This window comes from Neolamprologus multifasciatus, chromosome 8, assembly GCF_963576455.1.
Source record: "Neolamprologus multifasciatus chromosome 8, fNeoMul1.2, whole genome shotgun sequence".
Classification (NCBI taxonomy): Eukaryota; Metazoa; Chordata; class Actinopteri; order Cichliformes; family Cichlidae; genus Neolamprologus; species Neolamprologus multifasciatus.
The window spans coordinates 17,541,730-17,814,257 of record NC_140446.1 but is presented as its reverse complement, the minus strand read 5'-3'; the positions used below and the strand labels follow the sequence as shown (position 1 = coordinate 17,814,257).

At 42.2% G+C, this 272,528-nt stretch overlaps 3 protein-coding genes and 1 long non-coding RNA gene across 8 annotated transcripts; 1 reads left to right on the top strand and 3 right to left on the bottom strand.

Moving 5' to 3' along the window:
* Nucleotides 1-33,311: 33,311 nt before the first annotated feature.
* ntn2 (netrin 2) lies at nucleotides 33,312-77,857 on the bottom strand. Of its 3 annotated transcripts, none has more exons than XM_085170620.1 (7): nucleotides 77,551-77,857; nucleotides 63,533-64,787; nucleotides 50,861-51,049; nucleotides 46,269-46,418; nucleotides 43,800-43,853; nucleotides 38,955-39,029; nucleotides 33,312-38,859 (listed from the first exon to the last, which is right to left on the bottom strand). In XM_085170620.1, exons 2-7 carry the CDS (start codon nucleotides 64,581-64,583, stop codon nucleotides 38,474-38,476), a joined length of 1,905 nt encoding a protein of 634 aa, XP_085026746.1. In that variant the 5' UTR covers nucleotides 64,584-64,787; nucleotides 77,551-77,857; the 3' UTR covers nucleotides 33,312-38,473. The 3 variants fall into 3 exon arrangements, with proteins under 3 accessions (XP_085026746.1, XP_085026747.1, XP_085026749.1); XM_085170621.1 differs by lacking the exon at nucleotides 77,551-77,857 and adding an exon at nucleotides 75,016-77,521; XM_085170623.1 differs by lacking the exon at nucleotides 77,551-77,857 and adding an exon at nucleotides 74,661-75,006.
* A 13,234-nt stretch (nucleotides 77,858-91,091) lies between these two features.
* nog2 (noggin 2) lies at nucleotides 91,092-94,018 on the bottom strand. Its single transcript, XM_085171342.1, has one exon. It carries the CDS (start codon nucleotides 92,582-92,584, stop codon nucleotides 91,949-91,951), a length of 636 nt encoding a protein of 211 aa, XP_085027468.1. The 5' UTR covers nucleotides 92,585-94,018; the 3' UTR covers nucleotides 91,092-91,948.
* A 21,268-nt stretch (nucleotides 94,019-115,286) lies between these two features.
* On the bottom strand, nucleotides 115,287-268,832 carry ankfn1b (ankyrin repeat and fibronectin type III domain containing 1b). Of its 3 annotated transcripts, XM_085171475.1 has the most exons (24): nucleotides 268,696-268,832; nucleotides 262,689-262,781; nucleotides 228,924-229,105; nucleotides 222,477-222,712; nucleotides 168,840-168,880; nucleotides 151,210-151,332; nucleotides 136,316-136,535; nucleotides 135,872-136,079; nucleotides 132,397-132,594; nucleotides 131,515-131,628; nucleotides 130,870-130,967; nucleotides 130,077-130,167; nucleotides 126,400-126,507; nucleotides 124,209-124,308; nucleotides 123,548-123,680; nucleotides 123,340-123,459; nucleotides 123,027-123,242; nucleotides 120,490-120,656; nucleotides 120,212-120,362; nucleotides 118,476-118,644; nucleotides 118,169-118,335; nucleotides 117,809-118,016; nucleotides 116,948-117,672; nucleotides 115,287-116,863 (listed from the first exon to the last, which is right to left on the bottom strand). In XM_085171475.1, the coding sequence occupies exons 2-24, from the start codon at nucleotides 262,703-262,705 to the stop codon at nucleotides 116,555-116,557; spliced, it is 4,101 nt and encodes a 1,366-aa protein (XP_085027601.1). In that variant the 5' UTR covers nucleotides 262,706-262,781; nucleotides 268,696-268,832; the 3' UTR covers nucleotides 115,287-116,554. The 3 variants fall into 3 exon arrangements, with proteins under 3 accessions (XP_085027601.1, XP_085027600.1, XP_085027602.1); XM_085171474.1 differs by lacking the exons at nucleotides 262,689-262,781; nucleotides 268,696-268,832 and adding an exon at nucleotides 244,142-262,682; XM_085171476.1 differs by lacking the exons at nucleotides 222,477-222,712; nucleotides 228,924-229,105; nucleotides 262,689-262,781; nucleotides 268,696-268,832 and adding an exon at nucleotides 172,795-174,519.
* A 316-nt stretch (nucleotides 268,833-269,148) lies between these two features.
* On the top strand, nucleotides 269,149-272,003 carry LOC146512859 (uncharacterized). Its single transcript, XR_014875879.1, has 2 exons — nucleotides 269,149-269,285; nucleotides 269,367-272,003. It is a non-coding gene; the product is annotated as an uncharacterized LOC146512859 (long non-coding RNA).
* The last annotated feature ends 525 nt before the right edge of the window (nucleotides 272,004-272,528 follow it).

Sequence of the window (272,528 nt, the reverse complement as noted above, 5' to 3'; positions counted from 1 at the left end):
GCTTACGGCCGTTTCTTGGTGAGCATAATTGAGTCAAGACATGAAATCATAGCGGTAATCACGCGGCGAGCCTGGTTGGAGTTTATATGACATCAGCTCGTTAAAGTGGAGCCGTCAAATAAAACAAGGTTATGAGATGAACTTGAAAGATAATGAGTGAAATACCGACAATTCCCACACTGTTAGAAGATTTTTTTCCCTTGCTATTTCATTGACGGTTCAAGCCCTATTGAGTCATCACAGCAAAGCACATTCCTCCTACGGTGCACCTGTGAGACAGGTACAGATGCTCCAACTCCTCCTCTCCCGTCTCGTCAAACGGCCTCTTTCTTTTCGTTTCCTTTCTTTCCCTCTCTTTCGCACCCTCCGTCTCTTCTGGGAACATTCCAGGCTGCTCCGCTCCTGCACCTTCTCCTCTTCACCTTCTCCTCCCCTCCCCAGCCCCGTTCCCTCTCTGAGAGCGGGAGGCCACGGTGCCGTCACTCACCACTTGGTGATTACCGGCACAAAGGGGGCCTTGGTGGCCACGGCTGCAGCCGCTCAACGCGCAACGCCACCGGGGAGAGAGAGCGGAGGAAAGTCCCCCCGCCTCGACCAATTCCCTTCAGTCCTCCGTCGTCCCCACCTCCTCAGATGATGAAAACTCTGTCAGTGTGGATTAGGAAAGAACGGTGTGTGTCAGTGGAGGGAATAACAGTGATAAAAGCTGTGGCACAGGACCTCTATATGTCCACTCCTCTTTCAACTTACTCACTGTTTGTCACTTTATACCAATTTTGGGATTCCGAGCCTTTTCATGCAGTTGTCACTTTGCCAAACTGTTGTTACGCCTTTGATTTTTTTTTCTCCTTGTGGAGTTTTAATGGGATCCTATTTAGCTTTTGCGAGTATATTTTGATGATCAAAGGCAGGCTATTTATGAAAAAACCAAGTAAGAATTTCTCAGACATCATTTTCATAGGTATTCCTGGTAGTAAAAGCAAAAAACAAAGAATCTTACTATAGCACAGGTCTCAACTATCTCCATGAGTTGCACTTTTATATTTAAACTAAGCATTCCCATTTCATGTATTGATCAAAATCTAGGCTACATATAACAGGAAGCTGAGAGCTCCGCAGCTACTTTGAACAGCGGGTGATGATGAGGACGGAAGCGAGCCCGGTGGTACGAGGGTAGAGCACTGAAGGATTCTGGGACAGGAAAGGGGCATTAAGGTGGTGGTGGTGGTGGGGGTTATTCTCAGGCTGGCACAGCAACAGTCTCGCTTCATGGTGAGAGAGAATGGGCGCCAAAGCCGGGGTGGGAGGGTGCAGGCTCTGAAATTGATTTCATGCCGGAGTCAGACACAGCCCTGAGGAAGGAATAATATGTGTGTGTGTGAGGACAAGAGGGAGAGAGTCCAGTGTGAATTCTGAGGGACACACAATGGCAGAAGGAGAGAGAGAGGGGCCGACCTGCATCAAAGAGGCTGGATCTGCATGAGAAAAAGCATGTTGCAGTTTTGTTGTTGACATCATCAGCAAGCAGCGCCACACAAAGTGGGCGTTTTATGTCATTTATTCCTTCAGTTCCATAAATTACCTCGCAGCGATTTAACGTACATTCATTTTGCTGTTTAGATCTGACGCAGAAGATCTTGGGTCTCTTCTGCTTATAGGCACTGCTTACACAGAAATAGGAATGGTGCAGTGGTACAGTCTCTCATGCTCACACATTTTGGTTTGTTTCGATGATGTCAAAGTGTCAAAATGAAGGCAGGAGCAGATTACATTTTCACTTTATCTACATGTTTGCAACATAATGAACCTGGGAGGATTTTACTTGTTATTTTTTTAAAATTCAAAAATATGGCTGAAATATATTCTCGTTATCAGTCTCTTTTAAAAAACAACTTTTCCTCCTATTCTTCAAATATTACGACCACTGCGTTAAACCAAACAGGGCGGTACACTGTGCCATACCGTACATTCAGATTTGAAAACTGGATCAGACAATTGCAGATGCTCATCGTTTTACAATCTGTTTAAATTCAGCTTCCGCTTTCTGACGCCTCTCCCACACGAACATTTAAGTGTGCAATTGCCAGCCAACCATCCATCTCCCTTAAGTGTTCTCACACATGCATAAGTACACGTGCACGTGCACAACATGCTCACAAAGTGTATACCTTGGAAGGCTGTTTTGAATTGGTCTGCTCCACAGACCACAGGCCTGCACTGATGTGCTTATCCGCTGTGCTCATTTCATCTATTGTGACTTCACCTGCTCCCTCCCTCCACTTTTTACCTTTGTCTTTCTTCATGAGTTTCGTAGTGTGTGCACACTTATGTCTGGCCTCTTAGTTTTGCTATATCTTTTGCCTTGATCTCTTTTTTCCTTCCTTTCCTCCTTCTCTTTCCATTCTCTCTCCCCTATCATTTCCCCCCTTCTTGGCATCAGCGGCAGCATCTCTTTTAAGGCACATGTCAAGGGAACTGTCTGCCACTTTCAAAGGCCTTTGTGTCCAGCCTTTCTTTCCCTTAATTTGGTTTCCCCAAAACACTTTCCCATAGCATGGCTGTCTCGCCCCCTTTTCTCTCAGCTACCCCTCGCCTTTCACTCCCTCCTTTCTCCAGGCTCTTCCAGCTGTCCTAAATACATTTTACCAAAGATGATATATATAAGTCATGGATACCTTTTTTGTAATTTGACTGTTTTTGTGCTTTTTTTAAAGCATGCACACTAATACATGTGAAGGTTGTCAGGATGTAAGTTATCCAAATTGCACGGAAATGTATATTTATTGAATCCAAAAAAAAGAAAAAGAAGCTCATGGAAAGACAAATTTGGATAAATGCAAAGGAGGATAGCGAGATGATAAATATATAATGTAACTGATTTTGAAAACAGACACCTGAAATTCTGACTCGTGATACAGTTCATAGTACCGGGCCCTCCGACGTGTCCTGGGCATCCGGTTTCCCCCGCTGCCCTCTTCCCATGACTCCTCTGACCGCATAGGTTTCTCTAGGGAGCTTCTTGTCATGGCAACGCTTACCAAAGTATTGTTCCATTAGCAGAGTAAGTAAGAGGAAAGATGGCCCAAGAACAATTGTGTGTATTTATTTATCCGTTTGGGGAGACAGACGCAGCGGAGATGACATGGTAAAAGTTTTTGCGAGCACAGAAAGTTGGCAGGAGAAAATAAATTGTGAAAACAAGCGTGCGGTACCCCTGATGGGTGCGAGTGACGGCATTCGTTCCTCGCATGTGTGCGCAGCGCTGCGGTGTCCTCACCTCAGGCAGACACATGTGGTTTTAATCAGCTGTATATGGACCCACTCCTTCACTCTGCGTCTGCATCTTTTCCTCCCCCCAAAGTCCCGCTTGTGTCTCTTCGTTCATCCCATCAGTCTCGTCTGTGCTGTTGTTCCCGCTGCTCTGACAGCCACCTTCCTTTCTTTCACAATACATCGTTTCCTTTTACATTTCTCATATCCTTTGCCAACATCTTTTCTGCATCGTTTCACCTTTTTTCCCCTTCTTCTTCTTTCTAGCCGTCCCTTTTCCCCACCGCTTTCTCTCTCCTGAACACATCAGCGGTCCGTGTACTTGTCATCCAGTCTACTTGGAAATCTTTGAACGGTATTCCTACAGGGAGGCTGCATCTGTGTCACTGCAGGATGTTTGATTTACCTCTCACATCCCACTGCTTTGAGAGGCTTATGTCAAAAAAACATCTTCCTCCTCTCTAGAGAAATGCGATGTGTGTGTATCAGTGGATGGATTTGCTTCATAAGCCCTAAGTCTTTGAGGTGTAAATGTATTCCTGTGTGTGTGTGTGTGTGTGTGTAGTCCGTGTAGGTGTATCCTTTCCACGAGACAGTTTTAAAAACATATGTGTGCATAAAAAGCAAAGGACACATGGGTTCCTGGTACTGAACGTTATAGCATGATAAAAGTAGACCAGTGACAGGAAACCAGGAAAAGTCAGGGGATTTTGCTGAATGTTTCCACACCTCTGAAGGAAAACAATGAAAAATCAGATCCCAAAGTTTCTGTTCCTGCCTCGTTATCCTGGATGCTTCTCATAAATCACATGGCAGCAGGACTGGGCTCCCCATATCACAGAAACAACCACGGGAATGCATTATTGAGACTAGAGTGCATTCTCAAAGTGCTGGGATGTAAGAAGCTCTTCCAAAAGGTTTAGCCAATTTTATGGCCCCTTGTTTTTTTTATATGGGTGACAGTTGTTGAGAGTGATATGAAGTGAGAGTGATATGTCCAAGGTCAGGTCAAGTCCAACAAAACATGAAAGAGATGTACTGCAATGGAATGATCATGATGGAGGACATTTGCTTGTAATCGACTCCCACCCTCCTAAAAGAGCCCTCCGCTCAGGCGTGGCCTGTTGCCCCGAGTAACCCCGCGCAGCATCCCCAGGTCCCCAAAATAGCGAATAGGAGCTCTCTCACTCTCCCACCTTTCGTAGACACACATAGCCTTGTACTTTTAGTCTGACAGGCAGGGGAGAGGTTGTTTTTTTCTGTCTGAGCTCAACCGACCATCAAACAGCTCACAGCTGGGACCCAGAACCATGACCTTGGACTAGAACTTGGAGTAAACTTCCTCAGATTTGCTTCCTTTACAGCAACATCAGAGGTGGTCGTGATACTTTACTGGACATTCATAAAATGTGCTCAAGGACTTCCTTTTCCATACTAATTTGTAGGATTTTTTTTGTGTGCAGTGAATATTAGTTTGGATAACTGCTGAAAAATAACAAAGAGACCCGAAGTGACATAAGTACTTAAAATCAGTGTCCTATTTTCCACAATCAGTTAAAGTAATGTCAAACAGCTCAGCGAAAGTGGCCATTTATTTGGTTTCCAAATGAGTCAGGCCACTTCTTCAAAGAGATTGATTACAGCTGCCGAGCATGCATGAAATCCTGAGACGTATTTTCAGCTACACCTAAATTATTCCAAGCACTGCTTTTTAGGAGGTTAGACCTTTCCTGATGGCTCAGAAACAAGTCTGCACATATAACACAGGCAAGCCACACACCTACTTGCACACACATCACAGCCCCCCCTAAACACCTAGTAGGTAAGAGAACAAAGCCTGTGAGCGTCTGTAATAGGAGGGATGAAGCAGAATGAAAACGAGAGAAGAGATGGTGACCTGACAGCGTTTTGATGGCCACGGCATGGAAATAATTTTGGGGGGGGGGGTTAATACAAATTCCTACCGGCACAGCCATCTGCCCTGGTGGACCTATGCTGCCCCATCACACCTTCCTAGAAACTGAGCCCCCCCACCTCTTCACCCACCTTTTCCGGCATGCGTAGCTGTCACTCATGGCCGCTCGCCACACATTCTCCTCATGCACGCGTGTTTGTGTGCATAAGAAATGTGATTTTTGAAGAGCAAAGTATTCGGTGAGTCAATCACCTCGCTCCGAAGAGTGACAGTCGATGGCCCCGCGGGAGGAGTCTTGTTTCACAGTACCTGAAAGTTTTTGTCTCAGCAGACCTCACGATGTAGGTCTGAAGAATGCAATCCTGCGGCGGCTCGGTGCTGTGATTGATCAGATAATATACTGGTTTTGAGTAGCGGTCTGCAGGTTTGAGTTGGTTTATGGAGGGAAAAATAAAACATTGTTCAGGGGGGATCACATGAGTTGCAGTTAACATTCAGAAAGACAGCCTTACTGTCTAAACCTGTCAGCCATTTGTGCATTATGTGTTCTCCTCTTCATCAGATGGGTCACTTCTGGCCTCGGGTTGAATATATATATAAAGAATATACTTCACCATCACTGTTCCATAGCAGAGCAGCGCACTCCGACTTCATCATCCACTCTCCTTGTAAAGGGATACCATGTACTTTTCCGCACCATTGGCAAGCATGATTGACCACAATTAGGCCAATCACAGCCAGTTTTAATGACTGGGACAAATTGATGACAGGGTTTATAGACGCAGCTGTCCTCATTTTCACATATTACTCTCATTAGCGTGCACATCACTGAATGAACTGGAGAGGCCACTGGAAATGTGGGGAGAGCAAGGTTGAAGGCCGGAGGACTTTCTTCTGTGTGAGTGGAAGTCTGTGTATGTGTGTGTGCGTGCGTTTGTGTGCTTGGGTCGGTGTTGAGTCGCGTCCAGGAATGATCTGTAGTCGCCGCCGCGCCAGAGCCACAGGTGTCCCTGTGCCCCTTCGATTGCGAGCCGCCTCTTTTTCCCAGGAAAATGCTTTCAACCAGAGTTGGGTTACCACAAAGCAGCACAGACATCTAAGAGATGTCAGGAATCCCTCCCCATCAAAGGGAAATATTTGGACATTTTTTTAATATCTGCAATTAAAAAGAAAGAATAATAAGAGGGAAAAAAGATTCAAAAGGGAGCGAGAGGAATGAAATAGAGGGAAGAAGAAGGTGAGTCAGCACCTGGTGTTACTGCATGTGCCATGAACCTGTTCTCACTCCTAACCGGTCATATACTAATGCTTGATACTTGTATCAATGAGGGGAATTCCTAGTGAAAAACATTCCTTACCTGAGTTGTGCCTGTGAATGCAACATAATCTGGACTCCAGAGCTCCAATGAGAGCATGATTAGAGGGGTGACCTGTAGTCCCTTGTTTTTTTGTCCTAGTGTTTTCTTGTCCTACTTTTTTCTACTAGCACCTATTTGACTTGACCATCTTGACTCTACTTGGTTTTTAGCTAGTGGAAGAACGCAGATTATTTGCCTTGGTGACCGTGTTTGGTTGCCCAATGCTTAATGGCAGTCTCATGTGCCACTCTCTTGTTTATGCCCGCTTTATCACATTTTAGCTTGATTGTGCATTTTAGTGTGTCAACCACACAAGCTGCCCTGTCTTTTGCTTATTTAATTTCTTTACAGTTATTCACCTCTCCTTAGTTAGTTTTTCCTTTTAGTAAGTGTAGATAAAAGTAATGTTATGTTTGTCCATACTGCCTGCCGTTGCTGCTGTTACCGAGGGTTCCAGCAGGTGTTGCTGTGGCTCTCTAAAAAGAGTTTTTTTGGGTACTTCCGGTTACTAGTGTACAATGGTTCATGTTGGCTGCTAATAAAGAACGCCTGGCATACAGTTACAGCGGACTGATGGTTATTATAGCAAACCTACAGTAAGTGAAAGTGCCATCTTGTTGGGAGGCCAGGCACACAGCAATTTCTTAAAAATAGGTCATACAGTCTTAAAAGCTTTAATAGAAGACCCTCACTAAAAAAGATACCGAGAGACCACTAGGAAATTGTTTTATTGCTGACTGTGATAACCATGATGTCCAAGGAAATGGTGGCAAAGCTAATATCAGATAGGAGATATTTGCCGGTGGTTAATGCTGTGGATATATGTAACTTTGGTGCCTAGCCCAAACAGTGTCAGAAAAGCAAATGTTAGAACTGAAAGAGGTAGGAAGCTTGTTGATATAAGTGTTCCTTAAAAATGGGAAAATAACGGTAAAGATATACAGAGTCTGTGAAAAGGTTAATAAGAAAGCAGGCCAGGCTTATGTAAGTGGTTTTGGTTGTTATACAGATTTTAGACCCTATATGAAGTGTTTACACTGTGTGATGACTGAAAAAAACAAAAAAACGTGACAGGAAGGATTTGTAACCAAATGCTGGCATAAGATGATTTGGGAGGGAAGTTGAGGTGGTTCTAGCACAAAAGAAAAAAACTGCAGAAGAATGAAGGATTTATTTAAAATGTTACCCCCCTGTATTATTTTAAATAGATCCTTTAAAAAAAAGGAATGACACCTCAAGACCCCGTTTGCATCTGGTTGTCATTTTGCAGTAATAGTTCTTAAAATATTTGTCATAAATATCACGTAATAGTTTTTGATTGATTTTTTTAGAGGAACGTATTGTATTTAAACGGTTATAACGTGTTACTGTAGTGTATGTAACAAAGTCGCAATAAAACAAAGAGAGTAGAACTTTAAGATAAGAGACATTTCATGAAGTCTTGACCTTATTTGATATTGAAGAAGAGGTCAGAGGTCCAATGTGATATTTAGAATCCCCATATATCATCATGTAGCATTCCCTATATGTTGTCAATACAAACAATACGTATATAGCGTTAACATCACTTTTGTTGACGAAACGTTTTGCACCGTCAAAGGCATCTGCGGTTGCACCCAAAAGGCAAAGGAAGACGCTAACCATCGCACAAAAAGTTAAAGCTAAAGGAAGGTAGAAGTTACCATATTTTTCGGACCAAAAGGCACACCGGATTATAAGGCGCATTAAGCAAAATAAAACAGTCAGATACATCAAACTTTACTCAATTCATTCTTCTTGCTTTCTCTACTTCCGTACCATTGATTCATAATGTTGAATTCTCTAGCAGCTGCTCTAGTCCCATGTTCTGGACCTGAAAACAGGGTTTAATTTTTGGTTTCATTCTATAAAACTGGACTTATTTTTCTACATAGGTTTGAACTTTGAGAGTGTTTAAACAAGAGAGAAAAGTGTGAAAATGTTCATGCCTGTCTGAGAAAAGTGTATAAAGTGTGTAGTGAGGGGATTTACAGCCTTAAAATATCTATAATAATTCTAAAAAATAAAGTTGGCTACTTCGTGGATTTCACCTATCGCGGGTTATTTTTAGAACGAGGGTCCACTGTAAAGCAACCGGTTTAAATGCTCACGTCATCTCACTCCTTTGATAATTAAAACTCGTGTTTAAAAACGACAAGTCTTAGTCTTAAATCTAAATTCGTATGTTTTTTGTCACTTCACAAAAACCATCCTTATACTAAAATGCTGGATGCTTTCTCACTCTTTTCACTAACAGCACAACAGGAAGTTGCTCTAAGTGAAAAACTCCAAATGTGTGCCGGCGCCAAATGGCAAACAACTGGTTAGTGAGCACATTTAACAGTTAAAAAGCTGCTGGAAAAACAAAGCAAAGCTCAGAGTCACCAGTGATCAGCCAAGCGACTGTTTGTCCGTACCCACTGAATTAACAGACGCTTTCGGCTTCCTGTCGGTGAACATGTCTAACAGTGCTTACAACTAGTTTCTGTTGGCAAAAACTGTGTGTTATTCTTCACAATCCTAGAGCTCAGCAATAGTCCCTGTAAAAAGAACAAGCAGGACCACCTTTTCTCACCTTTGTCGAAGGTCATCGTTCATAAGTGGGAGTTTCATCTACAAAAGCATCCCAGTGGCTTAAAATTCTCAGTGCTTACATATTTGTCTTTATTATTATTTTTCATCTTGACGTGCCAGGAAAAGAGTCCAAGCACAACCCAGAATGAGGTGTACACAGGGGTTTTGAGGCTTGTAAAAACTGGGGGTTCATTACATTTTCTTTCCTCAAGCCACCTGTATACACTGGCTTTATTGTAATGTTTCAGTTTGGTAAATGTAACCTTTACAGTTGAACAAATGTTTCTCCAAACTTAACAGAGTTTCAACAAAGCCATTTCTTGGATTTCCTCCACTTTAATGAAGATTTCAATTATGATCCACAAACATAATTTTTCACAGCTGGCAGCAGAGAAGTGGCGAAATTTAGTCGTTCCTTTTAAGCTGCGTATGACTTTCTCTGGCTAAGCTAGAGAAGTCACTTAATGGGCTTTTCCTTTTTGCCCCGTGTCTAAACCCTCTGCAGGCTTCCTCCGGCTTTCCCTCCCACTTTGGCTTCTCCTCTCTTTGTGTGATTTGGGGTGCTTTCAGTTGGCACGTTGCGTGCAAGGGTTTTGCTACAGGCTGTGGGGAACAAAGTCCAGGAGCAACACCACAGCTGGCATGACGTCGAGGTGGATAGCTGTGCATGCACTGTGTTACCGAAACAGTGGATACACCTGTAGTAAGTCGGAGTCTTGTTAAATATGTCAGTCTATGTATATTAAAAGACTTCTGGTAAAACATCTGGTAAATGCCACTATAGGTCCAGCTGCTTGTCCTTTGACATGGACTTCCATCGCCAGCTCCAACAAACTGTGTTGCGGTGCCTCATAAACAGAATTCCTGTATGATTTTACAGTTCTTTCCTTTCCTTTCTTCCATTTGCCAAGGAGGCATGGCTTAACGTAAAAGATTGGAGGTAAAAACCACCGTGAGTGCCACTTTTAAAGTACTAAAGGGGGTTGAAGAGTTGCCATGTTAGTCCATTAATTTATTCAGTCCATGTGGCAAACGAGCTACACGATCCAAACACAGGAAAGTCTTAAAGTGTGGGAACACCTCTTGTGAAAACATTCTTATCACAATAGCAGTCATAGTGAGTAAAATTATACTTTTTGTGCTGTATTTTCCATAATGAACGGCTCCATTTGAACATAGACATCCACTTGATGAACATGTGACTCTGGGGCTAGACAGTGATTGGCTTGTGCCCTGCTGTGATGCTACAGAAGTGTTTTTTTTATTGGAGGATTTTTGAGGAAGAGGTTCTGTAATGCTACAAAGCCTGTTCATATAAAGGGGTAATCCCCACATAATTAAAAGTGGGGGGATCTGTATACACACTGAGGGGAGGCCCCAGTACCCAAGGTCAACCCCTCAACCTCCATAACCAGGCCTGCCTTAGATGATAAAACACTAATAGGCTCTAGCTAGCGCACGCTGTTACCACGAGTTTATTTCCTTAAAGGTGGCAATAACTGAGCCCAGGTGGGCCGACAAAGTTTTTACTAACATTATCTTGAGACACTTTAGACAAACTTGTTTTTTTAATTTTATTTTTCAAAGACATTAAGAAGCAAATTGTGGTTTTACCCAGAAGTTGTAGATATTAGGTGGTTACCAATGGCGGCGGTGTAAACTACTAATGGTATTGCTTCTTTGACTTACGCTTTACAAGGATGGGAAAGGATCATAGTGTGGATTTAAATTAAATAAATGAATCAAACTTTTATGAATCAACACATTTACTTTGCAATTAGTGGAAAAAATAATTAATTACACACATTCTTACGTGGAAAAGTCAGTTTAAGTGACAAATCCACAGTGGTTAGCAGGTTTAAATAAAAACTCTCTCTGTTTCTTTATTAATAATGAAAAGCTTCTCCAGCATCAGCCTTCCCTGGAAATATTGTGAGACTTTCAAATACAGAGTTTGCTACACTGTGGTGTTTTTTCTGTGTAAATGACCTACCATAAGCTGAGTACTGAGTTCTTCTCTTTATTCTGAAAAACCCTCAGTTTTCTAATGAAAACACCACAGCCTGGCAGAACAGACTTCCTGGGAAATACCTGCCACACTGGGTTTTCCCTTTAGAGTTGTGCTCAGTTGGCAAAAGAGGGATTTTTTCAGTGAGCAATGTGGTAAAAGCCCCCTGTGTACATGACTGTACTCTGCACTGACCTTCTATAGCTGCCCTACAAAGAATCAAGTTTTGATTTTGTTTGCATTTTGAAGTTTTTCCTTGGGACTGAGAGCTTCAAAGAACAGTAAGGATTATTTTGATGCTAAGCTCATATCAGGATAATGGGCTTTTTTTAGTATTACACAATCAAGTCACCCAACTGTTCCCATTTCATGGCTTCAGATGGTGCTCTTTTGTTTAGAAGGTTCAAAAAGTCCCTTGATGCCAGTGCCTTGATGCAACAAAATGGGCCTGCAACAATGAGAAACAAAAGAAGTGAAAGAAAGTCTGCAATCAAGGAGGCGATCCCAACATCTGTGTCCTGCTTACTCACTTTTAACTTTTGCTTTCACGTGGTAGTTCATCATTTCAGACTCAAACACTGCTTGGGTAGGTTTGAGAAATGATTGCAGCCCTTTGCAGCACTAACCCTGCAGAGTAAAGGTAAAAAAAAATGTTTAAGGGTACTTAATGGCTGTATACAGATATATACAACTGGACCTGAGATATATTTCACTACTGACCACGACCACTGCATCATAGCCCAAACTCCACATAAAACATTGCTCATATGTTTGAAGTATGAAAGATCGTTTCCACCACTGTAAAATTGTCATCCTATAACTCGAGATTTTGAGTTAAGACGTCAAAATACTGAGAAAATAACTCAGAATGTCCACTTATGTTCTTGAAATTTTGAGTTAGTGAGTTGAATTCAGGTAGTGACTGGTATGAATGATTGAATGTGCTTCTTGTCATTGTACGTACAATTAAATTACAGTGTCTCTCCTTTAGGAACCTTCCACCTTCTGCTTCTGGGTAGCGAGTAGTGATGTGCGGATCGATCCTGAAATATCGATTCCTCTGATACCAGTCATTTATGTTCTAGAATCGATTCTCACATTAAAATATATTTTAGTAAATTAGGGTAAATTTGTAGTTTATCATTAACAGGAACACAGTGGAAAGAAACTATAACATTCGGATTGTCTACATTCAAAGGAACTTACTTCCTCTTCCGCCTTTCATAGTCATTTGCGAAATAGGCTGTCTCGCAGCCCCTTGGCGTGCGCACTCACAACAATGGCTGAGCGTAATTGGAGTCATGTGCGAACCTATTTTACCTCCACAAAAACTGAGACGTGGTTTGCGATACATGTGGCAAAAACGTGAGGTGTTGTGGCCACACTAGGGAGACATTCATAAAGGCTGTTGGGGGGGGGGATAAATACATTTTATAGTGTTTATTTATCGGATGAAATACGTTAAATGTCCGGATACAGCGGGGGTGTCCAAATTCAGAGGCTGAGGACCCGGCCTTCGTGGTCGAGAAAGCCGGGTATACGTCACGAGCTCCCTCGGTGGAGTGAAACTCTGCCGTCTGCTCCTTGCTATCTAAAATATAACCGGGCGCTGGCGTAAACTCTCGACCATCTCACGCTTCTGTTTAATCAGTTTTCTGTTTGACGTTTATTCAGCTGTGTGAAAACCCCGGAGGAACCCTCCCGAGGGATTAATAAAGTTAAATTAAATTTAATCTAATCTAATATCTCAGCCAAACTGATTTACTCACGAAGAAATAAAACACTGAAAAAGCCAAACAATAACATTTTTAAGTTATCTAAGTGACTTATATATCATGTTTAACCCGAGTAGTGAAAGACCGGGGGGGTTTGAAGACGATGTGTCGGTCGGCTCAGATATTTGAAGTTTACACAGCTATATTCTCACCTGAAAATATGTTAAAAGTTTTTTTGCGACCCAGAAAGAGAAATAAGAGTAATATTAAAACTAAGCAGCTGCCGTCATTGTTGGAAACAAGTACTCTGATGTCCTGTAATCATTATGATGCTATAATTTGAGATACAATAAATAAAATAAGTTTTTGCACAAAGTATCGGTATCGGATCAGTATCGTCGATACCACCCTGAATATTACTTGGTATTGGATCGGAAAGGAAATCAGTGGTATCGCACATCACTAGTAGCAAGGAAATGATGTCCTTCCTGATAATCAGCTTCCTGATTAGCAGAGCTAACTTAAAATTTCAAGATAATTTCTTTAAATTTTGACTTATTAATTCAAAATCTTTAGATATTGAACTCTAAATTTCCAGTTATGGGTGGAAAATTTAGTTTTTACCCATGTACCCTGGGGCAAAAGGCAAAGTTCACCTTGCACAGGTTGGAAATCTATCACAGGGCTAACATGTTTACACCAACAACTAATTAGGGATTCCCAGTCAAGTTAACATGGACTATGGACTTTCTTACTTCTCCACAAAGTGCATACTTAAGCATTAGTTTGAATAGCTGATGGGAAACATTGGAACATCTATGGTTAAACCTCCAGGAACAAAAAAAGTTTGTATCACAAAGTGATAGTATTATAACTGCAGCAGCTAAATTGTGATTTACAGACAACAGCAGTACTTTGTGACAACTGTAACCATTCCTCAGAAGATAAATGCTCTAGTACACCAACACATAATACTAGACAAATATGTGACAGAGCTCCTCGAAGTATGCTCGCTATGATAGCTTGCTACAGTCCATTTAGCAGTTGGTGTTTTCCCTGCCTGGTGGCACATCTCACTGCGCTAAAATGCAACACCTGATACATCTATTCAAGGAGGTTTTGTTTATCATCTGATAAAGAAGCCTGCGACATGTAGCTTTTGACAAGTTCAGATGGCTATCAGTGTGATGAGTGTAAACAAAGTGAGCGCTCATTTAGTAATTTAATTAATTGCCCAATAACTGCCGCAGTGAAGCCTTTCAGAAAGCCAGACAAGTGGAGTCATTCTACTCAGTCCTGGAACAACAGTATACAATATCAGGGGAGATATGATATTTAGTGAGCACCGTGTTCCAATTTGAGGTGAGGGGGGGTGGGAGGTCAGCAGTTGTTGGAGCACAGTACTCCCTAAAAACACTGGAGGCCAAGTGAAATTGAGCCTAATTCCCTGGAATGCCGCTTCCGTCTGGACACGTCGATAAAAATAAAGCTTATTGTGATAGTGGGGGTTCAGCTCCCAGGTAGAGTAATGAAAAGAAAACTGGCATGGGTCCCAATGGGAAGAGCTCGCCTTCCACTGATATTCAGATGGATGCAGGGGAAGTGAGCGCGTGTGTGTAACCTAATGTGGTAACGGGCTGTGTGTTCTCGAATGCACATTTATGTAAGGTTTAAGTTGCTCAGAATGTTAAGCTGCTCACAAACATCCACTTATCCAGTGTCATTTAGAGGAAAAGCCATTAAGGGAAAGTAAATGAGGGGTTTGCAGCCGTAACAGGTATTTAAGTGAATGTGCAGGTGTGTGAGGCGATAAAAGGTGACGGGGTCGGAGTCACCGATAGGAATTACTGAAGTGAATGCCCAGCGAGTACTGACTCACCGTTGTCCCTTATAAAAGAAACGAGCAAGACAAGCAAACAGCTGCACAGGTCCCACCGGCTCAGGTGTGCATCTCTAAAAGAATCTTTACAAGTTTGTGGCTACTGTCTGGGTCTGCTTACACGAAACAATAATATTTAACTCACAGTTAATCAGAGGTGGCAAATGTAAGCACAGTGGTTGCTCAAATAGTGTCAAAAATTAGCCAAGTAAAAGTGAAAAAGTACCTGTACGCAAATTCCAAAAGTAAAAAAGCAGTTCTTAGAGGACATTTGTCCCAGCTATTTTTTTTATTTTATTTTTGCCAACAATAAAATAATATTACCTAACATCAGTTTGGTAGAAAAAAAGCTGAAAAATCAAAGGGAATTAAAAAGAATAGCTCTATCTACTGTTGCCTACACTTTAGATGGCTGACTTTGCCTCCATACCTAAAATAAATAAATAAAAGTATAGATTTGGTGGGATCAGTGAGATTCAATAAGTGGGGGAACCACACTGCAGTGTTGGAAGTGTGTATGAATGAGCTATTGGAGCTGATCTCTGACCCCTAGACAGTAAACAGTTAGTATAAAGGTGGAATTCAGTGAATGACTGTAATCAGGATAAACGTAAATGTAATACACTGACCATGAGCACCACAGCAACTCTGCACCAGTCCAACATAGCGAGTATTACTGCAAACTTTACCACAGTGCTGGACACTAACCGGTATAGCCTGCGTTAAACTGTCCTGTCTTTCTTTCTGAGTGACGTTATCCCAGCTGTACCTTAATTTTTAGGTACCTTTAGCATTAGCATTGTGCAATCACACTGTGTGACAAACTGCACATAAACAGCTGATATTTGTTTCAATGTTTGCATGTTAAATTCAAAATGACGTGCCATTTAAGAAAACATTTTTGCTTTGAACATCTGCACTAAAAATGCCATTCAGGATCATTCCAGCTCACTGTGATCCCTGAGTATAGTGTAGTGTACAGTGCTATGAATGATGCATAAAGTAGAATCTTTTTTTTTTTATCTCGCTGTGTGCAAAAAGCACTTGCAATGGATACACCTTTTATGTGTTATTGTTCCATTGTTTCCATTTAGGGTTGCATCAGGTTGATTTTAAAGGATGCACAGTGACGAGGAATGATAGCTGCCCTTGGATATCTTAAAATGTAAGAAAGTAGAAAGTGCAGATATTTGTATTAGAATGCAGGGAGTAATATTAAAAAGCTGTCAGCAAAACAAATATTTAAGTAAAGTAGTATATTCTACTACAATACAGTAGTAAGGTATTTGTACTTTGTTACTTCTAATGTCTGCAGTTAATCCTGTATTTCAGTGATGAATCTGTTGCCATAGCTGAAATTCTTGACAAACTTATTGAAAACCTGCAGCATTACAGTTTAACTAATTTATTTATTCTTTATTCTGAAAAAGGAGAATTTAAGTCCAGTGAAAGGATTGCGTGATTTTGAATTGTTGGACTTTAGCTCATATTTCGTTTCTGGCTATGAACTTGTATTCACATGTACAGACATATTCGGGTATGAAGGCTGTGGCTCCTTTCTCAAGATAGAAACAAAACAAGAACAAGAAAACAAAACATGTTTTCCAAGTTTGTAACAGTTATGATGAATTACATTTGAAGGAGAAATAGTTTTGGTTGTAACAGTCCCTGCATTTTTGATCCAGGGTCCTGTATTTTCAGTAAGTTATTATTGCTTGGTTTTGAGAATCATTTGTTTTGAGTTTTGTATTTTTCTTATAATGCTATTTCCTGGTTGGTTTCTTTATATTTATAATAACAGGTTTTAGTTTCTCATCTAGCTCTGTTCATAGTTATAGTTGGGTTTATATTTAACTCCTTGTGTTCCTGTGTATTCATGCTTCCCTTATGTTTTTAGTCTATGCAGACCAATATGAAAGAAACTGTTGTGCACTCTGTGTACGGTGTATTCTGATACCTTTCTAACCAGCTTTAACTCATCTGTTGGATCGATCCACACATGCCAGGCTTCACTGTCCATGAGCATCAGTGAGCCTTGGCTGCCCATGACCCTGTCACTGGTCCACCACTGTCCCTTCCTTGGACCATTTTTGATAGATGCTGACCACTGCAGACTGGAAACACCCCACAAGAGCTGCAGTTTTGGAGATGCTGACCCAGTCATCTAGCCATCACAATACAGACCTCATCAAACTGGCTCAAATCCCTACCTTTGCCTATTTATCCTAAATTCAACTTCAGAGGCAAAGTGTTCACCTGCTTCCTAATATATCCCATCCAGTAACATGTGCCATGATTAAGTGTGACTCAACAATATCTTTGATTTATACCCATTTCCAAGTAAAAAATGTTAATGTGGTTGATCTGATTTTCTCATCCTTGGACTGCCCCAGCTGTGGTGTCTTCACATTTAACCTCAGCTAACATTATGCTAACATATCCACAACATTGTACTAAAAAATTCTACAGTCAGGGGTTGATGCTAAGCAGTCCGACAGAATGTATAGGAATGCAGGCTTTCTGTATGTTTGTACTGCTGCAGCTCGGCTTTGCCACAGGTATGCACGGGGCTGTGAGGTGTAATACTCAGAAAGGGTGGAGGTCTGTGCCATCTGCAGCCTGTCTGTACGCTCCACCGTGGGAGAAAGGCTGAAGGACAGACAGCAGCTAGAGCAAAGAAAGACATCAAGCTAAATAGACAGTGAGTAAAACCCTTGTGCTAGAACAGGGCTGAAGACGCAGAGGCGGGGAGGCAGCTGTTAGGAATTTAGGCTAGCTTTAAGGGTTGACTGAGATTCAATAGAATTTTAACGACTTTTGGTAATGACTGTAACGTAACACATGCAACATTTCAAACTGAGGAAAAATCACACATTCACTTAAATTGGGTGGTGAAGAACTTAACCAAACAAAACAAACAAACATAATGAATCGCTATTAAGAGCTGTGAGGGATGGGCAAACAGTTAAACCGTCCCATCTGCTTTTATTCACCTTTTTCCTCAAAGTGGATCGGTGTGCCATATCCACGGTTGCCCAAACCGAAAAAAAGGTCGAGCCAAGAAAAAGAATTAAAATAGATAAAAAAGAAAGAAAAATAAAGCTAAACAAAGCTAAATATAACAGCTGAGGAAACAATTCTGTACCAGGATATACCCAATTTCAGCAGAGGCCCCCTCGCAGTGTAGCCCGCTGTGGCCAGCTCGCCGGCATGACCTGACACACAATACCTCTGCTCGTAGAGGCAGCAGTTCCTCTCACTCCCATAGCTGTGTTCAGAAAATTGTAATACATCTACATTGGGAAAACAGATGTAGTTATATTAGGAGAATGTCACTGCTCTCTAACTGCTTAAAATCAGCACATCCTTCACACCTCACTTGGCACTTGGTCTCCTCAGGGCTTAGACTGGTTTGGCAGTTCCTGGGTCCAAACCAGAGTTGGGCAAAATGCTGTACTGAGGAGGGTACAGCATTTTAAATCACACAGAGCACAGCAAGGTTAAAAGCACTGCGCATAGTGTGTCCAGGTCAACATGAAAGCTGGGCAATGGTACATTTTAACAGTAACATTAACAAATAATTAGTGAGGTTACAGCACTACAACTACTGAGAAAAGTAGACAGATTAGCTTGTTTTATATTACTGTTATAGAGGTTCTGTAACAATGCAACAACTGTGATTGGTCTGCCTGGTGGCAAAATAGAGTATAACACCGATTAGCACAACCTCCATTAAATAAACTATATTAGTCAAAAACTTGCCAGAGGGTGGATGACTGGTTGTGTAAAGCGCTATACAAATACAGACCATTTACCATTATTAGTAGGGAGACCTCATCTTATTCACAATGCAGCAGCCATAGTTTGAGATTTACAGTTAATGCGTGTGTTAACTTCTATTTAATTTTTGTAAAGGTTATTTTTGTTGTTTTTGCTTTAAGGCATCATTGGCCAACATAGACTTAAGCACATGGTTTTTATGTGTAATGAAATGTGCTATATACTGTAGATAAAATTGCTGTTGCCACTGACTCCACCTTAGCGCACAGCACAGTAATACTCAGGGTTTCTCCTCTACCATTTGCCCAGCAACAAGCTCATCAGATTCACTCAGAGTGATAGCTGTAGGCGGGCTAAAATCCTGCAGTTGCTGTTGTGTGAAGTATTCTTTGCAGATTGCTTGTTTGAAAAGTAACTTAATAACAGACGGTTTCAAATGAGAAGCTAACTTTATATGTTACTTTGTTGCTTGCCAGCAATTCAAACCGACAGCATGGCTTCACTGGATGAAGGCATGATGCGCAAAAGCTAGACTTTAAAGAGCGTCGACAACAGCAATTTACATACAGTATCACGTTCTGAAGTCTTTTTTCATTCATATTGATTCCTGTATCATCAACATTTCAACTTCAGCGATTCGTATTCCTGTGCCTCGCTGTCTGGATCTGTCTGTCACAGTGTTCATCACTCACAGTCTTTCACCTCTCAGGTATAAAGGTGACTGCACACATGCGTAACTTTCCATCTTCTGTGGAGGAGGAGTGCATGAGGTGGGGGCTTCCATATGGCCCCTTAATTAAAACCAGATGTTGGCTGATTAAAAAAAGAAAAAAAAAATGAATAGGAGGAATGAAAGCCTGCATCACACAGAGAAATATATAGACAGTCACCTGAGTGACAGCAGGAGTATACAAAAAAATCTTCAGTCACAAGCACAAAAACACATTTAAACAAAACAGAGAAGATTCAAATATTAAATTGCAGATTGTAGTCAGTAGCAAATAAATGTTTCATTCTAAAGTTGAATGTTTTCAGGGGACTTTTGTCAAATTCAAACCTTGCATCATGTTACAGGCAATTTTTCAGATGACACGTGTCACGAGTCTGCTTCAAATTAACCACTCACAAATAACTATTCAGGTCCACAGATTTGTGAGGGAAAGCACTAATGGTTACAAGTCGGCATTAATTCACTCCAAAGTGCTTGAACTAGTCTAACTCTGCAGCAGTGCTGTGGTAACCACCGCTGAAAAGTCATAACCACAGCGGTTATTGTAGGGCTGGTGTTAGCCGTGTTGTAGCTCAGCACCTTCTAATGACTGGTAGCCTATTGAAGCCCACTTTAGATGTGTAATGTGATACCGCTGTTCACACCACAAACCAAACAGGTCTTGAGGGACTTTTCAAAAGGTGCTTTGTAATTGATTTCCACTGAAAGCTGGCCGTAACTGACTAAGAGGCTGGAAATATAAGGATGAAAAAAGACTTGGTGCCAGAGGTGTACGATGAATTTTAAATTATGAAATCAAATTTGGTTTATTTTGTGCTTTTATTTGTTTTGTTTATGAACATTCAGGGTTTTCTAAAGAAGGAGATGTACAAAATCCTTCTTTCTTCTTCCTGTTTTGCCATTTCTATCATTTCTACTATGATCTTCATTGGTTTGTTTTAATAGCAAGACAGAGATTCAGGGGTTTTTTACATTCCAGTGAGTTTGCAAAGTGTCCCCACCTGGTTGTTATTATGTATGCTTTTTGTGTGGTACAGCTACACCCTGACCGGGGGGCCTGATAAGTTGGACCCTGAAGATAGCTGTCATTTGTAGGCTGTTTTCTCCCTTTAGCAGAGGGGATAACATTAGATTGTGAAGTTAAGTGCTTCTCCATGATGTAGTGTTTTCATTACATGCAAAGCTGCGTCATCTCTGAGGAAATGGTCTGATTTTACCTTCACATATGAACATCAACTTAGACTTTGCAAAGCGTCTCCATGTAAGGGCAACAAAAGAAGCTGCTTTATTTTGCAGAATACATCATTTAATCTATAACAGGTCTCCTTCTGCAGACTTACACGAGACTAAGTCGTAACATTCTTGAAAAATAACAAGCAGAGTATCTGTCGCAATGACTTCAGAGGGGTTTTCCCTGCCCCCGCCTCATCTCTGGTTTCAGGGATACCTCAGACAGGTGCACTGGCCAAACATCCTCTGTATTGCGCCTCACTGACAGTCCACTATCTCAAAATATCGTTCCCCCTGTCATTTGCTGGATGGCCTGTACACCTGCACTTTATCTTTATTCAAATGTGAAGTGGCGATTTTTTGTCCAGTAACTTCAAACATGTACTAGATATTTTACCTACCAATTAGATTTTAGAGTTCCAAAATACACCTCTTAATAAGATTACAGTAAATTTGTTGTTTTCACTGTGAAAATCATAAAGTAAACATGATTGTCAACCAAATTCAGTACAAAAAGTGATGTAAGCATGTAATGGAACATTATGGTGAAAGTATTTTGGATAATTTATTGCTTTAAACTTCCGAAATGCAAGGCTGAAGTTTCCCATGCTCAAAAGAGGAAAAACACAGCCAGCGGTTATGAGTTTCTGGCCTATGGTGCTTGCGTGGATTGTTTTTCCATTCCCTCGATTTAGCAAGATGAGGCACCTTTTCTTCTTCTAAGTAATGATTTACCAACACGCAACGCCCCTCCGAAAGCCCATAAACATTTTGCCGAGCATGACTCTTTCCTGACAGGAGGAAAAGGAAACGGGAGTGCATAATGCCAGGATGGTTCCTGCCTGTGCCTGAATGCCCATCCAGCATGTTATGAGCTTATGAGCAGCTGGCAGTCTCAATGAGTTGGTAATGCTGGCCTGAGGTTGTTGTGCCAAAAAAAACGGCGAAGGCTTCCTTATTCTGCGGCCTGGTTCTACCACACTGCTTGTGTTCTCCTGGCCGTAGCTTAGCTTCAACTATTAGTGCTCAAGAAACAGGAGTAGGGGACAGGAAGCGTGGTTTCCTCTGGTTTTACAGCACCGTGTCAGACCTTGGACCCTGCATGGCCCTGCTAGCCACTGAACTATTACATATACACTCACTGGAATTCACTTTTATTAAAACTGACTGCAGTGCCAAGCCTTCATTGTATGGCTGTTTGTGTTTTACAACACCTTATGTCACTGTATACTTTTATTTTTGCAGTCCAGAACACTTCATACAGTTTAACAGCCAACTTTTTTTATGATCAGTTGCTTTAACCAGAATGTGAATACAAGAGCGACCACACAACTTAACCCTCTATGCCTTGAAAACCAGATCTAGCCCCGAGCTCCAGCATCGTGTTAGCAAGGTGTTTTATTGGCCCGTGAGTGTGCCTGCCGAAGGGCATCTTTCATCAGAGTATGCCCATACTTTACGCCGGTCTGACTTTATTTGGTTTGATACATGATGTGCTGCCCATATTTTCACAGGTGCCTGTGCTGTTGAACCGAGAGCCCGATTCCTGCTTTGCCTGGCAAACACAAGCGTCTGGTTGTCCAGAACTTCCTCGTCTAGTGGATGGGGGAGGACGAGTGCACCTCTGCTCTTTCAGATCTGAGAACTTCTTAATAATTAGAGTTTGTGTATCTATAAATGAAAAATATTAAGTATTATTTGGAAGGATAATTTAAGACAGATTGATGCTGATCTCTGCAGTTTGACACTTTTTTATTGTTACCAAAGCAGTAAGTGGTACTACTTTATTGGGCAAGTGAGTGATTTACTGACAGGACTGTTGAAAAGCAATAGCAAAAGCACCATGGATCAATTCATATTTCTTATTACATCAGCGTATTTAAAGGCACATATGCATGGCAGATTTTGATTGGATATAGGTCAAGAGTTGCCATTAGCTTGGATGGGTCTCTGGCTAGAGTCTTCCAGGTGAACTCTCATTCTGCTAACACAGCAGATGGCATATCCCACCAGAGGCTAGTACTATGAGCCAGGACTTTGTCTTATCCAGTTAGCTTTGGGTTTAACCTTGGGTTATTAGTGCTATGAAGGCAGACCACATTTTACCAGTTATATTGCCATGGTGACTTATGCTGTAGAGCTCAGAGCTCCAGATTAGGATTCAAAATAAAAATTAAAGCTCTTTTTTAAATATGAATTAGAAAATGCTCAGTTATAATCCATCAGATTCTCTTTTGTCTTATTAATACTGGTTTCAAATAGACTAAACCTTGTTAATGTAGTAGGTCTAAAATAGTAATCTTGGTATATTGGTCAGATGCTGCATGCGCCAACCCTTTAATGAGAGTGACTCATATGAATCACTGAGTTAACTTAGCCAGTTGATGACCAACAGAAAGACAGCCTGCATATGGTGAACTTACTCTATAGTACCAGATGCTTTAATGTTGTAGCATCCGCTTAGTGTCACTAGTGATAAGTGGTGATTTTTGTTAAGCATTTCAGTTTTTTAGCTCATATTTTTTGATCATTTCTGTGATTTGACCCAAATACAGGACATAGAGGAACATTTCAAAGCAGAAACCCAGAACTGAAGAGGTAGAAGCTTAAGGAACAAGGGGCTGACACACACAGAGGACAACAGATGAACTGGCAAAGGGAAAGACAAGACTGTATACAGAGAGGGGGCTGATGGGAACAGGCAAACCAGAAGGCTTTTTCCTAATTTCTCTTATTTGTGCTCTCTAGTCCGTCCTCCTGGCTGTGTACATCATGTTCAAGGATGTCTCAGGTTCAAAAATGTACCTGGACAACAGTGGAGATAGACACAGGTGTACTCTTTAAACAACTAGTCCTCTTTATTCATGCCATTTTGTATAGAGAAATGATCAAATCTTCAGCCCTTGATTGTGTGATTACAAACAGGTATATCTCTACTCCCACTGTGCCATGGTGTGAATTTAATTGAAATTGGCCCTAAAAATAAAACACATCTGAGATCATGTCGTGTCTCCTCCTTGTCTCATGTGGTGCCCTCTTTGTTGGGAGGGACCATGATGTGAGCAGAGGAATGAAGTATTTACAAGACACTTGATTCAAGGGGAGAAGGATAAAGCACCACAAAAAAGGGGAGAAAAAGACAGACAGTATAGAAGTACAAAAGAAATGACCAAAATGACAGGAAGTGGAAGCCAGGAAGATAATACAAAGATAGTGAAACACTGAGATCCAAAAAAAAAAAAAAAATACATTGAAAATAGACTCAGTATAGCACCAAATCACAATAACAGTTGACTCGGGATGTTCTATATTGTAAGGTAAAGAACCTGCAATAATAGAAAGAAAATCCCAACAGTTGGGGTACCCTGTACGAGCAGGTACTTGGTGACAGTTGAAAGGAAAAACTCCCTTTAAACAGGAAGAAACCTTAGGTAGAACCAGGCTCAGGGAGGAGCAGCCATCTATCACGACAGGTTGGAGGTGAGGGGAGGGAGAAAGGACAAGGGAGGGAGACACTGTAGAAGAGACATGAAGCGTGATCGGGTCATTGTTTTTTTTCCAGCCTTTTGCTGTATTTATCTCTAAACACATAGCAGCGTTTATACAGAAAAAGGGACAGAGAGGTGAACCATGAACACAAAATGACCCACCTAAAAGGAGTGTTAGATGGGCTGCCTTCAACATGGCTTGCTGAGATAAATTTTCAGGTTAAAGGCAGTAGGTCTGAGGTGAAAGGAGGCACAAAGAAAGGAGGAAAAAGCCGTGTGTCTGCCTTAGTTTACCTTTCTTTTCTTTGGGGTTGCATCAGGAAAGGCATCCAGCATAGAAAGTCTGAGAAATCAGAAGCTACCCGCTGTGGTGGCCCCTTGTGAATAAGGGAGCAGCTGAAAGCAGCTTTTTTTCTTAAAGGATAGTTTATGTGGGTTTACCTTGAAGCTCCTAAATTTTTTTCTTTTCTTTTTTTCTGTGCAACTTGAAACTCTAACCATAATATTATTTCCCAGTAAGTCAATGATACAGACACCTGCGACAAATGGAAAATAAAATAATCACACCTGATGGTGGGCACATTAACAGCCTCGCGCTGCCTGATAACTGTCATGGTGCTCAAACACTACCGCACACAGTTAGCAGGCATGACTGCAAAAGAATGAAAGTAAAACCATATGCACAGATACACAGGCCATAAAGCATGCAGTAAAAATATGAGAAAAAAGGATTGCTGGCCCATTGGACAGTATAACAGTGCAACAGCTTTTGCCAAATAACCCCACAGAGTTACACACCTGCATGTTTACTGTAGCTGAAAGAGAAGAATTAACTGCAACAGGCAACGCAGCTGGGGCAATGGATGTAAAAAGCTTACCTGCACTTAAATTATTTAGCTGATTCCTGTTTAGTCAGCTTTTTCAGACAACAACATATGAACAGGTTTGAAGAGTTATATATCAATCTTTGACATGCAGACCAACCAGGGCAACCTTCCTCCCTGAAATATTTGACTACAGCTTACATAATGTCCAGTCAACTAGAGAAAAGTGATGCTAGCAGGCTAATCTGTGGCTGAATGAACATCCACTTCATCTACTTACCCTCTAGAGGAAATAGTGCAGGTCAGGACCCTGCTTAAAAGCTGAAAGTACTTTGCACGAGGAATGAGAAAGATTCAGACAGTTTCCTTAAATATTCCTGTAACTAAGTTGTACTTTATTTTTTATTGGCAGAATATTAATTAATTGATTTCATGTCGACTGAGAAATTTCTGAAAATGAAAATCACCAAAAATCCTGTTCTAAGAAGTACACATACAGTGGGGCAAAAAAGTATTTAGTCAGCCACCGATTGTGCAAGTTCCCCCACTTAAAATGATGACAGAGGTCAGTAATTTGCACCAGAGGTACACTTCAACTGTGAGAGACAGAATGTGAAAAAAAAAATCCATGAATTCACATGGTAGGATTTGTAAAGAATTTATTCGTAAATCAGGGTGGAAAATAAGTATTTGGTCAATAACAAAAATACAACTCAATACTTTGTAACATAACCTTTGTTGGCAATAACAGAGGTCAAACGTTTACTATAGGTCTTTACCAGGTTTGCACACACAGTAGCTGGTATTTTGGCCCATTCCTCCATGCAGATCTTCTCAAGAGCAGTGATGTTTTGGGGCTGTCGCCGAGCAACACGGACTTTCAACTCCCGCCACAGATTTTCTATGGGGTTGAGGTCTGGAGACTGGCTAGGCCACTCCAGGACTTTCAAATGCTTCTTACGGAGCCACTCCTTTGTTGCCCGGGCGGTGTGTTTTGGATCATTGTAATGTTGGAAGACCCAGCCTCGTTTCATCTTCAAAGTTCTCACTGATGGAAGGAGGTTTTGGCTCAAAATCTCACGATACTTGGCCCCATTCATTCTGTCCTTAACACGGATCAGTCGTCCTGTCCCCTTGGCAGAAAAACAGCCCCATAGCATGATGTTTCCACCCCCATGCTTCACAGTAGGTATGGTGTTCTTGGGATGCAACTCAGTATTCTTCTTCCTCCAAACACGACGAGTTGAGTTTATACCAAAAAGTTCTACTTTGGTTTCATCTGACCACATGACATTCTCCCAATCCTCTGCTGTATCATCCATGTGCTCTCTGGCAAACTTCAGACGGACCTGGACATGCACTGGCTTCAGCAGCGGAACACGTCTGGCACTGCGGGATTTGATTCCCTGCCGTTGTAGTGTGTTACTGATGGTGACCTTTGTTACTTTGGTCCCAGCTCTCTGCAGGTCATTCACCAGGTCCCCCCGTGTGGTTCTGGGATCTTTGCTCACCGTTCTCATGATCATTTTGACCCCACGGGATGAGATCTTGCGTGGAGCCCCAGATCGAGGGAGATTATCAGTGGTCTTGTATGTCTTCCATTTTCTGATGATTGCTCCCACAGTTGATTTTTTCACACCAAGCTGCTTGCCTATTGTAGATTCACTCTTCCCAGTCTGGTGCAGGTCTACAATTCTTTTCCTGGTGTCCTTCGAAAGCTCTTTGGTCTTGGCCATGGCGGAGTTTGGAGTCTGACTGGTTGAGGCTGTGGACAGGTGTCTTTTATACAGATGATGAGGTCAAACAGGTGCCATTCATACAGGTAACGAGTGGGGGACAGAAAAGCTTCTTACAGAAGACGTTACAGGTCTGTGAGAGCCAGGGATTTTCCTTGTTTGAGGTGACCAAATACTTATTTTCCACCCTGATTTACGAATAAATTCTTTACAAATCCTACCATGTGAATTCATGGATTTTTTTTTCACATTCTGTCTCTCACAGTTAAAGTGTACCTCTGGTGCAAATTACTGACCTCTGTCATCATTTTAAGTGGGGGAACTTGCACAATCGGTGGCTGACTAAATACTTTTTTGCCCCACTGTACATGTGGATATTCACTAAGACTGGCATTCCTTCTAATGGCCAGTAGGGGGCGACTTGTTATTAATGTACTTGAATTGTATTAGAAGTGTGTGGATTATTAGGAGTGTGGCTGTTCTGAATGAGGGCTGCCATCGTCATCTAATTCTGAACAGTCAGCTGGACCTAGTACAACATTTGTGGTAGCAGTTATCCCATGTGTGACACACTCATTGAGTCCATAGATATGCCTTGCTAACCAAGCAATAGCTAATAAATTAGCGCCTTGTTACAAAATGGATTAAATTTATTTTTCAACTAAAAATTATGACAAATAATGACGAAATTGACAAAATGATTAAAAGTATGCTTGAAATTTGTGCAAATTCATGAAAAATAAATAGTAAAATATGACATGTAAATAAATATTCACAGCCTTTGCTTAACCTCTTAAGCCCCAAGCCTACCTGATCTCCTGCTTTTTGCCCCCATATCAGGGGGCGTTGGGGCTTAAGAGGTTAATACTGAAGCACCTCGGCAGCCTCAAGTCTTTTTGAGTATGATGCTACAAGCTTGGCACATCAATTTCTCCCATTCTTCTTTACAGAACCTCTCATCAGGTTGGATGGGGAGGGTCAGTGCGCAGCCATTTTCACATCTGTTCAATTGGGTTAAACTCTGGGCTCTGGCTGGGCCACTCAAGGACATTTACAGAGTGGTACTGAAGTCACTCCTTTGTTATTTTGGCTGCGTGCTCAAGGTTGTTGTTGTTGTCTTGGGTATATCTGTCCCTCAAACCAACAACATGATGCAGCTGCCACCATGCTTATGACTTGAGGCTGTAATCGCTGCCAAAGATGCTTTAACAAAGTATTGAGCAAAAGCTAAGCAGGCTATACTAGAATATTAAGCTTTGCTGCTGTTGTTGTTGTTGTTGTATGACAAAATGTGGAACAAGTGAAGCACTGTGAATGCTTTCTGGATGTGCTTTACAGTCTCTGGAAGTGCATGTGGGATTTATATTTAGGGCAGTTTTAAGCAAATGATTCTATATATAAAATCATCATTTGGATGAAGGGGTTAAGCTATACAAGGCATGGCATGCCTTCATGTTCTTCCCACATATCCCTGCTTGTCCAACTGTTACAACACAAATCCCACGTGGAAAAACTTTACAAAATAGACTTCAAAACTTGTCTTTTACATTTTTGATCATGTTGGGTTGCAGACTGTAGAGAATGACAGCAAGGGTCCCAGTAATGCCCCATCTGGGACATCTCACAACTATTTAATCAACACTGGTTGACAATCAATCTTTTTCCCACTTTTTTCACATAGTATGCCTTCCCTGATCACTTTCTTTACTTAACTTTTTTCCTCCTAACCCTCTTGTTTTCACCCATCCCCCCCTTGCTCTGCTCTCTGCCTGTCCTCACAGATAAGTAGGAATCCCTCACCTTTCGCATAACGTCACATGGTAGCAATCAGAGTGGGCTTTGGCAGACAAATTAGGGCAGTTAATGTTGACCGGAGATCTGTGCAGAGGCGGGGAAGCTGGTGCTAAATGCCAACAGATGGGGCCTGAAGTGGATCGGCCCAGCCTGACACAGTCTGTTACAGTATAGCCTGAGGTGTAGAGCTTAAAAGGGCTTGAGCCTGGAGGAAAGAGGAGCGTTCTTCCTAAATTTATAAGTGAGTAATGGAAGACTTGGAAGCGAGGAATGTAGAGAGAAAGATTGGCAACTTTGGAAAAACTATTGAACCTGGGACCTACCTGTGATCCATGGTGGTGTCTCAAATCTGATTTTTTGTTTTGTTTTGTTTCTTTGTGATTAAAAAACTTATTGTCATGATCATTCCTCCACCACCACCCAGGAGCTGTTTATACTGTATGTACTCCAAAAAAATGAGTCATATTCATTTAAAATGCAACTTCTCCTCCAGTTCACCCCTGAATTTTTGCATATTTCATCAAATCTTTGGCTGTGACGTTTGCATGCATCGCAAAGCCAATAATGCATAAGGATACTCCTCAAATGGCACATTTTCTGTCATCACTTCTAAATTATGAATGGACAACGCTCTCTGAATTCGATTTATCCCGAATAGATTATCCCTCTAAAAAGTGGGTGCCACTAGACACATATTTTTTCCTCATATTCTCACATATAAGTTAAGTGTTTGTCCACTTTGGAAACACCCGATTTAGCCCACAGGGCAAGTAATAATTGAGATTCTAGCGTGGCCAGCTCATATCAAGGCCAAGACTTATCGTTACAGTCACCATAACTTCAGAAACACTAATAAAAAAACTATATTTTCTTTTTGGTATTTCCTCAGATTCCCAGGCGCGCCCTAATTTTTGTATTCAGCCTTTTTCCCAAACCTAAATGTTCACCCAAGGCCTGATCCCAATGCTGAAGTATCCCATCGCAATCAGACACGGCATTCTTAGCCAAGCACAATATTGAGTGTCTGGTTATTGTTGTTTTTCTTTTTTAAATACATGAATAATTTGGCACGGGCATGGAAGTTTAATAATTACTGAAGTGCTGAAGCCAGGACTGTAATTGCTTAAGCAATGGCTTTAAAATGCTCAGTAATAAGTGAATCAGCTCATAAAGGGCTTATGCAAAATTTACCAGTGTAATTTCTATTTGTCCATCTGCACACAATCCGCTTTTTGTGATCACCTTAATACAGACACACACACACTTTGACTCACACACACATTCCTCTTATGTTACAGGCTTTGAAGAGGCAGACTCATCCCCATTTTCAACAGTACCCAATCAAACACAAAGCTGAGGGGCGGATTAGGAACAGGCTTGTGGTCCACAATGCTCCTATCAGGGACCACACTGGTTTTAAATTACCCCCCTATTCCTCACTCATTTTCAATCACTCACTAGCCCAATAAAGTTTGTTTCTGCAATAAAATGGGAAAAAAGAGAGCACTGAATTCCAGTTTTGTGCGGCGGCAGTCCCCTACAATTCCCGACGCTGTCTGTTTGTGTCTGGAAAATCGCTGGCCAGCAAAAGAGATGTGATTAGCCCATTTGCAGCCTAGAAAGGTTATACGTTTTGAAAGCGAGAAGACGATGTTTCCCTTGGATAGATGAAGGCAAAATGGAAAAACGGAAAGTTGGAAATATGAAGAGACCGAAGGATGACAGATGTGCGAGCAGAGGTGTGGTCATTGTCACGCATGTTGTCAGATCCAGAGGGAGCGGCGTCTCTTCAGACGACAGCTGGTTTCACTCAGAAAAGGAAAAAAAAAAAAAAAAACAGACACACAGCAGAGAGGAGAGAGAAAGAGATCAGACCTTCACCACTGAATATTTATGATCTCGGTCCACACAGATTTCTCGCCACATTTTTGTTGCGGTTTTCGAGGGGTTAGTACTTGCTGACCCCCCCCCCCCCCACACACACACACACACACGAGTGTTCACAGGTATATAGATGATGGAAAAGAGATAGGGGCTGGGGGAGGGCAGCGTGAAAAAGAGAAATAAGTCCCATTAGACCATTAGGATGGTAAGTTGTGGTGAAAATAAAAGAAGAGCACGAGGGGAAAAGAAAAGTCTTAGGAAAGAGACCTGCAGACACATACAGAGACCCCATGCTGGAAAATGCCGTTGTTGAGCTTTGAAGCACAGTGGTAATGAGGCTCCATTTAAATCCAATGAAGCCGCTTTGGCAGCTTATGAAAGCACAATTGGTAAGCCCCCTTCGTCTGCTGATGTGTGTGTGTGTGTTCCTGTGGTTGTGTGTGTGTCAGTAGAATAGGGAGGGGACAAACTGGACAATATTTGGCTTTACTTTAGTTTCTCTTTTCATCAAAGCAGCAAATTATTCACAAAACTCCCGTAAGTCAGTTTATTCTATAAACACTAGCAAACAAAGCTTAAATGTGACAGTGATTTACACTGGCTATAATTGATGTAACTTTCATTATAGCAGTAATTCGCAATGAACCCTATGAGGGAGCCCCTTAGCTCTTTAGATCAAGGTTTTCCATTACGGATGCATTCATCAAGGTGAAGGAAACAAAATTAGCTGACAGAGATGAATGCAGCGTGAGAGCAGTGCAGGTGATGAGGGAAAGTAATGTAGATGTTTTTGATAAACCTTTATAGAGACAAACAGTAGGTGGGCTGCATTACTTTAGAAAACATAGTGTAGAAGAAGCTTGTTAAGGGGCTTTTTGGATCAAGTGCCACTTAAACGCTTGAAAACTAAAGTCAACACCAAAAAGTGGAGTTGCTCAAGTGGGTACTTAAAGCTGACTCCAAAAATCAGTCCCCACAAGAAAAAGAAGTGGTTTTGGTCTCTACAATAAAAGAAGCTGTACTGGGAAGGATTTTGTGATTAACTGACTTGTTTGAATTGTATTAGAAGCTTATATGTTATTAGGAGTTTGGCCATTCTGAATGAGGGCTGCCGTTATCCCATGTGTGACACACTTACGCTGGATACACCTTGCTAACCAAGCAATAGCTAATAAATTAGCACCCCATAATCTTTCGTCCAAGTGGCGATTTCTGATTAGATTTGAGTCTTCATAACAGGACTTTATAAACCAACATCACCATGATCATCTTTATGGGTAAACCTTGAAAACCCTAAACCTTTCAATGAGGTTTGGCAGCCACCAGTGGTAAGTGAAAAATGTGCATTTCCCAGCTGGTCGCCAAGCGGTTGCTTGAGGTTGGTGGCAGTTGCTGTGAAATCAGTTGCCAAATCCACGCAGGCTGATCAGTGAGGTGTATCACTGGAGACTGCTGGCAGTCGCAACCTGAAATTGGTTATAAAGAGGTATGCCACGTTGCACCAAAAACATACCAGCATTTTCTTTGATTGCTAACAGATTTTCATGGTTCCCCTAGATTGCAATACACTGACTTGTCAAAAAAACAATCAACCATTGCTCTCCGAGCTGAAGCGAAACTGTTTAAAGCGCAACACAAAACATTAACGGAGAATGTTTGCCTTCAAAGTCAAACTCCCACCCTTTGAAACATGTTGGCTGCCATGCTTTTAGCCACTTAACTAGTAATTTCCAAGTGTTATCATGTTGTCATCTTCTATGGAAACTACAGGCAATTGCAACAATCTGCTAGTGACCAAAGCAAAAACAAGGACCTTTGCTGCACCCTCTTTTTGACTGATGTTCACCCAGCGATTCTCACCAACCAGTAAAGGAACACACATTATTCCCACCAGCTGGTCTCTAAGCCTGTGTGACTGAAGCCTTAAAAGTTTCGACCACTCAAAAATTAATCGCTAAAAATCGATGTAGCAACCAGCAGTTTGTAAAATGTTGTTATGAAGACTCAAATTTCAAATTTTCAATGTTGTTTCAAACTGAAGAAAGCAAAAGGAAACCACATTTGAAGTCTGAAAAGCTGTATGTGACAGAATTCCCCTATCTTTGTGATTCACTAGTATAAACCTTGCTAACCAAGGTAACTGGGACTTATTGATAGCTTAGGACTCCACCTTCCCATCCCAATATGTTAATAGTTAATTGTAGCCAAAAAGCTAAAGCTGAGGCTTCAAATGAACTTTACAAAATAAAGGGTGACATCAAAGTGGGTTTGGGGTCTGGGACTCGGTTATTGGTTGTCACAGAGATTACAAAAAAGGAGAAAGCTTGGTGCCTTGTAAAACAACATCTTAATATCTTTATTTTGTTATTCGTAAGAAGAAGCGAAGAACTGAGGCAATATTTTGCTCATGTAAATGCTGATCATCTTTAATGACTGAATGTCCTGCAGGACTAAGGATTTTCAGTTTTGTTCTGGTTGTAGACGGTTTTGCTTTGGTGTATAGTTAACTGAACTCAATATAAACAGCAACTTGATAGAAGGCCAGGATGTCCAGGAGAGAGATGCTTGATTCAGAGATTCAAGATATGTTTCAGTGTGTGTGTGTCCAGTCTGTGAAACCTCAATTCTCAGAGCCTCAGTGGCCATGCCTGGGGAGAGTGATGATAAATGACTGCTTTCCTGTAATTTACCTTCAGGAGAATGGATGGAGCTGGCCTGTTTGGTTAGTGGGTGGGGAGATGAGGAAGAGAGGACACTGTAGGTGAAAAAAAGAGAGAAAGAGAGTAAGGAGATTCCTGCTTTGAGCCTTTCTCTGGAGTTGGGTTTCCTCCAAGGTGAGGAACGCATTAAATTGTGTGTATATACTGTGTGCGCGCGCCTCATTGTTTATTTACAGAGCTTTAGCTCTTGCAGCGTTCATAGAGGAGGGGAGCCGCTCTACCCAATATTCTCTTCTTCAAACCCCCATCTAGCCCCCGTGAGTGGAAACATACCAGAGCAGTGCCAACTGTGTTTGAGCAATGGAGAAAACACACATGATCAATTTTATATAATTTCTGCAGCTAAGGCTAATAGCCGCTATTAAAGAGACAGATGATCAACACAACGCACAGTTCATTACCTAATAATTTATTTTTTACCATTTAGATTAAAAAGTCAGTGGTTCATTGCCTCAGAGGAAAATGTACAAGGAAGACTTCGATATAACAGAAGTGAAAAGCAGTGCTAGACTGAGGGCAGGATCCCTTTGTTCCCCCCAAAAAGGTAGGTGGACAATTTTTGTGTGAGTGAACCATTATTCCCAGGACATTAATGTAACAGGACATGGTGGGCTTTGTGTGTCAGTTTCCATCTGTACCTCTATGGGAAAAGCAGAGGGTCCAGTCAGTCACGTTTTTACTCCATTCACCTCAAAGTCATTTACAATTGGGTGGTTGTTGTCTGGAAACAACATAAAACCGAAAGGAATACATTCTGTGTAATATCTGAACCACGTCTTCTGGTCGTGATCACGAAAGCATATGTTCCTGGTTTCTACATCCATAATCATCTGGTTTGTACATCCATAAATGTGAGTCATCCCAGGCTAAGTGATGCTTTACAAAAGACAACATAAACGGCAGAGGCAGTTCAGTACATATTTACAATATTTAAAAAAAAAAATGCATCCGGACAAGCCAAATGTGTGGATGAAAATGATGCATGTGCACAAAAAAAAAAAGAAAAAAATAATAGTCAAAAAACAAACAATGGGAAGTTGACCAAGAAAATGTGTGTGATATAATTCTTCATCATGGACTGTTTCAGAACCCTACCCCCACCCAAAAACACTAAACTTCAAATAAGTTTCCTCTCACCTCTCTGCAAGTTGTGCGTGTCACTTGTTTGCTCGGGAAGGTTAATTAAACACACAAACTCACACACCTGTGAATGCTATAAACGCTGTGGAAAAAAAAAACAGGGGGGAGGAAGCAAAGTGAAGCAGTTATGGTCTCAGTTCCACTGCCAAGCTGCTGGGCTTGTTAATATAAAACAACAGGATGGCTCTCTCTATGAGGCTCACAAAATAGCTTTCACAAGCGCTACACTTCCACCCCCTAACCCCCCACTCAAACAAAATCTGGCCAATTTTAACCTTTTTTGATTTCGATGTTCAGGGTGGGCACTTAAGAAAAGGAAAAGCTGGTTTGTAGTTTTCGATCATGTGACCTGTGCAGAGGCCTGCAGGGAAAACTGTATTTTTTTTCCACCTTACATACCAGACACTCCACAGAACTGCAGGAGAACCGTGTAAATATTTCATCTTTTACAATCCATGAATGTTTAGATCACCCTTTTAAAGGATTCACACAAAGATGTGATCCCGCTCCATTCTGGTGATGTTTTACTTGAACTCTACATGGACAAAAGATTTTGGACCACACCTTTTAATAAATTCAAGTGTTTTCAAACCCATTGCCACAGGTGTATAAAATGAAGCACCTAGCAACGCAGTCTGCTTTTACAAGCATTTGTGAAAGATCAGTTCTAAAGCGCTCATTGAAATCCATCACATGTGTAATTTTTTCCCCTCTTCCAGATATTCTACGATAAGCTATCGGTGGTATTATCGCAAACATGGGCGTGTTTAGAAATAGTGACAAAGTGGAAGGCCATGTGAGGTTACAGAGCAACCGCTAAGGTGCACCTGTGACTCAATAACTGCAGATTTGCAAACCTTGTTTAGCATTAACATCAGCACAGAAGCTGTGTGCCAGGAGCTTCACGACATGGATTTTGGTATCTGAGAAGCTCTTGTAGGTGTGAGGTATACTACTTTTGTCCATATAGTGCATTTAGTGGAGATTCCTTCACTTTACACTGCAGTACAAAAGCACAAACATACTTAATCTTGATTTGATTTGCTCTTTTAGATTTGAAGGTAAAAAAGCTCTCAACTATTAAAACAAAGACAAGGGCGCTTTAGCTAAAACTAGCTAGCTAACACATGGTGATCCATCAGCTGCTGGCTTCAAACATTTTATGGCAGAAGTGACACACCAGTAACATTTTGTTTAACATCATTATAGTGAAACTTATTTCCAATAGCAGTTTCATGAGTTGCTATTGACAAGATCAGTTGCTGTGGTGGATTGGTGTGATCTGGCCGCAGCAGCTGCATGACAGGATATCTCAGCATACCTTTCACGCTGGTCTTTTTGTACGCCACAGGCAACGTCATCATCATAGTCCTAAACATTTATGGTGCAGGAAGCTGCTACAGTACTCCTCGGAACAATAGGTGTCGCTACTCCGAAAAAAACCTCTGCATCAGCACTGATATAAGGGAAATCGCCTCCATCTATACTTTTTTCTCCACCAAGTCATCTTACAACATGTCCGTCTGATCTGTGACCATGTGAGCAGTAAAACCTGACATGATTGTACACTTTTATCTGCTTGGCTGGTACAACGGGGCCCTTAGGGTAAATGTGTTCCCATGCAGTGCCACACTCTAAAGATTTGCTGGCAGGATAGTTATACATGTGTATAGTTTAAGAACTATCCAGCATTTTGGGGAAACTGAACTGGCAAAAATAACCAACGGGCATCGGAAAAAGCCTCTTTTGGAAGCGTTCCTATAGTGTGACATATCACGTGAAAACTAGAAGAGAAAGAATTTTGTGGAATTCCTTCACGAGGGTGTTGGGTGCTCAAGGAGCTGAGGCAAATATTTTGACAATTCATCGGAATGCCAGACTTACATACCAAGATGCGGGCACGGGTGCTACTGTAACACCACCTGTCTGACAGGTCACAGAGGACAGCCAACACATAAATAAAGGACTGCTTCTGCATTTTTGAGAAATTCCATCAGTGGGATTTGTGCCCTCAGCATAGTGCCATAGAAAACTTAAACGTCTGCTTTTTTTTTTTTTTTTTTTTTTTTGTCACACATCAGAAGTCGTGGTGGCTTATAATTCATTTTGGTTACAACTTGTTTTTGCATTGTATTATAAAAAAAAAAAAAAAAATGTCTTGATGAGAGAGAAAAGCATGAAGAGCCACAATCGTTTGAACAACATCTAGTCATGTTCAGAGTTCATAACAGCATCAAATATCATGCCATTAGACGTCCTCAGTTCTAATAACACTTCATAAACACAATCAGACCATTTACCTGTGTGTCTTTTCTTTGCAGATTGATTTACATTCTCAGAAAACAAGAACTACAGTGCAGTACTATACACCACAGAGGAGTCTGGAAGCCTCTTTCTGTGCTTTCACTTATCTAAAACACTAAATACACAACATGCAAAATGGGTTAAAAGGAGAATTCGGGGGGGTTGGGGAAAGGGGTGGAGGGAGGGAGTTTGTGGCTGACACACAGACGAGAGCAGAGGAGAGACACTTTTGGAGGAATGACAAACCAAACATGCCGCCAAAGCCAAAGGAGCGTAACCACAAGCTAGCATGAGATGCCTGTAGGAACACTCACTGCTATGTGAGCTTGATGTGCCCCTCAACTAAACTGTGTGTTTATATTGTACTCTATTTAAATAAATTGTAAAGTCGTTTACAAAATGAAATAACTGCAAAAGGCAGATAAAAAGCTTGAGAGCAACCAGATGGGTCTCTCTGCGGTTAATTCGTTGGTCCTGACTTTCATAGTCTCTTAATTGAATTTAAAAACTGACTACTCTTATTTGGCAAAGGCATGACAGGGTTATGCATTTGGGGTGGGCAAGTGGTGGAAGATGACCTGGGAAGTTTTCCTTTGGATCTTCATGCTCATATTGGTTTACCTCTCTCTGCTCCCTGTAAGGATTTGATGGACCAGCAAAAAAAAAAAAAAAAAAAGAAAAAGAAAAGAAAAAGAAAAAACCCCACAAACATGCAAACTTAACAAAGCACATGAGGACTGAAATATGATCCTCTCATGTCATAATACAATCAGTGAGCACTAAAAATGTTCCAGGCTCATTCATTTTGTCGAAATACTAAGCAAGGAATGAAAAACAAAAACGAAAAAACCCAACAACACAGCTACGTCTTTTCTTTATCCAACTTGTTTTTGTATTTTTACTGCATGAAAAAGGAACTCTTGTTTCAATCTCTTGTTGTGGCAAACAAAAGCCTGCCAGTCTTCATCAGTCAACACAATGAAATGTTCGGCCATTTTTAAAGACATAAGTGACGCTGGCCACACAGTAACGTCTGGAAGAGCTGTACCCAGCAAAGAGAATATCCACGAAGCGCAAAAGTCTCAATGGAAAAGTTGGTTTTGTTCTGAAATTCGGTCTGCACCGCTTCATCTTCCACAAAGTGACAGGCCATGAGTCATGATGGTGACTTTATAAACCACTCATAAGAGGGAATAGTGGTGAAGAGGCCTGCGATGTGACTCACTCGTGCCCAATGCAACAAAGGGATATATCTCAAATAAGGATGTGGATGGCTGAGATAGCAAAGTAGCCACACAAGATATACAAACTCTAGTATGAGCAGTGGCATCAGGTACTTGACTGTATAAGAGCCTACGTGAGCAGTTTATTCTGTGAGGGCTGTGTGGTGGTGGCGGCAGCAGCAGTGGTGGTGTGACTGAGGTTTGCTGTGGAAAATGTCCCTGCAAAGGGAGCCCTTGGTTCCTTGTAGGACATAGAAGTCCTATAGTCCAAAGAAGATACTGCAAAGACCTTGAGATTTTAGGCCTGTTTTGACAGGAAAATGCTGAAGGTCATCAGTGTGAGGTGGCCAAGCTGGAGATCTGTAGCTTGTCTTGTTGCTGATATCAGTCTGTGAAGTGATAAACACTCTATAATAAAATCCTCAGAGAACAGTGAGGGGTGAGCATTGGTAGTCTTGCATGAAAATACCTTAAAATGGCAAAAGACAGGCAGTTTTGACAGGTGGAGGTCAGGGGGTTGTATTTTTTAACAGGGGGTTGGACAGTTCAGTTGCCGTCGTCGAGAGGGGAAATGGCGCCTGCTTTTGTCTACACTTCACACCCTTTTTAATGGTCCCTTTTTAAGGCAAACCAATTGGACAAATAGACAAGTGGCCTTATAATGAAAAAAAACTTGAAAAATAAAAATGAAAATAATTATACAATATACACAAAACGTGGTCCTTAAAACAGGCAGGGTACATGCAGTCTTTGTAATGTGCAGCGTTCCCACAATGGAGGAGAAGAAAGGACTCGAGTGGCCGGGGATAAGAGAAGTCAAGAGTCAGGATTTGTGATTGAGTGCTGTGGAGGGAGAGGTAGGGATGGACGCTGCTTTTCCCAATCATGCTTTGCTGCACTTCCCCTTCTTCTCCTTGCGCTGGAACTTCCTCAGACGTCTCGTCCAAACGTCTCTCCACTGGATCACCAGGCTGTTCTTATCGGCCACCAAGCCTATGCGCTCCGCCCCCGGACTGCTGGCTCCACCTCCCGGCCCGACTCCTGGACCTGCTCCTGGGCCCGTTCCACCTTCAGCGCCACCCATCACCAAAAATCGTTTGCTCATCTGGATTTTGGGACACTTGCAGGCAAGGTCCTTCATGTGTACCCACAAGATGTTGTCACCTCGCTTTAAGGGTTCGCCCCGGCTCTTGTACACAGCCACCACGCTAACGGAGAACTTGGCCCAGTCACCCACTGTCTCCATGTCCAGCACGTTCACTTGGACAGCTGGGAACACATGTGCAAGAAACACACTCAGGTGAACACTCAAAACTCTTTACGCTTTTTAATTAATGGTATGGAAAGGAATTCTGCTCTCTTACCATAATCCTTCTTGCAGTATTTCTTCATGTTGATCTTCAAGTTGCCTTTCACTGGTTTACAGTAGGACTCACAATCTGCAAAAATAAGGACAACCAAGTTCACACCTGAAATGCAGGCAGTGACTCCAGTGCTTGTTTTCCACCAACATGTGGCTGGGGCCAGGTCTCTCTTGGTGCACTGAAAACCATCCTTCATTTTGACAGATTTGGGAACCAAATGTTGCATAGTGTTACTAACAGAAGTCGGTGTGATTTCCTTGGGAAGAATATCATGGTCAACAGAATCTGCAGACTCCAAATGCCAGTCACTTGTGAACCCTCCCTTTGGGACAGATTTTTGACACAAGTGTGGTGGAAATGTGTTTAAGCATTTATAGACTAGGCACATTCACAGTATTGGTGAAAAAGGTACCAAAGGAGCACATGAATCTTTCATATTTGCTCAGTCTTACTAACACGTTGTAATGCATAATTAGTGTCACATCACTTTAAAATATAAAACGCAGTGATCAAGCAAATATAAACATAACATTGTGATATGTGCTGATTTCTATATAGAAAGGTCAACTTTGACTCCCCGTCCCATTAATATATTTCAAATTTTTCTATAAATACAAAAAAATACACATCGAAGCATGATCTACTTTTTAAATACATGTGTATTTTTTTCTATAATAACTGAGTAAACTTACACTTTCCTTTACAAACTGACTGATGTTGCCAAAGGCTGAAAGGAAAACTGGAGCAGCGCTAAATAATAGTTGGGCTTGGTGTGGTTTTTGTGCGCTAAAAAACAGCTTCTGACAAATCACACATCCAAATCCCTGCAACAGCGAGTGCTGGGAGGCAAGTGAAACATACCAGAGGAGTAAAAGTGTTCAGTTTGACATGTTCTCCGGGGCCTTGAGAAAAGGCAGAGCGTGGTGGAAGCAGGTCATGTTTGGATGAATGTGGATAGGCCTTGGCTGCCAGAGTGACAACTAAGACCACACACTGGACCGATGACCTCTGCTGACCATTAGTAGGTGGGGTTGCAAATGATGTGGTTTGTACGTTTATGAATATGACAGTCAAAATTGATTTCTTGGCTGGATGACCATTCTCTGATCTTTTTCTGACCGACTTTAAGGCCAGCCACGGTTTGGTTTAGTTGTTCTGTGTCCTCCAGCATCTTTTTCAATCCAGCTTTTCCCTCATGCAGATTTTGGCCAAAGAGCAGGCATGTGGCGCTGGAAACACTTTGGCACTTGATTTCAGCATTTGGAACCTGAGCAGCCACCTTTCCTTCTATTATATGACTCACAGCTTACCTGCAACCTGAGTCAAATTTAAAAAAATATATATATATATTGAATTTGTTTGTAATTTTATGTTGAGGAATAGCTGTGTACAGCAGTTTCAATGGACCAGAAAGGTCGGAAAGAAACTCTCAGTTGTGTTATAGAACCCTTCAAAGATTTGAAAGCATATGCATGTAATTACATCGCGTGGTTTATTTTCTTGTAATCCTGAAATATTTGTTTTGCCATGTCGGTATTCTCGGAGATCGGAAAACATGTTTTGCAAGAACAAAGAGCAAAAGGAAAGGGAAACTGAGAAGATAAGCATGATTAAATAGGCTTAAACAGATGAAGTGTGCTAAAACGATGACAAGAATCCCTTTTAAAATTTAAAGCATTCACTGTGCTTTTAACTCAATTTCTGCCACTGGAGCTGCAGAAAGAAAAATGCTGTTGTTTGTTAGTAAGACTCATCTGTGGTTGACACAGAATCCACAGCATAAAAATAAAAATCTATGAGAAGGATACAAAATAAGTTTTAAAAAAAATGAAAATGGTGAACTGAAATTGCAAAAGAAACAGTTTTAGTGACTTCTAATGAAGGGACGTGAAAAGTTGACCACCAACAAACCACACGCTGGTAAGTGGACTGGTATCTGCGGTGCGGACTCTCATTCCCTTCAAGAGGAATAACCATTTAGCCGTTTTTGCTTTCCAAAGAAAACCAAATAAAAATCGCTGGACACGAAATGTCCAAGTTTAAAAACAAAACAAAGAGAAAAATGACCCTTTTGGGAATGTTGTTGAATTGTTCATTTTTTTTGTGGAAGAACTGAGGAGGAGGAAGAAACGGGGGACCGAGGAGCTCATTAAAACGTCCAGAAAGGTTCGCTGTATATCAGAGTGCTGGAGATTTTATTATCCAGAGAGAGGACAGAAAGGGAAACACAAAAGGAGAAAGAAGATGACTTTCAATACGCTGCAATGAGTGGAGGTGTGGATGAGTGCAAAGGTGTGTAGTGCATGTGTGTGCGTTTTACTTTAAATAAATGATGCAGAATATCACAGCCTTCTTAAGGGCTTTCTCATTAGTACCGAGTATGTGGTATTCATGTAAGTATGCATGCAGCTGTGACAGGCATGCATGTGCATGAGATGAGCATGGATTTCATTAGATCACAGCTGTTTTGTGTATGTAGGTCTCTGTTTTTGTATACAGTGGCTAACCTGCTCTTGAAACTCTGGCTGGGGCGACAGGGTGCTCTTTCCCATGAAGCACTACTTACTGCTGGGTGATCACCTGGAAAAGCTCTCGGTGAATTGCCCAATGACCCGGAAGGCCAGCCTGCTGAAAACATGCACAATTGGCTCCAAGGCTCTCGATGCCCTCTTTCCCTTGAGCCCCTTTCACTGTGCCATGACAAGGACAAATTGCATCCAACGCCCCTTACACAAAAAGATTTTGGGGGCCTTAGGTTTCTGATGGTGAAGCTCTTTCTGTGGTAGTTTAGGAAGGAGAAAGATGGGGGAAATGCTCTGGTGTGTTTGGTAGAAGCTGAGGTGAATTGACAATCAATGACTCTTGTGTTCTTAGACCCTGTAACATTTTCCCAGGAAAGTAGTAAACAAGAAAGGGCTGGACTCTCTGGGTTAAAAAGACCCAAGCGATGGCGGTAAAAGGTTATACAGAACAAGTTGTAAATAAGTGAAGAAGCTGCGAGTCTAAGGAAAATTAAATTCAGGACTTACAGTCACAGTAAAAAGAAAGTACACCCTCTGTCAGTTCCAAAGGAATTTTTTCCAGATGCAATTTTGCAAACTTGAGTTGTACTGCCATGTTCTTTTGAAAGAGAAGAAGTTTCCTCCTGGAGACACTTCCAAACAATCCATACTTGTCCAGTCTTTTTCTAATCGTATTATCATGAACTTAACATTGACCATGCTGAGACATGTGCAGTCTGAGGTGTTGCCTTTCTGTTTTGAAGTTTCTCTGAACATTGTACGGTCTTGACCTTGGGGTGAATTTGCTGGGACATCCACTCCTGCAAATGGTTTTGAATGTTTTTCACCAGTGGAATATTCTTTCTCACTCTACAGTGATGGATTTCAAATTACTAGTTCCAACTTCGCAGATTGGTGAGCAGCATCAGTTGCTTCTCTGAGATGATTTCTGATGCATTTCCTCTTTAATGTTGTGCTAATACACAATTGAATACTCCAGACCTGCAAACTGTCCGAACTTCAGCTTTTATAGAGATGCTCACACTGAGGGTGTACTTTCACACACAATTCTGCATTTTGCGTTAGTATTTTTAAAAAATAATAAAACAGTATAATCATGTGTTGTTCATCTGAGGTTGTATTTACATAATTTTAAGACCTGATTTTATGTTTACTTTAACTACACTCACTTGTAAACATAGTAATGGTAAAAAAAAATGAGATGAAAGATCTTTGGCTAGAATTCACCTCACCTAATTGAAATCATTTTAGGTAACGTTTGATCCCAATTGGATCTATTTTATGCAATTATCTGCACTAAATCTCAATAATTAACCTACCATGATTAATCTGTTGTAATAAACCATTTCTTTCCCCCATTTTTTTGTCCAGGCTTTTTGCTAAGCTAACCGGTTAGCTAAGCTAACCAGTAACCGGTTAGGTTAGCTTAGCTAGTTTACAACATTTACCTTAGGAACTTCACGAATTCTCGTTAAACTGTTTTTCATTTCACACTGTCAGACATATCTGGAGGTTTTTATTTGGAGTGTACAACCAACTTTGGCCTTTTATGTGGACCTTGGTAAGAGCCATTATAAACATCTTGAACTCTATGAATCGAGTCCTCAAAATTTATAGCATGCAACCTCGAAAGTTAAGTCGAAAGTTAAACTTTGAAAATTTATTGTGAGGGTTCTGAAAATACGTATTATTTTTAGAAGAGAAAGGACATAAAAACAAGAAAACCATTATTGCTTTAAAAAGAATGGCAGTGGTAGAAAATTTGGGAGGGGTGCACAGTCTGCCGTTTCAGTGATGATATATGTTATAAATCCACTAATGAATCAACGTTTCCAAATCAACACCGCCATTTAAATCAAATAGTTGTAGAATGAAAAATGCGGACAGGGTAATTGACCGAAGCCTAGAGTGTTAGAGGGAGTGACTGAACAAATTTCCCCCAGTTACTTGCCAACACTCTTTTCATGCCTTGCAACGTTCCCCTTCCACTATATCTCCCAACTAAACTGTAACTAATCGTCTCAGCTGCCTATCTGCTGCCCTTGGCTTAAAGCTGCACTTAAAGTCTGAGCACAGCGTGTCTCCACTAACTTGAGGCTAGTGGTTGGGGAAACTATGCCAAGGACACAGGTTTTTAAGACAATGTAAAATTTTTCCGTCCCCAGTGCACTCGTTTCCTTTGCTGAGAACTTCAAATGAGCAGACCCGCCCTCTATTAATATTTATTCCACGCCTTAAAATACGTGTCCAGAAATATTAAATATTATGTTTTTGTTCCTCTCATAAAGTAGGGGTGCTCAAGGTGCAAGGAGTATATACTAACCTGCTGGTTCCTCTGTGCTGCTCACGACAGCTGTGGGGTTGACCACAGGGATTTCTGAAACACGCACAAGAAACACAAAGTTATTTCAACGATTAATTCTAAGTCCACACCTTTCAAGTATGTCTGAAATGATCTGGCTGCCAGCCTACAATGACAGCACGTGTGGTCAAAGAAACAAAGTGTGTTCAAATTCATTAAATGTGATCCCAAATATGGGGGTGGGATGGGAAATAGTACTGAGAAGAAGTAAAAAGTGCTCTTTGAGGTCACTGAAAAAAAAAGAAGAAGAATCAGGGTTGTCACACAGTAGGTTTGTGGTGTACTATATGTCAAACTTATGAAAATACACCGGGCTTTGCAGACAGACGTGCTAGATAAACGCTAACAGACTGACAGGAATACTTATTGGTGGTGAGAGGGAAGACCGGTTCAAATAAACCATACATGCCATAGACTAATGCAGCGGTTTCAGTGTCATTTTTTAAGAAGATCTTCAGACTAACTGGAAGAAATAATCAAAGTCCAATTTTAGTTGATGCTTCACAAAAATCACACCATTTTGGAGGAGTCAGCGCATTGAAAGTAGGCACACAATGGCAAGGTGGCTACACTAGATTAGTTTCATCCTCCTCTAACAGATGTGGGGTTAACACTGCTGTGCAATCTCCATGTATAGACAGATGGACGGATGGCAAAGGGGCAATTTTGGTGGGATCATCTTGAGACAGATACAGCCCTCCCTTGTTGTGCCCGCTGGCTACAATAAAAAAAAAAAAAAAGTGCCTTGTGGAATTCCTCCAGGACTTCTCCTTTAATCGTATGCATCTTTCCAATACAAATGCTAATGCTAACAACAGGCCCCTCTCCTTTTACCGTAAACAGAATTACTGGAACGCCGGCTTAGCATCCACCCAGAGGATCTGCTTTTGATTGGATTTGGAGGTTCAGGGGTTGGACCGAGTGTGTGAGAGTGTGTTGGCAGGAGGTAGAGGGGGGTTTCTTGGAAAGCTGTTTTGAGGCAAAAGCAGCAGTTGTCTCTCTAAAATTATGGACACCCTGCCAACAAAAACAAACAAGGGCATGGAGCTTTGTGAAGGCAGGCGCAGCTGCTAGAAGCCACTTTGAGACCCTTTGACCCGATGGCCACATCTTGTGAAGATAGACAGATGATGAAAGGATCATTCAGATGTGGGTTGCTGCCATCATACTAATTGGCTTCTTAATGGATTTGTCTTCTGTCTTGGGATACAGTATCCTCCAGGGGTAATATGCTGACATCAGGCTATAATGGCAGACAGGGTTGTCATAATGTGCATAGCTTAAGCATGCCCACACCCACCATTCCTCTTGTTCTCGATAGATAGTTCACCTAATGGCACTTAAACGAGTATAGTCTGCCATCCATGACCACGGTCGTCTTCTCCTTCTTGCCTATCCGCCATCTGCTTCGGAGCTGCATGCAAGAGGAACAACATGGCACCGTGTGGCACAGTGTGGCAGAGCTGGACACGGCACTGGGCGGCGCGGCATGACTTGATTTGGTGGAGGCTATCTTTTGATTGTTTGCAATGTGGTACAGACACGTGCTGGGCCCACGGGCAAAATTCATAACTTGCGTGGACTCACATTCGCTTGTTACAGGAAATCAAAAACCTAAACAAAGCTACTAGAGCACACACACAAACACATATGGTACATAGTTAAGAGAAAGTAGAATAACAGCACAAGCGTTAACAACAGTATGCCTCTTTGTTCCTTTAGCATGGATCGCGTTTCAATTTAACCCAACTTTATGCTGGGGCGCTCGTTTGGCTCACGTTTTGGGCTCTTCTCCATGAAATGTCATTGCAGTTTCAGTGGCTATGCAAGTCAACACATGTACCACACACACACACACACACACACACACACACACACACACACACACACACACACACACACACACACACACACACACACACACACACACACACACACACACACACACACTTTCATATCCTAGTGAGGACATCTAAATGACAAAAGGCTTTCCCTAGCCGCTTACCCTAACCTTTCAAAAATTAATGCCTTAACCATAACCATTAGCCTAAACTGAAAATGCCTTCAAAGTTGTGGGGACAGGCATTTTGTAACTGACTGTTGTCCCCACAGTAACATAACTGTCTGTTGTCCCCACAAGTATAGTAGCATTCCAATTTTTGGTCCTCACAAATATATCCAAATACGGCAGGCGCACACACACACTTGGGTTATGTCTGTCAGATAGCCAGAAAGACTATATAAAAGTATGTTTTCACTTATGTTCTGTATTCTTCATGGTTTGGGTATGTGCTGCCTTTAGCTATGGATCATGCTTTTTGTCAGATTTTAATAGTCACAGGCAAGCTGATAAAATTAACCATGACGATCTGATCAGTGTCGCATGCAGTAACTGGTAGCTGCGTGTGGATGTGTGTCTGAGTTACTCACTGATGCAGGGGGCCACGGGCGAGCGGCTTTGCTGGTACCCTTTGGCGCAGCGGTTGCAGGTGATGCCCGTGACACCGTCCTTGCAGGGGCACTGGCCTGTGGTCTGGTTGCATGTCTTGCCTGCTGCGCCCACTGGGTGGCAGTCACAAGCTGGCGTGGGGGGGGGGGGGGGGGGGTGTTGGGGGAACATGTAGTGGGGCAGATAAAAGAGATAAGAGATACCAGTTCATCAAACCTGTTGCAAAATGCAAAATGACAAGACAAAACTCCTCTGAAATTCAGTAAATATTATTGATTAATGATTGATTGATTGCATTAATACTGAATGTTTGGGGGCCCACATGTCTTTAGCCTTTATACCTAGGATTCTCAAACTACTGCATTGTGAAAAACTGCATGCATATCCAGAAAACTGATGAGAAATAAGATATTTGTGTGGAGGACATTACAGGACAACTAAAAGCACAGAAAGCTATTAGTTTGGGTGAACGATGCATGTTGTGCATCAGTTTCAGCAGGAGATGACCAAATGCTCGTTTCCTCTTTCCTGAATGCTGCGTGCAGTCTAGTGCCTGCCTGCCTGGTAACACACGCTCTGCTGTTTCATCACTTCCCAAAAGTTCCGTGGATGCCCACCAAATGCCAACACCAACAGGCAATGCTCCGGTCACCTCACTTTGGCAAGACTTTTGAGGTTTGCTTTTCTAGGTGATTTATTTAAGCCACTTTAACTCATTAGTTTTTTTGGGAGTATGAAGAGCAGTTAATTATATGAGGCATAGAGTGTTGGTTGAAGCCATTTGACAAAAGCTTACAAGAACACAGGAAGTGTGAGAGCAAAAACACAATAAGCCATGAAACCCAGTAGGAAAACTCTGCCTTTTCCCCCTTTGTTTTCAGCCTGACACTTTGGAAAAATACTCTCAGACTAACGAAAAAATGGCAAAAGCAAACTTGCAAGGGCCTCAGCTGTAACACAATAGTTGTAATTGTCCAGGCTTATCAAGAAAAGGCAAGAAGGACCAATATTTCATACAAGGGAAAAACCCTGTAATCCAACAGACTTCTACAGAGCTTGCCAGGGAAAGGCAGCTGCTAACATGCCACGGTTTCTTTCCACCACCTGACGAAACTGTTAATGTGTTTATTTGCGCCCGGCGATTTTTTTTAAGTCGCTACAACAAAGGAGAGGACCCTACCACCTGTTGGATCGGCAAAGCGAGCATTTAAATGGCTGAAACTGACCCAAGAGTGTCTGCATGACGGCAGGGTGTGGGGAGATTAGCTCAGCTCAGATCTTTAGAATCGTGTCTGCCTTTTCTGGCAAGGCCAATGAAGTCTACAGGTGTCAAAGTGGCTGCACACTGTTTGAAGCCGAGATGTAAATCTGATGCTTTATCATGAGTGCAAAATCCCCATTATTTGAGTCACGCAGACTCCAATGGGAAACTTGAGCTTTGAAGGCACTTGGTAAAGTGCGACTGAACTAAGGACAAGAACGTTAAGCATGTGGCAGGGTGTGATGCAGGACTAATCGGGTGCCGGGGGTCACCAGACACCTATTTAGGCTGTGCCAGCAACCTCCACCTTCATTTAGAGCCAGAGTTTCTTTTGCTTCTGGCTAGGAACTATTTGGGATTTTCCTGAAGTTTGCATTCTCAATAAAACTCAAATGATGTAGTGCATTGGTCCGTCAACTTTTACAGTTTTTCAAGTAATGAAAAACGCTTTCAGACCAAAGGAAAAGCACATGTGAGATGACCCATGTCATAATCCCAAGTTGTTCCTGCAGAGACATGTGACAAAGGCAAGAAGTTTTACAAGCTATTGTCTCTGCACTGATCACTTAACATTGACAGGGCTGGTCAGTATAAACAAACTGCGAATGATGCACAGCGACCCCCTCGCTTCCCTTCTAATTGAGACTCGGACTGTTTGGAGTTCAGAGGTTACTGTCAGTGTTCACATTGTTCAGTAAATAACCAGTAACGGCCAGATCTGAACGAGCTGTCAGGGGCAGGCAGGATGGAGACGGGGGTTTGGTCGTGTCAGTCTAACCCCCAGCCTTCCTTCCTCAAACTGTTTTTCTGAGGTTTTATGTGCAGAGGCTAGAGCCAGTTAGAAAGCTGTAAAAATGTCCTCAGATGTTGATGGCTTTTCAAGCCCATCTGACTGCAGATGTGACAGGCGCTGCATTGGGATTTGCAGTCCCTTTGTCAGGCGTCTGCTTGTTTTAAGCGATTCAAGTGATTTTAAGTGACTGTGTTACTCAACTTGTGGTGACTGCACTTTGTTCACTTCAGTTTTATTTATGTAGCGCCAAATCACAAAAACAGTCACATCAAGGCATTTAATACTTAAACCCCAACCAATCAGATGATCCCCTATGAGCTAGCACACCGCGGGAAGAAAAAACTCCCTTTTAACTAGAAGAAACTTCCAGAACAACCAGGCTCACGGCTGGGCAGCCATCCGCTGCGAGCAGTTGGGGGTGAGGACACATGGAAGACAGCCTTTGTCTGCTGTCATGGAAAGTAGCTTTCAGATTTGCGGACTTAAAATATCCACGTTACTTCAGGAATCCTGGTTTTGTGTTTAGAGTCCTTCAAATACGCCTCACACTGTGAACAGACAACTAGACCTGGACAAGTTTGATCAGTAACAGATACAACCCCTTCTAGATTCTGTACCACCCAACCAGCCTCCCTCTATTCCCGCCTCCTCCTCTGAACACACCTGTATTTTATTGCAGTAACTCCATTTCAGACATGACGACATGACACGCACCCCCTTCAACAATACCACACCCCTGACCTCTGTCGTGACCGGGTCACAGGCAGAAAGGACATGGAAAGCAAAGGGCTGGAAAGAAAATCATGGATGCTGGTATGAGAATAAGAGGAAGACAAAGGTTTAATGGGTTTGTAGAAAGGCAGAGTGAGAGAAGTCATAAGTCAGGGTGCAATCAGAGGTCCTGGTTGTAAACCATCTGGCAAGACAGAGATGAAGAAAAAGAGAGCAAAAGAAAATGACATCTCCTAGAAGGCTGTGGATCAATCATGGAGCTGGCCCCCTCAGCTTTATAAATGTAAGCTTGGATTCTGTCACATCTGGAGCTTTTGGAAAGGAGGGTGTTAAACTGTTTATAACCTGATCACTTGACTCGGATCGCGGAGAAACTGTAGTGTCAAGGGGCCTGCATGTGTGTGAAAACATTATGCTTCCAGGTACTGCAGGAAATGAAAGATGAGAGAACTATTTGCACATAGGGACGCACATCTCAGAGCGGATCTGTTGTCAGGGGTGCAGCAGATCCCTTTCTGTTATTGTTTCAGTGCATTAACAGGTCAAATGACTTGAGTTTTAAGGTATGTGACCAAGTCGCTGTGGAGGGGTTTTTTTTTGTAATTTTTGTTAGCCATTACATGATGAATGGCTCAACATCTCATTGCAACTACCACGGGCAACTGCGGCCTGATATCATGCCATTTCTAACCTCTCGGTGTTATATTACAGGCTGCAGAAGGAAAACTGACGAGAAGCCAGTGAGAGATTCCCACCGTGAAATTTCAGCCAGGAGATCTTCATGGCTATGAGTGTTGGCAGCTTTCACTAGTGCCGTTTTTTATGTTCTGGAAGTGATTTTTTTTTCAAACCTTCATCTGGATCATACGGCTACAAAACACTCTTATTTATTTGAGTATTTTCTCGAACATCAAATACAGAAAACAAGTGTTATTTTTGCAATATTTCCAGCATAATATGGGGCTGAAAAATATCACTGCAAATGTGAAATAATGAAATCAATTTTCCATGAGAAATGCATTGGTTACATGAAAATATTATGTGGTGTGTGGGCAAGGGGGGAAACATTCGGTGGGGTGGCCAGAAAGACTCCAGGCATAGTATCAAATCATTTCTCTCTGCTATGGTATGGCAAATCAGACATGCTGATTTTTAAAAAAAATAAAAAAATAAATATATATATATATATATATATATATATATATATATATATATATATATATATACACACACATATATAGTAAGAGTTGCCATGACAACATATGTTTCCACTCATAAAATATTACTACTTCTCCCCTTTCTCAAACACATAGACTGGCTCAATCAGTGTTTGTTTGAACATTTTGTAAACATTTAGCACCAAGTAGCACCAAAGAAAAAGCTAAACTACATTTAAAGTAGTAATCATCTGGGACATTTTCATATAATCACATATATCTATAAACAAACATTTTCTACTCTATTAATGACTGACGTGACGCGAAGCGATCCTTGCTCGTGACTTGTGGTTGGTAATTCTTTCCCAGGAAACCACTTGTGTGTTATATTTCTGACAGCAGATGAAGAGCGAGCTCTGATCATAATCAAGGATAAATGAATGAGTGCTACAGTTCTGCAGTATGCTTGACTGAAGCCTAATAGAAGTATAGAGGAGGAATGAGCTCATGCAGCAAATAGCACAGACCAAAAAAAAAAAAAAAAAAAGCAGAGTATCTTGAAAGCCACGCCTGAAAATTAGTAATAAAGTTCTTCATAAACACTACTGTTACTTCTTGTTAGATTCTCACCTTTGCAGGCTCGCCTGTGGGTGATTGGTCTGGCCATGTCCCTGTAGAAGCCCTCCTTGCAGTAGTGGCAGTGGCGTCCTGCGGTATTATGGCGGCAATTCATGCACACCCCGCCACTTTTCCTCCCTGACAACTTGTACAACTCCATGTTGAATCGACACCGGCGGGCGTGGAGGTTGCAGTTGCATGCTGCGGAGGGAAAGAGCAAAGCCGTTATGGTATTGGCAAGGGTGAGGAGGATAGATGCGAAAGTTTACAATAACTTCTCAGTATTTATCTTAGGGTTCAAACATAAATTTAGCAGGCTCAAATGTTCACATGGAGCACGCTCAGCAGTAAAATATATCCTTACTGGTGGGGTATGTGTATCACAAAAGAGCTGGGAAAGATTTTCCAGTAAGGCAGTGTAATAATAATAATAATAATAATAATAATAATAATAATAATAATAATAATGAGTGGTTTATAATCTACGCTGCGTCTGTGGGCTTGGCTGCTATTCCAGAACTCATCAATCAAAAGTGATATTTGCAGAGCTCATTTTCTCCATTTCATAATTAATGAATTCGGCTTCTCTCAGCCCATTAGTTATTAATCACTGGAAAGAGAGACATTAATTTCATGAATCACTGATGAGTAAAGACTTCTTAGATCTATTAAAAGCGAGAATTCAGATATAGGAATGGGCTCGAGCTAGCTGTCTTCTAAATGAGGCAAGCAGGATATATGGGACATGTGAGGGGTGGTTATAGCTCTCCCAGTTACCCTTGAAATCCAGCTGGTTCCTTAATGTCTCTTTTGCTCACAAGTCCTTTCCGTTGAATCCTCAGCATAAAACTGCGTTCACCAACTCTGACATTATTGATAAACTCTTTTCATTATCTAAACATGGGGGTTTTGCATTTGAGAAGCCTAATGAGAAACCCACACTTCTTGCTTGTGTAAGACTTTGATCCAGAACTTCTGCTGGTTAAATCAAAGTCAGACCTGGAACCTGAAGACTTGGCCGTGGCTTCAAAGTCAACTGTCGCTGAGCTTAGCTTTAGCTCAAAGTTATCTGCAGATACATTTGAAAAGCGGTAAACAACAGCAGAGCTGTTTGAGTGAAAATGTCAACAGTTGTGGCAAAGCAGAAGTATTAGAGGATCACAACAGAAAGTGATATTCATTAACTTTAGTCAAACTGGAGAGGCTTCAAGGAAATAGATTTCACTACACAATAAATGTTTAGAATAAAACAAAAAGGATGTAGCAAGTTAAAACACCCTGGGTGAGGGTAAGGCGCAGAGGGGCCAGTTACAGAAACATGTGAAATGTATATTTTCTGTCTTACCCACTCACTCTGTGTAAACATGATCATATTTGCAGGGCTACAAGTTTGACACCATCCTCATGCCAGATGGATAAACATGAAGCTAGCGAGAACAGCCTCTTACGAGGGCCAAACACCTAGCCTGGCTCTGACCGGAGGCAACTAAATCTGCCAGCCCTCACTAATTAACACATTATATCTTGTTTGTTTGTAGAGCTATTTCTTGCCCAGGTGCAGTCACTTCATGAGGACACGTCACCACTCTGAAGTTGCTAGGCAAAAAGCCGAGCTACTAAGGTACTACGGCCGTGTATGAATTAAAGAGCATAAAAATGGTACATAACACACCTGTAACACCTGTAACCACAACATGGTACCTTTACACCTTTGTGTTGAGTAAGTAAATAAACGTTTGTAAGAGCTTTTCACAGACAGTATGTACAAATACATTGTACACAGAAACAAAACAGTAAAATAAATAAGAAAATTAAGTAATTAAGTGCCATAATGAGTAATGAAAACAAGAAGTTTATTATTATCATCATCATCACTACTACTACTGAATAAAATTTTGTCCAACGTCACTTTTATGTTCTATGTATTAAACCCACGCTTTTATAAGTTTTTAGTGTTTATATAAAGACCACTTAATAATTGATCATCTTTTAAATGACTCTGTCACTCCTTTAAAACAGCAATGCTGTTCCAAAGATTTGTGAAATATCAATTTTTTTCTTATCAATTATATAAATCTTTTCAGTAATTAAGTTTCCTACTGACAAAATAAGAAACCAGTTGTAGAACACGTAACAAAATAAGTTTAAGTTTAAAAGTTCAAATTTCGTAGAAAATGAGATCTCAGTACCCATTTCATTACAAATATGTAAAGGTGGACTATAAATGATTTAGAAAATAGAGATTCACGCAAACTGTGTTCAGAAACTACCTTAAAAACGACTTATAAGGGCCTTCCATAACGTTGTTATGTCACAACTACACAGTCCTCATCTTCAACCAAGCCCCCCCCCCCCCCCCCCCAAACTCCACTCCACTCCACTCCATGACCCTTTACTTCTTTATTTTTTGGTTTGAGCCTGTAGCTCTGTAAAGCTCTTAGCTATACATCTGAAAAATACTACAATCAAACTAATGTTTAGTGTTGAATGAATGCAGTACATTTTACCCGCTCTTGCCTGATCGGAAAACACTCAGTGTTAGCATGTTGCACAGCTAATCTGGCTACTATTTTCACGACCTGAGTATATACGCCTACTCACCAGCGTTGTGTTAGAATACAAAAGGCCAGCAAAAAATGACTTTAATACTGAGACTGCTACACAACAAGTGGGTATTTTCATGTCTCTTCATGTCCTGTAGTGCGGGCTGAACTCAGTTAGCCCGATTGTACATAAGTGGAAAATAAATAGCCATAATGCAAGTGATTTTAAAAAATGGTAACTCTATTATGTGAAAATTTAGTGCAGTATTTCATTCTGTAAGACTCTTTCCTTGCTCTGGGTCCAGTTCTGGTTCAGACGTGTGGCTGAATTCTGGAGTTTTGTTACAAGACAGTGGGTAAGTCTATACTTACAGGATCTGGGCTTATGGCGGGTAACCAAAGTTCTTTTGCTTTACTTTTCCTGTTCTGAGATATCTATTGCAATGGCAGGAGAAGGCACAGCGCTGTTCCAGATAGGGGCCTTGGCAGTGGCAGCTTATTTTATTTAAGGGAAACTTTATAAAACACAGCAAAGACCGTGTTTGTACAACCATTGCAGGATAAGAAATCCATTTTGTATTTTAAGCTGACACTTGACATGCACATTCTTGAGAGATATGAGACTTAGATGAACTTATAATGATAATGGTATAATGTGTGACCTTTAAGACATATTTCCCAATAATTTACAGATGATTTTCATTTCTCTGCTCTAGCCAAGGTCAGTTCTCCAGTTCTATTAAGTTCAATGATCTGAGTTTTTTGCAATCACTTAAAGGACAATTTCACTGGAGGAGAATCCCTCAAGCACAAATGTTAAGCAATAAGTACCCCGCATGCGGTGAGCAATACATATCGCTGTCCACACTCAAAGGAAAGCCTGGCACCTGGTTGGGAAAGAGGCCAAGTCCCCCCCTGACCCACCCACTTGCAGGCCCTGGAAGAAAAAGGGGAGCACATTCCCAGACTGTTTCCCAATTCCATCTGGTTATTATGTTGCCCAATTTGTATGGAATCCTCGAGCTAATGAAAATACTGTTTTATGTATAAATTCATATCAAGGCAGCGCTGTTTGTGTAGAGACCCTGCTGGATTTATTTGCTGTGCTTTCATACTCGGGAGAGTCCAAGATCAGAATTAATTCTCGACCCTGGAGAATTATCCAAAATGGAATATGAAGGCAGTGTTAGGGGAGCGGGGCAATTTAATCCTGAACAAAGTTTGAAAAATGAGTTCAAAGCCTTTTAACCCTTAGTCTGCTCTTAGATGGAGAGATGGTTGGTCCCAGGTTTGAGTGGGAAAAACAATATACATCTACTGGTGAGAGACTCCCTGCATGTGTGTGTATGTGCATGTGAAGATCTAAACAGCCTGTCCAACTTCTTCTAAGGGAAATGTGACAAAGAACACACGTCACACTGAGTGGCTGGGGCTGCAGAGGTGGAAAGCGGGTGGGGGCATGGAGGTAGGGGTCTGTGATTGTGATCAAGCATCTCAGACACACACACAGCTGTGAGCACTTGTGACCATTAACACCTTGTAGCAGAACATGAAAGCGATGGATCGCGTTTTCTGCCCAGCTGAAGTACCAGCGGACCTCTTATGGCATCCTCTAGATTTACAGCTGTGCAATAAGATCGGCCAACAAAGACCGGACTGAGCTTGGACACGCTTAAGTGTGGAGAATGTAAAAGAAAGCTCCAGAATTTAACCTTTAAATGATTTAGCACGTGTAGCTGCAAAGGATTTAACGACATCCAGACATTTTGTCACAAGAAGAAAGAATTGGAAAAAGTTTAGTATCTGACAGTGAAAGAACGACGCAAATGGGGATGGATGCAGAAAAAAAGTGCAGGAGAAAAATGAACAAATCCCAGAAAATCAGCACAAAAAAAAATAAAAGCAAGTAGGTGTTTCTATGCTACCTGCATGTGGTTTTTTCTTGCACTTCACACCCTGCGTGCTGTTAACTCAGAGCTACAGCTGCCCCAAAGATCCTGGAATGTTTATGGGTTTGTTTTGAAGTGCCTATGCACGCACACACACACACATACACACACCCTCCACCTCCCACCAAAATACCACCCCCTACCATCACCACCACTGCACACCCTCTCAACCAAATTAGGCTCAGCGGGGATAACTGAACTCTGTTGAAGACCATTTTTCAATTCATTAACACATCAAAGCTTCCGTAGTAGTGCTGTGCATAAAGACTCATTTTTATCTAAAGGAGGAAGGGGGGGAAAAAAGTCATTTCAGTATGGGGGAGGACTTCTGTGGGTGGCGGCAAAGTCAGCAAAGAGTCTGTGATCGCCCCCCCAAAGTGAACGATTTTCCTCCGTGGGTCAGTGTCCAATTCGAGGATGCGTAAAGCTGGTTTCTCGTGTTGTCGTGGAAATGAAATAACAAACACAGGCTACAGGCTTGGCAAACGGAGGGATGCGGAGACCAAAATAAAGGGAGGGAGGGAGGAGGAGAACCCTTTGGAAAATTTTAGAGCAATGAATTGTTTCACCACACTGTCATCAAACCGAACGGTGCCAAGTGCAAAATTTTCATCTGCGGTTCTTGTTTCGACCCGGTACCTTCCCCCTACACAGTTCGTCATCTTAGGTGATCTGTGTTTTTCAAAACAAGAGGAAATATTTCGAGATAGAGAGGAAAAAAAAAATTAAACACACACCACACCACTTGATTTAGGCTATTGTGTTGAGATGCCTCTACAAGGAAATGTGCTCCGAAGAGGTTCGTGCGTTGACTCGTCAAGTACGAATGACAAATTGGCCATTAAAGACTCTGCTCAACAACAACAACAACAAAAATGCGAGCGTGTTTGTGAGTGCACCACCCCTCTTGCATCCACTCCATATGTTCGGGATAAATCTAACCTCGATTTTCCTTCAGGCCGAACAAAAGCCAAGCCGTACGTATACAGTGAGCACAGCCAATTGATTTTGGATGCCTGTGCGAAACACAAATCCCATGGCTAAAATTGGTCCTTGAAAATTGGATTGCGCTCACACCAACCACCTTTCACCTCTTGGCCCATGCCACAGTCCAGACTTGCTTGCAGCAGCCCCCCTTGGGTGCTCTCTTCGCCTGGCCAAGCAGGCTCTGCTATATGGGCTGCTGCCATCATGTGTGTGTATATGTGTATGCCAATGCGTATGTGTGTGTGTTTGGGCCGAGTTCCACCTGGCTGCTCCAGCCACCTGCTCAGGGCACCAAGGGGAACACCCGGTTAATTAGCTCCTTATTATAGCCAAGCCAGTGTACAGTGTGGACACACACACACACACACCAGTGATAAGTGCCTCAAGAGGTAATAACTGCCCACAAAATAATATGGACTGAGGGTAAAAAAGAATAAAAGTCATAAGCAGATGTAAGCTCTGCTGGATCTGTAGACTCTAATGAGCTGTGGACATCAAGCTGAGACAATGACTTAAAGAGTCAGAGCTGAGGACTAACAGGAAACCCGGCTGGGTGCATTACACACTCGGTACAGTATGCAAGAGCTTCTGCCTCTGTAACAAAGCCACATTAACTCCATTTGTCCCCCCCACACACACACACAGACATCTTTCAATTTCAGATATGATACCATGTCTCAGACTTCCCCTCCCTCTGATGGGTTCTGTGGTTAGCCTCACGCTGCTGGCTTAAGAGCAAGCTCTCAGGAGCCTTTTTGAACTTAAGAGTCCCCTTAATACCTCTGCCACCCCTTCTTGAGACCCCATCTCAAATGCTGGTCGCTCGTCTCTCCTTTGCTCGTTTCCTGCCTTGGCCCTCGCTCTCGTCCACCTTTTTCCTGTATCTCCACTTTCTCTCTCTGGATGGCATCAGGCAGGGAGAGATTTTAACAAGATTAGTCTGGAGGGTTGCCAGATTGGGGGCCTGGTGTCAGTGGAGATTTGAGTCCTTAGCTCTGTTTCCCCTCACTGGTCCACTTCACATCCCTACATCGTTATCTCTGTCCTGCCGCTGCCTTTGCTTTCCGTCTCTTACTTGCTCTTTTTTTCCTTGTCACAGTCAATAAGATGCAATCAGGAGAAGCAGCAGAGGATGTTGTGCAATCAAATCATCATGGAGAATCAGTAAGAACCAAGGTAAAGTGCAGCAGTTTTTACTTTTTGCCTTGACTCTTGGCACACACATGCATGATGTAGCCTCTGGGCATTGCACGAGATGCCCTGTTTGGGTTAGAAATAGAAATAGAAAGTGACAGATGGAACATACTGTGAAAATTCACCACCTTGGCCAGAGATGATAGCAGAAATGGTGGAGAACCGTGGCTCAAACCCCAATAATAGCTGAACATTTGAAGCAGCTTTGGAGTCGTAAAGGTGATGTTTAAATCAGCAGTGAGAAGCAGAGGTAGGCTGACTTACAGATCCGGTCTGTAAGATGTATTCATGGGCTGAACGTCCATCAGTGGAGATGGATGCAGTCTTCTTCTGACTTCACTTCAAATGCAGTACACAAAATGCAAACGATGCCAGCGACTGATTGCTTAGATCAGTCTTTTTCCCCACCGTCTGAGTCAGGTATAGACATGAATGAAAACCTGTTAAAAGGGAGCTCATACTAAAACATACTTTCTTTTAATACCCTCTGAAACTTGTTGCCACCAGCAATACCGGCTGGCAGCCAAAATACTACTTCTTTCTTCTTCTTTTTCCAGGCAAGAGAACACAAACACTTGCAACAACATATGAAGAGGAAAAACATTACGAAATGACGAATTCAGCGATAGAAGGAGGAGGCTGATATCAGTGAGGCGAAATAGATGAAATACAAAACAGCAGGCGTGAGTTTGTCCAGGCAGAAGAGGGAACACTGAAGAGTGTGCTACAACGAGGACAGAGAGCAAAGACAACGCTGGAGGTGAAGGGCACCTCAGGAGGTGATTGCTACCATCTGTGGGAGAGAGTTGATGTGGGCCTGGGAAAGCAGGTTGGGCACACACACTGCAGCTCCACCAGTTTGCTTTGGCACCGGGATGAAATGCTACATCACACTTCCAGATTACATGTGGCTCTCACACATGCACAGACGCGAGGAGATTCATACGCACACTAACGTGCACTCCCTTGGCCTCGGGCAGCCGCGGAGCATCCAGCATTTTAAACCGGCTGACATTAAGCGCTGTTATTTGACACTTTGCTGTCCTGAACGTTTGTTTAACCACGCTTCATTCTTGCCAGGAAGCCTTTATGGGTGGCTTTGCCGAATGAGAACTGCATCAGTCCCTTGTGGGTTGGCCACGAACCAAAGCTGCAATACTGACAGAGGGAATAAAAGCAAAGAGCAAAGCTTACAGTCAAAGTGACCAAATCCTGCTGTCCTAAAGGGCCTGCTTCAAATTCTTAAAGCGCGCGCACCCCACCAAAACAAAATTCAGAGGCCTAATGTTATGTTTGTTGGCCTCGCCATACCATAACTCTCGTGTCTCACGCTAACTACCCCAGAGGCATGATTTTAAAAACAACATTCTGCGGCTGTGTAATTATTTGAAAGCACAGGAGGTTTCTTTAAAAAAAAAAAAAAATCACTTTCCTTTGCTCACCAACCCCCACGTCCCCTCAACAAGCACACATACAAACAAAAGTAACTGAAGCGTCGTTTCCCCATTTGCCTCCATGGCAAAGGCAGCGGAGGTCACTTAGTGAAATTAGGAAAATGGAACAAACATACATCCTTAGCCATCTATATTTAGCATCTTACTAAGATTCATTTCATAATGGCCTCTATAGTCAGATTAAAATAATAAGAATTTTTTAAAAAAAAGTTCAGCTGACCATGTTGTACCATTTTAGGGTACCAAGTGCTCTGGTGATGTTAGCTTTTCATTTCAAAATAAAAGCACACAAATGTTGCTCATCTGTGAAATCAGTCGCTGATGCATCTTCACGCATACTGTGCCATGCTTTCATGTGTGGGATGTTTAAGAATGAGGTCATTTCTAACAAGTAAGTTTCTAAAAAGTGTCTTGATGAATCTGCTCCATGACTGGAACGCGGGCCTGACCTCTGCTTGGCCTTGGCGGAGGTGAAGGCAGAGGAGGAGGAGGAGGGGTGCTGTGAAAGGATGGAGGCCTATTTTGAAATTCTAATAAGGATTGAATAACCATCTGCCCCTTGTCAGTGAGAGAAATGAAAAGGTGGAAAAAGAGATATAAAAAAAAGCGGCGAATTTGCGCTTCTGTGGTCTTTCAGAGTTTCCAGCTCGGAAAGCTTCATCAGAGTAATGGTTCTGAGCATGTGTTGCTGGCCGGCCTCTTGCTTTGACACCACTGCTGGATCACACTGCTCTCCCTAAGAAACCCATCTGTCAATGTCCCCCTAATTCCAGCTAATAGTTTCCAAAAAACATAAGCTGAGCCCACAAAAAGCCACAAGCTCCCCGAAAAGCTTGAGAGGGTTTGTGACAAGACTCGCAAAAATCTGTTCGTTCTGCTTCTCCTTCCTCTTCCGCTGTAAAAGTCACATTTTAATAAGACCACTGTTTCATTAGTCAAGCAGACATGATCTAATAGCATCTACGTATTATATAACAGCTAATAACTTTTTTCAGAGGTAATAACTAATTTGTGGGATTTCCTTCAGGTGATGACATGGCCTGAGGTATAACGAGAGTCTACAGTGAAAAGGTCTTTGACTGATTGGTTGTTTAATTTCAAAATTAAACCCTCTTGTGCAGAAAAAAAGAAGAATACCATATCATTCATTCCCTCCGTGGACCCAGTGTGTCAAATTTCCTACTCAAAACATTCAACACCACGCCCAAAGACGTCAGCAGAGCAGAAACACTCGGCTTTCGCTGCTAACCGCAGCTCACCTGCATTTCTGGCAAATCAGACGAAACAGCAGTTCAATCAGTCTTTAAATGACTTCCCTGTTTAATGCATACCAGCGCGCCTGGCTCAACACTGGAAGCAGATCTGGCTCGGTGGGCCACTGGGGAATGGATGGTGTCTGGCCCCGAGCTCGCAGCGTCCCAGCAGTGCTCTGGACTTCCTGCAGGTTGAGTACAAATGAGGGAGAGGAAGGGCTAGAGAATAGAGCAGCTTGTTGTTGCAGCCAAACAGGGCTGAGACGGCTGTGGACACAGCCAAGAGCAGAGAGCTACGAGACCATAAATTATCATCTACTCAGGATGCCACATTGTCGTTGACTCCACAAGAGGGCTCTTCATCTTACGGTGCGACTTTGGCAGATTCAATTTATGGCATGATCTAGTGTCTCATATTTTTAAGTTAACATAAAGTATTTACATTACGAGACCGGCCACGCCAGCAGAAAAGCCCACACTCCATCACAACCACTAACCAAATAGCTCTTATCCATCTGTTTCCTTATTCTCTCCTATGGCTCGGACGCCGAGCAGATAAATCACAGATTTTTCCATCATGTCTCCCTCAATACAAACAGACACAATCCTTTACGAGGCTGCCCTCTCCGACTACTACAGCAGGGATTTGTAAACCAATGTCTCGAGGCAGGATTCATAGAGAGGGAGGCGGCAGATGGGCGTGTGTGCGCATGGCTTGTGTCTGGAGACGCTATGCGAGTTTGCCAAGAGCACAGACAGAAATCCTGGTGCGGGGCATGTCGAACATTTAGCAAAACCCAAGTTCTGTTGGAGGCGATGTTCACGTTGTGCATGTTAAGATTTAAGTCAAGACCGATAAGACCAAAACCTTGCACAACGTTTAAAAGGAACTTGAAAGGGTAAAAAAAAAAAAAAAAAAAAAAAAAAAATCAGCCGAGAGGCACATAATTTCTCAAGAGCCGACTCGGCTTCAGTGGCAGGGTGCAAAACAGCTTTTGATGTGGCTCTAAATCTGCCCACTCTGAATTCCTCATTACCCACAAACCACCTCCCAATCAGCTTAACTCCGTCACCCCTGCACGGAGGATCGTGACCTTTCAGACTCTCCCTCCAAACCCAAACAACCCCAGGACCTCTTATGACACCTAAGGGACTCCTCCGCTATGTAACTTACCACTCTTACACCCCCCCCCATCAGTTTGTGTAACGTCTCAAAAAGAAAAGCAAGCAGAGAAATCGACAAGGCACGGCAGCATTTTCTTTTTCTTAAGGGGCTTTATTTATACACTGAGGAGCCTCTTTAAAAGGCCCTCCTGCTACTTTAAGAATATTTTGGAAGTGGTTCCAGTGGAATAGGCTGTAAAAAAAAGAAAAGAAAAAAAAAAGCTTGTGGAACGTGAAATTAGGGACAACTGGGACAACTGGGACTGGTTTGTTGGCAAATCAGGATGTGTGATCAGGTATAGCGTGCGACTAGCAAAGACCTTTAACTGCCCTGTATCAACACCGGGATTAGGTCATCGTAGTTGGCCGGTGGAGCCGGGCTGTTTAGGCCAGAACTTCTGGGTAAAAGTGACATATCAATCCCACAGAGATGAGATCTACGGAAAGCGGGCGTAACACTTCACAAACGGCTACGGGACATTTGAAAGAGGGCGTGCGCAAAAGTACGAGGGCGAAATCACTCAGGGATTGACAGGATATTGTTACAGAAAGGGGTTAGGTTTATGTGTGCCTGCATCTGTGAGCCGCGAAAGCGAGGGCGTCGAGGAGGAAAAGCCAAAAGTAAGGTTGAAATCTCCCGTGTCAGTTCTAAGTCCAGTCTAAGGCTAGAACGGCCTCGCTTCTCTGGCTCTGTCACTCTCTGTCCCCTTTAAACAGATCTGGCTCTGTTCAATGCTAAATATGAACTCAGGCCAGCTCACAGGGCAATTACAACATGTTAGAAAAATATACTGAGTTTTTCAATGTTCTGCTCCTGTTTCTCCCCCCCCTTCTCTGGCTGTAATTTTATTTCATAAAGGTTAAAGCAGGGACAGTGGTTTCTAATATGGTTTTATTTTGCTACGCTAACACATTTTTATGACAAGCAAAGTTGACCAGAATTGAGTTCAACGTAAGTCTATTCACACCAACAGAGGAACCCTGTAAATAATAATAATAATTATATATATATATATATATATATATATATATATATATATATATATATATATATATATATATATATATATATATATATATATATATATATATATATATATATGTATGTATGTATGTATGTATGTATGTATGTATGTATGTATGTATGTATGTGTGTGTGTGTGTGTGTGTGTGTGTGTGTGTGTGTAACCACCAAAGAAACAGCCACACATTAGAGGATGAATCCTGACAAAAACACTAATGTGACATGTAACCAAGACCTTTGTACAGCCATAAAATTGGTGTCATAGAAAGGCCTAATCCTATACAAAGGTAATCCACTTACATTACAAAAATTGCCACAGAAATTGCCATGATTTTTCTTGGCATGCTTTCAGAGCATGTCTGGATGACTTTTACTGAGTGTGTCGTGAGGTGACGGCAAACGCTGCCAAATAACATTCTTGGATGTCTTAGCCGTAGCCGTGTGCCAATGAGTCGAGCTGTTGTCATCCACTGTTTAGACTTGCTTGTGCAAAACAATTTTTTCTTTTTTAAATAGACAAGTTCAGGATGTAGTTGAGTGCAGTAGCCCTGTTTTTCTCTACTGGAACAGTAAATGCAAGAGGCTGATGAGAAATGAAAGGAACGTATGGGCTTGTGTTTTGAGAGACATTGCCAAAGTTGTCAGCGCACAACTCTTCACCTGTATAAACAACATAATGTTCTGGCAACATCATTAATTACTCTTATGACAGTCAAACACGGGTCTTCCAAGTCATATTTATCCTTTTCTACAGCTCGCTCTTTCTCTGTGTTGCTTCTGTATAAAATCATTTTTGGTGCCCTCTCAGTTCAGCTCACGTCCTGAAAATAACTATGCCGTGAAAAGACGCAACAAAATAAACAAACATTGAAATTTTCAGGCATTTCCTAATTTTCATCTGCTCAGCTAAGACATGCAATCAGAACTTTAGATGCAGCCACTGTTGCACTGATTTTTGCACCACAGTGTTGTTCAAATTCAGACTTTATGATTGTCTGCAACCTGAAGTAATGATCCCATGCAATATCCAGATTATATCCACGAGATATCTAGAGCAGACAAACTAAAACATGGTTGAAAGCACATAACAGATGACAGATAAGAAGAGAGACTTACGCAGACATTCATTGGCCTCGCGAGCATTGGCCCTCTGCCAAGGTCGGTCGTAGTGAAAGGGCTTGCAGCGGTCACATTCAGGTCCCTCCGTGTTGTGTTTGCAGTCACACACCAGTTTACCTTCCTTGTCTTTCAGACAGCGTGAGGCATGGCCGTTGCACTTACACCTCCCGCCCACCTGGAAGTCTCCCACTGCATAGAAATAAGTTGGGAGTGTTGATGTCACTGCCATGGGGTCATCATCCCTCCCTCCAGTGTTGCCTCCAGCCCCTAGTACCAACTCCCGGGGCATCTGCGGCCGGCTAAAGACCACACGGATATCAGTGACGGTGACCCAGTCCTGAAGAACTGGGCTGTTGTCAAAATCTTTACCAGAAGGCCGTCCATCCAGAGTGCTGAACGCTATAAGCCCTCCAGACAGCGGATAAAGGTCAGTGTGACCATCTGTGCAAAGAGCTTCCTGCTCATTCTGCTTGGTGATGGTTGCTTTGTTGGGTCGGTTGTACATGCGGCGGCACTGCGAGGAGTAGAACTGGTAGGGCATCCAGCTTTTGCCATAGTCCATGCTTTTGTATATGGCCAGGGTCTCGGGTCGTGGTGAACAAAACTGCAGGCTGACGTAGGTAATCTCAAATTTTTTACCCAGCGAAAGGGTGAGAGTCACATTGTACGGAGAGGTGTTCAGATTCTCCGACTGCCAGCAGGTGAGGTTGTGGGCCGAGTTGAGGTCGGTGAGGTAGGAAGCCGGGTGGGCACGGCGAGGGTCGGCTGCGTCACAGATTTGGCACGTGCGTACAGAAGGCCGCTCGTCGCCCCGCTCCACCACGCTACAGGAACGGGAGGGAGGTCGGCCACACACGCTGGAAACCATCACCTCCTTGCCGAAGGCAGCATTGATAAACTCAGGGATACACCGGCGTGCTGCACCGGTGTCATCATAGCAGGGGTCTGGAGGAGTCTGCTGTCCTGCGAAGGGATTAGCGGCACTGTGGGTGAAGGTTGAGCATGCCAGGAGGCACAGGCCCAGCAGGTACCTCCAAGGTTCCCTCATCCTGCTCAAGGGGCCTGTGTTTGGATGTCTATGTGCAAGGATGAGGGTATGTGTGTTTGCCCAAGTGTGTAAACTGAGTGTCTGCGTCGTTGCACTGATGTGTCAGTGTGTGACTCCCCCCCCGTGAGTGTGCAATTTGTGAGTCAGTGGAAGAAGAGTGTCTGAGCTCAGTGACCCTTCGCTTCAGGCTGACTAGAGCCTTTCCTGTAAGAGAGAGAAATAAACACAAGGGTCAATGTCATCGACATATTTTACCATAACAGGATAGAAAATGGAAAGTGGCATTGATGTACTGCATAAAAAACAAGCAAACAAAAAACCCAATGTTGTGTATCTTTAAAACCAAATTATACTTCCCCTTATAAAGGAAATTAAATAAAATCTTTTACGTTGTACGGCCACAAGTGAATGTTTTCATTGACTGAAAGCCTGTCAAAGGATCAGACAGATGAGGGGCCCGAGAGAGAGAATGTGACCATTTAAAGAGAGACATAAGTGGCTGCAAGTAGCTGCATCCTGAATTTCAATGCCGGCCTCTCATTCACTACTCGAGTCCTACGCTATTCAGGTCAAAACTGGCCAAGCCTTCTGGTCATGCTTGAGCAGCATGGCAGAAGTCACCCCATAATCCCTGGTGGTGCGGCAGAGCAGTGAACCGTGTGTGACCCTGGTCAAAGCACTGCTGCAAGCGCTGGTCCTAGAAGGAAGAAAAAAAAAAAAGACAGGGGGTGGATTCTACATACGAAGACCAGGCTGTAGTTACTTGCTAATTTTTGAGGAATTTTACAGGAAATCAACCGTTGCAACGCTATTGTGACACAGTGCTGACCGCAAAGAAGGCAGCGTTGTGTTTATTCGCTGAACCAGAAAATTCACCAAAAGTGATGGGTATTTGAGAAATGAACTCCACTTTAAAAGAACTGAGTCTGTGAGACACTTTTCAGGCCTTTCTAAATCTATGGGTCAAGACAGGTACCTGGTTGGCTTCTTTCATAAGCTCAGTGCTTGATGAGAGGCCTCTTGGTCCCCGAGAAAGATCGAGGGGCACAAGGAGAAAAAGCCCCAGAGCAAAGAAAGCAGACAATAGAAAGAGATGTATATGGCCTGAGGTTTCTTCTTCCTTAATCCCCTTTTTACTTCCCTGGATGTCAAGTCTAGAAGAGCCTAATTTTAAAAGTGACAGCGGAGGGGTTGGGAAGGTACCCCAACCATTTAAATTCAATTACAATGCATCACACCCACCTCCTTCTACCCGCACACTCATTCTTATACTACAGAATCGTTTTTCATCGTTGTAGAACAAAAAGCTGCATCTGTGGCCAATCAAAAAAAAAAAAAGTAAATTTTTGTGGATTTTGTCCATAGAAATCCTCAAAAAACAACAACAACAACAACAACAACAACAACAACAACACCCAAGTGTCCTAATAAATAGGATGCCTCTTCTGTGCTTAAACACCATTCAGCTGATTCTCGAGCAAGGTTCAGATGCTTAGAAAAATTAATGTGATGAATATTGATATCAATCTCTGTCACGCATTACAGAGTGTAACCTGTGCAGTGTTAATTTTAGCAACATTAAGCAGGTAATTTTTTTTAGATGTAGATTTTTATTTTCAGTATGTGTGTGTTATGGATACATGCAGGAGAACATTGGATACAGTTTTCACTCTTAAAGAAAAGAAGAAAAGTATGCTGTTGATAATTTTAAAGTTTTTCTATTTAAACATACAATGTCATAAGGGAAATGCAGTATCTACACAGTATTATAAAGGGTTGTGGGCTGTATTATAGAGTATCCTAATGCCCCTATCTTAAAGTGAAATTACATAGTTTGAGGTGCAAACTGTAGTACATGCATGTTGTGTTTATTTTTTTTACTAATTAGCATTTCAGGAACTAAATCTGTCTTTCATTTTAAAGACCTGATTTAAATCAAATAAAATCCCCAACTCGTCTTTTTGTTCTATTTGGTTTTAACATTTATAACTAAAGATTTAAGAAGACTTGTCTTTAATATTTGTTTAGCATTGATTTTAACCATATGCGTAAAAGTTTACATTGCTGTTAATTAATTGTATGTTGTTAAAATTAAAAGTAAATTTATGTTATTTACTTTTGTTTACTAGACAAAAAATAAAAATAAAAAATTTCAGGTCTGAAACATACAGCCTTTTTGAATGACACAAAGTATCACCACCTTTAAATACAGTAACTTAAGTACATTAATGCATAATTACAATGTAAAAAGATGCACTTTCAAAATACCTTAAAGGTACTTTTAATTAAAACATACTATGACCTTATACCACAAAACACAGTGTATTTGTCTTTCTTTAAACATACCAAATCGTACTCCGTTGTCCTTCTGTACCTACTGCATATATGCATCACTACTTCAAATAAAAAGTTCAGAAAAATTACAGAAAACTTTTGGGACATGACAGCATAAGTTGTAGGATTTAGTATAAAGTGCTATAGTGGGAAGTTCCCTATATGTGAGTATAGGGAAATACAACCTAACACATCTGAGCTCTGAAGCAGACATTCAGAAATAATCTTCTTGGCAAGTTAAAGACCTCAGCATAAGAATAAAAACAACACATTTCCTCTTGCACAGTGGATTGAGAGGATGGGTCTGCTCATTAATGACTGGACTAAGAGGTCTTGGCAGGATAGATAAGGACACAGATAGGTTGCATGTGTCTGCGGTCAGGGAGGTTAAAGTGGTTACACAGATGGGAGTTCATCAACCAAACGTACTCCATCAAAAGACCGGTCATGGTAAGGCTGGTGGGCTTGACACTCAGTGGGGAGGGCGCAGAGAGGCGGCCGATAGAATTAGCAACTCATTAGCATCCAGGCCGGGCTTCCATCAGCAGCATGCTCATCTGGGAAAATAAACTGTGGGGAGTCTCTGAAGGAGAGAGGAAATAGGAGTGGAAACAAAATAGGAAAAAGGTCTAGAAATTATCACAGGATTGAAGATTTTATGGGCATGTTTAGAAAGAGTTGGTGGGTGGACAGCAGACGAGAGAAAAATAGATGGCATAATCATACATAAGAGTTTTGGTAGGCAAGAAAGGAAAGGGACACGGGAAGGAGAGAAACAGTGAGGGGCACGACAGTGATAAAGCAGAAATGACTGGAGGGAGGGCAAGCAAGGACAGAGATGAATGGGAGCAGTAGGAGAAAGAGGGAAAGTGACAGAGATGGAGGGAGGGAGTTGAGGGAAGGACATAAAAATTGAGAGAGGGCACAATGGAGGGGAGACAGATTAAGGTAGAGGACTGCACGGGTCTGTGTCTGGACTTTGGATGACTAAATATGGTGCGGCCCATGTGCCTGCCAGGAGACTCTTGCAGGGTCTGGTGCTGTCAGGCGCGTCTGGCAGTGTAGGTTAAACAGAGACGGTACAGTGACACGGCTGTTTAATTCCACTCAGTCCGTCCTCCGAAACAGTTGCCAGCATGCACGAGAGACTTATCTCACTTCCACTAAAATCAGCCTTTTGGTATTTTTAATCTCTGCTATGACATCAGCACTGAGGTGTAGCAGGTTGACCTTTTAAATACTAAGAATCTGTTTCAGCAAAAAGTTATCTGCCTTTAGCTTTGGCCGTGTGTTTAACAAGCTACGACTTCCCCTCAGTGGGAAAGATTTAGCCTCTCATTAAATGTGGTTAAAGTAGCAACAGCTGCAGTCCAGTGTCTCCGTCTTTCTGATTAAGACGACGAATCCCACACAGAAATGTTGGGTTAGCGAAGAGAGGCTGCAGCTTTTAAAGAGAAAACAAAAGACCTGCAGATTTGCTTACATTGTTCCAGTAAAGAGATATTCTTATTGTTGTGGGAGAAAATAAAATCATGCATGCAATATTTTTACATTATGATTCCTGCCAGGAGTTAAATGAGATGATTAAAACCACTCTCGTTCAAGTGAGTGTAGCAGTTATATTGGCTCTGTTTAAGTGTTAGAAAATCTGGCTGCCACGTTGCCCAAGCTCACTAATTAATTACATTTGAGTGTAAAGATGTTACATTTAACCTGAGGGTAATGCATCGCTTCCCATGTTGATCTCCTATAATAGCTACGCTTTTGCATTTCACATTAAAGTTGGCCTGCTTGCAAACCTACTGGCATCATTTAAGTGAGAAAAAAGAAAAAGTAATTTTAAATTGATTAGCTGGTCGAAGTGCAGTGATAAATACAAACTGCATATTAGGCAAATTGTCACAACAACATTCCTCTGTGGCACAACGGCAATGAAAATCCTGAATGTGCAAACATGCTTTGATCCCAAATCCTGGGTTGTGGCAGTGTTAAATTATTTGCTTATTAGTAATATAGACTCCTTTGGAAACGAAAGAATGAAAATAATATGGGGCTTTTAGAGTGAAAGCCCTCGCACTCCCCCTGCATAGCATGTTTTTCCTCGCCATAAAGATTACTCAGGCCATTTGGCAGTCGGAACAGATCCAGCGGTTTAAAAATTAAACCAGTGAGCCCAATTAAGGAAGGCTGATGATGAGGGGCAATGGGAAAGGAAATTAGATTAAAGAGATGTGGGCGACAAATAGAGGGAGCAGAAATCCAGGAAGACAGACGAGAGAGAAAGGGAAGAAGAGAAGAACAGGAAGATGACAGGGTGGTCTGGTGGTTTCAGCGGAGACATTCCAGGGAACGTTTTTTCAGCTTCTCGCTGTCACCGGGAGATCATCCCATGTTGAGTTGTCTCTCTTTCAAGCGTGGGCGCCTCTGTCAGAGTTCACAGATTAGGAAAACAGAAGTGGCTGAGAGGCTTTATTTGGCTTGGGTGAAGAGGAGGGCGCCAGGGGAGGTGAGGATAGGAGAGGGACCAGCTGAGCCACTTTGTATCCCAACTGGGAGCCGTTCCTGCTGTTCTGGAGCGACGGTGTGCTGGCTGCACTCAAAGTGGGACTGAATGGAGGCCTTCTGCGACGACCGTCTCAGATGACAGCAAGCTGGGGTCCAAATTGGTACCCTGCTAACCCTCCAGCCTGCTGTATAGTAATCCCTAATGGGGTTATTACCGGCTGCCCGGAATCATGATGGGATTTTTAATAGGCTAACAACAGGGCTACCTCCATTCTCATTATCAGCATGGAAAGATACACTGTATGAATATTACACCGCTGAACAGGAAAGCAACAGGAATCCCCTACATCTACTCCATCCCCTCAGTCTTATCCATTTATCAACTACTAGTGTTCTCTTTCGGATATCAGGACGTAGTCACGTTTCACAAGGTTTATTTTAGCTTTTGTGCCACACCTATAAATTATTAATTGATGCCATTTATGAGAGAATAACATAAATTTATATATTTGAGAAAACAGAACCGGCCATAAATGACAGTTCTGATTAATCATGAATCACATCCCTGTCCACTTTGCCTCTGTCCACTCTGTCCACCCACAGACAAACACACACACATCTGAAAGGTAAACAAACTTGTCCAGACCAATCAACATGACTGACAGGTTTCAGGTAACAGGGGTCAGATATTATCAGCCTGAATCCCACTTAATGATGTCCGTCTCCACGGTCATGAAGATCCTACCATTTGTGTGTGTGTGTTTGTGTGTACGTACGTGAGGGTGAAGGAAAGTCACTACCATTCATTAGGCACTGAAGAGGCAGGGGGAGGGCTGAGGAAAGAGGGGTGTAACCTCTCACAGCTGAGGGCGTCATTAGCACAGGGATCACTAACAAATTTTTAAAGCCTGCTTATGTCTCCTCAGAGGGTGTGTGTGTGTGTGTGTGTGTGTGTGTGTATGATGTGACAAATCCTCCAATTCCAACCTTCAAAACTACTCACCATCACCTTACTGCTATATCAAACTCCTGTAGCTAAACCCGAGTCCATGAGATAGTACAGGCTGTTTCTGGGATAACACAAAGCCGTTTCAAAGTGTCTGTGTGGCTCGAGACGCAGCAGGCAGATCCACAGAGGATCATAAAACATCCAAGTGAAAAAAAAAATTCTCTACCTTTCTATCTGACAGAAAGAGACACCGCAGGGAGAAACCCTGAACGCCCAGCAGAGGAATGCAGCAGCTTCTCTGGCCCAGCCCACACCGCCGGCCCCGAGTCTGACAGCAGTTCTTTAAATCAACAGAACCTGATCCAGAACCAAACAGGAGGAGAGACGACAGACAGAGAAGTTAAGACGGCTCTCACAGACTCTGTACGGGAAGCTGTACTGAGCTGCTGATCTTTGTATTTAGTGCAAAAAGTCACGAAAATTGCTGATAGGACACCTTGTTGTATATTTTTGTCTGTTAAAAAGAGGGTTCAGTGAGGTGAGCCTGCTCTCGGTGAGAAAACGAGAAGCGTAAGGGAGTGGAGAGGACATGAGCAGGCAGAAAGTTTTAGGCATTACTCATGAATTTACACGGGATTAAAGAGGGTTAAACTGTGAGAACAGAAACAGGCAAAAATACACATCAAATGAATACACAAGACCTTTGGTTTTAGTTGTTTTTCCAACTTAGAGCCTCCACACATCCGACTCATGTGTTTTCTGCTGCACTTTCAAATGTGACTGCACTCATAAAAAGCGAGAAGAAAACACAATAAGTAGGGTGAAGACGAGTATGAGCTCTACAGTTAAAAAATATATAATAAAATATGATGCATTTAAATTTATTTTTTAGTTTTGACCTTCTTTTTTAAAAAAACATTTAGTCAGTGACAGAAACCAAACATCTGTGGTAAAATAACTGATTTTAAGACTAAATCCTACAGGAAGATGAACCTTAAATGACACTGCAAAATAAAGTATCTGAGTTAGCAGTCACAAACTCAGAATCTATTTGAGTCACAGCCAAATGGATCATGGATAATTCTGAACATAAGTATGTTGCGTTACAGGATGTGGAACTATTTCCTTGAAAAAAAAAATCTCCATGAAGCTCCCACGAGGAAAAACTTTTCTTCTGGATTTTTAGCTGACAGGGTAAACGAGTTTGGGGTACAAGGACCGGCGTCCAAAAATTTATAGCCACCTATGTCACGCTGTGATCTGTTTTCAAATACAACAAATATTTCCCCTACATGTGCTGTCAAGATGAGCTTGAGGGAGAGAGAGAGCGAAAAAGATGGATGATATCCTCGGACCTGCGATGGCGGGCAGACTAACAAATTCCTTTAACAGTGGATGAAAGCTATCAAGTAGCAGGATTACAGCGATAATACAGACATGTGAGAAATGCTGAACTTCCCAAAGTGTGGTGTTTTCAGGAAGCGGTTGGACTGGAGGGCTGCCCTACGGAACATTTCCCATGGACATAAGCACAACCCAGACCGCAGCTTGAGAGGCAGGTGAGCCGTTTCTGGGTATGAGAGGAAGTAACTCGTTCAGAGGCATGGAAGGATTTAAGGAGAAGAGAGGTGAACGCTCCTTTAAAACCCTTTGAAGGTTGGCTGCGGTAGGCAGAGCCGCGGTTTTCCCAAAAAGCCCCCCTAACAGGAAAAACGGTCTCTTTTTCTCTCTTTTTTTTTCCATTGCATAAGAGCAACCTCTACCCCACCACAGCCAAAAGCACGGACCTACTTTGAACTCCAAGGGGGGTGCAAATCGTTTTATTAAGTCCTTGAAATACTCCGAAGGTTGCGTTCATTAAACACACTCCTTGACAAACAAGTCGCATTTACAAGACACTTTATCGGATGCCAAAGCTTGTGACTCAGACAAGCCTGCTTCACCTCTTCCTGTTCTTTCCTCTCCATCTTTATTCATTCTCCCTCGAGGGCGATGTTACTACACCCCAGGGGGATTTCTGTGGGGGAGTTGCCCACAGGTCAGAGGTCAGAGTGTAAAGGCACTAACACTTTTCCATCACTATGGATGTGTCTGTGTGTATCCAAGTCAGATAAGTATACTGATAGGAAATAAGTGGGGCCAGATATACACATGTGGACCTCACACACACGCATGTATACACATCACTCTGCATCTGGATGAAATCTGCAGCTAGCAAACGCAGGCCTAGCATGGTGCAGGAAGTGGTGGGATAAAATGTGAATCTCTGCCTCTGGGTCCTCTTCCCACAGCGAGAGCCATCTTGGGTATCACGCTGATGAATGATGGGTATTTTAACAGAGAAGGTAAGCAAGTACAAACACCTAATTTGTCACTCAGAGAGATATCACACAGGCAATTCAGTCAGCAGTCAAGATAGTATTTCAACTTTATTCTCACCTCTGAAGTGGAGACAGATGCTGCCTGAGTGAGTGCATGTAATGTGGGTACTCTGTCACACCACATTCAGCTCATGGGCTGCATATAAATGCAAGGTTGGAAACATAATATATCAATTCTTCATGGATTGAAATCAAACTCTAATTCTTGGATCTTGTGTTTTATCCCTGTAGCTACCAGAGTCTGATATGGTCGCTCCTGACAAACAGCTGCATCGTGAGTTCAATGATAGCCTCTCCCACAGGCTCGTGGTTGAGCAGACCTTATTAATTAATCAGCCTGCACCATTTATTCGAATGCTCGACTCAAGGGGGATGAAGTTACACACAGCAAAAACAGAGCAGTGTATGTGACTAGGAGAAACAGATATAGCATTACTTTCCCACTCTCGTCAAACTGCTGAAGCCACAGAAGGAAAAATATAGTGGAAGTGTTGACTTTACTCGCTCAGGTGGACGGAGCCAAGATCCAGAGGAATCCTGCTCTTCAAGGCAGAAGAAAACAGTCTGCTTATGTTACTGCAGCTTTAACCATCTCCATCCAGCCGCACTTTAAGGAGTTAATAAAAATCTGCACTATGTTGCTCTGGATTAGCCTCCACATCATGTGCCTTCAGCTGCTCCTGGCTCTACCTCCCTCGCTCTGTCACTGATGGAAGCAGGGTGTGATGCAATTAAATAATGATGATTAATCTGCAAAAACAGGGAAGCGGTGGCTGCACTCCAGATGAACAGCCCTTCGCTTCAGATGCATTCAACTCCCCCTGCTTTCCTCTGGCTTCGACTTGACATTTCACATTCTTTCTGACCTTGGCGAGCGGCGAGGTTTCAGAGGCCCTCGTCGTGCACCGATTCCAGGCGTTTGCAGCAAGAGTGAGAAGTAGGTCAAGTGGCTGACACCGTTTCAGAGCGCAATAGGGGGATACTTTAAGTCTATTGAAGCAGTTAAGATAAGCCATCGGTATGGGATTCTCGCTTTCGCTTCCAGGCTTGTACCTGCTTGAGAGCAGAGGAGTGGATGAGCTCAGGGAGGGTGAACCTCATCAGTATTGTCAAGGCTATTGTTTCACATCACACTCTGACAGGAAGTGGACTTAAGTGCAAAAATGTATTATCATCATTTGCTATTTAGAGTTTAGGTATCAAATTAATTTTACATCACGGACCACATACACGTTACTTTGATCTTATGTGGGCCGTACCAGTGAAACTCCCCTTTCTGTCAGTGTGCAGAAGCTTAACTACACATTTAAACCCAGAGAGATTTTAATAAAGATTTTAATTTCAAAAAAGAAAGTCAAATTTCAACAGCATTTCTAAATGATAAAGAAATGCTGCTGCAGTAAATGTATGAAATCTGTCAGCACGACTCTTTGGGCTTAAATTCTGTGTAGCAGTAATGTTTAAAATGATAGAAATCTATTATTTATTTACTTTGGTGTAGTATGAATGGTAATGGGGAAGGTCCGGATCAGTAAAAAAAGGCTTCAAAACTTGTAAAAGGACGGTTAAAAGTCATATATTCATGTCCTCCTACACATTTTTCATCAAGTGGGCCGGATTGGAGTCTTGGGCGGCCGATTCTTGCCCCTGGGAATTATGTTTGCCAACCCTGATTTAGACAGATTTTTCTGACCTTTAATAATAAAGACAAGTTATTTCTCCAAACGAGCTACTGTGTCTTAATTTAAACATTTTAATGCATAAAGGTCCCTTTTTTTAAACCACAAGTTGCACGTGGTGGCGTCGAACGGAAGAGGGGGTAATATTAGAAGCGGCCAATGCACCGATTACGCGCCAGTGCCCGAACCTGGAAGCTGATGCATGCAAGCTGGCTTTCATATAGCTCACCTCTTGCACCTCGGCACGGGCTGACATTGTAGTTTTTCCTTTGCGGCGACACGTGGGCCAGGTGTAAACCGTGGAGGCTGACACCTGTTCGTGATGTCCGCCGCTCTGATCCAGCGCGTCCCGGTGATTCAGCAACCCGAAACTTACACGACCTCAGTCTGTAATGCGGTAATAACAGTCATTGCCTGCGTTTAAAACAAATAGCAGGTTTGGACAGCCCGTCACAGCAAGCGCCGTGAGTCACTTACTAGGAAAATAAGCGGTGCGTAAAATTGAGATCTGCTCTCCGCAAAGACGCGCACACGCCGGGTGTGTGGAACAAACAGGCACGGTGAGCCGCAAATTATCAACTTACCCCAGTGTCACAAGACGTCAGAGCCGCTGACTTTGTACTTTTAAAAGACGTCCTACAAGCGAGAGATCCACCTTAGTATCAAGCTTCGTGCTCCGTCAAAAACCGTCCTCTCCAAACGAGGGGAAAAAGTGACGCGTACTTTCTCACGTTCGTCTCCTTTTAAAAATAGTTAAGCACAAGTGAGAAGATACCGGCAGGAGGAGAGATGAACCACCGAACCCATCCGCGTCCGAAGCTCAGAGCGACTGAAGAGCGTCCAGTACATCCATATGTAAAGAGAGCCCGGGTTAGGCTACTCCCCGTTAAAATCAAACCCAGATTTCCCCCAAAACCAAGAGAAAAAGAGCGCACCCGAGAGAGAGAGTGAGGGTGAGAGAGAGAGTGAGGGTGTGAGAGAGAGAGAGAATCTGCATATCCAATGGCGCACAGTATTTGGATAACTTAAGTTTCATTTTTCCTGTAATTTGAAGAGGCGCCCAATTAATATAAGAAATAAATATGCGCGAAGAAAAACACTACTTATATCATTTGATTTCATTCCACGGTCTCACTTTTACAACAAATACATCTCCGCCACTTTACGGACCGACAGTTACTCTGCTGCCTGCTCTAAACGCTACGTGCGGGGCTGTGTTCACAGGCAGCCATATGGAGGTCGTAATGAGCGCACAACGCTGAACCTGTTGAAACAGAGTCAGGGGTTAGCGGGGGCCAAACAAACAAGAGGCAGATGCAGAATGTTGTGACTTATTAATCCCAATAATAGTCCAGCACACGCGGGATTTATTTGCGTCGAGGCACCGACTTTCCCCCCTTTATTAATAATAGTAACATGGAATCAAACACACCAGGACTGCCTGTTGTGCGCTTGTGTAAAAAGAGGCTCGTTCTGGCAGAGAAAATGTGGACCTGCGCCCTCGGCTATGACAGCATCGCATTAACTCATTAACTGCCTTCATGTGACTTTAAAGAGCATGCGGTCTGTCGTGATGAGTGCTGGCAATTTTATACAGCCCGTCTGGGGAGCGCGTGCCCAAAGGCGTACTGGGGAAGCAAATGGATTTTCGGGGATTTGAGAATTAAAGCAGGTATCTCAGACGTAGGTAACGGCAATTAGAGCCGCTGACGTTTATCACAAAACGGCCAAATAAAATAGGCCGTGTGGGGACTTCTGGGCAGAGTTCATTTAATGTAAGCACAGAGGATAACTTGTTACACGTGTAAAACCAGCCCGGCAGAACCGCGAGGACGGGCCGCAGTTCACTTCATAATTCCAGGTAATTTATAGGCGACAGCTCGCGTGTTGCTCTCCGTGTTATTGCAGGTGCCGCCTGCCTACCGGTGGATAGGCCGGTCATTAGCATCGCGGTCGATCAAATCCCGAGAACCTCCTGGCCCGCTGTAAGCTGATCAACATTCCTCCTGTAGGCTATTTACTGTACCATCCTCTGGGGGGAACAGCACAGCACGGCACGGCATGGCCCAGCTTGGCCCGGCTCGGGCCCGGAACCACGCTGCCTTCATCCAGTAATTCATCTCAAACAAAGACCGTTCAAACACGAATTCAAAGCCGCGGATAATTAAAATTAATAGGCATTAACCCCCAGCCCTGTGCGCGTGCGCGTGCGTTACGCCCACGGAGCACACCTGCAGCCAATACTAATTAACAGTATCAGTGAACACAATGAGACACGGAGAGAGAGAGGGGGGGAAGGAAATTACTCAAATCAGTTAATGGATTTAAACACAAAGGGGAAAACGGCTCAGAAAGTGGGCTAAAATTAATGAAGTCTGATGAAAGTAAGTGACGAGCAAGGGCAAGCATACAGGGGAGCCGTGCAGTGGAGACAGAATATCGGGATTTTTCGATTTGCTTCCAGAAAACCTAAAACACAAAGGTTTATCTGATTCCTTTTGTTCAGCGATGAATACTTTATTTATTTATATAAGAGCAATTTAGTTCTTAATCTCAGGTGGTTTGTCTCCGCGCTCTTTCCAAATAACTCCAAGAGTTAAGCTTCTAAATGGGATCTTGTTGTAAATCTTAATATTTCGGATGCATTTCTATCCCAGTCTTATTAAAATCTCTGATTTGCAGATTGAACATCGATACAGGCGCTTCAAATATTCTCCAGTGTTTTGAATTAAAATACTTGAGTTTAGTGCTAAACGTTTGAGAAAGTAGGGCAGCAAATGGAGAGAAGCTGACACAAACACAGCAGGCCTTCATCAATTGATCCAACAAACTGTCTGAAACACAAAATACTCAAACTCTCTGGTTTGTTAAAAGGAAAAAAAAAACAAGCAGGGGCATTTTGCTGCCAGCGTTTCTGTTTACACAGGGCAGTACAGTCCATGTTCACGCGTTTTATTTGAGAGAGGGGACAATTTTGACGCATTCCTGTGAAATAAAGGAGCTCCACCATCCAGCCAGTAATCTAGGTAGATTATCTCTGCAGTTACAAGTGGGAGAGGCTGGACTGCGTTAAAGACAGAATGAAAGAAAGCAAGACTAACAACAGGCAACACACTCACTTGCTGTCAGATGGGATTCAAGCGGGGAGCTCTCCTCGGTCCTTTAGTTGTTGCACTTGGATCAGTCTGCTGATTGTGTCTGCAAAACAACCCCGTCTGTCTGTTCCAAGCCCGGGGGCTCTCGGCACTAGGTTCCCTGTGGCGGACACCCTGGAGAAAATGTCAGCCTCCGACTGTTTCCTCGCTTCATTTTTTGGCACCCCTGCTGTCGGGCGCAAGGAGAGATGCTTACCTTATCCAGAGGGGAAACCCCCAATTGGCTTTCAGTGGAGACGGGCCTCCCTCTTGTGGCGAATACCGTGTAATACTCAGTCAGACTAATAACCTGTGCCTTAAAAAAAAAAAAAAAAATCTGCCACACGCCCCAAAGTACATGAACGCAACTCACACTTAGGTGGCGCTATAGTACTGAACATTTCCCAGTGTCGGCTCTGCATTACCTCAGAGCAAGAGCAGAGGGGAAATCTTTGCTAGGTTAGGCCCCACAAAGCTTTATCATTCTGCTGGATACACAAGAAGATGCTAATTTATAAAAATGAACATAATGTTGCATTTATTAATACTTTAAATTTAAATATAGGACATAGGAAACTGTTTACTAAGGACCTGAGGAGTTCACCCCTGCTGGCCTATAGAAGGAAATGTGGGCATAAGAAACTTTTTAACATGCAGAACTTATGAGCTGTCGCTGGCATTTTAATATCTGTAGAACCCACAGACTGTATTTTAAAGATGCACAAAGGCACTGTGATGTCACCCACTCAATTTTTTGCTGATATTTTGAAACCCTCAGTTTGGCATTTTGGTTTCTACAATTGTTTTTGTTTGTTTGTTTGTTTGTTTTAAACAAGAATGTTAAAAGAAATGATCATATTTGAAAAAGAAGGATGCTATCAGCTAACATTAGTTCTAGCTATCCAGAGTGGTTAATAACTGGGATGTGTATTGTACTGTGACAATAAATGGGATGCTAATTTTCTGAGCAAAAACAGGATGTAAATGTTTAGACTGTGTTTAAACTGTGTCAGTACCTTTAAGGCTACAGACACAAATTGGTTGGAGAGTGCAGCACGACTAAAATTAGCTCAACCACGTGTACTTGAACTTCGGATCGAGTTGCCTTTCAAATGGTTGTTTCTAAGACGGGATTCTGAGAGGTTTAATGTACAGCAACTTAAGAAAACACCAGCAAATAGAAAATATGCCACAAAAGCACACAAAGCACAGCAAAAGTTGAATGAAACACAATGGAAATGGAAAAAATGAAACACAAAAACGTCTTTTGGGGAGACAATGATGTGATGAAACAGAAACCAAAGCATGTGAAGGATTGCACTCAGGCGCACTTAAAAGAAGCTGAGGATTCATCTGAACTGTGAGCAGGAACAGACATAAGATAACGTGTGCTTTAATCGCATCAGTCATATAATACTATAGATACATGTGTGCTATTAGGCAGTGCATTTGACCTCTCAGGGCCACCGTAGAATCCAGGTCTGCAACCACTCGCAGTCAGTTGCTGTCTTCAAATGGACTTTCATGCATCAAGATGGAAATAAAATGGGGATAACGCACAGTCAGCTCAGGTTTCAAATTAGATGCAATCTGTTTGTGTTAATGGAGTGAATCTGCAATAAATAAGCAAAAACTGCAAATCTGTTGCCATCAACATACTCAATAACCTTGTACACTTGATTCAGTTATATAAATAGTGACATAGATGCTACAGGATGTCAATTTAAATGCAAAATGAAATAGCAACGTAGGAATATAACCAGAATACACAATGCAACCAGCTGAAAACCAGTTGAGATGAGTCCCTTATTGCTAAAACATGCATCAACTCAGACAACTGCAATCAAAACTATTGCATCTATTTGTAAATGGTTGCCAAATGTGAGAATATCCAATGCAAACACAGTAAAACCACCAATTTTTCCGAGTTGCAAGGATGTTGATGTCCTGTTTTCACTCTGAAATAACTTAGCCAAAACGTAGTGCTGAACAAGATAACATAGCACCCAAGTTTCACTCAAAGCCTTAATACAGTTTAAACAGGCGAGTTAAATAAAAACATTCTACTCCTGAAGCTAGCGTCAAGCCTTTTAACTTCATTTTTTAGCCCAAAAGCTTGTTGCTTGGTTGAGTTTTCAGTCTCTCAGGAAGTGTTGGCTCACATTTGTCTATATAACCTTTAAATACTTAAATTATTAAGCATAATTAGCTCACGTGGAAGTGAATGGAGCAGAACCTTAAACAGATTATGCCCCTTATCTATACTTCCAGCAATCACAACTGTTGTTAAACAATAATGTGGAGCAATTAGGGTCAAAAATAAAAAAAAAATAAACAACTCGAGCCCCTTTTAGCACACCCCCAATTACAACAGCAGCCTCTTGGGGAACCCCACATGTTTACTTTCCCTCTGCCAGCTCAACTGAAGTCAAGACGGCGGCATCGTGGTATACATCTCGCACACTCACTTGCCCAGGGCTCAGCTGTCACTTCAAGACCCGAAGACCTAAGTGGGAACGGAAGTGATATTAATGGGTATAATACCATCATGTCCTTGTCCACTGTGTGTGCATGAGTGCAGGCCCTCTCTTTGCCCATGTGACACATAGTGCTTGGGGTGTGAATATCAACATGTCAACATTAAGGAAAGAGAGCTATCAATAGCTCTTCTACCGGTATTATTGTCCCATCCATCATTTTGACATTACGCCGCCGAAGGTGGCCTCTTCCGAGCTCACACTGATGACTCAACCATAGAGAGTTTTTAAATGAGGATACCTTGAGGTCGCAGCTTGGAATCAGCTGTAACCCAATCTGCGCTGCTGAAGACTCAAAGGATGTGTGCTCTGTGGGGGGATGCTGTTGACTTGATGTGGGATTTCTTGGGGGGTAGCTGCTTACATTTGACAGCAGTGACTGTCAGGAATGACGGTGGGAAATTGGCTTTCCCACTTGGTATGTAGTGCATGTGTGATTAACCCACAGAGAGAAGCTATGACTTGGAAGTCATACATGTATGCATGTCTGTGCATTAAGGAGGTGGTTCAGGTGCCTCTCTGGTGGTATTTAGACCCTTCATTTGTGTGGAATCCAGCATCATTATCCCAAAGTGTTGCCAGCTGGAAGTGCTTGGGAGTTCCCATTTGAACTCTATGTGTGTTCTGAAGATGTAGAACGACTGAAAGAGTCAAAACTCTCTAATGAAAGCTCATGTTCTGGTTTTCATTCCACCCTGATATTCATGAGCAGCAGAATCTGGCACTGTCTTGCTGATTAGCTAATAAATTGTACAGCTACAACAATGCCACCCAAGGCTACAGAGATGCTTTCTCAATTATTTGTAATGCAGTGAGCTGGAAGTGGATGATGGTAAGGGTTGAAGTCAAGCATATGATAGTAAATAATGGGCTAATAAATCTGCAATCAATTCCAGGAAAACTGTAGGTGTTCTAGTATTTCCTCCATTACAAGCTGTTCAATATATGCTTATAAAAATGGAAAGAATTGTTGCAATTTCTGCAAAACATGAAGACACTAAATCAGGATAATTGGAAATTTATTGTGTTTTATGACCTGTGTGGTATCAGGCAACCAGTGTTGGTGTTGGTATCACATCAATATCAGCGCGATAGGATCAATCCTTTGTTTTTATCTTCTAGGTTTAGTATGTAGGCCACGGAATTGCGACTTAGCTTCAAAGGTGAAAATCACAGTGATTTTGTGGTCGTTAAAATGTGTTCAGAATTTGAATACATATTAATCATCATCCCTGATGACATGCTGCTCTCCCAGCCTGAGCCAGATTAGGTTAGAAGTATAAGTATAGGCTACGCTGGCACGGTTTTTACTTGGCATGGGATCATCTCAAAACTTCCATTACTGCACACCACTAGACCTCATAAATAATTTAATGCCTTTTCCACTTTTAATTAGCTAATTTTAGCTGATATGCATGCTATATTGCGGAGTTTTCCATTCAAAGCAGTCTGAATGACAACTTACTGCAATATTAAACAGAGAATAGGTTATTTTATCTATTTGTTCGTCCTTAATCATTGAGTCAGTAATCTGATTATTGCAATTCTATGCAATCCATGGCAAATATGGTCAAGTTAACAACCCCTAAAAATAAACACTTCAGTACAGCTATGTGAACATGACAGTAATACAGACCTCAAGCTTGTAAAACAGTAAAAGGTCAGCTTCTTAACTGCTTATCACAGATAACCACAGTGTGGTCATACAGCTTTACAAGCTTATTATACTGCACACATTTTATTGGAAGAGATAGCTCCTCATTTCCCCACTAGATGACAGTGTTGGTCTAGCTTAGCGTGTTTCTCTGAAGCTGAAATAGGTGACCACTGACCAAGGCCAAATCCATACTGTCAAAAACAGTGGAGATTAACAGCAAGCCTGCACAGAAAAGCTGCCAGACTGATCCCAGGTGTGCTGTAGCTGCTGGGATAAAAAGCTTCTACCCGAGGATTTCAGGCCCACCTGTAGCTCTCTGTCATCAATTTACCACCTTGCAGGTATAAAGCCTGAACAAAAAGTCATTTGTGGTGTAAATGAAAGCATATATTTGAATCAAACCCTAAAATGTGTGATTTTTGGCTTCAGACCAGCAGATACTTTATATTCATATTTTCTAAATCAATCATCTTAAACTAAATCCTTATTCAGTGTGTCGTTGATTTTTCCTGCACGGCTCAAGTCTCAAGTGTCTATGGAGAAACGTTATTCTTTGTAGGGCTCAGCGGTCAGCTTTCCGTAGTCATTTCCGTTCACAAAAGAGGTATTTACCTTCAATATGGTTTGCATAAGCTTTAAGGAGGCTCAGGGTGGGTCAGTAATTACAATGCAATTTAAAACCAGCCCTCCCATTACCAAAACGATGCTTCTTCTCACCAGTTGAGAAATATTAAAGTGCATAATGGGTGGCATGATTTTTACGAGGAAATCTTTAAAATAGGAAAACAAGAGATGCTTTTTTTTTTAAAAGCATCTTAATGTTTTGTTGTTTTGTAAAATCACTGCAAACAGTAAGATGTTGTTTCATTTCACTCAGGGAGAGACTCATTTCTCTCAAGTGAAACATACTACACAATTGTCCAGCCAATTACTAGAGTATTACATTGTCCCGTTCTTTGTGGGCTCATTCAGTGTAACTCGAACCATTCCTAAATGCGACTAAATGCTCTCTGATTCAAACAAGTTCGTAGCGGTGTTCCCATGGGGTCAGCCCTTGTGCACTTTGTGCTGAAAAGCATCCTATTTGCCTCTCCCTTTACATTCAGATCCTATTGAAAAGTGCATGCAGACAAACTCGCACGCACACACGCACACACACAACCTCCCTCTTTGAGTCTAAACCACTATAGCCATATATGTCCATTCCCTAATTGGTGGTTCTTCTTTCAAAGGAGTGATTATGTGTGTATGTGTTTAGTGGCGTCCTCTCTTTGCAAGGCGTCTCGATTCAGTCCATCTCCAACGCCAGAGGGGACAAAAGAGGCACCCGTTCCTCCTCTCGGGGCAAGGGGCCATTGACACCAATAAATCCCCCCTTCCACTTCCTCCCTGGTGTGTTGGGGTTATGTCAGGAATGTCCCAGGTCCTATTGTCCCCTCGTGCTCTGTTTTTGGTAACCCATCACCAGGCATTCTCTGCTGTTCACAGTGCCACCTCCCTCCCCCTGAGAGACCAACAACACACATGCATGTCCACACCCTTCGAGCTTCTGTGTCCCTTGGTCCCTAACTCTGAATAGACCACCTCAGCTGAATACGACAGACAGACAGACAGGCGTCAGGACATCAGATTCAGCGGGCCTAGTCTTGCATAGTTGCCCAGTGGGGGGAAAAAGAGCCAGTTATTTATTTTCACCTGTTTGGTTGCCTCAAGCTCTTTGTCTAATGGAAGGATGAAGATAAAACAATGGCCTAAGTGTTTTAAAATCAACAGTTAATACCTGTTCTGTACACAACCCGCTTCCCTCATTGTATGGTGACTGCTGAGGACTCATTAATTTTATATTAATAGATCATATCTGAATAGACAAATTTAGGCTTCTAGATTCAAGATCATTTAATTGTCTGCTTATGTAGGGCCCCATACTGCTACACAATAAAAGATCCAAAACCACAAAAGAAAAGAGAAGTAATTTAGTCATTAAACAAAGATGGAGGATGACTTCAGACATCTTACAGCCTCAGGAGAGAAACTGCCCCATGATCTGGTGATATGTTGGAGGATCGTTCTTTGTAACGTGCCAGACAGGAGCTGTAGATGAGTTGGGTATTGCCATTTAGTATCCTTCGGGCTCTGCTCAGACACTTTTCCACTGATGCTCGGTAGATAGTTTAATCGCCCACTGGAGAGGGCTGCATATGCCAGTTTGTTTCCAGTCAATAAGTAACTTGAAAGCAAAGTACCATCATTTTTTTGACTTTCAGGAAACTAAGGTGACACAGAAACAACATTAAAAGACACACATACACATGTCTGAACATGTCTAATTATCAGGGTTACTGTGTTCAGTGCACAGCATTAAAGAGCATTTTTGTAACCGCTTATGTGTTAACTATTATTAAGGGATGAATCTTGTGGTTGTGTTTTAATATAATACATAACACCAGCCATCCCAGTAATAACACTGCAGTTGTCTTATTAAATAAAATACCGCACACGGCGGGGTGACTCCAGTACAGTGGGCTCACTGCAAAAAGGTGAATGGCTGTTTGTTTTTTCTCAGTTAGCCCTGTGATGAACCATTCAGGGGGCGCCCCGCCTGTCCTCCAGTGTCCGGGTGGTTAAGAAAATGAATGAACTGATGCCTTACTGTATGATTACCCCCGGTCTCCTCTTGTTATAACTCTTGTTGCAACTTGTTTACCTTTTAAGTCCATGAATGTGCTCATTCATTATTATTGATAGCTTCTCCATCTCTTTACCAGGAAGGAGTTGTCTCAAATCCATCTTGTCTGCATAATCTGCTTATCCAGGTAAACTTCATCCACTCTCTGCCTCACAAACTTGCTCACACGGTGCTTTGGACACATTCATTAATCTTTCGCGTTCCCGCAAAACCACGCACAATCCTTCAAAACACCACGAGGCCGTTCATTCCAAGAACCCCGTGCATTCGTTCAGCCTGTCACAGTACGCTCCCCTCAGATGCTTGTTTTTCCCTTTTTTTCATTCATTCCAATCACACAGGAGGTAATATCGAATGCTGCTGCTGCTGCTGCTTAATCGTGTCACCTGCCTGCATTCGAGCTTGCACCACTGCCAAACCCCAAATACCAGAGGTTTGATTTGTTGTTTGGTGGTGGTGGTGGTGGTGGTGGCGGCGGTGTAGGGGGGTGTTGTATGTTTTCTGTGTGAGTCTGAGACTATGTGTGTGTGTGTGTCTGTTTAGGAGTTCGAAGGAGTAGGTGGGTTGTACACATGTTACGAAGTGAGGCGCCATTGCGGCCTAAAAAACTATTAGGCTCTGTAAATACACACTGTGGCAAAAGTAAACATTCTCAGCATGCCATCTAGGCGCACAGAGGGGTACTGGGAGACAGCCGCTGGACAGGCTGTGAGGGGGAGGTGTGTATGTGTGTGTGTGCGTGTTTGTGTTAGCGAAGAGAGTACAGCAGCAATCAGTGAGCAGAGCGGAGATGGAGATGGAAAATATAGATTTTAATTGGGGGGAAAATTCAAGTGTGTGTTTGTTTTCATGTTATTGGTATCGCGATTGGGCTGAGTGGTCAGGTAAACAATTTAAAGATAGTTTACCTGCGTGTGTTGCTACGATGACCAGAAACCGTTTATGTATGAGGACACTGGAGTGTTTGTGTGTGCTGGTGATGAGTGATAGAAAAGTGTGTGTTGTGTATATATGTGAGCTTTTTATTCCTTGTTGTTCTCCCCTGAGTGGTGTGTGGGAAGAGAAAAAAAAACATGAAATAAAGCCAAATTAACTGAGTTTTTTTTAATGAATAAGAATGTATACACTGATGCAAAGGGACTATTTTCTGAATTTGAGACCTTTATTGGCGATAAAGGCACAAGTAACCATGGAAACAGAGCTTAGAATATGCACTATTCCCAGCCCTGAGAACGCCACACCACCCATAGCTCTATTTTTAGGCCTTACTTTGAGCTTAAAATATCTGTTACATCTAACAAGAGTTAAACTGAGTAATCAGGAAGCGTGACTACAGAAATGTGACTCTGACACTGATTAAAATGGTAGCAGCGAGAAAGCATATAGAATGACCAGGATCTCACTGCATGTGTTTGCCTGCGGTGCATTTAAGGATACAAATCACATAAAATAGACACAAGTTCTCTTATAGTCTTCACATTACTCACATGCACAGATTAGAAATGGAAACTAATAGTAATGTGTGATTAATAGGAGCAGTTGGGTTCAGGGAGAGTACAGAAAGCAGAGGTTATATGGAAAGATTAGTCCAGCTAAACCACAACAGAAATACAACTTCATTACAATAAAAAGTGAGAGGAACTGAGCCGAAGTGTTTACGGTTAGTTAAATTAAGAGATAAATGCTAATGTTACAGTAAATGTTATGCTGCAGTCACACAAGGAAAACAATGGTTGGAGACCAGAACATGACCAAAATTATTGCAATCAACTTTAACTTCTGATCTCGTTTCTTTTGAAATGGTTACTTTGAAGATGAGGAGCAAGTTTCCAACCACTATTTATCTGTTGCTGTCTTCTTCTTCAGTCTGCTATCATTTCACTTTCCAATGGGGGTCAAGCTGGAAATTACAGCTCCAATTGCTGTTTATAATATTTAACTGTTTCTGTCTACATGCACAGAAATCCAGATTAATTACTTACATTCAGAGTCCAGCCAGAATCACATAGATTTGAAACAGAAATTCCGAAACTCCTCCACAAATACTGACATACATGCTGCAGGATGCCAATTTTTAACTGGAAAAAAAGACATAAGCGCTCGGTAACCGTGCTTATAAATAAGAAACATAACCAGAATAGCACCACTTTTCAACCAGTTGAGTAGAGTCCCCCATATTAAAGGGACAGGCTGCAGATAAGTTCCACTCACTGACTCATGCAGGTTGATTGCAACCGGTTTGCGTTTATAAATTAGACGGCAATTATTCTCAAACACTCACCAATCTGTCTGAGAATGACTGCAGCCAGTCGGAGTCAGACGACAACTGTTTGGAGACAGGTTGCCTCCCATCACATGAGCGCTGCAATCACCTTGCAGTTGACAGTCGTCGGCCAGAGGTTAAGGGTGCTGCACGCTCAACCCCTGGGCAACCATTTAGTTGTTGCATCATAGTACAATAATCTCCAAAAGCAAACAAACAATAAAAAATACAAAACTTCAATGCAAACACAGCGTGATTTTTTTTCTTGTTCTCAAGGAGGTCACTGTCCTATTTTGACTCTAGTGACTGAGCCATTAGTTAAACACTAGATATATCTATGAATAAGCAGGAAGTTATTAATTGAAGGTGTGCTAATCAGCAGAAATAAACACATAAAATTGTTAGAGAAATGCATGGATTGTCTAAACATTTGAAAAACTAGTTGAACACTTTGAATAAATAGAGAGGAATATTTGGTAGAGGTTTAGCTGACACTGTTGGCCACAGCTCGTGAGAGTTGTCACTAAGCATAATGAATAGATGTTCCATTGATCAGTAATATAAGTAAATGAATGAATGATTGGCATTATAAGGAAACAGTATGAATAAACAGTTGATAAAGTTCACTAACCCTGGGTGAGCTGAATGCCATCACTAGGAGTGAAAGGTAAGCTGGAAGAAGTGTAGATACAACTAGAGCTTAGTTCAAGTAAGCGTGGTAAGTGGTACTGATGAGGGGCTTCTTGAGTCTATCTGACGTGCCTGTGTGGTATGTTAGATAAAAAAGTCTGGGAGCCACTGCTGTAAGAGGATGGTTTTTAACAAAAGAAGGCATTTGCACTCTTCTGATTTGAAGCTATGCAGTTGAACCTAACATCCAGACCAAAACTAGCAGCAATCCAGTTTTCAGAGTCTGCAGACCTGTATTAATGAATGCATTCATGACTCTTAGTAGCACTGCGCTCATCTCCCAGCTTTCTGCTTAATTACCATAAGCACCACTTGCTGGCAATGGCTGGAGTTTGATTACAAACACCTGTTATTTGACTACAGTCACCTGTTGTTTGTCTGCAAAGATGGGCCACTGTGTTGATGCAATGGCATGTTATGAATTCTACGCCGACTGCTACTGACTCCAGGTCAGGTTTTGCGAGCTCTCGCGGCGATGGATGGCTGGCATCATAAAAGCTGGATCAGCCCGGCAGAGGTTTGCTGAGACGCATCTGTGAGTTCCTTGAAGACTTCCCATCTTAAACTGGCCGCACATATGAAAACACAGACATCCATTTCAGGCATTTGAGAGAAACGGGGACCTGGAAAACCCACTGTCACAGTAGCTTCTGCTCTTCACTCTCACACACGCTCTGCAGGCACACTACCAGACAGAACTCATGTACAACATGAACAAATGCTTGACACCTATACACACACATGCCATCACACACCGCAAGCCATGGATGATGGTGTGATGGAATTCTGGGTATCATCTGCGGTGAAAGCGTGTGTGTATGAACGTGTGCGTGTGTGTGTGTGTGTGTGCCCTCCCTCCTCCCAGTGCTCAATCTAATACCCTGTCATCATCAATAACCTCACCAGTGCTGACTCACTGGCTTTTACAACTATGAGGTTTGGGCCTTACTCACAGCCACAGACCCTCGTCTCCATCTCTGTCTGTCAGCCCACTGCATACACACACACACACACACACACACACACGCACTGGAGTTGTGCATGTGCCTGTGGAAGATTTTATGCATACATGCAATCAGCATGCATGCTCACTTGCACACGTATTCTTCTAAAAAGATGTGTCCACACAGGTAAGGATGTGTCACTTCAAACCCTTTACCACCCACACACACAGTCACTCCCAATCAGACCACAATCCATCAGAATAATTGACTATCATCAGGCAGACACAGACTCATCATCTTTACCACTAAGCATGTCACCCCCTCCTCCCACCTACTCCCCCATCATCCCCATCCTAATTGCCTCCAGGCTTTCATTTAATTTTCTTTACCGCCAGCAAATATGGGAGTTATTTTACATTCACGTGAGGCTGTAGATATGTACGGAGTGTGCACATATCTACCAAACAATATTTATTATTGTAGCTCACTTCGCAGGAGGTCGGTGCTGACAAATGTGGAGACGGGCGGTGTCAGACGATGATGATGCTGAGCATCTGATGGGGTGAGGCCACACGAGTCTTGACATTTTTAAGGACAATGTGATGATGAGTGTGTTGATGGGAAGGGTTTTTCTTTTTTCTGATTCCCTCCAGCATAAGATGTCAGACGAAAGTCTGTTCATAGCCAATAAAAGGGTTATAAATTTACAAACCCAATTTCATGATGAAATTTTATGATTTATTGATTTTAAAAACAGGGCATGTAAAGCTGTTTGTAGTCCAGCTTGTAGTTTGGGGGGAGAAGTAAAGACAGCACGGTTACCCATTTTAGGACTGTTTCCCCCCTTGGGTGTAAGAAAAAGAGCACAGGTCCACTTTTAACATACGGCTGCATCAGACGCTTCTATATTAACTCTGTATTGAAAAGGTTTCTATTTGTAGAATGGGATAAAGTTAGTGGATGTGGACTGGATTTGACACTTCAGGCGGACAGATTGAGCGAGGAGATATGTGAGCTTATCTAATTAAATGACAACTTCAGGACAGTTATCAGTAATCAAACTGAACATTTCTGTTCAGTTTAAACACAAATCTCCAAACAAAGTCGTAAACGTCCCACTGAAGAAGAGTCCAGAAGTCTGGCGGTTGTGATCATGGTCAGAGTGCCAAAATGTGCGTAATTGCAATTGAATGTTGTTGTTTCTTGTCAATTAAGCACTTTATTGACATTTTAAGCACCCAATCCCCCCTGGAATCCCACAAAGGCCACATGGAGACCCCGGACCCCACTTTGAGAGCCAGTGATCTGACTAGCTGGCAAGGTCTGTTTCTAAAAGGTGCGCACCTAACTGGCTGGAGCCAGGGCGGCGTATTGCCTTTCACACGCTTCTAAAATACTCTCCGGGCAGAGCCTGAAAGGGTTACTGTTTCCCAAAGTGCCTCATTCTGCGCAGTCGAGAGGGGGCGGCTGAGTGGCGCCGTCGAGTCAGAGACGCAGTTTCTAAAAACCCCGAGACATCATCAAGAAAGAAGCTGACAGTAAGGAAAGCAGCCCCTGCTCCCCTCCCCTCCCGCTCCTTCTCTTCCTCCTTCGCTGGCATGCTGCCGTTCTTCTCCTCTGCTTACCAAATCCCCCCCTTAGCGGTTCTGTCACAATAACCGGGCGGCAAGTGTCAAATGCGGCTCTGGCCGCAAGAAAACACACAAATGGCTTAAAGGCACACAAAATGCGCTCAGTGGAAAAACTCCGCTTTCAGACGTTTAGTCATAGCTCTGTTGAACTCGTTGATTGTATTTAGACCAATAATATAAACACAATTTAGAAAACCCTACTTACAGAAAATTACTCCGCTCTTTGATTTCACGGGACTTCGTTGCCCCCCCTTCCCTCCCTGCGCGTCTCCAGCGCGTTTAATTGCCCATATCTCTTTAACTTGCAGACAGCATGCCCAGGCTCTCCAATTAATAGTCTGCTAACGTCAAAAACAGTTGACCATTGTTTTATGGGCTTTGTGTTCTCTCTCTCTTTCTTTCTCTCTCTCTCTCCCTCGCTCTCCCTCGCTCTCTCCAGGGCGGTCAGACTTGAATAGGCGCCTGTCTGCTCCAGTCCACCTCTATACAAATACCTCATTGGAACTTGTGTGGAGCTTCCAGAGTAAAAAACACAGAGAGACCCCAGACACTGGAGGCTTTGCGCGTCTGCTCTTGCGATTTCATCATCTGACACTGTTTGAAAAGTCTGAATCATATTTTAGCCATTATGTTAACACCTCGGAGCTCATGAGCGAGTTGGAGATGAATGCTTGTGCGTGGCCTCTCCCCCTCGCTCTCCCTCTCTCTCGCGCTCTCCGGTTGAGACAAATGAATGCCAGGTCTGTGGAGGCGCTTGAGGTATGCGTTGCGCATTAAGCAGCGTAGTAAATCAGCCCTTTCTAAAATCGCTGTGACGGCGTGGAGCGTCAGACAGTCCACACAAAGTCACCGAAACTTTACAGTAGTTTGTAACTCCACTCCACTCCGGAGCCCGGCCGTCTACACTGTAAAAAATATATCATTTGCAAAAGTCATTTCACCCTTTATTATTTTAATAAAGCGAGGTACAGTTTCAGGGGTTTCCGGTTGAAAAACACACGAATATTGCAAGAATACTTCAGTGTCATCGCTCTGATATCTGAAATCTCTTCAGTCACCCCGAATGGAAACCAGTGAAACGTATCTCTGTGGCAAGGAAAGATTTTTACAGCTTAATGAGACATTTTTAGATTTTTTTTTTTTTTTACAGTGTACACGCCCCTTTGGATATACACAGTGGTGTAAGCATGGGTTGACACTAACACATGTTGAAAAGATGGACTTTATTGCTAAAACGTGTAACCATAACATGTACACTGATATGTTGGGTTTTTTGTATTTATTTATTTATTTATTTTTTTGTCATTTTTAGAAATATTCAAGTAGACATCTTCCATATTTTTTTTATTCTGGTATACTCTGCTATTCTCTGTCCTTATGCTCTATACTCACAAATCGTTAAAATAATAAATAAAACGTACAGATTTGTTTATTCCTACAATACTATGTATTCCAAAAAAAAGCTGAGTTCACGCCTTTATATATATCTTTAACCTCAACTTTTCTTCTTCTTTTTTTTACAATTTAATTATTATTGATATTAATATACAAAAACTCTAGGCAGCATCGCAGTGAAATAACAGTCAGCATCAATGTTCAGTTGAAGAAGAAGAAGAAAAAGGTCACCTCTTGGAGAAGTGTAGCATATGCAATCCATTTTCAATGTCTCTTAAAAATATCAACAAAACAAAATGCTCCTTCCTCACGAAGTGCTCGTGTTCCCCTCCGAAAAAAATGTCAGGGTTGAGAATAAAATATGGTCCTGGTTCAATTAGAAAAAATAGCTGCATTTTTCTTAAATATGTACAATGTTGGTATTTCACTTAAAATGCTATATAAAAAAATAGATTTGCTATGGTGCCCACCTCTGTAGAGAGTTAACAGTGCAATAGAAACCGTATTTCCAGTCCACTCCCCCGTCGACCACCACCGCCACCGCCACCACCACTACTACTACTTCCTTCCTTAGAGAGAATCAGCACGAACACTTGCACTCTGAGATGATTGGGTATTGCACCTGTATCCACGTACAGTATTTCTGTTTTAGAAAGCCTTGACAATACCACCGGAGGAAAATCTTGGTGATTGACTTGACGGGTTTGCAAGACATCCCCTCGGGGAAGGAGCACGAGCGCTCAGAGAAACAGTTTCCCTCTTTGATGTAACGTGGCCAGAACCTCACACCCAAATCTTTCCAGGTGTACACAACCGGGCAGTGCGTATAGGTCCACAGCCACTGCAGGAATTTCCTACGGGCTTTCTTGCCCACTTTTACCCGCTTTCCATAGGGGGTCTCTGTGAGGTCCAGCTTTTTAATATCGTTGGGCATGGGCCCCTGCGGCTTCACCTGGTTATCTGGCGCGGAGAAGTTCACCAGCATGGGCGGGCTGATGGACATGAAATTGGGGTCAAAGTTACTGCCGAGTCTTTTCCTCAGAGTCCTTTCGACCAAGTCCTGCTCCCGGGGGTCGTACTCCGGGTCCGGGTCCTCCTTCAGGTCGGGCACTGGGAGGTGATCGCTGGGCGAAGGGCGGAGGCGAAGGTAATGCTGGGAAACTCCGAGGTGAACGCAAACCAGCGCGTAAACGAACAGCGTTTGAGAGAAGCCCATAATTCCTCTTGTTCAACGCACGGGCTCTTCTCGCGTGAATAATACTCAGTTCTTTTCCCGGTTACTGTGTTCTGGGCAGTCACCAGCCCGGGGCTTCATAAATAGTAGAAGTTCAGTCACCAGCAAGGCGATACTTTTAATAGACCACGTCGGGTTTGAATGACATGGAGCGGAGTGCTTTGCTTTTTAGGGCTCCTTCAACTTTGCAATTTACCCGCTGATGCAACTGTGCAGCATGGAAGCGGGCTACCCCGCTCTCTGCAGAAAGAGTTAAGTCAAAAAAAAAAAAAAGAAAAGAAAAAAGGGAAAACTCGAGCGCCTATTCACGCTCTCTCCTGCTTCACCCCGCTACTCAGATTCACTTCGGGTTTCTCTCGGTTGTCATGGTTACCCCGAGGACTCGAAGCCACGACGAAACTGTCTGCACTGGATGACAGCGGCCGAGGCGAGAGCTGCATGGACTGAAGTGTTTTCTGAAAGGGACAGAATAGATCCGGAGCTCCCGGGAGAGAAGGGCGCACAAAAGAGCACTTCACCAAGTTTTAAATGTCACGCGCCCGGCAGCGAGGGCTGCCTTGGCCAATGTTATTTTTACGCACGGCTTTTAGAAACGTGGCTTCTCTTAACGTCGCCTGGCGCTCTCACTTTTGACAAGGTCCCAGAGCGCACAGTCCACGGACCGAGGAGAGGGGGGCGGGGAGTGGGGTAGTCTCTGCAGCCAGTCTCCTGCGGTATTCCAGCCCGTCGATGCGCACTTTCCCTGAAAATGACAGAAAACTTGGAGGAGCCGTGTGGCACAATCTCAGTTTATTTTTTTCAGGACGCAGCAGCCGCTTATCTTCCCAGATGATGTTCCAAATCGCAGAGCAGCTTGGTTTTACATGTAAACGTCTCGCTTGTAATATTCCCACAGAACTCTGGCTTTTGCGTGTAAAAAAAAGAAGAAGTAGAAGAAGAACAATGAAAACACAGCTTTCCAGCGAAATACAGCCTCACTGCACGTGAAATGCAAACTGCGTAAAGACAGAAAACGTGGTTGGGTCAGAGTTCCTCTCAGTGTGGCATCGCTGAATCTTCACAACACCAGCAAAAAAATAATAAATAAATTCAAATAATATTAATTTAAAAAAGAAAAAATCTTCTAATCGCAATGTCGGTGCATGACGAGAGAGTCCATAATCTGCTTTTTTGTTCCCCGGTCTATGAAAGCGGTCAATTCCTTAGGGAGCCTCTCTCCTCCTTTGATAACTGGGTACAGCAGCTACTAAGTCGCTCCTACTTCAGGAGTGTGAGAGACTTGGCGCTGGAGCATTTCTTTGCTTAGGCACACTGTGTGTGAGTGTGTCTGTAGCGAGTGGTGCTCAGTCCCAAGTTAAATATCCCCCTCCGACGGTACAAAGTGTCAGAGGGGCCTGCCCACCCTGGCCACTTTCACTATGATTGACAGCCCCCCCCCCCCCAACCCTCCCCTCACAACGTGGAAAATATCAGCCACAATGAGGATCAACTGGGTCCTAAAGCACCAGCCTTTTTTTAAATCGCATTTAAGAGCAATATTCCCAGACACACAGGATAATACAAGACATTTTTTAACCCCTCTCTCTTTCTTACACACTGTAAGTATAACAGCAGCTGCTTCTCCTGCGGTTTTCATCAGCAGAGTGTCTCTGATGCACTAATAGGTTCAATGCGCTGTCAATACTCGGCTGAAGTGTAAAAGAGTTTCGTGAACTTTACCATGAAAATGATGGGAAACGTTTGGTAGCTTGTCTGCGGAAAAGGGGCATCGCATTCCACCTTTGTTCATCGGGATTTGGGTCTACACAGGAATTGGCCCGTTGAACTCAGGGTCACAAAATAGGCGCATAATTAAGGGGCTATAAATGGCCGTGGATAACTAAGCGGTACCTTTCCCATGCTAAGCAGTCATTAGGGGAAAATCAACAGTCATGCTGAACATTTTTTTCTTCTTACTATTAAACTATGTTTATTTTCCCATAATCCAAATTAGAACTTACACAAACAAGTGAAATTTATTGATAGTCAAATCGCTTAAACATGTCCGGTAGACGCACTAAATTGATTCAGGAGCCGCGTTGAAGTCGATGTCCATTCCAATGGACATTTAAACATTTTCAAAACTTTAATAAACTTAAAAAAAGAAAATGTAAACATACTTTGAAATTAAACTTTGCATCAAAAGCTGGTCAAACTTCATCAGGACGCGCTTGCTCTGAATTTAAACCTGACTCTTGGTTTCATTTACCTACGCAGTCTGGATAGGCTGTGATTGTGCTTGTCTTTTGTAGTAGTCACTAGAGGGCGGTGAACTAGCATGGTGAGGACATGAAGCCAGGGGCTCCCCAGACTCGCCCTCACAGTTTGACTACTCATGTTTGAGTCCATGGGGAAAGAATGTTCACTCGTAGTTAGGGTGCAGCTCAAGTGAAATTGCTCAGCAGCTCTGTAATCAAACTTCTAAAAGACTCCACTGAGGGCAAATGAAGTAGTTAACTGGAATCATACTCACTAAGAGTATAATATAAAAAATTCCACAGTTGCGAGATGGAATAATTTTTATCACAAGAAGTGCTGTAATTTCAGTGTCTTGCACAGTTCTTCAACTTCATTATCCAGGTCTAACCAGATGGAAAAAGTTGCCAGCAGTCTTTGGCATCCTGTGAGTAAATTCCCTCTGACCCCCTCCTAACATCTATCCAGACACACATAGTCATAATCTGGTTAATGATTAGGGTGCCGGTGTAGACAGAACTCAGTGGGCTGCAGGGACAGTGAGGCTGAGCCGGCTACTGTAGTACCGGCCATTCCCATTGTCTTCCTCCACAGCTCTTGGTGTGCTGGACTGAGAGAGAAACCCCATGCCGGGAGAAACACTTCCTCAGTCCCACGCCCAAATACTCTAGAAACCCAGCAATGAGTCAACCCCCATTCACTGGCTAATTACTGGAGATAAAGACAGGGAAAGAAGAGAGGAGGGGACCGGTGGACACAGTGGGGAAGGGTCGAGGTGATGCTGAGCATATGTGGTGGTGGTGAGTGGGGGAGATGGCAGAGGGGTGGTGGTGATGAAGATGGATTCACCAATGGGGTAAGGGTGGGGGTGAGAGGGTAGTTTTAGTGCTGGATGACAGTTTGCTGTGGAATGGCTAATTAAATAACGGCGTTAAAGGACCCCGGCTCGCTTTAACGAAGCCCATCAACCTCTGACGAGCGGGTCAAACTATGGAGGAGAGAGCGGGGAGGGGGACTGGTGCTGAAAATTGGCCTTGTATAACAAGGGGACTTAGTCCTTTGGTTGTGCAGTGATTGTTCACGCTCCCTTAGGCCTCAATAGGGCGCATGTGAAGGGGTGCTGGGGCAGCGGGGGTGCCCTAAGGCATAGATTTGACTCCCTTCTCCTTTTTCTGCTATGAATGCTATACAGACATACACTCCCACACATAGCTCACCACAAACACTTACACACACTAACACACCTACAGCTCCATACAAAGGCCTCTACCCAAAGTCCAGACAGGAGCTTATGCACTGCAGGAGCACAGCAAGGGGCAGCCCAGGCCAGACTGGCCGACTGTGCCCACTGAGGACTGGTAGAATGGCACAGATGGGTGGATGGAGATGGACAGATTGGAGAGGAGAGAGAGGGGGGAGACTAAACATAAGAAACTCACAAACTAAGACGACAAAATATTACCTGTCAGAAGATTAGTTAAGCAAAGTCATGGAATTTGGCAAGCTGCTGTGGCTATCTGTGGCTTGAGTGGCAGAGATAGAACAAATCCCAGAGGCCACACCCCATCAAATAAAAAGATATGCCCGGAGAACGTCTCATAATTCATTTTGTGTTGTGGCATCTACAGCAGAATACTCTCTGATGGGACTTTGGCAGTCTGACAGATTTCAGAACCAACCAGAGCCTGAACATTTTGTTTTTTTGAGCTGTCAAATCAGCAGAAGCATTTGTCAGTATTTCAGATAAATATTTGCAGAAACGTTGAGATTAGAACAACGTCTAATGTGTTGGAAAGTCATTTTAAATGTGCTTGATGTGACGTATTGTGTCCTCAGACTTGCGAGACCTGCCTTGCAGCAGCATACACAGAAATGCTCACACTGCAAATACATAGCTTTCACCATTGCTTGTCAATATTGCATATCCCTTTATTCCCCGCTGCCCTGTCATCTTCTCCAGGCTTACTCCCCTCTTCCTTCTCCCCCATATTCGACTCTGTCTCCGAGCTTTAACTGAAAGCAGATGGCTTGGGAAGCATGTCAAAAATCTGTCTCCCGTTAACACTACTTTTGAAGCCCCCCCCCCCCCCCCCCCCCCCGCTACATTTTTTCCTTCTCCCCTAAAATTCATCATAAAGTTATTTTTGCAAAAATATCCAGTAAACAGCATCAAAGTGATATTTTTCCCCCTTTTCCTCTAAGAGAAGAAAAGAAAGCTGAACTAAGTGTAAGGCTTGTTATTGAAAGAGCGCCGCGCCACACTGTTGTTCAGTCTGAAGTCAATCTGAGCAGGGCCCCGCATCCTTTGTGTCTATTACGGCATTCCAGTCGCGATGGAGAAAATGCTGCTCCACGCGTGATCAAAAGCTGTGATTAATGGTGATCATATCGCAGACAGCTCATTGGCTTTGTGATGTGACTGCGGGGCCCACTTTGAACTCTGAGACTGAAGAACTTGAGCTAAGCCAGGAAACTTTACTGTGGCACAAGCACTGTGAATATGAATGTTTTTCTTTAGGTTTTTGTACGTGTTCAGTCACTCATTACCGAAGCTGTTCAATACCTGAGTTTTCCTTTTTATGAAGAATTCATATGGCGGTGCACATGCAGAGGACGGGGCCTGAAAGCTGAAGTCACATTTCTGTCGTATTGACAGCTAATCCTAAAAAAACAATCCTATGATCGGAAAGTGAAATGAAATTGGAAAAATTAATCTTCTTTTACTTTGTTGAATGCAGTGTTCCTATTGAGGAAAAATTAATCTCCAGCAATAACAAACACGATGCTGGTTTTTCAGCTGTGATGTCACCCATTGGCTGGTGGAATCCCGCTTCTTTGGAAGAGACAAACTTGCCGCTCACTAATGCAAAATACTAGAACAAGAATAGGCAAACTTAAATATTTTTACATTTGGTGACCAATTACAAGCAGCTGTTGTGACCAATTTGTCACGGATTAGTTGAGCGTGCAACACCCTCGACCTCTGAGCAACCATGTTCAATCTCAAGGTGATTGCACAGGTCGCCTGGTGGGAGGCAACCTGTCTTCTGACAGGCTGCAACCGCTTTGCTATCTGCATACAGATAGCAAATTAACTCTGTCTTATTTCCATTCAATCCGATGTCATGGCCCAGCATGTACTATTACAAACATTATTAACATATTTACATTGACATACATATTAGCTGCCCAGCTTAATTGTTTCTGACAATTAAGGAACCTGGAATCTATGTCATACATTTTTTGGATACTACCGACTTTTTGGCTTTAAATATATTATCTCCCCCTGCTGGTTATGCAACTTCTGCATACATGTCCATTTCACATTCTGGAAATGCAAGCATGAAATGGACATGGTGGACCTGCATGTCTATTACACGTTTTGGTGTGATACCGAGTTTTTCCATTTTATTGCCATATTTACACAAAACACCTCTGAAGACAGCAGCTGATCACAAGTTGATCAAAGACTTCCGAACTTTTACCAACCTCATAAATCAAGAGAGAATATTAGACTTCTGTGCAGTATTACATAGAGCAGTCGCCCCCTGCTGGGCCTGATAAAGAACTTAGCTTCCTTTTTCTTACCAACATAGTAAATGGAGCCAACAGCCACATAATCACAGTCTGATAATAATGTCATTCGCTTTTAAAGTAGTCATAGACCAAAGTATTTGTGATTACAAGTCATAATGATTTGATCAAATGTCATGGTAACTAAAAAAAAACAGCTTATTATAAGAGAAAAAAACACTGGACCTTAGTGTGGCATCTGTGTAATCTTTAGAGAACTTGCCAACATTTTTCACACGACCTGAAAACGTGTTTGTTTCGGCACAACAATGAAAATAAGGAGATCGCCCAGTTGGGGCGGCTGTAGCTCAGCATCTACTAATCAGAGGGTTGGTGGTTCAACCTCTGCCTGCTCCAGTCTGCATACCAGAACTCCTTGGGCAAGATGCTAACCCCAAGTTGATTTCCAATGCATCCATTGCTGTATGAATATTTGTAAATGTTAGAGAGCACTTCTGCATAGAAATAGTGCTTTTATTAATGGGTGAATGAGGCATGAGGTCTTCTAAGCAACACGTTTCATGCTGCTAAAAAAAATTAAAAGCTAAGTTTCTATGAAGGACCTGTTCACAATAATTGAATATAGTGTTTTCACAGTTACTCATCATCATCATCATCATTTTGTTTTTATTAGCTTAGAGCAAACCCTTCAGATCGATATGGAGAAGGGTTACTATAGTTTGAATTCGGTGACCTCACATCTACATCAAATCCTACAAACTCCACCTCTGAGTTTTCACCATCAATGAAAAGTTTGAGTACTATTGCTACAGATGACTTTAAAAAAAGACCTCTTTCAAGGAAGACTTTATTATTATAAAGTAGCTGCAGTTAAGCAGTGAATAAAAACATGTATTTAACTATTATGTGCTTGTTTCGGCGTTTGTAATGGCCTAGCTGGGTCATTTGGAAATAAGCATTGTTGGTTTCCGTAAGTCATTCCCATTTTTCTTCATGAATCGCTATTTTCCTGTAATGACGCCTGGCAGCTCTTAATTGGCTTTGGCGTGCCCTCACAAAATTCCAGGGTGATTACCCTTATTCACATCGTGTAAAGTTGAAACAAAAAGAGGATCTCAACAGTTTGAAGCATCCCATGGTCTTCATCTATCCCTCTCCTTTTATATTTGATGCATCCCCTTTTGGAAAACCCCAAGAGTACCCCCATCCTTCCTCTGTCATATCCTCCTCCTTCTCCTCTGGCTCTCCCACCATCCCACCCTCCCTTCTTGCCTCCTCGGCCCCCCTCAGATCAGGGAGTGATGAGGGCGGAATTAAATTGATCGCCACCTTCCGGAAAACAACAGGAAAAAACAGCGCATTCCAAACGCCAGGAGGGCGTTCCCCCTGGTCTTCCCTATGGCAGGATGACATCATTGGCCGGCCGCCAACAGCCTGGAGAGAAGGAAAGGCTGAGAGAGAGAGAGAATGCAAGACAGGGAGATGAATAAAGAAAGCGAGGGGAAAATAAGTAGGATATACAAAATGTCAAGACTCAATGGTGTGTCAAGTGGTGTGTGAATTGGACGCCATGGCAGAGATATGAGAGCCGCGACAGTGTAGTACAGCACAGTTTGTTTCGACACTTAAATAATGTATTTTCAATCTCTGTGAATGCTAAAGCTTTAATCTGTTATTCTAATCTCCTTTTCCATCAGTGAAATTGTTGTTGGCACACTCGATCAATCACCCCCTGGATGCTTGTTAACGGCCTCGATTTACATGAGAAGAGAAATGGAGAAGCAACTACAATGGAATAAAGACTTTAAATGAAAACAATTTGGGTATTTCAAATTCTGCTGTCCCACTTGAAAAGATTACATTTTGAAAAACAATTGTGTTTCAAAATGTGCCATTACCCCCTTTTTTATCACTAACTAAAGAGTAATTTCATGTAACCACGTCTTTCAGAAGCTCTGTCCAACTTAGGTAAACCCTGACCGCAAGTAACTGGCAATTCGTTCATTCTCCCGACCACTAAGCCATTGTGTTGCCACAGGCCATCTTGTCGAAATGAAACAGTTTGCCCACAGCCACTGACCACAACAGATGTTCCCTTGCCCGACGCTCTCCGCAGCATGTGTGTTCTGTTGAGTCTAGAGCCAAGATACTTCCATGGACTGGCACTGGGTAACAAAAACAAAGGGAGGGAAATTCTACGATGGCGTCTCCACCAGTCTGTGACGGGCTTCAGAGTGAGGGCGTCCCATTGCACGGACGTGACGGAGCGCATCGGTGTCATGACCCGCTCTCTTTTGGGCAGTTCTCCGAGTGGTAGTGCTGGGATCCTGGTGCCCTTTGGTCCTCTAGTGTGCTTGTGGAACACGCAGGAAGGTACAAGGGTGACGGCCTGCCCAGATGCCAGGAGGACTGGGAAGGCTTTGGGAAATGTCTCGCTGGTGTGTGAGCGCGCAACACTTCTGCTTGGGGGGTTGCCCGCTTGGTTGGGAACTGGACGGAGAGGGATGGTGTCTGACAACAGCCCAAGTGTGCACTCAGTAAGCTCGTTTGTGCAAAAGATGTACCAAATGTTGACTCACACTGGTTTGCTAATCAGCAGCCACAAGCCCCTGGAGCCATGTGTAAACAGGAGCGTCTGCCCTTTTTCTGTCAAAAAAGTGAGAGTAATGAAGTGCCAAAGTTATGAGATATTAAATTGGTGTGGTAGAAGAACAGCACATCAGTAAAATTCACTTCGACCTCATTAGAGCTAAAGCCGAAACACTCTTAATGTCTTAATCAAGGATTCAAGATCCATCCCACCCACCTTTCACTGTAAATAAGAATCTTTTCCTAATTGACTGCCTGCTGAAATAAACATTAGTGAAGGAGTAGCTACAGACAGCAGATTCCCACAAAAATGATTTAAAAAACTGACGCAATGAAGCCGACTTTAGGTAGGAAAAACTTCTTTCTATATCAACATGCTAGAACTGAAGTTAGTGCAAAAATGGTGTGAGATTCTTGTTCTTTAATTCTTCAATTCACACTTTTCTGGCTCAGTTAACCTTAAAACTAGTTTGACTATGAAAGAGGAATCAGAAGAAAAGATAGCTCCCTCCATACACTGAGCAGGAGGCAGAAGCTGTTAAATGCATTTACACTCCAATAACTTTCACAAGTCAGAGGGACGTGAAGGGAAAGAGAAAGGGAGAAAAAGTAGATCCATAAAGAGCTATGGATACTATGGATCTGTGCTGGTGTCTGCTTGATAGCCAAACAGGACCACAGTTGTGCCAATAACCTTGCTGACCTTACTCAAACTTGAATTAGGCCTGATGACAGGTCATGCTTGTTTAAGTCTACTCTTTACTACATGTCCAGATCAAGACACCCTTAAATTCAAAGTGCCACAGCAAACAGTGACTTCAACAATTTTGGCAAAGAAGAACGTCGTGGCATGTGCAGAGCGCTGATCTCAAACCCTTAAACATCTTTGGGATGAGTTGAAGGCCAGATCAGACTATTTTCCCAGAGAATTCGATTCAAATGACTTCATACCTTGTAATTCATGTGCTAATATTCATTTGTATTACAAGAATTTAATATCGAAGCATAAAATATTATCGTAGAGGTCAATTCATTTTATATAGTAATGTTAAGACCCTATAATAATAGAAAGAAACCTCAACGTTCAGGCGATTGTCTATGATCATGCACTTGGAAACAGTGGGAAGTTCCCTTTTACAGGAAGTAGGAACCACATGGCTGTTTTCACACCTACTCAATTTAATTCAGTTTTATTTATGCAGCACCAAATCACAACAACAGTCACATCAGGGAGCTTTATATTGTATAAACCCTACAATAATACAACAGAAAAAACCCCAAGAATCATACGACCCCTATGAGGAAGCGCTTTGGTGACAGTGGGAAGGAAGAACTCCCTTTTAACAGGAAGAAACCTCCAGTAAACCAGGCTCAGGGAGGGGTGGCCATCTGCCGCGACCGGTTGGAGAAGGAAGACAGGACAAAAGACACGCTGTGGAAGAGAGCCAGATATAATAATAATTAATGATTAAATGCAAAGAGGTGTATAAACACATTTTGAGTGGAAAAGGCTACCCCTATTGTAGTGCAACAATGTGTTAGCAAAAGAGAAAGATGTCAGAGGAACGTGAAAGGAAAATTTACTCCGTTTACTGTGATCTGAATCAATTGATGAGTTTGTAAACTTGTAGCCTTTCTCCATGATTTGGTTTCTTTTCACACAGAAAAAAATACAAGTGAACTCCAAGCGAACCAAAACCTGCCACTACAAACCACGTGAGAATGTTTAGTCCGCTCATTGGCCAGATGTGTGTGGGGTGAGAGTGACAAAGGTAAATACAGGAATAAGGTACTGGGTTCTGCACTACGGGAGAACACAGAGAATTCATTTCACGGCAAGTTGCTTGCCTGCACAGACCTTTGCACAATTTTGCACATAGTACCTTACTGCATCCCAGAATACAAACATACGTGGACGTTTTTTAGGGTTCACACCATACATGAACCACTCTGTAGTTCGTCACGAACAGGACCAACTCATTTAAAGTGTATCATTGCAGTTGTTTACTGGTCTGCACCCTAGTGTGATTACTGTGTTCACATCTGCACAAGCGAACCGCACCAAGGGGAGAAACAAACCAGGGTTCAGGTAAAACGGACTAAACACTGGGCCTGAGCGACCCAAGTACCCTTCTTTAGTAGTCCTGTCCAGCATTTCCTCTTTTTTAAAAAAAAAACAAACAAACAAAAAACTATTATAAGCTGTAGTTAAGTTTTATAAACTTTAGTTATAAACTAACTAAATTCCTCAACCTTAAAGTGGAACTATTTTATGTTTGCATGATTTGTACCTCAAAATAGTCGTCCTTGCTTTTCATATACTAGGCCCTGCAGTTCATCCACTACTTGAAACGACCTACGTTTTTCAATTTGCAGTTGATATATCACACAGGTATCTGTCTAATGCTGCTTTTCTCAAGCTTCTTGTCAGTATAATTCTGAGACTGTTAAGGTGTTCGATGGAGGATGTAACTGTGAACGTAAAAGTGTAATGAGACAGAGAGAGAGCGAGACAGAATTCAGGAGCCGGGCACCTCTCAGCGTCTGTCTGTTAACAGCGTGTGCATCGTGAATGTGTGTGTATGTGTGAGTGTGCGTGTGCGTGCGTGGTGTAATTACAGCCAGGTCTCCGGCATGGAGCCCAGTAGAAGTATCGTCAGTCTGTCTGTGGCATGTGGTGGTGGTGCTGCTGACCTCTCCTTTCCTCTCTTCTCCTCTCCTCCTCGCTCACACAGGTGATAAGAGCAATGCTGCTTCTCTGTCCACGTATCAGGAATTAATTGTATTTATTTTTAATGAGCACTGACGGTTTTTATTTTCACAGGCAGTCAGTGCTTTGAGTGTAATGTGGACTGCATGCTTATTGCTTGGAGCATGTTAGAAAGGCAAAGAAACCAGCAATCGGTCAGCTCCAGTCACTATTACCTGACACAGTGTCCATGTTGGTGTCACTGTCAGCCATTTCTAACTTGCTCCTCTCTTGGAGTCAGCCTACATTTCTACTTTAAGGGTTGCTTGAATAAAAGTCGGTTATTTAGATGTGAAAGTGAAGTCATGTTGGATAATTTGAAGGCGTCATCTGCAAATCATATGTGCCTCTACCGTTTGTTCCAACATTAGGCCGAGAGGTTTTAGTTTTTTGTTGGAAATTTGCATAGCTGGTTTTACATATATAGCACAGATTATAGACTGGAACAGAGGTGAAAATCAGCTTTTTGTTTAATGTTTGGTCGGTTGACATTAATGTAGGGTTCTGGTTCTCAACCAGGCCTTGAAGTGAAGCTGAGATGGAGGTGCGTGCCGCAAAGCTGTATTATTTTTGCGTGAGCGTACTGATAACAGCACCCAAAGAAGTGTGTCGGAGAGGCCGTCTGTAAATTGTGCGTGTCTTTGTTTTGCGTGTACAGTCTGTGTGTTCCAGCAACCGCGTCAGTGACGAGGAATGTCACAAGACATCGCAAATCCTAATGATCAACATCGTGATGCTGTGTTACATGTGCTGCGTGGTTAGTGCGCATTAACCCAAGGCTGCCTCTGTTGTGGTGAGACGAGGGTTTCGTGCCAGGCATCGGACAAAAAATGAGATGAAAGTGCTCAGAGGTGACATTCCACGGGAAGTCATTTTATTCCTTTGAACATTGAATCAAAAAACGTGTCAGTGACAGTTTGCAGTGGAAACATTTGAAACCGCTTAAATGTCTAAAAATGCTGATTCTTTGATGCTTTTGAAATGCGATTCTTTAATCACTGTGGAAGGCGGGGGGAAAACACACACACACAAGCACAAAAATTAAAGTTGACGCATCTCCAGAAACCACAATAGTGTGAATGGCAGATAGCTCAGGTAAACATGTTCAGAGTGTGTGCGTGCATATTTGCGCCCCCCCCCCCCCCTTCCAAACCCCCTTCCCAAACGCATACACACTGCATCCAGGGGGATTTATTTGACCCCTTATTGCCAGCGGTGAGCCTGTGGTGGAGATGAAAGCATGCCTTCCCAGTGTGGCCCCAGTTTCTATAGCTATGGACACAGGCTCACACTGGTCAGGGACAATAGAGGGGCCCTGCCACTCGCCCCTTGCCAGAGCCCTCTCCTCTCCCCACCCCATCCGTCACCGCAATCATATTTTCAAAACAATAACACAGCCGGGGTGGGAGTGGGGAGAAAGCATGATTGAAGTGTGTGCATGTTTGATCTGCTAGTATGCGAGTGTGTGTGTCTTTTGTGCGTATATACATGTGTGTTGTTATTTTTAGGCACGCGTTCGGTTTCAGGCCGAGTGCGAACATGCTCATTTGACTTGTGTCTGTGGCTCCGTGCATGCAGTTTAAAAGCAACTGCTTGCAGGCATGCATTTGTGTGTGTGTGTGTACACAGATGCAAGCGCGTTGGTGAGTGTGTGAGCTGGGCCTTTGATGGCACGGCCGGAGCGTGCCTAATGTGACTGCTTGCTGGGGTGGGGTGGAATCAGAGGGGTGGCAACGTTGAGCCTCTTGCCCTCATACTGTCTATCCTGCAGCAGCCCAATGCTCCCCCGCAAACTTGAAAGGACCAAAGGAATCCCCCCCTAAACCCCTTGACAACCCACCACTCCCCCACCCTGTGTTTTCAGAAAGCATGACATCATCCTTTGCACAAAGGCGGCTAGAGAGGTGGTCAATATGGATGCACAAACGGGCTACAAATTAAAGGAACGCCAATGTAAAAAGTTTTAGTAAGTTTTTGGGTCACTGGGTGCCACCAGAACAAATGTTTGGAGAGTCAAAGATTTCCTCACTGTAGAGTTCAAGGATTGTTCTTGCTTCTAAATCCTAATATTTACTTTTTCTTTCTTTCTTTCTTTCTTTCTTTCTTTCTTTCTTTCTTTCTTTCTTTCTTTCTTTCTTTCTTTCTTTCTTTCTTTCTTTCTTTCTTTCTTCTTTTTTTTACTCTGAGATACCTTTCGATATATCTTTAGTTCTGCGGACCCTCTTTATTCAGTAACCAAGACTGATAGGAAATATATTGCTTTCAGGTCCAGACATAGGGTTTTGAACTGAGCACAGAATGCGTCTTGACAGATTCTTTTGCTGCCCCTTCCTGCTCTCACCAGTGTCTGCATTTCTTTTTGTTTCTGTCCACAGTGTTGGCTTTCCTCGTACCAACCTTCTGGCAACTCTGCTTGCAACCAACACTCGGAGAAAACCTAAGCTGTTATTTTCCCCAGGGAGACGGATGCTTGGAGGACAAACAAATCGCTTCAGATCTGTGCAGTTAATGACCGAGAGTGAATGCTTAATGAATTTTCTTTTTTTCTTCTTCTCGTGTGACGGTAAGTTTTATATTAAGATGTGACCCTTTTTCCTTTAATGTAGCCATATTATTTTTGGGTGACAAGGGACATCACGATGCATCGGGTTCAGGTTAACTAGTTAATGACCAAGTAATTACAATAATAACCACTACTTAATGAGCAGTCTCCTGGACTGAAAAGTGAATCTGAGCAAAGTGCTAAAAAAAAACTGCAGTTCCTTAAATGTCCACTTGAGACTGGCTCTAAAAAATGAGTCAGTCCCATAGACTCCAGTGTTAAAAACGCCCAAATTTAAACATATTTACAACCAGATGATGATAATCCATCCATCCATTCCTTCAAAATATAATTAAAGCTTACAGTTATTTATGCTTAAAGTAGCAAAATTAGACAAAATAGCTAGCTGTAATCACTGAACTGGACTTCTCATGATTTTGGTGCCATTTGGAGCAATTTTGCTGAACTCAACTAAAAAATACGTGTTTTTTGTTTGTTTGTTTGTTTGTTTGTTTGTTTGTTTGTTTGTTTGTTTGTTTGTTTGTTTGGCCTATCCACAGAGTTTGTGCTGCAGTTTTGGGTCAGTGAAGGTGCATGTGTGTTTTAATTAGCACTAATTAGGATGTTTATGTCTGTGTGATGTATCTATACAGATGACAGCTCAGCCTAAAAATAAGTTAGTGACATTTGTGGTGGTTACATCCATATTCCATCTACAATCCGTGGTTAATATGGGAAATTGTTTATCGTTTCAAGCTCCTTGAAAATGGTGTTAACACAATTACAACTTTTTCTTTGTAGAGAAAGAACTGAATTGGAGTCAGATGTCTGAGACCATAACAAGAAAATAAGATATTCTCCTGTCATGACTTTGTTAAAAGGAGAGAATACAAACCTTTGTGACAGTGAGCTCAATCAAAGCCACCTGCATGCCTAATGTCATGGCCACTGACTTGTGACTGACACACACACACACACACACACACACACACACACACACACACACACACACACACACACACACACCCATACGCAATTCTGCAGTGACACTTCGGAGGTTAATAAAAAACACAAAATGTGCACACACAAATTCTTTGCTATTCTCTCTTTTCCCTGCGCTCTCTCTCTATCTCTGCCTTTGTCAGACACACTTTCGGCTCGTACAAGTGCTGCTTAGAGGTGAGGGCTCGTCGCCCTTGCCTGTTTAATGGGCCGTCCGTTTGCCAACTGTTCCTTTGAGGGGGCCAGTGCGTCGGGCGTCGGAGCAGGGATTTGGGAGGGAGGGCCGGTGCCGCTGGATCAGACAGATGGAGGGGGGTCCGGCTCCACTCATTTAACTCTATGAGAACAACAGAGCCCCACTTCAAACAACAAGAACGCAACCTGCTGGCCCCATCGTCTGTCATGCACAGGCACGCACATGCTGCAACACATGCACACACGCACATGCTCTTATTAAAGCTTTCTTAATGCGTGTTTGATCTGATGTGTCTTAAATCTAAAATCTATCCCGACTCAATACCTCAAGATAAAGTTGTCACCACTGCTGTTCACACTGCCTGTGTAGCTCATCTGCCTCCCTGACACACAAGCACACACACACATATGCACAGCGGGCATTAAAAAAAAAAAGAAAAAAAAAAAAAAAACAGGCTCCGCAATGCCCATCCCTGTTCCCAGCCCTTCTTTTCCTGGGACTCCCTCCTCTGCTACCACCCAGCCCCCCCTCCTGAATTCACTGGCACTTCCAAAAAGCTCCGAGGCGCCAGCGGAGCGGGGCTCATCTCTTGGGAACAATAAAGCCAGATCTTCATAAAAACTTCAAAAAGGCCTCGCCAAGTGTTTTATAGGTGCTTTAAAGGTTTATGGGCCCTGGGGAGGGAGGGAGGGAGGGAGGGAGGGAGAGAAATGAATGATGCAGTAGTGGTAGGCTTCACTTTTCCCACCCACTGCACGCATACACAACACAAAAACACACACACATGGCATCATGCACACACATATATGCTGCTGCTGATCTACCAGTAAGTGCCGGGCTGAAATCAGTTGGTGGTAGGCAGGGCATGGCAGGGGGTGGTTGTGGATGAGGGATAGGGTGAAAAGGGGTGGGGGTGGAGGGTGGAACAGGTGATCAGTCGGGGTAGAAAAGGAACATGAAGATGAAAGAGGGATGCCACTGCAGCAGCGTGCATTTCAAATACTTGCAGTTAGAATTTCTATTCTTTTCAAGCTCAGACACTTTTGTATATATTCAATGTCACATTTGCAGACAGACAAAAATTAACTGACTAGTTGGACTGGTACTCCCACTTGTACTTCATGTAAAGCGTGCGTGTTTATGTGTAGTTGTCTGGCTGAGGTGTAGTCCAACCTTAATCCCCAACGACCTAAGGATGGGTTAAGAGTCAGAGCAGATTAAAGTCCACAGTCTGCACACCATCAAAATACACTGGGTGCTGTTTTTTAGGTGGACCTCCTTTAGCCGCACACAAAGAGGAGCAGGGACTCACATGCAATTAGCTGTTTGAACTCTTCAACTTCCAGTACACAAGCTTAACAGAGTCCTACTTCTGTGCCAGCTAAAGTGCTGATGAAATCACCTATCAAATGATTCCCCCTAGATACATAGCTTCACATCGCCACATGCGGATGCTTATATTTTGATGAGTCACTGGGCCTGTGCTGAGTGCATTGCACATTCAGTCTCTTTTATGAGCATGAATAGGCACTATTCAAGGTGTTTTTGGAATGTTTGGGGTTTTTTTTTGTAGTTATTCAGATATAAGCCAGGGGTTATATTTAGCTCGTGTCTTCCTGGAGTCAGAAGGTTTAAAATTAGGAGGTGTCAGAATTCCAGCACAATTCTTAAGTTACTGTCAATAAATGGTAAGGGGCTGCTTTTAAAGGTGTAGCGTGCTGGCAAGGGTGAATTATAGCATGATATAGGTGTAATAAAGTACTTGGGAAAGTGTGTATGGATTTGTCATAATATAGTACAAAAGTGTAAATCTGCTACATACATGCACATACATGCACAGTTACACATCTACACATCTCAAGATTCCTGAGTCTTTCCTATGTGTGTGTTGTGCATCGGTGTGGGTTTGTGCGTCCATCTCCACATTAGTGTTTGTAGGATCTGTTGACAGCAAAGCATGCAGCATTTTATTTGCTCAAGGGCTGAAAAAACACACGGCGTTAGTAAGGGAGTGCTGTGATTTGAGCCTGCTGAAAGCAGCCTGGCCAGCCAGAATTCAACCACGGTTCAGCTGCACATATTAATACACTGTATGAGACAATCAGTGTGCATGTATAAATGCATATTCTACTGCAATGCAGATGGGCTTTAAGGTTTAGATAGATAGATAGATAGATAGATAGATAGATAGATAGATAGATAGATAGATAGATAGATAGATAGATAGATAGATAGATAGATAGATAGATAGATAGATAGATAGATAGATAGATAGATAGATAGATAGATAGATAGATAGATAGATAGATAGATAGATCACTGAGCGTTAGGTCAACAGAACACTCAGTCAGTGGTATCAATTTCTTCATCCTCCAGGCCTGTATACCCAGCATTGTTGTGCACCAGGAGGAACCCAGGACCCACGGCACCATTATATAGGGGCTGACAATGGGTACAAGAATTTCAACCTGATACATAATGGCAGTCAGGTTGCCGTTGCCTGTAGAGGCCTGTGCATCCTCCATGGATATGCCTCACTGACCCAACAACAAACCCATTGTGAATAATTCTCCACGGCTTCCCAAGACCCTTTCATGTTTGTCACATGCTCAGCGTGAACCTGTTCTCATCTGTAAAGGCACAGGTCCAGTGGACCTGCCAATTCTATGCCAAATGCCAATTAGGGTCCACAGTGCAAGGCAGTGAGCACAGGGCCCACTAGAGGATGTCGGGTGCTCAGGTACCCCTCATGAAGTATGTTTCTGATTGTTTGGTCAGAGATCATTTCGTAGCTCTGGCAGGGCTCATCCTGTTCCTTCTTGCACGAAGGAGCAGATACTTGATGGGTTAAGGACCTACTTAAGGACCTTGATTTCTGACTCAACATTTGGGTGGCATTTGACAGACTTTAAGAACTGATGTATGTTAAATGACACCAATCAGCCACCACATTAAATCCACCTTCCCAACATTTCTAGTTCCCATTATGTACCACTGCTCTGTTGTACAATCCTTTGGTTCCTATTGGTTGTGGGGTAGACCCTTGGTGAATTGGTCCTCTTGCACAACTCTTGGTTGTTCAATCAAACTGGAAATTTGGAGCCCAAAACAGCACTTTGGCCATGTTTCTTGAGGTGTTCCTGTTCCTGTCTTGTGCTAGGGTGTAGTTGGCTCCCATCAGGAAATGCTATTGTTACAGGGGACATATATTCTGAAATGCATCACTACTATAAAGCTTATGCTTGTAAATGGGTGTATGAAATTTGTTTGTGAGTCTTCTCTAGGGCAGCCGAATGAATTTTTCTTACAGTCTTTTTTCACAGAGAATACTTCTTTTTCATAAAATACATATTTGTTTTAATTTAATTCAAAACGTGATGCTTGCGTTTGAATTTGGATTATATAATATATGAGTGTTCTGTGATAACAGTTGTTTTCTATACATCATATATTGAATATAGTTCTGCACACATACTTACTTCCTCTTTAAAGGACCCCTGTAAGAACATAAAGCTCAGGTAACACACTGTCACCATGAAACTGTTGAAGGCCGTGTTGTCACATCTTACTTTTCTAATACTTAACCTTCGTTCAAGCTTTGTAAAAAAACGACAGTAAAAAAAACACTCCCGTCAATATAAAAATAATATATAAAAGTAATAACTTTATTGTTCATCCATGGGGAGTTTACTCTGTTTGCCTTATTTGGCCCTTCCCTCTCCACTTATAGGCTAAGATTCAGAGTGCAGCTGCCCACCATTCAGTTTTCATCAACTGGGTGGCAAAGAGCGGTGAGGTCATTTCAATATAGCAACAAGAGCCCTCTATTTGTCACCCTCATTCATATCAGATGAATGAATGGCTTTTGGGAATGTATCATGCATGTGGCTGAAACGTCAAACTAAAAGAATAAGCCCCACAGAATCAGATCTACACACACTTGAAATACAAGCTTGCTTGATCCTTCTAGCTAAAAATGTCAGTGACGCTGACAGAGTTTTCAGCTTTCACAAACTAGGAAAGTGTGGTGCAGTTCATTTGTAGAGTGGACAATCTGTGAAACAGGAAGTGTAAAAAGGTAATATCACATAAAAGAAGTTGTTATTGCTCAGTGGGACACACATGAAGGTCAGAGGCTTCCTACACTTGTGTGCGGCAATAACAAGAGAAGAAACCACAAAAACAACCGAGGCTTTCATTTTGTAATATTCATTTATTGTTCAATAAAAATAGATTTTAAAAAAGTGACGTGATGTCTCCTTCATGACTTTGCCTGATGCATCTGCCAACTCCTTGTAAACATGGTGCCTAACTCTTTTTTTTTTTTTGGACTGGAAAGGGAATTTTTTTCCCGTTCAGCACAATTCTGAAAAGAAAAAAAGAAAAACAACAACCAGCCTGCTACTTCTCTGATCTTTGACCTCTGTTATGATAACCCGTCTTACATTTACTTTCACATTTAGGGCCAATACAGTACATTCATCCACACTGGTCTCGTTCGTCTATATACATAGTTCAGTTTCTGGCTGTGTGATTTGTTTTTGCAGATGGCCCTCGTAAAAACGGCTTTAAACAGTTTGAATAAAGAAGACATCTAGGCGCTAACACAAGAGTTCAAGCCATCAGTAAAACCAATTACAACTTATTAGAACAACAGTTTGTCTTAAGACATCTTTATACAATAGTTACAAGTAAACAAAAGGAGTACGGAAAGTAAGTCGAGTCTGTAAACACTTTGAAAGACACCACTGTTGGCTCCCTCTGTGAAAGCTTCAACGGCATCTTGTGAACCTGGAATGCTACAGTAACTGAGGCCAGGTCCACCGACTTCATCAAACTCTCCTCCTTTGGACCTTTCTGGTGCTACATTTGAAAACTCTGCAGGTCACTGTGACGGTAAGACGTTGCTGAGCTTGGCTGACATTTTAGAAGAGGAAACCTATTCATCATAGGCTGAAAACAGTTGAGAGGGGAAAAAAGACTTCCTGTTAGAATGAGATACTGTAAACTATGCACAGACTGCTGTGTTTCAAGTGTTTCAGTAGTTTATCTAAAAAAAAAAGTGTAGCTTGGTAAGAGGCCCAATTCATTAAGAATGAATAGGGGTTAATAAGAAAAATGCAGGTCTCCATGAGAATTGCCTTTGCTGAGACAATTTATGTGTCGTGGGGAATTTCTCGATGGAGCTTTATGTATAGCAAGATTGCTAGCATTATTGCTGGTAGCATCTCCGAGTTACAACAAATGGAATTATAATTTTAAAAAAAGAAGAAAAGATGGTGTTTTGTACCTGTATGGGATTCTCAAAGTCCCAAACGCTTTCTACAGGAAATAAGGCTGAAATTTTAATGTATAATTTAGAATGAAGAAATCTCCATTCTGGCTTTTAAGTTCTGATTGATAAGAAGTTTGAAGGAATATTTTTGATGTCATATTTTGGAGGTAGAGTAGATTTAAGAACATTATGTAACATTTGCCGAGGATAGGCAACAGTGACCTATGTGGCCACAAGTGGTAATTACAGTTACAGCAACAATATACAAATTCCCCTACTTGAACTGCTTCTTTGGTGCAGTTTACCAATATACAGCAGAAGCAGTATTGTGTGTGAAAAGTTTCTGATGTGGGCATCTTCAAAAACCAGTGAGTCAACAGCTTTGCTAAGTGCACGAGTATAAGTCATAACAAGCCAGCCATTACTTTTTAACTGCAAGACCGAGAGCAAGAATGTGCGCTTGGCATCAGTTGTTTTATTTAACTGAGCGCTTTGCCAAACCCAAATTTACTTTTGATGTCAAAGTTGTCTTATGGGCAGCGTGATTCAGTCACACTAGAGTAAAAATAGGATGGTAGCCTCCTTGTAAATAGAAAAAAAATCAGTGGCTACAGAGTGATTGTGCTGATTGTTTTCTTTTTTTTGTTTTTGTTTGCAGTGACAACGCTTGATTGCAGGCTAGGTTGCACACCTGGTCACCTGGTGGAGGCAACTTGTCTCCAAACAGTTGGTGTCTGACTCAGACTCACTGCAGTCACTCTCATACAGATTGTCAAAGGTTTGCAACTAACTGGCATGTAATTTATAAACAAAGACAGACCATCAATGCTTTGTCATCAATGTGAGTCAGTCAGTGAGTGCAATTTGCCTGTGACGTGTCACCAAGCACGTGTGTCATTTTGTAGTTGAATTGCCAACCAGCATCAACAACATTATTGTTTGTGAAGGAATCTGATTTTTTATTTTTGTCTATGAGATTCTGGCTGAACTCTGAATGTAAATAGCTAATGTTAATTTCTGTTTAATTAGAATTTTTGTGCATCTAGATGTAACAGATATGCGATTTTTTTTGTCAATTTATCGCAGTAAATCACTGTGTTGTTACTAATAGATTCCGTGTAGATTCCTAATGACTTTATCTTATTGCAATTTTACATCTTTGACATCATCAAAGATGGCGACTGACTCCAAGTGGTTGCAGACCTGATCTCAATATTGTAGCATTAGTCTATGACTCCATGATGTGACTACCAAGCTACTTTGTGTTGGCTAGCTGAAGACCCAATTGGTGTTGCGTGATGTAGTCCCACAAAGTGTTACGCAAATTTTGTGGGAGACTGTACCTGATCAACCAGAATTACAGTGCAAGAACCGATGGGAATACCACTATACGCTTGAATTAAGCTGAGAGCAGCTGTTCAATGCAGAATTCATGGCCCTGTGTCTGTATCCATTTGCGTAGGCATTCGGCTACGCAGAGTGAAGAATTTTGGGCATGCAGCTTATGCAGTCCACCAGAGTGTGCTATCTTCTAAAACCCAACAGTGTACAGCCCAATGGGGATATAGAGTGAATACTGAGCAGCTGAAAAGTGGGCACTCTATTTCATTTCAGCTCTTCATAGGTTATAGTGTCAGTCTTACCCAAAACTGGCTGGTGTACCAAGCTGATGGAGTAGTCTTATAGACAGCATAAAAGATGGAGGTAGTTTCCGGTATTAATAAGTAAAACTAAGATAAAGTCCTTTAAACCTGCATTCTTTCTAACTGCCACCAGGGGGTGTTACCTGTGGTTGCAAAAAGACTTCTGGTCCCATAGAGGAGTCTGCGACAACTCTCTGACTTGACTTGACCTCTGCAAACACATTCCAGCTGACTTTATGGTCTCAGTCACTCATTTTGGTTCATTTTGTAAATCTTCGTGGTATGGTGTTTCAGAAACGAATATACCCAGGGTATGTTTATTGGCAATGGACTTTTTATTGACGAGTGCTTAGCAGCTGAGTTTGGGGTCACCAATCACACCTGGTGGCAGACCCATGGCAATGGTGGCAGGAGACAGAACTCGTCGGAACATCGGTGACGCGATCTCCAGCTCCTGTAGTCTGCATGCCGAAGCATTTTTGGGCAAAATACTGAACTCCAAGTTTCCCTCGATTAATACATCAGCGTGTGAGTGTGCATGTGAATTTTAGTGCTTAGGCACTGAATAATAGTACTGTATAAATGTGTGTGTTACTGGGTGAATGATTTAATAAAAAGTATAGCAAGTAAAGTACAAAGTGCTCAATTTCAGTAGAGTGGTCTTTGAGGCTAAAATGTGATGTGATGGTAGCTGTTTCCATCTTTTATACTGTCTATGAGTAGTCCGTGGACCAGGTGTTCCACAGATTTTTGACACTGCCCCCTGGTGACAGGAAACTGCAACAACATGCAGATGGTGGTCTGCTAAACTGTGTGTAGGACCAACACATAACCTTAAAGCCTCCTATTAATACAAATATGAATGGCTCGATCTGTTGGCCACGAGTCTCGCTTTGTAGAAAAAGTCCCTTTGCTGAAGTCGTTTCATATGTAACACATTTTAAAGCAGAGTAAGACATGGTTTGGGACATACTGTGTAGTGTGCATCTTACAAAAGGTGGGCCTCTTAACAACCCTTTGGGATAACTTGTTCTAGACTGAAGTGCACCGTTTTCTGTTGCATCTGGGAACACCACTGAATCAAACACAACAAAACACTGAACTAGTTAACTCTGAGCACAGCATGACTACAGTACTTGAAATGTACTCGGCACAAATCTGGAAGGTTTGCATGCTTTTTTTTCTCCATCAATTAGAATTAAAAAAAAAGGAGAGAGTAAAAAGTATTGCTTTTTTTTTTCTCTGTTTTGAAAACCCAAATCAGCTGGTTTTATTTTGTGTTTCTCCACAAGATGATCATATCGGTTAGCTACACTGTGACTAAGTCTACTACACAGCAGACTTGTTGCTGCAAAAGGGAGAAAAGGAGCACCAGAGTTAGTTCTGGGGTTTATGTGATGTAACCTCCACCCTCCTTCCTATTCACTCTTTTTTCCCTCACTCTCACTCTCTATCATGCTCTCAATTCCTTGGCTGCTTGCTGCTAGACAGTACAGTGGCCAAGAGCAGTTGAGTGACAAGTTGACGGGCCAAATCGTCGGGTCCATTGCATCCCCGAGCAGAGACGCCAGCCACCTCTGTACTTCTCCCCTTCCTTCCTGCCTCCTGGGCTAAGTCCAGAGCCCACATCCTGGGAACATGGGGCCGGACGGCTGGAGCCGACAGCACAATAAGAGGGTTCATAGGAAAAGCCGTGTCCGCGTGTGGCTGGGAGGCGCTGATGCTGCCCATGTCATTTTGGCAGCTCGCACGGCTCTATCTGCTGGCCTCAATCACGCCAAAAGTCAAAGAGACGCTCCATTAATCTCGCTCAGCATCACAATCTTTTACCCAATGACTTCTGACAGCACAAAAAAAACTGTTTTCTCTTTGTTCTACTGTTATTGTTCATTTGGTGTCCATATGAGGGTCTCTGATGTTCATCAAAAAAAAGAAAGGTTCTACGTATGGGAGAACAGATTTCATGGAAACAGATTCTCGGAGTAGCATTTCAGATAACCAGAACACAGCAGAAAATATGACAACATGATATAGCTGCAGCCGAAGACAGTATCAACACAGTGAGAGGGGAAAAATTGTTAGGTTTTAGGAGCCTGCAGACAGCGTGACAGTTCAGTACGTTTATCAAAACAGAATCTCGGCACGGGGTGAACTCTTAAGATTTGCCCCTCTCACTTCTGGGAAGTATCACACTGTGGTGGCCCGGCTGTGTTTGAGGGCTAGTGGCGAATACTCCTTAATACGAACACACAGTTTGCCCCTCAGCCAGGGGTTTTGAAGCTCCAGGGGACAGAAGTCGTCCTGTAACCACTTCTCTCTGTCGTCCACAACCAGCACGAGGCCGAAGTGCTTCAGCTGTTCAGGACTGTAGTAAACACACTGCTCCTGTTCGTCACCGTTTTCACTGCTTCCCATCATGCGCCGGGACACGACGTTCATCTCCTGCACCACCAGCTGGACCATCTCCCGCACTGATGTGCCTGGAGTTACACAAAGCTGAAATGTAGGAGGAGATATTAGCGTTTGCCAAAACAAACACGAGGCGCTCTGAGTGAAAATCCCTGGAAAATGAATCAATACCTTGACGCTGGTCTCCTTTGGCAGACCTGTGCGGTACTGCGGGTAGACTCTGAGTGTGGCATGACAGCCTTTCCTGAGAGCAGCAGGTGATGGTGAGGCGAGTCTCTGAGTGCCGCTGTCTTCTGATAATGTGCGTGCCGGCGGAAGCCGTGACAGACAGCGCTCAGAGGAACAGCAGCGGTCTACTGATGAGGGCCGATGCCATCTTCGCTGCGGTGAGGTGGAAGGTGAAGGGCAAGTAGTGTGGTAGGAGTAAGGCTGCTGGTGGGCGGAAGGGAACTCCAGACTGCTGGTCCTCACGCAGAAGGCCTGCCTCTTCTCTGTGATGTGCAAAAGCTCAATCTGCCTGCTGGGCAAGATGAAGTCACTGTCAAACAGCTCCGGAGCCCCCCTTCGCCTTTCTCCTCCACATCGAAAGCCTCCACCTCCTCCACACCTCTCTCCTTCCCTCCCGTGCTGCGGCTCTGATGCTTGGAGGACGTCTGGTGTGGAATCCCGCAGAGCTCCCCCTCCACGTCCACCCCCGCTGAGATGCATTCCTCCTCCTGAGCCGCCCCCGTCGATGCGCAGGAAGCCACGGGGCTCCAGGGGCGCAGAGGACGAGAGAGGTGAAGGGGGCAACAGGTCCAGCTCTCGGGGGCTCTGGGCACGACTGGAGTCATAGTCACTGTCGGTAGTGAGGAAAACTTCAGAGGAGCCTTCCTCATCTGAGAGTCCAGCAAAATCTAAAGGGTGCAAGAAAAGAAAGAAATTTATAAATGAGTACAATAATTCCACAATATCAAATTTTCTGGTTTAAAAAAAATTGCTCATGTACAAAAAATATCTTTTGGAACCACACGAATCAGACGTGTTTCTGACCTGAGTGCTTACGGCAGCGTTCGGGTGAAGGCATAGGAGAGGGCATGAAGTCTGGTTGAGATGAGGTAGAGGGAGGCTTGTCAGGCATCACCTCTTTAGAGAAGTCAATTATCCAGCTTACAGAGATGCCTCCTGTCGGCTGCTTGTAGCGGGCGTACTGCAAGGCATCCATAATCCATCTCACATCCCGCCACACCTCCTCCATTTGCTTTGGGAAAGTTATTAAAATCATAAGTTAAAGTGACGTCTAATACTGTGCTACTCTGGGATTGTCCATTATAATGGGATATTTACACCTAGACTACAGGCTACAGGCTCGGATAAATCACAAATAGCTGACATGCTGACAGTATGTCATACCTGCATGTGTTCCTGAACTTGTTGGTGTTTCTTCTTGGCAACGAGGAGCTCGGCTTCAGAGAAGGCCTCCCGTAATGCCTGCTGAGACATGAGGGACTCCAGCTCCAGCAAGGCGGACACCCTGCAGTACTGGCCGATGAAACTGGGGCAATAGGCATTAAAGTGCACTGAGGAAGAAAAGAAATCCAATAAGACCCAAAAACAGAAATATAAAATCCTCTGCCAATAAATAGAGAAACACATACAGTAACAGCAGTTTTTCAAATATTTCTTTTATATAATACTGCATACAATTTTATAAACTAACCCAATTCAAAGATCTGCAGCGGCAGTGTGAGAAAGCCGGAGCGCGGGGAGTATGGATTATTCTGACCGGGAGCCGTGCAGACTTCATCTGAAGGTGGCAGGAGGAGGAGGAAACACACTTTCTCCCCAAACTCCAACACTTCCTGGCTGTAGATACGGAAGTCCTGTGCCTAAACACAAAGAGACAGGTGATCTCTGTGGGTCTCTGGCTCCACAGGTATCGATATACGCTTAGTTGAAGTCCTTTAGGACTGTAAAAATGTGACATAATACAGATATTTATATTTAAATCTTAAGCTTTCATTTTAATATATATGCAGTGTTGTTTGTGTACAAGAACTTTGTGGCAGAGGAATTGTTTTCAGGTTGTGTGGCATCCTGTCTGTGAACATTATGTCTCATGGACAGAAAATTAAATTTTGGCAAAATGTTCAATGGAGTTCGGTTCTATTTATATAACAGTTGCCTTAAGTGCTTAATATTGTAAAGTAAACCCTATGATGTTACAGAGAAACCCAACAATCATAGGACCCCATATGAGCAAGCATTTTGGCGACAGTGGGAAAGAAAAACTCCCTTTTAACAAGAAAAAACCTCCGGCAGAACCACGCTCAGGGATAGCTATCTGCCACAACCGGTTGGGGGTAAACACTTTGCTGTGTTGGTTCTGGAGGTCAATATTCAAGGTCACTGTACCCTCATCCAATGAGATTCTCTCTGAAACTTAAAAAAATCCTACAACTGGAAGGTTGTAATAGTGGTTGATATTCTAAGAGTCATTTCTACTTTCCTTTGATAAACACAGTAAAGATCAAGTAATTGAGCCCAAGTTTATTAAGAGTTACAGAGTATGGATCATAGAGTGCTATTTCAATCAATTTTATACGTTTCAGTATTTTAATAGTAGAATTAGGAACCAATAAAAAAACCTTGTATAACAAAAAGCGACCTCATTGGGGGTTACCTTATCACACTCTTACACTTTAGACTGATTTACAAAGATTTCCCTACATGAGTGATTCATACCTTTAAGTCTCCAGTTCTTCATTCTTATAGCAGTTAAATAACAGACTTTGAGCAATAGTCCTTCAAGCTTCCTGAAGGTCTTTCAAACATTTTTTTTCACTCATTTTTAGTCCTGACCATTTTCAGAGGAATTTTGTTTTGTTTGTTAAGCCACTTAACACTGACTTGTGGATCATTCAAGCATTAAAAAACACCAAAGTAAAGGGATAAACCAGTGATGTGTCTGGTGATGTGTGGGGTCATCTTGACAGAATGGAACAAAAAGTAGCCAAAATGCAAAGAAGAGCTTTGAGTGTCATTCAATGTTCCATTTTTCTAGCAAAATACAAAGAAATAGGAAGCAGCTCAAGATTGTGACAGTGTGTATGTATCAACACAGTGCATATTTATCTTCATAGTCATGTAACTTTTAATAGCAGTGAAGTTTATGGTGCTGGCGCTCCTCCATTTGAACAGTTGGTGGGAAAAGTCAAATGGACAATGACTGCCATTGTGCAGGAATTCAAACCATGTTCTTTTAGAGAAATCATGTAGAATTAGTGGTCTAACCAGCGCTGCCTCAATTTCCACTGGAGTCATTTTAAAGAGCTTTGTGCTGCTGCTGCCTGACTCGCTGTATGCTTCCCCAGGTTCTACGAATCAGTCAAAATCAGTTTTACTAAACAAATTGTGGACTCACTCACTAAATAGATACAGTTGTCTTGTTCTGACCTGATTGCCAGGAATGTTGATGTGAGCTATTAGGTCCTTGATGGCATTACGCAGGTCCTGTAGGAGGCGATGGGGAGCACTCTGTACATCATGGTCCATTTCCAGTGACTCCTCCAGAGAGCTGAGGGCCTGAAGCCACTGCCACTCCTCTCTGAAATATCACAGAAACAACTCCTTTATTGTTTTGCTAGTTTAGTTTAGTTCTTGCTTTGGAAATTTATTAGCCTAACCAGCAGGACTGCAATTCAATTACACATTAGGTAATGAGTGATCCCAACCTGGACACATTGCTGTTGTCTCGAATTTTGGTATGACAGAGCACGTTGGGGAGTTTCTGGGGCACCAGTGCTCTTATCTGCTCCACCGATGTACACAACTTCAGGTAGCCCAGATATAAGCCTGGAGACAAAAGCTTCCTGCTACGCCTGTGGTACGCCAGCTTCTCCTAGAAACAGCAGACAGGGTGTCCCTTAAGACTTTTCATTGCATTTTAATACCACTAAAACAAACATACACAAGATGGAAATACAGAGTAAATTTAAGACGTAATGCAGTCTGCGTGTCTTTTATTAAAAGAAACTAGACTAAGGGGCGTATTCGTGATAGCCTTGTGGGCAAGGTAGCCCAAATGCTCACTGTTTTGGGAATCCTTCCACATCTTCAGCTGGTATTTCAATGTAACTGGCATAACATCCTTCAGCCGTAGACCTCGCCTGAGTGGGGCATCTAAGACAAAGTTAGCTGGCAAGCTCTGACCAGCCACATCCTTCTTGAGCTCCATTCTCCTCAATGGTTCTCCTCAGTTCTTTAATGGGAAATGAGGTAATGGCCTCATCAACCAGAGCTTAGCACTTGACTTCCTTCCTCATGACAAGCTGATAGCAATCATTATCAAGCCATTTGCCATTAAATGTGTATCTTCTAACTTCTGTCAACTAGCATTGACTAGAACTGGCCAGTCTTTACTTGACCTCCCTGCTGGGAATATGCATCAGTGATTTTTGTATTTTAGTACATTTTTAGACATAGTCTGCTACAATTAAGGTACCAAATGTATTTAATCAGTCCAGTGTTACTGTTAGCTGTTTACAAACTCAAATGGTCAGCCAAACTATGTATAAGCTGTGGCTTTGTTTTTAGAGCAAAAAAGAACCAGGCACATGTTATGGCTAAATACCATTTTTACCTTCAGTGTCTGGTGTCCACTTATGTTCACTGACAGTGCTAGGATAAATCATCATCAGTTCATCTCTGCGATTTGGTGCTCTGCAACTGGAAAAAACGTCTACCAGACTCTGGGCTGTTCCTGTTCCAAAAGTAGCATGGCTGTAACACTGTTGTCACACTGCATGACCTAAAGGTATGCAGGGGGTAAAAATAGCAGCATTGTATGGTGGAATTTCCACACAAACTGAACTAAAACTGTGGAATTCAGTACCTTTTTCTTTATAGAAGTAATTTTTAACTCTATGAAAGTAAGTGTTGAACAGGGTGAATTACATGATGGCTGTGCTTTTAATTTTTTCTCCCTAAGCATCCTCTCATTCAGTAGTCCTGTTTTTATGTTTCGCTATTCAGTTAGTCTTGGATGCTTTTCATGTTGTTCCAGCGTGTTTAAAGTGGAAGTCGGTCCTGCAGAATAGCCCATCAGCACATTTTTTTGCATTTCATCATATAATTTGTTCATAACTGGCCACAAAACAAATATTTCAGTGAGCTGTGGTTTTGCCAAAGGGAAACTTCGCTATTGTTTTGGAACCACAGGACGAAACCAGTGTGCTTTGGAGACCAAACAGCATTGCAACAATGGCATCAGGTTTACTAGGTTATATAGACAAAATCAACTTGTGGTTTACTTCCAGATTGTTTTTTGGTCATTTTTTTTTTTTTGCTGAACTAAACATCCACACAGAATTAGTTATATAACACTAAATAACAACAGTTACACGGTTAGATCATCATCGTCTCCAACATGCTGAAAGTTTAAACTGCTACTTGCTGAATAAGCAGCTTTAAAACGTGAAGCGACTTCAAGATGGTTACATTTACATGTTGAGCTGTCACAGACTGACCTGACGTTTGGCATTTTAATTAATCTGATGACAAGTCTGCTCAGTATGCTGAATGGCCTGATAATGACAGTGACAAATGGAAGAGCAGAGTCACGGTGATTAATGTTTGTCTAAATAAAGGGTGTCTGCACAAACAGAACTTGTAATTGGAAGCAGATTTCAATTTAAAGTCCTATTGTTCCTGCCTCGGTGCCTCATGTCTGTCAGGCTGTGTTTGGTTTTCTGTGAATGAGAGCCTCAGCGATTCCACTAAATACATGTTTCGGGGCATTTTGTTGTCGACAAAGCCCTTTATTCGACGTGCTTTGATCTGGCCACATCCTCGGGTAACATAAACGCAACATAAACTGCTGTGGAAGCGTTCTTTGACCAAAACAAAAGCAAAAAATAGCCCAATGTACAAAACTGAGGTAACTCCTAATCACTGCCAGCCCACTACTCTACAATATGGGAGCCAATCAGCTTGTTTTGAAGAGAGTGGATATCTGGACAACACATAACTGACATGAGAGGTAAGATTGTGTAAGATTTCATCTTGTATGACCCGATTCTGCACATTCACATGCAGATACTGTCTACAAAGATGCCTGTTGTCATGGTCCCATGGTTTTGTGTTATTTCTGAGTTTTGGTTTCTGTTTGAAAACCGCTTGTTGATTTTTTTTTTTTATATTTCTGTGCGAGCCAATTACATGTTACAATTACACAATTACACAGTAATATCTTAAGACCTGCCGGACTCACATGAAGTGTGATGAGGAGCATGTCCAGCGCAGTGGGCTCTTCGGGGGATGATATCGATTTACGTTGGAGCTGCAGTTTACAAAGCTGCGTCCAGCGTACCCCGTCAAGGTTGGGAGAGGCATTCATGTCCTTCAGCAGCACCAACAGGGCGTTACCATGCTTGTCTTTGATCGGCTCAAAATATACCTGACCAAGATCCTGGGTTCCCAGCGCTCCCTGATAAAAAAACGTCAGATAATATTTCCTAAAATGTTTCACACTGAGCTCATATGATCACAGCCGCCATAATTCACTCATAAAACTATTAGACTACCTGTAGATGGGAGACGGCCTGCAGCATCTTGAGGCGAGTCTGCAGAGTGCATGAACACGACGTCTGGGAAGGACCGAGGCACTGCTGCAGCCACGAAATTTCCTCCCATAGATAGGACACCTGTTGCGGGATAGGAATCATAATAAGGGGCATTGTAATCATTTGTGCAAATGCATAGATATGTGACTGTCAACTGTGGTCCATGCACCTTAGTAAACCATAGAAAGTCCTGCATCAGTGAGCTCGAATACGAATCTTCAATCTCCACAATAGGAATCTGCTCCTCTGGAGTGACCAACACGTTGTCATCTCTGTAGAATATGGACGCCAGATAGAGACCTCTGAAAGGAAACGCAGAAAAAATGTGTGTATGAGTATTTAATACAGCTCTGAATGTTTAAATGTAAAAAAACACTAGAATCAGTACTTTGCTGTTTTATGTAAATGTACATCGCAAAAAGGTTTCTTCCACAGCGTGTCTTTTAGCCTGTCTTCCTCCCCTCAACCCTATAAACGGTCACAGCAGACGGCCGCCCCTCCCTGAGCCTGGTTCTGCTGGAGGTTTCTTCCTGTTAAAAGGGGTTTTTCCTTACCCCTGTCACCAAGTGCTTGCTCATAGGAGGTAGTTTGATTGTTGGGATTTTCTCTCTATTACTTTAGGGTATTTACCTTGCAGTATAAAGGACCTTGAGGTGACTGTTGCGGTGATTTGGTGCTATATAAATAAACCTGAACTAAAAATCTGGCGGGAGAGTGTAAAAACTAAAATGACAAATTACATACCAGATTTGTTAAACATATAGTTAAAAGCCTAGGACATGGAGTGCTCTAATTTTTACACCACGCTTCAAGGATAAACTCTCTTCTACCTTTTCAAGCTTTTGACAAATTTGTTGGTGGGCTGGAAAAGGTGCCGCAGGCTCTTGGACACCGAGTGCTTCCTGCTTTGTGGCGGAGCTTTGCATTGCTCTGTGTGAAAAAACACAGGAAAAAACAGAAAGGATTAAGCTAATTCCATAGCAACAACAGAGTCAGATTACCTGAATAACTATTCGAATGCCCTTGATGCTTAAAATCACAAATAGCATACCAGACACAATAGAGCCGTGACTCTGACTGGTTTTCTCTCTAAACTGGTGTCTACTCCTGTCCTAACTAAGCCCAGTGGCAGGCTGTTACCAGAGTTACCTAACTGACAACAAACCTGACACATCCAACATCGCGGTCAGAGTGGAATATTTCTTGACATGCTCTCCAGTGGTGCGGTACCATTTGACAGTCAAGCTGGCTGCCAGCAGCAGAGTATGGGCCTAAAGGGAACTGCTTACTCTCAGGTCCCAGAGGAGCTGTGTGTACATGTGTGTGTGTCTGTGTGTGTTTACCTGTACACGCTATAGCTGCTGGAGCATGGCAAGCCTTGAGCAACAGCCATACGCGCAGAGTCAAAGAGCTGTCGTAATTTGTGTGTGTGTACGTCTGTATCTGTCTTAACCCTTCGCCGCTCACCTACAGGGGAGGTCAGTCAAGTCTGTGGGGACGTGTTTATTTTTAGTGGACCAGGAGGGGGTTGGAGGCCAGAGCGAGAGAGGTGAATGCATATCTATATGTGTGCGTTTGTAAGGGTGCTTGTTGGTGAGATAACGCACCTCCCCACTCATTAGAAACCATGAGTCCCAAAACCCTTTACAGACCCCCCCTGCCCAGCTCCCCACAGGTGAGGTAACTCCAGCCCCAAGCCACTTAAAGTCAATAAATCTCCCCATTCAGGGCCCAACAAGAACTAATTTTCTCTTCAGGTGGATGAGTTGAGGTGTAGTAACCAGAAAAAAAAAGCACCATTCGACCCTTCTCACCTCCCCAAATTTCGCTCCACTCGCGACTCTGTTCAGCTCCAGCCTTGCCAGGCCTCAGTCGCTCTTTGACACTGAGTAAGAGAGACAAGAAGGGCTGACTGCTGGGGTGTCTGTGTTAGTCAAGGCTTCTTTCACAGTTTAATTAATAGTGTTTGGACAAGAGGGAGAAGGTGGTGTGGGCTTTGAGCCGGGCTGCGATGGCGGGGGGGTGCGTACATGGACATGTAGGGGAGTCAAGAGTTGAAAGCGAGAGCATGTACTTGAATATTTGCGTCTGCTCGTGTACACGCGTACCCGTGTGTGAGCCTGTCTATCTTTATGTGTGTGTATATATGTGAGGACAGTAGACAGGGCGACTGGTGGGCTGCAGGGGGCGAGAGGGGGAGGCAGCAGTAGTCAGTGTTAATTTATGCCCTCTCCAGACTCCAGCCCGGGACTTGTCTCTTACAGGAATAACAAACATGACCCCAGGATACGCCACCTCGACTACCGTGTCTGAACTCTCAAACTCAATCAGCCACCATCTGAAGAACCAAGAGCCACTCAATACCGGCTATTATATTGCATCTTGCCCTGTTGCAAATATGGTCTAGCCACAGTGGACAATAGTAAGTGGGTGAGTGTGTTTGGGTGTGTGGGTGTGAGAGAAAAAGAGGGACAACTTGCTCAAGGCTAAGTGCAGTTTGCCGTCATGTAAAAAGAGGCAGTGTGGACAGGTTTTGACACTTATGGGACCAGCTTACAGCCAGCAGTGTTTAGGGATATAAACAGCTTGAGTGTGAGAGAAGCTGATCTGCATTTTGTCACAGAGAGGGAGAGGTATTCAGCCGAGGAACGGCTGAGTCATGGAAAGACTCGTGAGGGATGGGGAGGGGTTGCGGAGACAGACGGGAGGGTATTATTTTTGAGGCGACATGTCACCTTAATATGTACGGCCTGAGATTGTAAAGTGTCTGTCATGCTGAGATGAAACACAGCAACCTGTTACACCTGTGATTTCAAGTCTACATCGTTGTGTTTCTTTGAGCATGAAAAAAAAATGCTCATGAAGCATGAAGTCGTGCCAGTATTAAACACTGATCTTAAGGTTAAGTTTAAAACACCTTTGATATTTGGTTGGGCTTCAAATACTTCAAGCTCTCATATTAGTTTTTAGTCTTTCTGGGGGAAAACAGCCCCTTCGAATTGGTCAAAAAGTTGTTGATACCATGGCAGACACAGTGGCGGTGAGCTTCTTTTATCTGCCCAAGTAGCTGGTCCAGTGACTCCTTCTGTCCTCTCTGACGAGGAGCGCGGCCATCAATGTCCCTCCAACCTTCAGGGAGACGAAATAAAGAAAGAAAAACTGTTATACAACAACTTGTTGCTGCAATTATCTAATCAGCCAATCATGTAGTGGCAAATCTATGGATTTAGGCATGTAGACGACCTGCTGAAGTTCAAACTAATAGGAAGGCAACAGTTACTCAAATAACCACTTGTTACAACCAATGTATGCAGAAGAGCATCTCTGTTTGAACAATACACTGGATCTTGAGGACAGAAGAACACCCCTGTCAACTAAGAACAAGAAATTGAAGCTATAATTCCCAGAGAAGATTTGAAAAATGTTTCCCAGTCCGTTGAGTTCTGAAAGCATGGATCCAACCTGCCTTATCCTTGGGTTATGATGCTGCTGTTGGGGTAATGGGGTGGGAGACATCTTCTTGTCTTGCTTTGGGCATCTTAGTACCAACTGAACTTTTAAACACCACAGTCTACCAGATTATTGTTGCTGACCATGTCCATCCCTCTTTGACCACAGAGTACTCATCTTCTGATAGCTGTCTCCAGCTGTGTCACTAAGTTCAAATCAACTAGATTCTTTAACATGACAATGATTTCGCTATACTTAAACGGCCTCCACAGTCACCAGATCTCAGTCCAATAGAGCAGCTTTTGGGTGTGGTAGAACTGAAGATTTGCATCAAGAGTGTACAGCCGAGACAGCTGTAGCAACTGTGTGATGCTGTCATGTCACAAAAATCTCTGAGAAATGCTTACAGCTCTTTATTGAATCTATGTGACAGGTCTGAAGCCAAAAGGATGTCATGGTGTAACTGACAAAGTGGCTAGTGAGTGTATATTTATCAAGACTCACAGAGCTGATACATAATAGGTGTTTTTAGTGGAAACCAACATGACGAAATTAGGGTACTGGTTCGTTTACACACATTGGAGTTAGCTTTTTTTTTATTTTTTTTTATCATTTTTAGTTGGACCGTGATCAAAACTTATACAAATATTTATGGCCCTATGGCGACATTATGTGGCTGTAAGTCCATCTATCCGTCCGTCCATCCGTCCATCCATCCATCCATCCATCCATCCATCCATCCATCCATCCATCACCTTGACTGTTTACCCCAGTTGGGTCACAGGGTGCTGAAGCCTGGTCAAAAAGCAGGCTGGATGCTCCCTGGACAGCTTATAAGTCCATCTCAGGGTTAACACGGAGAGACAATCAATATACCTACAGGCAAGGTAGAACCACCAGCAACTTATTCAGGCAATCGAAGAACTTGCAAACTTCACTGAGAGAAAAAAAAGCCTACAGTATAATAGCAAGACCAAATGGTAACCACTCCAACACTATGCCACTCAGGCTAACATCTTATTTCACTTTTTTTTTTTTTTTAATTAGTGCAAAACTGTCGATTGTACTGTCATGAAACGTGGTACAAACATTAATGTTTGGTTCAGCAAGTTTTTTTTAATAAAACAAAATTATTGTTGATTTATGAAAATGGTCTTTTTTTAAATTCTATTTTGGACACTGAAAAACAGGAATGTTTCTGTCATTTAACTGTTTACCTATTAATCAACTATATCAGTGTAGTATGAATGGCTGTGGGGGAGGTCTTTATCAGCAAGAAAACCTGTAAAACCTATAAAAAGACAGGTAAAAGTCCCAAAAAATATCTGCTCTCTGTACTGGAGCCATTGCTGGGCCGATTCTGACCACCAGGCCTTACATTTGACACTCCTGGCTTATAGTACCACCTTACTTGAGCTGCTCGAATGGAAATGACCATTTTGTCTATATTGGACATTTCACTACACATAAGCTGAATGTGCTTAACAGAAAAGAAAAATTAGTAAGAAAATTAGCAGAAATGAGCTGACATATTATTATTATTACAAACTAAACTGGTATATAATTGAGTTTTAGGGTTGTCAGTTACTTCATATTTTGTGTTTGAAAGCTCACTGGCTTTTATAACCAGAGGCTAGTGAGAAGAAGGAAACTAAGCTGATAGTAGACTGCTTTAATAGTGGACCGTTATCAGTTATGGAATGATAAAATTACAGGTAATTAATAAACTCTCAGCAATTTACATTTTATTAAAAACAGCACTTATTTTGTATAAATTATACTTGGATGATGTGACATTATTATCCAGGTAAGATCAGACACATATAGTCACATTCTCTGCTGGACAGGCAGATCCCCTGAGCACCACTGATTTTGGGTTCAGGACTGAACATGTGCACAGAGATTCTGATGTAGTGCTCCTGCCACCTTGACAGCATCTGAGGAACGTTAATGTACCACAAAATTAACTGTACCCCCAAAACGCTAAATATTCTCATTCCTCTGTCTTTGTGTGTTTCGTCTTTCCCTGTGATGGAGGCACACTTACACAAAAACACCTACTTACAGTACACGGTATTACAAACACACACTTGGCCTTCTCTGCTCATAGATGACCAGCTCTGCAGAAATCCTTCTCCCTTATGCATTAGAACCAGAGGATGTGTCAACGATAACCCACCCCCAACCAACATCAACTCCAACCCACCCCCCACTCCCTCTCCTGGAGCCCCCCGGGGGGTGCGTGGGGCTGAAACACGGTGAGCTCTATTCCCGGAAAGGTGCCTGTCCCGACAAGACAAGCGGGCCCTTTAATGGGCGTCCACGGCCCGGTATAAGGCCCCCACTGTTGGGGCCGCGCCGCGCGCTACAGCACAGACATGCAAATATTTCCAGTGGTAGGCCCAAATGGAAAACACAAACACGCAACATCGAAATTAGCTCTGGGAGAGGGGAGGGAGAGCGGTGGGACAGTAGAAAAAAAAAGGAGAGGGGGAAGCCTAGTTTCACAAACTTGCTGAAAAACACTGTGTGCTGATGAGGACAAACATGTTCATGTGTTCTCCAGATGTGCCACGAGCGTGCCAGTGTGCCCACAGCAATGCTACCTATGCTCACGCTCTTACAAAAGGTGCATTTTGCGTCTGCAACAGTCAGAAGAGTCCTTTCACAAATCTCAAAAACATGGAAACGTAAAAATTTCACACAAACTAAAGAAAGAGACAGATGGACTGAAGGAAAGGGAGAAAGAGGGTCAGAGCTGCAGCGGTCAACAGCTCAGCTGTTGCACATGACTCCACGGTTAATTTCTTGGCTGAACCCGGGTGGCTTCTCCTGGCAGCTGGGCCCAAGCAGCATCCTGAGGCTACTGTTACACTCACTAACATCCGCAGTGAGGGTCCCACAACCCGCCCAGTCGCCCTGGCAGAGCTGGAGGAGAGTCCAGCTGTCATCCCTCTAGTGATGGCACAGCAAAATTGGAATGACACCAGCGTGACAAATTCAATTAACAAAATTAGGCGATGCCCGGGTCATTTTATGTGTAAGACTACGAAACAAATCACTTATGCAAGACAAACATACACCCACACACCACAGTTATTAATTTAGTGAGGTGAGCCAAAACCTTGTAGAGCAAGGGGCACGTTTTGAAATCACCCTAAATTTGGAGCTTTATGTTTAGCTTTGTGTAAAATTTAGACACAGGCTTTAAAATACTCATATTTATACAAAGAAAATAGACAACTTACTGGAAGGTGCAGCACAGGCCGGTGTGGAAATTTTCCAAGGTCCCCAGCCCTTCATGTTGTACGCTGACACCTGCACGTAGTAATAGGTCCCCTGGGAGGAGAGGAGATAGGACCTTACGACAGAACCTGCTTGCGTGTGGCAACAACCAAAAAGGAAGTGCTTCTGTTAATGACCATCTGCATACATGTGCATGTGTGGAGCTCAGTGCATCTCTGTCTCCCAGCGTGCAGACAGCAAGCCCCTGCCTCTCCTTTCTCAGCCAGATCAATCACACCAGCCGCCAAAACTCACTGGCCTTGCCTTGACCCCTGTTCTTTTTTGACAGGAGTGAGCTTTAGGTGGTAGTGGGGGTCTTAAATGGGGGATGGGTCTTCCCTCACATAATAACTAACAACCAGTGGAGTGTCCATTTGTCTCCTTAAAAAATGCCACCCATAAATCAGGTGGCAGGCTACCAAGCTGCTCTTTTTTATCATTTTGGCAGCTGCCTGCAAATATCGCTTACGAGTGGTCAGGAGGGAATAGGGTTTGGTGTGACGCTTAACATATACAGTAAAGAAGGATCCAGGGCTGTGTGTAACAATACCAGGGCCCTTCCTGTGAGAGAATAGCTACAAGCTATTCTACAAGCTACAGCTGGAGAACCTGCGGCATAGTGCTGCTTAAACTATGGTGATAAAATGTGATTGGAACATTTTATCTGTAAGTTGGAAGGAATCTGTAAGTGCTTCAGCTCATGGAAATGTGCATGAAAAAAACAACAACAACAACAATGCGCCGGCAGAAACTTACAGATGTTAGTCCAGTAATGTTGCACTCGAGTTGAGTGGCATCATCCACTATCATCTCACCCAGCAGAGGACTAAACGAAGGATTACCGCTCCAGCTCACTTCAAACATACACAAACACAAACATTTTTCATTAGTTATCAAACACTAGTCATTACTTTACAGTAGAATTACATTGCTTTTCCTTGTTTTCTTTAATTAATATGCTTTTACAGTAATGAATGCTTACACTGAACACGCCCACTACGGGTTTAGAATAATAATGCATGCACAAGAAAACTCCTATGAGCCAAAAGCTTCAGGCTGTTGGAGCTTTATGATGTCAAAGAGAGCGGATGTCCTTAATATGGTCATCTCAGGGACAAATGTCCCACCCACTGTCCATTTTTTCCCCAATGGACTGCCAATCAGAAGAAAGCTGTGTCCTTTAAGGGAGAGAAGCAACAACAGCTTGTTTCAGGCAAACAGGCCAAGTAGAGATTAAATAAGGATTTTGAACTGTGGGCCATGCAAAGCTACTCTCCAATAGTCCAAGAATAAAAAGCTTGGAGCTGGAAATGAACCTAATATGTCCACTTGTAACTCTACATATTGTAATACTGAGTGGTTTGTTCTAAATGAAGTGGCTGGTCTGGTGTGACGGCCGACCTTTGTATTTGGTAACCACAGCAGAGTTGACACAAAGAGGTTCCTGGAAGTCAACTTTTAGACTGGTGCTGCTGCTGACAGACAGGGAAACTACACTGGGAGCATCTGGAGGACCTGGAGAGACAGAGGATCAGAGAGAAGGCCAGGTAAATAAGCAGAGTACACACAAGAATACACAACAGTCAGATTACTGTAATGGGATCTTTTACATGTTTTGATCTGTGCACAGTGCACTCACTCAGTTTGAGAGGGTTTGATATGCAGTAAAATTGTGGATGATGGTAAAATCAAAGCATTTAAAGGCAGCGCAGCTTCATTTTTACCCTATAATCTTCACAAACCGATATAAGCTTAACACAAGTACGTCACAGATTCTCACTGTGAATATAACAGCACAAACAATCTTCAACCTGTGCTTTATTACTTTCACGTGCATTCACAAATGCCCATCAAATTACATAATAATAATTACATAAAGTAATGTAGAATTAAAAGGCGGGAAAAGATCTTTTTTACATCAAAATGCACATTGGTGTGGGTACAAGGGAGGAGTGTCTGCTTTCTGAAGAGGGGGGCGGGTTAGCTGTCTGCCACTAAGCGTGTCACGAAATGCCTATAACAAATTAAAGCAGGAATACAGGCGTGTTATGTTTGTGCACACACATACATGCCACATAGTTGTGTGTTCGGCTTCCCAGTGTGGAAGCCATTAAGTCAGCCCAGACAGAATGACAGCAGAGGGGAAAAAAGGGGTGCAAAAAAAAAACAAACCAAAAGAAAACCAAAGATGACTGCTGGACTGCAGGAGTGATTCAGGCGGCAAACTTTTATCAGCTGGTTAGCATGTGGAAAAAAAAAATCTAAATCAACTTGAAGCCTTACTGGCATGCTCAAAGCCTGTCTGCATGCGTCGGAAGAGCCGGAGCCTCCACTCCCAAGCCTTTAGCTGGCGCTCACGGTCAGATTCCTCCCGCTCACCGGGACCCTCATTCCGCACCTGGGGCTGTAGCTCCAACACTCGCTGCTCGGCCTCCTGCACCAGAGTGGCCAAATGAACCGCTCGGCCCTCCAGACTCACAACTAGGAGGGAAACACAGTGAGAGGGGGAATGTCAGCAGATAATTTTAGTATCAAAACAAGAAGCATTTTATCACACGAGACTCTTTTATTGCCAAACCAAATCCCAAAAAATTATTTTAGACAAACCAATGCAAAGCTTGAGTATATATTTGAGTGGGGCTGGCTTTCTAAACCAAAATTCAATGAGAAAATAGCGTGAATAAGAACAGAGGATAGAGATCATTCCCATGTTTGGGTATTATTATTATTATTTTTTGATATGTGAATGTTTCCATTAAGAAAAACATGTTCTAAATTATTTACACTGTATTTTATTAAGAGATTGGCTGATGCTCAGGCTTAGATAGCGCTAGAAACCCATTTGTCGCCTGCAACGGTGCAAATTTCTTATGAAGGCCGTTCTCTTGCTCCCTTTTTTTAATGCCTTTGTTTGCCCAAAATACTGCGGCAGATTCCACAATAAACAGCGTTTAATATAACTAAGCAGTCTCTCTTTTGGGCAATGACATCACCTCGAAAATGACACCAAAAATGGGGCAATGAAAGTGAGAGGGGTGAGAGAGGGAGGAGTGCTCTTCATGTGCGGTTAGAGGGGAAAACAAAACGGTGGGAACGTGCATGGGCATCACTTTAAAGCGCCATTGTAAAAGCTATTTTTCTGCAAATGTGTGGAAAAAAGTCAACTAAAGCTATAATAACGTCACAGGCCTCTAGGACCAGAAGATACTTTCCAAAAAGGGGAGAGGGGTTTCAAACGCATCGCTAGAGCAGACGAGCTGTAACCCAGAGCCGAGCGGTCGCTCATAGTGACCGGTGGTGTTAACGCAGAGGTCAACGGTGCTCCGATTTGCAAATGCATCGCTGTAGATCGTACAAATCAAATTACAGGACAAGTGACGTAAAGCTGCTAAAGGTCAAAGAGGACAGCGGGATACTGTACTCCTCCTGCAAGCGGCTGGTCATTTCTTGGAGTGTTTGGGACCGGTGTGTGTCTATGTTTAGTCTGTGTGGTCTGTGTTTGTTCATTGTAGATTCCACTGTTGAGCGTTAGATTCCACTGTTGACAGTAAGTTTAAAGCTCCGTGTCAAAATGTCCATCTGGGTGTTTAATTCTGCGGCTCTCTCTGTGTCTCCTCGGTGGCTGGGAGCTTCTCTTTTTCAACCTTGAGCGTCTCTTCTGGGTGTCACCTCTGTCGTACTCTGCAGACACTCATGTGAAAACTTGAAGGCAGTTCTTTGCTTTTATTTATTTTTTTAAAGGGATTACGTGAAGGTCAGGGTCGAATTAGGTTAGGACAGAATTATTACTGAGGATCCTTGGACATGGACTATAGCTTGGATGGAAACAATCAAAATAATAATAATAACAATATTGGTTCACGTTGATTTATAATTCCAGCTCCTCTGGCCTTAGAAAAAGGCCCAGAAGCTGTCATGAATGTGTATGTGTGTCTTGATTTGTTCTTATTTCACATTAAGGCTTTGTCTTGTTGAGAGCCACTAAGGGATTAATAGTGTGAAGATGAAGTTGCTTTTGAGAGCGTGTTTGTCTTTGCCTGTCCTTGTCTCTCTGGTAACCACACACTGTGTAGTCAAGCATGGCAATAACAATAAGCGCCATAATCAATTCCTTTTAAAGTTCAAGGAAAAGTCTGCATCATCTATCGCGTCAATTATCCTCAGATGGCGTTTTGAGCATGTTCTCGAAAAAAGAAAGCTTTGACTTTCATTATGTCCCGTCATTTGCTTCGTTTGTTTCTCTATTTATGTCTTTTTGCAGACAGCACGCACGGCCGGCTGTCTCGTGAGTTATTGGGGTTCTGGAGAGGGAGCACAATCAAACACTAAACTTTAGTAAACACCACTTTCCATTCAAGTGTTTTCAATTTAATGATACCTTTATAAGACGTCTGGCTCAGTTCTTGAAAAAAATGAAGTGTGTGTTTGTGTGTGTGTGTAAGCACAAGTACAAACACAAACAGCCTAGGAGCCTTACTGGCGAGTTGTAATCATTAACAGAGGAAGGCGGCGGCGGCTCACCAGATCACAAACAATTAAAAGTGCTTACGCAGATGACTAATATTGCATCACAATGGCTGCCCCTCTGTTGCCTCTAATATGTTTTCACTGGCAGCAGAAAGCAGAAATAGATGTGTGAGACTGTCAGTAGAGTGAGGATAAATCCATTACTGGTGTGAATGAAAGGAGACTGCGTAATGTTTTAACACCTGCAGTTGATTTACATGACGCTGATATTGCTGGGTCAATACAACAGTTCTCCCTTAATCAAACGCCACCCTCTGCCTCGGCTACTTGGCATGAGAGGACACCGAAGACATTTGAGAAACGATAACAGGTTGGTTGTGTCTTTAACAGAAGATGAGAAACACACGGTTTTGGAGCCAGAGGTACCCGCAGAGGTTCAGGGAGAGAAAAGACCAAAACTACAAGACAGCGATGAATGCACTGAGATCGAAAGAGAGAAAAGAACACAATCTCTCATCATTCACACCTTTATGGTAGTTTCTAAGCTTGCTGCAGACTGAAATCAGCAAAGCTGATTAGAAAGCAGCAGTATATTGCTTTCCCCCGGTGTAACAGAGGGAAATCCCACTTTCAGAGTGTCGCTGACTTCTGATCATTTCCCTGGGAGAAGCGCTCCCCTGACTTCAAAGCTCTTACTGAAGTGGCGCTTGTAATTTCCAGTCTCCAGTGTGGGAGCAGAGCACAAATTAAGCCTCCAGAACTAATTAAAACCGCCATGATAAGTTGTCTGCTCGAGGCAAAGACACAAAACCTAATGACAATTGCCTCTGCAGCAGCGTCTCGATTTGTTTTGAGTACACAGAAGTGAGTGCTCAGTTCAAGTGCACGCAGGCAAAGAGGAAGGCTTGAGTTCAAGCTGGGGAAACGCCAAAAGTCCAAGACAGGTTTATGCTCATATTCTAACTGTAACTGTCTAATTCTTGTTTTCACGTGTGTGTGTGTGTTTAGATCCTATTCCACCAAAAGAAAAACATTCTTCTTATTTCATAAAAAGATCACGTGGAAAATAATGCACAGGTTTTCTCTTCCCACCATTTAAAAATACTAAATTTATACATTTGTTTTGTACGTTAATTCCTGCAACTTTAATTTCAGTGAGCACTAGACTGCACGCACATGTGTTTATGCAGTATTATAACACTATGAAAAGATGAAACTTTATTTGTTTCGTTAAAATTATCGTGAGCTTAAACCATCACTACCAGCAGGTACGCTCTGCTTCTCTACTCACAGTGGGGGCTCTCCTTGGCACCGGCTCGCAGCAGAAGCTTAGCCATGGGCACATTATTGGTCATGATGGCGATATCAAGGGGCAGGAGCCCCTCGCTGTTAGGAGTGTTGAGATCCAGCTCCTCCAGACTGTACTGTGAGAGAAGGAGCTGTACCAGGTCCAACTCTTGATGTTCCACTGCCTCAAACAGAGCTTCATTACTCTGAAACTGTAATAATGAATGTTAAAAATGAATAAAAATGAATAGGAAAGTTCTTTGCAGTGCAAACATGCAAAACGCCATTTTTCTTCATGCTTTCTGTGTTGCTATACAGTAAATAGGTATTTGGGTGTGCAACGCCAATACCTGAGACTATTCAAGTCTACGTGTTTTCCCGGACTATTTTTAGATTACAATGTTCCTGGGCTTATTATTTTTTCCCTCTCCCTCGCTCTCTGACTTACTATGGTGGTTTTGCGCAGCCTCTCCTTGTCTCCTCCCCGTCCTGACACCACACTGTCCTCCAGAGCAGGGGGGTTGGTGCCCACGCGGAACTTTCCAGACAAATTGCGGTAAAGGCGGCGAGCAGCGCTCGGTGAGGACAGGCTGGCAGACTTGCGAGCCGAGACTGGCTGGTGGGCCTGGTCCCCTCTCATGGGCTGCGTCATTTTGGCCGAGTCAGCCCTATGGGAAAGATGGATGCATGGGAGACATGAGTGATAGGTGGGAGTAAGAAACAGAATCTGACATCTGGTACGATACATCACACTGTAGGAGAAAGAGGGGAAAGAAAAGGTGCTGAGTACAAAAGTCACTATGTGTTCGCGTCTTAAGTCTACCATAATATCTTACATCTTTGGGAAACATCACTGAAGTCATGACCAGCTGCTATAGCAATAGAGGAACAAAACTCAAGGGAAGCATAAACAAGCATTTTAGTTTACACTTACAGGTTTATCGAGATTCTACTTTATAAAATCAACTTCTGGTTATGGAAACCAGCACATAAACTTTGAGGGTGAAACTAATTTGTGCAGTGTTCATGCCCAGCCGGCAGAAGGACCGGCGAGACCCCCATACAGAAGATAGGTCACATCAGTGGCAATGCATGCAACAGTGATTGCTTAGAATGAGGGTTGCAAATTGGCTTGCAGACACATATCTGTGGGCAGTGCTAAAGCAACGTAATTAGTGCACTTTGTACGAGATTTGTCTATCAACTCAGAAGCTGATGCCGAGCTTCACTTTGCGGCCTAATTAACGCTAGGCTCTGTTATATTACCCCGTGGGAGAGGGGGCTAAAACACCAACGATCAAAAGCATGGTGATACATTACACTGATTTGCCAGATGGGCACCATGCTGATATTATCAGCTCTTACTCGCAGGTGGTGCACAGTCATCCTAAACTGGCAATGCCAGCCTTGGTAGCCGGTTTGCCAATGCTGTTCTGCAATATCATACGTTAGTCAAAAAGATCACCATCTCTTGCTGATGGTTTCTTGGCATGACTGGTATGAAGATTATACTGTTCCCTCTCCATTCTGCCATGGGAACTATGTGGACGGCAGTGTGTTTCTGGGGAGAGTCTGGCATGTAGCGCTCTCACACACTCAGCTGCTGAAGGAAATGTCATCAGGACTCTCCAGGCGCTGGTGATAAACTCTGTGTCGGGTCCCACCAAAGAGAAGCAGAGAGATAACTGAATTCCTCAAGGACACCTTTTCAGCAGCCCTAGCTCTTGTTTAGTACACCTCTCCTGATATCTTATGAACTTGTTCCTCCTCTAATCCTCCCTTCTTTCTATTGCTGTTTCACTCTTACTCTTTATCCCCGTACTGTTTATATTTCCCAGTATTTCCCAAATTCTCTCCACACTGTCGTCACCATGATTCAACACTTAATCATCATGTTTATAAACAACTAATTATCCGCTAATTGTCCACGCTGATTATTAAATAAACAAGTAGGTTTCTATGTGAGGTGTAAGATAACAACTAAGCAAAAACTTAGTAAGTAGATGAGAAATTTAACTGTTGTCTTGCTTGGTTACCTAAAAAAAATTCTCACTTGTTGGCAGCCACACTGAGAAACATCATCAGATAAATACTGGTGATGTTCTTAAAAAGAAAATGGTACTGGTTGAGGACACTACTGTAAATAAAGCTGTTAGTTTGGGCCATCTTGACACATGCCAAGAACAGATTTGCAAAGGTGAGAACATCTGTAGGAAAAATGTTATTTATACTCCTGCTCCACAATGGACGTGTGAGCCCAAATGAGTGTGCATACATACACACACTAACCCTCCCCCCAACACACGTAGTTCGTACAACAGCTGACAGCCGCCTGCATTGTAGACTTTAAAGCGGGTCCAAGCCCCCGCAACAAGGCCTTTTTCACATGGCCAATACACCGAAAATACCCCCGATCCCCATCCCTTCCCGCTCCGTCCCATCCATCTCCACTCCATCCCGTAATAGAGGCCTTATTTTAGACATCCTCGTGTTCCCGGCTGGGTCTAACCTATTCCAGGGTTCCAGATAAAGCGCGGCAGGTATTTGGAATAATTTTTCCATGGGCCTGGCCCGGAAGATAAAACAAGAGATATATTTGTAATGCGTGTGCTGGTATCCCATTTCAAAGAGAAAGCCCATTGGAATCCAGCTCCAGGCTTATTGTTATTTGCCTGAGATGGAACAGCCGACTTTTTTCAGTCGGCAGGATGGTGCCCCATCACACTCTGACGACATTAGGGTGTGTGTAATGCCCTCTGTGTGTGTGCCCTGTGCTTTCAAAGGGATGTTGCATCCTACACATGAAATGGGGATGTCATTCCCCAATGACACAGCGAGCGCCCACACTAGAGAGAGAGAGATGAAACGTATAATGAATGGAGCCATTTAAAAATTATAAATAAATCAAATCAAATCCTAACAATTAAGCGTCACAGAAACAGAATCTATGATGAATGTATGTACGAACACCCTTAGAGAAACTATAGTACTGTGCAAAAGTCTTGAGCCATCTCTCATTTCAAGGAGCCAGACTTTGTTGTAAGGCTTTCTGACAGTCTTTCAAAGTTTTTCTTTGGACATTGGCTGCTTTTTCACTCATTTTCAGTCCAGTCCTTCTGCCTGACCCTTTTTAAACATTTTCATGTTTTTTTTTCCCTCAGACAGCTACTTAACACTGACCTAACCCAAGGGATGAACCAGGGTTGTGTCCCACATAACAGACAATCTAGTGGAAAAAAGCATAATTTGTACTTGATGAAACAAAGTTATCAAAGATCTGACATAGGGCCTGAGAAATGCATCTGGTTCTTCAGAAGACCCATCTAATCTTCACAGTGGAAAAGCCACTCTTAAGAAAGGGAAGCAGGGAATAGGTCCTCGAGGGCCGGTGTCCTGCAGGTTTTAGATGTGTCCTTATTCCATTGCAGCTGATTTCAATTGCTAAATTACCTCCTCAACCTGTCTTGAAGTTCTCCAGACGCCTGGTAATGAAGTAATCATTTGATTCAGGTGAGTAGACCCAGGGTGAGATCTAAAACCTGCAGGACACCGGCCCTCGAGGTCTGGAGTTGGCCAAGCCTGGGCTAAGGTATGCCAAACTACACAAGAACAGAAATTTCTGGTTAAATCTGTCACGAGTCTGTATGAAGGAAGGCAGGAGAGAGGTACAAAAGTGAGGGCCTAAAGCCATGTGTAAACACAGTAGAGGCTCAGTCATAGTTTAGGGCTCAGCCAGTGGTGTTGGAGATCTTTTCAAAGTTGATTAAATTATGAACTCAAGCAGTACCAGTAGAGGCAATAAAAGTTAGCCAGCATCCAAAGAAGAGCTTTAAATCTCCTTCAAGAAGCCTGGAAAACTACTCCTGAAGACAACTTCAGAAATGACAAAAGAGCTTCCTAAGAGAGTTCAGGTTGTGTTGAAGAATAAAGATGGTCACACTAAATATTGCCTTTCAAGCTCATTAGAATTAGAATACAGTATTTTTTAATAAACAACTGGACGAATTTCTCATTTTCCAAGCAAAATATCAAGAACTGTGGGCTATTTTGAGACTTTTGCACAGTAGTTTAATCATACTGAATACTGATGACCTGTCTATCAGTGACCTTAGTGTTGACTGAACATGAATGCACGCGTTTGGGCAGCTCAGATAAATGCTGAAAAGAATCACTAAAACAACGAGTAGCATATTAAAACTGAAAAACTGACAGTTAAAGTTGGTTAAATTCACACTGATGCTGTTTCTGTTATAAAGTGGTAAATGCCAGACATGTCCTCTATCTTAGCTGCACCTTAAAGACCTCAAGGGCCCGGCAGTATGGCCCAAGAGAACAGTTTCTCCGACAATAAACATGAAGAACCAGATGTGCAAACTCAGACTCACAACACACAAATAACCATGCTTGAACCTACTTGAACTTGAACAAATCCAGACAGCGACGATTGCACACAATTTCCTACTGTTTTACCAGTTTTTGGGAAGCAGGAAGCAGTTGTTCTGGGAAACCAAAAGTCTCAACCAAAAAGCCAAGCTCCACGCTTGGCTCTTGATCAGTGCCACATCAAATACACCGAGCATGCTGCTGTGAACCTCTATTAGGCCCACAAAAAAAATTAACACCCCCAAGTTGCAAACACACGTACATGCAGTATCCGCTTTATCAAACCATATCAAAAACAGCTTGGGCCTCCAGTCAGTGAGTCACATGTAAACAAAAACTTCACAAACACAGGGACACGGAGTCTAGACATTCACTTACTGTTTGACCGAAAGTCAAGATGGGAAAAACTATTATTTAAAGAAATGGTAAATAATTGTCAGTTAAAGCATTTGGGATTTTCTGAGCCAACCGCAAACACGCAAATACCAGCATTTGTGTGCAGAAGGGCGTTTCACTGAACCTGGTTGCAGAATGGATAAACAGCAACTTCAATTAATCCATCCAACCGGGGGTGACAGATTCACCCATCCTCTCAATAATAATAATAATAATGTATTGTCTAGCAATCAATCCACCCGCAGCCACAACAGCTGTTCTTGTTCTGGTGGTTCAGTCTTGTGAGATTTGGGAATGAAAACATGTTCCCTCTCCCTCACCGTCACCAGCTTTGATTCCGACACATTTTTGCTGTTCCCCTCTCTTCCTTTGTTTCCCCGTCTTTCACACACAATTAGTTTGCCTCCTCTTCTTGTCACATGGTAACATGTTTTTGCCATTAGCTGCGCAAGTAACTCGGGGAAAAATTCAAAAACAGTTGCTCGGATGTTTGTAACGAGGTAATGCACAAATAGTTAGGACAAATAGGAACGAGAATGCAAGAAGAAAAATGTTGTTGGCCACTGCTTTGTATTCCTATAAACACAGATAATGTCAAGATAAACTGGAAACAGTGGAAAATCTCTTTATATAACCACAATTTGCTATTGCAAAGTATGCATGTGCGTACATACGCGCCAGAAAAGGACATTACAGAGAGTGCTGCTCAAATTAGCTACAGCAGCACAAAGGAGGATCTACTGACAGTGAGGAGCAGACTACATAATTGCAGTAAAGCAAAGAGAACAGTACAAATAGATATGGACAGTGCTGTTTAACAGGTTTGCCCTTAAAAGAGGCCCAGTATGCTACCTAAGGAGCCAACAGTCATTTGTTTTCCTTTCTTTCTTAAAATCACCTTAACATCCCCCTCTATCTCCATCCACACCCTCTCCCACCCTCTCGCCCCCTTTTCCCACTCAGCCCATCAAGGCAATCCAGTCCCAGTGTCTTCACCTTCAGTCTCCAATGCCACTTGCTCAAACTCCTTACTATGGCTAGTCGACTCCTACGAGAGCACATTAATGTGATTCCTGTTTGGCGGTGTACTTCTAACTGAAATTACTACGTATTACTCGACGTGTATTAGATGATTGTCTCGACAAAATAACTGGAGACGGATGGATGGGTAGAGAAAGATGCAGAAATGGCAAGAAGCAGCAGCAGAAGGACGGCGCTTTGGGGAAAACAAGGTGGCGGGGAGTGAGGGAGGTATACGGGCGAAAGGAGAAAGTCACACAAACTCACGCGCGATCGCTCACACACGCGCAAACACACACATACACAGAGTACGCTGGCTGCTCTAAATGTGGCTTGTAGAAGGAAATTCTGAAATCTGAGTCTTGGCACCAGACAGGCTGGAAGCAGCCAGGCTGCTAGAGAGAGAGTGAGAGAGAGAGAGAAAGTGGGGTCGGGTGGGAGGGAGGGTGGTCGGAGTGGGAGGACGAGGGGAGTATTGCTAGAATTGCCTTGGCTCTTATCAGCTTATAGGCAACATGAGGCCACTGCAACACTCAGCCACATGCAGCCCCTCGTGCATACCGCATGATTTTGCAGAGACGATCAGAACAAGTCTACGACTCTTTTGGGTCAGAGTCTGTGTGTGAGGATTTACTGAGGGATGTATCAGGTGTGTGCATCCATTAAAAATAAAACACTTTTTTTTACAGTAATTCTTAAGTCAGAGTCAAATGTGGGTGGAATATCATTCCTGATATGCATTCAAAAAGAGGTCAAGTGGCCTGTAAGCAGTGCACCCAAGATTTGTAGTATATAAGAATGAAGTCATTGAGATGACAAACAGCACTGATAAGTGCAGAGTAAACATTGCTGTGTTTAATGAAGGGCTGCAGACAGCAACACTGAGTCTGGATTCTGCTGCGGATTCTGTTGTTTACATTAGAATAACACTGCAGCTTCAACTTTCCCGTTTTCATAATCTGGAGGCGCTACCTCATATATCACTGTTCTTGTAAAGTGGTGTTTATTTGGTATTGTTAGCTCTGAGTGAGTCAGGGCTACATTCTTGTAACCTATCTCGCACGGAGATAAAATCCGGGTAACTTGACTGTGATGAGCCCAAGTCTGTGCCGCCGACTGATACACGTCTGGTGTAACAGTCAAACAATTACTGGGCAGAAAAACAATTCACCACATGTAACTTACTTTCACATGTGTGCATATTTATTAAGCCGCCACAAAACCGTGCTTCATCCTCCCTCATTTTCTTTTTCTCATTTCTGCTTTTTCCACTCTTTTTTATTCGCTTTCTCTTCTCCTCCCTTGGGAGAGTGGCAGAGAAGGGCTAGGCGGTCTGCTGTATGTTTAACCTTTGAAGTGGGCCTGCTGTGCCGAGCAAGGCCTGCCACCTGTTGGCTCTGTGTGTGTGCATGTGTTATGTGTGTCTGTGTGTGTATGCAGAGGTAAATCTCTCTAATTTTGATGAGCAGAGACAACAACGGAGTCACCATGGGGTTGTGATGTGGCGGGCGGTGGCCGACGTTCTCAGGAGGGAAGGGGGGGGGGGGGGGGGGGGGCGGGACTTGCAAGGTGGGATCACCCACACACAAACATACACAAACCCCCTCCTCTGTCAGAGGCTTGGTGACACTGTGTCTCCCACGGCGATCGTGGGTCCAGCCTGGGTGGCTCCAGACCTTCTGTATGTCTCTCAGTATGCATGTGTGTGTCTGAGTGTGTGTGTTTGTGTGTGACACCAATGGGGTCCCTGCCTGGGCCACCATATGCCACCCACCCAGCCAGAGAGAGGCTCTGGGCAGATGGGGGGGGGGGGGGACCCTCGGCGACTGAAGCCACCAGTTGGCTCATTCTCTCAGTCACACGCCGGTCGGGCGCCATGTTTAAAGTCCCACGGCTATTTATCTGGGCTAGGGATGGAGGGAGGTGGTCGGATGGGTGGGGAGACCATTCTTACTGTGATAGATGCTTTGTAAAAAATGATAACACACATTCTCACACACATGTGCACTGTCCAAACTGGATGGACAGATGAATGATAGAGAGGATGGAAACACGTATGACATCATTGTGAGTGTCCGTGTGTGTCTGTTTGAGAAAATCACACATATATCATTATTATTATTATCCTTTATTTATCCAGGTGAAAGAAATTTAACTCTCATTTTCAAGAAAGACCTGGCCATATGCGAAAACAAACCAAAATATTAAACGTTGCACTGTACGCACACACACACAACCACATGCAAAGATATTTCCATGACTACACAGTGTGCTGATAGAGGAGGCACAAGATGTTTGTGTGAAACGGCAAGTTTGGTTGTGAAACAACGCCACGATGCCACAAGCCGCATCATTCACATTCCACAGTGTGTCCTGTCTCCTGTCTTCCTCACCTCACCTCCAACCAGTCACAACAGATGCCCGTCCCCGAGCCTGGTTCTGCCAGAGGTTTCTTCCTGTTAAAAGGGAGTTTTTCCTTCCCACAGTCACCAAGCGCTTGCTCAGAGGGGGTTGTCTGATTGTTGGGGTTTTCTCTGGAGGTGGAACACTAAACTGTGCATAGCAGGAACATTATTAAATAACAATATAAACATTGTTGATCATTTAACGGAGACAAAAATCTGATGATGTGAGATAAACTTGGCTACTGCTAACTGAGTGAGAGCTGGAAAATGAAAAGGAGAAAAAAGAGCTAAGAACAGATCCACTGATTTGTAAGTAAATTCGACTCTTTCCTCATTTTCAGAGTGCAAATTATTTTCCAAGACTACTTTAAATGAGGGGGTATAGTTCCTCAAGACTTGGCTGATTGCATAATTTTATTAGCCATGCGTGATTCTACTCTAACTCTCTACACGTATGCACAAGGAGAAACCAACACACTGACGCTACACATTTCTCTCGCGCTCTATCCAAGCTCTCAGTCTAGTTTTTAGATCTTTTCACCATTCTCTCTTGCTGTCTCTTTCCATCATCTTTTCAATCTGTCTTTTCATCTACTTCAGTCTCAATCAGTCAACCTCTCTCCAGTTTTCTTCTCTCTCCTTCTCTTCTTACCTATTTCAGTCTTCTCTGACTTTCCCAACTTCTCCGTTTAAGTCTCACTCCCTCCTTCCCATTACACTCCATCCCTACTCCAGTCTTTCTGTGCCTGCGTGCTGAGTTGAGGTTTGGAGTGGAAACTAGAGTATCAAGTCCGAGACACACAGGACAAGAGGGAGCCAGCCTCATAAATCTCCCTTAGCGCAGCCCACAGCATCCAGTCAGGATTGTGTATGAGTGTGCTGCTGGTGCACGCACGGCTGGACATATATGTTTATATGTATTTGACACAACATTGTTAATCTGCTCAAGTGCATTTTTTCACAAGCGTGTCTTTTTCTTTTGCGTGCTTTGTGTCCGTGTTTATGTGTGAGCATGAATGTGTAAGCAACCTTGGACTTATTCAAAAGCAGAGGTTAGCACCTGCATGTGGACCAGAATCTGTAGTCTCATCCCACCAACAACTCAACCTCAACAAATGAACGTTGCAGCTCAATATTCAGAGAAAATTATTTCACACATTAAAAATAGTGTACAAAAGTCACTCGCCTTTTTTCAACTTGTTTCCCCTTATTGATTTCTTTTTATGCTAGAGCAAATAGTATATATTTTTGGTGCCATCTTAAAAAAAAAGAAAGGAAAAATATCTGGACTTTGACTGGGCAACTGTAACCATGATTCTTTTCTTTTTTCAGCCATTCTGTTGCAGATTAGCCTCTGCATTACGGCCGAACATCTCCACTTTGGTCTCATCTTTCTAAATGCCTTGAAAGATGGCAACCACAAGACTTTTCTAAGAAGTCTTGTGGTTTGTTCAGTTACAACCTTTCAAACCCAAGCTGCGCTGCCATGTTCTTTTTAAACAGAAGAAGCTTTCTCCTGGCAACCCTGTCAAACAAGCCACACTTGCTCAGCTGTTTTCTAATTGTACCGTCATGAAAGTTAACATGCTAAGTCAGGCCTAAGTGGAAGCAGTAAACCTGTGTTAAGCTTTACTTTGATGCTGGTGGCTGGTCACTTGCAAACACTTCAGGCTTTAGTTGCCTAGGTAACAGTTTGTATGTCAATTAACAGTATCTCGCATTTTCATTAGTAGTCACTTCAATCGCTCATGTGGAAGCTTCTCTGAACCGTCTTACTCGGGTCCCACCTCTCCAGTGGTTCTTTTGCCCATAGTCACTTGAAGTTGCTCAACATTTCTCGCTCTCTCTGCAAATCACTTTGTGGGACGCAGCTTAAGGGTGTACTTAGCTTTGTTTTAGCTTGACTCTAGGCTCTATAATAGCTTCAACTATATGTGTGCAGTCCACACAGGGTTTAGCATAATTAGTTTCCACATGTCAAAAGCTTTTCAGTGTTTAAAACAATTTAATTCAGTCACAGAGCAGGAATAAAGTGTCACGCATTCCAACAGAAGCAGGAGTCCACCCCACTCAGCAGTGATTTTTAACAGATCTTTAACATGTTCCGATCAAAATTTCTAAAGAAAAAAATCACAGGCATTTATAACCTCCTCATTAGTCCGTTTTGTTTGAACTGACAGCTCTCGGCTACAGAAGAAAGGAGAAAAATTTACAGAGAGAACGAAAATAAAAAGGAAAAAGCGAGGAATAATAAATCAAATTAGAACCAAATGCGGCAAGTGGCACAATGTCCAAAACCACTTTACACCCAGGCCCCCTGAGCATTGTCCTCCTTTTACCACTAAGACTTTGGTGATTTCTTAGTGCTCTTTTTTTATTCCCTTTGTACACATTTCATAAGGATTAACACTTGGTAGCTCCCATTCACCCCTACACACCCAAAACAGCGCTAAGTATTGCAATATGTGTTTGCTCATGTATGTGTGTGAGCATGAATAAGAAGGAGATATTTGAGTTAATATATTGACCGAGGGATAGGGCAGGCCAGTTTCTCTCCTAACATCAAAGTTCAGACGTCATCCTCAGAGTGCCGTCAGCTTGGATTGATTCCTGAAGACACGGTGGCACCAGGCAGAGCGGAGGGCCTTCGGGGGATTGAGAGAATTTAAGCCTTCTAGCGCACGCTGACTAAAAACACAAGACAATCAAACACTTTCTGGTGTCGTACCAACTGCGCTCCTTCCTTTTCCAACTTTAATTTGTGAAGTGGATATAGTTTGATTACCAAACGTGGATGTTTAACTACTTGTGTATAGAGTTTCCTCGCCACGAGTACTGCAGGGGAAATGTTTTGGGAAATAAAAACTGCTTGGCTGATAGACATGGCTGCTTCTCTATTGCACTCAAGGGTTTTGGTGAAGGGTTAGAATTGCCTCTCTGTCACTATTAGAGAATAAAGTAATGAAGACTTACTTGCCGGCCTAGTGTTGCATCAGAAGCAGTATCCCTTTACAGCTCCAGTATTAACTCTCAGACTCTACCAGATGTCTCCTGTGTTCACGTAATACGCAAAAAACAAGATAGCAAATACGCACACCAGTGCTAATCAAGACACCCCCCCATGCGATCTCAGAGGTCTGAAGCCTGAGTTTGAATGCTGATCTCATTACATGAAACTTTGTTCATGTTTAATATTGTAACCATTGCAACCATATACATTTTTTAAATAACGAAAAGCAGTGGAGTAAAATAAGTAAAAACATCTTTTTATCTAAATAACAGATTTCCCCAAAGCCACCGTTTTAAACATTCTGATTTCCATTGTATTTGCAGTGACTAGTAAAAGAAAATCAAATCAATCTTTGGCAATCATAATTTGTAACAGCTACCCTCCTATTTTGCCTTTAACACTTCTTAAAACTCTCACTCTCCACCCTCCTTCTACTATTTTCTCCACCCACATCCCCAGAGGCCATTTACTATGATTACCAATAACAATAACACTGCCATTATCTTTTACTATTGCATTTTCCCAAGGCTCTGCCAGCCTTTACAGACTTTAAGCTACAAAACGGCTCCCGTTTCGAGCTTGTATATGGGCTGCCTTGGCTCAGAATTCCCTTAATAGTCGCAGTTTGTTTGGGTATCTGACGTGAATCGACATAAATGGCAATGGCCCACTAAATAAGATAGTAAAGCTTTAAGCCACCTGAGTCAGCCTTACTCCAGAGTGCTGCTGGCTGCTTTCCAGCTTGGTGTTTTATACAACCTTTGTTTCACTTTATAGTTAGATGTTTTATTTTGAGTGAAATCAGGGAGCAATGAGCAGAAAAACATAATGAAACCTTAATTTAAGAGCATATTTTTGTGGATAAAATCCTACATATTACACATTGATTACGGGGACACACATTCCAGGGAATTTGTTTTACTGCGTCTGGTTAAGAACACACAAGATTCTTCACTGATTAGTAAGGCTTGGAAAAATGGAAAACAATTACAGACTGCTGAGCTCTACTGGAAGATCAGCATGCAAAACATACAAAACGCTTTACTGTCCGAAAATTATACAGTACTGTGCTAAAGCCTTAAGCTTCCCCTCTCTTCTTTTAGCTGATCCCTTTAGGGTTCATCATAGCAGATCAATTCCCGCCATCTAACCCTGTCCTTTTCACCCTAACCTTTATTTTTCTAAGAAAAGTGGAAAATTGTAGAGTGCACAAAAACATTGAAATAAAAAATATAAACGAGCTTGCAAGTCATTATTTTGTATGGCCATCTGTATTCTTCAACACAGCCTGAACTCTATTAGGCAGATTTTGGGGTAATTTCTTTAAGTAGTCTTCAGGAATAGTTCTCCAGGCGTCCTGAAGGACATTCAAAGCTCTTCTTTGGATGTTTCTGCCTTTTGTTTTGATCTCTGTCAAGATGATCCCACACTGTCTCTATAATATTGAGGTTCAGGCTCTGGGGAGGCCAGTCCATGACGGATAGTGCTCCATTGTGTGTTTTTATATTCTGGCATGCTTTTACTGCATTGGCAGTGTGTTTGGGGTCATAGTCATTCTGAAAAATGAAGCTGTTGCCAATCAGACACTTTCTAGACTGTACTGGAAGTGACTGGTGTGATTTGGTGCTCCATAAATCAAACTGAATTGAATTAAATTGAGTGGTGTATTAAAATGTGATGGTATGTTTTTGGCATTCATAATTCCACCCAACACTACTGGCTGAACTGCATCCCTAAACCATGTCGGAGTCCTCACTTTAGACGCTCATTGCTGTACCTCTGTCCTGGCTAACTCCATCCACAGTGACGAGGATTTGAGCCAAAAAATTCAAATTTGGATTTATCACTCCATCACACCTGTTGATTTTTCTTATTTAATTCAGACTTTTCTCCCTGTTTTCACTTCCTCAATAATTGCTTTTTGACAGCCACCCTTCCACTTAAGACTATTTCTAATGAGCAGTTAACTGATTAGCTGAAGGGGCATCTCTTAAGCCCTCTCTCAGTTCTCTTTATCCTATTTCTCAAGCACATGACTCCATCGTGTTCATTGGCTCACAATTATCCAGTTTCATTACATTTTTGGGACACATTCCATGCTATGCCAAAATATATTGAGATTTCTGTGTCTGTGTCTCGAGGGCCGGTGTCCTGTGGGTTTTAGATGTGTCTTTGATCCAACACAGCTGATTTAAATGGCTAAATTACCTCCTCAACATGTCTTGAAGTTCTCCAGAGGCTTGGTAATGAACTCACCTCTGGTATAGACAGAACAAAGGTTCAACCCTTGAATTGAGTGTCTTCTTTAATCCTTAAATAATCCATAGGTCTGTGTTAAGTGGCTTAGCAAAAAACCTCAAAATCATCTAAAAATTGTTTGGTATAAGAACTGGACTGAAAATAAGTGGAAAAAGTAGCCAATGCCCAAAGAAAAGCTTTGAAAGATCTTCAGAAAGCCTGGAGATCTACAGACCAGACCAAGCCTGGTTTCTTCAAAGCAAATTACAAAGACATGAGGGGTGACTCAAGAATTTTGCACAGTACTGTATATATGGAAGAACTTTCATGAGTAATTGCAACTCATCACTGCGAACTACGCTAGGCAACATGGCATGAAACCACATAACATCACATATTTAACAAGTATACTGCTTAATCATGAATATTTTTGTGATGACATTTATCCCTGAGAAGTTCTCATTAACAATGATTAAAGCAAGACAGATTGTTTAGACTACAGGAAGCACTGTAAATGTTGAACACTTTCAAATATGCAACTGACTGACACACATGTTTTCCTTTGGAGTCTGTTGATCACTATGCATTCCAGAGACGCTTTTTTGGCCCTGTCAAAGTTGGACCAACCTTGTTTCACCTCCCAGTAGCATGACTCAGGCCTCAACCTTGAATCTCTCCCCCTGGGGACCCCTTATTTATGATGTCACAAAAGGCCAGTCACACTCCTGTAACAGTGGCACGGCCCGCAAAAAGTCAAAATCCAGCTGTAGTCAAGCCCCCCCTCATCCCTCTTGTAAATGAGCATGTCCAATCTACCCACTGAGTTTCATTAAAACCAGACCACATCAATCAGGGCCTGAACTTTAAAGGCCAGGTCCCTTCTCAAGCAGCATGGAAGAAAAACATGGAGCTGTTAAAGTAAAAGACCTCACACTGCACATACACTCTAACACTCATTCACTTAACACCACATTTCTGTTGGCGGACCACACATCGCAATACTAGTCCGAGACCACACAGTTGGTCTCATAAGGCCAACAAAAGACCTCGTAAGACCTCACACCAGGCCCTAGAACGATTTGATAGGACCTCAGAAATTTAACACACCTGTAACTCCACAAAATGTAAAGTAACTGCCGAACAGCTACTGTAGTCCCTGCACAGTAATCATCGACCTAGAAAAATCTGGTGATTAGGGATTTTCTTACTTGATAAAATTGAGTGCAAAGGAAGTGTAAGGTCCTCTTAAACCCGTGCCTGTGCTCCCAAATGTAGGGAAAGCACAAAGGAAGAGCCAAGAATACATAGCAGGAAACTCAGGAGGCATGTCAGATGGACGAAAGGCAGGATCAATGGGCAGATAAATGAGTGTAAGCCAGGCAACAAGAGGGGAGACTGGGAAGGATTCCCATGGGTGGGGACTGGAAGGCAGCCTCGCAATGGAAAGCTTTCAAACTCCTTTCATCGGGTGCCTGAAGACTGGAGCTTTACAAGAGCAAGATGAGCCGGCGCCACTGGAGCATCTTGGCGCTCTTCAACGAAACCCAGACGCAGAGACAGAACAGGACCCTATCACCACTTTGCCCACCCTTTGCTCCCACCCCAGCCCCCCCAGTTTTCATCAACCTGAAACTTGACTTTGTAAACAGACATGACTCATTGCAGTTGTCTCTCTTTTCTTACATGTTATTTTTATTCAAAATCATACCCGTGACAACACTTAATATTTCACTTTACTAAATATTCTTTGCAGTGTGATACGTGTTTAGACCTTTTGCTACTGCTTCTTGCAATTTTTCATAATTTTTAACAGAAGATGAAAAAAACAGAAGTACAGCCTTTGACTTTTAGTGAAAGCATGTGAGTACAGAAATTGCGAGACGGTCTTACCAGTCGACACTAAGAGATCGTCTCCTGTAGGATGGAGGCCTTTCTGATGAAGTCTTCTCTGCCTTCGCTGGTCGCTCTTTGAGGGATAGACGATGAGTAAATTTGGAGATTCCCGACTCTGACCTGGGCAACAGAAAAATTACAAAGAATAAGACTTAGTAGGACTGATTTAGACAAAGATCTTGGCCTACTTGCTTGGCAAGTCTTAAGAAATCGTTTCTCTTCTTTGACATGTATTATACATTCTTACACAGAAGTTCAGAAGCACTTAATATACTGCCAGGGTCAGCTAGCCCTGGCGCTTCACTGTTAACAACACCTTTTACTCAGCACTTAATATAAAAAAATGGCTAATAAGAATCAAGCACAGGGACTGACATATAGCTGGTTTGCCAAAAAGTGTTCAGCAGAGGTTAAATACTGGCAGAGAGCATGAATATCTGAGAAAGATCGATTCACTCATGCCTCAGACTAAACTAGTTTTGCAGAAAGCGCACAATACTCAGTGGGAATGTAGTCCACGAAGTTGACAAACAGCGTAACAATGCTTCAGCTCCCAGAGGAAACATTAGGTTTCAGGGAAAGCCGCATACTTCCTGCCTCATTTTCTCGAAATCTCTTTCCACACGAAAAAAAAAGTCAAACACATTTTAATATCCTCTACTGGGCTGCCAATGTCCCAGTTCAACTTTTTACTCAAAATTAAAAACAGGAAATGTAATATTTATTCCATTCCAGCCCAGACACATTTGATGAGACTCAGCATTGCAATATTGCTGTGGTAACACTGGGGACTAATCAAAATGTAATATTATTCTCTATCAAAGAGCCAGGCTTGTAGAGGAACACCGCTGGAGGAGCACGTCATGTAAAAATTCTCAACAATTATTAAGCAAACTTTTAGATCAACATGGCCAAAGTGGACAACGATCCAAAGATCATTTTAAGGCAATTCAAAACCCTGCAGAAAAAAAAATACAGATGAGACAGGATTACATAGATGATGCCCAGGCGTTGTGCAGGATTATCCCCTTTCCCAATCTCACACACATGCTTTTTCCATTTCATTATGAAATGGTAAAACAATAATAATGGCTCATACATATTCACACACGTACATAGAGCTCCTCTCAACCTGAGCCAAAAAGCATTTTAGTCTCCATGGTGAGCTCTGTTGGAGATAAACTACATGAATGGTTAAATCAAGATTTGTGCAGATGACAGAGGCGCTTCTTGCCACTCAAAAACAAGACTTGCATCTGCCATCACTCTTGTGGATTTATGTGAGATGCTTCAGAAATTACTGTAAGCATAAGGCTTTGATAAAAGAAAAGATTAATAAAAGAATATACAACAGTTCATGGCATTACCAGATTGCTGAAAAGTGAGACGTGATATGGATGAATGAGATTGTGGTGATTCACCCCATTTCACCTAATTAAACTGCTTGAATGGCATAAGATCACGTGCATTTTTAGTTATTTTTTTACTTTTGATGAAGATGTCTGAGAGGCTTTTGAATGAGTAATTTGTATGCTTTTGCCCAGGAGACTGCTTTGTTGTACAAAGGACACAGAAGGTCTGAGTGTATCCTGACAAGTGTAATGCTTCTATGAGGGAGGACTCAGATCTAAGAGAATGATTACTTAAAAACATGAAATTGGGATCCAGACCTTTGTTGCATCACAGACCTTTACATATTCCCCATTGCTGCAAATGAAAGACTGATGTGAGCTTGAAAATTCAATTCAGTGAAACACTACAAGATAACCTGCCTCTCTGACTTTTTCTTCTGATTTCTTTCTTCTTTTTTAAAGTTATAATAAGAAAGACTTTTAGTTTAAAAACACAACAGCAATTTAAAAATAAATGAAATACAGTGACACTGTTGTTAACATGCTAACCAGCTAGTAGTAACATAAAACTCAAATTAGATTTCAAACTGAGACAACTAGAATTTGACCGATATAAGATTTCAAGCCCAAATCCAATAGTTTGGTGATTTAAATCAAATAGTGCAACTTTTCTTTCTTTTAGACACACGAAACATAAACAGATTTATCTAACATGTTTTATGTGAATTATTATGTGATAAGTGTTATGTGTATTATATATTTATAAGTCATTACTTAGATAACATGACTATGTAGTTTCATAAGTAATGCATGACTTTATTGTAACAAGTTGTTCAAGAATCAGTTATTCTTTCTCTGACTGTTGTTGCTTTCGGTGTTCTTGTTGACAAATAGGGAAGCTGCAGTGTGCACTCTGGTGGACAAACTATGTAACCTCAACACTCATAAAATGGTTGAAGGGTGTTTCACCTATCACTTCTTTAGTTTTTACAAATATTGTCATCGGCTGTTATAAATGCTAATGCCAATATTTTGGCAAACAAAGCTAATTGCCCGACCCCCGCCTTTATACACTATATTGACAGAAGTGTATAAACGCATATGAACTTGAGTGACATTCTATTCTTAATCTATATGGTTCAATATGATGTTGACCCATGCTTGACATATAACCAATGTTTAGGAGTGTGTTTATGGGAATTTTTGAGCATTTTCCTGGAAGAGCATTTGTGAGATGAGACACTGATGCTGAATAAGAAGGTCTGGACCACAATTTTCCACTCCAATTCATCTTAGAAGTGTTCTGTCGGATTGAGGTCAGGACCAGTCAAGTTCTTTCACAACAAACTTGCTCATCCATGTCATTATGGACCTTGCTTTGTGCATTGGTGTTCAGTCATGTTGGAACAGTAAGGGGGCATCCCCAAACCTCTCCAACAAAGTTGGGAGCATAAAATTGTCCAAAATGCATTGGTATGCTGAAGCATTATGAGTTCTTTTCATTGGAACGAAGGCCACATGAAGTATGGCGGTCTGTAGCGATAGACTCTGCAGAACGTTGGCCACTATAAACCTGGACATTACCTGATCCCATTCTGTGATTTTGCATGGCCTACAATCCTAGTTACTGTTGTTTCCAATCACTTCCACTTTTTTATAATACCACTAACAGTTGACTGTGGAATATTTTGTAAAGAGGAAATTTTACAACTGGACTGTTGCACAGGTGGCATTCCACAATGGAATTCACTGAGCTCCTGAGCGCGACTCGATCTTTCACAAATGTTCGTAGAAGCAATCTGCATGCCTATGTGCTTAACTTTTTACCCCCGTGGTCATGGAAGTGAGTGGAACATCTGAATTCAGTGATTTGGATGGGTGAGTGAACACGTCTGGCAATATAGTGTATACCAGTCAGAGTCGAGAGACAACTTTATGTCTATTCTGCCCTCAGTATAGACATATTTATCACTTTTACATCTTAACCAGTGAACAAAATGAAAAGGAACTACTGGAGAGCAGCATGGCCAACAGATAAGATGGATGATTAAGGCTTTTTTTTGGCCTAACATGGACAGCCACTCTCTTGCTACACTTAACACTTCTTCCCACTCTCTTTTTGACATTTCCTTCCATTAGGCAATGCCGAAAACTAGAGGCCCGGTCTCCTCTGCAAGCCAACGTTAACCCGCAGATCAGATTTCTGTGCTTTGGCAGTGTCTTCTACACTGATGTCAATGTTAAAACTCAAGTATATGAACACCAAGATGAAAGTGATTTCTGCATCTCAGGGCTGATTAAAGGGGTAATTTCTTCAACCTCTTCTCCTACACAATTTTCTACACATTGTGCCTTTAAAAAGAAATGAAGACAAACATCTAATGCGACTAATTAATTACCAGTGTTATTTTACCCCTCATTCCATCCAGTCCACATCCAGGACAGGCACCATTAACCAACAAAGAAAGTTTTCCTTCGTAATTGCAAAACTTTTTGATTAAAGACAACTTCTGAAAATTTGCTCTGATGCTGTGCAAGTTATTTCTCTTCAGACCAGCTGCCATAAGCTGAGATGAAAATGTAGTTCTTGTTCAAAATGACCTCATGCTATGGCTTATCTAGTAGAATAACAACAAGCCTTACTGCCTGTGTTCCCACTCCTACACCCTCAACTACTGTTTCCTGACCCAACGCCAACATCTCCAAAGATCTGGTTGACCTCTAAGACAAAGAGGCATATTTTCCTGTATGAATCACACAAATGGGGTGTGGGATTTTAGTCATATGGCAGAGAAACCCCTAATTGACGGCATTAAGCTAGGCTGGGCTTCTTCTTCTTCTTCAAGGGCTTTTAATTAAATTAGCACACAGGCTACTGCCAACAACTGACGCTGATGTCTGTTTTCATAAAGTTTGGACTTGACTAGTCTGTAAAATTCTGATTTATGAATAGATTTCCTGAGCGAGGGGTTTGGCTCATCATCGGTTGTTAATGAGTGAATTACTTTTCATGGATCTAATACGTTTATTTGGTGATTTACATAAAGAATTCAGTGTAAAAACTTCAAACAAACCTTTGGATCAAATGCATGACATGTACTGACCGTAGGATAAAAACTTCAATGCCATGAAAACACATAGGATCATGACTTCAAAGACACGGGGACCAGTGGACACAGAAGAGGACTCAGGGAATCCCTTTGAGGGGTTTACAGGAAAACTGCACATGCGAAGCAGGTGGGTCTGAGTGGAGGGGGATCTGCTGGCAACTGGCTGCCCCTTGGCTCCCTGAGAGCGTCAATGCTGGCTCCACCCCATGCAGCTGTCCCTGATAACATCACCACAGAAAGCATACTGCGATGACGCAATCCCCTTGGAGGCCCAGGATATCCCGGTCGATTATCCTCTCATCAGAATTACATTTTCTCTTTCATTTTCCTGGTGTTGATTACAGTTAGAAAAATCAATGATTTGATTGATCATTTTTCATTACAGAATTGACACTGGGGGAGGGTGGGTTATCCACACACAACCGATGACATTTTTAATCTATACCACGACCATGAAAATGCAGACAAAGGAATGAGATGACGCAAATGCACTTGCTGAGCTGCCCTGTCCTCTTTGAAAACTTCTGAATGGCGTCATACCTGTGTGTCAGTCCTCTTTTGCTTGAAACATAGAACATAGAAAAACAAGAAGCACTCTGCCAAAGCAGCTCATTCTGTGGGCAGAATGTACTTTTAAGTTGTTCTGTTCTACTCTTTTGGAGTTTAAGAAGCTGGTAGTGCAGTATGAACAAGTGCTAAGTGGAGACTTTTGTTATTTGCCCCTTTTAGCACAATTATTATTTTATTTCTGTGTATATAGCCCATGTGTAGCATTCATTTAATTGTTTATTAAATCGCACATGCATTCAAACTCTTGTGTATTCAAAAAGTTGTAGCCTGTGACTGTACTGTACATAAAAAAGTGATAATAAAATAACATGGCATTAAGAAACTGTTTTAATAGCTCTATATAGCAATTTAAGAACTTTGACCGTCAGATCAAAGTGATAATTTACCTTGAAGGAAAGGTCCGAGGTCAAATGTGACATTTTTAAAATCTTTATACAATACTCTCTATATGGTGACAATATGCACCACAATTGTAAGAATCATAGTTTCTAGTTTTTAAGGCTTTTTGTCCGTTTTCAAACAATAAAGCACTAAGTTGACTTTGAAGAACTTCTTGGATATGAGCCGAATATTACTGGATTGTTAACATGACTCCACTCTACACATCGACAAACTTTGATCAGAACTCATTCAAAACTTGTCTAATGACACGCACGCAACCAAAAAAAACTTCTTGGAGGAGCTGACTGAGTTATTTCAGCCTCCGTAAAGCATGGACACAGAACACTCACTGAGCAAAAACCATGTGTGCGCTGACAGGATCCCCTGCAGTAGATGCTTTCTTTTCTATTGTTGTCTTTGATTGCATCCATGTATGTATATTCATATGAATTCTTTCGTTATTATTTTTAGTTTTTATGTGAATCTGTTGTGCAGCAGGTGAAGGTGGAGGAATCCCTTTTATCTTTATACATACCAACCCATATACTGTTTTAGTTTATATCTTTTACCTGCAATGCAGGGGTGTCAAAATCAGTTTAGCTTGTAGACCACATGCGGCCCCCTTTGATTTTAAGTGGGTCAAACCAGTGAAGTTGTCTTTTTCTGTTATTGCAAAATTTAACTACACATTTAATTCTTGAGCTACGGTACATCTCAGTTTTTATACTGTGCTAGTAAATCAAAGAAATCTGTCAGCGTGACTGTTTGGGGTTAACGCGTAAGAAATCAGTGCATTAAAAATGTTCTGGTAGCTCATTGCCCAGACTGTTCTGTAATTCAGTAAGTTTTTTTTTTTAATTCCACATAGGTGGTCATCAGTTATCAGAAAATTATCAGTAGGAAAAGTTGTAAATCTTATGAAAATACAGTTAAAAGTCCAAAAATCTATGCCCTCCTTCACTTTTTCCAAAGCCTTCTGGGATTAGAGTCTTTACCAGACAGTTGCTGAAACATCTCAACAACTGTTTGACGGATGGCCTTGAAAATGTAAAGAGACTTGTGGTTATGAGACGATAAAGCCTAAAGAATTTGGTAATCCCCTGACTTTTCTTCTAGCACAAAACATTAGGTTCAAATTCTTGCATTTTAATGAAATCTCTTGCCAACTACCGGTTTTAAGCTTCACTATAGATATCCTTACCCTGAGGATCAGTCCTAATGACATGTGGTTCCCATATTGATGGATTGCCATTAATTTTTGTACAGCCATGCATAGCTTGAAGACATTGTGTTCTAATCACTTTCAGTTATCTGTTGCTTTCCCTCTAGTTCACTATGGGCCCGAAATGTTTCAACAGCTTTGTGATGGATTTCTATAAAATCCAGATACTCGATGCAGAATGAACCGTAATAATGTTGCACGCATGACCATCACCAGTTTTCTATTTAAACTGCTTACATATAGAGAATTTTAAAGCTCAAATGCTGACAAAATTCTAGTCTTGGTGGTTCTTTAAGCATTAACTGGCTAATGTTAGCATTTTTTTACTAAGATAGTACAGACCCTGGCCTCAAGTGGCTACTTGTACATAGGAAGAAACTGTGATGTAATCTCAATAAAATTAAGTACAGGTGAAAAAAAAACATTGGTGATGCAATCTGATTAAAGAAATCTCAATTTTGAGATGAAGCAGCTACCAGTAGGAGAAAAGGCAACTTTTTTAAGAAGCAACATTGTTGTAACTAAAATCCAGTCTCCAAGTTTGTCTGCGTTCCCAACTGCTTTTACCACAAAAATCTCAATAACTACAACAGTGACAACCATTCCAATAATATATTCCTCCTATTTGAAAGCCTACCACTGCCTCACTCCAATGTGACTTAGATTATCCACTCACCAGTAAGTTTTCCCAATCCTGTAGCACAAAAGTGCTTTTGTCAGCACTGAATGGCTTGTGTGATGATACTGAGAAAATGTTGACCTGCGATTACATGCACACCTCCAGCCGTTACACACACATTCATAGTGTCACTGCGACAGATTGCTTTCTTGCAAACAACTCACCTAATGCCACTTTTCAGCTCTTGTTCTGTTGCCATGGCAGCAATTAACCGTTCAGAGGTATTCATGTGCAGAAGCTCTGCTAAAGAACTAATTGTTCTCACTCAGAGTACACAAAGCTATAGACGGTGCACTTTGACCCCCGCTCACAGCCTCAGTAACCCACTATTCGAGAGCAGAGTTAAGACTATAAGGAATTCTAAAAATCAATGAAGCTTAAATGTGTTTAACACTGTAGAGTTACAGTGCAGACATTATTAACCTATTTTATTACTTTTAATGGTTAAAAATACACCTTTATAAATTATTAATAAACATAAACAAACCTGATCGACCAAGTTCCCAAGCTGGTTGGCCGAAAGTTGCAAAAAACTCCCCAAAAGAAAACATGATTTTACTGTTTTTTTTTCTATTTGAATTTTAGATTTTACATAACATATCTGAATCCTCTAAAGAATGTAAAATCAAACTCCTTCTAGAAATCTCTTGCCTATGTACCCTCTCTAAATAAAAAAGAAGCATGCCATAACTTTAAAGTCCTAATAACTGACACACTGCAAGGCAATAACTGGTGGTACATAAGAAAAAATAACTCTAAAAATGCTCAAATTTATAAACCGCACTGTGGTCTTAGTGGATGTATCTTCAGTGATATATCAGTACAGCAAATTAGTTCTCTGTTCTGCTTTCCCTCTTTTTGAGCTTTGCCTGCAGGTCAGTTCAATTTACCCTTATTTACTTGATAAGCACCACCTTGATGAGTCATTAAGCCACCACTCTAGAAAGTCAAATTAAGGGTGAATTCATTAATAGTGTCAATATGTTTTAACACATGGTCAATACATTTGCCTAACATGCAAAAAAATCCCAGTTCAGGACCAGAGGGAGACTGAAATCCCTGGAAGGGCTGCGGTAGGAAGGTCATCCGGTGTATAAGCTTGTGCCAAATCAAATATGCACATCCATCTGCTGTTGTAACCCCTTGTGAAGAAGGGAGAAGGGAGAAAAATAAGCTCAGTTTATCAATAACTGCACCACATCAGGAAGCGATACAATATACCCCACCCAAAAAATTTGGTGACTTTAGGTTATCAAAGTAATTTTATTCAACTGGATATGCTAAGACCAGAAAACTACATTTTTACTATATAAGCATGTGCCCTTGCACCAGTCAGTCAATGCAACAATGGCACTGTCTCACATATTTCCTGCTTCAGGTGTTGACTGACTCTTTGGTGCCATTTTTGCCATTAGGAATTCTTCCACAGACCTTTTTTGTCCTAAAATGTGTTGAAATGTCTCCATCCGTGTAATGTCTCTGGTAAGATTATTGTTAAATACTGTTTTTTTTGTATCCGTCCACACGTTTTATTTACATATTTGATAGATTTGATTTGGGAAATATTGTGACAAGCATGCTCTGCATAGCTTCTCAAATCATAAAGAGGGTTTTGTGTGAGATGTGTTTATAAAGGGATCCCATTGAAACCAGCAGAATGCTATGCATTACACAATCTATGTGGTCTGTCTGAGGTTACGCTGCCCTTAACCACTGATCTTATGTCAGATTACTAAGGCACAGACACTACAGTAAATCATGAGCATGACAGACAAATACCTGACCCTGTTGGAGCAATTATGGGCAATGGCTCCCTACCTAAAACAACTATTTTGGAAAGTAGGGAAAACAAAGCGCTAGGATTGCTTTCATCTGTGTCTCCCGCTATGGCTTCTTATCCCTGCCAATGGAACACTAATACGCCAAAAAAGAATGTAGCCCCCCCGACCAGTACAAGAGATACAGGCAAAAGAAGTGCATGCAAGCTCAAATGCTCATAAGCGAGTGCGTACACATACACAAACATAGTTTAATTGATGAACGTACCCCTCAATGTGTTTCATTAGGCAAACAAAAAGGCTTTCAGTGGTCCAATCATAAAAGAACACAGCCAAGCTATGAACATTGCTAATTAAAATGTGCTCAAAGAACGCCTTGTATTCCACTCACCATCCCCATCCAAACCCAAGTCTGTGTGCATGTCTCTCTAACATGGTCGGGGCTGCTTTTATTTCACTTGGACTGAAGTCTCACTAATAAAATACTGATATTTCTTAAAGCTAACAAGCTTTCCCTTTGGTTATATTGTCTGTGTGTAATGCTCAACCATTGGTAGCTGCGATGGTCAATAAATAAGAAGCAATAACACAGAAACTTTTTGAATATTACCTGATACAATTTGGATAGCTTTTTGTTGTCATCATAAAACTGTCTAAATAAATGCGTCAGAATTATACAAGCAAGTCAAAACAGCGATATGCTGTTTGGAAGCAGAATTCTTCGAGCACCCACATGTTCCAAAGGAGAGAGGAGGCCTTTAGGAGTCAGTTCACTGCCTTGACAAATAAATCCTAATGATCTAATCACAACCCTACGTGCCAAAGGAAGGGACTCTGTTATCGTCCTACGTGCATCTTCTCATATGCTGCCCATCCACCCACTGCGATAAACAGAGATATTTCCATCTTGGCTTTTTTCCCTCCATTCCTTCATTCGCACATCTCTGAGTCACAGTCATCGTTTCATCTTCTTCTTCTTCTTTTTTTCAAACGTCTCTCTTTTATTACTTTGCTCTCTCGCTCCTGTTTTCCGCAGAGTCGGCACATACAGAACTCGTCAGGGAGACAAAAATGAGGGAGGAATCCAGCGCTGCTTTTCACTTCGGTTGGCTCCCTGTGGTGTTGGGTTTGATACCATTCCCTCTGTGTCCCCCCTCTCTGTTTGATGTGTGGCATAAGGCTGACTCAACACAGCCAGATATACAGATGATGGATTTGCAGTAGAATTTATGTTGAGTTGAGCTGACAAGCACATGGAAGCCAGCAAATTATTAGAGTCTGTAGTTGGAATACCATGCCACTGAGAAAGGACGGGCAAAGTAAACAGTACCACAGACAGTTTTCACTTTCCACCCGCACTCGGTTAGGTGGGATGAGATAATTGTGAATATAATTTGGGGGAAACTGATCTGGGCTAAATGGCTATCATGTTGGGTAGACATGGTAACACTCAGCCGAACCTCATAATACCCCAGATATCTGTGCCAGTTACAGGTGTCCAGAATCCAACGTGAGCCAAGGCACTGACCCAGTCAGCCATTAGTGAGACACAATCAAGGAATACATACAGTACCATAATAATATTTACATGTCTCAGCAGCTGGTTTCATCTGATTTATAACATGTAAGCCTCATTACTGACGCCACCCTCATCAGTTTACATGACCCACTAATAATGCTGCACAGAATCTTACCATTAGCCTCTTAATCTTCATATAAAACTCCACATAATAGTCCAGCTGGCCTCCTGTGAGACACAGAAAAGCTGATAAAACTTTGTGGAGCCTGTATCTTAACCCCCTGTGCTGTTACATTCAGTACTGGAGCACTGCTGCGGGTCTGCAGAGCCTCATGTCTGACTAGTTGACTAATTAAGTGAGGGTTTGGAAAAGCGTGAATATACAGAGTGTCTATGTATTCCAGACTTGGTGTCTTTACAAATTACAGTAAATTGAAGATTTCTAGGCCTAGCCTGCTGGAGATGGACACCCCGCTAGTATCATGTTTAAGGCCTAACACTGACACACAAGCTCACGGCATCCCACTTTTCCCTATCCACCCACAATTGAGCATGGCGTCGAGATTCCAATCAGGGTTGAGCCAGCAGACTGAGAGGATTATTTATGCTGGAAGGGATAAGGAAACCTCGAAGAGGGAGAGACATGTGTTTGTGTGTTTATAGCAATTCTATACTTGTGAGAACCAAAGATTAAATATTTAGGCAAAATTTACCAAAGTTACTTTTTCCTCCGGTCTCCACTTACAAAATAAATTTATTTAGTTTTATATCTGGTAAATAGTTAACACACTGCAGCAAGAGCTAGATATAGAAGCTGGGAAAATATGCATATTAACATCTACGACTAGACAAACCTTGTAGAACGGATGGTGTGAAGGTCTATTTTTTGTTTCTAGAAGATGCATTTAGATCTGATGACTAAACACCTTTATTTGACTGCAAACCGCTTTTAATTAAGAGGACTGTAGAAAACTGTGAAAGTGAAAGCAGTGGACTGTTGATGTGCTACATAATAGGACCAGTTTTGTTCTGATGCAAAGATTTGTAGATATAGGAAGATGTGAAATGAGTATTTTGTATGTGAAACAGCTTTTTTCACTGAAATCTGTGAATTATTGTGATGAATAATCGTTATCACATTGATCATTTTGGCTGTATTCATGCAGTTGGGGTGTAAAATTTTAGTACAGCTACTTTTAATCTGCAACACAGATTGAAATCTCGTATTTAAGCTTTCTTGACATTTCTTTAAGGCATTTCAGGAATAGTTCTCCAGGGTTCTTGAAGAACATTCAAAGCTCTTCTTTGGATGCTGGCTGCCTTTTGTTCTGTTTTCTGTTAAGATAATCCCACACTGCTTTGATAATGTTGAGCTCCGGTCTTTGGGGAGACTAAACCATGACTGATAGAGACCATTTAGATGTTATTGCATGGTGCAAAATGAAGATTGCCACAGCCACTGGCTGAAATAAGCTCTATACCATAACAAAGCCTCCACTGTGTTTACAAATGGTTTTAGACACACTCTGTCGTACCTCTGTCTCCCTCCTGGTCAGTAGTACCTCTCTACTGACCTCATCCATATATAACAATGACAATGATGATGATTTGAATCAAGAAATTCAAATGTGGATTCATCTCTCCACCTGTTGCCACCAATTTTCCGTCCAGTTCTTGTCTAACCTGGCATACCTCAGCCTTTTCTTCCTGTCTCACTTCCATAAGAAAGGCTTTTGTACAGCCTTGGTCTGATCAGAAATGGTCTGATGAGGCTTCAGCAAACAGTAGACGGGTCCCCTCGCGCCATTTGGATCTCTCAGATCCTGTATCAGGTCTTTATTGGATATGTTTGTCTGTTTTTTTAAGGACACTGCACACCATACCAAGATATGCCAAGTTTTCAGCTAACAGCTCTTTGGGAATCACCTTGTAGGTGCTAAAATACAAATTTGTCCCTTTTGACCTGTGTTATGTGTGGTATTTTTCAAATATTGATCTAAAGAAATGGGAAGAAATTATGTGTTTTTGTGACAGTCAGCAACAAAGCACCCAACGACACAATTTAAAATGGGCTCTTTGTCTGTTATATGTAGACACAACACTGATTCATATCATGAGCTGATTGTTCTTTAATGCTTGAATGATTCATAGGTCAGCATTAAGTGGCTTAACAAAAAAATGGTCAGGCACAAAGATCATATCATGGTCCCCCATGTTAATCCTCGTGTTTAGATTCTTAGGGTTATTTATGGTTTATATTTTGATTTATATTCATTCCTGAGCATCATAAGCATTTATTCCTTGTCATGTTGATCTACTTAATGTTTAACATTCGTAGAGATATTATTCCCCTCTGGGTTTCCCCTTTCTGTTGTTGTTCCTGCAACACTTCAGTAATCCTTCGCTTCCTGTGTTTTGGCTTTAGTTTTACTTCCCTTCTGTCTCATTGTCTTACCTTTTTGTGATTATTCTCACATGTCTCATTTCTCACAGCTGATTCCACTCATCATTTAGCCTTCCATGTATAAACTGTCCCATCTCCCCTTGTCTTTTGTCGATTTGTCTGTAATCTTACCCCGTGTGTTTCCCCTCTGTGATCTCATGTGGATGCTGTTGCCTTGCTTTTGGACTTGCTGTGGAGTTCTGCTATTTAGTTTACTGGACCTTGCTACAGCCTAAATAAACGACTTGCCTTTTGTTGTTGGAGCTCTGCCTCTCTGGGTCCTCGAACGACATAAATCATGACAGAAAATGAGTGACAATGAGTGAAAAAGCAGCCAATATCCAAAGAAAAACTCTGACAGAGATTCAGGAAGCCTGGAGAACTGTTGCTCAAGGCCACTTACAAATATACTTAAAAGTCTGCTTTCTTGAATGCAAAATGTAAAAACATGGAGGGTGGGGTGGTTCAAGACATTTCCACAGTACTCTACGCATAGATCACAAACTAGAGTACCATTTTAAGAAACTGTCACAATTTGAGGATAATTATGCAAGTCCTGCAGTCTTTTGCATACCCATGTACTCATGGGAACTCAAATTACTGTCATTGAGGAGGTTTTTAATGTCTTCTAAATACTTAACTGGTCTAAAAACATTACTTCTTGTCAGCAGCTAAATTATGAGGGATTCCTGAAAACAGGGGCTTTCATCATGGTCACCATGGTTTCCATTCTGGGGAGGGGTGAGATGGAGAATGGATTTCATCCTACTTTCCTTCAGTCATAGGTCAACAAAGGGAAATTCGTCCATAATAGGAAAACAGAAATGTAAGAAATGCAGTTCGGTTTGGTTTTTTAATTAATCCAGAAGTCGCCTGTTGAGAGGAAAAATAAACTTGATGGTCTTTGAGTGACCTTGTATTTGTGATCAGAGTTAAAACGCTGCGTTGGCCTATTTGTAGCAAAGAAGAAGAAGAAAAAAAAGCTTAATCCTGAAATGATGGTTGCAGTTGTAAGCCAGCAAACTATGAGAATCCAAAGTGTTGAGATGTTTTTGGGAAAGCTGATCAAATTTTGATGTGTGGTTTCAATACTGGTTGGAGAGGTTTGGTAAAGGCCTTGTTGTGCAACATGACAGAAAGAAATTTTTCCTAAGAACTCCCTTAGCTGGTGTGGTTGCGAGGATGGAGTGTTTTTATGTGAGTGCGTGCTTTTGTATTGAAAGTTAGAATGGAAAAGGCTCTGCTCCGTAGAACAGCAATGTTCAAGTGCTCTAAATCATGCTCTCCCTTAACGACTCTCCCTTCACATTATCTTTCTCTTTCTTTACTTTGCACACTCACCTACATGCAAACACACAATTACAGCCTCAATGCTTTACCAACAACAATGGCTGTCTCTCCCCGCTCCATTCCTTGGCCTGGCAGCCTGTTGTTGGGAAGTTCTCAAACAACACAACCTCACTGCAGCCAAACCACATCAAATACAACACGCAAACACGCAGTAGTGTAAATTCTGCTAACAGCGCGCCCATTTCATGTAATGAAACAACACTGGATAAATACTGTAGGTAAAAACACTCAGGCAAAACATGTGCGCGCACATATTCGCAGTGGATCAACTGTACAAATAGTCCCGAGCTCAGACAGTCAGCCAGCAGCAGTCTCCTCCAGCCCGCTGAGTTAGCTCCCACTCTTACCACCATTACCACTATTGTAAATAATCCTCAGTATGTATTTACTTGGGGATTTCAGAAACCTGAAAAAAAGAAAAAAGAATGAGGTGAAAAGAAAAAAACCCTGGAAAAATGAAGGAATGTGTTTCACGTCGGTCAGTCAGCGGGAACCCTCATGCCTTATTGTGTTTCTGCTAGAATTTGCTTTGGATTACTTTGGGAGATGAGATTGAGTCGTGCGGTGGATATTCACTCCATATCTGTGGACTCTGAGTTTGCTCGTTATGTTTTTTGCTTTTCTTATTTCCAACTAATGCTAAAAGGGGGAATGGAAAGATGTGACAGCCGAGGTCTTTACAGCATGTAGGGCACACTGCGGTGGATCGTGAGATCGTTGAAATCATGACCTGTTAAGTGTTTCACTCTGAAGTATACACATATATATATATATATATATATATATATATATATATCCTCCCGTAAAAAGCAACGTTTCCATTAAAGCTTTTAATATAAGCAAAAAAACCCTCAAGATAAAAATGTTTCAAGTATTTTTTTAAAACTATTTAAGCAAAGGTTTTTTTCCAAACAAAACATCACAGACTCATAGTTTGTGAATGAGTTTCCCCTTTTTTCTTCTCATCTTAAGTTATTCCTACATCACCTACATATGAGAACAATTGCATGACGTGCTCCCATGAAGAATTAATCGAATCAAATTCTCTCTAAAGTCTTCTCACCATGAAGGGACCAAAGTGTCTCCCAGCCTCTATGATGCCACAACTCAGATCCCTTATTATTCCACCCTGCCGTCTGTGTACAGCACGAAGAGCAGAGACAAGTTACATAAAACCAAATTTTTGAAAACTATATATAGTACAAGCTTTCACAAAGCTTATTGGACAATAAGAAGCCTACAAACAACAACATAGTGCAAAATCAGATACCAAATAAGGTGCACAAGTCTAACACCACAAGATGAAATATTTGTTTTGCTTTTCATGCAGAGCTAGGGGTCTGTCAAAAGCTCCGTTTTCAGGGACCTAAAATGCCAATTACATGAAAACAAAACACCAAAACTCATACCTGCGTATGTCCGGACAAGACCTAAACCAATTAATATGGTTGGCAATTTCAATGCCAAAAACTGAAAAGGCAAATAACCAAAGCAATAACAGCTAATTGGCCAGTAAATATACTTTTACTACTTTTATTTTTCTGCTTTGGGCAGAAACCTCCATGCCTCAGAGTTTGTGGAAAGCAGATATAAAAATTAATGTAATGTGAGACATTTTGGTACATCTGGTATTAAGCTTTGCAGAAGGGTTCTCAATCACATGTAAATGATGCAGCGATTACCAGCTAAAGCACATAAAAAGAAGTTTTGAGTGATGCAACATCAATAAGCTTCCCTTCACAAGCACAGCAAATCAAAAGAACATTAGCAAAAGATCTACATGAGATGACTGCTCATGTGGTTCTTTATGGTGTTTAATTAACTATAGAAAAAGAGGTTTTAAGATATTTCAAGCCTGACTGTAGCTTAATGGTAGCGCCTTTGTACACTAATGTTCACATTCACAATGGGAAGCAGAAAAGAAAAGGCAGAAAACAAAGGAAATGATCGTTAATACGGAGGAGGAAAACATAATGCAGGTTTAACATTTAAGAGCACATACTCAGCAACACAGACAATGTCTGTCACATACTTACATTTTTTTTGAGACAGAATGAACGTCTGTTATCGTTTGTGCCTCAGGTTAATGATCAGATTTAGCACAGAAACATGTATTTCATGATGTTGATGTCTGTGCCCATGATGTTCCCCGTGTACTCTGCTCTATCATCACTTCCCCTTATTCGCTTGTTTGTCATAAATCAGTGTGCGGTAGAGTAGAAATCAAGCAGCTGTCTTTCCCTTAGCCTAGGCCAGACTTCTGTCACTTGACATCCAGCGATGGTCATGCTGATGAGTCTCTTGAATACAGCTGCTTGTCTCCTGGCAACAGATGCCTCCAACTCCGGCACACTAAGTGCTCACAGTGCCGGCACAACCGGCACGCAACAAACACCAGATATGACAAACAGTATGCATAAAATCTATAATGAATTAAATCACACCTCAAAGTCTACTGAAGTGGAAAATATGATACAAAAGTATCATTTATGGAAAAAATAGCCTAGAAAATGTAGAAGATATATTTGAGAAGACTTCTTTATCAAATACTGACTGATATTTATGTGTTTCATATGTAACTTCAGAAGTGCATAAACACATGTGTTTCTATGTGAAGGTGTATGCACTGGCAAATGCATAGATACATAGTAGTGATTGCATTCGATGCATGCTAATATGTGCAGAACCTGTGGCTGATAACGCTCCCTGTGTTTACTTGTTGAAAATGGGTGACGTGAAGCTCTGCAGTTGATGTAGTCTGATCTTCTCCTTCTCGTAAATTACATTTATTTAGAAATTTTTTTGTCCCTCTCTAAATTCTGGAAAATCCAAAGAGTACAACACTGAAAAACTGGAGTGACTGAGAATTAATATTGTTGTGGAATGGATTACTGGTCACGCACAGTCATGAAGGGATTTACTGGCACCTTAATGAATCTGATGAAACTGTCTAGTAACGCTGATTACCTTAAACGAGTAAAAACCCAGCTGTCTAATGTTGTTCTTACCACACTTGGAATTAAGACAAAGTCAGTTATGTAACACATTGTACCAAGTTCTGTTTTTACGGCAGCATACGGCAGAATCTGCGTTGGTGGTTAGACGTGTCCAAACCAGTAGTGCTGAATTTCAAGAACTAAATCTTGGAAGTGAAATCTGTAACACAAGGATGTGAGGGAATGGTGTACAGACAGGTAAAGGTGAAGTAAATGAAGGGACTTACTTCTTATTCTGATTCTCCTTTCGGTCAGCTGAGCCCAGACTCTGGAAATAATTAAAGAAAAGAGAGATCAGAAATGCTTTCGAGGATTTCCTGTCTTTAAGGATTCAAAGAGAAGTCTCCTGTACATGCTGTGAAACAATGGGATGGTTCAGAGGTTCTAAACCTAATAAACTTCATGAAGACTGATTTGTTACATTAGTGGAGGTTTGTCTGCACTGGAGGATTAAAGGGCTACATCAAAAAAACTCTGTGCAAAGTTGGCAACCAGCTGCTCAACAGCGGAGACTTTCTGGTAATAGCAGTAATAATACAGTGGGAATTAATAATTAATTAATAAATATTATTAGTTAAAAAAAGCATAAAAATCAGCAGTAACATACTGTTCTCAACCAAAGCATCAGTCGGTTAGTTATTCCCAATCAAGTCACACGTTGAGCTATCTTTTCTGTTCTCTTAACTGAGTTTCGATTATTAGACTTGAAGTGATCCAACTACCTTCTAGGCAACACCAATCAAATGATCATCAACATCCAGTAAGTGCCAATTACGTCGGTAACGACCTTGCCTCCAATGAAAAACAATAAGCTCTCTGGATAAAATTACAAACACTTATCCCATGGATTTGCTTTATTTGCACGCATTCATCAAACCGTGGCGTCTGCATGCAAGATGGCGAGCACGGTCGTTTTAAAGGAAGCGGGGGAGAATAAACGTAGAGGGAGCGAGTTTAAAAGCCATTTTCCCGATGATGAAGTCAACTGAGTTTAGAAACTCGAACGGCAAAACGAATACACCCCGCCGGCTTGCCTCAACGGGGGATGTTTGAATGCATCCCTCTAGCAAAGCCACACACAATGACACAAAACACATCTATAGCGGACGTCTATAAACCCTGCTGTCTGCATCCTTCTGAGGTGTATTGCGCTCAAAGGAGATGCATGCTGAGACAGCGCATACACAGAAATACCGGCACACAAACACAAACAACTGGCCTTAGGCTGTAGACAATTTTGGAGTGAAATTTTGTTGCTATTTTGCATATTTACCTTTGGGAAAGATACTAATCTGGACTCTTTAAATGTTGAAAGCACTGTGGAGAAAAAACTGGGGAATCTGAACGCCCTGAGGGAGCCGACCAAACAAATACTGTCAGTCAACACACTTAAACCAACTGCATTTCAATTTGACCCATCTATTCTCTGTGGTATAATCACAGGGGAGTACAAGGAAATGTTTCTGTCTTCTGGGAATTAAAAACCCTCCGATGCTCAATGGATTACAAGACCATGAGCTTTAAAATTGCTCTAATATCCAAGATCCACTTAAAGCTAATGCTAGCAGGTTAATACACTACAATATTAAACATAACAATGGGTACAAGGCTCACTCTAACATTTTCAAGAATATTGTCTGATACAAAATCCATCATTTCCAAAACAAATCTAACTGAAATCAGTGGATCAATTTCTCTTGTGAACAGGTGACATCACCTGTTTCCTACGGCACTGTAGTTACTACCACAGGCAATGGAAATGTACACAGTCAACTCAGTGAACTCAAGTCAAGTTTGAACCAAAAGACTGTAAGTGTGTAAGTTCACCTATAGGAAGAACATTTTACTGTGCATCTTGAGACACTTGTCAGTTCTTTATGTTTTGCTTTTAAAGAGCCAGACTTTAAGGTGGTCTTGAGCAACAGTTCTCCAGGCTTTTTGAAGTTTTACCAAAGATTTACTTTGAAATTTGGCTGTTTTTTCACTCATTTTCAGTCTGGTCTTTGTACCTGACCATTTTCTCAGGACTTATTGTTTGTTAATCCACTTAACACTGACTTATGAATCACCTGGGCATAAAAAAAGCACCCAATCAAAGGGACAAATAAGTGTTGCGTCTACACATTCGACACATCTTTAGTCGAATCTACATAAACTCAGTAACAGTCTGACACCTACAGCAGATAAACAGTATCTGAAAGTCATGTTATTATAAAATAGGGAATAAAATCCACACAGAAACCTAAGACATCTGGCCCTTCAGATGTCTTAGGTTATCTACTAAGACATCTACTATTAGCCGAAGCCTCATCAGAAATAGTAAAGATGGCTGTTAAGAAGACATTCTTAAGGACAGGATAGAGGGAGAAAAGGCTCACATATTCCATATCAAACAAAAACTCCTCTGAAAATCAGGTCTGATGAAGTGATGAATCCAAATCATATTTTTGGTTTGAATTAGCAATCCTCCCTGCAATACAATCTGGAGTGTCTGATTGGCAGCGGCTTCATTTTTCAGCATTACAGTGGTTTCAGACACACTCCTAATGCAACACAAACACCATCAGTCATGGATTAGCCTCCCTAGAGCCCGGACCTCCACATTATTGAAGCAGTGTGAGATCATCTTCACACAGAACAGAACAAAAGGCAGAAACATCCAAAGAAGAGCCTTCAAGAAGCCTGGAGAACTATTCCTGAAGACTACTTAAAGACATTAAAAGAAAGCTAGGAGCGTTGAGGCTGTGCTGAAGAATAAAGGTCATTTTACATTTTATCTGAACTGTCTTAAATGCAAACAACACAAACAATCAGTTTGCTTTGTGAAGCTCAAAAAGATGCAAACGTTTGAAAAAAGCATCCCCTTCCTTTTAATCTCAACCTGAACATCACAGAAGTGTTTTTCTCTTTCTATTTTGGAGTGTGTGTGTGTGTGTGTGTGTGTGAGTGTGTGCTTTCATGTAAGCAGTGTGACATTTTGACCAGCCAGTGACTTTTCTACTCTGGCGCTCAGAGTGTGTGGATATGAGTGTGTGTGCTTTTATGTGCTCACTGCTATGACATTTTGACCAGCCTCTCTGTGCATACATGTTTGCATACAAGTTTCATCCTGATGGAGGGGACAGGATACACCACACAGAGTGATTAACCTTTCACCTGCCAGCTCGCCCACAGTGCCTTAAGGTAGTACCACTCTCCCAAGAGGGATGAGGGCAGGTGGGTGTGCATCATTTGAAAGACAGCTCTGCAGGGGGTGAAGGAGGGCTATTTTAGAAGATTAATGACTCGCAGCTAAATTGTCTGCACACGAATATCACTACAGCATTACACGATATTAGTATTTTGCACTCATATTCCCATTTTTAACATTAGATTGCCACTTTTAAATCTTCAAATCAATTTTCAAGCACACCGAAAGTAAGAGTAGAAGGATCATCCCTCGTATTTGAGCCATTACAGCATCCGTCCAATGTCCCTATTACACTTTTATTGTTTTATCTTGGCTGCTCATTAGTTTTACTTTCAGTACCTGAAATTTAGCATAAGAAAAAAACCCGAACAAATAAAATCAGTCAAACAATCAGTCGCTCAGTCTGCACCTGCTCACCTCTTTCTCCCTGTAGCCACAGAAAGCATCACCAGCAGTCAGCTGAGGTAAAATACAGGCTGAGTTATAATCACCACTTCTTTACCAAACCTTCAGCCATCATCAACATGAGCAGCATGCATCGCACCTGACAACTGCTGACTATTTCTGGAATGTATAGAAAAAATTTATCTGGCTTTTCCTGTCAACTGTGCATAAAGGTGCTGTAATTACTGATATGAAAGAGACCACACGGAGCGGTCAGGAGTCTGATAGCAATAAATACAAAACAAGCAACCAGTTTAAAAAAAGAAAAATCAATATCTCAGCAGCGTGTTTGAATAGGAAGGTATGTGAGCACATACCTTTACAGTACCCAGCACCCCCTGGTTTCTGCTGGTAAATCACATTCACAACATATTCTAAATGTTTTAAAAGCACAGACATGTTTTTCTCTAAATATTTCCTCATTAGCAAAACAAAAAAAGAGTGAAACATGAACTACACATAAAGTAAAAATGCACAAGCAGCTGGCAAACTATATTTGCAAAATCTGTATGCACTATTTGCAAACACACACAGAAACACTGACATACCTGCTGAGTCCAACCCAGTAAACCCAGTCGGAGAACGCTATTCCCACTCTCCCTGTGTTGCTTCTCACTTCTTTCCAAAACCCGAGGTCCTCACTGCGCCGACTCCGATTGCTGTTCACCTGTTCAACTTCAACTCTTTAGCTCTGTTTCTCCCCCTCAGTGTTCAACTCTCTCTGTTTTCCTGTCTTGCTGTCTGAAGCTTTTGGTCACACGTAAGGTTTGCGAAGCTTGCTCCAGTGGTGGCTGCTACCACCACTGACTTGTTGTACTTTAATTGTAGTTGCTAGGCGATAAGCTTCTCCAATTCGGCACACAGTGTGAAGGGGAGGATGGGGGGGGGGGGGGGGGGGGGGAGTGAGAGAATAGGTGGTGGTGGTTGGGGGGGTAAATGCCCATGACACAGCGTAGCCTAAAGAGAAGGATGGACGATTTGCAGGAGGGGAGGTAGTTGAGAGATATTCACAAGGAGAGGAGATCTCACATAGCAGGTGCACTTCCTTGTTTTCTTTTAGCGGCCACTGAGTGCAAACTGGAGCAGCAGCATACTCAGAGGATTTGCTGTAAATACTCTACATGGACAACGGATTTTAGAGAATTCCTGTGTGCACATTTCCTCACCCTTTTTTTTCTGTTTTTTTAAGACATTGTTCTTTTCATACAGCATTGCATTATGTTTGAAAGGACAACTGAGAACTCAGGTCAACAGCAATTAGTTATCTGTCTGAGTACTTTACCCCAACCCAACCTAAATCTTGCTTTTGAAGTACACAGGTTTCTAAAGCTGATAAACTATTTAAATCAATTGTTTTTCTGTTTACAATATGTTATCTAGCCTATCTCTATCACAGCGTGGTGGTACTGTTCTGCCTTGTTAACAAAAATCAGGACCTGTCTTTTAATCTATCTATCTATCTATTAGGGGTGCAACAATACTTGTATCGGTATTGAACAGATGGATACAGTGCTTTTGGTTCGGTACGCATATGTATCGAACAATACAACATTTATTTTTAATTCATTTTATCAACTTTTCTTCTGACGATGCTGTCTCTGTTGAGAGCTCAGTGGATCTGCGTTCCACTACTCCGCCTAGGCTGCACTGTCGAGCACAGATCCACTGAGCGCAGTAGTGTGCTCTTATGTGGGGGGGAGGGCAAGCTAGTGAGACAGAAGCTAAGCTTGTTGCAACATGACAATTGCCTCAATGCTACCCTAAATTGAGCACTAATGGGAACACAATGAATATGACTGCACATTTACGCCGACATCATCCTAGTGCAAAGACAAGTGAAAAACAACAAGCACGCATGCTACAAACTTTACCCGAGTCATTTAGACAGCCTTTAGCACATGATTCTCCTTATGGGGACCTGATATGTTTAATATGCTGCTGAGAATATAGCCCAGAAGAAGTGTATAGTACAGCTTTTATTTTGGAAAGAGCCATTTCTCTGTAATAAACTCTCTGAGTGATTTCTCCATCAGATAGATTAATTTATTTTTATTATTTTCTTGTTTCAGCAACATTAAATTTAAAAACTGTACTTTTGAGTTTAAATATATATTTATAATTTTAATCTATCTATCTATCTATCTATCTATCTATCTATCTATCTATCTATCTATTTATCTATCTATCTATCAATCATAGTTTGTCACCACTACACATGATTAATAATATAACTAAAAAGACAAATAATGTTTCTGAGTCAGGGTTGAGAATCATAGCTTTTGATCTCCTCCATACCTGCTTCATGCCCTGGAGGACGGGGCAGTGGCCCCCCACACCCTCTAGCAGATCATTACATGAGGGAACCTTTTAAGAAAACAAGCGCGTCCATGCTCACAGGTGTACACACGGGTGATCACACACACAAACTACACCCTTTTTGGCTCCTACCTCAATGCACACTGTGCTGTCGATCTTACGTGCTGCACAATAATGTTTAATATTTAGTATTTACTGTCATATTCCCATATATCATTGTGATGTTGTTTATTGTATTACTCTCGTTTTCTTCTGCTTGTTTTCTTTTTTCTTTCTCAACAGGTGATCCAGGTGATCGATATATGTATTTTTTTTTTTTCTGCTTATTCTGTTGGTTTTTGTTTTTTGCCCTTCTCCCCCGTCCCTCTTCTCAACTGTTTTTCTTTCCCTCTTTCTTTCTCCCTTTTCTTTCCCCCAGTCAAGTCTGTCCCGTATTCAGCAAGTGAAAATAAAATAAAGAATAAAAGGTGAATCAAATGGACCATTACGGCAAAGCTGGGATGGTCAATTTGGTAAAGAAAATCCGTTGGGCATCTTTCTTCGCCTTTAGACAATAATTCTGATGGCAAAAGAGCCAAACGGGACAGGCAAAAAAAATAAAAAATAAAAAATAAAAAAAGAGAATCATAGCTTCCTTTATTGCTTAAACTAATAACTGGTGTTTCCCACATGCCAATGACTCGACTGAACTTACTGGCTTGTAATACTCTCAAGGCATTCCCTGCAGGGATGATACTCTAGTAACTCACCGAACCCCACTAACCAGAAAGCCTCATTTACTGTGTGTCATCACTGTTACATTATCATTATTGATTTAAAATGAGTCCTTTGGCTTTTATTCTAAAGAATCAATTGTAAGTCACTCACCATAGCCATCAGGACTACAGAAAAGCATGTATAACTTAAATATTAAGTTATTTGTTTAGTCTCTATTACAGATGTAGGTTATTCTCTAAAAGAACATATATAGTATTTCTTAAATAATGATGACGTTCTTTTGTTGCTAGATTAGATTTTTTTTTTCTTGGACACACAGTGGTGACTTCTTGACCCAGAGTTCAAAGGAATTGTTCAAGACTATTTAGCCATCTTTAAACATGCATTACAGGCCTGAACTTTCAGAAATTACCCACCGGATGTGGGTGAATGTGAGAACAGACGTCTGATGGAATCTTTACCAGCTCTCTGGTACAAAATACAAAGTGATTGCCCATGGCACTAATTTGCACTGATGCGAGAATGGCGAAGATAATAACCCAATGGAGTCACAGCGAGCAAGCGGGCATCATGTGTGCTGTGCTCCTCCGGGCAGATCCCTTGGACCAATCACATGGAAGTAGACCATTTCCTGCTATGTCTTAAACTCGACATTGTCAAAAGATCTTGCATGGAAATGGCTTTAGAGACATGGAAACCTGCATGTCTAAACAAAATATTATAGCAAACGCCACCACCATGCTTAAGACTTATCTCTGGTTGATGTTGATATAAGTCAGTACAGTAATAAAATCTACCTTGTCCTTAGCTGTTTTGGTTAAGCTTTTGTGTGTACATAAAGGTACATGCAAGTGTTATTTGCCACTATTTGCAAAATAGGCTGGATGAATGTGTAAAGCACCAACCAGGCTCACAAGATTTTTTGCTTGGTGAGTGTTGGATGGGATAAACCTCTGCCTCCACATCAGTCTGACTTTAGACAGTTATTAGGCTGAAACCAATGAATGGTTGCTTTCAATGCCAGAATGGTCATACAGCATTGATTTATAACTTTAGCTACAAAAATTTGATGGGGACTAGAGGACAAGATGGTTCAGTGGCTCAGTACTGTTTCCTCATAGCAACAAAGTCCTGGGTTTAAACCTGGTGGCTTGTTGTCGACCGTGTACAGTCCAATGACATCCATGCTAAGTTAATTTGTGATTCAGAATTGGCTGTACCCAGCCTGCATCCCATCTGGGGCAAATTCCAGGCCCCATGCAACCCTGAATGGATGAGTGATAGAAAAATTGATGGATATATCCCAAATTATCCATTAAGAGTATCAGTTGGTCCATATTATCAGACAACTTTTAACCATTTGCTGAGCTATCTATATTTACAAAAATTCAAAGAGTAATAAAAGGACAGGAGAAACACCCTTCAACTATGTTATGAATGTTGATAATGTATAGTTTGACCACTAGAGGGCACTCTACAAATTAACCTGTTGGAACGCCACAAGCATGCATTCTTAAATCATCAAATATCCATTTCGGTCTTAAAGATTAGATATCAGTTGGGACTTTTTCTTTTGTTGTTTCTTGTGAACCATTAAACGGCAGCTTACTGATCATGAATAATTGTCAAAAGCTGGAGGATTCTCTGGGAAATTCTAAGACATTTCTGCTTAAGCAGCTTGTTTACCCACATTTACACTTCTAATTCCAGATGCACACTCTCATTAATAATTCTAGCTTTAAGATAAATTTATCATAACAAATATGAGATCATGTATGACAGGACACCACAAAGGGGGTGTGTTTTCTCACCCCCAATTTGTGCAAGCACAGTATACCTTAGAAAAAGAGTGGACTTGGTTACAGGCATGGCCTTTTGCATTCACCCAGCAGAAAACTTGTGAGCTTGGCTGCTAATCTCTACATGTGTGCGAGGGTTGTGCAAGCGGCAGTAAATCCTTGCTCGTGTGCTCGTGATATTTGCTCATGATAATTTTTTATTGTTTGTCTCGCTCATGAGAGAAATTAAATGCCATATAAATGTAAATGTAGGAGACAGAGCATATATGTGCGTGTGTGCATGGTGTACTCTGACTCACTGTGGGTTTTCAGTGCCTGTGGCTGTGGGCACACACAAATCTGCCACCTCATTGTCTAGGTGAGCAATGTAAGCATTCTGCCACCCGAGCTGAATAGTGGACATTACTCATAGCTGTTGGAAAAGTCAGCCATATTGCCAATGTTCTGAAAGGCCACGCAGGAAATACTGTCATACTTTCTTTTTTTATCCTTCCATTTCCCATTGTGTCCCTCCACCCCCTCCACCCCATCTTGTTTTACTCCCAAAAAAAATCCACCTGCCAATTTCAGCCTCTGAGACTAGAGGAGAGGCAAGCAACCCGCTCGCAAAACTGAGAGGGCCGTAGAAGGTTGTCCAAACACCTGCCAGTCAAGTGAGGCTTTTCTAACAATAGCTCACACACACAATACACGCAAATGCAAATGCGCACACCTCTTGCTGTCATACTTCGACACCTCCAAACTCACATTTAGCAACATCCTTTAAGGGCTCTCAGTGGGTTCCTGGTAGCCCTTTAGTAAATCACTCCTGTGCAACCTTGTGGGAGAAAGTGTGACAGCTGGCTTGGCGACACATGCCCCCGCAAGTTTGAAGAAAATATGACAAATAGTAATTAGCCAGACCTAAATTTGGAATATTTCTGCTTGATATGTTGAAATGTGTGTTTAAAAGTTGATTCGATTTGCTGTACGATATATTTTGCTGCTGATGGAGTGATAAAAGCACTCTAATCTGTCTAGAGAAAGTAGAAAGACATTCATTACTGCAGCTTTATCACTTGGAACGTTTCACAGTGCCAAATAAATCAAAAAATGCACAAACAGTTTCACTTCCAACGCTGTGTCCAACAACCAATAATTGGCCTTCAAATTAGCCAAGCTGTGACTTTTAGGACATGTAGAGCTGTAACTGCTGTGCTTTTTATGCGTGATCAGTTGGCAGATTCAGAGGATAAAAATTCTGCGTGCTATGGCAACAAGGCGCAACCCAATTAGAGGCTCCCAGTCCATTAACAGCCGGGAGCCTCCTACACATTGTGTTTGGCTAGGGGGAGAAAAAAAAGGTCAAGAAGGTGAAAAAGAGGTTGAGTTTAAAACGAAAGGAAACAGCTTAGATAGAAATTGTCAGATAGGAAAAAGAAGCAATGTGCGGTAAAACTGAGAAAAAAAGGTCAAAATTTTTGGTCTCATTATACCCAGACAAGGGTACAAAAATACACTTTCTGTTCTGCAACACTCAACAGGTGTTTTGGGGTTTAAATAAGCGTCTCATAAACCAAAACAGTTCAAATAATTTACAGGGCTGTTAACAAAATACAAAGAAAAATATACTCAGTTGAATGCAAGGGTGAGGATGCGGACAGTACGTTCCTTCTTGTGCTAATCATTTTCCACTGTGCTGTTAGACAGAATTATTAGGGCTCTTAAAAAACTCAGACACTTCTACGACAGAAATAAAAAGGGAAGGCAAACAGATGTCACCGGACACGCAGATATATTAACAGCAGAAAAAATGGACAGAACTAAAAGATGAAAAGCGACAGCTAGTTGGAAAGGTACGCATGTGCAGATGGGGAAACATGGTGCAAAATCACTGCTGTCATTGCACATGTGTGTTGTGATTCCTGATTTCACTGACCAATCAGAGCACGTCAGCCATACCGGGTGATGAGCGAGTGACAGGCTGGGTCTTCTCCCCCTTTTACCTCACTGTCTCCAGTTTTATAATGTCATTATTTGTATAGGATTCCCCCTCCCAGATCTTGTGGTCGGGGGACCAAAGGGACCAAAACATGGCTCATAAATCAACACAGCAGAGACTATGGATATTTACCCATAAATCATTGTGGCGGAGCCACCTACAACCAGACTAATAGGGCTGGAAGACGTGCTGTCATCCAGGCCATGATGTCATCAAGCCCGAGCCTTATGGTGTTGATGTTGGTAGTGGGTCGTTGGTACTGTGTGTGTGTGTATATTGGGGGGGGGGGATGCTGAGGGTGGGGGATGGGGGGGGTGTCTGAGTATGTGGTGGTAGGTCTACAGTTCTGCTTATGTAAGTGTCTGTGGTGAGTGTGTGTGTGGTGTATGTGGGAGGCAGGATGTCTGTTTATATGGGTTTGTGTGTACTGGGGTGGCCAGTGTGTGTGTGTGTGAGCACGTGTATGAAGATTTGTCTGTCAGTACACACTTTCATCATGTGCATGCATTTGTGTTACACCGATCTTTACACTGTCATATGCACACGCTCAACTCGCACATTGAAAAGCACTCAAACACTGACATGCAGACACACACACATTAGTCTTGTGGTTATTGCTGGCTTACAATGGGTGTGGGATTCCATAGAGAAAATCTAAACAAGTCGAGCGGTTAGCACGGGTCTGCCACGTTTCCACACAATGGTGCTCATTGACATAAATAACTGAGGACTTTGTGAAATGAGATACCCATTAACTTCTCCTCCATAGATAATTGTCCATTAGATCTTGGAAGAGCACTGCATTGAGAAATAACTCAACTCTGACGCTAAATGCAACTTGTAATAATAAAAAAAAAGAAGTCACATTGTGAAAGCGGCCTGGAATCCGTTAAGATGGGTTGGCTTTTTTTGTACTATCACCCAGCCAAGCACTTGGATTATCAACAAAGAAAATTATGGCTTGTTTTAGGAGCCTGTGCCTATGCCTTTGAACATGGAAAAGATGATGACAACAAGGGGAAAAAAAGGAGACAAAGATGAAGAGGACTGCAAATTAGAAAATGAGAAGAAAGGCAAATATAAATTATTGTAGAAGAAAGCGAAAAATGCAGTCAAAGAAACACAAGCAGCAGAGAAAAACTAACTATTTTCAAATCAAAGAAAAATATGAACAAAGCGGAGGAGTTCCTAGTTATTACTTTGCTTCTTGAAAGTAAATATAACCAATTATGGTGACTAATAAAAGCCCGCAACACGTTGAGCACTGACGTCACCCCTGACGTAGACACTGGTAACAATAGCCTTCACCTTTGATGAACCAGCTTTGTTGTCGGACCCACGTATTCTCCCTGCCCTGATGTGCCCATATCAGTGCTTCACTTCCACTTACTGTCTTACGCATCACTCTGTGCGCGTGCTCTGATTTGTATGCGTCACAGGAACATGAAGATAGGACAAATGATCCAAAGTACAATGACTCATTCACAAAAACGAAATGCCTCCTGCCTACGTCGCTCCGAGCGTACCACACACAGTAGCAAAACAGGCGCAGCAATAAGGGGTGAGTCAATTCTGATTAAACTATTGTGACGATAACGATCTGCACGGATCATCTCTGAGGTGAAAAACAGATCTTAGTAGTTGTCAGCATTTCATCTCAGATTCTAGACAATTCCTTTGAAGTTGTTGGGAACTTTAGCCCAAAGTGAAACGCTTGGTCACATCTGTGATTTAACATCCACAAACTTGTCCTTCAAACCTTGGTGCTCACACATATGGGTGACAAATGAAAAGAAGAAACAACAGTCGGTGTCTTAGCGAAGCCACCGGATAGAAAAATACTCTTACGTGGTCCTCAATGATAGAGATGGAGAGTGCGCTCTAACACTGGTCCGGATTTTTCCTATCTGTGTTCATTTCTGGCTAAGATATGATAGATGTGACTCCAAAGGCCCGAACAAATGATTCACATCATTTCCATACTTATCAAACCATTCAAGGACCCTCCTGTGTGCCCAATGGACTGTGGTAAGGCCATCCCAAACAAGTCCACTTCCTTTATGACGGAAAAACTTCATCAAAGGATAAAAGTAATCACTCCAAACAAATTTGACCCTTTGTTGTAAGGGGACAGCAGGACCCGACTCACTCCAGCACAACACTGTGGAGTCAGTTTTCCTTTGTCATCCATCCGTATGTATATACAGAAAACACACTGCATGGTCACACACATGCACTTCGCACATTCCACTTACTCATGCCAATGGCAATGGCTCTATTTATTTTCCCTCATTAGTTTTAAATGGCCCATCCAGACATTACTGTGGCCCCTGCTTTTAATCATGAATGCTGGCGTCGTCCTCTTTGATGTCCTTATTCAGTCTGCCGGCCAACCAGCAAGCCAGCGTATCTACTGCCTTCCTTTTCTGCTACCGCAAACTGCAAATTCTCTTCTTAGTTTTTTCTTAGACTGAATCACACATCAATCAAAAATAATGTAAAGCATTGATGCACTGATGAAAATTACAGGACAGTTTAAGTACAGCTTTACTGGTCGATGTAATATAAACACTCACTGCTTAGCAGAAGGCTAAACTCTACTGTAATCTTACGGCAATCGTGGACGATTTGACTGATCAAATGTTTTTAACTAAACTTTCTCTTGACAATTTGTAGTTATCAGAGATCCATGACAGCTGGTGATTCAGGGATACAGGGACTATACTTATTCCAGTAAGTTCATCGACATTTCCAGCCTTTTTCCACATTCCTTTCAGAAATTCAAAGGATAAGGCATTACGAGGGTACAGTGTCCTGAAGTCACCAACTCACAGCAACAAGTCTCATAGAAATTTGGACAACTTGCAACTCTGCCTGACAAGTTTGATTTTAGTTTGTTACATCTGATATGACATTTGAGCGTCGTCAAAGCATGCATGCTAACATAGAGTAAATGGATGAAAGCTGTATGGGATAAGTTGTGGGTAAGATTACACTGCGTACAAATGAATGTGGTTTAGGTTGCTGGCAGTTTCTAAAATGAGCACAAGACTTCATATCATCAATGCAAAAATCAGGAGGAAGCATTTTCTTAACTATCCAGTTTATGGTTATGGGGGAGGGCTATCACTAAGTATCACTGCGCGAGAGGTGGGGTACACCCTGATCAGAATGGTCGACCATTGCAGGGCTAACACATAGAGACAGACAGCCACCCTTACTCACGTTTAAACATACAGCCAATCTGAGACTATCAGTTAATCTAACAAGCATGTCTTTGGACTGGGGGAGGAAGCTGGAGAATCCAGGGACTATGCAGAGGATGCAAACTCCACACAGAAGAACTCCAGCTGACCAGCAGGTGACAATGTGGAACCTTTTTGCCGTGAAACAAAAGTCCAAACCACTGTGCCACCTGTGTTAAACATGACATATGAAAACATGCTGATACTCTTCAATATGTGTGTTCCAACTTGAAGGCTCACTGCGAATACAAAGGAGGCATATTCTTTAGTGGTCTTTGCTTAAGTGGACAAAAAGACTTCTTAGATTTTGATAGAAGGAAAAGAAACTCATTGCTTTCACCAACAAGGGGAGAAATAATTATTGGACCCCCTGCTGAATCTGTGAATTTGCTCTCCAAGAAATGAACGGTTGCTTATCTTTATGGTAGTTTCATGTTGATGCAGAGAGACAGAAAAAACACATTAGATAAACATAATAAGCTGATTTTCATGTCATTGAGTGAAATAAATATTTAATCCTCTGCAACCCAGCCAGAATTATGCCTCCCACAGATTGGCTGATTGCAATCAATCAATAATTACAGATACTCCTGATCACAACAATGTGTACAAAGTACACCTGTCCACAGAATCAGTTTCTTCCATTCCAACCTCTACCACCTGCACAAGGCTGGAATGAGCTACAAGACCATCAGGAAGAAGCTTAGCGAGAAAGTGACAACTGTTGGTGTGATTATTCAGAGAGGGAAGAAATATCAAATGACCATCAGCTGCCCTCCAAGATCTTTCCTTATGGGATGATGGTGACTATGAGAAAGTTGGTGGGCCAGCCCAAAACTACACGGGATGACCACAGTTCCAGCTGCCTTCAGACACCATTGATAACCCACTACACTGTAATGGATTGAAATCTCAAGAAGGCAGCCTGTATTAAGTTTACCATTGAACCAAAGTGGTCTCGGCAGAAAGTGCTCATTAAAATGAAACTACTGTAAATAAATTATAGAAGTCTAAGTTTGCAAACTTAGAAATTCACAGGCAGGGTTTTAAATAATGATTTCTCCCACTGTACATTTAATTAAATGTACTTTATCCATGTTGTCGCATTGTAAAACAAATTTACACCCCCCCCTTGTGACATCACTAGTCTATGTAGTGTTTGTATTCAACATAGCAGGGAGTTGGCCCACAGACACCAGGTCCAACAGCTACTAATTAGCTGTTAAGAAGGAAAAAAAAGGATTTGATATGAATGACAACATCACAGCAGGACCCGATTTTGACTGGAGGCCTAAACACACACTGTGAGCAAAAAGAGCACTTCATTGTGGTGCGTACTTGCACTCGTGCCTCCATCTCTGATATGCAAAAAAAAAAAAAAAGAAGAGAGAAAGGACAGGTGACTAATGGGAAATTTTGGTCAAAATGGTCTGAAAATAACTAACAATTAGTTTTCATTTAGCATTCATGTCATCGTCGTATTTATGTAATTATTCAAATTCACAGATGGAAAGAACCTGGCTTTCTTCTTTATAATCACTGATTCAGAAATGTGCTGTCCAGCATTACACTTTAAACTGCAGGCACAGCCTAACGGGCAGCATCTGCTGCGATGCTGCTAGGTGGCACAGTGCTAACAGCAGTAAGTTTGTGTTCCCTCCTGACCCCAGAGTGATTTATTCAATTTTAATACAGCATGTTTGCTTTGGAGCGCGATATGTATTTGGTCATGAGACCATTAATAGACTAGAAAACACGTTGAAAAATGAGCTCGCTGACGTGTGTGTTTGAGCACTGTATGTGCCGGAGTGTGTGCGCCTTTGTGAGTGTGTGTGTGTTGCAAGAGTCTTGAGGCCCATGCTGTCACTCAGCCCAGCTCTCAGGGTGGTCTAAACACTGAGCCTTTTTGACTGAGTCACACACGTACACACACAGACGTGCACGCACAAACATACGTAGACAAACAAACAAACACTCACTGGTGTACATGTAATAACATACATAACAAAGTATACATAAATATATGGCCATATATATGACCATAATGAAGCAATCAAATAACCTCAGCGCTTCCCCCTCTTCCTGTCCCAAACCGTACGCCTAAATATACCGCGGCGGACTCCATCGCGTAGAGGCAGAAACGGCGAGTCCAGAGGAAAGGACCAGCACTCTGCACAGTGACCCTTTCATGCTTCACATTTCTTGTGGCGAATGGTTTCACAGGAAGGATGCTAAGTTTGACAGCATGGTGTATTAGCCAGTAAGTGGCTGTCATTTGGCACCTTTTTTTCTGGCAAGTCAGCAAGGCGACCATTAACAATCATTCTCTCACCAGAAGAAGACAGCTGAGGTGAAACCTCTTGATACCCAGTTTTTTCCAAAAGCCACCCAAGCTTAGGCTGTTTTGGCTCTTCAGTCAATTGCATTACAGTGGCATTGTTTAGAATCTGGTTCTCCTTAGCCCAGCGAGTAATAAAGCTCATCCCCAAAAGCGAGACAATTTCACATGTGCTCGTTCAGCAGTTTTGACGGGCGCAACGATTTCACAAGTCGGAGTATCTGAGATGACAGCATTTCTTGTAAACAGCACCAAGCCGTGACAGCTTCGAATCTAAATATTTGCCTCCTTTAGCTCCACCAGTTGCCACTTCAGAGACAAACTGCATTATGATAGCTTGCAGGATCGTGGTGTTAAACAAAAAAAAAGGAAAAATGATCAAATGGGAGAGCGCGAAAGAAAAGGGGGTCTCTTTGAGCCTGTGTGTATAATTGGAGCGGGGAAACATGGAATGCAAGCCGTGCAACATGAAAGTGGTGCAAAAGGTCCCGGTGTTGTGTTTGGTGACGAGAAGTGAATACTCCTGTCATTGCCAACCAGAACAAAAATGTAGATGTGTAACCAGAGTGTCAACAGACTAGCAACAAAGAGATAGGATCGAAAATAGGTTCAAACGTGAGAAAATGTCTGAGCACCGCGCCATGGATTGATTTTTCCATATCCTCCAAAAAGACAACAAGCCACAAAGTGAATGCAAAAGTGATTTAGTGGGGCTATTAGCACTGAAGTATCTGGATTAGCTCTACTTTCGTCTTCCAGGTGAGGGGGAAATGAGTCATTAATATCTGAGCCATGCTACATGCTTCTCTTGCAGCATCACAGCTTGCACGGAGGGGAAATGCCCGGCTCCCCTCCCTTTCCCGGTATTAGACAACCACCGAACAAATACTGCAAATGAGCCCCGCTTCCCCCACAAAATGGTAATAAGCCATAATTGCCTGTAATCTGAATACATTAGTTCTAAGAGGGTCCTGTTGCTTTTGTGTGCAATCATGGTAGAGCTTGAGCACTAAAATACGATGATAAGAAACATGTATCTTTGTCTGCAGGCAAGAAGGGGTCTGATTTTGGTCTGCCTCATCAATTATATGTTGCATGTTTCATTACCCAACGAGATTAGCTTGCACATAGAACCTTTCCAGAGAAAAAACCCACATAGATTTTACACTTTCTGTAAGTTAAAGATTTACCAATCAAAGAAAAAACTAAAAAAACACATCATTGTCAGCCTCTTCGGACCCGAGCTCACTTATAATGAACTTAATGTTTTACTTTATTGCCTCCATGGCGAATCCAGAATGGGAGGCAAAGCCTTCAGCTTTCTGTGGAACCCGCACCCAGCTTGGATTCAGGAAACAGACACCCCCTCTGCTTTGGATTTGGCTTGAAGTGTTCCATTTTGAGAAAGCACATAGTTAGGATGGATCAGGTGACCCTGAAGTCCTCCATTAATTATGCTGCAAAAAGCCTAGGCCGCTGCAAGTTTCCCAGAGTGTTTCTTCTCCACTCACCTCTTTTCACTAACACTGTTTATACACCTCTCTGCATTTAATAATTAGTTATTATTAATCTCTGGCTCTCTTCCACAGCATGTCTTTTATCCTGTCTTCCTTCTCTCACCCCAAGCGGTCACAGCAGATAACCACTCCTCCCTGAGCCTGGTTCAGCCTGATGTTTCGTCCTGTTAGGATGTTTTGTTGCCAAATGCAACAACAGCTCATAGGGGTTAATTTGATTGTTGGAGGTTTTCTCTGTATTACTGTAGGGTCTTTACCTTACAATATCAATATTAATAATAATAATAATAATAATAATAATAATAATAATAATAATAATAATAATAATTCAGAAAAAATAAAGTCAAACATCAAAAGTCAACATCTGTGATAATATGTGTAAAGACCTCACTGATTCTGTACCATATATACAGCGTGTGGAGATCATATACTGCCATCCACATGAAACTTGGATGGGAGTAAAGAAGGCCCCCATGGAAACCCCCATGGAAAAGCCTTGCTTCTACTAGCAATGGCACATTGTGATCAATAAATATTACAACAGCATGGCTATAGAGCAGAACAGGTGCTAAACTGCTCTTCCTTATCTCCAAAGCAGCTAAAAGTATTTCAAAACTGCAGCAATTAGTCAGTTCCCTAATGCTTAGAGTGCTGATAAAGGAAGGGATGATGCAGCACAGCGGCAAACCCGCTCCTGTCCAAATGAGCCTTTGCAAGGTGTTGCATTACATTTCTAATAGCATTTTACAAAGCCTTCCAATCGTTTTGGAAATGTTGTTGCAGATTAACCAAGCTGCAAATTAAAAAAAGAAGAAGAAGAAGAAGAACTGTGGTTTTGCCGAGACACAAGAGACAATGTGAAATTAAAGCTGACTGCCACGGACAAAAGACAGATCACATCTGACATGATATGCATTCAAGCCTTGACTTTATTATCCCACATGACTTCTTTACTTAGTTGGTGTTTTCCAATGATGGATGGTTTCACTGCTGTTTTTCTGTTGGTACGCAGCTATGCAAAAAAATAAAAACAAAAACACAAAAACAACCTGCCAGCATTTCTTAAAACTCGGAGGGTAAGTACAGGACAATCAGAGGGAGAACCCATTTAAATTGTAGTCTGCATCCACTTTACTTTTTTTTTTTTTAACAAGGCAAGATAACGTCCTGGACTTGCATGCTCTGAGTTGCTGTTTGTTTGGAGTTGTATGTTCCCCCCTTGAGGTTGGCATGCCTTCTTTCTGTTTCTCCTTTCATTTTCTCATTGCGCTCCTTTCTTTCTCTCCGACTCTCTAGAGTGAGCGGCGCCATTGTGTGCTTGCGGCTTGTTTACGAGGAACACTGATTCACCCGTGAGGTTTGGCTTGCTCGTACCCGGAGTGTGAGGCGGGGAGGGGCGGGGGGGAATATGAATGAATTTACTCCAGTACTCTGTTTCTACCCTTTTATTCCCAAATTCTCCCATCAGCGTTCTTCCTCTCTACATGCTGATACCTCGAGTCTCACTTTTCCACTGCGCGCGCGTCAGTGAGTGTGTGTTTGCGCAGAGCCAGACGGGCGGCCAACACTGGCCAGAGGCTCATTTTTGTGGCCGGGCCAGTGTGTATCCCGACGGCTTGCAGGCGTCTCGGGGGCCAGCTCCTCCTTCCAGCTCCATTCCCTCACCCCGGGGCCTCTCCAGAGAGCCTTTGCGACCCAGCCACTGCTTAGTCATTTCGAGATTCTCCAGCACACAAACAGCACTTGGTTTCCAACATTTATTAAGAGTGACAGACTGCGATTGTGAGACCTGTTGAGAAGAAGAGGATGAGGAGGGGGAGGGGGGGGGGGGGGGAGTCAAGTATTCAAAAACTGGAAAGAACATTGAGAGCGGGTTTCACGGCTCAGCTGGCAATGGGAAGTCTTGGACTAAGATGTAATGATATCACTCCAAAAATGTCAAGGTTAAAAATGTCTGCCTGTCTGCCTCCCTAGCTGCTGACGGCCATGTCCTCTATCTCTCATGTGTAATCCCGGTGGTTGCCATAGAGACCCGCAATATCGCCTATTCTGGGACACTAGCTGGCTGTTAAGAGAGTAAACCAGCAGAAAGTCAAACACGCTAAACCAGGCAACAGAAGTCTATATTTATCCACACCAGGGAAGAAAACGTGCAAACACCCCCCACCCCACCCCAAGAAATGTTGTAACTATAGAAACTTTGTTGGTTATTAATATCCACAACATGTATGACAACAACTGGCAGCCAGCGACTGGGCTCTTTTGTGTCGATAAGTGGGTCTGTGACCGTGTACACGTGGCAAACAAATAAAATGGCACACGGTTTTTGGGAAGTTCAGAAGCTTGGGACATCAACGAAGGAAGGGGGTGGTGTTTGATTTCTCGCTGACACAAGAGGAAAAAGTTGGGGGGTTGATCAGCGAGACCAAAAGGGGGAGCGAGAGACAGGGCATGGAGACAGCAGCATCCTCTGCTTCACACCTCATCTTTCCCACAGTATTTGGTTTGTTTACAAGCAGGAGTCAGTGACAGGTTCATTCCTTGCATCCCAGCCCAATGCCAGGCAGGAGGCAGTAAGCCTGGACTCTGAGGTCTTTCTGCCAATCAGTGGGCCACATGGGCCAGAATAACAACAAGCCGGGATTTCCATGTCGTCACAACCTCCCCCCTTTCCCACCAATGACTGACACTAATCTTTTCCATTTCCTCTTTGCTGTCTCATACTCCAGCTCCCCCCTTATCGCATCCATTTTGGGCAAGCCTTCATCACTCCGAGGGGCAACAGTAACCGTGAAAGATCAGGAACCTTACTGGAGGTCTGTCCAACCCCACCCCACCCTCCTCCCCTGTCTCACATCTAATCGTTTCTGCAGTTTGTGCTGGTTTGGCATTAGTGTCCGGATGCTGATACCTAAGACAGCAAACCCGACCCCTGCTGACTCCACACAGCCACATATCCCCAGAAACAACCCCCAGCTAACAGTTTAACCTGAAATCGCAACAACCATCTCCCTCCTAAGTCTGATCTACTTATCCCCTTCCCTTCAATTATTTGTTTTTCTTGCCATCTGATGGCCTCTACTATACAGTATCTGTGTGTACGGAGACATCCGTGAATGGCCAGCTATTCTGGGCATGTGGAACATGGCATGTGCCGGATCACATCCATGAGATCTCAACTACCATACCACGCTTACCATCCCCTGCTAAAGCATTTATACAGCCTGGCTCAGGTGTCTTGCCCAGTAGTCGCAGAGTCTGGAAAACATTTTGCTTTGTCACAAAAGGCCAGAAGCTTTTCTGGTGCACCACAAGGGTGGCCCAGGGTGGTCAGACAAGCCCTGGCAGTCTCATCAACCTATTCCAAGTAAACTTCCAAAAAGTGCAATCCTAATCCTCTTAGGTGTTTGACTGTGGTTTAAAAGTATTTATGATCATGAGCACGAGAGTGATCCAGTGTGTCAGTGTTACGAGTCTCCCTGCTTTGCAAAAACAGATCAAGAGAGCAACAGAAAAACTGAAGAGAAGCACTTGGAGAGACAATTGGGCCTGAGATATTTTGTGTTCTCCATAACATGCCTTTGAATCCTTTGAAAGAAAAAAAAAATTACCACAGTCTCTGCAGAGCTACAGCTCTTGTAAATAATCTGAGTCTGGGCGCCACCTCAGAATCCCAGCCTGGTCCCTGGCCTGATGGGTACCATGTCAGTTCAAGAGGAGGGAGTGGGGGTGGTTGTTGGAAGAGGAAAGACTGAGGCGAGGAAAAGGAGGGTGAAAGAGGGGAGGAGGTAGAGGGGTATCCAGGCCTGCTCTTGCATCATCGTTTTAGCACTACTTATCAAATGCTGCCTGGGTGAGAGAGCAGGCTACATGCATATAAGTCAAGGAACTGAACAGGCACTAGTCCCTCTTTCACTCTTTTGTCACACGTTTTTAGAGTCAATCAACAACGTTTGCTCGATTACATCCCAAATTCTTGAGCACACTTTGAGAAAAACATGGAAAAATTCTTCTCTGCATGCTTTGTAAACAGAAACTAATGTTTCAGTACAGACATCGTTAATCCTTACAGCAATTACAAGGACTTATTGTCACAGCTAACCCAGCAGCACAGTGTTTTCCCACCCAAATGAACCGCACTTGTTAAATTCAACACACATTTTTCTCACACCATACCAAATCTTTGTAGGGTTTACCTGCATCCAGTCTTCTTCTTTCCAACCTTTTCCGGCATATTGCTACATATCTTGGCACATTACTGCCACCTGTAGATGACTTGAATTAAAAGTAAAGGCGGAGAAGTGGCACCTCAGTGTTTTATGTGCCACATATTTGAAACAAGGCTTATGCAGCTTAATCAAGGTAGAAGACCTCACTGTTTGCAATAAATTCCAGTGTATAGTTACTCCTTGCTCTGCATTGTACTATATTCCAAAGTTTTACGTTGCTTTTAGACTTGACCTTGATATTCTTTATATAACACACATTTAATAGCTTTGTTAAAATGTACTATACAAATAAATTTGTCTTACTTGAATAATCTGGAGCCATTTGTAAGGCTGAGTATAGCATACATGTGCGTGCGTGCATTTTTGACAATGAAAACATAACAAAAAGACTTAATACACTGGGTGGGAGATTTCCCCATTACAAGGGATGTCAGGGATTTCTGGTCTGGTCCATTACTTCCAAAACAAAGAATGTTTATAGGCTAGAGAAGGGTCTAGCTGAGTATGAATATGGAAAATTGTCCTGTTTTAAACATACTTGGCTTAATAGAAAGAAAGAAGGCATAGAGGAGACATGAGAGAGAATGTGTGAAAGATGAAAGCCAGTGAAAACCCTGAGGTCATATAAGAACATACTACTAGGTCAATGAGACAAACAGGAAAAAAGACAGAAGGAAAAACAGATGCAAATCATACTGTATAGTACAAAAAAACACTGCTCCTGGACTCCAGCTTGCAAGCATGCAGAACACTTGTGCTTATTGTCAAGCGTGTCACAGTGGATGTGACACACAAACATGTGTGTCTCCATCGCACGCAACTTGTGAAATGAGGTTGCAATGACAAGTGTTATAAGTGCTCCACATTTTACAGCGCTCGCAGCAGCAGCAATCATGTCCAGACCAATATAACACAAATGTGGGAGAATGAACTCTAACACAGGGCTAAACTTGACCACACTATGTATACGACATTCAGGAATTCAGATTTTGCAATCTCGCTTTCTGGGTTAAACACATCGCCCCAAAACTTTTGCAACTGCTAAACTTTGGAATGTCGTAATACTCGCAAGTTAAGCTCAGCTCATCTTATTATCTGACTCCCAAATGTGCAAATTGTAACCAGCAACACAGAGAAAACGTGATGAAACAGAATTTTGTCTCACAGATCAAATTTACACAATGTAGCTTGCAAGGGAAAAAGAAAAATGACGATTTGAACAGACATGAAAACGAGCTAACCTGACATGAATCACAGACCTTATTTGATAGAGTTATGATAAAAGAAAGACACTACATCTTCTTTTACATATCAGGACCTAATAAAGACAAATGTACTTCTTATTAGGACTACACCAAAATACAGAAGCGGTGGATGAATGGTTAAGTACGCCCTGTGATTCAATAGCTTGTAGAACCACCTTTAACAGTAACAGCTTGAAGTAATGCTTGACTTTATCCATCAGTCACATTGGTCTCGTCTCTCCAAAGGACATTATTCCAGAACTCAAGTTGCTCAAATGCAACTTTGCAAACTTAAGGTGTGCTGCAATGTTATTTTTAGAGACAAGAGGCTTTCTCCTGGCAACCCTTCCAAACAAGCCTTACTTGTTCAGTCTCAACATTTAACATGACGACTCAGGCCTGTAGAGTCTGAGATGCAGATCTTGGGTCTTTTGTATTTTTTGCACTTTTTCTGAGCAGTGCACAGTGAATGTGTTGGGACGTCAACTCCTGGGAAGATTGGCACAGAGCTCCATAATTTCTATTGCTGCAGAATGATGGACTTCAAGTCTTTGAGAAATTATTTTATAACTGTTTGCTGACGTCTTTCCTCCTTGGCATTGTGTTAACAAACACAATGCGTCAGACCAGCAAACTGCCAAAATGTCTGTTTTTATAGAGGTGCTCACACTTGATGATCAGTTTCACATCTTGCAGGCTTGACTACTTTAAGCTACAGAGAAAATGCAAAAGTTTCCTTAACCCAGGTAACTGGAAATGAGAGAGTGTCTTCCATGTAGCCGGCCCTATCCTTTCAGACTTCTCTCATCCAGGCCTCTTGCCTGGCTTCATTCAGAGTTTGGCAGCACAGACTTGAACAGAAGGAGAAAACTGAGTGAGTTCTATCTTCAGGTCGCTACCAAGGATACGCTACATCATCACTATTGAGACATCCATGATATCAAGTCATTAACAGCATACCTTTAACATTATAAAGCTGCCCATGCTGTATGTAACATACACTTGTACTGTGTGTGTGAATCTCAGCTCTTGACTTTCAGTAAATGTGGCAGGTGTAAAGGAGAGCAGCAAGCAGACAGACACAGTTCATTTAGAGTGGAGATAAAAGAAAGCACTCGGGCTTTCTTCCTTATATCCTGCTGGTGTGTGGTTTACAATACACTGCAGTTAATTGATACTGTGTGTATTAGTTTATTGTTTGCAGTTAATTTGTGTGGTATTGCAGCACAGCAGTTGCGGTAAAGCTGTGGCTGATCACAGCAGTTTGTCAGCCTCTAGTGGTTACCTGTAGAACTTTCAGCTGACACTGTAGTAGCAGATTTCAACTGCTGGAGCTCCTCTTTGGCTACTTACACTGTCTGCAATAAGACTGAACAACTGAGAAGGCAAAGCCCAACTAGTTAGTCCAGTGATTCCTTATCCTTTACCTAAAACTGAGTCTTTATTAAAAAGTGTAACAACATTTTAAGTGTGCATTTTCATTAGATGACTATAGGGTCGCCGATAGCAACATGACTCCAATGTGCTTGATTATATTTTTCTTGTCAGCGTCTCCTAAAAGTGACGACGTGTTGCCGATTAACACAATGTTCACTTCTGTTTATGAAATCTGAGTCATGCTTCCTGTGCGCCGAAAGGCTGAAACGGTGAGATTATCTCGCCTTTTGCATCATTTCATACAGCTTCCATTCATTAAGTCATTCATCTTTCACACTCATCTCTCCTTCTGTTTCATACTTCTGTGTCACTGTCCCCAGCGGGTTAGTGCCTCGAAGTTCCATCTGTCAGCACCATCCAGGAGGGGTGACAGAGCGGATGAGGCCCGGGGGAGACACATCAAACGTTGGATGCTGGCCTTGGTTCTCCCCCCGCCCTCCCCGTCTCCACCTCTATTTGAGTTTGCTGGCCCCTCCATCTGTCTGCGCATGATTTGGAGCTGGCTGTCGCAGGAAGGAAAGAAAGGACCTCCACCAATGACAAATGACAATCTCAGAATAAACACGGCGGAGAGGGAGGGGATGAGAAATAGAGCTGAATCACTCTTTCATCATCCATCAGTCTCTGTTGGTCTACTCATTAACCTCTGGTCTCTGCCCATGACTCTCTTCTGGTGCCTGTCACTCATTTTCTCTCATTCTCTCACTCTTGTAATCATATCGGGCAATTTGTCCTTTTGCAGCTAGACTGACAAGTTTGGCACATTTCATCTTGTACGGAGTTTTACCTGAAAAGTCTCAGTTTGATTTTAATCACAAAACACTGAGTTATTCTACAGCAGTACAACTTATGAGTGCATACCAACAGTACACCAGCTCGCTCTCTACTCTAGCTCTCAGCACTAGCTAAAACCTGTAGCCAACATGCCGAGCCCCCCTGATCCCAGTGCCGGCTCAACCAAGCACACACATGACAGATGCCTACTCTGCTGCAACGCAGGCATTCAGAGCATCTCCTCCAACACCAAAGGCATATTCCTTTTATAACCAGCAGGGATTAGGGCCCAATGGAGGAAGCTAGCATGTGCACTGGCCTTAGGCGGCTTGCAGATAAAAAAGCATCTCAAATTGAATCAATAACCACCAGCCGCCAACTAATCCTGGCTAGCCCCCATAAACACCACTGCAGCAGTCCCTCTGCCAATGCCTTAGCAGTGCTCCACCACTCCCAAGCTCCCCTTCATCTTTTTATAACTGAACCCAAGTGGCCATGCAGGGGTGCTCAGGTGAGGGCTTTTTAAGCAGGGTAGGGTGAGATGTATATTCAGAGCACAAGGGGGATGAAGGGGTACACTTGTTCGCCCAGGTAATCCATGGGCAGACAGGCCAGCTTTGGATTGCACGGTGACGGGCAGCTGGAGAAAAGTGGACAGCTGATGTAGGTCGAGCCCATCCGCAGCACGCCAGACGGGATAAAGAGATATAAGCCCCGCCATGCTCAGAGCTCCCCCCCCCCGCGGTCCCCCGAACATAGACCCGTGTCATTCCAAATCTCTTTCATCTTCTAACCCAGCGGGTGCTAAAGCAAACTTTCCACATTGGCTCTCCAGGGTCTGGGCATTATGGAATTGCAAAAAGATATGCTCTCTTTTCTCAGTGCCTCAAAGGAGTGCCGCACTCCTTCAGTGATGGAGTCATTCAACGGGTGTGAATGATGCAGACACCGCTTTAAACAGGCAATAACTGCATGAAATTCACCAGAGTAAAAGATCCAATTAATCAAAAAAAACTGCATTGTGTTTACCTTTCACCAAACAGGTTAAGTTCCTTGAGCTCTAAAAACATGGCACTACAATGTAGTGTTTAAACGTGAAAAAATCCCATGTTTGACACCAGAAAGAGACACAAATCCCTCAAGCACCGGCTTTGGTAACTTCATCGCATAGACACTTTCATTTGTGTCACCATTACTACCCTGGTTTCAGCTCCACTCAGACCAAACCTCTACATCAGTGCTGTTAAAAGAGAAGTCAAAATCAGAAGCAAAGACATTGCCGAGCTTTTGTTGTTGTTTTTTCCACAGTCTTTTCCACAAAGTTTCATCTTTTCATAGTGTTGCAACATCACCCTCTCTGTAGTCTCTGAATCTCTGAGCTTAATGGTGGAAAAATCGGACACAAACGCACAATAATGCTGTAAACTCAACTGCGGCGACAGCAGCACAACACGGCAGATTACGAAACTCAAGAGCTGCACGACCTGCAGAAGTGGCCGTCAACTATGTCGTCGGTGCCATTCGCGAGACGCTGCATGTCGGGTACAACGCGCCCCTTAGGGGGTGCACCAAGGACGGGCACAATTTTGCAAAATCAAATCTGTGGAAGCATCTGCTGTAAATTAGGGAGCAACCAAAAGAAGCTGCTGGTTGAGCTCTAGAACACTATTCACAGAAAAAGTCAGGGCCTCAAACTATACAGACAGTGGGCGGTGCGTCGTACTGCGAAAACATTACTCTATTCACAGAAATTGGAGAAGTGGAAGAAGATGGATGGGATGGACAATACTGCATATTTATCAGTATTACACTTTTCAGCAGAAGCAGTGCTGCACAGCTAGGCATACTAAGTGTGGGGATCCCTGTGTTTCTATTCTAGCCACTTCATGTCTTTTTTGCCACTATCCCCTTTTATCTCCTCGACAGCTCAGTTTTTCATTTCAGACGTTTAGAAAAACTTAGTGTGGGTCACTTAGTCTGTTGGCAATACATCATCAGCTTTTTGCTAGGAGACAGAAATGACAAGAAGGCACCATCATGAAACACAAAGTCAGTGGAAAGCCATGAATTGTTTTTTCTTCCACTGTGGGCAGGACATGAATGTGTACTGTCTCTATTCCCCTGGTGTTAAATAAAGACTTTGCTTGCAAATATAAGCGACATGTTTTTACAGTAAAATCAATTTGTCATCTGCTTTTATAGCTCACAAGCCCTCAGTGTCAGCTCACTCACACACACACACACTCCTCACAGCCTTCTTCTTTCTCCCATCTAAATTATTATCATTTTCCCTCTTTAAATTTTGGGTTGGGGCAGAAGATGCAAGCTAAGACGAGGATCAAGCCGTGGAGTGGTGGGATTTCCAAGCTGTCAGGAAAACTCAGCAAATCCTATCCCCAGGCCACTGGCTCCACACAGGAATGCGGGTTGTCCACTTTAATTGTGCTTTTCTCCCGATCCCCATCTTGCAAAATCAAATTTCCCTTTTCCCACTTGTGCATTCCCTGAGGAGCCTGGTGTAACATCTTTAAACGCTAACTCGAGGCCACATATAAAAGTCACAGAGAGCTTAAAAAGAGGAGGTTTCGATAGTTAGATAACCGAAAACTTCAAAGTCAAAAGGACTATAAGAGACAGCCGGACAGTAAATCAGGGAGACACTTCAAAGTAAGCTATGGAAACAGTCGTGCAGATGGATGGATGGATGCATGGATGGATGGATGCAGGGATGGATGGATGCAGGGATGACAGACAAAGAGAAAGAGAAGGATCACAAAATGATTCAGAGACAGCACACAAAACCAACACCACCAACAAAACACCCTAACAATAAGCTGCATATGAACTAGAACTATCAATGTAGAAAAAGCATGATCATTGGTCTCTCTCTCTTTCTCACACACACACACACACACACACGCACACACACAGCTGTTGTTAACAGCCAGCCAGGGAGGCTGACAGAAAGGCAGACAGACAAATAGAGTGAGAGATCTCCATGTGAAAGACAAAGGAGGGTACAGTAGTGGGTAGCAGCAGGCAGCAGCCAAGGGAGACTTCATTAGTGAGGTCAGTGCCCCAGGGTACTTAGTGTAACACTGGAGGCCTATGCACCCACCCCCCGGCCCTATGCCGAGGTGGATATTGCATCTTTGCGATAACATCTCCCTACATAGGAGGGGGGCCCCAGCATCACAGCATAAAGACCCCTGTTTTCGGCAAGTTTGAAATAAGGCTTTGTTCCCCCAAGGCCGCGGTCCCCTCCCCCCACCACCTTCTCCTCCTACTCTTTCCTCTTGGGTGGGCCAGAGACTCTCCAAAAAACTGAGCAACTTGTGTCTGGGGATAGACCCCCCTCCCCAACACCACCAACACCACTACCACCACCACCACCCTCTGCAGATATACACAAACGCACAAAAACACACTCACACGGGCGCATATACAGGCATGTGCACACTTACACACACATATCTTCCACCGGCCTCAACCCCCTGATCCAGACAGTGGCGTCCCCTGGCTTTTGGCCACGTCTGTGTGGAGTGGTTGGTGAGAGAGGTGGAGAGCCTAGGCTTCATGGGGGGAACTGCTCCAGGAGAGAGGCCTTGGTGGGCTCATCTCACCCAAGGGAGAGTAGGAGGGGGTGGGAGTGGGGGGCACAGAGAGGTGTGTGTGTGTGTATGTGAAGGCCTGAGGGGGCCTAGCCCTGGTCAAAGGTGCCTGGCTGCCTGGGCACTCCAGGGAGCTCCAGAGACAGGCAACCTTTACATGGAGCCTCCATTAGTACAGACGCTCCACAGTCAGTTACATGCAGTTTACTGTAAAAGCTCTCACTGCTCATCAATAGCCATACACACGCTCAAACATGCACAGACCATAATAGTAACATTCATGAATCTGCACGTTCATTTTTTTAATTTTTTTTTTACCAGCGACTTCACACCAGCTAACAAAACCAAGCAAGCCTCACACGAGTGTATGCTAAGAGGCTTTGTCAAGGTCTTACTGTAGGATGGACAGTATAAATATCCCTGTTGTGATGCTGAGATGGGTTGCCAGGTAGGAAAGACATGCACACCCCCCATTTATACCCGCATCTGCTAGTGGATTTATAGGACCTTTAAAACGGATCAATCATTTTCCACTCCCAGGTCTCTACACCTCTCATCCACTCTCTCTTCACTTTCCTTTTTGATTCTACTGTCGGAGCGCACATGCAAAAAAAAAAAAAAGAAGAAGAAGGAGGGAGCGGGGTTACACGTGTGCATTTTGCATCTAATGTAACATAGCCGTATGTGCGCCCGTGCGCGCAACTCTTTGCGTGTGTACGTATGCGCACAAGGCAGTATGCGCTTAGTGGCTCAGTCAACTACCAGCGCTCGGCGCTTTAATGTTCATTATCACTTGTTTTATAGTGGAATATTTAAGTCAGGGGGCCTTGGCGCGGCTACGGCTATAGTTAGAGAACAAAGGAAAGCGCTGGGGGTGTCAGGAGGGTGTGGCATGCCGGAGCACAGCATAGAGCTTTTCAGTAAGTGTTGCACCCCACACTTCATGGAAAGCCAGGGGGGCTGGCCAGACCAGCCGTGCAGGCAGACGGAGCTAAATTCAACTCATTCCCGTATTAATGGGAGCTTATGTGCCATTCCACCTCACTGAAGAGGGCATTAGCTAGAGCCAGACAGCCAGGATACACCTCAAAATATCTCATCTCTCTGGCCCACTCTGTCTCTCTTGCATTCTGTATTTTTCCTTACATGTGGGTTTGGCAGCGCGGTCGGTTACGCTAAGTCTGTGTCTGTTCAGTAGACTGCTCTGTCTAAAACTCAGCAATTTCTATTCACTGCATATAAAGCCCTGGGTAAACTAAATAAGAATGTCATCTGCTTGCCATAAAAGTGGTTTGGCAGGACAGTCACATCACTTAAGACATAAATAGAAAGGTAGGCAGGCTTCTCAGACAGAATGGATCTATAATGCAATGAGGCTTGGGGGTTTTTTCCACCTGCAGAAAATTTAGGTAATAGTGATATACTGTGTCTATCTGGAAGTTTGCTTTTGCTCTCCGGTTATGGATATGACATGATGTTTGGTCCCTCTGGCACAGGGTGAGATGGACTTTCCAGGCCTGTGATGAAAACCTCTTGACACCCCTGCAAAATGCACATACATTTCACTGGAGCTGGGTCAAACTGAGGGCCACTGTCACTTACTGTGTCGCTGAGTATAATTTAAAAGAAGCACATCATTCACTTCAGACGGAGCAATTAAATTATATTTGACACTGGCTCTCTCTGCAATGTGCTTTACAATGCTTGGCTCTCTCACATCAGTGCTGTTTCTCTGATGATTATGTCCGTGCCAAGATAGTTTTTTCCCCTTTTGCCTCAAATTGTTTTGAAGCGTGTTGTTCTGCTTTTAATTGTCTTCAACTGGTTTGTTTTTTCGCTCTCCCTTTTGTTTAGGGATTTCTGTGTATACATACACATACACTGGAACATCGAAAGACATTCATTGTATAACAGGGAATTTTGTGTGTGTGTGTGTGTGTGTGTGCGGTGCAATGGAATGAGCTGAAGAGTTATTAGCTGGCAGGGATAATTGGGCTCTATGTAGGTGGCATGACCCAGCTGTCTGCAGCAGGAAGGCCCAGAGCTGAGCGTGACCTCAACCACTGACCTTACAAATGCAATACAGTGACCTCTGACCCTCCCCACATTAAAGAGACAGTGTTGTCTTTCTGCAGTCAGCCAGCAAATTGGAGCACAAGAGGCCAGAGAATCTTCTCCTGCTCTGTTTGTTCAGACTGGGGTTGCATCCTGTTGTATTGTCATCGGAATCTCTGTGAGAAATATCACTGCATGGCTGCAAGGTGCATTTTAAAGGATTTTTTTCCCATACGCCTCACCTCTCCTCCTCGACCCACTCCTTTTTTTTTTAACACAGTGTACCACCTGTATGTAACTAACTGTATAAATGAGGTAAACCTGGGGTGGGGCAACGAGAAAGATATCACTAAACTCTTCTACATGGCATTTCACGACCTTCACTTCTGTGATGCTGTTCCACTGCTACCAGATCAGAATTATAGCCAGTAAAAAAGTTCTTCATAAAGTAGCAGAGGTGCATTTTTCAGGTGAAACAGGCTGTTTTTACATTACACTAACTTGCTGACTCTCTTGATTAGTACAGACCTATTGACACATTAGCGCGCAAAAGTTTTGCCCGTCCCTCATTATCCCTCTTAATATTTGACCCATTTTCAGTCCAGTCCTTGTACTTGATCATTTTCAGAAGAATGTTTTTTTGTTTGTTAAGCCTCGTCACTTATCACACGAATCCCTCAAGCATAAAAAGTCAAATAACTCAAGGGATGACATCTCAGTATGATGTGAATTGTGTCCAAAAACAAGAAGTGGCAGGCTTACAAATCTATCTACAACAGGTGAACAACGCCGGAGCCTTCAGCTGAGAAATTTATTGTCCACGAAAGCCTCATCAGAAATGTTCTCAGTGGAAGATTGGTTGTCAAAAATCCATTCTTAAGGAAGGCAAACACGGAGAAAATGCTGAGGTATGCCACAGTGAACAAGAACTGGATGGAAAATCTGTGGCAGCAGGTGGCATGGATCGTCTACAACCATGTGTAAAACATGGTGGAGGCTCTGTCAACGGTTGGGATTACAAGTGATCCAGTAGTGTGGGGGGGATCTTGATCAAGAGTTCCATCAGATTTTGATCCACCATGTGATACCATGTGAAGAGCTTCTGACTTGTAACAGGTTATTTTTTTTATATGAAAATGATCCCAAACACACTGCCTTCAGAGAACAGAACTAAAGGCTGCCAACATCCAAAGAAGAGCTTTTAACATCCTTCTGGAGCGTTGAGGACTATAGATCTGCCTAAGAGGGTTCAGGCTGTGTTGAAGAATAAAGGAGGTCAACACAAATACAGAATTTCAAGCAAATGAGAATTTAACAAACTTTTTTGCCTTTTTTGATGTTTTTCCATGCATGTTCGCAGAGGTTTCAATAAATCTCTGGATTCTATTTCCCGTGTTCCTACCAAAATATAAAGAAATAAGAGGGAATTCGGATTTTTGCACAGCACTGAGCAAAAAACCACAACGTTGAAAAGAAAAACGAAACATCATAAAGGAACATTCCGCAGGATGTAACTATTATGTCTTTTTTGTTGTTGTTGTTGCTCCTGGAAAAACACAAGAATTTCATCTCCTCTATCATCCAGTCATCACAAACAGCTTATTTAGTTTGTTGTGTTGGAAAAATAAACTAAGCATGAATGTTTCTCAGGGACCAAGCTGAGTGTGGCATCAACAAAATTCCAACGCGAGTCACCGATCCGTGCAGTGCTCACACACAAGAAAGACACGCACAAAGACGCAGCCATACACCTACATCTTTATTTTTGGATACAGTCTCTCAAGAGATCACCCCTGTTGCCTCTCTGTGCATCAGTCACCGAGGGGGTAGGTAGGCCTCCCCTGGGGGCATTAGAGAGAAAGATATCTGTCAAGATGGAAGCGGTGCTCCCTTAGGCTGCCACTGAGCGACAAGTGTGTCCCTTTCCCTGCCCTCCTGTATCACAATACTGCTGTTGAGTGACTGGAAAGCCCTAATGGATGTAGGTATCTGCTGTTACTCTGATCTTCTATAAAAGCCCCCGGTGAAAAAAAAGATAAAGGAAAAACCAGAGGGAGGGGGAGCGCATGTGTGGGTATAATGTAATGTGTATATGTAGGAACTCCTTTGATGGGGAAATGCGCCTGACTTGGTAGCCTGTGAGTTAGTGTGAAGAAATATAATGAGGACATATGTGGGTGCACAGAAAAAAAGTGTGTGTGTGTTTCAGTGTCCAGCATACATTAAATGTGTGTGTTAGGTCATTAGTAGGACTTTAAAGGCTTGGCATCGCCACTGAAATGCGCAATAAACCAGAGGAATTCAACAACTCACAAGGTCATCGAGGAAAAAAAGGATTTAACAGCTAATTCATCATCTAGATGACGGGGGTTTTTAAGCATCCGACCCCCCCAAAAGCCGCTTTTTGTTTCATGCAGCTTCACAGACTGGTCAACCTTACTACCGAATTACTATTATTATTTTTTTTTCAGCATATTCAGCATAAATGCTTTCACTGATTGTACAGGCGATATTCAAGAGTTTGCCACCAAGTCAGTCGTCAGAAAATAGCCAGGTCTCCGTCAATTTAACGTTTCCATTGGGGGCCATCTACAAGAGGTGCAAAGTGTGGAAATTTATTCTGTACCACCCCTCCGAACAAATCAACAGAGAATACTGTTTCCACTCAGGAAAGAACTCTTCACATCTCAGATATTCTTACGGCATCTTATTTTCTGGGTCTCACATGCTCGCTTGCTCGCACGGACCACCCTGGTTCATCCCACCCCATCTTTCATTTCACAGCCCAAATCCCTCTTTCCTCTTCACTTCATCCTGTCCATATCCTCCTTCATCCCAGTGCTCTTCTCTGTCTTGCCTGTCACAGATTGTTTTCTCACCTCCTCTCCCTGTTGTTTTTTCGTTGTTTACTGCACATCCATCTGCCCTCTTGAGCTGCGTACTGACTGCAGCCTGAATGAGCTACCAAAGAAGGAAAACCATGGGTGCCATGTGAAGTGGCAGCTTCAGTGCACCATATCTAGGAGACGTCCAGGTACTTTATGGATTAAGAAAATTGCAATTCATATAAATAAAGAACTTAAATGCAACTTTCTGTGCAGACTCACATTAAGTAAGAGTAAAACAAGCAGTGTTGTGTCGGGTAGTACATATGTAGAGTACACATGCTACCCATTAAGGGGTAAGAGGGGTAAGATGGCATCAATTGATCCCCATAGGGAAACATTTTCTCTGCACTTCATTCTTACAAAGCGCTGGGAGCAGTCAACAGTCATAGTAGGGCCCACTTTACAACTCCAGATGAATCTGGGGTGAAGGGGACAACAACAGAAGACTCTCTCTAGCATGTTTATCCATCTGATTTATATGCTATGCCTGGTTATAGTATTGTGCAACAGGTTCAAACCAACCCTAGAAAAATGGGAAATAGGTGCAGCAATTTATTGAAACTTGTACAAACATTAATGGAAATAAAGTACATACGGCAAAAATATTGCCTTTCAATGAACTTGAGAGTCAACATTTGGTATGGCCGCCTTTAATCTTCAACAGAGTCTGAACTCTCTTAGGCAGCTTTGTTGTAATTTCTTTAAGTAGTCTTCAGGAATAGTTCTCCAGGATTCTTGGCAAACTTTGAAAGTTCTTATTTGGATGCTTAATGAACTTTGTTTTGTTCTCTGTAAAGATGAGCCCTCACTAAAGTTGAAGTCTGGACTCTGGGGAGGCCAATCCATGACTGATAGAGCTCCAATGTGTGTTCTTTTATCCAGTTGTGCTTTTACTGCATTGGCAATGTGTTGGCAATTATTGAAAGACCTTAAGAAAGGCTGGAGAACTACTGATTTATGACACTTGAAAAATAACCAGAAATTTGGGTACCATGAAAGGAAGCTTAAAAAAAACAGGATGATTCAAGGCTTTTGCACAGTACTGTATTACTACGTGAAGATATCTGCTTATACAGAAGCAAGTTCATTGATTACAAAAGGTCTTTCCAAGTCTGTAAAAACAGGCTACCCTGGTCTTTGGTATCAATGTCTCTGCAAATTCAGTTTACTTTGGGTCCTGTCTTGTGTCCCTTGCACTAGCCGTAGCATATTTCATGAATACTTCATTATAATCATTATTTTTGCGCTCTAAACGGAGAAGATGCGACCTTTAATAAAAACTGTTGACTCTCTTTACTACCTCTCCATGCCTCCCTTTAGTCAAAGATGATCTTATCAAAAAGGGGGATAAAAGAGTGAAGGAGATGAGAGTGGAGATAAAGTGTGAATGGCAAATGGAAAAAACAGAAAGGTGGCTGTAAAATAAAAAAATAAAAATAAAAAAGGTACAGGTAAAAAAAGAATTAAATAAAAAATACTGAACTAAAGGGTGGAAATAAAAAGACACTGAGCGGTATACAGATCTGACAGAGTGCAGCTAAAGGCAGAGTGGATGGCTCGGCCTATTGTTTCAGGCTAATTTCATGGGATCAAACCAAAGCACAGCCCCAGACACAGACAGAGCTACAGCAATCTGCTAGGAAATCTCCCCTCTAATTGGCCCCATGGAAAAGGCAACTGCCTGCGCACTGCTGCTTGCTCTTGATTGCTGCACCTCCCTACATAACCGACTACACCAGCAGCAGCTAGGCCTGCCAGTCAATCAGTACAGCGACAGCTAGCCCTGTGTACCAATAAAGACATCACACAGGGCTAACAGTAAGTGATTAATCTGTGATGCTGGAACACTGTGTGTCAGTTTTAGATGAGAAAGGGGGGAAAAACAAGGCTGTCACTGTCTATCAGCCTGTCTGACGGATGAAAACACTGCCAGACCCTAGGACAAGGAGTGAAAACTTGACAGGGATCGACTGTGTCTCTTTGTATCTCTATGTGGATGCATGGGTGGGACAATAAGGGGGAGAGAGGATTTGATTTGAAAGGGTTTATTTTGAAAGAACACAGCAGCTGAAGGAGGGAGATCGAACAGAAAGCTCCATACGATGGGTTTACAAGTATCTTTCTCTTTGTCCGACTTCCCCTCGCTCACCTACACGTCATTGTTGTCCCCTCCATCTTTCCTCACACTCTTAATGTACATCTTGATAATGTGCAAGTTTTTCTTGCATGTGTGCAAGAAAAAATACTTTTACATTAAATCACTCTGCCGAACATCAGCAAAGATAGGCAGGCAATACAGTGAAAATACACTACAAGGAAAAGTCAGAGGTTAAATGGCGAGTTTCGGCATAATCTTGTACAGAGAGTCTGCCAGGGCCCGATAGAGGCGACAGTCCCTTTCTGGGGTGACTCATTGTTTCCGAGGCGTTTCATATGAATCGCATTAGGAGACAAAACACAAAACAGAGTCCTCTGCTGCCTTCCTCGCTCCTTTTTCCCAGGCTTCTATCTCATCCTCTGTTCCTTCTCAGCATTCTCCTGCTCTTATTTTGATTCGGCTCACAGGCAGTCGCATGTATCATCTTCACCTCGCTCTTCATCATGTTTCCCACTTCGTTTCTTCTGCTTCTATAAATGTCAGTCTGCTCCTTTTTCATTTCACTTAATGAAACGAAAAAGGAGTCGGTAAGAAATGTCAAACGCACCAGTTACTGTGCTTGTCAATCACTTTTATATATTTTTCAACATATTTCCTTAGCATCGCTCACTCAGTGTTTTGTTACCATTTCAGGAACCAACTGTTTTTCGTCTGGCATTTCTTCACCTGTCTAGTCGATAGTGTGGCTCAGAGAACTTGGTTATCAGATCACTAAAAGGTACCCAATCTGCCAGACACACATGTATATGTCACATGTTAGGTTATTGATTTTTTTTAACCTCTTTTTCTGTGCCAAGATATCGTTTAGTACTTAAAACCTTGCTACTGACAAGCCAGTATTTCTACTGGCCTGTGATCCTAATCTGGGTTTTCCCTTTTCCGTTCAAGTCCAGTAAAGTTAAGAAATATACACTGTATATAAAAGATGATTGTAGTCAGACTGAAAGCTTCAGCTTTAGCATTTTGACTGTCTCTATTTTGTTGTTTTCTTTGGAGTCACAAGTGTCCAAATACAGAAGAATGCTCCATTATCAGTGTGCAAGGTGCATCCCAACATCTTATAGATGCATCACATGGACACCGCTTTAATCAAATACAGTGGAACCCTGACTTACGAATACCCCATTTAACAAAAAATTCAAGTTATGAAGGCACTTAACGGCAATATTTATGCCCGTGTTACGGCAAAATATCCGCGAAACAAAATACACTGGCTCTGATTGGCTGAGCCCAGAATGCGCAGAATGCCCAGAATGCCTTCCGAATCATGTGACAGGCTTTCGTACTGTGGAACGCTTCGCTGTTCCACTTGAACGACGTATTGTTGTTGCAGTTAGCAATTAGCCTATAGCCTATCGTTCACTCAAAAGGCGCAATGGGTGATTCGACTTACGAAAATTTTCGACTTACGAAAGACCCTCGGGAACAAATTAATTTCATAAGTCGGGGTTCCACTGTACTAGCAACTAATTCATGATAACAGTGCAATTAATATCAAAGCAAGCCTGACTGATTTTGTATTGTTAAGGCTAATACTGACACCAGTATTTAGTGATCATAAATATATCAAAATTAGTCATGGATTACTTGTTTATGCTGTTTATGCTGTTTGTGGCATTGCAACAGTGTGCTGCCAAAAGAGTGCCCTCTGGTGGACACACTATGGAACATTAACATTCATAGGATGGTTGAAGGGTGCTTCTCTGCTCTCTTCTTTACTTTTTAAAAATTTCACTTACTGGCTGTTACAAATGTTATATCAATATATTAGCAAACAGCTAATGTTGGCAGATATATCAGCGGAACTGATATTCCAATAACCAATAACCAGTTGGGCTCTATTACTTCTAAAGTTATTCTCCCGAAAAGCTCTAAGGTAACAACATCTGAAGTATGGCAAAACTGCAGCAAACATCTCAATCAAAGCAGCTATAATTATAATAATGTATGACTTATTTAAATAGAATCTCCATTACAGTTATGAAAAGATAAATCAGGCTTCAAGGCTGCAGCATGGTTATCTGTAATAACAATAAAAATGGATTGCATTTATATAGCGCTTTTTGAGACCCTCAAAGCGCTTTACAATTCCACTATTCATTCACTCTCACATTCACACACTGGTGGAGGCAAACCACAGTTGTAGCCACAGCTGCTCTGGGGCAGACTGACAGGGCCCTGGCCATCACCAGTAAGCGGTAGTGAAGTGTCTTGCCCAAGCACACAATTACCAGAACAGACAGAGCTGGGGATCGAACTGGCAACCTTCCGGTTACAAGACGAGCTTCCCAACCCCCTGAACCACGGTAGCCCCGAGTGCCAGTTGCAAGCTTGGGGTGAGGTGCATCAGGAACGAGGTCACATCCGCTGTGGAGAAAGGGGCCCAACCTCTAGAGGCCACTTGGGGAACTGCAGTTTTTGCTACCCTCGCAATGGTTTGCTGCTTCTTGGCGAAATTAACATCAGTATCTCTGACATGTTTAAGAAAACCACTGAGAGTAGAAGTGGATGAAAACTCCGGCCAAGTTGTCCAAAAAAACATGCCTCACTGTGTACGAGTCCATGTGTGCAGTGATATGTGTGTGTGTCTCCGATGACAGGCGCTCTTAGTGACTTACAGTATGTGTATGTGTGTGTTATGAGAGCGTATGGGAGATGGGGGGGGGGGGGGGGGGGAACCCTTCTAAATATGCATCTTAATGGCTGCTCTGTTCCCACCATTCACATTCACACAAGTGATGGAGAGAGAGCGTGGGGGCGAGAGGAGCGGTGGACGTGGAGAAGTGGTGCTGTGTGTTTTCAAGTGGCCAGCCAAGACGGGGACAGAAAGGACAGAATGGTGTAAGCAAACGTCAACAGGAGACGAGCTATGAGAGGAGTCGCCATACCTGACTCCTTCAACCGTGACCCCATTCCATATTGACACACACTCACACACATACACAGGCCTCAGCAGCAGTAGTATTGAGGAGCAAGAGTGGAGAACTACCCTCCTCAGGCAGTGGCTGTTTGTCGCTAAATGAAGGCCAGCATTCTTTGGTTTCCTAGGGAGCTGGGTGCCTGCCAGTCCCCCGGCCACTGAGTGCCATTTTATTAAGAACAAAATGGAGCCCCTATGAAAGGAGCCCAGCACTGAGCCTGCACAGGTCTCACTGAGCTAAGCCTCGGCATAAACAAACACCACCTTAAAGAGACAGGCTTGCAGAAAATAAGGGACGGCAGGGCCCCTCAAGAGGCCCTCTAAGAGACAGAAACAGCTGTGGGAGTGGCAGAGGCCATTATTGATAACCAGGAATCCCCTTAGAGAGACAAGGTGAAGGGTGGAAGAACGGAAGAGGGCTATGGGAAAAAGCCTGTTAGGATTTGAGGGAACTCAATTGTTTTAGGAGAGTACCAGTGATTCAGTAAGTTTCAGTTCCAGAGAACATCCACACCTGCCAACCAAGAGCACTAATCTGGGGTAGCAGTAGGTACAGGCTCACCAGAGCTGATACAAGGGTCACAATTTGGTATTAAAAGCATAAATCCGTAAATCCAACCTGCCTTTTGTACCATTGCAACTGGTTTGTTGACACAAGGCATGTTCAATCCACGGGTTTCTGCTTTTAAAGCCAAGGAACTATTACCATGCATAAAAAACAAAGAAATATAAACTGCCCTGTCAAACTACACAGAACCGAGGATCTTTTTTTGGGATCCCTCCACTGCTCCTCGCCCTCCCTTCAAATGATACACGACATATTTCACTTGTCGAGGAGATATTTGTTTAAGATTAGTGCAGATGTATATGGGTCATCCCAAATATCCAATTCATCACGCAACCAGGAGGGGTCAGTAACAGAGTTTATATTCAGGCTCACTATCTATATATGTGTGTGTGTAAGTGGAGGTGAGAGTGTGTTTAAATGTGAGAGTGAGGGGAAAGCAGAACTTCCTTTCTGCAGTACGTGTGTGCAGATTTCTTTTCTTAGAAAAACAGCTGATATAATTCTTTGACTTTAAACCTGTGCATTACTGGTTACTGTAAACCAGCGGTCCCCAACTCCCAGGCCTCGGACCGGTACCGGTCCGTGAGTTGTTTGGTACCAGGCCGCGAGAGTTGAAGCTCAGGTGTGAAATGTATGGATTTCAGGGTTTTTATCGGTTTTCAGCGTTATATTGTTATCGTTTTTATCGTTTACTCGGTTTTCCTTGGTCTTTTCACGTGTGTTATGAATAAATTTTCATTTTTTTGGTACCGGTACTAGTTTTATTTTGTTGTATTTATCCGCGACACCTTAAAGGCCGGTCCATGAAAATATTGTTGGGCATAAACCGGTCCGTAGCGCAAAAAAGGTTGGGGACCGCTGCTGTAAACCATACCTTGCCACTTTTAAGAATCTTTTGTGCATCACATTAACACATTTCTGCGTTTTTGTTCTTGCCATTTCACACTGTTTTGTTCTCATTGTGAGTAAAATAAAGTAGACTTTAACATAGAAACACTGAGTGCAAAGACTCACTGGTGCAGGCGTGGGTTAGGAGGTAAAACACACGTTTTCAACACTAAGGCAGCAGCTTCAACTGCTGGTCCCAACCTTGGCAGGCAGCAACTTTTTGTGTGGTTTTTTTGTCAACCGAACTTGACAACTCAATCTATCATCCTTCATTCTGAGACGCAGTTTAAGGCAAACACTCGAGAAAAACTGATGCGATGTGATGACACGAGCCAAAACACAGAGTTCAAGGAGAACATTTCGAGAGGAGAATGTGAGACTGTGAGAGTTTAAGCTGCTTTATGGTTTTCTGCGTCAGTCCTGTGCACAGTATTGCAGACTGTGCTTTACATGTTGTAGCTGTGCACACTGAAAAAATTGAAAGATTTCTGGTTTGAAACTTTAGATTTCACTTTAACTAAAATTAAAAATGACTTGCTGCTGAAAACAATTTGTCCTTAAATAAAGCTGTACAAATCTGAGAAAGGCGATGGTGTCACGTGACTGTGTGACATCACTGACATCGCTCGCCATAACAGTGAAGTTTACCCCACCTCTCACCCCTCTCACCCCAAGGCACTTGGTACCCCCCCCCCCCCCCCCCCGGTCCCTGAATTGGATAAGCGAAAGAAGTCGGAGGGATGGATGGACAGATGGATTCTTTCCCTTCACAGTGCACTCTGCTGTCACACCCTTTCCTGTTAAGGTGTATTTTCTTTAACCGATTCTTACCATTTTACCCACACACCTTTTATTGGAGAAATGAAAGCATTCTGTGCAAAATCCTTCATATCTAGCTAGCCAAATACAAAAGGGGAAAAAATGTGATACAGTAAAGTTCAATTTAGCTTGCCCACAGTTGCTGAGTATCTGCAAACCACTTTGCAACCCTCATGCACCCCAGTCCCTCAACAAGAAGAACTGTCCAGATGAATTCTATGTCTGTATTTTCCCAAACATTTTTGAATGCCACCAATGAATACCTACATACGCAAAAAGAAACGTGTTCCCAGGGATCTGCAGATCAGCGCTTCCCCTCCTGTTTCTCAATCACAGACACACGATAAAAACACACACACAAAGTATGATGGGACCAGAGCCAACATCTGTCTTTGATATTATTTAACTAACCGCTTATTGTGAGAGCCCACCAGCACCACGGATGGCGTCTAGCGCTGTGTGTGTGTGTGTTAATCTATGAATGCGCTCCGGTGTCCATTCAGATGCTTTGGCAGGCCCGGCGTCGTTTTGTTACATCGTTTAAGGGCCGAGCCGCACGCATGTGTGCGTACGCTGGTGCGTTTGCTCGGTATGTGTGTCGGCATTTCTGAGAATGTGACTGCATACCAGTGCGCAATGTGTGTTTCCACAGACATGTGAGAACAGTGTGAGTGTGTGCGGTGGCGATCCCCCTCCACAGTGAAAGCCGCAGCCTCAAACCACATCAGAGAGTGTGTGGGAGACAGAATGACAAGGCCAGGAACCAGCCAGCGTCTGCCTGAAGCCACACACAGGCACACTCACACACACATACACTCGCACTTACACATCAACTTATTGACACATACTGTCCCTTACGCGCTCTATTTCCTTGCCTAACACACACACACACACACACATGCACGCAAACACATTTAACACCAACCGTCATTAGACCACAAGTCCTATCCAGTGGTCACCGTTTAGGCCAAGGATGCAATAGAGGGAGATGTTTATGTTTGCATACTCATAGGCGGGCATTAACAGAGCGGAGAGGAAAATAGGCCATCTACCGTAAATTTGTTTTTGTTTTCATCAGTGTGCGGGTTAAATAAAAATATCTGATTTACAGCCATCTCGCCGGGCAGAGAAATAAAAAGCAAAGACGCAATAAACAGGAAAAACAAACAGAACACAGAGAACACAGATATGCATATTCTTACATGCGCATATTATGCAGACAAAATATGCAGCCATTCATATTCATGAATACCCCGACAAGCACATACCAGCAGAAGACAGGCGTGCTATGATGGTACTTTTACTTTACTTTTCCCTTTTTCTTTCTTTCTTTCTTTCTTTTTTTTTTACAAACACAAACACGTTGCCGTTGCCAGCCAAAGGCCATTCGTGCAATTTCTCACGCTGACACAAGCACACGCACACACATAGACACACACACAGGGACAAAGATGTGGCGCAAGTGTAGGTCATCCATGGGTGAGTGAAAGCTAGAAGCGGTGTTTTTCCTTGCGGTGGACACACATCAATTTCAAGGAAATTGCTCGCCCCATTATTGGAAAGTGTTACCGGAATGTCAATTAAGGGGGAAGTTTTTAACCTCGCACCACACAAATAAACAGTGCGCCCCGCTCCCCCTTATTAAAGGCGGTGTCAGTGCAGACAGAGAGTCTGGACGGGGGCAGAGGGGAGGGAAGGAGGAGATGAAGGGAGCGAGGGAGGCCCAGAGAAAGGGAGACGAGGAGACAGGAGATTTTTTTTTTGGTGCTCTCAAAGAAATGCTTTTGGCCCCGCTTTTGTGCCGGAGGGCCCTAGACCCTGAGAACCACTCAAAACCTGGGTTCTGGCCCTGGCTCAGGCCCACTTAAGGTTGACCTCATCAGGCAGGGATCAGCTTGACAGGTGGTTGGCTCTCGGTAGGTGCAACTGCGGCAGACCAATAAAAAGAAGGGGTCAAGGCAAGGAAAGAGCAGGTCACAGAGACACAGATGGAAAAGAGAGTCAGAGGGGAAGAAGGCAAAAATAAGACAAGTGTGGTATAAGTGATAGGTGCGGAAAAGGAGCGACAGAGGGAAGAAGACCGATGTCAGTTATTAAGGAGGTCAGATGAGATGGAATATGCAAAGGAGGAGCGGCGGGAGGGGTGGAGGTGAAGGGGTAGTTTGTTTTGTGCAGGATTACTTGAAAAATACAGTGGGCACAGTGCAAATAAACATTGCGGGGGGAAGAGGAAGACACAGGCAAAATTGTTGCAAACACATACAGAAAATTAGCTGACCATTAGAAACAACTTCAAACAAGACATTTAAAAGCAGCAAGAGAGCCAATACGACCATACTGAGAGTCAGGCTAGAGTAGATGTGGTAGATTACCTTATAGGGTCGGGCAATTAGGCGATTATAACAGCTACGAGCGGCTGGTTGGGTCCACAGCCAGTTGTTGTGTCCACTGGGGTTCTTTTTAACTTGTAAAATGCAATCGCTGAACAGGACTCGAGGTCGTACCACCTTTTTTTAGCTTTTTGAGTTTAATTACGAGAGCTGGAGAGCTGTACACAGACACTGACAGAGGAATGTGTGATGGCAGGCACTGTATGGTGAAAGGTTTCTTGCAGAGCAACGAACCAGTTTAGAAGTTTGTGTGTTTGACAAATTTCTGAGCTGATTAGCTATCTTGATGCATGTCATTCTCGCCCATGCATATGCATACATATATGTTAGTTCCTGTAGGGGCTGCCAGGCATCCTTCATGTGTTTGCTTTATTTAAGTCTGTCCATTCTCCCCCTATAACAAAACACTAGTGCAAACACTAGTTTTTCACAACGGCCAGCTAGAAAACATAAGACAGCCCTATGACCTGTGTATAGGAAAGATAGATCGACACAGCAGCACATCTCTTATACGCTGATTTCATGGTCCTCACATGACCTGCTCAAATAGTACCCAAATAGTACACGCTCTTAATGCCCAAAGCATATGAAGAGTAGTGACTGACTTTTGAGAATAATCTAGAAAGACAAGGCAGAGACCCGGTCAACATCAAAACAGGTATCCTCGATTGATGCTTTACTGAACAAAGCCTCCCAAGCTGGGTGGAGTGCGCTCAGATGGCTCCAGGGGGTCTAAGTCTGCAAGCTCGCAGGCATGTGAAATGCCTTCACACAGCCAGTGTGTGGGCCTCTGTTTGGAAAAGGGTTTGCCAAGAGCCCCATCACCATAACAGATGAACAGCTGCTGAGAGGCTGCGTGTTCCATATAGCCCTGTGAGAACACCCCCCCCCCCCCCCAAAAAAAAAAAAAAAAAAAAAAAAAAAACTGATGCAATTTCTCTTCTCGCTCTGAATGGAAAAGGTATTGAACGAGAGGGCACGACTGCAGAACTACTCGTATCCTGCAGTAATAATAAACAACTTGGGTGGGAGCGGGCATAATCTCTTGACTTATGTTTTACCATCCAGTAAGCACGGCTACACGTTCAGGGAGTCAGAAAATGTTTAAATGTCAAGCTGAGTGAGGGGGAAATCCAAAAAACTTCCCAGAGCACAGTGTCCATGGTTATAATATTTTACACAACGTAAGCATGGAAGTGTTGGAATAAAAATATACAGAGCATACAGTATTTAATGCTGTGCATGGTAGGCTAAGGGGGGTTTTAAGGGGAAAATCTCTCCGTGTAAAATGTTTAAGGAGAACATAATCAAGCGGTAGTAAGTCGGGAGGTGCTCAAGACCACACCCCATTCCCTGCATCCAGGTCATTGATACCTTCTGGCAACTGGAGAGTCAGACCACAGGTTAACCTGATGCAGAGGTAAAGGCTGGGCAACATCACGCCACCATCCTGCTGTAGGGAGGTTGGAGGTTGGGGATTAAGGAAAGACACAAAATTCAGTGTCTGTTTCTGCAGCGGTGAAGGCCGGGGAAAACAGAACAAGAGATTTCAAATCTGGTAAGTACAATGCCTAAAATACAGCCAGTGGTTAGGATGTTTGATAGCTTAGAGGGTTTAAATAGGCGCATGGGAGAAAAGAAGGGAAAAAAATGGGGGGGGAAAAAACAAAGGAGATTATCATACATCATCATTAGTGAACTACAGACTCCACAGTAATCCGCTGCAAGAGCTCCGATGTCAATAAGGAACCGAAACCCTGGGCCTGAGTGCAAAAAGAACCAAAGAGAGATGGAGATGGGGATGAGAGAGGTTCTTTACACAGATATTTCACCAAAAAGATGTCCGGCATATTCAAATAACAGGATGTTTTTTGCTTATGTTTGTAGGTAAAACAGCCATACTGTGGTTCTGATCTTTGGCCATGCTCAAGCGCATGAAAGTGGTTGAGAAACACGAGGAAAGAGCAACAGTTGATGCTGTAAAGAGGAGAGTATGCCTGAGTGTGCACAGGCATCTGAGTAATTGCGCGTGTGTAGCAAAATAAAAAAAACAAGTGTAACCAAGCAGACTACGAATGTTCCAGACTCCAGCCACTAATGCAGGTAATTAAAAATGATGTGTTGAAATCAGTTTACATTAAGAGACACTCCACAAAACCCATTTTGCTGCGGCTGCCATTGTTTGTTTGCAGTCATTAATCGTTTTACTGCTTTAACCCGTCCCACATCTGCATTGCGGGGGAGAGTGACAGGAAAGACGGAGGGTGAGAGAGGCTCGCCGTGCACGCACAAGCTCATGAGCCAGACAGTCGCTTTATGGGGCTCAGCTCGGTGAGACACCAGTAAGCGTCCCTGATTGTCAAATCGACGCTCAGCGCGGGAATGCTGAGCACACAAAAACAGCACTGTTTCATTGACACAAAGTAGCCAAGAGCTTGGCTTCTCCTTCCCCCTTTCTGCCTGCTGCTGTGCATTCCAATAAAAGTCTCCATAGATAATGAATGCTAGTAGACTGTCCGCAGCCAAAGCTTGGCTCCGATGGCAGTCCACTGTGGTGTCTGTGTGTTAGTCATCTCAGGATGAATGAGTCACCAGAGAGAAACCTCAAGCACCACCCAGGTAACAGTTCAGTCACACAGGCAGTGAACACAGCAGTGAGATGAAGGAGCGAGAGCCTGTCAGGCAGGAACTCTATTCTGTGGGATTGTGCTGCCACCTTGTGGTCTCCAGAAGAATGAACACAGAAGGCAGAAGCACAGAGACACAAACAGTGGGGAATGTTATCAATGAGACTAGTATTAAATAGAGCAGTGTGCAAAAACTGTTGAGATACACCTCGTTTCTGTATATTCTGCAAGGAAAATGGGAAGTAGGTGCACTGATTTATTAAAACGTGCAAATTTACACTGTATGCACGCAGTATATAAGGCAAAAATAATTCTAACACGCTTGAACATCAATATTTGGTATGACCACCTTTATTATTACAGAGCCTAAAATCTCTTATGTAACCTTTTTTGTCATTTCTTTAAGTAGTCTTCAGGAATAGGTCTCCGGGCTTCTTGAAGGACATTCAAAGCTCTTGTTTGAATATCGACTGGCTTTTGTTTTGTTCTCTGTCAAGATGATCCCACACTGCTTCAGTAAGGTGTGCGTCCAGGCTCTGGGGAGGCCAATCCATGACTGACAGTGCCACATTGTGTGTTTGGGATCATTGTCGTGCTGAAAAATGACACCAGTGCCAATCAGATGCTTTCCAGACCGTATTTCATGGTGAATCAAATCTAATGACACTTTTCTGTGTTCATAATTCCATCGATTTTAAGAGGATTCCCAAAACCACAGACCCCAAACCATGACAGAGCCTCCTTACACACAGCTATAGATCCTCACTGTTGTACCTCTCTCCTCACAACCTCTGTACATACTGAGAATGTGTAATTTGGCATACGTGGGGGAGACACACAGGACTGGAGATTCTTTAAATAATCTTTAAAGAGACAAGACAAGCTCTCGTGTGCTTTACGGCTAGCTGATACAAGATAAACTTGAAGAGAGCACCAAAGACCAGAGAATAAGATGAAAGAGCATCTCATGATAGATCTTACAGGCAGGTTCTCAAAGTGAAAGAAAAGTGCAGGTGTTTTCACCCAGCACTTTATCTTTTCGTGCCCTCACCGTTATACAGCTGGTTGAGTTTTCATATTGGCAATTTGGGATCAAGAGCAGGCTAATCATGAAGAAAAATCTACACTGCACCAGAATCTCTGATCAAAGACAGCAGAGTATGAAATCGTGGCCTAAACCACGATAACAGAACTAAGCCTGCAAAATGTGATGGAAAAACCTCCCAACAAGCAAACACGACAAACCAATCTGGATGTGCAGAAGCTGGATTATCTAATGTATATGTAAAAATAATTACTGGTGCATATAGAGCTGCAGTTTGCTATAGAGGCAGCATAAAAAAAATTGTTCAGCCATTTGGCAATCATTTTTCAGGGGGTGATTTACCAAGCTACAAGTTTCTGGGGTCCAAATTAAAACTATACATCAAGACAGTTTAAAACAATATTAACATTACTCAGGACAACAATGACGATCAGCACTGAGTTAAGTTCCACAGGTGCTGCTTTAGTGAACCTGTGTGATTTTATCTGTTTATCAGAGGGCCCGACCTCTGCACACAGCAGTTTATTATAATTGTTTATGAATATTAGAGCAAAACAGGGCAAAAAAAAGAAAAATGAGAATTAGCTCCCATAACCACTTTTTCCCCTGCCTCCATGTTGGCCACGCCGTCAGACTAATTAGCCCAGTAATCACTGTGTTAACATTATAAAGGGCCTTGAGGCTGCACTCCTCTATCCTATTTCAACTGAAGTTAGTCAGCCAGAGGAAATTATGAAGCTCTCAAAGTGCTGCTGCTGTCCTTTTTAACATCTCTGTCATCTCTGGCTTTAGGTGATGTTGGCACAGTGAATACAAAAAAATGACATTACTGCAATCATGCTCACAACATGACTTCCCAGGCTCAGACTCTTACCTAGTTTTGTACTGGGTTTTACCCATTACCAGTGATCTATCATTGTGAAATGCCTGGCCCATGCCTTAACCAATGTTCAAAAATCTGAAATCTGTATATGTTACTGAGACTAAACAGCAGGTACACAACTCTGGCCCCACCTGCTGTTCAAACCTTCTGTTTGCACAGGGCAGCAAATCAGAAAAAAGTTGACCAAAACGGAGGGTGGCTTTAATCTAGAGGCCCTAAAACGGCTTGTTTAACACAGAAATGTGGGGCTACATCAATGCCCAGTCAGAAAAACAATGACCCATGAATAATGTAAAGCTGCTTTAACAGAGTCCAAAGAATACAAATAAGGAGCTGGAAATGAGCAGAACTGGTCCACTTTAAGCACTGAAAGCCTGACTGATAAAACACTTTATGTAATAAAGTAAAAACAATAAAGAATCAATTAAAGGCTTGAAGAATAAAAGCTGTGAGCTCTGAGGCTGAGTAGCCACAAACAAACAAACAAAAACACACAGTGTTGCCCCTCAGCCTCCTAGCAGACGCTTCTGTGCTATGAATTTGAATTTGAGGTGACAACTTTCTTAAGTTAGATTTTCAGAAACCTTGCCCTAACCCTACCTGCACCTATGGTCTGAATTTGAAAATCCTACCTCACTTGCTTCTCAAGTTATTGTGTTCAAAAACGTGGGTCTTTAGGCCACCGCCTGCCTGCCCACAAACCCAGCAGGTGGACAACAACATCAGCCTTTTACAGCTGAGGGGTAAACACTCTAGGTAGTTATTAAAACAAACTAGCCCTAAAATAAAGTAAATTCTGGGATTCTCAGGAAATTGTTACCATCAATAGGTGCTCGTTCCTGCCCTCTAGTGGACAAGAATCCCACAGACCTACGTCGAATCAGTAATGAGAAAAAAAATGCGTTTGCCAGAATATGCCTAACAAAAGCATCCAGTGTGATCTACTTTGAGATCACTGAGGTACACAAGCCATTTTAGGATACATCAGATGGTGGCTTAGCAATGAAAACAAATGGAAAGCTCCATGAGCCACGTGAAAAGAACACAGTCCATCCAAACAGAGTTGTTTTATTTTTTGTCTGTAGCGTAAACTTGTCTCAGACAGATGGGGAATAAACTAAACTGCTGTCGAGCACGGAGAGTTTCAAACTGTGAAGATGCTTCTGTCCTCGCTTGCTAATTCCAAACACAACTAGGAAGGCTCATTCTTATTATGAACACAATATATTCTGTGTTCCTGGATTCACCAATCACCACAAGTGTTTTGTGAGCAGACGGTCAGTCAGGGTATACACCAAGAGTTGAATAAATGTAAATCAGCTGCTTCGTAGACCCCCCGCACTCACCACCTCAGCTCAACGCTTTTCATTCGAGGTGTAAACAGGCTGACTTACAAATAGATAACGTGGAGAAGCAGACGTCACAGAAACACTTGTGGTCTTCATCTAAGCCTCGCCAGTGGCCTTTAAATGTCTGATTTTTCAGAGTATTTCTCATGTGTGTTAAGTGTGTTTTTATGAGCGATTATGTGCGAGCACACTCTGTGCCCGTTTCCTGATAACATAAAGGAGCTTAGCCGCAGGCGGCGATATCAAGTTTCTCAAACCAATCCAGGCGACCCAGAGCCTTTGACCAAAGCAGCATGCTGAATATAATTCGCCTTATTCAACAGTCTAGATACCACTGAGATTCCTGCCAGTACAGTATCAGGACTCCTGCCATCATGCGAGGAGCACATCCACGTACGTGATTTGGTTGAAATCTCTCTCGTGGTGTTTCCTGTGGGTTTCCGGTGAATATGGAAATGATGAAAAACAATTATTTGCGTTCCCTGTGCTTTTTTTGTGTCTGTAATTTTTAATATATTTATTTAATAGAGAATCTATGTGAGTCACCAGAGGATGTGTCAGACCAAAGTGCAGTGAATACGCACGAACATCCCATTATGTAGTTACAGCCATTCAATCAACAGAAATGATACGATCTGTACTTTGATGATTAGTCAGCTTCTTAGCTTGCTGTCAGTAGGCTTTGAGTGCATTTGCACGTCAGCCACACATTTAAATAAATAAAGGACACACAGGCACATACATGCATACATATTTACACTGCATAGCCAGCATGTCAAGAGATGAAATTACAGCAGATAGAAACAATAACTGCTGAAAGGCACACTGCTGTCAGTGGAGAAAATGATCCTACCTGCAAATACAATTTGCAATCCCTTTGTAATATTACTGTAATATTACTCTTGTACACTGCAAACAGTCCAACTACATCATCTGTGGTTTGCATATGGCTTAAACTGACCCCCCCCCCCCCCCCCCCCCAAACAGGCTTAAAAGGTGTTTTTCTACACAAAACCACAAAAACTGTGCAGCTGTTACCTAATGTACACAGCCTTAAGTACTGACATAAGGCAAAAAAATGCAATATTTCTAACAGGCTTGAAAGTCAAGGCTGCTTTACCTCTTTCTTGACCTCCTACAAACATTTTGACTCATCACTCCATAAGACCTGAGTTTCATCCCAGTTCTTGTGTAATTTTGCGTACCTCTGCCTTTTCTCCCTCTTGACAGCCACTCTTCCACTGAGAACATTTCTGATGACGCTTCATGGCAACAGCTAATAGCTCTTTGGCAAACACCTATTTAGTGCTAACACACTATTTTATACCTCTCTTACTGTGGTATTTTTCATAAATTCAGTTAATGAAATGGGAAAAAATCTTGTGTTTTGCAACAAGTTTTTTAATACATAATACTCATACACTCATATTTGCAAATTATGGTAGACTGAATCATTCATCACTGTAAAGTCAGATTACTCATGATTTAGCTGGTCACTCTCCCCCGGGCTCTCTCAGCAGAGTGTCTGCAAAGAAGTGGAGAGAGCTGCATCTGTGCAGCTTTGCTCCTCCAACTTTGCCACATAGCGTGCTGTAAGAAAGGTGACAGCTAAGTGAGGGCGTTATACAACTGTGGGGAACTCTGGATTTTATATATGCAGAACTGCAGAGTTTCTTGACTGTGTAGCTCAACAAGTAAAAGTTGACAAAAGTGCGAGGTGTTTTTGGTATCCTGGTGAGCGAGACACATTTTCACTCACAAGTATACAGCTTGTAACAATATAAAGAAAGGTCAATAGGGGTCGTAAAACCTACGAGCTGCTTCTGTTGTGGGTAGAGCACGTGATTACTGGTGTTTCAGTCTAAAATACAAAACAGCTTCACTGTGATAGCTGCTGCTGAACAGATAGCACTGCCTGTTGACCTTGAAGACCCCGAAGACAGGCCATCACAGAGTGTGACAGTTTAAAGGGAGATGGCATTGATATCGTTACAACAGGTAATTAACTCGGACCATAATGTAGAGTTTGGCAGCCTTACAAACATGGGTTACTTTCTCTCCTTCTGTTCTCTTACTCCTACCTGAAAAGCTTTAGTCTTTTCTTTTTTGCTACAATAACTATAATTCCATATTTAGTCCAAAGAATGAAAAACACTGAAACATTTTTCCTTTAAACACCTAATACGCCTCCATTAGTATCTCTGAAAGATACTGTAGATTATTTCTAACATGCGTGCCAGCAGGCAGGCCTTCTGCAGTGTGGGCCGACTTGCGCTAATATTAAGGCATTGTTTCTCTGCTGTGTCACAGTCAACCTCCATAGCACAACACTAAATGCTGCAGCACAACAGCTGTTTGCATGAGGCAGCAGGCTGAGGCGCAGTTGTTTTTGTCACGGCAATTTTCGCGTCGCTCTGAAGAGCATACAAGCGTTGAGCAACAACGCACGGCTCTGAATGTATTATCTGTGCATCCGCAAACGAAAAAGAAAAGACTGAGTGATACAGAGAGAAGACAACATATTTAAAGCAGGTATGATGCAGTAGTAAAGTACATTTGACATTTCCTCAATTACAGTGTACTAGAAGACAATACAATGTGAACTCTCACCCCAAAACACCCGCGGCAGGTCATCAGATCCAGTGCTGTTCCCATTTCTAGTAAAGATGGCCAACTGTTTAAATGTGATGGAAGTTAATAAAATGAACTTCTTCCCTTCTATTTTCAGCCCGACTATTGTGACCAGGAACTGATCTGACACCAAACTGGTGATTGGCTCAAGTGTATGACAGGAAAATAAAAAATGGGTAATCCCATTTAAAGTTCAGTTAAGTATATTCTTGTGATCCACATCCAGCAGTATGCCAGAGAAAAAACACCCCACACACACCTTAAATTCTCCCACCGAGCTATCCACTAACCTGTCCTGGTCTCCTGTTGCGCCTGTGACACCCGAGAATCAATTACAACGCTTCGGCTGGTAATGAGGTCTCCAATTACCTGATCCACAGGCTAACGGACAATATACAGGTCTTTAATCTTTCATGCGCCTTCAACAAGCCCGCTGCACTCGTCTGGCAGCATTTCCCCCCAAAGATCTGACGCAACCAACACTGTTACATGCAGCTTACGGAATTAAGCTCAAATCAAAACATTATTTTAATCTGCAAGTGGGGTAATTATACTTTACTAATTAGATAAAATGAAAGGGACCAGGGCCCGGTAATTTTGGAAGCTTTGGGTTTCCTAAGCTGGCCACTTGATGGATGTCATTTTAATTGCCTAAGCTCCAAAACTGGAGTAGCTACAGTCCTACAGTCCTCCTGATATATATATAAAATAGACTTTATTTATTTTTACCTATTGTTTCAACTTTAACAGAATAAACTTGAGTACATATGCAAGACTAAAGTAAAATAGGTAGCATGTCAGCTAAATTCATTGTGTTTTGCGGTATTTCCATTTTTTAGCTGCACTGTGGTGCAGTAGTTAGCTTTCTGTTTACATTTTTCATGTTCTCTGCAAGTGCTTGGCTTCTTCCAAAACTCATGCAATTAAAGGGGTTAGGTTAATTCTTAATTGCCCATAGGTGTGAATGTGAGTGTGAATAGTTGTCTGTCTCCCTGTGTTCGACCTGCGACAGACTGGCGACCTGTCCAGGGCGTAACTCGCATCTCATCCTAAAGTAGCTGGGTTAGGCCCCAGCCCGCCTGTGACCCTGAATCGGATAAGCAGAAGAGAACGGATGAACGGATGGATGGATGGATGGATGGATGGATGGATGAATGGATGGATGGATGGATGGATGGATGGATGGATGGATGGATGGATGGATGAATGGATGAATGGATGGATGGATTTTGCACCATTTTGCACCTTATGCTGTATTCTCAGGACTGTCAGCCCTAGATTTTTTCTGTGCACTCTCCTCTTTATCAGCTTTAAACACCAAAGTTTCTCTTGCTCATTATCTTTCATGTATCAGGACAACAAAGCCTTAAAGCGATAACTTGTTTTTTGGGGGATGTTTTTATCATCACATGTTAACAGTCGCCTTCCCTCAGGGTGACGAGCAGGATTTATTTGGTAAAGTTGAAAATAGCCACAGAGTCACAAGCACACAGCTATATAAATTAATTAAAGATAAGGGAAGAGCGAGTGAGAAGAGCTGTCTTCATTTGGGAGCTGCTGTGAATGTCTGCATGAAGCTGCACTCACAGCAAGTGAGAAAAGTTAAGTCATGCTCTGCCGAACGGCCATATGTTCTGTGGCCGGAAAAACCTTTAATCCTAAGTGCCTATTTAAATGAGCCGGCTTTGAGATGTGTGAAAAAAGGGGATGAAGGAAACAACGCCATGATGATACAGGATTTAGCTGGACACGGCTGGGTGGGACCGAATCAAAGAACAGGAAGTGATGGAATCAAACTTACAAACTTCCTCTTTAGCTTTCCCTTCCCACGGTTCTGTTTGCCCTCGACCGCAGTCACTGCGCCGAAGTCGGAGCCCATGTCTAGGTGCTCATCGGCTGACATGCTCTTGCGCAGGTAAGCAGCCCGCGCCCGGAAATGGGAGAACGGCGACTGGGAGCGTGGACGGGCCTCGGTGCAGCCGCTATTCTCTGTCTCATGGTCACCTTCCATGTCATCCTCCAAACGCCAAAGCTCCCCTGGATGAAGACAAAAAGACAAATTGAAAGACAAATTGTCTTTAATTTGTCTTAACTGAAGACAAATAAAGACATCACAGTGGCATTACATGAAGGTAACAATAAGAAGACAGGAGAAGAAAGGAGAAAAAAGACAGGAGAATAAATGAGAGCAGGACCGACTGGACTGTGCGCAATTACTGGAAACTCACTCTACAAATTCTGAGCTATCATCACTGATTGCTTCCATAAAACATGTCTAGAAAGTAATTTAGCTTCCTTTATAGGTAAAATACTTTATAACCGCAGCATTATTCTCACCATGCCTCCTGAACAGCGTGATTATGATTTCATATGCTGAACAGAGAGGGCGTTTTTCTCCAAAGCGCTGACATGATGTCTGAGTTCTCACAGTCACACCACAGAGATGGATGAGTGCTGTCAGAAACTGCCTCAGCTCCACTAATCAGAGACGACTTCCATCGCTCTGCATTTGACGGACGTCAGACGTCTTGTCGCATCCCGTCTGCGGCGTCTGACCAACGGCATTCAAAAAAAACACGCAGCCGTATGCTGAGTAAGCAAAATCAGCCGTCTTCATCAAGGTATTAACAACGACAGCAGTGAAACGTGCTCATGATTCAAATATCATCTCAACGGGGCTTAAATTATAGTAGGAAAATGAGCACACAGTGTACTTCCCAGCCCCCAATGAATCAAGTATAAGGTTAAGAAGGTCAAAGTCTCAGACATTTCTCTGCTGTAAATACTTTATTTTAACATCAGATAATTGAGTGCAGTCAGGACCACTGGAGTTAAAACCAGAAAAAAAACCTGTTATTTATATGTTTACCAGTCTATTTGGCTGTAATGCATTTATATGGCTCTGTTCTGGAGAGCAAAATGTGCCTCCTCGCTCTTCCAAGTGCACCTCTCCTCACATCCATGTGCATATGTGGAAAGCTGGAAAGGTGCAGAGAGCAGCAACAAGAGCCCATCAGGGAACCAAACAGGTATTAATGATGACAGACATGACAGAGCAGAGAGGCTGCAGTGCAAAACCTCCCTTTTTCAGACAGGAGCATTCCTAAATCTGTTTATGTGATATCGTTACCTCATATTACACCATTTCACTCTTTAGTTGGGTTTCTTTAATGCAAATTTTAGTGATTTTCTTTATTGCAGGATTGTGTCGTATGATTGCATTTGGTCTTTACCGTTTCTTTTATTTTTTATGTGGATGATTTCTTGAGAGCCTGTCTGTAAACCAAAGGTTTCCCAGCAGGGACGATAAATAAAGAAATGAGAAATGAGGTGGCAAGCCACTAAAATCTTTTATATAGGCTTTCCTGTCAGGTTCATTAAGTTACAGTCCAGTATATTTATTTTAAAGAAAAATATATTAGTTATATGCATTAAATGGGCTACATTTATATTCACACTTTATTAGGTACACCTTACTAATTCAACAAGATGCTGGAAACATCCTTTTAATTGCCTCCTTGGGGATAAAGTGTTTTTAAATTTGAATGTCCTCAGACATGATGGCATGCAGATTTGTTAAATGCACTTCCACAATGGGAATCTCCTGTTCCTCCACGTCCCAAAGGTGCTCAACTGGATTGAGATTTGGTGACTGTGGAGGTCATTTGAGTACAGTGAACTCAGCAGAAGTCCACACCAGGAGGTCTTCTGCTGCTATACACCATCTGCTTCGAGCTTTAATGCATTGTGAATTCAGAGATGCTCTTCTGCATACCTTGGTTGTAAGTAGTGGGAATCTTTTCAGTTTCTATTGCCTTCCTATAAGCTTGACAAAATCTGGTCATTCTCCCCTGACCTCTGGCACCAGTAAGGCATTTTTAAACTGCCTCTCACTGGATATTTTCTCTCTTGTGTGTTGTGTGGGAAACTCCCAGCAAATACTCAAACCAGCACCAATAATCATGCCATGTTACAAGTCGCCCAAATCCGCTTTCTCCTCCGTTTAGATGAAGTTTGAACCTTGACAAGTCGCCTTGACCATGTCTACATGCCAAATTGCACCGAGCTGCTTGGCTGATTAGTTATTTGCATTAATAGGCAGTTGAACTGATCCACTGAACATTTCTTATTGGTTACACAAATTTATGTAGCACTTAACTGTATAGATACAGTGGCTCCAGTGCAGTGGTTTTTACATTTGCATAACGATTGAAAGATCCCCAGTTTAATCCTGGGAGGATCAAAGAAGAGCACACTGCTTGGACACATGTGGAGATACCTGCTGTGGTGACAGCTTGTGAATAAGCAAGGAGCTGAAAAGTCATTTTTCTGTTATTTATTTATTTTTATTTTTTGGTACACGCACAGCTCTTTTTCCCCTCACGCCCTGGGGCTCAAACCTCTGGAGGCACCCCGCTCTACCTCCCGAGCCACAGCTGCTGTGATTCATTATTCATTATATCCATTATTAAAAGAGTAAAACTGCAGCTCTTTTGGCAGTGAGTGTTTTGTGTGAGCTTATGAATGATCTCCAGAGTGTGAAATATAACCTGTGTATCAGTTCCACAGTCTGAGCCGCAGCCGGGCCAAATAATAAAAGCAACAAAATGACTGAGCCTCATCCCTAATACAGGATGTTGCTTAAATCCACAAACCGAATGCAGCTGGATTATTAAACAACTTGGATTTTTAGAAAAAGTTGTCTGCATACCGAGACATAAACAGAGGTAGAGAGAGAGAGAAAGAGGGAGGCAGCATCATGGTCGATGACAGTGGTCGCTAGGCAACAAGCAGCCACGTGAGACCAAACTCTCTCTCAATTTGATATTTTCAACAGAGCAGGAGCCGTGGAAGAAAAAAAATAGGCAGAGAGACAGACACCAACACGCCATCAGACCCAGATAATTAGTCTAGATGTAAAAGGACATAAGATGGAAGCACTTGGACTAAATCAACCAATCACTGACAGAGAGCTGAGTTATTAGACGTAGTAAAGGGGAAGACTTATCGGATCAGAGCAGCGAGGGCTCGGGATTCACTCGATGCTACTCGGCCAAAGTGGGTTAGTGATGACATTCACATAGTTCAAACTGCAGCCAAAATAGGACAGAGAAATGTAACGAGAGGGAGGAAAAGGGAAGCAGGGATACTGGAAGTCTCTTTCAGAGACAATGGATTCACTTCTGCCATGCTCACTTTATTCACTTTAGTCATGAATTTTAACAAATAAGCTCTCTGATTGTATTAATTGTAGTTTATTACTGAACCTAAACATCTAAGTAACTTTAATACATTTATTTAAAAAAACACTTTCATACCACCATAGATGGAAGTGGCAATATTATTCTTATTTAAAGTTCCATATTTGTATTCTTGGACCACACTAGAGTAGCTTTTACATGATTCACAGATTGAGATAATCCTCACACAGGCCCTCAGTTCACTCTTTCTGAAACAGGACATTTAATCTCTGTCACTCTTCCTGTTGCTACCAGTGTAGGAAAACCTTAACTCTCTATATATTAAGTATATTTAATAGTTCACTTATAATATAAATAGTAAAAAACATCAGTAGGTTAAAGCAGTATATGCTGTACACAGTTTTTACGTGAAAAACCATAAAGTTAAAAATAGAGCAACAGACTGCAAGCAGACCAGCAATGAACTGGTCTCACACAGGAGCTGGTGTTAACTAAAGTTGTCGCCTCACTTTAGTCATCCGCAAAGTGTGCAGGAAGTGTTTTACAGTATTTTGATGTGAATTATTTTGAACACAATGTGAATTTCTCATTTTTAATAATCACGGTCAAATCCAGTTTATTGTGACAACACCAGTTTCTTGTATGTAGAAGGTTTTTACAGATAGGTGGGTCTGCCGTACTCGCAACTAAGGCTATGTGCCTGACATGACCATAATAATCATATCAGTTCTCAATGACATCACACAGAGCCAAAAGTAGAAAACAGCCGTCCGATTATTTTAGTATATTCACCTACGGTATCAATTAGAAACTCCTACATTGGCTCGTTCTCGAGTTATCCCATTAAGTTGCAATATATTTGACCTCTCAGGGCCACCGTAGAATAGTCTGGCCTCAACGAAGTGGCTCGCAGGAGGTGAGAAGCATGGAAATGCTGATGTTATCACTGACAGAACCTTGTTCAGTATTTTCTTCTACACCATAACAAATATCATTCGCACAGCTTTCTATGAAATATCATGATATAATTTTGAGCCTAGATTTCAAATAGTAGGTCCACCTTAACATAAATCAACCTCAGAAAGGTTTACTTTCAGGTTGCTTGATCTTATTATTTATAATTTTCTTTACACATGTATCATGTGAGGTCCCATTCGCATTGATTGAAATTTGTACCAGCACTGACTGCAGAGCCGGGAGACAGCGAAAGAAGACAGAAGCCAATCAAGAAAGAGGCAAAATAAAGCCCTTGCTGTATCAGCATCTCGTCCCCTCTAAGCCCTCTCACGCACTCTGAAATGCGCCGCTCCACAATGACCTTCACGGGGAAGAGAACGAAAATATCAGATATCTTGTGGATGAGATTTTTTTTTTCATTACAACGTGAGCAGCTGTTTTAGCTCATTTCAAAGTTTTTACCACCTATGTTGCTGCCTGCGTCTCTGCCAATCCAGTGGGACTGAGTGACTTCAAGAGGAACCTATTTTTTTCTTATTTTATTTAGGTCTTCCTCTCTGATGCTGGCTGCGTCTTATTTGGAGTTATATACTTCTTGCCGTTTCAGGAAGAGCTCCTGTGCAGATTTCTCTTGTATTAAACATCACAAGCGAGAATGATAACCCGGTATTTTCTGCCTTAATCCAACATTTGAAATGTGCCAAAAGTCATCTCTTCTCTCAGAGCTCCATGCTGTCAAGCTGAGTGACATCAGTCAGCAGTGATAGTGAAAGTGTATGTCTATCAATACGTGTGAGTGAGGAGACAAGCGTTAGGATGTCTAGCTCGATGTCTAGCCTTGATCTTTAGCTTTGAGCTCTGGTTTGATGGTGCTTGGCTTGTTCAGGGTTGAAGGGAAGATTAGTTTCCAAATCAGGCACTTTGAAAAAGTATCTGAGCTGCTTGAAGAAATTAGAAATGCATTGCCTAAATAGCACAAGCACAGATTTCATAAGAAATGTTTTAAATTGGCCACAATGTTTAGTTTTTGTCTTAACAGATAATCAAAGGTTTGCATTAATTCACTCGCATTAAATCGAAATTTCCCCAATTCATTTCTCTCCTGCCTTCAGTTTCAGATGTCTGCTATTGTGGTGTTTCTATAGAAGAGTTCTTTTTGATCTATACAAATCAAAGCCCAACTGTGAGGGGCTTTCTTTCACATAAAATCCCTGCCACCTATAAATGTTTTCATCCTCAAAAAAAGCCCTCATTTGTCTTTAAGATGAAAGCCTTCGCTGTCAGCGGGCTTACACTGTCAGAATTCTCCATGACAGTTTCCCCTCTCCTGGGAGGGAGCGGCGTTTGATTCCTACACAAGAGGAGGAGAGAGGAGAGAAGAACAGTGAAAGGATATACACTGTTTTCTCTTGTACATGCAGCTGCTGAGACAGATGGCTGCCAAGTGAAGCATAAGACAGGATATCACAGAACCAATGCAGGTGTGGGCATTTGAACAGAAAAAAGAAGACTTTAGCTTAAGCTTTTACTGCCCTTTAAACTCTTGTATCGCCGCCACAAGATCATTTTCAAATAACTAACCCTTTGAGTTGTGCTCAGGCCAGAGACTGACATTTCATGATGAAAAATGAAAGACAGAGCAAAGTTCACCAAGAAAAAAAGAGCATTTCTAGGTTAAACCCAAGTGGCAAATTTCATACAGGGTGCCTTTACACTTGCTGAGTATCTGCAAGCTGCTTTGCAACCCACCTCCGCCACACTTCCTCCTTTTCATGCTGTTTCTTACTTTATCCATGCCCAGTCTGTTTTGAGTAGGGGTCTTGCTGCTGCTGGTTTCCCCACCTCCATCTTTCCATAGATACACCATAGACAGGTGGAGAGGTCCTACCACAGCGTCAATTTTCCCTCAAATTACTGCAGATTGAAATTATAATCATCTTTTTCAAACAAAAGTGGTCATGGCTTGACCACAAAGTGGTTAATTGCATCACTTTGATTCTAACAAGTCGCTTGATATTGTTTCTCCAAACGCTGTTAGCTGAAAAAAAAATAAGCTAGCTTTGTGGTGCTAGCTTCCATTTCGTCTTTACCTGCAGGTGGCAAAGTGCAGGCCTTTGAGTGGCTGGTGGCAACTGGAGGACTCTTCATGCGCGGAGGACTTCCGCCAATGAGATCAGAGTGGTGGACCCTGGAGACCGTTGGAGACTGGGGGATGCTGGGGAGGGTACGTGACTTAGCCAGTATGGGTCTCTGTAGCTTCCTTTCCAGCGACCTGCATAGACAGCATAAATGTGTCAATTGCACGGATCGTTACAATACCGCAGCCAAATCCAACATCAGCACTAACACTGACCTAGGCACATACTGGTAGACAAATACAACTTACTGTTAATGAGCAACGAAAGCATCTTTGCCAATCAATAGCTAAATTGCTTCCACCTCAGTATAATCAACCCAAAGGTCATTTGGAACACTAGAACAGTAGATCAATAGTGGACTGAACACTGTCCAATTGGACGCAAATCAATGGCTACAATCACAAGATCGGCTTAACAAATTGGTGACAAGCACACATCCAGGCTTACTTGTGTCTTTTTTATGTTAATATTTTCTCACAGGAGACTGCGTTCCTTGTGCTCTCACAGCCGTGCTGCGTTAGACTGCAACAGATGACTGATATTACATACAAATCCTCTCTGAAACATTTGTGTCTCATTTATAATAGAGACTAAGAATCTGAAAACAACAAACTCGGTACTGACTCAGTGCATTGAGTCCACCTCCAACGCCACTTCCGATCAGATTGATGTGCTGAGATTTAATGAAACGTGGCCGGCATAGCAGACATCAGCCTGGTGGAGCTGGAAGACATCTGACCTCCAGACTTTAGCGTGACAAGCCTGAGTACTAAACACATGATCCCCAGCTGAAAATGAGTTGAAGACATGCAAGCTGAATTCTCAGAGGCTGATTTGTCCTGAAAGCTTCAGGGGTAAGTTTTTATCTGTGATTAAATGTGTGTTTTGTTTTAATATATACACAAATGTATGTATATATATATATATATATATTATCTCATATCATAAAATATGAGATAACTGTTTCATTTTGAGCATTTTGAAGATGGAACAAGACCACTACTTGCAGATTTGGACAACAAAACAAGCTGTTAAATTTCACAAGCTGGCATAATGGCGTGTCATTACACCAGCATATGCCTTAGAGAGCAAGTGTGCCTGCATGCAAATTTCAAACCTCTCTGTCTTTTTGGGTGTTTTTCATTCCTCTCTCATTTGCCGTCTAGTCCTGTTTGTTTCATTGAGATTTGTCAGCCCTGCAACCCAGATTACGTTCCAAAAAGTAACAACAGTTCCACATTTTATTATGTGGAACAGTTGTTGACTATTAGAATTGCAGTTTTGCAATTATTTATAAGGTCTGAGGCAGAAATGAACTTTACTAATTTGCTGGGAAATAAACACGAGAGTTAAATGTTGCAGTACTGTGCAAAAGTCTTGAGTGACTCCTCATCCTTTTGTATTTTGCTCCCAAAGAGCCAGACTTTTATTGTCATTGTTTAAGTGTTCTTGAGCCATAGTTCTCCAGGCCTTGTACCTGACCATTTTCAGAGGAATCTATTTTTTTGTTTGTTAATACTTGCCTATGAATAATTCAAACATTAATAAGGCACCTAACTCAAGGGCTGAGCCAATATTGTGTCTACACATAACAGACACCTTGGCAAAAAAACCAAAAAAAATATCTAAAAATATATCTTCAGGCACTTTGTTACTAGCAGCCTGTGCAAAAACACATTATTTATTCCTATTATTTAGTTGAATCTATGAAAAGATATGAAAAGAAAAGAAAAGTTTGGCAGGTATTAAATATTTTTGCACCAACAAGGACATCAAACTGCCATATTTCAGTATGTTGCACACTGTGTCCTTAAAACAACTAAAGAAACCGAAACCATGTAATACCATCTGAAAAGCATCTGATTCACAACAACTTTTTTCAGCATGGCAGCAATCCTAAACACACTGACAATACAATAAAAACATATCTGCTTAGAAAAACACAATGCAACACAATCAGTCACGGATTGGCCTCCCCAGACCCCAAACTCATCATTATTGAAGAAGAGCTTGCAATGTCCTTCCTGAAGACTACTTAAAGAGATGACAAGAAAGCTTTCCTAATAGGGTTCAGTGTTTAGAATTGAAGGTGGTCATACCAAATATCGACTCTCAAGCTCAACAGAATTGTACAAACTCTGTGTTTGGCTTATATACACTCTGTATGTTTGCACTTTTTAGTGAATCGCTGCACCTATTTCTCATCTCCATAGCAAGATCTAAAGAAATGAAGAGTGACTTTTGCAGATGACTGCAGATCATTTACTAAGCATGAATGATGACTATCTTGAGTTCTTGGCAGGCAACCTTATGGTGATTACAGGACTACCCCTATGAGCTAATGTAAACATCTTGTTTGTAAGTGTTTCCATTCAAAAGATTCAAAAACATGTACTCTACAGATAAATCTACCTGTTACCACCAGAGCAGGTAGAGTAAGGTAAGAGCTCTTAAAGGGCTGGAAAAAGCAGAGGCTTGTGCAGCATGTACGCATTAATCACAGTCTAGATTCATTCAGCAGACATCAGCCAAGGCCTCAATAAACTAAATAGGTTGAGTGAACCATACAATAAAAACGAGAATGAAATTCTGTATTCTGTATAACAAAATTCTATAACCTCTTCAAATGTTTCAGAGAAGCTCACAGCCACTGATTCAAATCATATACCATCTTATTCCCTTAAATTTATGTTGTCTCCACTGTTGCTGTTTATGTCGTGCTGTTTTTCTGCTTTGTGGGACATTTATTTTTATGTATCATAATGTTTTTCTAACTGTTATGCTCAGCAGAACAGTAGCCTGCTGTAAACCACTTTAAATTGAGTCAGGGCAGTTAAACATGACTTATTTAATGTAATAAATGGAATGATTGAAGGGATAAAAACGCCTGGGCGGACTAAGTGACAAACAGAAGCATCGTGTGTACCATTTTGTGTACATTACCGAAAGATGGGCATTAGCTTGTTCATCACAGAATGATTTGCCATCGGCAATCATTCACTGTGGACTGGCTGAAGCAAATTAATCACTGTATACTCCCATCGCTGTATAGTAAAGTTGCCCGTTTAATCCAATTAAACATTTCCTGTGCCGATTTGACACACAAGCAGCTGTAACTGGTAACTGTCTGCCAGGCTTCACTTCCACTAATTCGACTCTACCGCTCGACAGTGTTTGAGGGGCTGGTGCATCTTGGAGCGTTGTTATGCAATTATCAGGCAAATAACATGGTCTGCTGTGAGGTTACTTGTACTAAGAGATTGTCCAAGAAGTCGATGTGCTCTAGTTTCAAGGACTATTTTATTTGCATGCAATTAACAGGTATCTGTGTTCCTGACAAGCACACATACAGTCTATTGGTGCAACTTGCTAACCACGCTGATAGCTTAGAGTAAATCTCATGTCTTATCTAGTTATGTTGATTTTTTGCTCCAAAAATAACAAGATATCAGCAGCTAAAAAGCTTAAAATTATGCTTTTTCAGCAGGACGTCATAAATCAACTGGCCTCATCACTATGGCTACATCCATCTTAAATATATAGTCTTTCTGCAGGAGAGCACGCAAAGATATCCTTTTAAAGAAAACTTTTTGAGCTGTTACATTTAATTTGACTTAAAATGGAATGCAAAAATCCCGGGTGTCAAAAAATGTCTCCTATGTGGTCCGAAACAGGGTGAGAGGCTGGTAACCGTGGAGATACAAATTCAGAAAATGAACAAATTTCATCAAATATCATCAATCTGATGTAAGCCAGACATTAAAGCCTTTCTTCTACACACAGGATCATATCTAATCCATTAAAGAGCTTGCCTTTACGAAAGAAGATTATTAGTCATTAATTAATTCACGAGGAAATCCAATGCATGCACTCAGCGGTGAATAGGAGTCTTTTTGGTACCAGCATGTTTTTACAAGCCACTACAGTAAAACTCAAGTGTGCCGTGTTTGAGGGGGGATACTTATGTTCTCTTTTAATTCCCTTCGATCGCTGGCTCAGGATATGCGGCGTAAGCTCGGGGTTTACTCGGCGCTAGGGAGCTATCAGGTAAACCAACAGCGGGTGCAAAGTCAGCACATCTGCAGGTTTCAGAGGCAAAGCGCTGCCGGCAAGGAAACCGAGAGCTAAAAGAAAACACGGGTGGTGAATTTGTGTATGTTTGACACTGACAAACCGCGTGGTGTGTAATACTTTTACGGCTGACTATATACATGTGTGCAGGACTTACACAAATAGAAACTTTGATAGTAATGCAAACTGAAAGCTCTCTTACTCCTCGGCAATCCATACTGACTTGCATGAAAAAGCATCTGCCCGAGGTGCGCGCGCACGCACACACACACACACACACACACCTCTTCTCAGTGAGCATAAGATGAAATAACTCAGAGTCCACGGGTAAACAAACGCGCACACATACAACTGCACTGACACACACGTGCGCAAACACAGTTGTTGGCCTCCCACCAGCACATCATGATGATAACACACTGTGCTGAACAGCCGGCCCAGGCCACTCTGACAATTTGGGCTTCACTCATCCAACAAACCTGTTGCTTAGCGACTCTGACTACAAACAGGGGGGAGATGAGAGATCGTCGGAGAGGCTTATTCTTGCTTCCCAGCAGCAATTTATACTTTCATAAAAACAGCGTCTCGCCCAGGGTTGCGAGCATCGAGTGCACCACGTTTTGTGGGGTGTTTCTTTTTTCTTTTTTGTCACCGAATTTATTATCGCTTATATTTTAGTCGAGCTTTCTTTGGCAGTGTACATTTGTGCGAGCGCTCTGAGTGAAATAAAATGACACTACAACAAATGGGTGACATTTTTTTTCTTAGAAATAACAGAAGAATGCATGAAGAAGAACATTAATTACAGACGTGGAGGGGCTCACGAGGAAAAAAGGTCACTATGCAGAGAGATCTTGACCAGGAGTCAAACTTCTGTCAAACTTATGATTGAAAAGCAATGTTTTTATGTGGTGTGGGTGGTTTGTGGGCTACAATGTTACTCCTGGATTGGCATCATCAAGCCTTAACAAATTAAACTGATTTTGCAACAGTGTTTGAGAAAGACAGGGACTTATGGTGAATTTGTGGTTCTGTGGATGTGTCCTTCAGTGTTGGAATGGTATTGGTCTACAGAGAGCTTAGCATGCGTGCAACCTACACACATGTGCGTTGAACTTTGGTTGAAAAGTGGTCCGGAACAGGAAAGTGGGAGAAGCACAGACGGGGGCTACAGAGGACCGTTTTCATTGTTTTTAGCATTCGGCTTCACTTCAGCTCTCTGTGTGTTAAAAGTGTGTGCAGCGCAACAGCACAAGAAGTTGAAGGACATTGCACCCTTAGCTTCAATGTCCTTCTGAATCGATCATAAGTTAAGCCTGCCTTAAAGTACACCTTGCATTTTGAATCTAATGAAGCAGTAATATACAAAATGAGCATCACGTTTTATTCCATAGGATAAGAAACTAACACATGAGACCACACGCTTGTGGATAAAGTGTTTCATGAGGTCATAAATCAGGTGATAAGTTGGATCCTTTTCTCACAGATTTATATACAGACAGACTTCATTATGCAACAAGAGTAGCCGCCACCTACTGGCGATTAGAGCAAGTGCAGGTTCAAGGCACTTCAGCATTTAGACGTGTAAGCTCTGTCTACTTTTTATAGCCATCCTGTGGTAAAAACAGAATCACGTGTTTATTTGAGTGTTGTTGTGTTTTAAGCACTCACCCGGTTTGTTTTTCTTGTGTTTTTTTGGGGCGGAAGGAGCACTTCTCTATATCTTTGAACGCTTGACTTAACATGAAAAGATCTCAGGAGGGATTGCAAAAAAAGCCTCTGTTCTCTCTCTCAGTGCAGACTAAAATTAGCTTTGTTTCTACAAGAACACATTCTGGTACAACAGAAGCACAGCAATTTGTATTAGTGACCTATATTAATTCCAAAAGTAGCACGTGCAGCGCCTTCAGTCCTTTTTGGTAATCTGATGTGCAACTGTTGAAGTATTTTTCCATTGAATGCTATGTAAGGGTTCTTCCAGCCTCAGAATGGGTCTCTGGGAGTAGATACACACAGCGGTAAGTGATCACCACATGCACAAAGGCATTTAACAGAAAACAGTGTTTGATTAAAACAAATGTACACTATGGTTAAGTAGATGAAGCGCTAGCTAATAAAAGACATTGGAGGATGGGTTTTGAAGAAACATCCTATGCTGGGGATAGAGATGGGGGTTGGCTGTGCTGGTGAATGTAGCTGCGTAGAAAGAACTATCTATGGTGCTGAACTGACTTAAAGCACACTCGCAGAGCACAGCAAGTGCACATCCTCATACTTGTTTACACACGTGCCCACCTTTTTTCATGCTCCGAACTTCAGTTCCAAACTTTGGCCCTTCTCGTCTTCACGTGCTTTCATGAATTTGTCTTCTTAACAATTTTATAGCTTTTCAAAAGATTGTAATCCGCAGAAATCACAGACCTGTGATGTAAGTGTAGTATTTATTTTATTGTTGAGTTTAAATGTAACTTATTGAGAAGAAATTGGTCAAAAAGAAATAAGAGCAGATTAAGTGACAAGCGGGAGAAAAGGCTATTCTACATTACGTAAAGATGGACATTAACTTGTTCATTACAGACTGACTCACCATTATCCATCATTCACTGTGGACTGACCTTCTTGTCACTATACATTATGCTAATGGTTGTACCTGAGAGGGGCCATGCAGCAGTAAAAGACGACTGAAAATACAGCATGTCTCATGTAGTAAGGAAATTTTGCAGTTATTGTTTAATCTAAAGCCTTTAGCACTTTAAAATCATGCTTTTCTTACAAGGGATGTAATCAGAACCAGTACTTCTGATATCTTTAAATACCAAAATTCATTGTTTTTTGTGATTGTGCTGTTTTGTAGTTTTTCCTGTACGTACTGAGCCTGCAGATCTTCCCGGACTGACGGGGCAGTATTGTAGTCTTGTCTAGTCAAGTCTCCATTGGCTAACATATTTAGAATAGCCAACGTTGCATAAATTCTTAAAGCTGTGTCGATACTGGAAATTACGGGGCAACCAGCAACCACAGAAAGCGAATGATTTTCAATGACGTGAAGCATCTACGGACAACTGGAAAGTGGGCGGGACCTGAGATAATGTTTTTTCAACTTCCAATTCCGTGTTAACTCACATAGCACAAAGCATTTCCAAGGTACCGCTGTCTGAACACATTCAGCTCCACCTAGACGTTATCACATGCGCTTCACGTTACCGTAACTCCTCAACCATTTTGAACAAGAGAGAAAATTCAAACGGTTCCTGAAAGATGAGATTACTTCATAACTTTACAGCCAATATTTAAAAAATAAGTCCAGGTGCCCTGTATGATACTTGGGTGTTAAAGGGTTAGGGAGTTTATGTTTAAGTACATAGGTCACTTTTTTCTTTGCTACTGTGATACTGAATTAGGTTTTGAGAATCACGTAACTCTACTGGCACTGGTAAGAGCAGTATGTGACATTTCTAATAGTAATATGGAAGACTTACGAGGGCTATGCAACCCGCACTCATTGTTTTAAACTAGTAAGTAGGCTGGTTTGTTGCTGGAATAGCGGACAGTCTCCATTCAGCCTGCTAGAGAGCCACTCTTGCTGTGCCTCAGGTTTCCATCACTCTCACTCTTCGCCCTCTTCACCCGCTGGGTACATCTTTTGCAGCGGCTCTGGTGTCACAATCAAGCCTTCATTATCCCCGGACATTTTGTACCCAGTACGTTCTGCAATTAGCATTTACTTCAAGTGTCTATCGCCTGTTTGAAAAGGTACATATCTCACTGAACTCTGTCAATCACAAAGCTTTTCTAGACAGGCAAGTACAGCATGAGCTCTTTGTTAGACAACTGTAATGCTGGAGATTACTGAGGCCAGATTTTCATTCATTCACTGAAAACAGAACATTGTTTGATAGCTGTCCCTGCTGAAGTCACCCTCTTTCTCTGCAACCATTAATAAATAATACATCAATCTCTATTTTTGGCCATTTTATTGCCCTTTTTTTCCCTCTTCCCTGCTCCTATTCATTTAAAGGCAAAAGAGACAGCTCCAACTTCAACAAAAAAAAGTCTTGTAGCAACTCTGATAGCCTCAAACCCCTCTGGCTCCTCCTTTATGCACGACAGTGTACCGAGAGAACAAGCATGAGAGTGGGGCAATACAGAGGGAAAGAGAATGATAAAAGAGGCCGAGCGAGAACGACTGAAAGTAAGACTGGAAGAGATTGAGGGGCGTAGGAAGCGGGTGGCTTGTGAGAAAGAGACAGTGAGTGGGAGAGACAGAGACAAAGAGACTGTGGGGATGAGAGATACTGGATTTGTAATGGCAGGGAATGTGAGTCTTTTTTTTTTAAATACACCAGATGTCCACCCACGTTAACACTTCTCCTGTGAGAACGATACGAGATTTGATGGATATATTTTCAAAGTCTAGAGTAGTGGCACTGGTGGGAGTTTTTCACACTGGGGCTCTAATTTTCATTTTTATGCCGGTTGTATAATTTAACACTGACTCAGACGTAATTTTGGGTTCTTGTTAAGAGCAAGGCAAGGTTGATCATTAGAAGGACAGTCGTGCCGGTAAGCAAAAATAGAAACACAGAGCTCTAAACTTAGCGTCGAAGTTTTCTCGTTTTCTTTTGGGGCATTTAGTTTAACGGTAATCAGAGTGAATAACGTTGCCTTTCAGAATTCAGGACGCTAATTGCAGCGCTGCAGTACACAGCAAGAAGTTGTTAGATCTTAGTAGAGCCACGCAAATTGAGTTTGCAGGAGGGTTTGGACAGCTTCTGTTTGACACAAACAAAATTAGCACTGTTGCGGAGGAAGCAATATTTCTAAATCCATCTTCATTATGAATTACAAGACCAATCCGAGAACTAGAATTGAAGAAGTAGAGTTTGATCGAATGTGAATTGTGGTCACAATCTTCTCTTTCTCCCTAAGCTACCACATTGGAAAAATGGTTCTGTAAAACACCACGATGTCATCATTTGGGTACAACATGTAATAACGTAATCAATTTATCCTATTACATATTTGTAAAATGTTTTCCTAATTAGTGGATGAATTCTTAAGTGAGAGCAAAAACTTGTTTTGCTGTCAAGGTAACCTCGATCACCGAACGCCAAATTACAGCCGGTTCATCTCTGAGTCAGAGCGGATGTTTGTGCCAGATGTAATGACATTTCTTCCAGGTGATTCCGAGATATTGCATTGGCAACAAACGGGGCAGTAGTGGGGGTCAGAACACGATGTCACGGTGACCGTTGCCTTCGACGACAGGAAATTAAATCCACCTAAGTTCATCTAATAGGAGATCCATCCATTCGCTTCCGCTTATCCTTTTCAGGGTCGCGGGGGGCGCTGGAGCCTATCCCAGCTGTCATAGGGCGAGAGGCGGGGTACACCCTGGACAGGTCACCAGTCTGTCGCAGGGCCAACACACAGGGACAGACAACCATTCGCACTCACTTTCATTCGCACATTCACACCTAGTGACAATTTGGATTATCCAATTAACCTATCCCCACAAGCTGCATGTCTTTGGACGGTGGGAGGAAGCCGGAGTACCCGGAGGGAACCCACGCAAACACGGGGAGAACATGCAAACTCCACACAGAAAGACCCCGGCCTGATGTTGGAATTGAACTCAGGACCTAATAGGAGATCCTTTTATGAATTTATACCAAGAAGTCAGCGACAAAATGTAGCAGAAGTGTATCAGGATGAAAGTCTCAGCCACCCTCTCCAGTGCCAAAGTCCCTCCGTCCAACCTCACAATACAGGAAAAGAAGGCCGTCGCTTCCCTGAGCAAAGACCACAACATCACTGTTTTACCAGCGGATAAGGGAAGATGCACCGTGGTCCTAAACACTACAGATTACCATACAAAGATCACTACTCTCCTCAGTGACAACAGTACCTACGAAGCCTTAAAGCGAGACCCCACAAGCAGCTACAAAAAGAAAGTTATAGCTTGCCTTCAAGACTTGGAAAAGGACAAAATCATTGACCGCCTTACTTATCACCGCCTTTACCCAGGGGATGCCATACCCTGCATTTACGGACTTCCAAAAATCCACAAGGAAGCTGTCCCACTCAGACCCATAGTCAGTAGCATAAACTCAGCCACTTATAACATTGCAAAACACCTTGCTACCATCCTTGCTCCTCTCGTGGGGAACACCCCACACCACATCAAGAACTCCACCGACTTCACTGACAAGGTCCAGAAACTTACCCTGGATCCAGATGAAACCATGGTGTCCTTTGATGTAGTCTCTCTCTTCACGTGCATACCCACCACGGAGGCAGTGGAGACTGTCAGAAAACGACTACAAGAAGACAACTCCTTGGAGGACAGGACCAACTTCACACCCGACCAGATTTGCACACTGTTAGACCTCTGCCTCACCACTACATATTTCAAATACAACGAAGGCTATTACAGACAAAAACATGGCTGTGCCATGGGCTCCCCCGTGTCACCTATTGTAGCCAACCTTTACATGGAGGAAGTGGAAAGGAAGGCTCTTGGCTCTTTCAAAGGAAGAATACCCAGCCACTGGTACAGATATGTAGACGACACCTGGGTCAAAATCAAGACACAAGAAGTGGAATCCTTCACTGCGCACATCAACGCTGTGGATAAAAACATCAAGTTCACCAGGGAAGACACAAAGGATGACTGTTTGCCTTTCCTGGACTGCGCTGTGCACATTGAAGAGAATGGCAACCTCAACATCGAAGTTTACCGGAAGCCCACACACACGGACCAGTACCTCCTGTTTGACTCCCATCACCCTCTGGAACACAAACTTGGAGTAATTAGGACCCTACACCACCGGGCAGAACATGTTCCCTCTAAGCCTGAAGGGAAAAAGAAGGAACACACACATGTAAAGGAAGCACTCAAAACGTGCGGCTATCCTAAATGGGCGTTCTTAAAGTCAGCAAAGAGGCACAGAAAAGAAGATCAGACACCAGCGAGGGAGGATAAGAAGGACAGACGCAACAACATTGTCATCCCCTATGTAGCCGGTGTATCAGAGAAACTCAGGAGGGTTTTCTCCAAGCATGACATCCCGGTGTACTTCAGACCCAGCAACACACTCAGACAGAAACTGGTTCACCCGAAAGACAAAACGCCAAAACACAGACTTAACAATGTGGTGTATGCCGTACAGTGCAGCGAGGAATGCCCAGACCTCTACATTGGAGAGACCAAACAGCCACTTCACAAGCGCATGGCACAACACAGAAGAGCCACCTCCACAGGACAAGATTCAGCCGTCCATCTGCATCTTAAGGATAAAGGACACTCTTTCAAGGATGCCAATGTTCACATTTTGGACAGAGAGGACAGATGGTTTGAAAGAGGAGTGAAAGAAGCCATCTATGTCCACTGTGAGCGACCATCTTTGAACAGAGGCGGTGGTTTACGACACCAACTCTCTGCCATCTATAATCCAGTTTTGAGATCCCTTCCCAGACGCCTTAACGCCCACTCACACCCTGGGCCATCTGACCTCAGGAATTCGCATGATAAGGTGGGGCCAGGTTTCACAATGAACTCACCCGAAACTCTGGCTGATTGGGACCCACACCCAGTTCCACACCTTGGCTCAGGCGATTAGAGGATCATCAGGGGGTCCTTTTGTCCCTCTGTGGGGGGACACTCCCACCAGGTTTATATCTGGGACTCTCCACCATTTGACCTTAGAACTGAAGAAGCCTCTCGGATGAGAGGTGAAACGTCTTCAAGTAACTTAAAGAAGTCCAGACGCTTTTCTTTGCAAGCTCCTTTGACTGTAGCAGAAGCATTAGCATCAGTTAACTGGGAGCCTTTATTGTATAGTGATGATCCACAATTCTGCAGCAGTCACTTCACTGACATTGTCAAGGATGTTATATCAACATACTCCATTAGAGGTCGACAAAAAATAAAGACAACATCTAATTTGCCCTGGTTAAACAAAGAGTGCAAGAATTTAATGAAAACAAGAGATCAATTACTAAAACAGTTCCTGAAAACAGGTCTAACTCTGGATAGACAGAGATTTACTTCAATGCGGAACAAAGTAACAAGAAGTTTGAGACAGGCCAAAGCAAATTTTTTTATAAATATAATTGAAAGAGCCAAAGGTAATGGTAAAATTATCTGGCAACACTTAAATAAATTACTTGGCCGTCATTCAAACAAAAGTAAAAATACAATTGAACTTTATGTAAATAACTCTATTGTTAGAGAGCCTCTATCTATTGCCAGTAACTTAAACACTTTCTTTATTTCATCTGTTAAGGAGATCAGTCAGAGCTTTGACTCAGTTGTATGCTCTGATAATGTGAATGATGTTGGTCAAAATTTGTTCACCATCACTCATATTTCAGACACTGAAGTTGCTAAACTAATTACAGGTTTAAAACAATCAAAAGCACTTGATGTATATGGTATTAACACAAATTTCCTAAAGGAACATATGGATTTGCTTGTACGTCCAACAACTCATGTTTTGAATATGTCTTTCAAACATTCCATTGTTCCAACAGATTGGAAAATTGCTGCAGTTACACCAATTTTCAAAGCAGGTGTGAAGACTGACATGGCTAATTATCGCCCCATAAGCATACTCCCGGTCGTATCTAAAATAGCTGAGAAGTAGGTGGTTAACCTCCTCACTGCTCACCTAGAAAACACCCAACCCTCATTACATCCATTGCAGTTTGGCTTTCGGGCACATCACTCCACAGATACTGCCTTGTGTATGTTAGTGGAGAACTTGAAGAGCTTGCTGGACAAGAGTCCCTGTGTTGGAGCTGTATTTTTAGATCTGAAGAAGGCTTTCGACTCTGTAAACCATCAGATATTGTTGTCCAGATTGACTCAGTTTAATATCTCCAGTCAGGCTCTTCAGTGGTTTGCCTCATATCTCTCACACAGGAAACAGTGTGTGGTGTTGGATGAGGTTAAATCTCCATATTTAGACTGTGATACAGGGGTTCCTCAAGGATCTGTTCTTGGGCCCTTATTGTTCTCTCTTTTTATCAATAACTTACCTGAAGTCTGTCCAAATATATTTGCTCAAATGTATGCGGATGATGCAGTTATATATATGCAAGCAAATAGTGTCCAGCAGGTGGCAAAAGATCTTACAGCTGCTTTAGCATTAATGCATAGCTGGCTGGAGGACTCATGCTTAATGTTGAACACCTCAAAAACTGTCTGTATGTATTTTTCAAAACGCCCCTTAAACTTGAAGCAGTCAAACATATTCCTGGATGGAGTAGAGCTTGAATTAGCTCCAGAATTTAAATATCTTGGGGTCATTCTAGACCCAACATTATCCTTCAAGAGTCACATAAATAAAGTGTCCCAGGTACTTAAATTTAATAATCGAAATTTTAATCATATACGTAATAATTTAAATATGAATGTTGCAAAAACTTATTTTTACTCAATGATCATCTCTCATATGGACTATTCTTTGACGTCCTGGTCACTTGCTTGTCCAACAACACTTAAAACTATTGAAAACATTTATAAAAGAAGTTTAAAACTACTTGACAAAAAACCGACTTCCCACCACCACTGTCATGTGTTAAAAAAACATAAATTACTGAACTTCAACAACTTAGTGAAACTTAAAAGAGTGTGTTTAATATATAAAGTCTTACACTCCCTTGCTCCACCACCACTAAAGCAGTTCATTAGGCATAAAGAAAGCTCAGACAGGACCACTCGAGCTACAATCCGAGGAGACTTGTTTATACCCCACAGACGGACAGCATTTGGGCAGAACGTCCTCTCTGTCAAGGGTGGCCATCTGTGGAACAGTCTTCCTCAACTCATTAGAGAATGCTCGACATTCAATTTGTTTAAGGCAAAGGTTAAAAACTGGTTATGGACAAATCAAGTGTGTGATCATGTATGAGTTGTATAATTTTAATGTTTTATTTGGGAACAGAATGGTGTGTATGTGTAAGTTTGGTGATGGAGTTTTTATTATGAATGAATGATGATTTTTTATAAATTATTGTCTATGTTTAAGGACAACAGATGGAAATTAGCCCTTGGCTATAATCTGGCATGTTTACATTCATGTAATTTTTTTTTTTACATTTATGTTCATTAACATGCACTGTCCTAAATAAATAAAATTAAAAAATTAAAATTCATTCTCGAGTGGTGAAATTTGAGCAGCCTTTAAGAGATATTGCATTCGGGTGAAAGGTTTGACCGGCTGGACGGTTAACCAGAAAGCTCATAACAGTCCTGTTTTTGAGATGACTGTAATTTAGAGGATGAAAAGTAATTTAAATCTAGATTTAAATTGGCACTCTTGATTTAAATTGGCAGAGTGATGCCAGAGTAGACCATAGACTTGTGACATTGATGTTAGTTCTTCAAACTAAAAACTAAAAACCTGAGTTATTGGCACCTGTAAATTTGTCTTTGGAGAGCAATAACAGCAACAGTTGTGGTTGTAAATACGTGCGTGTGTGGTAAAAATAAGGTGAAGTGGGTAGACTTGGCCAAGAAGGACTCTTTGCGTCTCCTTCTCTATATGGAGCCTATTGACTTCCTCTCTATTTTTGTTCTGTGCAAACGCTCCATATTCAACTGCACGACAGTGGAAAGAATCTATAGTAGCTACCACCATGCCTGACAGCAGCTATCCGCTGCACCTCCACACTTATGTAACTCGAAGCTTACTCACACATGCATACAAGCACATGTTTACATGCACATACAGGTACACAGTCGCTTTAAAGCCTCACAGTCCTGCAAAACATACAAATTTGCATGTGGGCTGGCTCATTCGTTTAATCGTTTAGATGTTTTTCAGAATGTTACATACATATATTACACTCCCTTCAGTATATATTTGACTGATATTACTTAACCATTAAACCCTGACACACATGTAGAGGTGCAAGTGTGTGACCAAGTGGCACACACCCTCAAACCTCTCATGTGCACACGCTCAATCTGTTGCACTGAAAGTCACAAGATACAGCCAAGTGGCAATGTTTACAGCCGTGGAGACAACAGTATATACCAACCAGGCATAGTGAGACACACACACACACACACGTAGACACACACGACTTACCTGGCCTCGGCCACAGTGCAGCAGTAACTGCCACTGCGCCGCGAGCTTCTTCCCACCCGCAGCTCCTCTCGAGACTTACGGCGATTAAAGTAGTCTGTGAGTTTCCCAAAACTCGCCATCTTTTTCGCTTGTCGCTCACCTCCACCTCCCCGTCTCTCCTTTTTTTTTCTCTTATTTTTTTAATGTTGATCCGTAAAATAAGGAAAGATTCTCTTCTACAAAGCTCCTCTGTGCACGACCTCTTGACTTACAGTCTGCCTTGCTCTACTTCTACCTGGATTCAGTTGTGCAGTTTGGCATCAGCTGCAGGTCCGACTTCCCCCGTGCTCCTTCATCCCTTTTTGCCAGAACACTTGTGCAGAAGAACGAGGGCTCTGCCTTTCCCTGCCTCTCGCTCCCCTTTCGATCCGTCTGCTGCCGCACACGGTGCTTGTACGCTGATTCTCTTAAAATAGTAACGTTTGTAACTGCCTACCAATCGACACAGCAGGAGCAGTGTCTCCCCCAGTGGACAGCAGACAAGAAGGAGGAGTGGGAGAGAGAGGAAGAGAGAAATGACAGAGAAAGGGAGGGTTCCTCAGTGTCTGTCTTCTTGTGTGCTGAAGGAAGCAGGGCTGGTGGGAGAACATGAGCTGCTATGATGCTTGTACCTAAAGCCCACCCCCCTCTTTCTCACTCCAAGTCTCTCTGTTTTTTAGTGCATATTGGCTGTGATGCCCAATTGTGCGCTCTCTCTCTCTCTGTCTCTCTCGCTCCCTCTCGCACACACACTCTCTCTCTCTCTCTCTCTCATGCATGCATTCTTTCACACACAACCCTTCGACTCTCGGTGAGCAGAATCACGGCGTTCAAGCAAAGCTGGTGAGCAGGTGCCAGCGGTTGAGCATTTGGGTTCATCGCTCTGTCTCCAGCTTCGATCTCTCTCTTCTTTTCCACCCCTGTTTCTCTCCCTTTGTCGCAGACACACACACACACACACACTCGGATTCAACCTAAAGTGCACCTGCTCCACCATGATAACTTTCTCCAATTGTTTGTCTTTCAATTATTTGCAGCTGAGCGTCTTCAACCCTGATTTTTTTTTCTTACCAGTAATGAAATGGAAGCACATTTGGCTAGGACCACCAGCTGGTGGACACATATATTGAGAAAATTAAAGACAATAGCAGGGTGACAGGGACAACAAGGGAAGTGCAGCAAGAAAAAAAAATATGAGGATGGATGAAAAAGAGGTATGGAGTGAGGGCTATTTGTGAAGTGCCTTTTAGTGATTCACTGTGTATATATGTGTGTCTCCCTCCCACACATCCTAACAGCTACCTACTCTGTCTATTCACTGTCTCACCCTTTTTCATTTTTATCTCCAAACATGTGATTGTGACCTCGTTGTTTCTACCTCAACCATAAAAATAGCTCATTTGCATCTTTTCCTGATCCAGCGGGCTCTAAAGTATGCCCATGACATTTACAGGTAATGGACGGCATGGGCACAAATAACCAACACTGCAATAATCAGCTGCTTCTCCACTGAGCCTCTCATCCTGCAGTTTGGACGCCAGGTCGTTAGTAACGGTAGTTTCTGTTCTACTCTCCCCCTTTACTACAGATTCCAACGGAGGTATTTTTCACCCCTATGTCCTCTTAGAGAGTTAAAACAGCAACTTCTCAAGGAAAAATGATACCAGAGGCGGTCTTAAAGTAAGGGGATTGTCCATTGCTAAACTGAACTGCTAAACAGTTTTTACATTGGAAACACTGTAAATATTAATGTTATGCATGATTAGAGGAATATTTCAGTTTCTTCAGCAACTACAATTGGTTGTTTTATCCTGACTGGAATTAGCATCCTATTTAGTATTGCATTGTTGATGCACCTTGCTAGACAATCTAGTTAGCTAGTGCAAGAACTAGCCCACAAAACTGCTGAGAGAAAACCAGAGTCTAATCGTTGCACAAAGTTGCATTAATAAAATCGGAATAATTGCACCACGGGATTTTGTATTAGTCCAAGTAAAAGAATTTGTCTTCAAAGGCATGTCTGTGTTTTTGGTACATATTACGTCATGGGGATCTAAGAGTCCTGGAGTAAATCTCCAAGAAATGAATGAAAGTCAGTGTAATGCCCTCTGAAGTCATGTGTGTGTGTATATGTGTGCATGTGCATGATGTTTGTTGCACTGTGATTCCACACTGAAGTTAATGTTGTGTGAAAGGTGTGGGCTGTGTGCTTGCAGGTTCCTCTGCTGAAGAGTTCGGCTTATTGATCGGTCTCTCCTGTCTCCGTCTCTCTGAAAAATTCTCTTCATTCCATGCTTCTCTGTTATGATTTGCACTTCCCCTCCCGCAACAACCCATTGATCTGAGAAACAGCGTGGTCTGGCTGTATTGCCCAGCAGGCATGTTAATATTTGAGTTCAAGTGTCAGAGAGACACAAAGAACACTGACAAAAAAAAAAGCCGATGACACTACTGTTAATGAACTTTAAAGGATGTAAATTTCACCTCTTTGCTGATGACAAAATGTTATTCTGTAATAAAATCCCTGTGATGGGAGCATACACATTTTGAAAGTCAATTGGGGAGTTTTATGTAACAACAACAAAAATGTTATTTGTTAGTGTTTCCAGAGATTTGAACCCATAATTGCAAGAGACACAATGACATTTCTGCAGAACTAACAGAAGAATATATTTCTTCATTTATTTTTTTTCTTCCACTTGCCCGGATTCCATTTGCACTGACAGCAGGCCAAGCAGGATATTCCAAGCATCCTTTTTCCCAGCAATGCTTTCCAGGGTGATCCCAAGCCACTCCCAGGCCAGACAAGACATTAAACTCTCCAGCAAGTTCTGGATCTACCCCCGGGTCTCCTCCCAGTTGGGTGTGTCTGAAAAAACTCCATATAGAGGAGTTCAGAAGGCACCCCGATCAACAGCAAGAACCACAACAAGAAGGAGTAGCGCCTCTACCCAACTCCAACCACACACACCCATATTTTGTTTTCAAGCGGTTTATTTCACACCTGAAACATTTAGTAAGAAATTAAACAAATAAAAGTAAACTGCAATGAATTACAGGTAGTAATAAAACACACTACTAACTCTTTTACGCTACGTCCACACCTACACGGGTATTTTTGAAAACGCAGCTGTTTCTATGCACCACACGTTTCGAATCACCGAAAACTGAGATTTTTTAAAACTCTGTTTTTGCGTTTACGTGTGGACGAGGAATACAGAGTTCGTCACACAACGCCAAAGGTATGTGGTATGTGCGCCACGTTATTGTTTACATGAGATGAATTTCTGCAATGGCAGATAGAGACAAAATACTGTTAATCTGACTATCTTGAGTTTTTACACGCTTACATATACACACGCAGTTACTGTCCCTCCATTTAGAAAGGCGGAGGCGTCACGGTGTAATTATTTTAGGTGTAGTTTTTCCTGTGTAATAACATTCAATATTACTATCAATACATTTTTCAAAAAATGCCTTTCTATGCAAAATGGGTTTAAAAACATAAACAACTGTGGGATATTGTTTGTCCGTGATTGGACAGGGGGAACCAATTACGGTAGGATCAGCCTGATATTATTTGTATCCCACTGTAACTTTACTGTATAAAGAGCTAACATCTCAAAAATGTCAGCAGTAGTTGGTCATTACAAGAAGTGTTTGTGAAATAAAAACCTCTCCATTATGCTAGCAGTGTCCAAGCATTCGTTTTTTGTTTGTTTTTTTCATACCGCATATACCAGAATTTGCATTTGCACTGTTAAATATTTATATAACTTTAATGCACATAAAAAAAACAGCTGCTTGTTTAAGTGAAAATACATTGATGGGGGTTTTTTTGCACTAATAAAGTTGTGGAGTTGTAAAGTATTTTGTCTAGTGTCAATTATATCGTCAGTTATATCGTTATCGCAAATTTTCAACTGTATATCGTGATAAATATTTTGGTCATATCGCCCTGCTCTACCTACCGTATGTTCCACGTAGGTTGAGGATCGGAATGCCAGGACCTCGATCACTGACTACCATCCAGTCCACAAGGGACCAAACCTCTATGGTCCGCCCACAGTAGGGCGGATCCATATAGTTTGGCTACAAGTCAGTGTCCCCCATCACATGCTACACGTTTGACACCCTGATCATTTAATAGCATAAATTTTATCTGAATGATTCATCGAGGTCCCTCATTCTTCCCATTTTGCTCCGTTTAAAACAAAAATGATTCTGCATTGTTTAAAATGAAACTTTTAACATATCACCCATCACTGGGTGGGTTTTAATTAGGCTCTATCTCTATGCTCATAAGGCTGAATTACATTTAATTAAATATTTATCAATGTAATTTTGATGTGGTTTTATGAATAGTGAATCGATTTGCAGACACATAAATGCCTACAGTATTTAGCAGAAAAATTAAAATTTCGGATGATGAATGTGGACGCTCGAGCTAAATAGCAATAGAGAGAAAAGAGAGAACGGGAAAGAGTTTGAGCCACAGAGACAGTGAAATAAAGAGCTCAAAGGATTGAGGGAAGCACCAGTGAAAGTGAGTGAATCTTGACAAAAAAGGGAAACAGAAGCAATAGCGAGAACACCAAGCCTCTAAGGAGAATTTACCACCACAGTGAGGAAGAGCTGAGCTCCAACTATTGACAGCTTTAGTCTGCGTTTGGCTCTGAAATGGCTTTGTCTGATGAATAAATCATGCAATGCTGTTTTTTAGGGCTATTTTCATTCAAACATAAAAATATGCTCACTTTAACTATATCCATTTGGGAACACAATACTTGGCTTGCAAAAGTTGCTTCCATTGAACTAAAATGGTTATGAGGTCATCTCAAACTTTTAATTACGATTAAAAATACATAGGTCTATTTAGCTGTTGGGGCAAAGTGTGAACTACTTTACTCCCTACAGGTTTTACTCTGTACATATTCTCAGAGAAATCTGATTTTCATAAAGAGTGAGTTTATGTGCATTTATGGAAGAAGTGTGCCTGCTTTCACAGACCAGCTATAAAGAACAGCCGTCGGCAACTGAAGTGAGTCCCTCCAGCGATGGGCATGCTCAGTACATACTCTAACTTGGCCCTTTGGTCACTCTTTCTTTTTAAAGAAATAAATGTATTTGACATATATATGCACATATATGTATTGCTCATAAATCCAAAAATGGTGTAGCAAATGAGGCATAAAATGCAACAATGTAATCAATAGTGACTTATGACACACTGAAATATTCATAGTGTGCTTGAGTTCAGACACCTTGATACATCATTCCTCCCCGCCAGCTCATTTGGCAAGAGAGAAACAGCCACAGAGAAAGTGAGAGACAGTTTAAGAAAGCTTCTTCCTGTAATTACTGCAGCAGCACTCTGCAGCTTCCCCTACTGGGATCAGTCAGACAGCACCATTCATAAGAAACACGCACAGAAGCCATTTGCAGTAAAAGGAACGCCGTCATTCTGGAGCCCACCAGTTGAATCTTTGATAGTCTCTGGAATGATAAGCACTCTGCACAGAAAGACACACGCTCACACACACTACACGCCGAGGATGAACACTGCCACCATCTTTATGAGTCATCAGTAAAGGGCCCTGCAAAGCTGCCCCAGGATATCCAAAAGACATAAGCTCCTTTTTTCCATCGCCTCCCCTTTATTTCAGCGTCACAGTTCTCTCTCAGCGAAAACTCTCTGGGTCAAAAGCTTCTGGTCGTGGTCGGGGTTTTCTATTTTGCAGTTTGTTCCCATCGGTTACTCCAGCTTCCTCCCACAGTCCAAACACTTGCATGTTAGGCTAACGGGTGATTGTAAATTAGCCGCAGGGCTGGATGTGAGTGTGATAGTTATCATCTTGTTATAGATTGGCAACTTGTCCAGCTTTAACAATGCTCCAAAGAGAGTGACTGGATGCTACAAAGTGTGCACAATGCGCATGATGGACAGCAAACAGATATAAAATTTGTTGGCACGGATGTTTAGAATGCCGTTTTAGAAAGTGCAGCTCCCAGCAGGGTGCTGATGCCAGTCCACATGAACAATTAAAGGAGGTTCATAAAAGAAATCTCATATTATGATGTGTTTAAGTTAGAACTCATTGGTAACAAATCAGTACCAGTATTTAGTACCATGCTTTGTGACACGCACACTTGCGGTTTTTTTTCTTGCCAATTTAAAAGGTATCTGTGTAATTTTGTGCACACTGAGAAGTAGGAAGGTTTAAAAGGATGAATGTCAACTAACTCACTACCTCAAAATTCTAAATCTTAAACTATGAACGAGAGCTAATTTATTATAATCTGTGTGACCTGAACTTGTTCAGAGGTGTCATTCAAAGACAATATGCCTGAGCATGTGTGTGTGTGTATGTGTGTGTCTTACATTAACTACATAGCTCAAGGGTGTATGGAAAAAGCTGCAGCTGCGTACCACATAATTCATCTACCTCTCTGCATCTATTTAGCAAAGGCGAAGATTGAGGGATACGAAATACTGTCTACAATACTCTGCTGTCTTGCTTTCACATTTACTTGTATGCATACATATGTGTGCTCGGCAGAAGGTCTTTCAAACAGCTTAATCGAACACTGGCCTGTTAACAGCTGCAAAATACAGAGACGGCACAAAATTGTTTCTGTCAAGAGTACTTATAAGCAGTCATATATTTTTTTGTTGTTTGCGTTCTGTTGAAGTCAAACATCTTATTCTTCAGCTCTGGATGCTGCCCACCAGCAAAAATACTATTTGATTTTCACTGGAAACTATTCAACTAAAGTCGGTCCCAAATTGTTCAAATGACTGGCAAAGACATGTGGCCTGCTAGCTCTAAGAAAGCAGGCAAAAGTAAGTAAGCAGGCAAAAAGAGTATGGAGCACTGCCACCAGCTTCTGGAAAAAGTAGCACATTACACTTTACGCATTACTGTTGGTAATGTGTAATGTTTTACTTTTGGCAAAAACCAAAAGAAAAAACTTTTTTTTTCTTTCAGAGAAATGACACATAAACACAACATTTATTATCTGTAGTTATTTATGTATTTGTTTGTTTGTCTGTCGGAATCTGCTCGGATAAGTTTGTTAGGTTCCTAAAACATGTCATCAACAGGGAAGTTGCAGAATGCCCTCTAGTGGACAAACTATGTCAACATGGTTGAAGGGTGTTTTTTCCCCGTCTCCTCTTTTTCTTTTTCATTTATTGGCAACGATAAATGCCAATACCAACAGATTTGCAAAAACTCAATACTGGTCGATATCAGTTTTAACTCAGAGATCTAAGCCAGATTGATTCTGCAAAGAAATTAGATGATTATTCAGCCAAAGGCTCTGAATATTTTTAGGAATAATGGTCAGCAATTGCCTTTTTATGAGGCAATGTAAAAAAGTCCTCAAGTCCTTTGTGAGCAAAAGGTTTGACAAGTGTGAGCGAATGCGGTGTCTGAGATGGTCATATCCAGGGCATACTTTCTTAAATGCTCTACAAATGCATTCCCACACCAGCCCAACACTACAGGGAAGCTGAACACATATAACACACTCATTTTACACTCTCATGCCGACCTTTTGACTTCTCTTTCTGTGTTCCAGATCTGCCACGGACGAAAAGCAGCTGCTTGTTAGAGGGGCTGTATATCTAGAGCCCCATTGCCAAGTGATCCTTGCCATTTGGCCACTGGGCTCTGTGTTAGGTTGATATTCGGTTTAGGCTTGTCTGGCATCATTTGAAATGCCTTACTTAAAAGTGACTTGGGGCAAACCTGGAAAGTTTAGTTCCTGTTACTTTGCATTTGTTTAAATCTGTCAGTGAGGCGATGGAAGCTGGGTTTACCATTTTATCATTAACCACTTTCTCTGTGGTTTTGTAGCAAAAACCTGCAGGTTCTGTCGCTTTAGTTTGATTATGTAGCTTAGGGCTTTTATTTTTTATAAGGTTTTGTGTATGTTGTTTTGCTGCATGAGGAGACCCTGAAGTTTAGTCACCTCCTTTTTTTGTTCATTTTCGCTCCTTAACATATTTGTCTTAATTATCACTTTGTAAATAAATGTTGACTCACTGCCAGTGTTCATTATTTAGAATTTTGTAACTTACTAAGACCCATCTTTGCTTCTCACTGTGCCACACCGAACATAATAACTGCTCTGTCTGAGGTGGACATATTTACAATATCCCCCAATTCAGACCACATACAGATCCAAGACAGAAAATGCAGAAAAAGCAGAAAAAGCACCTGATTTCCACTTTAAAACTTTTTATTTTGATGTCTCACGCAGACTCAACAACACTGGAAAGCAGGAACACCTACACGCACCACAGTGAAATGTCATATTCCTCTAATTTAACCATCATCAGAAAGACAAATGGAAATGCTCTGCCTGAAGGCTGAGGAACTAGACAGCTCTTCTGTCTCCTCTTCTTTGCCTCCATAATTTCCTCATTTTAGCCCATCTATCTATCTTTTTTTCTCTCACTATATGACAGCACCCCACCCCTGTCTGCATAATGCCAGAAGATACACTATAATCCAGGGAATTGCTAGCCCTAGGAGGGTGGTCTAAATAAAAGATGAATCCGTGTAAGTATCGGTTGCTGACTCTGAATTTCTCTTCTCCTTGACCTGTAAAACTACTGATGAAACATCTCTTCCAGGTTGCAAGTCAAAACTGCTTCTTGATGTCAAAAACATGTAATTTCAAGGTGTTCGTAGAAATGACAAGGTAAAAAGAACTGTAGTAGAAGATTAAAACAATTCCAGCTCCACCTCTAGAAGTCTGCTGATCTCAGAAGTGGTTCCCCATTTATTCTCTAGTGATTAGGAAGTAAATCAATACTTATCGGTAGAGCTTCACTGACATGATTTAGCCTGGATATAGCTTCATAACAGCAGGTTAGAAACATGACTGAAAGGACTTTACAAGTTCCTGTAAAGCTGTTTTGTAAGCATCTAGGCTTCAGCTCTGATTACATAGCTGCAAAATTTCATTCAGTTCACACCGAGTACCTGATAGCATGGAAGAGCTCTGCATCAAGACTATATTCTGGGTCAAAGTGCATTTTAGTCATTGTTGTCTTGAATTTATGATTTTCAGTGTGCAACATGCAACGATGCATGCTGATGTATGATGCTGTCATTTAACTTGACTGTGAAGAAACTGTGATAAATGGCTTGTTTTCCCATTATTGCTTTAAATCACTGTTAGTATTAGCATCTCTTGCATATAGCAGATATAATCAGTACTTGTGACACACACACTTTGCCAGTGGTCGCATGTCTGCACTCTGAAAATAAATGTGCGCGTACGGAGCTGCTACACTGATTCATCATCTTCTCAAAGTGAGAGAAAACAGAAGGAGGGTATTTCTGTCTGTTAGTTTGAGTTTCAAACTGGAGCCTGATGTAGCATCAACATCTTGTTACAGAGATGGTTTATCACTATCTCTCCTCAGCTTTTTTGTTTCGGCACATGTTTGCTGGTGAAAGGGCGCCGAGATGGAGTGGTGAAGAGCGACGGAGAGATAGGTGAGTGTTTTACAACTAAAGAAGGTACAAAGCTATCATCACGGAAAACGGGAGGTCCACTGGGAATAAGATGGATGATCTCAGAGCACCAATTAAGAGGCAATAAAAGGGAACAACTCAAGAGTTCATACAAAATCATTATGTAAGAGTTAAGATTTTTTTTTTTTTTAAAAAGATCCAAAAAGGGAGTGTAACAGACATCATGGCAAAGAATAAAGAAAACTGAGGCTGATGTAACTACACAAATACAGACACAGGCGGCAACCGGAGGAGGAGGAAACGCCTGAGAAACTAGATACAGCTCAACCAAATCAGATGAGGAGACAAGGGGAAAATATAACTAAAGGTAAGACGCAAAAGATGCAAGACTGTCAAAATAACAAAAAACACCCGAACACCCAATACAGACACAAAGACTTAACAAGTTATAAAAAAATACTAGTTAGTAGGGCTCAGCCATATTATACCGTTCACGGTAATACCAGTATACAGTTAGGCAATGATAAGAAAATGAAATATCGCGATAGAATATGGGTAAAATGCGCATGCATAGTGCCTTTGTTTTTATACGCAGATGGCGGAAAAAGCACGGCGGCGACGGAGAATGAGAAGGGCGAAAGCGGATCGTTGAATGAAACGGATGAACCAGAATTGGTTTGTAAAAATGGCGCAACTTCAGTGGTGTGGAACTGGTTTGGCTTTCGTCTGTCAGATACACACAAAAGCACAATTTTTGGTAGAGCATGCAAGCGGGCCGTCGTTATTACCGTGTTTTTCAGAAAGTACACTTAAAATCAATTGTTTGATTTTCTGAAAAATCGACAGTGCCCCTTATAATCCGGTGCGCCTTATGTATAAACTCTGGTTGTGCTTACTTACCTCCAACCGATTTTATGTGATACACGGCGCTCAAAAATCTGTCAAAAAATGTTCTAGTACGACTTTCGTAAGCTACGAAGCCACACCACTTGATGGATTGTCGGAGCATTACGGCCTACAGTAGAGCCCTAGTGATAGATACTGTGCTTCAACATAATATTACCGTATTGTGTGTGTGTATACAACCTCTTTTTAAGTTTTGTGGATATTATATATGGTTATGCTCAGGATGTGTCGGCCAGTTTCCACTGGAAATGCCTTTTGGTTAAACTGTCAGCAAGTAATTTGCATTTGGACTGTTAAACCTTTATATAACTTTGATGCACATAAAAAACAGCTGCTTGTTTAAGTGAAAATACAATGATGGGTTTTTTTTGTACTAATAAAGCTGTGGAGTTGTAAAGTATTTTGTCTCGCGTCAATTATATCATCAGGTATGTTGTTATCGCAAATTTTCAAATATATATCGCGATAAATATTTTTGGCCATATTGCCCTGCCCTACTAGTTAGGCTAGACTAAACTAAAGAATACAAAGTAACAAACAGTTGTTAAGAAAACTATAAAATAAGGATTCCGAATTACAAACCTCAAGGAGCAAAACCAACTAAGGATGCGCACACACACACATAATTGATTTTGTGATATTGTAACATATATCAATATCAACAGATATGAAAGAAAATTATTGTGATGTGATTTTTTTTCCAAACCACTGAAAATACCCCTCCAAAAAATAATTATTCTGGTTCTAATACTTCACTTCATGTGCTTAAAATGGAAGGCTTTTTGTGCTCACCTAAAACCTTTAAGCTTGTCTTTTGCTAACTTGTGTAGAACTTCAATCTTAAGACATGTGTACTGCCACAGCAACACAAACACAGCAGCAATAGGCAGAAATTTTCCTTCTACTGTATGATACCCATCTACCCATTTTCTTAACCGCTTATCCAGTTCAGGGTCACAGAGGCAGCTGGAGTTTATCTCAGCTGACTGGGATAGGAAAGAGGCAGGCTACATCCTGGACATGTCCTATTGTAAGACATGACTTCTAACACTCTTAATGCAAAATTCAATACTCTTCTGAGTCAGAAACCCCTAGAGGACTCTATAGCTTTTTTCCTTCTTTCCCTCTCCCTCTTTCAGTCAAGTGACTCACATTCACACAGCAGCTAAGTATGTTCACTGCTGTCCTTTTTTAACGACACTTCAGACATCCTCACATACACACACACAGTCTTTGTTTAGATGGAAGCTGACCACTGCTTTTGTTTTTGCTCATGTCTGATGTCCAGCTGACTCTCCTTCATGATTCATTATGCCGCAGTTCAGTGGGATATGCACTCCGCTGAGTGCGCTTCCTTGTTGCCTTCATTGTCTGAAGAATGATTAGACTGCCACTGCTGTATCTATTTGTGTGTGCGAGTGCACACGTGGAGGTGGGGTGTTCGATGTGCAGCGAGTGCTCTTCCATTGGCGTTCGCAATAACCCAAACCAAAAACACACAGAATTTCTGGGGACAAGCGAGCCATGTTTGGTGTTAAAACTCCACTTCAAGGTACAATAACAGAAAAGGACAACCGGGAATCAAAGGGGGGCGCTGATGCATTACTGTTTAAGCGTGTGCACATGGGAGTGTTTGCAGCAGGGGTTGACAGGGTACTGAGATCGTGTCTTAAGAACACAGGCATGAGACCTCCAGGGTATGTTGTTCGCACGTCCTTGGAGAATCAGACCCAGCGGTTTACACGTGGACAGATAGGGCGCACAAACACAGTCGCTCCCTGCGAGGCAGCAGTAATCCATCTTCTCAGCCCGAATGCATGCAGCACACTTCCACTCAGCATGATGCATAGAGATGAGCACAACGTAAACAGGCACCTCAAGTTGTTTAGTTGTGACAAAGATCAAAGAAAGAAACACGGCAGCTAAGGGGAAAACAAGCATGCTGATCTGACGTCAACGGCATTAGGCCTAATAAATCCTGAACTCAACAAGACAGCTAAAATATTCCCTCAGACAGCAGCCACTTTGCCAGTGATGCGTCTCAGCTTTCACTTCACAGTAAGGCTGTGTATTTTGCACCAAGTAAGAGGGGGTGTGTGGTAGGGTAACGCTTTATTTTTTGTAGAGCGCAACTAAGTGAGTACCGAGAGCTGGAACAACCCATAAATCATCATCATCAAAAACAATTCACATAAATAAAGCAGTGTAAAGGCCATAAGTACCAGCACCAGTTTGTCTGTGCAGCCAGCACTGCTTCTGTGTGACAGAGTAGTCCTGAATGGCCCAGTTAGAGCCAGTTATATTTCCCCAGTGACAAAAAGTATTCGCTCAGCTCATCACAGTAGAGTTTAGGAAATAAATATCTTGAATCTTCTACTAAGCTTCATAGTTATCTGTTCATTCGCAAAAAACGAATAAAACCCACTGTAACATAAAAGCATAAAGAGCTACTAAACGTTAGTGTTATTCATGCAGAAATACACATTTTACAAGACATCCAGTGGCCTCCTGTCTCCTTTGTGAACAGTTATTTATCAATTTTACATTCGTCATCTGCCTGCCTCAGTTCTGAAGAGCCTGACTCCCGGGCGTCCACTTTCTGACATCGGCCTAGGGTGTTTGTTTTCCTTAAAGCACTTTTATGGGGCATGAGAACCCCTTAATAGACAGCAGGCTTCAATTTCTTTACACTGACTTCTTTATCAAATTGCTGCCAGCTTACTCTCAGTGGAGGTAATTCAATCCCGTTAAAAAAGGAGCCTGTACATTTACTCTGGTCAGCTGTTCCAGACAAATGATTCTGCTGTGTGCAAAGACAAATGACCCATTAAAGCATCTAAAACACTGCTGCACCTTCTGCGATCATTTTTTCCCTCCCTTTTTTTTTTTCTTTTGCCCAAGACATAAGTCACATTTAAACCCTGGATTAAGCTCTTCAAATGATTTCATGTTATTTTTCTAGATAATAAATGTACTTACTCAAGATAAACAGTCCAGTGAAGAATGACCCTAACTGCTATAATCAGTCACATGACGTCCCCGTCAACTTGATGATGACGACAAATAGTAAGATTATACACATTGGCAAATGAAGTAAATAGTATTGATTCTCTTGTCATAATGCATTATTCTGCTGGAAAGCCTTGGGTACATGCATTTATATGGTTGTCATTTTTACATGTACCAACGACAAGAGTACTGCAGTCCAAACTTGGCACTTATTTAAAGCAAAGACCTCCCCAGTTGGTCACTGTGCCCCGCCACACCGCAAAATGTAATCATGACGAGCACAAGGAACATGACAAACAGGCCAGGGCACTGACTCAGTTTCAACGCTCCTCTACAAGCCAATCAGATGGAGCATTTTAACAAATCCAATCTGCAGACCCTGCTGCCAGCATCAAGATGGTCCAAGACCACGATGCTCTCCTAGGTTAATACCCAGATGGGTCAAAGCTATTTTGGCAGGACAAGATATACACAATGTAAAATAAAATCACTGTACATTTATCTGGCCTAAATGTTTCCTTAAACAGATTATTCTTGTTTTTTATGTATTTAAAAGAACCATGCCAAATCTATGTATTTGACCTACTGCTGAATAGTCTTCTTTTCCTTATTTCTTAAGTAGTGTTGCTCCAAACTAGGTAACCAGGCTCTCCTGTCTTTTGCAAACATACATGGAAGTATATAAGCAAAACGTTTGGACAATTCAAACGAGCTTGAAAGTCAATATTTGGTATGACCACTTATATGCTTCAACACAGACTGAATTCACTTAGGCAAACTTTCTTATAATTTCTTTAAGTAGTCTTCAGGAATGGTTCTCCCACCTTCTTGAAGGACATTCAAAGCTCTTCTGTGGATGTTGGCTGCCTTTCTTTCTGTTCTCTGTCAAGATGATCCTTCACTTCCTCAAATATGTTGAGGTCATGTTGAGGTTGTGCAAACCATGATTGATAGTGTTCCACGACATATCCAGATATGTTTTTACTGCAATGGCAGTCTGTTCGGGATCACTGTCATGCTAAAAATGGTGCTGCTAATCAGACAATCTGATGGTACTTTTCTGCTTTCATAACTCCATAAATTCTGACAAGAGTCCCAACACCACGGCCTAAAATCTAGTCCCAAACCATGGCAGAGCCTCCACCTTCTGTTTTACAGAAAGCTGTAGACACTTAATGTTGGACACCACTTCTGACCTCCTCGTACATTTTGACGACAAGGTCACTTCAGTAGACCTTTTCTCCATGTTTCCCATTCTTAAACATGGCTTCTTGACAGCTACCCTTCCACTGAGATCATTTCTGATGAGCCTTTAGTGAACAGTAGATGGATAAACTGTAGTGCTAGATACACCTCTCAATACTAATTTAATAGTTGACGCGTCGTTTGAAGCTTTGTAAGATCCCAAAAGACACAGGAATAAGTAGTAGGATTTAAGAGTGTAATAACGGACTGAAACAGAAGATGGCAGCACTGCATGTACAAGGATGCCTGCTGCCGTTAAGCACCGAAGAAGAAGAAGCAGTGTCCGGTATCGTAGCTGTGTCCAAATTCAGGAACCGCATCCTCCTGTGCCCGCATTTGTAGGCCGATTACGTTACAGCGACACGATGAAGACTGTCCAAATTCGAAGACTCCGACAAATGCGGCCGACAAATGCGCCCTTCATTTCCCCAGATTTGAAGGATGGGTCGGGTGTATACTTCGTGGCCCAACCTATCCTAGAATTCATAGCGTGGCCCTGCTCAGTTTTCAACAATGGCGACAGCTAGTTAGTTTTAATGTTACTCTTATTATTCCTTCTGGGTCACAAAATAAACGTTTAACATATTTTCAGGCAAGAATGTAGCTGAGTAAACTTCAAATATCTGCTTGGTTTATCAAGACACCACATGTTTTCAAAAGCACTCAGAGGTTTTCGGAGACGTTTGTTACCCACCAGCTCGATAGCTAGCCGGGGTTCAAGGCTCACTAGAGCAGGTGAGAACACCGGACTCCCAGCAAATCATTTTCAAACCCACCGCCGTCTTTCGCTACTCAGGTTAAACATGATATATAAGTCATTTAGATAACTTAAAAATGTTATCGTTTGGCTTTTTTCAGTATATTCTTTGTTCCTTAGTAAATCAGTTTGGCTGAGATTAAAGTTATAGTTTTTACACAGCTGAATAAACGTCAAGCAGACAACTGATAATCAGAAGTGTGAGATGCTCGAGAATATACTCCGGTGTCCTGTTATATCTCAGATAGCAAGGAGCAGACAGCTGAGTTTATTAAACTCCACCGAAACAATCTGCAAATTTCATTAAAATGTAATAAACTATGATCTTGTCTTTATTTTTAGTCAGCACATACCTTAAGCACTTAAAGCTGTAAGCTAATGATAGTTATATAAGAGCAGATGCATGCTGGTGCAATAAGTTGTACGTTTTACGTCCAATGGGTGCATGATCTGATTAGTCAACTAATCACAAAAATAATCTAATAGACTATCAAAATAATCATTTGTGGCATCCCTACTGTCAAACTGCATTATCTTTGGCCTTTTCTTTTAGTCATTGAAAGAAGAAAGAAAGTGTTGCATTGTTATGTCTCAATGATTCACAAGCCTTTTTTAAGTCCTCTGGAAATGGTCAGGTACAAGGTCGGGACATTCACAAAAGCTGGAACTATGATAAGAAACTCTGGCTCCTTGGAAGCAAAATATAAAGAAATGAAGGATGCCTCAAGACTTTAGCACAGTACTAATACTACTGTGAGAAAACAATTTTAAGACAGTTTAGGAGCGCCAACACCTGCAATTAGGTGTGAACCAGCGACAGGCTATGTCATGGGATATTAAACAGTGCAATCTAATATTAAACCACACTTGTTCAGGAAACATCTAATTGATCTCAGATATCAATGTTCCAGGCATTTTGTTAGAGCAAATATACAAATGGAAAAGTAAGCCTCTTAGGAATTCAAAACTACATGAAGACAGAGGAAATGTTATGAGGCATTAAAATGGAAATGCCATTATCGCCCACTCTCCCAAACTCCAATATTTGAAATATAGAATACTGATGAGTTAATCAATAAACTGGCAACATCAATCAACTAACAAACATCTTTTCTTAAAAGGCTTATTGTATAATTAGATTAAAAATGGGACTTGCCAAATGAATTCACACAAAGAAACGCTAATAGGATTAATTCCACATGGTAAATGGTTGCATCGCCCTCTGTTGGTTGAGTACCTAGATCTAAATTACCACAAATATAACAAGTTTTCATTATTATGCTTGGCCTTATCTTATCAAGACTGAGTCAACAAAACATTAATTGGAATGCGCCGAATGTCAAACAATTACTGACTCCACTTTATCTGGAAAACACAAACTCTATTACACTGGTGATGATTATAATAAATAATGTTGTGTGTTTCTCTGTACTCAGGCACAACAATAGAGTGGAAGGACAGAAATATGGTGTCTTTGGGTGCATTCACGCAAAACCAAACACACACACACACACACTATCGGGAACAACAGAGAAAGTATTTGCTTGTCAGAACCATGTGTACAAGCTCGAGTGTATGTGTGTGAACATGCATGGGGGTGCGTTTATAGCCCCCTTGCCTGTTGCCATGACTCACCAATGAGTCACAAGCCAGGGAGTGCGAAGTTGCGCAAATCAGGAGCCCTTCTTTGTCACTTCATAGTTTGGCATGGTGCAGCAGCAGGTCGGTGACGTAATCTAATCATTAAGAGAAAGCTAGTCATCCTGGCATGGGAGTCAGAGCTGTCAGAAAGGGAGGAGGGCTGATTCAACAATCACTGACTCAATATGAGACACGAGTAGGGCTGACACTTGGTTACTGTAAATGAATGGTCTCACTTGACAGGTTGGAGTGTAGGGAGCTGAAAGGAAAGCAAGCAGGCACGCATCCCTTTCTAGGCCCAGTCACAGGTATGAATTATACATTCTGCGTCCATGCTGCTGAAAGATATGTATAATGAAATCCCACCATGGATCGTGTGATTCACACACACACACGCACGCACACACACAGCGCTTACTGTATGTGCACACAGCCCAGAAACACAATGCCAATCCTGTTTCAGCTATCTGCAGAATGAGCTGAGGAGTGAAGATAGAACTCCCATGGCTCTTATCACACTCTGCCCAGCTACAGCAGCGTCGACAAGACGAGAACGGCACATGTTTGCAGACTAAACTAATGTACGTTGAATGAAGGAAAGCAGGTTTTTCGGAGGATAACAGCACATTATAAAAGCTGAGTCTGAGCTAGATGACATGACGCTGAGCTAAGAGTTTTTGCATTCGCAAAGTGGACAAAAGGCATTTAGGGTCAGATAAATCACCTGCCCATCCCCCAACAACATTCAGATGGTGTGGTTACTGCTCTTCTGCGCCATCCTTTCCAGGCTTTTTTAAACTTTCTGCTGACTCGCTGTTCAAAGAGGAAATGTAGCCACAGAGTTTACGAATAATTGCGTGCCTTCATTGAGTTTGAGATGCGACTGCTCCCATGCGTATTCATGTTATATGTGGGTTGCTTTGTATTGCCTGCCCTCTTTGGTTCAGAGAGCCTTGCAAGATTGTTTATCCAACCCTCACTTTCGCAGAACTGCCTCCATCAAATCAAAGAGCCAACCTTTCGCATGCTGGACGATGATGAGTTCTGTTCAGCTAAGAATAGAAAATAACAAGGTTTCTAAATGCACAGACATGCACCCCAACAACCTGCCTCACCAAAATATCCAAAACATGCAGAAAGACAAAAGATGTGTTTAGAAGTTACCACTGTTTAATCACTTATAAATATTCTTAAATCAAAGTCTTTGAAACATTTGGCCCCTGAAGTTTCTTATTAAGGCATCTTATTTACAGTTCCCAAAATGCTTGGTGAGCTGATGTAATCTCTTAGTAGATGCAGTATAGCTATACACCGCCAAACACAATGCCATGCATGCAGCTGAAGCTTGGGCAACAACAGTTCCAGGAAGCACCAAAATAGAGACAGGACGTTCATTTAGTAAACACTATAAAGCATGTCAGCAATCTGTGTAAAACAAGCTGTCAAATAAGATAAAGAAAGACATGATCTGTCTTACTCTATGAGTTGCTCCATTCCAGCACCCTGAGGCTCCAGTGGCTCCCCAGGTGGGGATTTGTAGTCCTCCTTTTTACACCCACTTGTTTATTTCCTGGAAGCAGAGAAATAAGTGTGTTATCCCGAAAGTGCATTAGAAGAAAAGGCCTGTATTTATCGACAGTTATTTTTACAGTAGGGTGAAATTCCTTTGTTTTCCCAGTTAGGAAGCTGAGGTCAGCAGCACACTGTAAACAATGTAAAACAGAGGGAAATGCTGAACAAGCACATGTGGGCCTATCTTTAAGTCATACATCAAAATCATCATTCATTTTAAAGCTGAAGGTGATTTTTCCTTCAAGCTATCGGTCTTGTAGTTTGCATGTCTTCTGTATCTGTCAACCTCTCCGTGTTTTTTTAAGGGCCTCTCAAGCCCAGTGAGATCTTGAGGTGTTGAGTTTCAATGTTATCGTCATGCTGTGTGATTTATGATGGAAACAGAGCATAGGGCTGGTTTCTGTGTCCTTTGTGAATTTCTCTGAATGTTACACTACTACTACCAAGTATCGCAGCCTTCTACTTACACATCTAGAATGAATCTGAATAGGTGTTTAAAGCCCATAAACACGATCAGGACTATCAGGTCTTTTCTTACATCCATTTACAACTGGTTAATTACATGAGTTGTACATTTAGTGTAGCAATGGAACTGACTTCCAAAAAGTTAATTCTGTTCCCGTTTTCAGTGGGAGAAACGTTTCGTCGCTCATCCAACTGACTTCTTCAGTCTCCATTGACTGCAGGTTTCCCCAACCTTACAGTACATTTGCACAATGACTAAAACTAGCACCACTGATGAACAATGGTCAGTTTCTTGATCATTAATATGCAATTTGTCATGACCATTGATCAACAACCACCGATCAAAGACCATTGATCAATGGCCGTAAGTAGCATTCACAGAGAGTGGGGGAATGGCTGCAATCACAGCATTGTAAGATGGTGACAGATGTACCCTTAGGCCCCTTCCTCAATTCAGAGATGGTCTTTCCCTTTTCACGTAAATGGCTTCATTGACTCCTCGCTCAAACCAGGGTTCCTCCCTGTCCAGGATGTGTACATCCTCATCAGAGAGGATGGCCACTCGCCTATAAGTATGAATAGACTGCAGAGTCCTGGCATGATGAGTTAGCTCTTCTGTGTTGTGCCATCCACTTAGCCAGAGGTTGTTTGGTTTCCCCGATGCATAAATCACAGCAATCCTCCTGACTCTTAACAGCGTACACTATATTACTCTGTTTGTGCCCGGGGACATGATCCTTGGGGTGGACCAATTTTTGGTGCACTGTGTTTTGGGGTTTGAAAGTCATAGAGATGCTGTGCTTAGAGAAAATGTGTCTTAACTGTTCCGATATTCCTGACATATAAGGGATCACTAAGGGTTTTCACTTAGACAGCAGTTGTCCTTCTTCTCTCCTGGATCGCCTGAAGCTTTCTCAGCTGGGATAACCACATTTACTCAGGGCCTTCTTGATATGATGTTGCTCTGTTTCCCTGGCCACTGTGTCTGTGGGCTTGGCTCTCTGTAGTAGTGTCCTGATTGTGCTCCAGTGGATGATGAGAGTCTTTAAATTTTCTTTATTCCTTAATCTGACACTTCTTTTCTCAATTAATCTATCAATAACTTTGTCTATATGATGTTATAAAACACAGATCATTGTACACTGCAAGGAAACACTTAAAGACATTTTTTCTGGCAAGTCCAAAGACCCAAAGATCCATGTAACTGTGTACTATGTACTATGCTTAGAGTACATTTAAAGATGTCTATCTGTCTTTATTAGTGAAAAACACTGTTGTAAAGCAAAAATACCCTGTAAATACTATCATTACTGTAGATAACTATGTAATTTTACTTTATATTACATGTAGTTAAACCTATGGGTTCATTTATAGAAGGAAAACAATAAAGTTGTTATTAGTTAACCTTCAGTTAAAGTTAGTAGTGTTTAGATGGCAACAACAAAAAAACAATCAAGCAAGCATAACACTGGATGACATGATAAATAGAGATGCCCTGGTTGACCAGCCAGGGACCAGAATCAACTGATTGCCAGTGTTATCGGCCTTGACCGGTGACTGAAAGATCAGCTAGCAAGCCTGTGCACGACAAGCACAGGAACACAGGCAGACAGTCCTCAGTGTGAGTCCTCACTCAACACAGATTCTCAAATTTTTTTTGAATGTTTAGAACAGCAACCCAAATCAAACACTTAAATTACCTTCACACAGCAGAAAACAAACAGCAAACAGCAGAACAGAAACTAACAAAGGCAGAGTAGCTAAAGCTAAAGCTATCAAGAGCTCAGAGCCAGCCACAAGCTAGCAGCCTCAGTATAAGCAAAGAGTCAAAGGAGTTGCAAGGAAAATTCTGGAGATTCATGAAACAAAGAAAAGGGTCCATGTCCTGTTATCTGGTGAAGCTATAAACATACAGGAAAATATGTCAGGTAAAACTTGGAAACTAGCACATAATGACAAAACAAGCAAATCTGGTCTCAGTTTCAGAACTGCGAAACCCAGACCATAGGTCTAAGGTACTCCTTGAGATTAAGCCCAATCTGAATATGCTTGAAAGAGACTAGTTTTTAGTCAACTTTTGAAAGTCTTTAGTGGGAAAAGATCCCCATAGCCCTTTTAGGCACATTTAAAGAAGCAAAAATGTTTTTATAATTAATCCTATACTATTGCCAATATTACTATACTAGGGCAGACACGCTCATGTTTGCCAGTGAAGAGTCAAGCTGTAGTATTTGAGCCAACTGCAATCATGATAATTTGGGACTTCCAGCATATAAAGGATTTTAGTACAGCAGTGGATCTATTAGAAGTATAGGTGACCTTTCCAAAGGTTATTAAAAGAAAATAAGTGTTTAAGATTAGCAAAAAGCATTACAAGAAAAAAAAATGAATCAAATCACAAAGGCTGAGATTTATAATATGGTACCAAGGAAGGTTTTTTCTAAATAAGTAACTGTTACTCAACAATTAAATTACTAAAACAGTTGCTCTTTGATTTCCTGTGATGGCGTAATTGACTAATCAAGTTGCTGCTGCAGGTCTACAGTGACAGTTATTCTTTTCTTTTTCTTCACACATACACAGCTCAAGTCAAAGGAGCTTGCAAAGAAAAGCGTCTGAACTTAAAGAAGTCCAGACGCTTTTCTTTGCAAGCTCCTTTGACTACGATGACCTGGATGACTGAGAACCTTCACAGACATACACAGCTCAACTTGAATCAGTACAATGCACATGAATCTAATCAATAGTTTTCATGTAAATGTCAGGCAATTATGCAGAGCTGCAGCACCTGGATAAACTGCATATGGGTGCTAACACATCTTTCGCCCCGAGCCTGCATGTTAATTAAGCTGAACATCTGGCAAGAGGGAAAACACACTGTCGGATTGAATCGACGGGATGCTGCCTCGATCCAAACTGCTGAATGTTTTGGAAGGTGAACTTGAGTTAAATTTTTGATGCGCTTATTTCCCTGTGCCAAGATCTACTGCAGTCCAAAAAAATAAAAAAAAAATACAGGGATTAGGAGCCAATCTTTTCCTGATGGTAGGAAATCTCTGGCTAAGAAAAGACAGCGGATGCTGAAATGTGCTGTAAGGTCAAGTTCCTACTTTTAACTGAATACATCATACTGATATCACAGAGGAGGACATTGGGATTACATGACATGCAATGAAGTTATTAGTTTGTTTTTATTTTTACGTCTGATGTGGCAAACCGTGCTAAACTGAGACTAATGTGCCCTGGAATGGACTGACTGTGATAAAGAAACAAAAATAAATGGAGACTTCCACCGAGCATAAATGCCCTTATGCTCTTTGTTTGGGAAACCAGTCGATTGAGTTTTTGTGTCCCAGCATGGCAGAGTTTGGTCAACAGACAGACAACCAGACAAAGCAATTTATACCAGCTGTTCACAGATAAAAAGAACAACAATACATCAAACAGCAAGAACAAAAGACGACTCCACAACAGAGCAAAGTGTTATTGACTCCCTGGTATCTCGGCTTTATTATCGCTCACTAGTTCTGCCAGCACTGGCTAGATTTTGATAATCCTACTGTATGATGATAAAAGATTAAAGCAACATTTAAAAACGGCATGTTTTATTTCTCTTTTCACATATTTGTCCGGTATACACCTTTCCTTTCCTTCCACCTAGTCATGCATACTGATCCATGCTGTACGGTAAGCAGGAGCAGTAGCCAGCCGCTGCCTGCCTGTCCCATCAAACATGCATAAGAAACAGATGTATCTTTGATGTAGGTTTGTTCATGTTGCCCCCGTGTGCATGAGTGTGTGAATGAGTGTGTGTGCTTGTATGTTTAGTGTCTCTTTTTTTCCCTTCTTTTTTTTAAATGTGCTTCCAGGCCCTACGGGCACAAGCTAGGCTGAGGTGATGCGGCTGCATGCCCCGACACACAAGCAGAGACGGAAGGTTGCCACAGATCCAAGGGAGGATAAATGATCGATGCAGCCATGCATTATCTTTGAAAGCATGATTCCTATTGAGGAAAGGAAGTATGCAACTGTAATAGCTCCTGTTATTAAAACTACAGCATTATGCATTCATTCCAGGTTTTGTTCAGCCTGCTTCAGATTAGCACAAGTGGTGCTCTTCTGTACTATATTTTAAAGGCTTAACCATGAATATGTTTGCCTTTTGCACTGACAGTCAAGGAAGCTTTGAGAACAGGCACCAATAAATTCATACCTTCATATATCCATAAAGAGAGAACTATTGTGGAATATAATTATTCTTTTAAAGGTATATTTAGGGATCCTAGTACTCACAGCTTGGACTGTATTCAGAGGTTACTAATGTTAGAGTATTTCGCTGGCACTGCACTTAATGACAAGCATGGCACCAGTTCACGAGACACTCATCTTTAAGCACCTGGAATAGTGAAAACTTCCCTTGCACAAGACTGTAAACAAGCATAACCATGAGTCATTTGAGTGAAAAGCTTTCCTATCCTGCGTGTTGCCAGCTTCATTCCAGCCAGTAGGTCCCAATTTGCTCCGTCTGGTGTGTCTGCTGTATGACTGAACTGTAGTTACCCTCCACCCACCTTCAAAAACCCCTGCCCGTAAGTTGATGACCACCTAATGTTACCCACTCCTCAGTTTCCTACCATCTACACATAAATGCAAACATACTGTAGTGTAACACATGTATTTATTTTGTCATTCACACAGCTACTACTTCCATTCTCTCTCTCTCTCTCTCTCTCTCTCTCTCTCTCTCTCTCACGCACACACACACACACACACACATCTTTTTCCTTTTCCCCTAAGACAATTGTGTGTTGCTCACTCTGTATTGTAGAAGCCAGTCATTTCCACATGTGTGTTGACCATAAAGCAGCAAAGGGCCGACTAAAAGCATCCTTTTCCTGACTGGCAGGGTCACAATCTGCCTCATATAAACACAGGACACACCTTAGCCCAACAGATTTCACATATCCTTCTGACCTCGTTACCTCCCCCGAAGTGCTCCTCTTTCCACTGACACAGGATACTAATAAATAAATGTTGACAAAGCCGCTTTTTTTTTTTTGTTATTTTTGTTTGTTTGTTTGGTTTTTTTTATATCTTTCTCGTTGACGGGTAAAAGACAAAAAAAGAACACTCTTTGGGGTTTTTTAATTTAAAAAAAAAAAAAAAGAGTCTAAAAGCAAAGCTAAGCCGGGGTCCTTTTGTGTCTCTCAACGTGCCTCGCGCAGGGTTTCCCTAGCATTGTCATGACAACTGTGTGTACGCACCGACACTGGCCTTTGAAAACAATACACCCACAAAAAGTTGACTGAAGTGGGCTAGCTAAGATTTTTTAAATGAAAAAAATCGTCCAGAAAACAGTGAAGCAGAGATATTAAGCGGAAAGGAAATGAATAGCGAACAAGTGCACAAGTGGGGACAAAAAGTGTAAGATGCAGTCATTCCCATACCTTCTTGTCGAAGAAGTATTTGTTTCCTTTTCAACTATTCCCGGGTGCCGTTCTTGTTAGCTAGAGTCAAGCGACTACTTAGCTTTTGTCACTGTGTTCTAAATAATTAGTTTGTGACACCGGTAATGTGTAGCGAGCCGTAGTAGCACGAGAAACAACTCCACCAAGCTGTAACTTTTCTCCGCCCCGGACTGCCTGCTTCTGTCTATCGGGGGGGATGCTTCGCTCCGCCTAGCTCAACCCTGAAGATAAATCACTGTGATCCACCGGATTTCAACTTTGTGTCTCCTTGCTGGTGGCAACATGTCTCTACCCCCCGTAAAATTACACAGTATGCTATTTATAATTAGCGAGTTTTTTTTTTAAATCCCATTACATTTACCGCTTTTTTTTTGTGCAAAATCGAAGCCACTATTTGTGCCCCGTCTCCATGCCAGAGTCAATTGTGATGATTGATTTCGGACAGGACAATTATATTAATAAGAGTTTAATGGGTTTTAGACTTTGCCCCGCTTCTTCATTAGCAAATCGGCTTAATCCTTTGAACTTTCCTTGTTCAAACAACCCGAGTGACACAGACATTAAAAGAGGTAATCCAGACTCACTCAAGTGAATGCTTCACATGCTACCCTTTACTCCAAAGACATTTACATCTCTCCCCTGTTTTAAAGGGACAGCAGACTAAGATGGAGTGGAAGGGCCACAGCAACACTGGCACAGTGTGGTGATAAGTATGAGGACGCTGAAGAGAATGCAGAAAACTGAAGCTTGTCAGATTGAAAACAGCACATTAACTTGAGAGTTGGCTGGATTTGTAAAAAATAAAATAGCTGGTAATGGACAGATGCAAGATATACACGGTTACACCCAGTATCAACAACAAAGAGGATGTATGTTGTATCATAAGACACAGTGATAAAGTTATTTCACTAACTCATCAACACAAGACATTTTGTAAAGGGTAAACCCAGCCATGCTAGGGTTTAGCGTACTGAATCAAAACTAGCTGTGTGTTTTGTTTGTTTTTAATTTAAATGCCCACAATTGTACGGAAGTAACAATCATGTTGTATATTATGTGTAATATGTTTACACAAATATTTGAAGTGCACTCACCAGCTTTTGTGTGTATTATCATGATGTTATTGAAAAGGATAAGATTATGTTTAATTAAGTGTCCTCACACAGACGCACACATGCACACACACCTGCTCTCTCTGCTCTCCCAAAGACTGAGCGAACTAGTGAGCCCTTCCTTTCACTGAATCAAAAAAAATAATGCCATACATAACAGTTTGACCGGCGTGAACTGGTAGTTCTTTTTTAAAGTGATTCTCAAAGACCTTTTAGCCAAGAACTTGGTATATCTTGGTATAGTCAATTGAAGAAACTAGACAAGTGGAGGATAAAAGAAGAGGTCTCTGCCTTAAAAACAAAAACAAACAAAAAAACAAAACAGCAGCAGCAAAAACCTGACACAGGACCTGAGACACCCATCTGACCCTTTAGCTGACCCATCTCCTGTTCACTGAAACACACACACACCTCCTCTTGTCTTATTCTTCTCCCACAAACACATTTTCTCCTCTGCTTTCTACCCTTTCTGTGTGGAGTTTTCCTGTAGTTGTGTGGGTTTTCTCCACATACTCCAGCTTACTGCCATGGTTACTGGGCGATTCTAAATTGGCTGTAGGTGTGATTGTGAGTGTGCATCAATAAAGACTAGGGTCAAAATTATAAGAAAGAAAGTCATCAGAGTCCCTCCTGAGACCAGCTTTATGGAGGTAAAGTTGTAGATCAGCAATAATAGGAGTCTGATGACAAGATATGGTATGCAAAGTTGTCAAATATCACAAAGTACATAATTACACTGTAGGTAGCTACTTACAAATTTATATTTTTATCTTTAATTTTAAAAGAACATTAAGTTTTGGAGCCAACATGGTTCATACTGTTAACCACTAGATAGCATCAGAGTGCCACTAGCTGGCACTGATACTAATACCATAAACAGGACTATACAAAATCTTACAGTGTTCAAATTACTTTACCAAAGGTTGAAGGCTAGGTGTGCAGTGCATTCTTAAACACGATTCCCTCCCAAGTAATAACAATAATCTCAAGAATTGAAGCAATCAACAAAGAAAATATTTACCCCATAGAATTCTACAGGACTGGAAATCTTTTTACAACCATATCTCCCCATCTGGTGGACTTGCAGCAGAATGCAAGTTTTTAGACTATTGGCTTAATTTAATCAACCAGGAAGCTAGCTAGCATCCATGTTTGATAGTGTTTATGACTTGGATGTAATATTTTACATGAGAGTGGATGGAGCAAGTGTGCGTGCACCTAGCTGCTGGGAGCAGACTTTATCACTATTCATTACTTTATTGTCTCATAATCACAATCTTTTATTTATTTTGGGATGATTTATTTGACCTCCAACATACCTTGATGGTAGTTTTTGTTGGTTGTTAATTACTTTTGCATTAATTTTAATATTTTAACCTAAACACTGCTGAAGTAGCTGAATGCGTTGTTTTTTTTAAAGTCATATTTAAAAAAGAAACCCTCTGCACCATATTTCCTGCCTTTTAATCCAGGATTTTGCAGAATAACATTCTCGTCTGGCAAACATCAAATCCTGCAAAGCTTCTGTGTCTCACTGTCGGTTTGATATGAATGCCTTTATCATATACGGGGGGAACCACATGCAGCTGACTGATGAATTAAGAGAAAGCCCTTAATAACTGAAGATTCTTCCAGACAATATATGATGGATGAATTTATCGTACAAAAAATGAAAAGTATATTTTTCACCTCCAAATGAGACTTCTTTGAAGTAACACATCAAGGCTCTCCATTAGTAACATTAGAACACAAATGTAGAAACCACTTTTTTGTGGGCTCCACTTTTCTATGTGGCCTCAAGTGTATCTTTAAGGCTACTGCCATTTTAATTTGGGGGGTAAGGGAAGGGGGGACAATCAAGCTTGGTTAACAAGATCTGTCAGCAGACTGTGCAGGTTCAGTGAACAGGCACAGATACTTGCTAATTAGTTCGACTATTAAAAAAACTAGAATGTCAGTATATAAAACAGACTTCTTGAACAATCTGTTAGCAAAATGAACTGTACAGCAAGTCAACTAATTTATCAATATTTCTTACCAGAGCTCCGATTCATTTATATAGCACATTAGAATATGTCTAGGACTGTCTAGCAGACAATACATGAAACACCTGACTGTTAGCGTTTAAGTCTCTAATAATGCAGGAGATCAATATCCGACCAATATCCTTTCTTTGCTTTTTGAACCAGCCTTATTTGAGGTATTGCAATTTATTTTGTTCCCTTCAAAGTTTCAGTTTAGTGGGAATGTGTAAGAATGGTCTCTGCCACATTAGGCTTCCAGACTTGTAAGTCTAAGTCAAACAACAGTAAATTGTTCTAATGTTCATAATGACCCATCACCAATATAATGTTTTTGAAACAATTATAATGCCATGTAATATATACTTATTTAAAATAAGAGTAAATCTGTTTTTTTTATTGTAGAAGCCATGGTGTCAGGGTCAAGGGTTCTTCACTGTCAATTGATATTGTCATCTTTCACCAGGTTGTTATCAGCCTCCCCTCCGTAATCATCGTGTTTTTAATCAGTTGTTATATGTAGGCAATGCGTCGTTGCCAGGAACAGCAAGCTGGGTGAGGTTATGGAAGGACACAGTTATAAGTGACTTTAGTCTTACAGTTAGCAAAGTGTGACAGCAGAAAACACAAGCTGTCACACTTTGCTGGGCACTGAAACAGAATCTGGCATATAAAAGGG

Coding starts and splice junctions, on each gene's coding strand:
- ntn2 (XM_085170620.1), bottom strand. CDS start 64,583: ATGAGGGAACCTTGGAGGTACCTGCTGGGCCTGTGCCTCCTGGCATGC. Junction 43,854..46,268: donor GCCCGTGGCCCCCTGCATCA/GTGAGTAACTCA, acceptor TGCGTGTTTCAG/AAATCCCTGTGGTCAACCCC. Junction 39,030..43,799: donor CAGCACAGAGGAACCAGCAG/GTTAGTATATAC, acceptor TTATTTTTGCAG/ATTGTGAGTCCTACTGTAAA.
- nog2 (XM_085171342.1), bottom strand. CDS start 92,584: ATGGGCTTCTCTCAAACGCTGTTCGTTTACGCGCTGGTTTGCGTTCAC.
- ankfn1b (XM_085171474.1), bottom strand. CDS start 244,260: ATGGCGAGTTTTGGGAAACTCACAGACTACTTTAATCGCCGTAAGTCT. Junction 136,536..151,209: donor CGATCTCTTAGTGTCGACTG/GTAAGACCGTCT, acceptor TCTTTCCCATAG/GGCTGACTCGGCCAAAATGA. Junction 123,243..123,339: donor AGGCCGTCTCCCATCTACAG/GTAGTCTAATAG, acceptor TTTTTTTATCAG/GGAGCGCTGGGAACCCAGGA.